Raw genomic sequence first — 288,358 nt, 5'->3', positions numbered from 1 at the left:
ACAGAGGATCACTTTGCTCTCTTAAGGCCCCCCCCCCTCATCCTTGATAAGTAATGTTTTATACAGTATACTAATGATTCGGTTTGGCCATACCTGCATACACTTCAAAATTAGATAAAGTTGGGCCACGCAGAATGAATGTGTTATGTATTACTGTAAATATAGTAAGGGTCAGGTTTGGTTCTGCACCATATAATTTTGAAGATTAAGCATTGCTTTTATGCAAAGGAACTTCCAAGTTAACCTACTGAAACAGATGAAAATTTTACTAATATTAATCTAGTTATGAATCTTTCTCAAGTTAGTACAACAGTAGGGTTCTTCCTGGGATCAAAACTTGCTATTATAACAATTCTCTCTTTCATATGCTACCTGATTCCCTATAGGCCGTAGCATGTTTTTCTGTACAGACAATAAAGCCATCTTTCATATTTAGAACGAAGTATTTCTCACTGAACCAGATAAAAAGAAATTAACCAACACAGTTTCCAAACAAGCTCAGCAGAAGCAACAGATAAGCAAGCCAGTCGCCACTAAAACAAATTTCATTTGTTAAACATCTGTACTGTTTACATCAGTAATGCAAAACAATGTAGTACAAATGTAGTACAGAAATTTGCATTTGAAATTTTGTGAAAAGCAAGCATGTCATCCATCACCAGACCGACAAATTAACTTCACTGTGTGCTAGCATGTAGCAAGCAGTCGGAGAGCAGAGTCTGTTTCTGATCCACAACTGCTGCACTTTAACTCCTATAATGTTGTCTATCGGTTTTACACTGTCACTGGACACCTCTAGAAATATTTGGCTTTATTTACAGCCCTTAAAGCTTGCTGCTGGGATGCAGCTCAAGGAAAGTAATGTTCCACACAAATGGCGCTGGGGCCAGGAATCAAACTCATGTGCTGTGAAGCTCGACCAAAGCAACACGTTCTTACCTAAGGAGAAAAATACTGACTAACCTTAAAGATCCCCTAGAGTATCTTGTATGAATGAGCTGACAGCGTCTTCTATGCAAAATAAACTATACATTTTTTATGAGGGTTAAGACATGTCGCTTTTGTGAAACAAATGTATGAAGGTGGTCTAGATTAATGCAATCAACAAAAAAGTTTGCTTGTAGTTAAATATATGTTCATAAATAAAATAGTACCACTGGGTTTCTCATCAAGCAAAGCTACTAGTGCCTGAATGTTCTTAGACAACACATAATTATGACATTGACTGTTCTACTGCAAACTCCATGATATCAACATATAACTCATGTAGTACCCAGAGTGTTTACTTACATGAGTCATATGGTGCTTTCAGAAAGTATTAACACTGCTGAATTTTCTCACGCTATTAAGTCTTAAAATTTTTATGAGTGGGAATCGATTTCTCTTTTAGTACAAAATACTGTCAACACATCTATGATGTAAATAGCTCTAGTCATTGTTTTTTTTCAAAATTAAGACTCACGTATCTTATTTACAACAATAATTATTAACCCCGACTTTGTGGATAGATTTTCAATGATAATTTCAGCCCTTGAATCTTCATGGTTATGAATGTAAAAGCTCTGGACCTTAGATTTGGAAGCCTGTACCATTAATCCATGAAAATTTGCTCCAGCTCTGCCAAGAGAGCATTAGCGGACAGCAATTTGTGAGTCGTGTGATACATTTTCAATTGGATCTCAGTTTGAGCTTCGGCTAGTCTATTCCAGATTACAGACCTTGCTTCTAAAGCACTCCTTGCCATGCATTTTGGGTCATTGCCCAGTTGAAAACATGAATCGCTCCCCTAAATGCAGATCTCTTGTTAACCAAAACATGTTCTCCTACACGATTTGCCTTTATTAGATTTTATTACCTTGCTTATAATGGCAAGCTTCCCACTCTCTCCTGAAGAAAAACAGCCTATAACATGAACTAATCACCTCACCATGGCTGATGGTAGGTGTGAGGTTTACTAGGCCGATGTCCTGTGGTTTGCACAAAATATGGTGCTTTACCTAAAGGCCAAAGAATTCAGCTTTAGTCTTAAAAGACCACAAAATCTTCTTTCTGAAGGTCTCAAAACCTGTTACATTGCTTCTGGCAAACTACAGTTATAACTTAATATTGGCCTTTGAAAGAAATTGCTTCTATCTAGTCAGATCTGTGTAGTGATAAAGAAAATGTTGATCTCTGGACAGTGTTTTTCTCCATTTCTTGAAATGAGTTCTGCAACTCTCTCACAGTTGCAGCTGCTTTTCTGCTCACTTTTTAAAAAATTGCCCTGCTCAACTTGCTTCAACAGGTTGGCGGAAAGCAATCTAATATTGCAGCATCTGTAAGAGCAAGGGGCAGCATGGTGGTGCAGTGGGTACTGCTGTCACCTCATAGCACCTGGACTGTTCTGGGTTTAGGTTTCAATCTAGCTTAGTCTCTGTGAAGTTTGTATGTTTTTCCTGTGTTTGTGTGGGTTTCTTCCAGGTGCTCTGGTTTCTTCCTGCAGTCCAGAGTTGGTCATTCCCTGGTGGGTTGTGCATTTATAACACGCTGACACAGTGGTTGGATTTTTAGATTTATATCCTTGCACTGAATCTATTTTTATTACAGTGTTAATAGAGGTATGCAACTAAACACTGACTCTCATTGTTGGTAATGTTATTAATTATGCAGTTTTACATGATGCGGATAAAAGAACGGTTATAACAGGAATAGAACTCACCTTTTAGATATAACACCAAGTCCTGAACAATACCTGCTTATTATCACATTACTATCAGGCCAAATGTCCACCCAAATGCTTTCAAAATGCTGCCAGTGCTCAGACGCATCCTAGGGAAAGGAGCATAAAGGTTTCCTATTTTCAGTTTATTTAGCAGGCAATGGAAAGATATTCTTTGTAACGTCTTGACAGCGTGACAAATTCTGAGCATCAGTTTCATGGGAGCAGTTCCCAGTTTGTGTACATCACTGAATACAAGGCCCACGCAGGTGTTCTGGGTGAACGGGCACTGCGCGTCCTTGGCCTGCGCGAGCAAGACGGCCACGCCACTCTGACGTCTCTATCTCCGGAGGCAAGGCGGAAACACAAGCGGGAGTCAGGTCAGGCCGGAGGCATTAGCATAAACAAGCCTCTGTCGCCCCTAAGTCCACCTGTCAGGGGCTGTCACTGGGCGCCTGCAGTGGAGAGCGCGGTGCATTAACCCAGCGACTTATCTCAACTGCTGTCCAGCCCCTGCGCTTGCAAAAGGGATTAGCGCGGAGGAATTGGTTTTGGGGCCTTGTCACTCCTGGCTGATTACACAAACCCCACCCCCGAACACTACTATCCCTGTCCACACATAGCAGTAGCCCACATGTCCTCCATCACTCTCCCTCCTCAAGGGAATCCCTGGCACTTGTGTGTTCTCTCCGCTTTCACAGCAGAAACTTTTCCTTGTCCAGTTCCTGGGAACAGCGACATGCTTGTCGCCTGTCAGAATGGAGCGGGGAGCTGGATGGAGTGCGGGGTTGTTACGGGACTGGAGCTTGCCAAGGCACTAGCTATGCTGAGCCCGGACTAGGAATGTTGCTCCCTAGCTCTTTCACTTTCCAGTCTGTTGCACTGCGTGGCGCAGCGTGGCTTGTGATATTCCGTTTACGATATTCCGCTGCATTAACAACACACGCAAGACGTACTCATATTAAAGTTCAGGGCTCCGTGCTGAATAGACTTGATGCAACGGAATGAAGTGCCTGTACCTGTTTAATTAATAACAGGAATATCACAATAATGATCGCATTTGCTTCAGACAACAGTCATTAGAGGAAGCGAGGAACATGTTACCAAGGGAGAAAGCCGTTGGACAAGGCTTTAATTAGTCAAACAGACATGAAGACAACTCGCCTGCCAGACGCGTTGTGTGGCAAAGAAAAACGACGCCTCGTTTTCCTTTGCTGGAAAAGTCTCACACCTGGTGCGCAGGGTGGCCACCACCGCGGTCCCTACACTGTGCACGAAGGCGCACTGAATTGATAAGAGCTGCACACGGAAATGCCTTGTTTATAGCCTCCCATTAAAGGCAGTTATACCATGCTAAAAAGGTCAATCGGCGCCGTCTCCGCTGCCTTGTTGGATCGCACACTGGGGTCTTTCAGCAGGCTGTGCACGCTGTTCTCCTTGTGCTTTCATTTCACACTTGAAACCCCCGCCTCACCACTCTGAACTGTACCCCACCCACTCTTTCAAGGCTGCGGTTCTGCCCGTGTTTGGAAATCAAGCCGTTTCTGTAATTTCCAGGAGTCTGTTCAATTCTGCTGCACTGATTGTACTGCCTGATTTTCCTGGTGACCCTTGAAAGTAGGTGACGTTCATCTGTAAGAAGCTTCAGCCTTCAACTGCCTTCCCATCCCAGCCTCCCCCGTTCCAGTGCACCACACAGCCTAGCGCCACACAGAACAAAAGTTTCTTCTCAGACGGTGGCAACGATCAGCCATGTTGCCGTTTTGCCAGCATCACTCCTACATGTACGGCAGACTAGGGCAAAGAAATCAGTATGAAATTTGTTTGTGTGTTTACATTCTTAGATGTTCTTTTTAATTTCACACCAGACCTTTTTTGCCCCACCACATCACTGGAATTATTTCTTTCATGCCGTTTTATGCACCGTTTTAGACTACAGTATTTTTTAATGTATTTTTAAAAAGTGTCCTCCCACAACCTTCTTTCCCCACACACGCTTGGGTGCTCTGATATGCATTCTATTGTGTACCTCCTCCTTTTTCTGAGGAAAAGGAGCAGAGGAGCAGTGTGTGGGCATGGGGAGGAACATGAGCTGCAGAACGGCAAGAGGATGCGGCCACTCTGATGCAGATCAGATCGCCTTGATCTGTGAAGTAAATTTAAATGAGCTTTTTTTCTTAACCTGCCTGGGGATGGGTTGCGCTTGGCTGGCCCGCTAGCAGCCTGCTCCTTTGAAAAGAACGACTTTTTAAATTACACATAAATCACTGTCAGTGCGCAGAGGTCTGGTGCTCCGACACCCCGCTCACAGTCAACGGAGGGCGCCGCAATCTCGGAGCCTTTCCCCGCCACGCGTCGCTGCGCTGCGCCCCGCCATCCACATGCACACATACACACACTGTAAGGTTACATCACATTTCACTCCGCAAGTGATCTCCACAGACTGTTATTCTCAAAAGTGTGTGTCAGATGCTCAATGAGCAAGTGATCTAGAACACAAGTAAAACCTGAATGCTTTATGTTGTGGACACAATGAGATATTCGGCAATAAACAGTAATTGCAGTACAGTTTATTTAATAACATGCTAAACGTTGTTCGAGATTCACGTATCCGTCTGATCGCGATAGCATAGCCTTTACCAATACATTCAAGCCCTCAGAGAAAAGTACAACATACATTCCGAGTTTTCACTCGTTAACCATTTGGGGAAACTTAATGAATTTCTAACAGTAAATAAGATGTACATGGATTTAATGTTGCAGCTGTTGACACAAACATGACTGCTTTGCTGGCTTAAAATGTTGCCTCTTGACTTTTACTAGAAGAAAGCAATTAGCACTGAAGGACAGTTCACCAATCCTCCTACAGGCACGTGGATCAAGAAGATGGAATGGAGCATATAGCAGACATGTATACTGACCTGCTCAGGACATCTATCATCTACCAGATAACAGGTCACACCAACTTACTCAGATCAAAAGCTAAAAAACACATTAGGTGAACAATTTTATATTCCAGTTGGCATCGGTGTTTTTCATTGCTACAAAATATTCACGGCTAAAGAACCTTACACTTGTTTGTTTCTGTGGGTTTGTTTATGTTGTGCATTTTTAGCGAGAGGCCGTCCGGCTGAAATTCGTCCACTTGCCAGGGCTGTCATCTTCCATTGCGGTGATATTTCCCGAGAAGACAGTTCATCAATTTCAATGAAGTTCCCACACACCACAGCTCTATGAATAACCCTGTCACCTGCAGCCTTGCACGGCTGTGGAGCTCACATTCCCATTGCATGCCAAGCAGGGCTTCCACCATGGCTTGGGTCACAGCACATCACCCTATCCCAGTCCAACCCAGGTCAGGCCTAGCTGTTGCTCAGCTATGTGTTTGGGGCAGACAAAGGTGGCTGGAGAAGGGGCTGGCGGCCATTGCTTGCTTTGCGAAGCCAGCCCCACCTGCACACGCAAGCTCAGAAAACCATGGCAACGTAGGGAGCAATTTAAATAAACCAGATCAATGGCTTCAAATGATATCCCTGAAGAGTTCTACGCTTGCAAGACCCATCCAGTGCATCTGTTGTGCATTTCACTTTTCACTCACACTATTTTAAATGGGCACAATTATAATTACAGGTAATTAGGATTGGTTGCCGCTTTGCCTGCACTGAGGAAGTGATGACAGAATATGTCTGAGTGATAAATGCTGCTGTGAAGGAGCTGAAGCTGAAGTGGCCAGTCATGTTGCAATCATCTGTTATGCTAACAATTACAGCTGTTAATTAATTTCGGAATTGTATCTACAGCTATATTAGAATCAGATGCAACTTGCAGATGTGATTTTTTCTGAAACCAAAAAAAACACAAAACACCACACAATGGTGCATGATGAGCAAGGCGTGCTGGATGGTGCTTTGTTCAGCTGTTCAGTTCTTCAGGTACTCCTGCAGACTTGAAAAGAGCTTGACACAGCAGCGTACGCTTCGCATACGTGGTAATGTTGCATTCTGAAGGCAGCAGGTGGAGCTGGAGGCAAGGCTTAGACATGGTTTCCCAATCTTGACAATGCTGTGATACAACTTGGAGATTTGCTACCTACATTATGTGTGTGTGTTGCTGGGAAGTGGGTTGCAGAGGGGTCAAGCAAAGTTTGCCAGCCTCAGAACTACATTTTATATATTGATTTTCTTTTTCATTGCCAAGATCTAAAGCTTTGCGATCTCCAATATCCAACACTCGGCCAAACTCCCCAACGAATTGACTGGTGATTAAAGGTTACCATTAAATTTGGTGAAAGTTAAAGTTAATGAATATGGATGAGCAAAAGCAGTCGTGGTGAATTTTATATCTTATCTCTCTTAAGATTAGATGTTTTCCTTGAACTTAATCCAAGGACAAGGAAAAAAAGAAGTGTGAGCTGTCAAGGATTTTGATGGATACTGATAATGCTGCATCATAAAACACTATAGAATCAGCAAGGGAGGGAACAGTCAGAAACTCTATGTGAGTCTCCAAGGGGCAGTGGTCATTGGAGCTCATTTCAGACATCCTAGTCCTGCTTTCTCAAACCTGCTTTTATGTTTTTAAACATTATAGTGCTCCAAGCTTAACTTTCAGAATACAGTTGTCAAGTTTAAGACAGGTGATTGTTAATGGACACACACTGGATATAAGCCCTGTGATTCCAAGTCATCCAGTGAAAATTTTATGCAGGTAACGAAAGACATACTTGCCGAAAAATCTTTTCCACAATATATTATCCAAGGGGCTGAAGTTCACTAGTACTGCAGTTCTGCATTCATCATCAAGAAATTAAAGACTACATTAGCAGTGCCAAAACATGACCATAGTGAAATTTAATATGATTTTCTTCTATGTTTCAATTTCAAAATTTCATAGGCAAATGACACAACATAACACCTTTCAAGTGTGGGTCTGAAGCAGAAACCCTATTGACTGAGCCCAAAGGTCTATAGCACACACAAAAATGATGTCTCCCGGTTTTAAAGGAGCAGTTCATTCAGTACAACTTGGTTCCTTTGTCCACTGCCCTATCAATTCCATTCCACCATCTATTCCACTATCCATTCCATTCCACCATCAGTTCCATTCCACTCTCTATTTCATTATCAGTTCCATTCCACTGTCTATCCAACAATCCATTTCACCATCACTTCCATTGCACTGTCCATTTTGTCATCCATTCCAACCCACTGTCCGTTCCACAATCCCAGCTGACATACATGCTCCTTTCACTGTGTACGATCTGTATACCAAAAGCTAGGAAAACACTGACCAAATCAGACAAACAAATAGGAAAACACTGGAAGTGTTTGAATTATTCAGTTTAAATTCTGCACTTTGACATGGGATCCAGAAGGCAAACTTCTTAAAGCTGTTGTACTTCAAGGTTGCGTGTTTGTAGATTCAGCTTATTTAATGACCAGGTTCTTTGCACGAGACACACCGGTGATTAAGATCTGTCTGATAAGATATGGTTAAACAGTTTGCTCATAAACCTTTCACACGTGAAAAACCTTGCTGGAAGGACAGCAGCAAGGAAATCAGTGGGTAGTATTTGATCAGCGAGGACAGAGTGAGGGGCATATCGTGTCCTTCTAGCGTCTCAGAGAAGTGATCTCAACTGGTTTTGTTGACAGCGTTGCTGCCTCTGACACGCTGCCCCCACCATGCTGTTCACAGCCTGTCTCTTCCTGCTTCTAGTGTCCATCTCCCAAGGGGCTCCCCTGAGCAGCTTCCACACAAAAGCCCGAAACAAACTACTTCTAGTCTCCTTTGATGGATTCCGCTGGGACTACGACCGGGATGTGGACACCCCCAACTTGGATGCCATGGCAGAGGATGGAGTCAAAGCCATCTATGTCACTCCACCATTCCTGACTCTCACTAGCCCTGTACACTTCACCTTGCTGACAGGTAATGAGATAGATCAAAAAAAAACCTTTATATATTATATATATTGTATATATTTTACATATTGTATATATATTGTATGTACTGTAAAAGATGGTATTAATACGAAAAGATATTCAATACATGTCTCCTGGTAATGTTAGACTTTTTAGCCAAGAAGTATGTTACTGAAGGAAAAGGTGCCGTGCAAAAATCAAAATATAAAAGCTAAATATAACACAATGTAACAGAAATTATATTGTGTAAATTTTTTTGCATTTTCCATTTAGTTTTGTTACATTAAGCATACTTTTGGCATGAGTTCATCCCATATGCTGGTTTTTAGAAAAATATTCCACATTTTTGAAATGAGCAAATTTTGGGGAATTATGGCACCAGGTTCCAAGCATTAAATATTCCAATACTTTTTAGGATCTGATGCTTTCTAGAATATTTGGTACTTTTGGGAATGTTCTGGGGCCTTCTGGAGTCTTCCAATGGCTGTAAAATACCAAACTAAAACTGACACTCTATAAGAACTAGTGGCATTTTTGTAATCAGTAAACTTTAACTAATCATAATCAATGGAAAAATTGACATAACTAAGAACTTTCAAAAAACGGGTTCCATTGTGTATTCTCATTTCAATGTACACAACAGTTAAAAAAGTACTTAAATGTACAAAAGTTCAGAAGTTTTCTCAGAAAATAACACAAAAAAAATGCATTGAAGTTGAATTGTTGTTTAGAATAACAATGTTATTTTAGTTAATGTGGATGTTCAGCCATACCATACGGGCCACCTGATAGTGCACAGATTGGAGCTGCTGCTTTTGGATTCACAGTTTGTCGGTTCACCTACAGCTGTAGTACCCTTGAGCAAGGTACTTACCCTTAATTGCTCCAGTAAAGTTGCCCAGCTGTTTCAATGAGTAAACAGTTGTGGGTAGCGTTACATTGTAAGTTACTTAGGAGAAAAGCATCGACTAAATGGAAATTTGTATTACTGAATGAGTCCATTCAGTTTGTTGTACAAAACTGTCATTAATACTTTTAGCAAAAAATATAGGATGAACAAAATATTGGAAATGCCACATGAAGAGGATAACCTTTAAATTAAATAAATTACTGCTACAAATGCAAGTGCAACTGATGTTCACTACAAATAGGTGCCAGCTGAAAAGATGTCAGACTATCTGAACTATAATGCGAAAGTTTTTAAAGCAATACGAGGCGGCTAACTTATTTCGAAAGTGGCCTGGATATTCAGTGTCAAATTTCGAGGTGTATCTGTCACAAGAACAGAAGTTACTTCATCTGCCAAGGGGAAAACTGTTGAAAACCATGGCAGCATTTGGTAAGCAAGGAATAACAACAAAAAAGGGAGAGTTGTTGCAAGTCAAAGCTTGCTGACAGAGTAGATGGACACACTAGGAAAGTTGCTAAAAATCACAGAACAACAGCTCTGAAAATTACCAAAGAACCAAATCAGCACCTTATGATGCAGTCTTTTTTGTGAGTTTCACAGAGTTAGAATTTATAGTACTGGGGATCAAAAAAACTTTTATCCTAAAATAACGCGTATATAGAACCTGGAATAATGAATAAAAACCGCTAAAAAAGTATATATGATATATGATCTGATATGGTGTATTGTAGTTTTCTTTCATCCACACTAGACTCTGCTTGCTGAAAGCCAAAGCATGCATGTACATTTGTACAGTAGACGTGGTGGTGTGTGTACTTATATGTGTATATACTGTACACACACACAGTGAGAGAGGGACAGACACACACACATACTCACAAACAGGTAGTCATACTGAGAGATGTTCTGTGTGCTCATATTACAGCCAATGAATATAAAGCTGTTTTAGAAAAGCAAATGTTTGTACGTTTTCCTCAAACTGTTACCAGATTTCAAAATGACAGCACACACACTGTAAAAATGAAGTAAACAGTAGTTTAATGAATACCAGAATTACGTGAAATTCCTTCCTTGAGCAATCTGAGGGTTGCTCATAACATTTTAATATTGAACCTTTTTTGAAAGTTCTGGAGCGTGATGTATAGAACCGAATTCTATCACCAGTCCATAAAAAAACTGGTAGCTGTCTTTGCAGAATGATTGATCTGTATGGCAACATTATGAGAAGGACTGAACTGTTACCAAAGCAAACAACTGTCCTGTTTCTTTTTCATTGCTTAATATTCACATACACTTTCATATTTTCAATATATGACACATTTACTGTGTCCACAAAGCTGGATGGATGATTAAATTAAGATGTTAAACCATTTTCCCCAATCTGTGAACAGTCACCAAACTTTGGAGAGTTCTCTACAAATAAAAATCAAATGGCCAATGAACAGTGTCAGGGTTAAAGACAGGCTTCTATTGCTGGCTTTTGCTTTTCAAGTTCATGAAGAGCAGCACCATCATACAGTTGTACATCGTACTGAAACTTAATTTAATCAAGCTGTTTAGCTGGGTAAAAGTCATACATTACTATTTCACAAGATCATCATCTGAATAGCAAAACACATAGAAAACAGGCTGTACACAATTTAAAAATTACATGTCTTTCAAAACATTTTGTGTGGCTATGAAGTATCATTATAGCAGCATTCCCTGTATCACAGCATTATCATATGAACGATTTTATGGGCTTTCAACAAATCCTCCTAGATACAAATTTAGTACATGCACTGCTTATGGGTTTCCTGTAAAACTTTTTTTATTTTGTACAGAGTTCAAAAACAGCTAAGTCAAAAGACGCTAAAAAATATGAGTACTTGCTGATACAGCACTTACTTGACTTGCAATATATCTTCTATCGCTAGGAACCCTTTGTGGTGTGAAAGTGGTCAAACAGGCAAGAGAGTGGTTCAGTATAGTTGGTTGTGGAAAAAAGTATTACTAAAAATATAAACAAAAGGGCATTGTCACCCTGTTAAGCCAAGAATTCTCCAAAATACAAACAATAACCTAAATTGAAAGCAAAAAGGATAAAATTCACAAGTCTTCTTCAACCAATTTCTCCACTACTTCTCCACTAGTCACCAAACTATCTTTGTCTAGTTTTTTTTTTTTTTTTTTGTTATGTTCAGTGGCTGGTCTTCATTATCCAGGGAAACTGGCTTGGGTTGGGAGTTGTCTGTTAAGTTCAGCCTCATACCATGGCATCATTCCATCTTCCACCATCTCACAATTTGAATGGTTCTTCATTGTAGGGAGGTACATTGAGAGCCATGGCGTGATCCATAACATGTGGTTTAACACAAGCAATCAAGAGAAGAAACCATATTACATGACTCAGTTCGTTAATGAATGGTGGGACAATGGCAGCCTGCCTATTTGGATCACGGCACAGAGACAGGTACAGCAAATGAGATAACATTGGGAGATGGTTTGTAATACTTCATCTCATCATGAAACAGACCTTACATCTCTGCTTCTGTATGTTTCTCACTCTGGCCACAACTGTTGCCTGTACCCCTCTCCATACCCCACCAACCTTTCCACAGGGTCTAAAGGCTGGTTCTCTTCACTTCCCTGGCACAGCTTCTACATACCAGGGTCAGAAGGTACAAGTGGCAGAAGTGGAACCACGTTTTTATGATTACTCTAATGAGGCAGCATGGCAGGAGAATGTGGACAAGGTCATAGAGTCCTGGTTCAATGAGCAGGACCTAGACTTTGTATCTTTGTATTTTGGGGAACCTGACAGCACAGGACACAAATATGGACCTGACTCCCCAGAGCGCAGAGAGATGGTGAAGCAGGTGGACCGCACAGTGGGGTACATCCGCAGAGCTGCTGAGAAATACAGCCTCACAGAAAACCTCAACATCATCATGACTGCTGACCATGGCATGAGCACAGTGCTGAAGAAAGGCATGGTCGATGAGATCATCTTGTCCAAGATCCCTGGATTTTCCTTCCGAGACATTGCGTTCCATTTGCTAGATTATGGCCCTGCTGGCATGCTGTTGCCAAAGGAAGGGATGCTGGACAAAGTGTACAACACTCTGAAAGGTGCCCATCCCCACTTGCACGTCTACAGGAAGGAGGAAATTCCTCGTCGTTTTCAGTACTCCAACCATCCTCGCATCTTGCCCATTTTCCTCTATGCTGACCCTGGATATGTCATCAGTAGTGTGAGTTTATCAAAAAACTTTCAGTCTGAATTTTATCAAGCTATTTGTCTTTAGATAGAACCGCATGCAACGGTAAAAAGGTATACTTTGTACAGAGTATACTTTGTACACTACTTTGTAGAGTATACTTTTCCACAAAAAAGCCTGAGACCGTAGGCTGAAATTTTTCAGATCATTCTATACATTACTCCTGTTACAAATTCAAGACTTCTCTGCACTCTTTTTTGTGGAGGTGATATACTGCTTTCTTAATATACTATAAATACTGTTTCATAACATTGTTTTTCACAGAGGCATGAATAAGTAAAAGTAGCAAGAAAGACTTTGAGTTCATTAAGCAGTTGGTGACAAGCAAATAGACTATTTCTGACCAGATGTGAATTAAATTTTAATCTGTGCTGAAGGAAAAAGTACATCCCAATACCCTCCCAGCATCAGCAGGGTTTTGCTGGCGGCATAAAGAGATCCCCACTGTCATTAAAGTATTCGTGCACTAGAAATTCACATCGGCTCTTAGATCCGACTGATCATTCAATTATTTTAGCATCGCAGTCATGGTGTATCATTGTAACTTCTGAAATAAAAGCCTCAGATGATATAAAAATACACAATAGTGAGATTACAGGCCCCTTTTGTGATGGTATTTGCTGGAGGTTCATCCAAACCTGCGTGAGGATTATGCCATAACATCAGTAAGACATTTTTAAGACGAGCATTTATAGTGCCACATTCAGCTGAACAAAGGCATGAGTAAATAAATTCACAGCTGCTGGACTTTTTAATCATGGAATGAGCTGTCCCTCTTAGTGCTTTCATCCTTTGTAAGAGGCGGCCTAATAAACACCACTATTTAAATCTGAGCAACAGTTCCCCAACTATGGCTTCTGACCCTTTCATATATCGCCTGCAGAAATATGTGGGTGGAGAAATACCAAGCAAAGAAATCAAAATGTGCATGAAATTCGAGCATTTCTGGAAAGTAAGAGTTAGCAGAGTTAAAACTGATAAAACTAGTGCATCAGTTTAAAGTCGTAGCTTTTTGTACACCTAATTTTTATGGAATTTAGTAGCATCAACATCAATGCTTCCTATATGCCAGTTTAACAAGAGCTGCTGTTCCATGTCCTGTGCATTGACAATTAATATTGTAGCTGACACTTTCCGCTAAAGCAACTGACAGTGTTAAGCTACTTACAATTATTTACCCATTTAAACAGCTGGGTAAGTTTACTGGAGCAATTTAGGGTAAGTACCTTGCACAAGGGTACTACAGCTGCAGGTGGGATTTGAACCTGTAACCTTTGGGTTCAAACGCAGCATGTCTAATTATTACATTACTAGCTGTCCCATTTTGAACAAGGGTTACTGTTTTTCTCCCTGAGCATATATGTATGCATTTAAACTGACCAAATTCAGCCTTAATCATGGAGCCGTTGACAGTTAAGTGAACAAAGAATAAAACATGAGAACAAAAATGTAAGCATTCTTGATCCAGGGGAGACTCTGTTTGTGGTTTACTATGAACAAGAAACTAGAAGTATATTATTAACTGAACTTAAATTTAAATTTGAATATAGTGTTTTTGAAATTAGTAAAATGGATAAAAATGTTCTGAGTAACTGAAAGTTTCATGGTTGCTAAAACAAATCTCCTCACATGGTTATTCAGAGGAGGTTTTTCGGGTTTGGCGGAGGGACTTAGCGCATCACTGTTCTTCGTGTGATCTGAGATCACCCTCTGCTGGCACTTAAAGTTATAACAATGAGATCACTGATGCAGGGTGCCTTGTAGAAGCAGAAGCAGCATCACCAATTATAATACCATTGTTTCACACATGAATAATTCCAGTCACTAGCCCATCTAATATACACTTCAAGAAGAAAACATGCAGTCTAATGTAACAGGGCAATAGCAATCCGCTGTCATCAGAAGCACTAATTCATCTTTCCTTTCAATCATCTGCGTTGCCGCAGCTGTTTCCAGTCCAATTCAACAATGGGGCGCACGGCTTTGACAACCTGGAGATGGACATGAAGCCCTTTTTCAGGGCCGTGGGGCCCGACTTCCGCAAGAACCTGGTGGTGGGACCCTTTGAGACAGTGAACATTTACCCCCTGATGTGCCACTTACTGGGCATCACGCCTGAGGCCAACAATGGCTCCCTGGATGCGACACGACATCTGCTGGCCTCTGAGGAATCTTTGTCCAGGAACGGTGAGATCGGACCTCTGCTCATCTAACCCCGTTCTCCATTATGCGAGCATGGTGCTTGTTTTCAGTTACCACAGTTTAAGTGGTGCTTAGCAGCCTTTACTGACCCACAGTCTGCTAGGCCATAAAGCCTTCACAGAAACTTGCTGTGACCCGCACCATGTGACGAAAAACAAATACTTATGTAATGATGGACTCAGACATTGTTCTTGATATATATATATTTTTTTATTTTAGTATGGAGATAAAGCAATCGTAAAATGTGTATAGTGTCGTAAAACAAATACTGTGTAAGTCATATCATAAGTGACAATAATGTAATTCTTTGAAACACATTTGAAAGTCAAGTGTACTAGAATGATAATACACATAAAAGTTCTGTTGTCTGCTATAGAATCATAAAACATTTATCTGCTGTTTCTTTCCGAGTTTATTAAACAAGGATGAGATTTGTAAAAACAGCTTGATATCGCAGTAAATTGTAGGATTTGTAGTGTCACTGCTGCTTCAAATACACTTTTTATCTCTGTTTCCCCTTATTGTACTTTTACCTTGGAGGACAGGAAACTTACCTTGAAAGAGACTGGCTGCTAAATGAATACATGTAAATGCAAATTTAGCATATTGTCTCCATCTCTGGTGTGGCACAGAAACACTGAGCCTCGTCAATGTTGCATTTATGAGATTCACAGTGATTTCCTTCTCCTCTGAAAAACAGGAGGAGGATGTGCTCGCATACTGAGTGGCATCTGAAATTGGACTGTAGTGACATTGCCCACATAGAAGAGTTTTTTGGAAATTCCGTTAGCAGGTTATTGAATGTTCATCTAGCTTTGGAAAATGACTCGTATGAAAGTTAATACGTTGTTTCCCAACCATTCCTCGTTGTATTTCAGGTTCAGAGAAGAGTAATGTGTCTCGTGCCTTCACTGCTTTGGCGGCAGCAGCCGGGTTTCTCGTCGTGGCCTTTGTGGCGATCATAGCGCATGGCGTGTATAAACAAAGAAAAGGAAGTCAGAGGTAGATCCCAAGCATCACTGATATTTCTCTCTGCCTTTGTGGTTTTACTGTTGTAATGACAAAAGTCATGGAACATTTGTCACATATTCCAAAAAAATGATTGTTTCATACATGCATGAACACAATGAATGATGGAAAGTTCTACTTACTTATGGAAGTAGATATTCTTTCTAAACTGACACTCCACTTCTCCAGGTGTGGAGATTTATTCTTAAGTATGATTGGCTCAAAACAAGTGAACCACACAGGAGCCATATTTCAGGTTACCAGACAACTTACTGAACCACTGTCGATTACAGTAAACATCTGAACCACTACGAATGAGCAGTGAACAGTGTCATACAACTTTTTAAGCAGCATGTGCTGGGGTTAGTCTGGAGGCATGAAGATGGCAAATTCCACTCTAAGAGGCTATGATGTGCAATGTCAGCAACAGTGTAATTTTTCTTTATGTGATTTCAGCTCTGGGGAAACTGCAGTTGTTCAGAAAGAAGAGCATAACAAAGTCAACAACAAAGAGACATCCTTCTGAGAGTATTGTTGAGAGAAACTTTGAATGCTGGACTGTATGGAGGACAAAGGAGGAGACCCCCAGAGCCCATACAAACATTATCTACCGAGTTGACCATATTCCCTTTAACCTGGCTGATGTTGTCTTGCAGCAAGACTCCATCTGGTACCATCTGCACTGTAATAAATCACTTGTCTTCAGCACAAAACATTGCCACACGGCATGTAATTTCTATGCTGATCAAGCTGATCAAGACAAACATCACTTTTGTTGTGACATCATGAGGCGGTGACTGTAAATGACAAAGATGAGTATAGGAATTCAAGGAGACTGAAGGAGGATATAATTATACAATAAAGGGGTTGTTGCTAAACTATTTACCATTTTTCCATTTGTTCATTTATGCCTGTGAGTTATTAGGTGTCAGCCAGCCCAGGGATTTTAAAGAAATATAAGTCATCGCTGAAGAAATGTATTCATATATGTAATCTATATAAATTACATATAAAGTGAGGTGAAGCTCGAGCGAACAGTTTGTAAGTTATAGATAAAGTTTTACATAGCGAAACTGAAAGGAGCAGTTGTTGCAGTCTTTAGCCATGAGCATTAAGTAGGGTTCCCCAATTAACAAAAAAATGTATGTGAGTGAATTAATGCTATAGCCTTGAAAAATATAAAACGTGAAGGAATGAGCTTTAATGTCATGCAGCATTTCTAGCTAATTAATTGGCTGTTGCACTAATAATCAATGATACCAAACCTGTGCAATTAACATTTAGGTGTTTTATTGTTTTTGACTAGCTTTCACAAACCCAATAAGCAAAGCAAGTGTCTAATCAGTATGTCTGGAACATGAATGAGTGAGATTTTAATGAATGTACTGTACTTAAAGTGCACATTGACACTTGCACTATTCAGTAAATACTGAAGGAATTTCATTCTAGTTCACAGTCTGAAATATACACACACTTACTGAACAGCCTGTCCAATACAGGGTCGTGGGGAACCAGAGCCTAATCCGGCAACTCAGGGTATAGGGCTGGAGGGGGAGGGGACGCACCCAGGACAGATGCCAGTCCGTCACAAGGCACCCCAAGTGGGACTCGAACCCCAGACCCACCGGAGAGCAGGACGCAGGCCAACCCACTGCGCTACCGCACCTCCCACTCTGAAATACTTTTGTACTAAGCACTGCATAATGTATAACCAAATTTACACACACACACACACACACACACACACACACACACACACACACACACACACACACACACACACACACATACTTTCTGAGCCGCTTGTCCCATACGGGGTCGCGGGTAGCCAAAGCCTAACTTGGCAACACAGGGCGTAAGGCTGGAGGGGGAGGGGACACACCCAGGACGGGACGCCAGTCCGTCACAAGGCACCCCAAGCAGGACTCAAACCCCAGATCCACCAGAGAGCAGGACCCAATCCAACTCACTGTGCCACCACGCCCCCCTCACCAAATTTACAGTAGTCTAAAATAATGACTGTGGGATGCATATAGCATGGCATAAAACCTACATAACTCAGCTATGTAATATGGCAGGACGCTGGACTCTGGGTTCAGATGGGGCAAAGAAGGATGCATGGACAGCATTCATTGCAAATGTTTATTGGAACATTGGTACACAATGAAATGATGCTCTCGGTCCAAGGACCCCTTTTCCTCAAGGACCTATACCTCAAGTCAGCCTTCCTAGCCTGCTTAGCACCCCTCAGGCTTTCTTTCTTTCCCACTTGCAAACACAGTTACTCCCTTATTTTCCCCATAAATCCCCACAACAGTTAAACACAATTCCATTTTACCCATAATTCAACTATTTACAATAAACACATTTTCCTGCCCAAAGTCACGGTAAAGCGGGTCGTTACAATATTACTTCACATAATCCTCTAAATATGGACTGTTGACTTATGTAAGGAAACATGTAAGATACTTTTGAACTTCTATGTGTTATCCAGAAAAGGTAGTGTTGGTGCACTGGGTTTCAAGTTCATTAGCTGTGGTCAATAAAGAAACTGAATATTGTGTCCTAGCCTGAATCATTGTGTTTTGAAAAACCTTAGTGGAAAAATTTTTCCAAAGCCTTAGTTAACATTCTGTGCATTTTTCACATCATGCAAATGAACAACTGATAAGCACATTGGTACAACAGACAAAAAGCTGAGGAAAACATCACAAAATCAACCAGGTAACTAGGTTCAGCTTGGGGAACTCAGTATTGAGCTTGGGGTAAGAAAATAAGCTTTCTATGCTAATACTGATTTCAAAACAGAAATCTGTAAAGCTTTCTCTTTGGTTAAAAATTCTGATAATTTACATATGTGCATAATCATCTCTGCGTAATGTAGTTTTATAGATTCTTCCTGAGAAAATATACAGCTCCATCATGAACTTCGGACCAATGCAGAATTTAACACAGACAACAGAAACAAGGGCAGAGATTTTTGATCAGTGAAGATGTAGGAAGGGCAATGTTGTGCACCATCAGGGTCTCAGAGAAGTGATTTCAAATTGTGTTTCTGACAGGTTTCTGTCTCTTGTGTGCTGCCACACCATGCTGTTCACAGCCTGTCTCTTCCTGCTTCAGCCCTCCTTCTCCCAGGAGCCCCCACAGAGCAAATCCCACACAAAAGACCAAAACAAACTACTGCTGGTCTCGATTCTACTGGGACTGTGACCAGGATGTGGACAACTCCAGCTTGGATGCCAAGGAGCAGGATGATGTAACCTATGTCAGTCTATTATTCCTGACCATCACCAATCCTAGACATTTCACCTTGATGACAGGTAATGAGACAGATACCAAAACACACATGTATTGGAGCACATGTAGTGGGGTTTTACAGTTGAGCATTTTGGGATTCAGTTTCATTTAGTGTACACCTTCAAGATTCCCACTTTGCAATGATTTATGAGAATGTAAAGTGCACTATGTAGCATGTTTTTTTTTCTCTATGGAAAAAAAGTTGACTGGTGTTGAAGATGCTGTTTGGAGATGCTGAAAAACTAATTTGACACAAAAAAAATTTACCTTTACCACTGACTGATTTGTATCGTTTGAGCTATGTGGTCATTCTGAATTCCTTATTATGACATGTTTTAACAAAAATTATCCATAGCAAGCAATATACACAGAAAAAAGATTTTGTTTGAACTTAACAACACACTAAGAAATAATCATGCCACTGTTCATTAATTGAGTGACAAAAGAAACGATAAAGGCAATGAAATCTGCATAATTTTAGCATTTTAATGCTGCATTTTACATTAAAGCATACCATCAACTCTAATTATTTCTAATAGAAAACTTATCATAAAAATACTTTTTCCATGTAACTTTAACTCAGCTAAAACTCTTATGTTTCTCTTGAATGATTGATTCCAATTACACTCTACATTCTCTGAATTCTTATTATGTAAAGCACTTGAGTGAAATATATCCTTCCTTGCCTTTATCTTGATAAATGAAAGAACATATGACTCAGCACATGGATGAAACTGTCATTTTAGAAATTCATTGTCATAAAGAACTATGTTTGTCAGATGGGCCTTGAGAAAGAGTGTGTCCCTCAAAGAAGTCCAAATTCTCACTGTGCACAGTGGGGGTTTAAACACCCACTAAGCTCTTTCATCTCCAAAACAACCTGGTGAACGTTGTTTCCTTTAGGTAGTGTTTAAAACTAACACTAATGTTCTTTTTATTATGGAAGTACACTGAGAACCAAGGCATGATCTATAACGTGTGGTTTAACACAAGAACTCAAGAGAAGAAAAACTACATGACTCACTTCATTAATGAGTGGACAATGGCAGCCTGTCTATCTGGATCATGGCACAGAAACTGATACAAAAATAAGATGCCATTAGGAGAGGGTCTGTAATATTTCATCTCACCATGAAATAGATGTCAAGTCTGCTTCTGTGTGTTTCTCATTCTGGCAACAACTTTTGCCTGTACCCCTCTCCATACCCCACCAACCTTTCCACAGGGTCTGAAAGCTGGTTCTCTTCACTTCCCTGGCATAGTTTCAATGTAGAAGGGTCAGAAGGTACAAGTGGCAGAAGTGGAGCTACATTTTTATGATTACTCTAATGAGGCAGCATGGCAGGAGAATGTGGACAAGGTCATAGAGTCCTGGTTCAATGAGCAGGACCTAGACTTTGCATCTTTGTATTTTGGGGATCCTGACAGCACAGGACACAGATATGGACCTGACTCCCCAGAGCGGAGAGAAATGGTGAAGCAGGTGGACCGCACAGTGGGGTACATCCACAGAGCTGCCGAGAAATACAGCCTCACAGAAAACCTCAACATCATCATGACTGCTAACCATGGCATGAGCACAGTGCTGAAGAAAGGCATGGTCGATGAGATCATCTTGTCCAAGATCCCCGGATTTTCCTTCCAAGACATTGCGTTCCATTTGCTAGATTATGGTCCTGCTGGCATGCTGTTGCCAAAGGAAGGGATGCTGAACAAAGTGTATAATACTCTGAATGCCCATCCCCACTTGCACGTCTACAGGAAGGAGGAAATTCCTGGTTGTTTTCACTATCCTTGCATCCTGCCTTTTGTCCTCTCTGCTGACCCTGGATATGCCATCAGAGATGTGAGTTGGTAATAGTATTACTGGAAATTTGGGTTCTATTCTGTTAAAATCGTGCAATACATTTGTGTAACAAAAGAGTGGTTTAATTCAGTTTATTTATTAAGAAAAAGTAATAAATTAATCAATCTGGAACTGACATCCTTCCATACGCTTATTTGCAAACTTGTAAAAAGTTTACTTTTACAAAAAGAAAAGGTGAACAAAATTAAAAAGCATTTTCCCATGTAAAATTGGAAAACCAGTATTTAGCTTTCTGTAGTGATGTCAAAAAGAAAACTGCATTCAAGAAGCAAGGCTGACTCTTTCATGCTGCATTCCTCCACATTTTCACAGTCCCACTCAACAAAGGGACGCATGGATCTGACAACCTGGCTATGTAAAGCATCTTGTTTTCTGAGCTGTGGGACCTGGCTTCCGCACTAAACCTTTGGTGAGCCCTTTCAGGATGGTGAACATTTTTTCAACGTGCCACTTCACTGGGTATAACACCTGAGGACGAAGTAGTTCTCTGGATATCATGCAGTATCTCCTGTCCTCTGAGAACTCTGATCTCATCAGCTTGAGATGAAATGCCTCAACCAAGATACACAAAATAGAAAATACGTTTGCCAGAAATTACCTTCCTTCAGAACTTTGCTGGGTTACCCATATTCACTCTGGTTCTTATTTAATTACGGCTCAGAGCTACAGTTATGTATGAAAGATATCAGGATATGATAGACAAAAATTTCAAATTAAAAGTCACATAAATGCTAGGTCACATAAGTATCCATAAAATGCACTGCGCTGTTTTTAAAATAACGTGGATTAAATAGCAATGTAGATGAACTCTGCTCTGCAGACACTGCAGAAATACAAGCTAGTTGTTTTGTTTTACAGCTGTAGTCAATAAGGGATTGTAATGCTTTATCTTCTGTTGGTGGAAGATACCAGTCAAAGTAAAGCATGATTAAGCTATATCCAGCTGTCATAAAGTGGAAAAAAGTATAGTTATTCTTTCACTCTTCATGGACTGACAGTGTGGTCAGCTAGGAGTCAAGGCTGAGAAAACCATGCAGAAAGGACCTATTTTAATTTTGAACTTTAAACATTTTCTGTTGATTTTTTAGAATCCTTATGTAATTCATCTGCAATCATTCACATGAAGCAAAATTAGAAGAATTAACAAGGTGGTCCATAACCAAAAGCACACTTAATATTTTGTTTGAGTAATAATCTGAAGATTTATCTAATCTAATATGAATAATCTAAGGAGTACTTTTGCACTATGATATCAAGAGGGCAAAAGTATTGAGCTTATCTGATGAATGCAGTCATAACAGACCACTGTCAGATAGCCCATTTAAAGTGTTAAAAACTAAATTACTTGCTGAACAATGAGATATTTTTTTCTAAAAACTGTCATTTATTTTATAGAAAGATTTTTTTATCAATTCTCATTGTCTCAAGAATCAAAGTCAAGTTCCCTCTCCAGGGTTCTCCAGAGCTGGCTGGAGTTTCCTTTTTAGTTTTCATCATGATAACATTTTGAACCTCTGCACAGAAGAAGGAAAGTTACCCAAAGACAAAAACATTTCCCAAAGCTGTGTAAGCATATTTGTAAAAGTGCAGGTTTATAAATGACTTTATAAGAACTGTGATTCAGGCAAGAATGAATCGAATCACAACTCATGAAATCAACAGAAAGCCATATTTGAAAATTGCTGCTGTGCGTGTATACCAAGCCTAACTTAATTTCTACTATTTTAATGTTACAGCTTTGAAGATCTTGTATCTGGCAAAGAAAAAGAGCAAAACAAGCAGACATCCTTTGGAGTGCACAGAAAAGGGATGTCAGAAAATCAATTAATAAAATATTTATATAGCATTTCTTAAGATAATATTCAGAAAATATTCTCAGATGATGTTGAAATTCACACTGTATTAGTATTTTCACTTTTTCTTCTCTAGCAGAGTGACCAAAGTAGTTAAAAGTGTTATTTAAATATTTATCTCTATAGTTTAACAGCTGCTGAAGTTTTAAAGTTACTTGTTAGGCAAGGGGGGGGCGCGGTGGCGCGGTGGCACAGTGGCGCAGTGGGTTGGACCGGGTCCTGCTCTCGGGTGGGTCTGGGGTTTGAGTCCCGCTTGGAGTGCCTTGTGACGGACTGGCGTCCCGTCCTGGGTGTGTCCCCTCCCCCTCCAGCCTTATGCCCTGTGTTGCCAGGTTAGGCTCTGGCTCCCCGCAACCACAAATAGGACAAGCAGTTCAGAAAATGTGTGTGTGTTAGGCAAGATTGTAATTTCAAGATATAGTTGATGTTAAGGATATGTTGAGTACCTTCTATACATCATTATTTATACCATAACCTGTTTCAACTGGCAATAAAATGTACAGTATATCCAGAGATGTGTTCAGATTTTAATAAAGATTCACTGACTTGTGAAATTACAAATTCATCTAGAACCAGAAGTCTGTTCATAATTCAGTTTGTTTGTAACTTCAAAGTATCTCTTACTACTTATCACAAAATGGAAATTGTCAACTCAGATGTCTGTGACATGAGGACCCCGCCAGGGCACTGCGTTGATTTTAAAGGATATAATTGGTCAGAATTTCTTCCCAATTAATCATTTCTTAGGAGAGTTTTTGAAACCATTACTGCAGGTAGTGGGGTGGCTCAGCAGGGAATGCTGTCTCACAGCTGCAGAGCTCTGTGTTTAAGAATCAGACCCAGGTCTCAGTGCTGTTCATACATTGAGACCTTTTACAGGTCAAATTCGTGTGTGTAGTTTAACCAAGAGAAAGATGAAAATAAGGGTGAAAAAAACAAGACAGATCACCTCTCTATACTGTAGAAAAGCTATAGACAGGCTTGCCAATAAGGTGTCAGCTAGGGACAAAAATATTCCAGGGACAAGTCCTGATAGCCAGCAAATTTGGCAAACCCTTGACCAGGCCCTCTTGGTCACAGTCGCACTGTCAAACACATGTGCGTCTCTGGTGGTTAGTAGTCATTTTAATCAAGTCAATGCTCTTAATTTTTCACCACATATTCTGTTTTCTTAAAATGGTGTTTGGAGTAACTATTTATGGGGGGTTTCTATGACTAAGATTCTCGGGACAGGACAAAATGACCTTTCTATATTAGCACGTATGTACATTGTCTAGAGTGTAGCCCCAACCCATTGATTCCAAAATAGGTTCTTTTTCGGCTTTGACTCTATGATCTGCAGAACATCATCTGCAGGTATCTGCAAATGTTTCAATATCCACATCCAGGAACTCTTAAGAGGCTGTCTTAAGAGACCGTATTTAAGAAACATTTTCTTTTACAAAAAGCTGACCAATAGCATCTAAGAGAAATTTTCTAAATAAAAAATTCCACTGTACAGTCTAAGTGAATCCAAGGATTTTAATTACCTAAAAGTATATAGTATACTTCATACATATTAATCCAAATATTTCCTTTTCACATTTGACAGCGATACAGAAAAATGTTTTGTTCATGTTTAGCAAAAAGTACAGACTGAAAAATACTATAGAATACTATTGAAAAAGCTGGTGCTTTTATCCTGTATTGGTGATTGGACGGATGGATGGATGGATGGATGGATGGATGGATGGATGGATGGAATACGTTTTGATTTCTATGCTATTGGAGGAATCTACTGCAAGTCAAGCCTGGTTTTGGCTGTAAATGCAAAAAGACATCATGCTGCGAGTGGTAGCCAGATTTGGGCCATCTCTAGGGGCAGTCGGCAAATGGATTAGTCCCACTTTTGGGCCAGCACCATGTGCATAAGTGGAAAGCATTTTTTTTTTGTTTTTCCTGGTAGCATGAAAAAATAACTTGGTCTTCTGTGCTTGTTTCTAATTTTTTTGATTTCCCAGAAAAAAAGAAATATCTCTCTTCAGACCAACAAATAATCTTTACTCTGTAACTCTAATAAAATTCCCTCTTTTCCCTAACTTAGTTAACAGTTCTCTGTTGCTTTTTGCCATATGTGCTTTATTTCTGTAAAATAAAAATTGGTATTTTTAAAAGTTCAATGTGAATTAATCACTCGGAAATCAGTGAAGTTTTGGAATTTTTTTATTTCTAATGTGGTAACCAATTACTGTGGAAACAACAAGACTGCGAAACACAGTTATCGCCAGACCTAATTCGTTCCTGAAAATGGTCCATATACCAAGAGTCTGTAAACCTGGAGGATTATAAACTTTAGGAACATGCCGAAATATTCCCAGAAAAACCCTACACTAAAAACAGTCTGAAGAAACAGTAATAAAAAAATGAATATGATAAGATTAAAAATAGGAAATTAACAGAGTAAATTAGTGCAGAAATTTTTTTTTTTTACAAAACTACTGTACAATAAGTACACATAAACATATGAAAGACAAATACAGTACATTTAAATTTATACATTTTGCCAACGCTTTTCTTCAAAACAAGCTACATCTCAGAGGAACACAAAGTGCACCATACCAGCTGAAAGAGAGATTTGCAAACAGACGTGATTCCAGAGTTACGTGATTCTTAAGTACAGCCAATTTGTCACATAACACCACATAAACCAGTATACATTACTCTAGTAGCTACATATAGGCTGCTCCATTTTTAAACAAATTGTTGTGAAAAATTATTAAACATAACAAACATGTACAGTTACAGGATCAGGGGAGGAATGAGTCTAAAACATGTATATTTTGAGACCCCTCTTAAATGTAAAGAGGTGTGTGAACAAAAACATTCCAAAAATAAAAGGAAAGCATTTGTCTAAACTGTAATAAAACAAGTTGAAAAACAATGCAAAATTAAGAATAGGTTAAAGATTCTGAAAAATCTATGCCTCGTTGGTTCATGACATTTAAGTTACTGTTAAAGTTAGTGCTTGATTGGTTCATCACTTCTATGTCATTGGGGAAAGGTCTCAAAGCCTCAAACACTTTAAAAACTCTGAAATCCTGGGAGCAATCTATCTCTAACCCGAACATGGTCATAGTTTTTCTAGGACTGTTATACTAAACATCTGTAAACTGGGAGTCCCTATACTGGAGTATACCTGTACATATTATTTACATCACATAAACACTGGAGAGCCACATCTATTACATAAAACTTTTAAATGATTTCTGACCATTGTACCTTAGCTTTTGATCCGTACCTGCTAACTGATCACATTGCAATGACTAAATGTGTTAAAAAGCAAAAAAAAAAGCTTTGCTCATTGCAAGAACTAAGCATTATTCCAAATCCTTGATTGCAATGGAAATAACCTGTTTTATCCATAAAACAATCACAGATTTAGTTATCAGGAATTCTGAAAGACAATTCAAAGGTATTCCTATTACCAATAACACATTTATGGTATTTTTAAATAATAAATAAGATCTGTGGATGAAGAGAGATGAGATTGTAGTCTCTTTACTTCTGTTACTACTGTGCAGTGTGCACACTATTTAAGTAATTTCAATATAAGTAACCACAGAGGACATTACCACCCTAATCTGTACCTGTGTATGAAACCTAGAACCTGTCATTTGGATCTAATGTGAAGAATATTATTTTTTTAAGAATTCTAATTCCATTCTCGCAGATCATCTAGTTGACATTATTAATACTTCCTTGCTGTCTGGTACCCTTCCTGGCTCAGGGCCTTGTCGTGGCGGAAGGGCTTGTGTAATCTAGGGATCTCCAGAGCTATATCCTTGAGAGCAGTATGCTCTTGGTAGGGTATTCCATGGTGACCAGGTCTCGAGTGAAAATCCAGACTGAAACAATCTGAAAAACCCTTATGGGAAACGTTAACAAGTCAACATTTACCCTGCCTAGAATAGGGTCACTGGGATCTACCCCTGGAGCATGGCCTGGGAGGTAGTGTTCCTAGGTGAGCACCTGGTGGCTGAGCAGCCCACATAACCAGGCCGGGCTCAGCCCGAAAAGGCAATGTGGGAAGGCCATGTGGGCTCACCACCCACAAGGTCCAACATGGGGGTCGGGTGCAATTCCTTTCAGGCAGCAGGAGGGGGTAGGGTGGCGCATGGCGTCATGGACCCTCACAGGAGAAACTGGCACTTGGCATGTGGAACGTACCTCACGGGGGGTAAAGGAGGCGGAACTGGTGCAGGAGGCTGAGAGATACCAACTAGATATAGTGTTGGCTCTGGAACCAAACTGCTCCATAGGGATGGTCTTTCTCCTACTCAGGATTTGCACCGGGCGGGTGTGTGGATACTCACAAGCCCCCAGCTGGCTGCCATACAGTTGGAGTTTGTCCGGTGGACGAGAGGGTGGCCTCGATACAAAGGTCGCAGAGAGGCAAACTCTGACTGTTGTGTGTGCTTATGCACTAAACAGCAGTTTAGAGTATTCAGCCTTCTTGGAGAGAGTGAATAGGGTTCTGGACAGGGCCCCACCTGTAGACTCCATAGTCCTGCTGGTGGACTTCAACGCTCACGTTGGCAATGACCGGAAAATCTGGAGTGGGGTGATTGGGAAGAACAGCTTTCCCAGTCTAAACCTGAATGGTGAAATGTTATTGGAGTTCTGTGCTAGCCATGATTTGTCCATAACAAACACTATATTCGAACACAAGGATGCTCATAAGTGTACTTGGTATCAGAGCTCCCTGGGCCAAACGTCAATGATTGACTTTGTAGTCATTTCATCTGACTTGAGGTCTTATGTTCTGGACACTCGAGTGAAGAGACATGCTGAGTTGTTAACTGATCGCCATCTGGTGGTGAGCTGAATCAGATGGCGGGGAAAACTGACGGGCAGACCTGGTAGACCCAAATGTAAAGTGAGGGTGGTGCTGGGAGCAACTATAAGAGAACCCTGTCTGGAATGATTTTAACTTCCACCTCTGTGAACTTCTCCCATGTCTCAGAGGAGTCAGGGGACATGGAGTCTGAATGGACCCTGTTCAAAACCTCCACTGTAGAAGCAGCCAGGCACAGCTGTGGCCAAAAGCTTGTTGGTGCCAGTCACGGCGGCAACCAAGAACCCACTGGTGGACACCGGTGGTGAGGGAAGCCATTAAGCTGAAGAAGGAGGCCTTTAGGGACTGGTTGGCTCTGGGGACTCCTAACTCAGCATATAGGTACCGGCAGGCAAAAAAAGCCGCAGCTACAGTCGCAGAAGCAAAATACAGAGCATGGAATGAGTTTGGAGAGGCAAAGGAAAATTACTTTCAGTTGGCCTCAAAGAGGTTCTGGAGAACCGTCCGGCAGCTCAGCAGGGGTCAGAGGAGCTTCGCTCAAGCTGTGCTCAGCAAAGCTGGAGAGACATTGACCTCAGAGGAGGACATTGTAGGGAGGTGGAAGGAGCATTTTGAGGAAATCCTAAACCCAAGAGATATACCTCCTTTACAGGAGTCAGGGCAAGAGTCTTCCGGGGTATCAGAGTCCATTTCCCTCATGGAAGTCACTGAGGTGGTTGGAAGCTTCACAGTGGCAAAGCACTAGGGGCGGATGAGATTTGCCCGGAACTGCTTAAGGCCCTGGATGTTGTGGGGCTGTCATGGCTGATATGCCTCTGCAATATTGCATGGACCTCGGGGATAGTGCCTTTGGATTGACAAACTGGGGTGGTGGTCCCTATCTTTTACAAAGGGGACCAGAGAGTGTGTATCAACTATTGGGGTATCACACTTCTAAGCCTCCCAGGGAAAGTCTATGCCAGGGTGCTGGAAAGGGGGCTCCTGGCCAATAGTTGAACCTCGGATAGAAGAGGAACAATGTGGATTCCGTCCTGGCCGTGGAGCAGTGGACCAGCTTTTTACCCTCTCACAGGTAATTGAGGGGGCATAGGAGTTCACTAATCCAGTCTACATGTGTTTTGTGGACTTGGAGAAGGCCTACGACGGTGTTCCCTGAGAAATTCTGTGAGAGATGTTTCAGGAGTATGGGGTGCCTGGGGGCACTATTGCGGGCCATTCGGTCTCTGTACACACGGAGCAAGAGGTGTGTCCACATACTCGGCATTAAGTCAATTCCATTCATTGTGGGTGTTGGACTCCACCAAGATTGTGCCTTGTCCCCATTCTTGTTTGTAGTTTTCATGGACAGGATATCAAGGCGCAGCCAAGGTCAGGAGGACATTCTATGTGGGGGTCAGAAGGTGATATCTCTGCTTATTGTGGATGATGTTAGCCTTTTGGCACCGTCATATGGATGCCTCTAGCACACACTGAAATGGTTTGCAGCCGAGTGTGAAGCGCTTGGTTTGAAGATCAGCACCTCCAAGTCTGAGTCCATGGTGCTCTCACAGAAAAGGATAGTATGCCCCCTTCAAGTAAGGGGAGAGAATTTGCCCCAGGTGGAGGAGTTTAAGCATCTTGGGGTCTTATCAACGAGTCAGGGGAGAAGGGAGCATCAGATCGGCTGCAGACTGGGAGCAGCAGCAGCAATAATTTGGTCGCTGTACCGGACTGTAGTGGTGAAGGGGGTGCTGAGCCATAAGGCAGAGCTCTCTATTTACCAGTCCGTCTACATGCCTACGCTGACCTATGGTTATGATCTCTAAGTAATGACGGAAAGAATAAGATCGAGGATACAAGCAGCTGACATGAGTTTTCTCTATAGGGTGGTAGGAATCACTCTTCGTGACAGGGTGAGGAGTTCGGCCATGCAGGAGGAACTCAGAGGAGAGCTGCTACTCCTCCACATTGAAAGGAGCCAGTTGAGGTGGTTCAGGCAACCCCTTTGGAGGTATACCAGGCACGGCCAACTGGGACAAGACTTTGAGGTCGGCCCAGGACCTGCTGGAGAGATTATATCTCCCAGCTGGTCTGGGAGTGACTGGGGAACCCCCAGGTTGTGCTGGAGGAAACTGAGAGGGACAGGGACGTCTGGGCTTCTCTGCTCTCCCTATTGCAACCGTGATCCTAAAAGGACTAAGCAGGCAAGAAAACGGATGGATGGATGGATGGATGGATGGATGCTGTGTGATAGTGTTCTGAATGCTTTTAAAATTGCAGGCATTTGAAGCCTGTTTAAAAGATGGATTTGGACTGGAATGTACCTAAGAACTATAGGCCACAATAGTGGCTTTTCAAATTAAGCATTACCCGAACCAAAATAACATGCAAGAAAAATTTCTGTCTGGTTTCAACCCTGTCATAACACAGAAAAAGAACTGATTCATATTGTAAACAATATTTTAGTTTTATCTGATGTGGAAGATTCCTCAGTTATTATTTTTTTGGACTTAAGTGCAGCTTAACACTGTTGATCACAATATTTTAATTAGAAGGATTGAATATCTGGTTGGATTATCCGGTACTATTCTTTAGTTATACTGTCTGTACAAATCGTTAACAACTTGCGAAAAAAATCAGATAACAGTGTCTCATCTTTCTTTTGTAAGGTTAGGTGTGGTGTCCCCCTAGGTCCACCTTTGGGTCCCTTACTGTTCGCACTATATGCAGCCTTTGGGTGATAGTCATAAAAGTGACATTAGCTTTCACTCTTATCACTCTTATCTCATTTATCACGAGGATGAGAAAAAACAAAGGAAACTAAACTAAACTATGGCAGGTGTGCACTGGCCTCTGATAAAAATCATGTTTTTACGACCTACATGTGAACAAATTGTTAACAACTTGGGAAAAAATCAGATAACAGCGTCTCATCTTTCTTTTGTAAGGTTAGGTGTGGTGTTCCCCAAGGTTCACTTTTGAGTCCCTTACTGTTCCCACTTTATGCAGCCTTTGGGTGATAATCATGAATGTAACATTAGCTTTTACTCTTATCACTCTTATCTCATTTATCATGAGGATGAGACAAAACAAAGGAAACTAAACTAAACTATGGCAGGTGTGCACTGGCCTCTGATAAAAATCATATTTTTACGACCTACATGTGTTGAGCTTGTAAATTCAAGATATCAGTATATTGCCAGTGCAGTGCGTTACAGTGGAATAGCTCTTTGTTCATTAGCAAACTAGGATCACTAAGGTAAACACAACAGCAGATGCTGAGTCACATTTACAAAGCTTTTGTACTCAGAACATTTTACTATAGATTTGTTATTTTATTTTCCCTGTTTTTATACATGACTTAGTTGCTGTCAGTACTTTTTGCCTACAATGCCATTTACTGTCTGTTCGTAGTCTGTTAACCTAGAGCAGAACTTTGTTTGAGATGAAAACTTTTCTGGGTATATGCCATTTGGGAGCTAAACCACTGGGGCAACCAAAGCCCTTTTGTTTTCAAGGAACAAGGGAATAGAATTCTGTTTCGGAGGAGAGGAAAAAGATCTTCGGGGCAGCTACAGAAAACTGTGGTAAGCATGCTTTTACATCAAATTTCAAAGGCAGTAGTGCTAGAGAATACCAAAAAGTGACACTTATACTTTACAGCAAAAGCTTCTGCCTGGTGTGGGGGTCACTTTACAAGGTATTGGTGTTAAAAGCCTCCTGAACACTCTGGCCTTTGAGCATTCTTTGGCCAAAATCTCTGCTACAGTATCAGCAGATTTGATCAGGATAAGAATTTTTTCAAGTTCTCAATTTTTGGCATGGACAGCATGAAGGGACTTGACTTGTAAACTGCTGCCACAGAACACCCAGGAGTAGAAGCTCTTAGTATTTTCAGTTCTATGTGGGCCACTCGCAGCAGCAGCCAGGCTATTCCCCAGCTGCCTGAGTGATGTTCAAGATGATAAGAAGTCACTGTCAGCCACAGAGGCTGTCCTTTAAAAATGGTAGCATTGGAAAGCCCTGAACTGGACAAGCCTTGGGAAAGTAGCTACAAGTTCCTGTTTCAACCATAAATCCCTGACGACCAATAAGGACATACCCACATCTTGACCAGAACAAGAACTTCACCTGCAGGTAGATGGAGCAAATCTCTGAGTTTTCTGTAAATCTTCATACTCAGAGCTCCAGTAAAGGAATTTCCTCCTAGCATGACCTTCTTGCATGTCTCTGAAGAGCAGGACAGAAGGAAATTATTGGAACTTTTGATTTTAAGTCCAGTTGCTTTGATTTTGTGACAGAGTGGCTGTTGCTAACTTAGTGGGTGTACACACTTGGTGGACTACATTTTCATGTCATACACAAACACTCTGCATATATACTTACAAAAATTTAGTTCCCTCTCTTATGCATAACATGCAATATTAGAATGTTACCAGTATGTTGCTCATCCAACAGATGGCTCTATATGCTACCGGGTTCTATGGTACACATGCTCATTTGCAGCTTAACTCGTTGTTAGGGAAATTTGTTGTTGCTTGGTTTGGATTAATCATTATATTTTATAATAATGGTGGATTGTAGCAAGGGTAAGTGATAGTTAGGCATGAATCTACTAAAATATCATAATGTATAACTCACCATAAGGTTGTGGATGATGTTAGCCTTTGCTGGGTGTGGTGGCGTGGTGGGTCTGGGGTTCAAGTCCTGCTTGGGGTGTGCGGCAGCTCTGTGTTTCTCCCTGCGTTTGCCTCCCCCAACATGCTGAAGAAGGAACTGGCAACTCACCTCTGTTCCTCCCTTGACTTGTTTTGAAAACCACGCGAGTGGTCACTATGGGTCAGGTTTGACTTGGCACCCTGTATGCATGCATATCTCACCATAAGTTATACTGAGATCCATGTTTGCTTTGTTGAGATGTGTATTGCTATGATATACCCTTTTAGTGTAAAATGGTTCACTCCTTCCTCACCACAGAAGGGAGGCTATGGGGTTCATTTACTCTTTTGCAGGAGTGTGGTGTTCTTGATGACGGTGTAGTGTTGAATGCATGCTGTAAGTGATGTATGGAGTATGTTTGTAAATACTGTAAGTTGCACCTGTTCTTTTTTCCCCAGTTACTTTTGCACTTTTAATAAACACCTTTGGCACTCCACAATTGTTGCAACTTACCATCAGTTAATGAAGAAACCCTGGAGGAAGCATGGCCACCTCACCAAGACACAAGGTGTGATAAATTCCTTTAAATTCTGATCTTGCTTAAACTGAAAGGATGAATTAATCCCTGGTGTCTGAAACCTACAACCAATTTCCCCACCTTATGCCATTGTCAGCCCAACCAAAAAAAATTGCTTGTCTTTATTTGTGCCAGTTGGGGTGGCTTGCAACAAACTGGCATCCTGTCCTGGGTGTATCCCCTCCCCCTCCATCCTGTGTTGCTGGGTTAGGCTCTGGCTCACCATGACCCTGCTCGAGACAAGAGGTTTCAGACAGTCTGTGTATTTGTGCCAGTTAGGCATTCACACACACACAGTCTACTAGTGACTTGAACCCCAGACCCACCACACAGCCAGCCCCAACTAAACCTGCTGCTCCACCGCGCTCCCCTAGTTAGGTATTTATACCAAAATAAAATTGATATAATACCGATGAGGACTGCCATTTCAAGGGTCTACTGTAGTGAAGTAGTGGGTCTTTGTAGCAATGCACAAATTCAGTAACTTACAAAATATACTATATCCCTGTGGCTCACAAATGAGTAGTAATGTCTTCTTTGTGGCCAGGTGCTCTTTTCCATGCATCTGCATGTTCCTTTTGGCAGAGTCTGCCCACAGCTCCAAAAACAGGCTGCCCTCCAGGGATTTGTGTGTTTGTGTTTATGATGGAGCAGTTACTATCTGCAGTTAAATCCTCTGTTGTTTTGCAATCCCTCTGCTAGATGATTTCAGTGGTTTTACCCCATTGCCGTGCAAGTTCTTCCAGGCTTGAGTTCAGTAGATGGGAGGGGTGTCCTGCAGCTCTTTCTGTCTTTTTCCAGTCAGTACAAGCATGCCAGCGCACCTACATTATAATGCTGTTTGTCTACTTGGGATCACTGCTGCCACAAAACAGTTTTAGGAATGAATTATTCCATTCGTCTCTGTCACTCACACTGGAAAATGATAAAACTGAAGGATTAACTGTTTTTTCGTGCCTCGCCATTTACTAAGATGTATAATCAGAGGCTGTTTGTGAAAACATTGCGCTAAATGCCATGTCGAGTTAAAAAAGTAAAATCCCACAGTGATTTAGCTGAGCACGTTTCCTGAATGGTCTCATCAAGAGTTTCCAGTTGAGTTTCTGAGTGTTGAACTGATTCTAAAAGTCATCTCCTCACTAAGCTGTATGACAATCCATAAGAAGCGAATGCAAAGTTTCAACTTGAAATGATGCACTGATTTAGACATGGCTGTCACAACTTTCAAAAATGATTGTATCACTAACTGCCAAAATTGGTTACATATCCCTTCCCAGAAGCACTGTCAGGATTCATTATTTAAACTCTTACTATTGCTGAAACCAGAACATCGCTTCCATCCAATTTTCCTTCCAAGAATGTGTGACAGTTAAGAATTCTTTGCTTCCAGCCATAATTGTTCATGATCGACAAGACGATTGACAAAATGATTCAAGACCTTTTTTCAGTGATTAAAACATAGAACATTACAGAAGATAATAATGTCTTCATTGATACTAGACCTTGAGGTATAATTCACCTCTGGTCCCTAGCTCGAGGTCCCATTACCAGGAGATAGAACTGTTATTGATTTCAGACACAAGCTAAGTTCCGACAACTTCAGTTCTGAGATAAATCTGTCTTGATAGCTTCACTGCAAGGCACATCCCCAGGCTAAAACCTGCCTCCTCTATGCCACCTGCTGGCATTTGTTGCTGGAAGAGCTTCCATGACTTTGGCACCCTGGTGCTTCTTATGTGCTCCATAGGCCTTCTTCCCACACCTTCTGTAAACCACTCCTGAGGAGGCTGCTGCCACTTGGCATCCTGCTCTGTACTTCCTTTCACCTGCCTTCTACAGCCAGTCTTCCTCTGGGGTGCCAGCACAGGATAGGGGGCAGGGGAAGGAAGCTCTTCTCTACTGTGTCCAGGAGAAACACACCTTTGGCACCGTTAGCGTGGGAGAGGGCCTGCTCTAGTAACCCAAGGTGAGCCAACCCAAATGCTGTTAAAGCACTCCCAAGAGGGTACACGCATCGATTCCTTACCCAAATACTTCTTAGTTCTGGGGAACTGGAGATTGGCCTCCCTGGTGAGGTCAAAAGGCCCTTTCTATTACTTCCAGCTGGAAACATCTACCTGGTAAAACACTGCTCTGCTGATTCTGTCTGGGTTTCTCTGAGAAAAGAAAGGTGCAAATGGGTAAAACTGCATCATTGTTAGGATGAAATGGCTAAGAAGGCGTGTAAGGCTATGCACTAGATCACTATGGCAACTGCTATTCCCTCCTGGCATGCGAAACTGTGCCTTAAGAGGATGACTTGCGAAACTTATTGGTTGTCATTCTGCTTCAGTGTCATTGTATGCTCGCGGAAGGAACCATTGCAGCCCTGGGCAGATGTGCACCGTTCAACAGACAATGGTCGTGTTGCTAGCTGCAGGATGACTTGCTATCGCTTGTCTGCCACAGTCAGCTTGGCAGAGAGATCGGCACTGTCCTCACCAGTGCACTGGCTGCGTCTCTGCACCTGTAGGTTCTCAGCCCTGCAGCAAAACTGAGCTCCTCTCCAAAACCAACAAAACACACCACAGCACAACGAAGCGCAATCCTGTGGGTGCATCAGCCATGGCCACAAGTCTGATTAGATGCACACCACACTGGTTTTTCCTAGACCAGGTGTTTGCATCCCTGAGCAGGTCCTGACCAGATGGAAGCTGCAAATGGGATTTGCACTCAGGCATTGGACAAGGATTTATGGTTGGAGAGCATGCATCAGCAAGGGTGCACCTGCCCATTTCAATACCTGTTAAGAGAAACTGCGGTACACAGTTTGTGTTAATATGCAATCCTTCAGCATTATGAGCCAAACAAGTAGCTAGATGTCGTACATCTATTGCTCAGTGAAATTAACTCAAAGACCTTATAATCTGTACTAGTAGTAGGAAATCTGACATCAGCACAACCTGATTTGTTTGTTTTTCTGTGTCTGTCCATTTATTAGTGATCAGCACATTACATGTTTGTTGTTTCCTTTACAACTTCATAGTAGTTAAAGTGGTGTTTTGTTCATTTCTCCCATTTGTGTTTTTTGTCCAGGTGCTTTTTTTTCAGTCGATGAAATTCAGAAGCATACCTGTAGAGGTCCTCGTTGTCCAGGAAATAACAACATTTTTTTCAGTCTGGACTCAGAAGTTTTAATTGTTCCACCATTTGAATATATAAGGCATCAAATATGATCTTAAAGTTAATATTTCACTACACAAAAGTCTGTATTGTTCCCCTTTTGTCTATTTCCCTAGAAAATGAGTTGATTGAAATGTGTTTTATTTCCAATCTATTTCAGTAATCTGTGCTATAAACTGCATTTTTAATAGCGGAAAACAAAATCATTACTTTTAACAGGTGACACATATACTGGCATTGCTGAACCAAAATTCACATGAAGCACGGAACTATTTATTCTCCTCTGAAGGACTCTCGGAGGTGTATATTTTAATCTTTAAATTCAAAAATCTGCAGCGTGCCCAATTCGAGGAAGAGTGCCCTCCTTTATGTACACCTTCACATCGCTTCCGTCCTTGTGCCAGATGGGAAAAAGGCAGACAAGCATTGTACAAGTACCCTCAGCAGTGCTCAGGGAACAATAGAACTAAAGCAAACACTGAGGTCAAGGGTACCACACTGTGGATGTACACCCAGTTTGGTTAGAGTACCTCAAGGCCATTTACACTCTGGAACAGCTTTATGTAATTGAGAGAAAAAGAAAAATATGAGAGAGCTGACGGATGTGGGGGGAGTTGGTGGGAGGTGGGTATGGTTTCAGGAGCAAGCCTGCGTCAGCGTCTTTCTACTCGGGGTCAATTGACGTTGAGTGGACAACCTCTCACTTGACCCCTGCAGACATCCGACCCATAACCACGACTGATAAGCAAAGTGGCATGCTCTCTATATCACTAACAGCAGATAGCAGATAAGGAGGTCAGCAGACAGTAATCTTAGCAGGAAAGCGGCCCTCAGAAAGCACTGAGGCCAAAATCAGCACGACACAGGAGGCAAGCAGGGAATATCTATTATAGTGAAGATAGTGAGGACACAGATACCAATGAGGTGTCCGTCTCAGTGAATTTAATGATAACCTAAGAACACTGGTCATTACTGAAAGTTTTAAGAAAAACGACCAACCCTGAGCATCTCATCAACCCCTGAAGACCGAGGGGGTTAAAATAATAATAACAATAAAAAAATCACACAAAACTATGTGGACCCTTTAGAGCAGCTCAAAACAGCCCACCAGCTCTTCAATCTTCACCTCCATTAAACCTAATGATGCTGTAATGAGGGACTCGACATCCTCGTGCAGGTCACCAGGTGTAATTCCCCCCTGCTGGACAAACTAGGTAGTCCCTTGCTGAGCAGCATGAAAAATTACTCTGATAGACTAACACATTTCCATCTACTCAATTTACTGAAATATTAATAAGCAACTTTATAGAAAGCAAAGTTACCATGAAATAGTATTGTTTCTGATACCTGTACTTTTTATGACTATACTTTAAGGTACACTTTTATATTCTATTCATACTTGACTGTCCTTTCTCACTGTATGATGTAATGCTCATCTAAAATCCTCTTATGCCAGGAGTACCTCTTCCGTGACTTGTGAATGTTGTACAGTTCTCATCTAAAAATATATCCTCTCTTTGGCGACCTACTGATGTACCTTTTTCCCTCATGGACGTGCATTTCTAGGGTCACCTGTGCACAGATTCTGTACAGATTCTCCGAGATGAAATGCTCTCTGAAAAATAATCAAAACTGCAAGGTCATGTAGGGCCTGATCTTCTGCAGATGCCTGTGAAGTTGTATGGATTCAGCGGTATGGAGAAAACGATGTGTAGTCATGACAGCAAGATCTCCATCAGCTGGATAAACCCTATTATTAATCTTTAGGAAGACTGTGCAAGAGGGGTTTGACGGTACCCACAGCCCTTTCCCACACACAGAGACACACAGGCAGACACACACACCCACAGACACCTCCCCTAAGTCCGCTCCCTGCGTATTTGCACACCGTTAGATATTTCATCCAGGAGAATAAATGACTGACAGAAGTTATCATTACACAAAGCTGCAGATTCAATGATTTATGGTGAAATCCTGTCCAGTCCTGTGGAATTTTCCCAAAATAAGTTCATGTAAACAGCTCGCGACAAAGAGGCACTCAGAGCGGCCTGGTATGCATAAACAGTTTGAACAGTGCAGCGCAGTGTAATCCGCCCCGACTTCAGGCCAGTCTGGAAACGTGGAGTCTCCCTTGGCAAAATAAGCCAGACCCCAATCCATCTTCCATCGCAATAACACCCTTCTCAAACGAGTCCATTTTCAAGGTGCTCCAGAGCCCTGCTGCATCTGTGCACTCAGCACGCAGTGTTATCTTCCTCGGCTCCTCTCTGCCGTGCCACTGTCCCAGATCCGGGTCCTCGAAGGCGTCTCCGGACCGGCCGCAGCCGGGCCCCTCACTCGGGCATGCCTTTGCGCATGCTGTGTCAAAAGCATCACGAGAACACACTTCAATTTACCAATAACCCTATACATGAATTTGGTACAATCTCTATAAAAATATGCAGGCCACTTACAAAGGGAAACGTAAAAAAAAAACAAATCTCTCATAGTCGTTCCCTAAATCACTCTGCTAATGCAGTGTAAACAAACTTCTGCTTGCTCTCTGATACCCGGTGGGGAGGTGATGGGGTGGGAGATGAGCGGGCCCGCCATCCTGCACTATGACAACAAACCCTCAGACAGACGATGTCATGTGCCTTGCCTCACTGTCCATCCATCAATGTCCCGGAGCCTTACTCTTACTTTTAGACCTGGCGCAGCCACCCCCCGCCACCATGACTCCATCTGTCTCCCCGTTCCCAGCCTTCTCCATTTCATGAGAGTAAAAAAACACACAGCACTTACCTGGTTTAGATGCACATGGATATGCATAAGTGAAGAGTCCAGACTTCTGAAAGAGCCCCATATAATTCCACACTGATGGATTTAATTAAACTAACAAGAGAAGAGCAGCAGACGTACGGAGAGAGACTGCATGGAAGATAATATCACTTTAGTAACAGCAAAATTCTGTCTTTTAATCCAACATGTGCTATTTCTGCAATGAGATCTGCTGTGATTACTCGTCACCACATTCCAATACATGGGTTTTGTGAAATACTCATAAAAGCTTTCAACTGTTTCTAGAGAGTTCTGTTCTGTATCTCCTCTTGTTAAAGTGACTGGAACAAACAGCAATAAAAATAAGTGCCATGTCACAATAAACAAATGGAACTTATGTTTTTATTCATTTTTATATTAAGTGCAAGCATACCCGAAAAGCCTGTTCTTTGATTTCTAACCGCTGCTTTTTGAATTTTCAGTAATTTCCGCTGCAGTTGGTTCTGCTTTTGATTTTCTTTGCTTTGCTACCATGCTGAATTACCATGTTGCCAAATTTTTTCATCCTTTTGGACCAAAAAACCAGAGGCCTTGCTATTGTGCTGCTGTCAATGAAACAGTCTTCTGATCCACGTCGAGCTTCACATAAGAAGGAAAGAATATAGCAGGGACCTCATATTCATTTTCAGACGTGCATGAAAATTGACAAATGGGTAGGAAAAATGGAGGAAGACTGATGTCATGCAGAGAAACTAAACGTATACAATTGCGTGCAAAGATTTGCAGAATCCAGGTAATCTAGGAGAATGAATGTGCTTAAGAAAATCAAAGGGACAGTGACAAACAGAACAAAGTGTCCTCAGGTGAGTCAGTTATACAAATGCACCCAAAACACAATCAGCATTTGCATCCAGTGTTGTTTAACTGCATCAGCAGTTGAACTTCTGGGATTTCCAAAGCAGCTGCAGGGATATTTGGTGTCACCCTGGTGTCACTCTTCAGCTTTGATAACCTCCAGCCTTGGCACCAGGATTCCTGACTCTGTCTCCCCTGTCCAGTCCCAATTTTAAATAACCAGAACTGGGAGACTTCATGACCACAGTAACCCGACCCAGGACCACCACACGGCAGGACCACTGGACATGTGTCGATTGGTGGGTTTAGCACGAAATTTCTCTGGCTCCGATTGCCACAGCCTTCATTGGCTTTGAGGGCGGACATTCTTCCTCGGAGACGACATCCCGCTAGGGCTTTTGTTAGCTAAACGACCGTACCAGCCTTACAGAGCTATGTCAACATGGATGTGGAATTGCATGTGGAGCCAGCCTAACTGTTTTGCAGACAATCAGCCCTGTCAAAGAGGCTATAATTTAAATCCATTCTACAGGAAACTTTGCATGCTTGTACCATGCAGTTTCATGGGAATGACAGGTAGCCAGGCTGTTCCGCAGTTTTATCACAGTGCTTGCATTGACCAAGAAAGTAATGGGAGTCATCTTTGAAACAACTAATAAGAACATAAACAATGCTCAAAGAGTGCCAGGGGGATTGGAGCTCTGATCTTGGGGGTCAATGCAAATGAAGATACTTTGAACCTCTTTCCTAGAGCACAAAGCAGAATGGCCACGGCTGAAGTAACACATACACAACATAATCCTGACTAAATCCTACCAGAAGATGGTGGGGTAATTATTTGAAGTCCATCAGCCAAAAGCATTTGAGAGGACAGAAGCAGCATATTGCTCTCAGACCACTGGGGGTGCTTACTCTTTATTTGTTTAGAGCTCATCGGACAAACAGAAAGGGGAGAAAATCTCATTTCAAAGCTGTTGCCTCATCTCATGTTGAGCTGTTTGAAAGGGGAAATCAAATGTGAGGAGAAAATGTGAAGGGCTTGTATCTTTCTGATGGACACACCATGTACTAATCAACACCTCACACGGGTTACGTTTGCCAGAGATAAGTGCTTGTGTTTTCAGATGCAGCAGATTTTCTTTGGCTTTTTAAGTTGTAAAATCCAATCAGATCTTATAAATATACATTCTCTGTAACAGTCCTTAACTTAGTAAATGTTTAGCATTTCAAACAGCTAGAAAGCATGAGGTATGTCCTTGAATGTCTAGCATCTTCTGCTAAGCCAGTGTTTCAAAGCAGATCCCAGTGAAGCTTCGGGGGGGTTTCCTTACATCAACAGAGTTGGAGTATCGCCTAAGATTGAGGTAAAATCTTTGTATGCATCAAGACAAAGTCTTAACAGTAAATGTCATGCATCTTTAATTCATTTACTGTGACCCAGAGAGGCCCTAGAATAGCTTGTCAGGAAGACTTGTAACGGGACCCATGCCATTTCCACTTGGCCATTGATCCATGGAAATACTGACTCAAGTATCTCTGCATTCGTGCAACTCCTTGCCCTTTCTCCCGACATCAGCTTCAGTCGCCTGCAGAGGCATTCCAGAGTAATGAAACCACAGCGCTAATCCACAATTACACACAGCATGCCAACATGTGGGCTCGACTCCATCCTTTTTCACCACTGCACTAAACATCAGTACAAATGGGGAGGCAAAATCCATGAGCGTACACGGGGCTTATTGAAGTAAACAAATGTTGTGGAAAATGTTAGTCAATCATTCAGGAGCAGTAATCCCATTTTATTAAGTATTAGGGTTTGTCAAATCACAGTATTCCGCCAACAATGATAATAAATGTTATCATTCCTGCAATAATTGAAAATTTTACAAAAACAAAGAAATAATGTAAATTCAGAACTTTTAAATATCATTACAATGAATAAAAGCAATGTGGCAACACAGCAAAATATAAGTTTAATAATGAACACTGTAACTGCAAACAGATATTTGCAAGTCGAACACTAAAGGCAGTGATGAATGTAGGAGAAGAACTAAGATGAAAAAAATGTTCTCCTTGTGTCAAGGCAGTGAGATCACTTACAATACTGATGGCACACACACGGCTCCACTCTGCTGATTGTGGTTTTAGCCCTGCAGAACAGTTTCCACAAGCAGAGTTTTCAATCCCAGCACTTCCTTTCCACAAAATTAATTTGTGACAATGCAATATAATTTAGCGGTGTGCTTTGAAAGAGACTCTTAGACTCATGGTTAGTGCGTGAGTTCAGAGTCACTGCACTGATTTGCCATCACTGAAATAATTCCTATTGATGTTCAGCTGCAGAGCAAAATCCACCACAAAGTATGTAGAACACATGTAGATGAAAATTATGCACTATGATTATGCACTGGAAGCTTCAGATGCTTATATTTCATGTTTGAGTGGCTGTTTTGGGTTGCACAACATCTGAACTATGCCTTTTGCCTCTCCCTAGATGCAGAGCTGCGCTGAGTGATGGGTTACCAGTCACAGCGAACATCTGCATGAACAGGAACCACTAGGTGGCACATAATCCATAGAATATGAAGCAACTCAGACGGGGGACCGTAGAAAGGAACCTCCGAAAGGGACGCAGGCCAATCAAAGTCACACAGGGCCCTCAGACATGTTTTTATTGGTCTCAGCAAATATCAATTAGCAGGGAAAGTGCTCTTACTTAGCACTCATAAATATTCAATATGTACTTATGTACTTGCACATTGGCAGTAAAGTAGAAATTAAGGTCAAGATGAAGCATCTGAGCCGTATCACACTGAACCCACCAGCTTGGATTTGGAGCAAGTCACAGGGCCTGAGCTCCCTTGCACTTTCTGAACCTACAGGTTGAGGATCTTCAGTATCTCCTCCTACATCTTGTTTGTTTATCAAACACCACTTTCCCTGTCACTCAGTTGCACCTCCTGCTGTACAGCTGCCTTTTCTTCCACTACAGAGGTTGAATTTTTTCTCGTAGAGAATACGCAGGATGGTTTTCGGTGCTGAAATGAAGCTCTGTCCTTTGTTTGATGCTGCTGTTTTGTATCCCTTGGTTTTCCAGTGCAATGAAAGGAAAAAAAATTCTTTCTTTTCTTTGCAATATGACACACCATATGTTACCTGCAATATACAAGAATATTCTTAGAATATTGTGATTCCGGTGAAAAATAAATGGGGGTGCGGTGGCGCAGTGGGTTGGCCTACATTCCTGCTCTCCGGTGGGTCTGGGGTTCGAGTCCCGCTTCGGGTGCCTTGTGACGGACTGGTGTCCTGTCCTGGGTGTGTCCCCTCCCGGCCTTATGCCCTGTGTTACCGGGTGGGTTCCGGTTCCCCACGACCCCATATGGGACAAGCGGTTCTGAAAATGTGTGTGTGTGTGGTGAAAAATAAGTTTTTCCTTCTACTGAAAGGAGAACAACTGGAGTATCACGTAATTAAAATTAACGTACTTTTACTGGGTATAAGTAAACTTTAATTATGCAGCATTTTTGGCTACAAGTTTCTTTTTATCTGGGGGTGCACTGGTGCAGCAGGCTTGGCCTGGTCCCGCTCTCTGGCGGGTCTGGGGTTCGAGTCTGGCTTGAGGTCCCTCGCGGCGGACCGGTGTCCCTTCGGGGGTTTGTCCCCTCCCCTTCCAGCCTGCTGGGTTAGGCTCCAACTCGTTGAAACCCCGCTTGGGACAAGCGGTTTCTGACAATGTGTGCGTGTGTGTGTGTGTGTGTGTGTGTGTGTGTGTGTGTGTGTGTGTGTGTGTGTAAGGTTACTGTGGTGGCCACGGTGATACGGTGATGTTTGACCAATATTGTAACTAGATAACAAGCCTCACTTGTCTCTTGACATAACACTCTTATTAATTCCTTCAATGAAGAGAGTTCACACTGGCCTCTATGCATAATTCAAAGGTAGAATCAACCCTCCAATGAGAGGAAGCTCTATATGACCTTTTGTTTCTGTAATCTAAACAGCTGGGAGAAATCTATTTCTTTTGGTCAACACATGATCAATAGACTTCCATGATCAAAGACTTTTGTGTGATCAAACAGATAGTTATGTCATTGTGAAAGGCGACAGAAAAATAACCCATGATGACATCTTTCTCAGTTGCTGCTCTAAAGTCTTTCATTTTCTACTGGAAATAAACCAATCTCTGCCTGCTTAAGCACTGAAGGGAGGAGCAGACAACTGGCTGCAGTTAAAAAGAACTTTTTCTTTATGATACGGGTTATTTTATAGTTTCTTTCAAAAAAAAAAGTAACTGTAGCAGTAAAAAGTTTGAGTACGCTTGTTGACAGCGGATGCAGGGGCGCAGGTCCTGAGCTGCTTAGCTGGTGTGGGGTTCGAGTGCTGCTCAGGATGCACGGAGCTTGCATGTTTATCACCCTTCTGACATGCACAGAAGAAGGCAATGGCAAACCATGTCCATTCCTCCCTTGCCACAATTCGACACAAGCGGCCGAAGAGGCAGGATTGGCACATACATACATATGCTTGTTGACAACTGTTCCTTTATGACAAGGCATTTGGTCAACAATTTTGAGCAAAGAATGAGTCAACGTGTCTTTTTAGCTCTTGTATAGTAACTCAGAGACATGTCGGACACTTTGCTTTGATCCTTCCTCCCAGGTTGTCCTATACAAGTATTGCCCATGTTCCACTCGTTGCACTCTATGCCAATCTTAGAATATAAAACAGATTTCCAAAAACAGCAGTCCTTGAAAGTCTTTAAAACTATTTGCTGTTTCTATCCTGAAATGTCAATTATCAAGAATGAAATTTATTAGTGTGGATTGAGGAACATGCTTTTGTTTAATAGAGTCTTTTAATTAGTAAGTTTAAATAATATTTAAGAAGAAGGCAGAGAGGATAATGTGTTCTAAAAGTAAAAAATTAAATGTAAGACAATATTAGGCCTCATGAAACTATCGGTTCTCTCTTTACATCACGGATTTTCTCAAAGAATTGTTCGCCAGTGGGAACACATAGAAAAAACAATGAAAATGAACAAATAATTCCATTATATAATGGCATGGCACACACCAAGGGAACAATGAAGTATTGTGCAATGTCATGTGCCCAGGTAACCCTAGCAGGGGGATGGGGGCCCCAGGTCTGGGGCAAGGGCTAAGAAAGGATCCAGGAGGCCCGATGGAAGACTCACACGCCAACCATTGTGAGAAAATTACAGAAAGGTGCCGGCAGGCGAGGCGGCGTGAAGGCTCACCAGGTCCGAAAGAACAAAGAGTCCAAGGCTCTGGGCTTCCCTGAGTGCTGGGCTGCCCACGGAGCCCCAATCCCTCATATTTACATGCCATCTTGAGGAGATAATTGCGAAGAATTCCTGAGTCAAGTGGGGTGGGCTATTACATTTTCATTTGCTGACTTCATGAAAGACAGTGATATTTTCCAAAAAAAAATAAAAACACAGACAAATCTAAAGTGACATATAAAAAAATTACCATTTATAGTCTGTGAGTTTAAAAATGATGAGTTTTATCATTTTGACAAGTTCCCCAAAAAAAAAAAAAAAAAAAAAAATTTGCTCTATCCTTGCAGTTTATTTGAAAGTGAAAGATGATGGGACTTTTTTGTTTCATTGTTGTTTTTGATGGAACACATGCCTTGTGTTTGAGGTAACAGAGGTTTTTACATACATTTCCATTAATATTTTATGTTTATATATGGTATTAAAAACTAATAAAATTCACATTTTTCAGATTCATATAGCCTGGAATGTATTTAATTATGTAAAACTGTTTCAATAGACAGTGACATTTCTAAATGCGAAAAATTATCAGCTGTTTTTGTTAACAGTTATATTTCAACCACTGGCAAATAACATTCGAACCAATGAACAAATGTATACAGTACTCACTTTTATTCTTAGAACAGTGAAATTGTGACTATAGAATATAACCGAAGGAACCCTTTTTTGTGCAGGTATTTCAGTTGTTGATTAAATAAATAAACAATTTGGTATTTTATACCCTTTGGTCTCCATTGTGTATGTGCAACTCTGCAAAGGACAACGAAACTTATGGGGTTCAAAAGTTCTTTAACTAGTATGGAGGATGTCCTCCACATACTGGCAGGTAAAACACATGCAGATGAAAAACAGTCAGAGAATGAGGAACTACAATACCTGTCAAGTAAAAATGTACCTTTAACGATCGGTAAACAACTGAGTACCGAGAAAAAAATGAGTGATTGATTCAGTAAAAAGCTGTGAGAGACCTGTAAGCTGTGTGAGCTGGAATGTGATATGTACAGCTGTTTACCTCATCTGAACACCACAAGCAACAAATAAATGTTAGGCTTCATAGCCAGATCTGATATGGTCTGGAATGCTGCTCAGGCTCAGAGCTTCCAAAGCCAGACCAGGGACCTGCTATTATGTGTGTTCTGACATTGTTTACTATACAGCCGTTTCTGGACAGCAGCCTCTGGCTCCATGAGAAGTAATCTACCCCTGCAGTCAGTTCAGAAGCGTTTGCAGCCTCCTCTAGGTCAACAATCAGGCAGTGTCTAACTCGAGCGTTGTTACGCTATAGTCCCAACGAGGCATGGAACCTATATTCTCGAGAATGTGAATTTCTTCACATGTTGCACTTGTCTAAATAAAGCTTGCATACTCTGCTTAATTGACTCTATTATTCCGTACTTACGTACTTATTCCGTACTTGCATTTTATATGATTGTCTGAAGGTTCGAAATCCAAAGATTTCAAGTGCAAAGATGTACACATGTATCTGAGATTGTATAATTTAGATCCAAAGGCATCCATATTGATGTCACAGAAAATTAAACATTGACTGAACATTTTTGTTTGCTTTGTTTTACTTTTTGTGCATCACTTTTGAGAAGTGCTAAAGGGATAATTGTAAAACTAAACAGACATTTCAGTTGAAAGTCTTAGTTTGAAGAAAGGAAAGCTGTCAAAAAAAAATCACCCCTTATACGTAAGAAAAAAATTCCGAAATCTTTGCACACCTTTTAAGTTGTTTGAGCTTTGACGATTACCTGTCCAGTGCAACTGTGATACCATGGAAGATGTACAACTGTGCTACACATGCTACAGGCCTATAGTAATCCCACCTGCTGCAGTGCCTGTGATCGAAATATTTACCCTAAATTACAAAGATAAGGCTACAATGCTGTAAAAAATTGATTAATAATTGTAAATTGGGAGATAGCTGACTGCAAAATGGTTAGAGTTGCTAACTTCAGATTTGCTGGTTTGAAATTCACCTACTGCTGCAGTACTCTGAAACAAGGTACTTACTCTAAAACTGCTTCAATAAAAATTAGCCAGTTCTATAAATGGGTAAAGAAATGTATGTGCCTTAAGATTATAAGTCACTTTGGGAAAAAGCACCAGGGTCAGTCTCATGAACCAATAATAAATGATGTCTGTGGTGATTTCAGTTCCTTAACGTTAAACAAGCTACCAGTGTGCTCTAGCTGTATAAATCTGGAAATAGTTGTAGCTGTACAAACCTGACATTGGAAGTCATGCTGGATGAAGGTGTCAACTAAATAATGAGTAGAGCAATAATGAATTCATAAACACTCTCCCTCACTCACTTATTGACTGAAACTACTTGTCCCAAGTTGGGTTGTGGTGAGCTGGAGCCTAACCCAGCACCACAGGGTGCAGGGCTGGAGGAGGAGGGGGGGACACCCAGGACAGAACGCCAGTCCATCGCAAGGCACCCCAAGCAGGACTCAAACCCCAGACCCCCCGAGAGAGCAGGCATAGGCCAAACCCGCTGCACCACCGCACCCCCTGATTCAGAAACATGTGTTTGACATATAGAACAATGAACTTAATGGTCCCTTCACCGTTATCAGAAATATATTGTCAATATTAGCATTAAAATATGGCTTTCATTTACAGTGATACTTGTCGTTTTTGCTTGAGCGTTAAGAGATTCTTTCATTCAAAGTCATAATGCAACAAAACTCTACTTTAGTGAAGTTAGGTGTTTTATTAAGGACCTGGTGTGTCTCAATTCACCATCCGGTAGCAGATGGAGCCAACGGATATTCGAATTCCTCTTCCTTCATAAACAAGCAGCCCACCCTCCTACCAGTCCTGGCACCACTATCAGGGCAGATCAAAGCAGGTCTGCCCTTGCATACCTGCTAATTCGGCCCGTTTATTGGGTCTTTGAAATGAAACAACCGCACATCCATCGCTACCATGCATCGGAGCTAATCTGAGAGGCAAAATTCCAAAGAATCAGGAGGAAAAAAATTCAAAAGTTAAAACAGCTTCCTAATAACGGTGACCTTTCTACGTATCTCCCTTTGAGAGCAAGACCAGAACAAGATGAACCGACAAGAGGGCACATTCACAGAACCCCCCATTAGCTAGTGTGCGGGAGTGCACATTAGACACGAAGACAGCTATGAAGGTAAAAGGAGCACAAAAAATAAAAGCCCTTGGAAAAGTATGCGCAGTTTCACTGCAACAACAATACACTGTGCTAGTTCATAGAGGCAAACAGTCAAACGGTAGAAAAACATTTTATTGTCATCCCACCACAGTTTTGTTTCCACATCACTGGTTCTTTTTTAAAACTAGTAAATGTAGTTTTCAAACCATTTTTTGAGTTATGAAGTGTTTCCTTTAAGTTCCTGTTCACCACTGACTTCGCAGTCCTTCTCTGCATTAAAATAAGACTGCAGTTACTAACAAATACCTTTGTTGTAGCCAGACCTCAGGACCAATGTCTTTAACGTTCAGCTAAAAGAAAAAGTTACACAAGTTTATTGTCACAGAATAATAGACTTATTAACCCTCCAAATTAATACTAGCAGTAGGAAATGGTAGCATTAGTAGGCAATTAATGAAGCTAATTTGCAATATCTGCCAGTGGAGGGTTAAACTGATTCCAACAAATGAGCTTTCACAATAAAGTAAAGAAGTCAAATATAGAGTTTATATTAAGAAGATAATATGATGATAAATGTCATACTGCAATGATGGACAAAAAAGACAAGTATATGAACATTATTTCAGTTTTATGTTGACATCAGTTGACTTTAAAATGAATCCAGATTGATTTTTTTAATTTCTGTGTCTCTTTCCACAAGCACAACTTTGTGAGTTACTTGTAATTGGTTTTTTAATGCACTTTATGTGGTATTTTCTTGATTACTTCCCTCAAAGTATTTTCAGAACTCTGTCACATTCTGTGCTGCAATTTGCTTACAGGTGGTAAGTCATCAGCTCACTCATAATATTCCTAACTCAGCTGCTTACATCTTTTCAACTGGAGTCCCAAGTGCCCCATGATAGATTATATATTCACCACAAGGAAAATTTATTAACAATTCAGAAATAAATTGTTGCCATGTTGCAACAATTATTTAATGAAATGTAATTAGCTAAGAGCTCACAAACAGTGCAGCCAAGGACCTCTCCACCAGGTTTGGGAAATTAGAGCTGAATGAATAATTAGAATTGCAGAGATAATCATACATAGTTTTATTGCAATGATAATAGAATTATAAAAAGCTGAAAGTCAGTATAAATTTATCAGCATAAATCATGTACATGCGCTTGTATGCCTGAGAAGTGTAAATATTTGATCTTCTTACACAACCGCTGCAAATTAGTTTCTCATCCTTGAATCTGCCTGTATAGAAAACAACCAAGTATACACCGAGTTAGGGTCCAGCCCTAGCCTTAATCCTTCTGTATGCATCGCCTAAGAACAGCACATGATAAATTCACATATTTTTCCTTGCTGTGCCTTGCACAAAACAACCTAATTAAGTGCAGTCAAAAGATAAAAATTCTTCAACAGTCCCACCTCAGTTTGACTTCAGTATCTGACTTAAATATATGGATATTGTGTCAATGTTTAATGCGCTCTCTCTCACCAAGTGTCATCTGCAATGTATAAAACTGTATACTTCAAATCCATACATTATATTTATTAATTTACATGAATGGTTCTGTCCCAAGAACATTAAACCAAACCAGACAAGAAAATAGTCTGTTCAGGCCATGAGAATCCTGAGCATGTTTGCTCACAATGGTGGCAGCCATGATGATTTGTCAAAAGTTTTGTTAACATCATCTTAGGCCCATTGAAGTCTTTCAGAACAATAATGTAATTTTAACTTCCTTAGGATCCTCAGCAAAAGCCTGTTAGAGTAACAAGAAACCATGGTGCTAGGGGTTACAGAGAGAACAGTGACATTTTTAAAGTATGAAAAATAAAAGATTAGCTCATCTTTTTTCATCTTTAAACTTGCTGATAAGGCATCATGGAAGTATCAGAATGTATTTTATTTTTGTCAGTAACTTCAGCAAGTACTTGAAAACACGGAACGAGAAATGTAATTGAACAAACGTAATGAGAAATGTGTCCAGACACCATAATTTTTCACAATATTTAGGCATTCACATTTTTAACACATACACATATAATATGTTGTAAATGTACTCTTTTTTGAAGTACAAACCATTGGGGACATCACTGTGTTTTGAAGGAATGGATCAACAAAAAGGAGAGAGCCAACCTGAAATAAGTCATTTGACTGTAAGGCCCTCTTCGGGAAACAGACACTTTCTGCAAGATACAGAGAAAACACACAAAATAGGTTTTACCTGTGATAAATATTGGATAAATTTACATAATCACCATTACGAAGACTTAAGATTGCAAGACAGAATACATCTTGGACAGGACACCAGTAAATTCAGGAGCATTCACACACACACGCTTAGAGTAAATAAAATCCTCCCATTCACATATATTTGGATTGCATGCATAATTCAGACACAAGAGGAGACCAAGATGAACATGCAGAGAACATCTAAGATGCACATAGACAGAGCTGGGATTGGAGTCAAACCCATAACCTTGGACTGCTAACTGGTACCCACCATTACGTCCCTCATTTAAACCCACTGGGATGGCAAACCTGTGTATTTAAATTATAGATAGGTTCATCTACACTGAAAAGCAAGAATATGATTTTACATGTAATGACATGGTGACAAAGTGCTGGTATCTCAGGGTTTGTGAGCTGTATGGTTCAAATCCAGCCCAGTTTACACTATGTTGTGTGTTCTCCCTGTATTTGTGTGGGTTTCCTGCAGGTGCTCTGGTTTCTTACCATCAGTTGGCTTGTGGCTCTAAATGGCCTGTAACATGTATATGTGGGTGATCAAATATGTGTGAGATGTCCTTATGATGGACTGGCATCCCATGCAGGGTGTACCTTACCTCAGGGCGTAGACTTCTAGGATAGGCTCTGGACTACCATGACCCTGCATTGGACTAGCAGTTACTGAGAATGGATGGATGGACAGCGACATTACAAAATGCTGTGAAAAGACAATTGAACATTAATATTTCAAAAAAATTTTGGTCAAATCTTTCTCACTAATATTTTGTCATATTTCTAAAACCTATGGAAAAAACCATGCTCCCTATGACACTTATGAATGATGTGAGTCTGTTGAATTGTCTCTATAATTTGTACTAATTTCAAATGCCATAAATGTGCAGACAGTGCAGTGAAAGCAACTGGGCAGGAAACAGAGAAAAACATTCTTGGCCTCCCTCTCAAAGACCTCATTATTTGAAAACGTTGCACAGGTTACACATCCACTAAAGCTCAAGAACACTTTCAAGTCAGCAAAGGAGGTTAACACTGAGATGGACAGAGCTTTGAACTCCATGGCAATTATATATCATATTCCAGCTAATACAGAGATTAAATTGAAAGCATTGACCTTGCCTGTCTCAGATCATTTCAATCAGGGAAGTTTTCCAGCAGTCAAAGAGTCAGAACTAATAACCTTCCTGTACCCTGGCATCTCAATAAATCACAAAGTAAGACTGACCGAAACACCATCCACTTTTTTCTTACTGGTTTGATAAATAAATGCTTATTAACGGTTATGTGGCCATGGGTTTTCAGTAACAGTACATTTCTAATGTTGCAATTATTTGAATGTGGATGTATTTGTGAAACCTGCAGAAACTCTAAAGCTCAACTACACCACTTTAAGTGTATAAGTCCTTGATCTTCATAAATTTGAGCTCTCCACAGATTCCGCACAGCAGGACTCTTTTCTGAACATGGGAAAAGTCAGCAGTTGCAAAACATACTTGATAGACAATGACTGACAACTGGTTTATTATGAACATATTAACTATATAAATGTCTCAACTGTCAGACTCAATGGAAAGACCAGTGAAGGTCATTAAAGGGTCAACAAAGAAGGGCTTTCCAAATTGCATTTCCTATAATCCTATAACATTCAATATCCAGGTCATATTTATAGTCTGCAGGAAGCAGGAAATTCAGAAATGCCACCTGACAAACAAAAAACCTGTTAAAAAAGAACTTCTTGGGGTTCAAATAAATATTACCTTGGGATTCTACAGTAGCAAACAACATTGCTAAAAACTGGACCCCAATCTCACATGCACAAGACGTTAGAACTTACGTCTTCATCAAAAGCTACAAGCCCTTAAATGAAACCATTAATGTAAGTACTGTATAATTTTATACTACAGTCTATCAACAAATTACTGTATTAGTGTTTTCCATTTTTTTGCAGTGAATTAAATCGAATTTTGTTCTAATTTTACTTAATACACATTATTTAGTTTTTTAAAGTCGTTTGTCTCTGAAATTAACTATTCTTATTGTCATCTTTTTAACGATGATGCTGTTTTTTTTTTTGTTAAGGCTTCAGGAGTGAGTTTTAAGACTTGGACTCAGGTTCATGCATTTTTGTGAATGATATGAATTAGTCTCCCATTTGATATGTACATTAATGCCTGAATCAGAAATGAATTAATGACATGTTCACAATGTAGTGATATCTTCCCTAAAAGTTGTGTAGGAGTGTATATATTTAGTTGCCTCTCTCTGCAGCATTAAATTATTTGAGAACACAGAAATGGAATGTGTTTCCGATGACCTTGTTCGGTATTGCTTTGGCTTATTCTTGTCTTTTAGACTTCGGACTCCAATCAGTAAAAGTGGTTAATGACAATGTGTGGCTGGATATACCTGTTCATTTATTTATTTAAACTTCATTAAACATAGATGTATAAAGATGGGCCTGCTCTCTGGCAGGTTGGGGGTTTGAGTAATGCTTGGACTGGCGTCCTGTCCTGGGTGTGTGTCCCCCCTCCAGCATTACGCCCTGTGTTGCGAATCAAGCTCTGGTTTACCACGACCCCACTTAGGACGAGCGATTTCAGACTGTGTGTGTGTATGTGTGTGTACAAAAGATTTAATGAAGAACAGATTGAATTGCACACAGATACAGAATTGTACTGATTACTGCAATGTTTAACCTTCGCAAATAAATGAATATTGTAAAATGAAAATAATATTACTAACGTATATAATTTCCAGGTTCATCCTTTCATCATCCATTCATCTGATTCTAAACTGAAAGTAAGGAGTGAATACTGATCACATTTGCGATTGTGCAGCACTGAGGTTTTTACCTCAGCCTGCTAAATGGTGGGCACAAGACTTAAGTCACTTAAGACACATCTGAAAAATTAAAACACCGTAGGATGCAACCGGAATAGGGTGCATTCAGAATCCCAAGGTAGTATTTATTTGGGCACCAAGAAGTTCTTTTTTAACAGGTTTTTTGTTTGTCAGCTACAATAAACTGTAATTAATCTGAACTCATACTTAACACCAGAACTTTCAGCCACACGACACATGCAAAGGATATTTTCAACTGACAACAAATGGCATTTAATCCAGTCTCAAAGAGCAGACAGGACCCCCGTCTTTAAAGCCTGTGCGTGTGTTTTTTAGGGTTTATGTGTCATTACAGAACGATCTTTAGATAGTATATGAACGACATATTAAGTATTTACACTCAAGAATGCTGTGCAATGTTTGAAGTACTCCCTGTCTTCTTCGCGACAGAAATTCTATAGGCTATTTCTGCAGAGCCACGCTGAAGCTATATGAGTTTCAGTTTGACAGCTCTGGGCACAAAATGATTGAGCACAGCTTTTGCAAACATATACATTAAGATATTTTCTTTAAAAAAAGAAACACACATATAGACTCAAAAAACAGAATGCCTCCCTGTAACACACTCATATACCAGACAAGCCAAACCACCATCGGCAGTAATTTTAGGTTTTGTGACTTCATTGTCACCATTTGCAGCTGGATTTCCTTTCGTGACAACACACAGCCGCTAAGACTGAATACAACCATTCATCTGGGTCAGTGTAGGTGGACGAAACTGATTTAGAACCGGGCCGACGAAAGCACACTGACGCCGGTGACCAGGAGCCCGCGAGAAGCAGTGCGCCGCACTCCGCTGGCAAGCCTACAGCGGCGTGACGTTGGCTGGGCTCACTCTGCTGAGAACGCTGCTCCGTTTCCTGCTGGCTCCGGCAGCGCCACGGCGTGAGTGTTCTTTCAGAGCCTCTCCTCCAGCGCCATCTGCGGAGCAAACGCGGGGGGGAGTTGGACATGAAAGGGCCTGTCTGGGACCCATCAGGAGTAGCTAACGCCGTGAACAAATAAATTGATGTTGTTCTCCCAGAGGTCACATTTGTTAAAGAGGTCGTAACGGTGCAACGTCACGGTTTTGGGTAAAGGCTCTTGACACCTTAAAAAGTTGGTGATAACCCAGGGGCACAGTTAGGGTTTTATAAGAATGACTGGCATGTTTCTCCACATCAAACTCGTCTTGTAAATGAAATGGAAAAGATGTGGGAAGAAAGCACTGAATAATTTCATAATTATTTCTCATATTTTTTTAAGACAGGTTCAGACAGCTATGAAAGTACTTGGTTATTTAAGAAAACTTTAGGTTTTGCAAAGAAAATTCATTTTAATGATACTTAATGAGACTTGGACACGTCTCGAAGACATTGTAAATAGTTTACAAAGTAACAAACAACAAGTAAAAGTAACATTTTCTTACTGTAATGAAAAGATTTTTTTTTAACTTTGCAGAGCGAAGGCTGCACATACGAGAATATTTTTACATGTGAACATCCATCCAGCATGAATTTCAGGCGCCACACAGATTAAATGAAGGAATCTTAAAATGAAGGTCTTTAACTTTTAATCCTTTTACAAAGGCCCTTCAGACTGTCGGTGGGTAGAAGGCTTTTCTTGCCGAAAATAATGCCATTGCTCCCCTTTTCAGTATAATCTCAATTAAATTATTAAAAAGTGTTGGCAAGCTCAACAAGTTATATTAAAAGACTGATATTTGGACATTTGGGGAACACAATGGATTGGATTCTTATGTGTTCTCTCACCTTTTTTAAAAATGCTCTTTTTACTTATTCCTGATTTTTTTCAGTAACATATAAATTTGCTGAGCACTTTAATCCTTGCTTATTTGATTATTTCGGTGAGTGATTCAGTGAATCCTACACATCACACGGCAGCAAACATATTATAAGCCACATTTATCAGGATAATTGCACTTAATGAGCAAAAAGCTAAACAGAGAAGCTATATGAACCTGGAATAAAGAATGTGTCTGTTGGGTGTCCCCAGAACCTCATGTTCATAAATGCATTTTTTTCTCAAGACATTTTATTTTAGGAGAAACCGGACATTTATTTTGTGCATATTGTTGTGTGACCAGATATTAGAATTTCCAAGACAAAAGTAACATAACAAAATATGATGCCAAGATGATTTACAGACCATTACAACTTCAGTAAATTTTTTTTAGGTTAGGTGTACAGATGTAATTAATAAGGGTGGTGTACTGCCTCATTCTTGTTTTTCTCTTAAAAGCTACACTGTTTCATCACCCACTGTTTCATCAGCTTCAAATCTGATGAAATCACAATATTTGCACAATTATGCATAGATATTGTTTCCTTTTTATTCCAGTTGTGTTAGATACCCTTTTATGAACAGTAATAAGTTGACACTGTAATAACATTTATGTCTTGTCATAAAAACTGGATCAAACTTTTAGTTCTGTTTATGTTTCCAGTGCCTTCAAGAACTCTCCTGTGCACAAACTTTTTCTAAGTTCCAGCATGATGCGCACCAAGATGCCAACGCTAAAATCAATCTAAATTAGTATGGGAAAACTTATCATACCCAGTGCAGAACGATGAAGAAATGTATTGCTAGACACAATGAAATAAATCAGGTTGGTGGATAGGAATGGTCATCACAAACCATTTAATCCACTCTTTTTACACAGCTAGACACCAAATTTGAGCTGCTCGTGAACAAAGCACTCTGGATATAGGTGTGGTGTGTTGGTGAAAGTAATCTGTGATTAAGTTAACGTACATCCGGGGAAAGATCAATCTTGACTGCCGCTGGTCAGCAAGAGAGAAGCACTTAGTTCTGGTTATGAACATAAAAGACATTACATCTCCAAGATCCTTACCTACAGAGGCTCTGATTTCAGAAATGTATCTGTACAAGAGCAGGTGTGAAAGACACGTGTCCTTCTCAGAAATGACTGGCAGGAGCACAAAACAGCCTCACATCTGCTCCCCACAGTATGTCCCTCAGGAGCAGAGAAACAAGAGCAGAAAAATAAAGCCAGCCCTTACTGGTTTCATTTTAGTGGTTTTATTTCTTACTGGCATTTTACTACAAGGGTATAAAGAATAAATAACAGTTTACTCTTATTTTACATGGTTAAATCCTCCAATTTCGCCCTCACATCATAATCATATATGCGCAGCTCTGGCAGCTGCACTGCAGAATTACACTAATGATCTGAGGTCCATAAAACCACATTTTCCGAAGAATGGAAAACAGCTTTAAAGTCCTTCAATAAACATTTCTTGATGCTTCGCAATGCGAAGTGCTCTTCAATTATAAATATAATAAAGATACATTACAACCAAGATATGTTCAACAAAATACAGTAGACGCCGGTTATGCATAATACTGACCGTTTTTACAAGTTTATATTTTTATGGCACCACATATACATAAAATATACATTCCTACACTCGGCAGTGCATACGAAAAATAACCATGTCGCCTCTGATTTATCGTGTCAGTTCGCGCAGGAGCACTTGCACTCGGAGATGATGGGGTACTGCATCTGTATCCAGGTGCACTTCCAGGCCCCCTTCCGCTGCAGACACCTCCACCGGAGTATGGTGAAGTGCGCCGACTTGGCAGGTTTGCACACCATCCCCTCCGGGACGGAGCAGGAGCGCTTACTGTAGCAGCTGCCCACCTTGACGTAGCGCGGCCAGAAGCGGTTGCCCAGGTCGTTCCACGTGTAGACCACGGGGCAGAAGGCGTAGGACCAGAGCCACAGCTGCAGCCGCCTGCGCAGCTTCTTGCTGGGCTTGTGCTTCTTGCCGTACTGGATGTCGAACTCCATGGACTTGATTTCTCGCGGCATCGCCATCGGCGGCTTCTGCCGGAGCTCCGAGTCACTCAGGTCCTCGTTGCCCGTGTACTTGTCCTCCGGGGGCGTCACGGACATAAAATTCGAGTCGAAGTTGGTGCCCAGTATGCTTCTCAGCTCCGTTTCGTTTAGATCCTTCTCTTTGGGGTCAAAGACGGGGTCCGGATCTTCTTTAAGCTCCACGATGGGTAAGCTGTCGCTGGGGATGGGGCGGAGGAGGTAGTAGTGTTGGCACATGCCTTCCTCTATCCTCAGACCCAGGCATAAAACGAGCACGTACAGGGCGAGGAAATATTGCGAATGATCCATCTCTCGGAGTCGGACGCGCGGCAGAGCGGCGATTCGGTGAAATCGAAATAATCCTTACAAGCAACACGAGCCGAGCATCCAGTCACTTGTGTGGGCAGGAAAAAAAAAAAAAAAAAAAAAAAAAAAAAAAACAATAAAATAAACAAATAAAATGAAGAGGCAAGGCAATCCGACCCAGTGCTTCTTTCGCCAAGTAATCTCCAGGTGAACTCTCTTGCGGCGGGGATGCCCGATGTGAAGTTCAGGCTATCTGCTTAAATCGCTGTTGTTAATCTATCGATGGCTCTTAATTGAGGGAGGAGTCCAGGTGACAGCAGAGTCCATGGCAGAATGTGGCGATTTTTATAAATTCGTCCCGTTGTTGCTTGCTTTGGAATGGGGAAACCAAGTGCGCTGAAGAACTTTCTTCTGCCAGGAGACGAGAGGCTGACAGCATCAAAAAACGGCAGAGACACCGTGTCTCCTCTGCGCCCTCATGTGTGTGAGCAGCTTCAGGTCCTCCGGTCCCCCCTGAGCTCTGCAGGTCCTCAGGTCTTCTTCAGGTCTTTCAGGTCCTCATTTCTCAGTGTCAGCTCCAGAGTTCCGCGCATCAGCATGTTTCCTCCTTTTCTTTTACCGAAGGCCAATCTGAAAATCACCTGGCTCGTCCGATTTATCCGCACGGCCTGTGATGTAATCCATAAACTCATTTTGAATATGGGTTTGTTGCCAGAGATCCCCGACACCTCCTTCTCCACGGGGGTGTGGGCGAAAGGGTGGGGTGACCGGGGGAGGTGGGTAGTAACGGTGGTCGGTTCAAATGCCCTGCATCACGTTCGCCCCCTGCTGGCCGATCCACGCTTGTTGTATCATTAACGCCATTCAGTACGTGTGTGGTACGACTAATAATTACGAAACTGCATCAAAGTAATGCATTTGATTGCACTGAAAGTATTTTACATTATCTGAATATGAAGATTTTTAATGGCGACATTAGCCTATTAATAATAATAATAATAAAAAGCTGAGCTAAAAGAAAATTAAGGACAGCAACACGATGGTTTACGTTTGTTAAAACATACAGAAATAAGCGATGCGTCCACACACTCACTGTGTGGCTAACTCGTTGGTGTAAAAAAGTGAAATGACATTTTGACATTTATCTTTCGTAATGGTGTGGAAAGAGATATAGGATAGCTTTTAAGCACTAATTCACATTCACACATGCAACATATGCGCCGTTTCTATATACGAAATGAGGCCACTGCCGGTTAGTTAGCGGAGTCCCTCTCCGGTTTATTGCGAACTTCCCTTCACACAAAATGTGGTTTTTTTGGCTAACAGTTCGAATCCAAAGGGCTTTGTTGTCTGAGAAGAAGTGAGGTGAGATGGTAGTGTCACTGGATGGGAATCACACACAGCCCTAAGAATATGGATATGGCTTTCCCCTCGGCAAAGTATGGACGCACCTCAACGGAGCCCACCTGAGCAGTGCGGCCACCGCAACCCCTTGACTTCTAGTAAAAGTGTGAGAACACATTGCATGTGTGTCCCTTCGCTCACACTCGTGCTTTAAACGTGAACACAACCCTGTCTGTAGGACAGGACAGGTGGTGAAACGCAGCACCGGCGTGTGCCCGACTTCTGAGGTAACACTTGTGAAAAATTACCCGGGGTAAACATAATATCGTGACGAATGTCATTTAAAGTTTCACGTATTGGCACTCATTCAGTGAATTCTTTTAATTTCCACGCAAATCACACATAGACTGTATATATGGTGCGCTTTATAGTCCATATAAAAAGGAGCGCACAATCTAAAGGAATTAATACTAAGTAGTAGCGCAGACAACTGAAATGCACTTTATTAAGACACGGTGGTTCTCTCGAAGTCTTTTCACAGCGCTCGCTCTCGCTCTCTCACTCTCTCTCTCTCTCTCACACACACACACACACGTACTCCACATTCCCTAGTTTCAGCTGGCGCCAGGACCCTCAGTACTGGCCTGTGTTTGTGTCAGAAAAGACTAAGGACAATATTTCAGTGTGGAGCCAAGCCACAGGGAACCTCTCAATAAAACCTAAGCAAAATAAGTCCCTAATGAATAAGAGCACCCTCGCGCGGGCCAGACGCCACCGGCGCGCGCGCCCGCACACCCACAGAATTGGCACGGCTCGCGGCGCCTGCGGACCGCCCGGGAAAATGATGTCGGGGGGTTTGTCTTTCTCGCTGTGGCGGATTTTAAAACGCCTAAATATTAATTAAGGGCCACGACGTGTCGTGAAAATGAACGACGTTCGTCCTCGCCATTTTACTCACACAGGTAATAAACAACGTTATCTGCAACTCATTTATCTCACTACGAACGCGCTCAGTTCAGGACAATTTTCTGGAACATTCCTTGAGTTCGCGGAGAGAAATCGCCTTGCGCTCATTCTAAACTACACCCGCTGTCACAGATACGAGAGGGAAAACGTCTCTTCGTGTACTATACGCACTTCCAATTGTCTTCTCGCCCTTTGAATTGCTTTTCGTGTGATCTGTACACAGAAATGTGCAATTAAAAGTGCGTCAAACATTTACCCAGCAGCTTATATAAGCCTTACGCGGACTTGCATCCGTGTGGTAATGAGCAGAGGCAGGTGTCCCATTGGCGGGATCTCCTCGGCGGGCCCTTATCTCGTGTCCTGGTGGTTACGTTAATGGCCGACACTTCGCACAATGGGCCCAGTCTACATTTGAACCCCAGGCCACAATTAACAGTGCCCTCGGTGTGAAGTCCATCAGTCGCTCGTGATGGAGGACAGAGCACTGTGTGGAGAGTAAACAGCCAGTGGCGTGTCTACATGTCTTCAGGGAAACCGTTGGTCTGGGGGTGCATGAAGCCCAGGCTTGGCTTTGAAAATAGCACTAGTAAAAGGGGGGGAAAAAAACACTGCTGTGGTCTTGCTATTTGTGATACAGTCCTATGTGAAGGTCATCAAATTTCAATGCGGTAAATTAAATGCGGGGGGGGGGACTTCCCTAGCTTTCAACAGATTATTAAAGTTATCAGTGGCCTAGAAAATGGTTAACAACCTCAGGCTTACCTGCTGTGAAATGGATCCAGACTATGCCCAGGTGTATAAAATTTGAAATTGCCCTGCTGAATAATTATTATTGTAGAGTAATTGTGCTATATGTAATTTATACCCAAACTCAGGTAGAATTGTTTTGACTGGAGGGTTCATTCGACTAAAATGAACAGATTTTTCACTTCATTGTGCTGCATTTTAATACATAAATGACAGCACTACTGTAGGAAAGTGGATATTATCACTATTAATTTTTGTATGTAACTTTATTTTAGCTCATTTATTATAATTTGTCATCTTGCACTGTTTCTCTATTCAGTGTTTTTGGAAGAAAGATAGTTGTGTCTCTCCTTAGAAGCACAGCAGTAGAGCTGTAGATCATATGATTTTATCATGGAACTTTTCGGCTCCTCAAATCAGTTTTAGCCTCTCTTGTCCCTGTCTGGCGCAGTGCTTAGTAAGAACATTTTTCTATCCAATCCACCTCAATAATATGAGCAGAGAATAGTTTTGTCCAGGGTGGCCGATGACTCCGTGCCAAGACGAATACGGAGACAGGGCTGGATTTTAAAAATTTCCTTGAATTGCAATTCTTTAATGATTAATTGACCAATTCAATGATTAATCAATTCATCTTTGCTCTATAAAAGTTCACATGGTAAGACTGTAGTTAAAAAGTAGTTAAATTAAAACACCTGTTCCAACTGGATGCATGGACTGGTCTTTTGGGACAGACTTGCAGTCATCCCCCAGCAAAGACAGTTATTACTGAAGGCATTAAAGATTTTCAGTCTGATGGTTAGTTCTAAAAATCACATCCTGTTTCAAAGTGTCATCCTTGACACAGAATTGATGGCCAACTTTGTCATTACAAATCACATAGTTAGTCAATTTAGCTGTGTTATGGTTTAAAATAGATGAAGTTGCCCTGAGCCTCAGGAGGTGTGAATGGCCAATCAGCATTTACAGAACATTGTTCTCAGTTTGTAATCCTCTTAAAGAAAACTGAGGAGACACGTGTAAAGATTAAAGGGGAAGACACAAAGAGAAGTTTTTTGTTCCTTAACTTTTTGTTCTTCAACACTGTGCTTCAGAACTTATCTAGAATCATGACTGACATTTTTGGAAGAGCATTTGCATAATTTTATTTCAGCTGTAGCTGAATAATATTTCTATAAATGTTAAAAGTGCTTTATTTATGCAGGTTGATGCCATATTATATATATCCTTTTTCAGATGATGACAAGCCTTATTATTTAAGAGTCACATGGCTGGGAATCATGGTGAATAAAATGGACACAAGAGCCAGGTAGGGGCTGAAAAAAAAGTTTTGTCTTAATATATGCAAAGGGATGAAAAATGCACAAACAAACAAATAAATTAGTAAATAAATGAATTAAGCTAGTGTAACCATTCAAATTAAAATGACCCCACGTTGCTCTTGGAAAAATGAAAGGATCAATCTTAATATACACTGACTATTCCGTGTTCTCGGTTTAGAGGACACTTTCGTGTGAGGTTATTTTTTTATTTCCAATTTTCTCTGCTCCTTCTTCTGATATGCACATTATGTATCACAAAGTGCAGCTTCCTTTGATTGTTACAAATTTGCCATTGATGGAGTTATTTATCCCTTTACTTTTTATATTCTATAAAACTCAGCATGTCTTGTCCCTTAAATACCATCCTCTAGAAGTATTTGTTGTGATTTCTACTGGGTGGTGGATTTGTGTGTGCGTGTATTTGTGTATGGGGGTTTTCTGGCAACACAATCAACATTCCCTAGAGGCACTGAGGTGAGAATAGGTTCTTCATCTCTTTCATTTGGAGTAGCATGCTCTCAGTGGGGGGGAAAGAGTGTCTGCAACCAGAGAGACAATACAAACAATCCTCCTTCCTCTACTTCCAGAGTCACATTCGTACATGATCTGTGGAGGGGGTTTCTCCCTGCAAGGATGTCATCCTCCAGGAATGCAGGGTGTCAACAATTTTGCTTACCTGTGTTGCAAAACTGTTCCAAGTCTTTGCTGCTGATAGCTAAACCAGCCCTGGGTCCACAGAAATGGGCCCAATTTCTTTTTGAAAAGGTCAAGAGGCTAGTCCAGTTGTGTGAAATAAGCATAGCTAACTGTTCTCATCTCCTCCATCTTCCTCAGGGCAGTACAGCACTATTTAGTCATTAGTGCAAATCTGATGTTCTTACTCATTCCCATGTCCATTCATGATGAAACTGTCTACAGTGACCAAGGTTAAAGAGGGTTTTCCGTGGCATAAACCTTTAACTGCTTCTTCCACTGATTAGGCTCTAGCTGGTTTGTGCTTTTACATGCAAGTTGCTATCCAGATAATCCTGAAGCTTGGGTGCTGTCTGGCTTTGGTTCAGGTTTTTATGAGCGTTCCAAGGTTTGTTGTATTTCTAGGCAGATTTTCTAAGGAATTTTGATCCTTGCCTCTTTCTTTAAAACAATTCAGCCATAATTTTAAAAAGTGATGAGGTGACAGCTATTTCAGTTGCAGTATTTCATCATGGCATCACGTTTTGGTATCCAAAGGAGGCATGTCTGTTTTAAATTAACAGTAGTTTTCAGATCTCCCTAAAGACTTAGAATTCAGAAGTTATGTCCTTAGTTACCACACAACCCACTAGGGATTAGAAAATGTGCAATGATTTCAGCCTTAAAGATTATTTTCACTATTGTAACATATTATAAGTTTTATGGCTAACAATATATCCTTGAACTCCAATTACTGGTTTCTGGGCTTTAGCTTTGCTTTTAGTTTCTCCACTATTATTTTTCCACATTTATATTTTTTCAACATTTGTATAGTAGATTAATGAACTCAGTTATTGTAACAAGTGGTTGGGATCTTAAGAAATGTTCCTCTCAGCATCATTATTTGAACAAGTATCATCACCAGTATCTATAAAATCAAGGGATAAATATAGTGAAAAATGAACAATGAATTTCAGATAACAGTACCAACCAACAGGGGGGCGCAGTGGCGCAGTGGGTTGGACCGGGTCCTGCTCTCCAGTGGGTCTGGGATTCCAGTCCTGCTTGGGGTGCCTTGCGACGGCCTGGTATCCCATCCTGGGTGTGTTCCCTCCCCATCCAGCCTTACGCCTTGTGTTGCGGGTTTGGCGCCGACTCCCCGTGACCCAGAGTGGGACAAGCAGTTCAGACAATGTGTGTATGTATGTGAGTACCAACCAACCAATTTCAATAACCGCTTGTCCTGAGCGGGGTCGCGGAGAGCCAGACCCTATCCTGGAGACATTGGCAGTAAGGCTGAAGGGGTTGAGGGCACACCCTAGATGGGATGCCAGCCCATCGCATGGCCCAGATAACAACAAAGAGGAGCAAAAATGAAGTAAAGAAAAAAAATCCCCCTCTCAGAATAACTCATGTGAAAAAGACGTCCCTGGCAGAACTTTGCTTCGGTCCCGCTTCTCTTCAAGGCAGTGAAGTATTGTTTTTTTAGTTTTTTAAATGGTTGCCTGTGGCCATAGTTTGCTTTAACAAGCCATTGCCCAGGTGTATTTCCCTGGGGGCAGGGGGTGGCCAGGTCTATGCTTACTGGTTGCTGAGTCCTGCTTGCTCATGTCTTGCAGATACTTCTTGAATTTCAATAGCTGATGTCATTAATAGGCTGTGTAGATTAGCTGGCTTTTCAATTATAAAAATGAGACTCAGAAAGTATTCTTAGCACAGTTAGTGTACTTAATGAGCTGAATTCTTTGTATACAGTTTTTGGAGTTTACATTATGTCAGTGGATTCTGCACTTATTTCCAGCTTCAGTCTGGCTCCTTTTCACAATGAAAATTATGACCTGACACCTTTCAAAGGCAATATGCAATGCTAGATATTCTACAGTAAGTCACCTGCTATCATTCACCTATTTATGTAGCAGACTGATTTAGCACAGTCACACATAGACACATTACGGGCAATTTAGAGTCACCAATTCACCTGAAACACGTCTTTGGACTGTTGGAGGAAACCCATGCAAACACAGAGAGGATGTGCAAACCCATATCCAATTGCACAGCCCAGGTGCTGTGAGGCATCAGGACTAGCCATTGTACCACCATGCAAGCCCTTTAAACAAAAATAAAAGAATTAAAACTAACTCTTTCAGAAGTAACAAACTAAAGTCACATTTCCTGAATTCATGCAAATTCATCTCTCATTGTCATTTTTCATGTAGCTTTGTCATTTGTTTCTGAAGCAAATTAAAATCATCAGTTTGTTAACCGAAACTTGAAGCTGCAGTATCAGGTCCTGTTACTTGTCAGCATGTTCCTCTGCAAATATGAGCATTTAACCTCTTATTTACATTTACATTTATTTATTTATGAGATGCTTTTCTCCAAAGCAACGTGCATCTCAGAGAAAAGCATCTGATAAATAAATCTGTATCGTGTATGTAGTCTATTATATCAATAGAAGCTCATTCAACATACTATCATTGAGCTTCTTACTCTTTTCTCAGTATCCATAACAAACACACGCACACACACACACACACACACACACACACACACACACACACACACACACACACACACACACATTGACTGAAACCGCTTGTCTTGCGGCGAACCAGAGGCTAACCTGGCAACACAGGGCGCAAGGCTGGAGGGAGAGGATGGGATGCCAGTCCACCGCAAGGCACCCCAAGCGGGACTTGAACCCGAGACCTGCCAGAGAGCAGGACCCGGCCAAGCCCGCTGCACCACCGCACCCCCCTCCAGTATCCATAAGTGTGCATGAAATCTTTTTTTTTTTCCACAAACATTTGCCATTGTATACTAGACATCCAACACGGAGGTACTGCACTTGGCAAGGTGACAGACTGCTGAAAGGATTCTGGTTTGGAGATGGTCCAGTTGGGTTTCGGGATTCATCACATTGCTGTTTTGTTTAGGGATTGATGTGGCTTTCATTTGTGTTTTGTTTTCACCTCTTTCTCTCTGGTAACACACACTGTGCTGTCCCACATGCTGTGTAAACTGAGTGTTAATAAGAGTTTTATGTTATCAGCCTGCCAAGCATGATAGCTTGCTCTCACTACAGCAGTGTTGCATTTAACTTCATTTCCCCACATCTGGGTCAAATTCTGTCAGTCTTCTGGGAGTGTTACAGGTCTAAGGGGTTAGCTCTGTAACTTATACAGGAATTGAACATGGGTTCAGATATTCTTTTATGTCCGTGTGTCAAAGGCAACAAAATTAGGATATGTTTATATCAGACAAGAAATTGTGCCTTTTTCTGACTCCTTTGCTGACCCCCTGCTAACTTTTAGGGGTCAGAGTGTTCTCTTTTGTTATATATTCATCCTATGTGAATCATTATTTTCAGAAAATTACTCAGTAAGTAATATATTGATAATTTTTAATGAGAGACATAATTGTAGTTTCAGAGTTAGCATTCTAGTATACAATTAATATATATGTAGCGTTTGATGAAGCTCAGTAATAGAAAGAACTTTTAACTTGATTCATAATGTATTTCTCTTAACAAAGTACTTTGGGATCGCAGGGGCTTAAAAATTCTGGCAATTAAACATTATCTACAAGCCAAGGATAAAATCAGTATTTCTGACCATACACATTTCATGAAAAGATGTTAAATGTATTTAACTTTTCTGAGTTGTTTTCTGATTGTCTACAATAAAATTGACCTTTCAGGTTGAAATGTCAGATGTATGACTAATAAGAATAGAAACACCTACATTGTCGCACTCTGGTCTATAATTAATTTTATCAGAGAAATATATTACACTGCTGAAGCACAAAATCTTAAGAATGTGGAGACATGTATTAATAGTGATAAAGTCAAACAGAGAATTTACTAAATTCAGCTGTAAAATAATTTTAAACAGTATATTGACAGCTGAATTTCAGTAAATCTTGTTTTGAAGAAAGCAAATGACTAATGAGCTAGTCTCATAACTATGTCAGTAAGTTTGATCAGTAAGTTTTTTCAGTACTGTATTTAAATATGTTGGAGTGTCTTCAAAGTTCTTTGTAACTCAAGCCTCGTGATTTGTCTGAAGGTTATAGCCCAGAGTGATTGCCGTATAATTGATTTCCTCACAAAGGTCCTGTCACTGACAAGTTCACTGAAGGGCATACATCTTATGTTTAGGAGAAAAGAGGAAAAGGTTTCCTGGTGTTTGAATTTCCGCTTTGCTTTTAATAATTGTTTCTTTTATTTTCTTCCTCTTTAACTATTAAATTGACCTTGGAGTAATTTTCTGGACTAGAACTGTGACAATACATGTCGGGCGCCAGTAGGATGTGATAGCTAACGTCACAAAGGAAATGGGGGTGAAATTATTTCTAGAGATAAGAGACATACCAGGCAATAGTGGCTGAATGCTCATGCTTCCTGGGAAGAGAAAGGCTTGTCTGTGCTGAACAAAGGCCAGCTTCAAACTTCAGGAGGTCACTGCAGATGCAGTGAATGTTAGAGAAAGAAATTAGCTATTTCTTACATAGTCTGTAGTGTTAGAATCTAAGTGCCTCATTGAAAGGCAACTTCAAATTGCCTTGTCACCAAAATCCAGCTTCTTCTCAGACCTGACTCATTGTCTGTGACGTCTGGTTGTTCTGCAGTAAGTAAAAGGAGAGCTGTAAACTTTAGCAACAGCAGCATTTTTAATCATCAATGAAAAACCCCTGTGGATGGACAGTGCATACAAACAGTAATGCATCTGCAGCCTAGCAATGTTTCCAAGGTTTTACAGGAGATTATCTTTTAATTCTTAAGACTTTCCTAGTGCTTTAGACTTTTACAGTTAAGGTAATCTAGACAGTATTTTAAAGTATTTTTCTTTTTATGTTACAGTAACCAAGGAAATGTAATCCTTTTGGTTTGGTTTGAATGATGTATGGTATTTCTCCTGTTGCTTGGGAATAAAATAAAGGCTTTCAAGTTTTTTTTCTCCTCCTTACTAATTTCCACCTCCTCTGGCAGACATTTCAAAAATAGATATATACACACACACACACACATTTTCAGAACCGCCTGTCCAATACGGGGTCGTGGGGGAAATAGATATATAGATAAAGAATTAAATTTTAGTCAGGTAACATTCTTACAGAATAAATTATTTTCAAATTCTTATTCTCTCTTTCTCAAATCTCTTATTCTCATGTTGCACTAGTGATGCAACATGGAGAGAAATTCACCTTCAAAATATATCACATGTATTGACAAGGATGTAATTAAATACATGGAGGCATTTTAATTTGTAAGAAGAGGAAGTGGAACATATGGTATTTGTTAAATAAATATTGTGATACTTAAGGTTTACAGTGAGAAAAAAATGTTGTTAGCATTTTTTTCCCATTAGAAACTGAGGTACAGCTGTTTCTGAATCATTCTAAAGTCACCTTTTCCTATGAGATGAAGCTGCAAATGATTTCAGGAGAGCAGAGTGAAGTTTTCTGATATATTAGTTCAGTGGTCAACCATGGAATACACACATCCAAAATAAGTCTTTATAGAGCTCTGATGATAAAATGTAAAGCTTTCTTAATCTTAATAATAAATCTTCAGGCCTCCCAGGTTGAAAGGGCAAATATTCGTGATGCTTTCGTGACCTGGCTAGATAAAGATTTCAGCCGTTTGTTTTTTATGTTTGGTTTTTTTTTTCTGTTTGCTGCGGAGGCCTTTGAAGATCTAACAAGGGAGTAATTTGGATGGTCGATTTGTTGGTGGTGGTCTCAGAATCGGGTGAATCGGCTTTGTGCCAGCTCAAAGCCACACGCACACACACACGCACACACACACGCACACACGGACGCTCACACTTCCACTGTGCCACTGTGATGTCATTGCTGCTTAATCAAATGGAAAGCCCCAAAATTAACAATCCTTAAATATATAGTGAAGATTACATTTAGCTATTTCTCACTGTTCTGTTTGTGTAACAATTTTAGCAAGCTCTTTAACTTTTGTCAGTTTATCATCAAAATTTCTTGGACTTGCTGAAATCCTTGCTAATAATTTTTATACAGTTTACCTTTAGGTTTTCAGCATAGTTTATTTTTTAAATTATGTGGCACACACTACGCTGAAGCATATACAGTATAGATGTATACTTTTTTTATAAATTATGCTTTTGATGTGATTTAAAAAAAATCATCAGAAGAAATCACAAACAAGACATATCTGCAGAAAGGCATTAGGAGTAGTCGCTTTTATTTCAAGGGGATTAACATTTACTTTTCTACAGTCAAGCTCTTTTTCAGAGGTCTGCATCCGCTGTGACATTATACACACCTTAAACTCCTGTTCTGTGGAAAGGGCATCTTATTCAGCACTCTCCTTATCCACTTTGTGCCTTTCAGCAAACTTTTATTTATTCCCTGAAGAGAAAAGCACTACTTTAGCTTATAATTGTTGTGACACAATTTATGTATATTTCAGCTTGTAGTCTTTAGCAGCTCTTCTAGTTTTGCCATTATTAGCTGAAAATGAATCCTAGCCATTTCAGGCTCTCTGTCTGAGTCAAAAGAAAATTTTGCTCCATTTTAAGATTTATTTTTAATGTTTCCACTTATTTTACTTCATACAGTGACTTATTTGCAGTGATATACAGTATATAATCATTTTATCTGTTCACTCTGTGAGAAAGTTGTTCCAAAAGTCAATAAACACAATGCATTCTTTTGAAAGACTCAGTTGTGTCGTTTACTGACACAATTCACCCATTAGATCACCATGCAAAGATCTCCGTTTTCTACTTGAGATGAAGTTGTAGCTGTTCTCGTAGGTCTGGGAATGGCAACTTTTAGGATTAATAATATAGCTGCTCTGCTCCTACAGGGAGAATTTTTCATGTTTAATTTTTAGGCACAACAAACATTATTGGGCAATTTGTACTCCCAACTTGTAGCGATCTGATTAATGATTATTGGCTGATAGAACACGGTGATTGCCTCTGCAGATTTTCAGCTTGCCAATTTATTTGGGCCTGAAGTGTTTTGCCTCAGCTATTATGCAGAGAGGGAAAGGGCACATTGTACTTAATGCCTCAATCCATTTTGTAAGTCTGTGCACCTTTTGTCAGTTTCATATTACCCCTGGATTGATTTCATATCACTTCAGATGCGGGCACTTTTTTACCTCTGAGTAACAGTTTTTGACACTCAGTTCTTGCTGTCACACTCAAGTATGTTTTGAATAATTGTTGCAGACTTCTTACTTCTCCTTCTTACTTGGATCAGAAGTTATGCACTTTTGACAGACTGCATTTAGAGTGAAGATTTGAATGGACTTCAGTCATATAAATTATGTAATAATGGTTTCCAAAATATATCAGATTATAACAGACATGATTTTTTAATACAAAATGGCAATTATACATGAAAATTTCATTACAAATACATTTTTATTATGGTAAAAAGGATTTTGTTTTCATAGATTACTGTTATAAGAAGAATTGGAATAAGCTCTTGGCTTTGGAAACATGAAATGAGGTCAGATGCAAAAATTATAAACCACAAGCCTCGCGTGAGTAATGAAAATCCATAAAAGGCCATTTCACCCCTGTGCCACATTTGTCAGAACATGGTACTTTTCATTATCCTCAAATCTGTACAGTACTACAGAGCCTCAGTCCCTTTTCCAGAAATAAACTTTACTCCGCTTGAAGTGTAATTGTTTGCTCATTGTGTCTGCGTCACACAACAGAAGGAAAGTGATTCAAATCTTAATGCCCGAAGCAGCGGTTCCCTTTCTACAGGGTCTTACTACTTGCAAGTCCAAATATACAGTATATGGACATATATTCCTTCAAAGAGGACCACCTCTGACAGAGCATGACATACCTCCTGAGTAGAGGAGTGAGAAGGAGGAGGAGGCATTTATGACTGACCACACACCTGTGGCAGAGTGGTTTTGAACCGATCCCTGTGGTTTGAAGCCCAGAGCCATGTGACGGACAACGTTGAGCATGCTAACACTGGTGTAAAACCCATGCTTATCCACCCACACATACTCCACTCACCTCCCCCTGCCTCTAACCACACAGGGGTGATTGCAGCTGGATGTTTGGTCTTTCTGTTACTATGGACTCGTGGCTCACCGAGTCCCGACAGTTTCCCTCTGTTCATACCCAGCAGGCTGAGCACCTTGTTTGCGCAGGGCTGCAGAGATTAATCAAGACTGTATTGAGTCCAGCCTGGTCGAGTAGCATTTTGTGTGGTCTCGAGCTACCGCAGTGCAGCTGCTTCGAGTCCACCTGAAACCTGTGCTCATTTTGTCACGTTTTCCTATGTGTTTTCAGTATCAGTATCACCTCTTAAAAATCAGATATTTTGACCATGTAATGCTAACCTACTCAAAAAATGCAAAGCATCACTTTGTTGAATAGTGAAAAAAGGTACATTAATGAAAAATAAAGATTTTTTTTAATTAATTTGCTATCATCTGAATTAGGTCCCTAAGGTCTCTCTGGTTAAAAATATATATGTAGAAATTTAAACAAGCAGAAATACACACACTGCACTGACACCTCCATGTTCAATTTAACAACCTTCTTTAGAAATATCACCTCTAAAACAAGGACACCATCTTCAGTGATAAGCAAACAACACATTTTTTGTCTGGCTCCAGTTAAAGGTTTGTTCAAAATTACATGTGCCATAATAGGCAAATTCAAACGTACTTCCTTCTCACTACATCTTATGTTGGACCTTGCTCAATGGAGAGCACTGCTGTCTCGAAGTGCCTGGGTGGTGCAAGAATACTCGAATTCGATCCCCCAGGTAGTTTGAGTGGAGTTTGTATGTTCTCCCCATGTTTACATGGGTTTCCTCCCATAGTCCTACGATGTGTATGTGGTAATGGCATCCTGAGTGAATTTCCCTACGTGGATTAATAAAGTATGATTATTGTTATTGACGGGGGTGCGGTAGCGAAGTGGGTTTGGCCTGTGCCTGCTCTCTGGTGGGTTTGGGGTTCGAGACCCATTTGGGGTGCCTTGTGACGGACTGGCGCCCCATCCTGGGTGTGTCCCCTTCCCCTCCAGCCTTGCGTCCTATGTTGCTGGGGTAGGCTTCAGTTCACTGCAACCTCACTTGGGACAAGTGGCTTCAGCCAGTGTGTGTGTGTGTATTGTTATTGATGTACATAAGACAGTCATCACAGCCCTATGAAGACAATTGACTGGAGGTTTATCTGAGGGTTCCACCAAGTTGGGTGCAGTTTAGCCTGGATCAACAGGTCAACAGGTTCTGACATCTTCAGGTTCTGGCTGGAGCAGCATTTGCTAAAATGCCAAATTATAGCAGAAACACACAGCAAAAAAGGAGTGAAAAAAGTAGGTGATGGAAAAGCTCCTGCCATGTCAGCAGTGGATAAGGCTAGAAAAACAATCCAGTACCAGTCAGTCGTTGGCCCACACACCAGCATTTGGGCTGGCAGCCCACCAAGGTTTACATTGTAAATCTGTGCATTGTGCATATACACCTTACTGCCCTCTTCATCTGCTGCGTGTTGGCAGTGGGTGAGAAGTTGCTATTTCTGATAAATATTCCAAAAAATTCTATGATATGTACTATTTTAAATCAATAAATAAAGAGTAGGCTAGCAAAGCCAAGCAGCAATCTTTAATACTGGTCGCTCCAAACTGAACCCAAACTAATCCCCTTATACACACATATAGAGCCTATCACCCAAAAAGCTTTGATCTCAGTTCAAGATAAACAAAATTAGTGGGGCAATCATGAAATCAGCCAAAGGACTGACTGACCTGCCTTGCAAAAATTTTTACTGTCCGTTTCAGCGCAGAATCCATTAGAATAGCCATTCACTGAAGAGGTGATAGCAAACATTGGCTCAGAAGGCAATCTGACATCCCGTGTGCATATGCTGAAGAGCTGGCAGTGTTAAACTGACTTTGAGATGGTTAAGTTACCTCTCAGCGGAGTTGGGAGGGACCCTGTAAACTCTCCCACTGTTGATTCAATACTGAGAAATTGACTTTTAAAAAAGCAGTACAAGAAATTTCAGAATGTTTTACCACAAAAAATTGCAGATTTGTACAATTGCGTATATAACTGCAGAAAAATGTATAACTAATGTATACATAAATGTATTTCAGAAAAGCAGTGTCCAGTGTCACAAATAATTACATTTTAAGTACTTTTATCTAATGGAACGGGATTTTTTTTAAATGAGCAGTGATACAAGATGGCTCATGCAAAGAGTGATAATGGGTTTGTCAAGTCCACTCTGACTTATAGTGACTACTCGTGTGGTTTTCTAGTTCCTTTTCCCGCTATATCTCTTTGTGGTGCAAACACTTGGAGAAACATGCAAACCCCACACTCACTGGGTAGCATTGTGAGGCGCCAGCTTCACCCCATGTAAACAGTGAAAATCACATCAGTTTTAGTCTTACTTGGTAAAGTGTTGTATTTCTACAAGAAATCAGTATTATTCTTGGTTGTTGTTCTGCTGAACTGTCACAATTTCTTTGTGTTTGATCATTTAAATTGTCCCATGACAGTCTATCGTGAGACAAGGACAGTGACATGAGAACCTCTTCCTGGAGTTTAAATTTTGAATGGCTTGTTGAATTTATAGGAAATGACATGTTACTACCACAGAGAAAAAAGAAACATTTAATGTAATTTCCTTTTAAAAAACATTACTGAAAACCACAATATAAATTGTAATATAAGGAAAAATAACATTTCTGTAGGGCACTAAATTGTTACTACCATTTCCTTGCAAATTACAAACACACACAGGAGAGTAAAACATAGATACTTACCCAGCGATGATGTGAGTAAAAGAGCCAGTGTAAATTCTGTATGACAGTAGACAGACATTTACTATGTGTGGTCTCAGACATGCATGACCAGCAGCTTTGTGTCATCATGTATCTGCATCATGTATGATACTCTGCACTGTAAGTTTTGAATGCTCAAAGGCTAAAGGCTAAGAATATTATAAGTGTAATGTGTTGCTTTCTAGGGGGGTGCGGTGGCGCAGTGGGTTGGACCACGGTCCTGCTCTCTGGTGGGTCTAGGGTTCAAGTCCCGCTTGGGGTGCCTTGCGACGGACTGGCGTCCCATCCTGGGTGTGTCCTCTCCCCCTCCGGCCTTACGCCCTGTGTTACCGGGTAGGCTCCGGCTCCCTGCGACCCCGTATGGGACAAGCGGTTCTGAAAATGTGTGTATGTGTGTGTGTTGCTTTCCAACCAAATGACAATATAAAATTGTTTAATACTTTGTTATGTTTTGTATACATCCTTCAAAGTATAATACTTTTTAATCCAACTGTGATACAAATGGAGGAAGTGGGAGACTGAAAAGAATTTGAAAGAATCATGTTCTTTTTAATGGGAAAGTGACAGTTGTGGGAAGGGAAAGCAGCAGTAAATATTAGTGACAGATATCTTTATAATTTGAACCTCTGAAACAGGTAGGATTATGAATTACAAACAATCCTCTGTTCTAATCCATTACTATAGACCCTGTATAACATTGTCTCCTAGAGTAGTTAGCGTTCAAATATTTGCACACTTCAATGATGACGAAATATGTGTATACAGTATTGTATTTAGAGTGACCCAGGGGAAATACATACATAATTATAAAAATAAAATACACTATATTACATATAATTTCAAGGAATAACACTTTTTTTCCTGAGGAAACCGAGCTATGACTGAAAATAAATTTAATTGCTGAGGAATTTGTAATGTGTGGCTAAATATAATCTGGTGAAGTTTTTAGAAAAAGTCAGCTTTATACAAAATTCCTCCACAAATAAGAGTGATAGTAGTGCAAATGGGATATGTGTTTTGTGAATTAAAATATAATACAAAGCTGACACTACCTATAAATATGTTGATGGTGGGTTTACCACGTTGTCTACCAAAGGTAATACAATTACGAAATAGAAGCACGTCAAAACCTGTGCAAAAACCTGTTATCCTTAAAGACATTGCAGCAGCAACAAGTCATAACATTGCAATGGAGCAACAGGCAATTTACAATTATCACAGAAAATCATTTCAAAGCTGCCTTTGAAATTTTTAAGTTTTTTTCCTTAAAAATAATTGTCGGCAAACATTAAAACAGCAACATTTTAGTGGTTAAAGATCAAGAGGAAGTACACACACATTTCTCTTGCCACTGTAAAGCCCATGCTGGTGACAAAGAAGTAGCGCGGGCAGGTCAGTTCACATCTGTTGTTCTCAGCTGGGAGAATTATTTTTCTGAGCATCAATTGAGCATCATTTAGTCACTGTCACTGTAAAAATCATTCAAGTTATCAAGTCCTTAACTAAATGCCCTGATTAAATGCTGACCTTTGCATGGTTAGCACTGTGTCTATCCAAAAGGTTGAAGCTATACAGATTATGGACCTTTTCCAGAATGAGAGGGTAATAAGAATATTGTTAAATCAGGAACACACACTTACAGTTTACTTTTATCATTAACTGTACACTACAAACAGATACAGGGTTTGAAGAAGCAAACAGTGAAACTGATCAGAGTTTGAACTGCAGGGTTTTGTACCACTTCCTCTGCATAGGATGCATTCTTAGTCAGTTCAGCTTTGACCAGTGCACTTTCTCTTAAATTCATATAAAGAACAGAGTACCAAGGAACACACATCATCACACAATCTCATGCCTATAAAACAGGTCTTGATGCAGTACACCAACACACACAATAACACAAGTGTAAACAGTAAATTAACTGAATCTGATGTGAATATGACAGCAGGAAAAGTCCATACAAGATTTAAGGTCAGAGTGGAGCTCACTGAAAAGGAATGTTTATTTTGCAAACTGGGTGACCCAAGTGAGAGCCAAGCCAAGCTTGTTGGTCTCTTCTATGGAATTGTAATGGCACCAGTTGCTTGCATTGACTGCTGCATGCTGATGACTGAGAGCCAATGCCTTCATTGTCAGTGAAACATACTGCCTTCTACTCTTCTTGGTGGCAAATTTATGACCATGGTAGTAGGTTCAGAAGGTCAGAGCACTATAAAATTGGTTTTGTACATGTGCATCTTAGTAAATAGGTATAATCATGAACTATGCAAGTTGCAACGTTTGTTTGGGGACGGTCTTAAACCATGCACAAAATAACAAAGTTTGAAATATCAGGGCAATCAATAAAAACTTTGGTTTGGTTTGGTGAGAAATTGTTGCCTTTGTGTGTTACGGAACTGTTCATGTCAGAGATTTAAGAGATCTAACAAGAAATTAAACTAGAATGGGAATCACAAAGAACAATATAAATATTTCTTTTGCTGTTAGTAGACTACATCATGTATTCAACCAGTAAAGTGATGCATTAACGAAGAGATAAGGCATATATCACCAGCATTTTTGATTTTACTGGCTGTTCTGAAAACAGAAAAAAAAAAAAAAAAAAAAAAACAGGACAGCCTTCTTTGCGCTGTATGTTACTAAACAAATTTACTCTGGAATGCCAATTAATATAAATATTTTTTTTCTTTTGTTAAATAACCTATGTGTAGTACAGCCTCAAACAGGCAGATATTCAAGTTCGAAAGTTAATGCAGTGCTTCAGAATTTCTTGCATTGATTATTACCATTTTAACAGTCAAAGCCATGGATATTACATTTTAAAATAGTTGACCAGCAACATCAGTCTTTACATATTCTGTTAAGTGGATGCTGGATCCAGCTAAGCTCTGTGTACATTTATTTTGAAAATCACCTTTGCTACCCCTCACGTGGCATTCAAGAGTTACCATGAAAAGAGAGTGGTGGAAAAATGGACAAATGTGCTAAGAGACCACAGCATCATCAGTGGGGTCACGTCTGCTGCTGCCTGTCACTAAAGTGTGCTGCTCAGTATTTCAGACACTTGAGCATTGGTTTGGTCATCAGAGTCTGTGTCTTGAGCTGTGCTGCTTTCATACACAGTGGTGGTGTCGCTGTACTCCCCGACATCTAGGGTCCAGCTGCAGGTGTCCTGGCTTGGAGAGGCCTCCTTGCAGGGTTCCACCGTGATTCGACGCACATTCTGCTTGGTGTCTCTCCTCAACACTCTCGCAACCTCTGGACTGCCAGTGCATTGCAGCTCTCCAGCAACTGACACCAGTGGCAGGTCAGTGTCACGCTGCTGCGTGTAGACCCCTTCAGAAAGCGAGGTGGCCTGGCTCTCGCTCTGAACACGCAGCCAGCGCTGTGGCCTACCCAGGATGCCCTGCTGAGCCTGGCTCCTGGGCAGCAGCTTCCGCTTGGACGGGAGGTTGGCTGGCAGTTTGCCAGAGAGCACTCTGTCCGCACTCCGTGGGGGTATCGCTGTCAGCATCAGCCCTTCCATGCTCCCAGCACAGGATTCTGCCTCGGGGCCATCTCTCCGGCACACGCTGTATCTGATGTCGTGCACCTGCAGAACATCGGGAGCGCTCCCACTCAGGGCACACACGGCCTGCTGAGAAATATCCTGCGAGGAGGAATAAACCAGGTCCAGGTCCCTGGGGCTCAAGGCATCACTGGAGTCATAATCGCTGTCGGTTGGGAGGAATACTTCGGAACATCCCTCCTCATCTGAGCCAGCCTGAGAATCTAGACACAGCAACACTGGAATCACTGAATCATTCATTCTTTCATTCATAATGGCTCGTTAATTCAGAACAAAGCTCGGGTACTTCAAACTGGCAAGTGCTGCCAGACTGAACGCGTCATTACAGTAGGCACAGAGTTTTCTGACAGCAGATTATGCAAAATAGAAATCGAAAAGAGATCTATCTTTTCATACATCTGGCTAGGCAAAGAGTTGGAGAACGCACCCTTTCTTCTGCGCATTTCTGGTGAGGGTGAAGGAGTGGGGAGGTAGTCCATGTGAGAGGATGTGGAGTCGTTCTTCTGCATTGTAGTCTCCACGTTGGGGTCCACCAGCCAGGTGATAGGAAGGCCACCAAGAGGTTGCTTATAGCGGGCATACTGCAGGGCATCTGTAAGCCAGCGAACATCCCTCCACATCTCATCCATCTGCTACACGGGAGGATACCACATGTGTATTCAGAAGACCAGCATCAACTCGTTTCTGGCTTGTCAGTTAAAAACGGCATATAGAGTACAGGACAAACTCAGCACCTCAACAGGAACTCATTCACTTTGTTTTTTGGTGCAGTAAAGGTCAATTCAATACCAAAATATTTACTTTGCATTGGACTTTTATTGTAAGGGGGTGCAGTGGGTTGGACCAGGTCCTGCTCTCCAGTGGGTCTGGGTTCAAGTCCCGCTTGGGGTGCCTTGCGACGGACTGGCGTCCCGTCCTGAGTGTGTCCCCTCCCACTCTGGCCTTACGCCCTGTGTTGCCGGGTAGGCTCCGGTTCCCCGTGACCCCGTATAGGACAAGCGGTTCAGGAAGTGTGTGTGTGTGTGTGTGTGTGTGTGTGTGTGTGTGTGTGTGGACTTTTATTCAGCTGTATTTCTTTACTCATCAGCATCAGCTACTTCATCATCACTTAACTGCTTAGCATGCAGTTATTCAGCAAAATAAGCCAGACATGCTGTTATGTGGCATTTCCAGTGAAGAAACTGCATAGTCCATATTCCTTTACAGTGAACTTATTCTCAGAAAAATGTCCTATGTACTTCATTAACGTGTACTATGCTATTTATTAATTACAAAAAAACCCTATATACAGCTATGTAATGTATAGTGGTTTATACAGCAGTGGTATTAGACAAATTGACTGTACTCAAGCATCATGTGTCTTCATCCCAATCTCTCCTTCTGTTGATGTAGTGCACTTTTTATTTTTTGAGATGTGCATTGCTTTGGAGAAAACTGTCTGCTAAATTAATAAACGTAAATGGCTATTTGTTGAGTGAATATTGGCTGTACAGATAAAATAATAGATTTTATTTCATCAGGTCTGGAAATTATGTAAAAAATAAATATTACTAATTTAACACATGGTCCTTTATGAACTGATTTTCCCTGTCTGTGACCACTGTTGCTGCTTTGGCCCTTTTTTCAGTATTGCTATAGCCATCGCTAAGGTCATAATGTCTTTGTAGCAGGAAAGCTTGTATTTGTTCAGAAGCTCTGTAATTAACAAGATTATAAGAATAGCTTTTTTGCAACAGTGACATCTATTAAGGACATCATACCTTAGTTTTGAGTTAATAATGAGGAAGAATCATTATTAAGGCAGCAGAGTTAGGTATTGTGGCTGACTGCACAGTACATATGATTAAAGTATGAATCTGTCAGAGACCTTTCCAAGATGAAATACACAGGAGTATTAAATATCAAAGAGATGGCTTGTATTAGACCCGTCGTTTAAGTATTATACAAGTGATTACTTTGTCACGCCATGACTCAACTTCATACTGTTAATTTCACATGCTATCAATGGTTTAAGAAGAGAAAAGAAATATGGAGAAAAGATAACTGAATATGACCGGTCAAGCTGATGAGAGGAGTTAATACTTTCATAGCCTCATACATCTTGCTCCAAGAAGTGTGCCAGCTCTTTATGTATTATACAAAAACTACTATAAGTAATTGTATCAAGTGAGTTTTTCATTTTATCATCATAAGGGTGATCATCTGTAGCTGTGTCCTCTGATGGCAAAGACTTTTCCCTCAGACCATTAAGGTGATATCAGAGATAGTTTGGAAGGCTGATAGCCAATATGACATGTCCAAATAAAGCTACCATTGTGCCACACTGCCCCTGTGTGATTTATCATTCAAAAGCTGGTTGCAAATCAAAATGTGTTCCCAGTCTTATCTGTGCTGGAAGCTTCCAAAACCTCTGCTTTAATGTGGCATTTATACTTTCCATCCCACTATGTAACCATGGAAATTTTCTTTTGAAATTGCATTGACAAGGCATGCTTATTTCAAAAGGGGAAGAAGAGAAAATCCTTGCAAAGCCCAGTGAAAACAAACTCCTAGGGAGATTTAGACCCCTTTTCTGGCTGATTCTGTGACTGCTCCCTGCTCTGGAAATGAGTCCTGGCATCAGGGGGTGACTATTTTGGAAGGTATGCTGAAGTTCTGATGACTGCAGTCTGTAGGATAATTCATTCTTATCATTCACAGCAACCATACAAACAAAAATGCTTACCAGTTATGATGGTGCTAAACTGTATAGTTAACTACAGTGTCTGGTTTGCCAAAACACTGTTATAGCATTAATTTCTGTATTCATTCTTTTTAAGATTGAACTTGCACAGAAGCATTTCTCAGCATATGCAAATCACACACACACACACACACACACACACACACACACACACACACACACACACACACACACTTTCTGAACCGCTTGTCCCGTACAGCGTTGCGGGGAGCCGGAGCCTAACCCGGTAACACAGAGTGCAAGGCTGGAGGGGGAGGGGACGCACCCAGGACGGGATGCCAGTCCATTGCAAGGCACCCCAAGCAGGACTCAAACCCCAGACCCACCGAAGAGCAGGACCCAGTCCAACCCACTGCGCCACCACACCCCCTGTTAATAAAACAATTCCTAATAAATAAAACAAATGCTTCTCCCACACACAAGCACCCTATGAAATTAACACATGACCTGTGATTTATGCAATTTAAGCAAGAACGTGTGAAAAAGAATGGCCAAATCGGGAAGTTTGGGGAGGAATTCTTGGCTGCAGCAGTCATTTGGCACAGACACAAGTTGAGGAATTGGAGGAAAAGGAATCTACGGAGGCCATCAAGTGACATTTCCCATTTAATAAATCAGGAGACTCAGCTGAAAGAAAAACAGGTCCATGCTACATCTGGACCTGATACCTGACAGCAGGACTTGAAGATAACAGAGCCTGAAGGAAGAACGGAGGGCCTAGAGAGGTGTCAGTCCCTCCGGAGTTTGTGCCCATTTCTTACCTAGTTTGGTCACTTACTGACACGTGGAACACAGTCTGTCTCCATCCACCATCTAAGTTGTACACCAATAGATAGTGGCTAAATGAAGATTTTACTTCAGTTAAATCTGATTGTTAACATGTTTGGATGTAAAGTACTAGCAGCCAAGATTCAGGGGAAATTGTAGTTCTTTGAAACTGATACACTGTAAAACAAAATATGTACTTAAAAAAACTTTTACATATTTTAAACAATAGCAATGAAATATTCTTGGTATTCACTGTATTGTTTTGCCATATTTCTTACTGTCCCTACCAACTATTGGAACAGGAAACCACTACTCTGACCTGACATGCCGATAACCTCCACATTTTCAGTGGAGGGAAAAGTATAATGGAAAATTTTAACTGGCAGAGAGATGGTTCATGTGGATAAAGATCAGTGAAAGAGTGGAAAAGTCTGAGGTCACGATAAAATAAAACAATCTTGAGATCCTTTCCACAACACACTCTTCTAACAGATGTTGCCATTTTCACAAAATTAACCCATATAATTTCACACCCTCTTGTAACAGATGACATACTGTATTATTATGCACACTCTTACACACTCACGCACACGTAATTGGTATTACTTTTTCCTTGCTGCTCTTAGAGTGCGTCATGTGTAGTTTATGTGAATCTTTTTCCAAGATTCTTGCATCCAAGAACATAAAAAATGCTCCTTGTGGTTTTGTGGTTGATCTCAATTAATCACCAAGACCATCGTGGTGAAGTTGGATAAGTTTTGTACAAAGGAAATTACAGATGCTTTTCTTTTATGCAGGCTTCAGACTGTGTAAAAAGAAAAACAGGCTGCTTTATTGTTTTTAAGGCTAGCGGTTATATTTTTACAACATCAATAACCTACCCTAATTGTACCATTACCTAAGTTGTTTTTGCTATCCCTTATTTTCAGAATGCCACATTTACATCCTTCACAAAATGTACATTTTAAATACATTTAATCTGTATTCTCGTATTATAAAAGTGCTGAGATATCTGACTGCGTGGAAAAAACGTTACTTAAGAAGAAACCAGTAGCAGATGCTCTGGTCTTTTTTAGTGCGAATGTGGATTATCCCTCCGCGTTACATTTAAGGTGATCTTGAATTGGTGTCAATGAGTTAGACACATTGAGTACCTGTATAAAATCCAGGATGTGCTGCTGCCGTTGCTTAGCGGTTGAAATTTCAGTGTCAGAGATGGCTTCTCGCAAGGCCTGCTGGGTAATGAGTGCGTCAAGGTCCAACACGGAGGACAGCCGGCAGTACAAACTGATAAATTTGTCCTTGTAAGTGCAAAAGTGGACTGTAAACAAAGAGCACATTAAATAAGTATTGTTATATTATGTCTACAATTTTTAAAACCACCTTCTTAACAGAAATGCACAATTTATCACCCATAGCATAATCAGACAATATGATATACAGCTTATTTGTATATACCGTAGACAAGTAAATACATTTTTTTTAAATGTTGTTTTAATTTTCCTACTTTCTTATAGAATCCAAAGTAGAGAAAAAGCTTTGTGTTTAAAACAACTGAATATTAACATATTCACTTGTTTTAAACAAAGCTTTTTATATGTGGTGTTTTCAGGATGGGATCTCACTGGGTCAGAATTACACTGTGAGGGTTAGTCAGCTCTCTATGCAGTGGGGCCTCCAGAGCAGGCTGCAGCTTGTGCCACGCCAGTGATTTATTGGTGCTCCACTGGGAGCAGGGGGAACAGATAGGAATCTGTGGATTTTTATAAGGCCACTGAGCTAATATTGTAGGCAAAACAGAAGCCAGTATACCTAGCTCAAACATTTGAAGAGGGAGGTTGAGGAACCCCGAGTGCAGGGTGTAAGGATTAGTCTGTCCCGGGGCGGTGCAGACATCGTCTGAGGCGGGTAGCAGAAGAAGAAAGGAGACATTGTGACCCAGCTCCAGTACCTCCTGCGTGTAGAGACGGAAGTGCTTGGCCTACGTGGAGACACAAGCACACAGGGTCCAGGGAGCGGGTGGGTTACAGGAATTACAGAATGCCACCAGTACCTTGCATACTCGCACGTTATAGGTTCAGATATTCACACAGCCTGATGTTTCTGCCCTTGGCTCGACTGGCCAATGTACTGATGGTCATTGTGCTGCACGCAGGGCATTACTATCGGACTGGATGTGTCTCTCTGTAACACACTGAATGTGTACAAGTTCACAAACAGTTCTCTCTGCGGTTTTCTTGCTATCTAAAGGATGCTAGAAGATCTTGTTTTTTGTGTCAAATTTGCAACGCAAGGTTCAAATTTACCTACTGGATAGGGAGTGAATACTTCAGCAGTGTAGCTGCTGGAATCTCTCAGAGTCATATGGCCATAAAGCCTAATAGCAGGATTGTGGAAAACAGTTTATGACTCAGAGCACACAATGTAGAACTGATATAAATGTACAAATAAACCTCAAAGTGAAAGGAAAACCACTCTGAGGCTCTGTGAATAAAGGCAAACTCAGTTCTCCTTACGCCCAGTGATCCATTTTAAAGCTCACAAAAACACTTGCACTGCCCTACTGCTCGTGTACCAGTGCTTATCTTTGTTCAGCAGGGAAGGCTAATTTGAGGTAATGTAATGCGCAAATAATAAGCTGGTGGACAGAAATTCCCAAACAGATCTGCAGCTTTAATGAACATTTGTTACGCATGTACTAATGACAGCTCTGCAAATGAGATCACAGGACTAAGGGCTACCCAAGGAAGGGGAGAAACCAGCAACTTGTGCACAATGCAAGAGTGGGAGGCAGATACCTGGTGCAGAGGTAGATTGATCTGTTTGAGCAGGCCTTTGAGGCCCATCTGGAGCTCATAGAAGAAGAGTGGGTTATGGCAGGTGGCTGTCTCATTCTCCCCTTCCACGTAGACTGGGCCAGACAGCCTCTGGAGCCACTCCCACTCATCCCTGGGTAAGAAAGAGAGATATGTGCGTAGAGAAAAAAGACAAACAGTGTAGCTCCACCCTAGTCTCACTTTGCTTTGCCCTCCGTGTGCTTTCATACAACCCTTGTGCCCTGACATCTGTTAGGTCAAGTACTGGTGTCCCTTGTTAATTATTGGTATCTTTTCTGAGGTTGAAAGATTGTGACACATATATGCAGACTTAGAAACAACTAAGGTAATTTGTCTATCAGGCTTCCATAGTTTATTTGTGAAATTTGACAATCTAATGTTTATATAAACACAGGTCCAATAAAACAGTGCTTAATTGCATTTCCACTTCTGGACTTTCTCATATATTATTTTATCAGCAAGGAAGTACTGGATTAATATAAAGCATCTTTTCTGAAAGAAAAAAACAAATTAGTTTATCCTTTTGGCATCAAAGGCAAATGTAATAAATTGCCAACACGATGAACACAAAAGTCTGAGGTATCTTTTCCTTATCCTTTTTATTTGCTGCATTGTATCTTTGCTTTACACATGTACATTGTAAACCAGCTGTTGACTGGCACTGATCACTGCTTATTCCTGTGCAGTGAGTACACAGAGCAGCTTGTGGGCAGCGATTGTGGAAAAATATCGCTTTGAGGCTTTTTCCCCCCAGACTGCAACAGGACATCATCTCACGTGAGCCCCATGTCTGGGACACACTTTGGACTCCCGCTGACAGCCTCAGTCTGGTGCATGGAAAGCCTTAGTAAATTCAGTGTTTTACTGCCACATTGAGTGGCTGGATAATGTGCTCCCTGTCTGGACTGACCTACAAGGGTCAAAGTCATGACCCAAGATTAAAATAAATAAATAGTTCATTTACAGAACAAAAACAAATAACTTTTTTGTTTTGCCCATAAAATATGTTCCATGTCAAAAAAGTATTTATGTCAAGGCTGAGAAATGGCTACATGAAATTCTGGCCTCAAAAAATCTTTTTCATTCTCTCTTAGTCCCTTTTTCCTTTGTCTATTCAGGCACTACAGATATGTTTTCTCATCTGAGTTATTCTTTTTTCCTGTCTGCAAGAAGATGGGACAGTGTGATAAATCGCTGTGTTGATAAATTAAGCAGGACAGTTTAAAGAGGGTCTCCAGAGTTTCTGCATGGAAATATCCCTGCACTGGAATGAACATCCTGAAATATAGGAATTTCTCAAATCACGACAGAAATTCACTGTGCACCGTATTTCATTATGCGCCTGATGTGTTCTTCAGGTTTCAATGGGCCAACTCATGCAAGACAAAAAACAGGAAGAAGATGATTTTCTGTGTCCTTTATTTCACACTCTCAAACATACATGCCCATGCTGTCTGGCCTCCAGGAATTCCTCACTTTTCAGTCAAGCAGAATTGCACAAATACCTGACTGCTGGAGACCTAGCTAGGAGGAACAATATCTGACAGTGCCCATAGATATAAATCCATGCCAGAGGCTTCCTTTTGAAATTCACTTCAAATAAGATGAAATTCCTCTGTGGTTTGTGCCTTTGGTGTGTGGCCACAGTGACAGAAGCTCTTGATTTAAACCACATTTAAATGGCGGACACACAGACTGTGAAGCAAGGTGATCTGTGAAACTTAAGTTGACTCTGGGTATGCAGTTAGCTATATTCTCTAAAACATCAGGGTTACAAAGAACACAAGCTCTTTTACCTGGACACATTCCAGTTGTCCCGGATCTTGAAGTGGCACAACATGTTGGGCGCTTTCTGAGGAACCAGAACTTTGATCTGGTCCACAGAGCTGCTCAACTTCAGGTAACCCAGATAGAGCCCGGGTGCCAGGCGGTGCTGACTGCGCCTCTGGTAGGCCAGGATGTCCTGGGTGCACAAAATGCATATGGCGTGACACGATGAAAAACAGGCCTTGGAAGCCATTTTTCCCTCTTCGAAACCGATGTTCCCCTGGCCTGACTGCCTAGCAAGCACATACCTGTATGGTGATAAGCAGGATGTCGAGTGCAGTTGGCTCCTCTGGGGTTGACAGGGACTTCCTCTGGCTCTGAAGCTTGGATACCTGCATCCACTTGCCATTGAAGAAGGAGTAGAGGCTCTCCATCTCCCTTATGGTCACCAGCAGCACATTCCCATGCCGGTCTTTGATTGGCTCATAGTAGACCCGGCCCAGGTTATGCGTGCCCAGCAGATTCTGAGATGTCATAAGAAAACCAGAAAAAGAAAACAAAATGCTGAAGCCAAGCATGACATAAAGTCTAGCATGAAAAAGATGCAATACAAGCAAATGTGGCTGGGGCCAAAAAAGCAGAGAAATTACATGGGAGTGGAAAATTGAAAGATGCAAGTCTGAACCCCTAAGACTCAATGACTCCCTCTTATTTTCCCAAGGCATGTCATTTCTTAGATAACACCAGTGCTTAAACTCTCCAGAGGAGCGCATCGCTCGTCTCAGCTGCTGAGTGCCCTGATTAATTGTTTCATTTCCCTTTCATAATGAGCTGGTAAACAGGCCCAGATTCTCATTAAGTTGTGCCTTTAGACAATTCATTCAGATGTGTGAAATAATGATTCGGGGTTGCTGAGGGGGTGTGAACAGCTGCATTATGTTACAGTGGAGACAGTAATAGGTCCTGGTGAACACCAAGACAAAACAGCGTATTCTGTTGTACTCAACCCTTAACCTGCAGATTTCCAACCCAAATATACTACATACTTTGTACATGCTAGCAGAAGTAGCTACATGTCCAAACAGATATAAAAAAACATTACTAGCAATTGCGAACAATTCTAACCTTGGTCTACTTTAACCTAAAACTGCACATTATCAACCGCCCACACATGTCTGAGTGCTGATGTACACAAAATTATGGCATTTGTGGTTAATGGAGATCTGGGACCCGTTACTTGACGGTGTACAGTTAGAGTTGCTGGCTGGCTGCACCTCTGATGAAGCTCGACGGGCACACAGCCCTGCAACAGGGCCTGGCTGTTCTAACCTGGAGCTGCCCTGCGGCAGCCAGCATCTTCTGTCGGGCCTGCAGCGTAGAGGAGGATGAGGAAACAGATGCAGACATGCTCTGGCGTAGCCACCGCACATCTTCCCACATGCAGGAGAGCTGCAGGGCCAGAAAGCCTGTTAGTCTCCACACCAGTCAATGCAGTCCCTCAACACAGTCAAATCCAAGCTTACAAACCTTTACCTCACAGACCATTCACATTATTTGACCAAGAGCCATTTATGAGAGCCGTAGGTCTTATGTGTAATGCCTCTGTGAAAGAAAGCCTAATATTTTCTGCGTTCATCTTTTAGTTCTTGTATTAAAATTAGTGGGATAAATGGTACCTTTCTGAAAGTTGGGTGATAAACCCCATGTTGCTCACTTTATTTTATGCTCATGGTGTACAAAAATAAATGGCAACAGTATTGAAATGCCTGATTCTTTCACATAGTTCTATGTCTTTAATATTCTATAAATGCATGCTAAGCAGTTTGTTGTAAAACATGATGGCTTAGGTTTTTGGCAAATTACAAATATTTACCTGGCTACGGTTAAAGAGCAATGATGGTAGACAGTTGTACATGAGTACCTTTGCAAACCACAGAAAGTCCTGCATGATGGAGCTGGTGCAGGAATCATCGATCTCCACGATGGGGACCTGGTCCTCATTAGTTACCAACAGACTGTCCTTGTGATAGAACACTGCTGCCACATAGAGTCCCCTGAAGACAGAGATTAGGGCCATGGCTGATTGCATTATGCAGAGCATCACTGCATCAGAACTGAGCTAAAACACAGTCCAGACTTGCACAACTGCACACGGGGAATAGTTTCGGTGGCATATAAACTGATTAGGAGAAGTGTTTCTCTGAAGTTACAATATGAAAATCACAATACCTGTAATGGGCTTCGGGCTCAATATTATCTTGGCTAGACATTGTTATTGGCATTATCAGATTAATGAAAATATGGAAAAGAGATAGTATTATTCCCAAAAAAATCTCCTCTGGCATGAAAGTAACACTCAAGGTTATAATTCAAATACAGATGTATATTTTAACTTTATACAAGATCTGGAAAAACTAATTTAAACACAATGATAGATTTTACATCTAAAAATGTGTAACATAACAAAAGTAATAATGGAAAGGTGAAATGTGGCATAAACTTGCTGATGCTGATGAGAAACATTAAACCAGATCAACTAGTACTGTGTAGAGACAAAGCAAAAGAAAATGTTTGTGCATTACATTAAACAAATGTGGTTTTTAAGGAGCCTAACTGAGCTGGTAAATGTTTAAAACCTTCTGGTGTTTGAGAGTTTAGCTGAATGATACTGTAGAAAACATACTTAAATGTTCACCTTTTAAGAGTTTTAACAAATTTATTTGAAGAATGAAAAAGGTGTTTAAGGCTTCGAGAAACAGACTGCTTTCGGCTTGAGTTTTGAAGCTTTGATGTATCTGAAAGACAAAAATATAAAATGTTTGACACAAAAGTTCTTCCATATTGACATTTTGACAAAAGCATACACATAGATGACAAAACCATGCACATCTAGGAAATCAAAGAAATTATGTTGCCTTTATGAGCAATCAGATAAAAAAAAACTGAATAAAATATAGCATTAATGCTAATAATAAATATTCACTTGAGAAACAGAAATGCATTAATTTTTGCATCAGATCTTATAAAGAAGCACATACAAAGAGTTACCTTTATGTTAATTTAAAAAAGCAGCAATAAGACTAAAAAGAAAAAAAATAAAACTAACTGAAATCAATAGTCAAAAAAGTGTTTCTTGAGCAAATTCCATTACTTTTGTGTTGTAGAAGAGCTGTGTAGTGATTTTAGCTTTTTCATTATGAAACAAAACTGAGGATGAATGCAGATGGCAAAAAGAGGGAACCAAAACGAATAGAACAAAATAAAAGTTTGTCTGTCCTCAGTACATACTGTGGAAAGTCTGTAAATGGTGCATTTCAGAGAGGACGCTGCACTTAGTGTATAGCATAAGGAACAAACGAAGAAGCCTTAGTTTTCAGTGGTTTTAGCCCAACTGAGCTGCCCTCACTGACAAGTTATCTCAAGGTTTTCAGCTGCACTTGAGTCTGTCCTATCAGCACAGACTTCTGTGATGGCAATCTTCAGACGTCCTTTCCATTAAATTAAGCGTCACGTAATTGCTCTCATGTAAACAGTGGGCAGACGAAACAGTTCATTCTGCTGAAAAGATGTTTGTGGGTCAGAAAAATGTCATTACTGAAACTTGGTCACACTACCAAAGCGTACCATGTTATCAAAGTTCTCCTACGATGGCTGACATATTCTTTTTTTCCAAAACTGCGCAAAAACCACAGTCTGGAGGGCTGCTTATTTAAAAAATCCAGTCCTAATTCAATATCTTTACACACAAGCACAGCACTGCTCTAAATCATCATCTGAAAGGCGAAACCCTCCAAAACATGTAAGCAATTCATTATGGACTGAAAGAGATTCCTGTGATTCACATATTAAGCCATCACTGAAAAAATAGACAAAATATATGTTGAATGTACATATGAGAAGTGGGAAATTATATCAGCAAAGCATTTATCCATTTAGGGAATATGGATGACACTACAATATTACTAAATGGGTATAATTACAGGCAAGCAGCTGAAATGATTAAAGCTGCAGCTACAATTAGAGCATTTAAAGGGCTGTTAGCTTTGCTTTTCAGTCATTTTGGGAACAGACTTCATATCATGCTCAATGAAACTTCATGCTGTATGGAGAAGTATACAATACTTCTAATATAATTCACAAAAACACCTGTTACAGTGTTCTTAGATTACACCAACAAATACAAGCTCTAACAAGATATTCTATACATAATAATCTAAAAGACACAGACAGACAGAAATATTTCATTTTTATTTTCAACAGCCCTGCAATGAACACCTACAATAAAGCCTTGAAGTATGGGTAGGCCTACCAGTTAAGCTTGGAATGTCTATAGCACAAGACAGAGTTGATCCGTAAGTATCTCGCATAGTAATAATAGTCTTTATTTATATTCCACAACAATCTTAATAGTACCTTCAGTCAAGAAGTACCTCTTCAATGTGAAGTGTTTCAGATGGCTAAGACAGCTCTTATTGTAAGTTGTAAATCTACATCTATTTCCAGTTCAGTGCATTAAATGGTTTTGACAAGTGGATTACCCGACATGAGTGCATTGGCCTGCAGTGCAGCCCAGATGTCATAGCTAATAAATAAATAAATGCTTTTTCATTTATGGGAGGGGGGAAAAATGGATGGCTTTGATTAATGAGGTGGCACCCCATCTGTCTACTCTACAAACAAAATGTAATCATAAAGTTTGTGTGCTGGGAGAGGGAACCGTACAGGAACGTGAGGAGGGGGCAAAGAAAGGAACATTCTCCATTACTTTAAGTAATTTAGCACCGGTCAACAGGGCCTTTTCAACACTCACGAAGGCAGAGGGCTCATCTGTAATGATCACGGGCAAGACTTTCCAGCTCCTTCTGACAGAAGCTGCTTATATAGCTGGGCAGAGAGTCCCTGTGTGAGCCAGCTGGGCTGGGGGGTGGAGTGGAAGGCTGTTGGGGGAGGGGGGAGCACTGTGTCTGAAGCAGGAACACAGGGTGCTGTGTGCACCGCACACCCCTTAGTCTGTAAGCAGACTCCCAGCTCCACATATACACATCATAAATTAAGATAACCTCCCCTTAAATGAATGTATTTTTCTCAGGGTTTTATAGTAGTGTCATTGTACCAGTGCTGATTAATTTTGCAGATTTATTTTCGAACACTGGTCCTCCAAAAATAAACTGTGTAAATAAAAAAAAATAAAACGGTTGCACACACACATACACAAACAGAAGCACACACATATTTATTGCACAAATATACAGCATGGCATACTACTACCTGCAAGTGGCAGCTTTAGTGACAATGTTTTAATAATTGTCTTAGACATGTACTGATCATCAACTACCATACTTTTATGTCTCAGCAGCTCATTTCTATGTATTAGGAACTGAAACTATTAACAAGAAATGTCATGAAGCACAGTAAATCCATTAAGACTTGTTTTGCAAGCTTGAACCGAAATTTTGAACTTTGGAAGTAATTGAAACTGGCTAAAGCTGGAAGAAAGTGTATTTTAAAAGTTTTTTCTGTCTCAGTGGGAGGCAGTTTTCTGTTTGGGAGTGTCTGTCCAGAACTTGAAATAGCATGGCTGAAAAGGGTGCCTAATTTTCAAACAAATGAGGTCTTTTATATAAAATCAATTATACAGTATAGTTTGTGAGGCTGGCTGTGTGCCCCCTTACATCATTAGTGTTGACTCATAAACAGATGAGTGATGAACACTTTTTCTTCTACCCGAGAGGAGTCTTATATGGTGCAGTAATGGGGCCAGTGTGCATGAGTGCTGGGGCACTGTCAGCACCAGAAACAGCGGACCTCTATCCCCGTGCCCATCAAGTGGATTAGGAGCGGGCAACAGGCCAGCTGCGCCCACAGGCGCGAGACGTCGGGCTTCGACCTGCCGTGTGATTGGGGGCACTGCGTCGAGCCCACTTCGCCCAAAAGGTGTTTTCACTCACGGCGATGTGAAAAAGCCATAGCATACTCATGACATGGCAAACAAACATACATGTACAATCCAAGGGGACAAATGTGTGAGTGAAAAATTATTTATATGCCTGTATTCCCATGTGTATATAGCTTGTCTGAACACCAGGCATCGCATTTAATCGCCTCCAAGCTGACTGCGAATGACACGGGAATGGCATTGAAAGAACCGATAAATATTAAGTATTGTACGATGAGTTACTTTCAAGGAACTGCTGTCTCAATTATTGACTGCCAGCTATTTCACTGCAGTAAAAAGCAGTCAGCTATCCCCTATAAAGTCATAAATGATGCAAAATTATTGTCAGGGTTTTTAAAAATTGCATAGTATCAACATTCCTATAGATTTAATATGCATCTCATTAAAAAATACAAGTTCCTGCTCTCTCTCACACATGTGACAACACACCCATACACATATGCTGATGCACACGTAAGTCAGCTAAAATGCACTTCAAGCTGATCACTCCAAAAAGCTGTGCTTTCCCTGCAATAAAAATATGAATTTGAATTACAGCATTACCACCGTTGCGTCAGTTTAATCTAAGATCATTATAGAAATTAACAGTTTATTGCAACAGAAGAGAATACAGAGGTTTCTCTGGAATTGCAACTATGGAAATAATGCTTATGAAATAATTAATGCTGTGACTCATTTGATTTTTTTTTTCCATCATAGCAATTTACTCTGGTTCTGGAAAAAACTTTCTCTCAAATCTGCACAATATCTCAATTTTTCTATCATTATTTCTGCATTGATATATTCTAGGTATGAACATAAAGACTTATAGGTATGAATCATAAAAACCACTGGTTCTCAGTTTTGTCCCTGATGTACCAAAATTAGCTCCCTCTCCCCTCAGAACTACTGAATCTGAGAAGGGTTTAAAACACATCTCATTTAGATCCATTTCCTTCCTTTGGTCCTGAAACCTTTGTAAGTAGTCCTTTACTACTTTTTATCTACAAGTTTTTCTCTTCGTATGTCATTTCGCCAGGTAGCTACTTGAATATGTGCGCTTTGCAAACAACTATATGGAACAATCCAGTTGTGTTATATTAATTATGCCTCTAAGCTCTCTGTCTATTGAGGGATGCACTTTATTTACTCTGAAATCCACTCTGCTTTGGCGAAAAACATCTCCCAGATGCATAAATGTAAAGGGTAACATGTAAAAAAGTTTAAATACAAATACTCTAGTCTATCCTGAGTTTTGTGCACGTACTCGTGTGATGAACATCGGTGCATAAAGTGGAAAGAAACGAAATAGGTTTACTTAAGAATCACATGTTTGCAACTATGTCTCTCTTTCTCCTAATGCAATGCCCAAATTTTCTCTGAGATGTATGTTGCTTTGGAGAAAAGCGTCTGCTAAATTAATAAATATAAATGTAAATGTAAATGTAATTAATTCTATTCATGGAAAATATCAGAATAGACTTGCTGCACGTGTATAAGTATAAAGTAATGTTTATATAGTTATAACAGGAAAAAGTTAGAGAACAAAAATACCTGAATTTCTGTATTAATTACTTGTAAAGTCCAGTCACAGTGAATCTCTAGGCTAATGACTTCTCTAAAAGCTAACTGGCGTAAGGTGTTCCAACCCAGGAGATGAGATTGGAAGTGTAGATTGGAAGTGGCCTGCCCTATAAAAAGACATACAAAGTGTTGTTACTCTCAGAGTCAGCTTTTTTAATAAAGATCTGATGATATGAACCAAGGGGGTGCGGTGGCGCAGTGGGTTGGACTGCAGTCCTGCTCTCCGGGGGGTCTGGGGTTCAAGTCCCGCTTGGGGTGCCTTGCGGCGGACTGGCGTCCCGTCCTGGGTGTGTCCCCTTCCCCCTCCGGCCTTACGCCCTGTGTTGCCGGGTAGGCTCCGGTTCCCCGTGACCCCGTAAGGGACAAGCGGTTCTGAAAGTGTGTGTGTGTGTGTGTGTGTGTGTGTGTGATATGAACCATGCTCTCATCAAAAGAAATGTTAGAGGACCTTAGAAAAAGAACTGTAGAGATATATAAAGCTAGAAAAAGTTACAAAAGCCTTTCTAAAGCCCAGTATATTCATGAGTCCACTGTAAGACGTACTGTCTACAAATGAAGGAAATTCAGTACTGTTTCTACTTTCCCAAGGAGTGAACAACCTGCAAAGATCATGCAACGCTGAAAGAAGTGAAAGCAAAGAACCTGCAGAAATCTCTTGAATTTGCCAAGGTCTTTGCTCATGTGTCCACTGTAAGAAAAATACTAAACAAGAATTGTGTTCATGGGAAGACACCATGGAGGAAAACATTGGTCTAAAAAATACATTTCTGTGCTTTTCAAATTTGCACAAGACCACCTGAATGCGCACACACAGACTGAAACTGCTCAACCCAAATGGGGTCGCGGCAAGCCGTAGCCTAGCCCGGCAACACAGGGTGTGGGGTTGGGGGGAGGGGGGGCACACCCCGGATGGGACGCCAGTCTGTCACAAGGCACCCCAAGTGGGACTCAAACCCCAGACCCACCAGAGAGCAGACACAGGCCAAACCTGCTGTGCCACTGCACCCCCCTACCACCTGGATGTTCCACAACAATTGTGGGACAATGTTCTGTGGATAGATGAGACAAAAGTTGAACTCTGGCAGAAATGTACTCTTGAGCAAAAAAGCACTGCACAAACTACCAAAACCTTGTCCCATTTATGGAGCATGGTGGAAGGAGCGCCATGGTTTGGGACTGCTTTGATGCCTCAGGACATGGAAAATTTGCTATAACATAGGAAATAATGAATTTAGAATTGTATCAAGAAATTTTACAGAAAAATGTCAGGGAAGCGGTTTGTCACTGGATGCACAATAGAAGCTGCATGTTGCAACAAGACTATGACAGAAGTCAGTCAACAACAGAATGTCTTAAACAGAGGAAAATTCATGTCCTGCAATGACCAAGTCAAAGTTCAAACCATACTGCTCATACAAAGAATCTCAGAAATATTAATGAACGGAAACACTTATGTATGCAGGAATGATCTAAATTCCTTCAAACCATTGTGTGAGTGTGTGTGTATGTAGCATGTAGTACAGTAGACTTACATGGCAATAGCTCATTTTTTAAGAAGCTTCTAAAAAAAAGTAAAACATTTGGGTTTCTCATGACATTCACATTCAAATAATCTATTTTAAGCATGTAAGCTTAATTATTAGCATGCAACATGCTTGGAAAAAACAACAATTATGCAATGGAATATAAGCATTTTGTTCTTTTATTTTTCCTGTGTTCTCAGTGCATCTTGAAGCCAAACGGATTGAAAGGCATGTTATCACTCAAGAAAAAGGAGAAGGGAAACTTCCTCGCATGTGGAAATTCTTGGATGGTTTTATTGATCATTTATTATCTTAGCTGGTGATTCTTCAGGCCCCTCTAGCCTCTTTATCACTACCTGTCTCAGTGCAGCAAGAGCCCTTTAGTTAAGAATGTGCCATAAATGTTCCCTTTGATTTTCAAAAGCCAAATACAAATATCTGTTGGGATTTGAGTATTTCTCTGGCAGGAAATGTGAAAGCTTTGTCTTGATCAGCCAGAATTATGGAATTCCTTTTATTAATGTAAGTAACTGGATATATTAAATATGCCATTTTGTTTACACTGCTACCTTTGTTTTTGTAGTTTATTATACCCCCACAAGTTTATCGTTATTTAACCTGTTCATAACCCCTGCTCAGTAAAGATCTACTAGCAAAAAAGCTTTAGACAATAATTTTAAAGCCAGAGGAAGAGAGTCAGAGAGACAGGGATGGAGAGGAGTGACAGGAAGAAGGAAGCAGGGACTCTCAGGCTGAGTCCCCTGCAGGGGAAGGGTGAGCAAGTTAAGTGGATCCAGATGCTCCGATATTAATAAGGGCTCCTCCTGATGACTGGAGGTGGAACTAGTGGCGCCGATGGGGCCATGTGTGGTCTGCCCCTCTCACCTCCACAGCTGTAGTGCTGGTGTGTGGCTCGGACCTGCTGCAGCAGTCGCTCCATGGCTTCGATGTGGCCACGGTGCTTCGGCTCCCGTCCCTCGCACTCCCTCCAGTCTGGAGAAAAAGCAGGGGTGCATAAAAAGGGGGATGGGGATAGGAAGTGTAGGGCGGGGTGAGGAGTGAAAGGGTGGTGTGATGTGACAGAGTGAGAAATACAGGGGTGTTATTAAGAACAGGGATAAGATGATTAACAGGAGATGGGTTAGGAAGAAGGGGGTGCAAGAAAGGATGAAGTGGTCGGTAACAGAGAGTTGCACGGTGAGGAGGACATAAATGGCGCACATGCTGCAAGACCCGTGGAGAAAATAAAGAGACTTTCCATCTTTTCTCAGTCTCATTTTGACATAACTCAAGACTGTGTGCGATACTGTCCTCCTCTCTTGAACATTTTTGCACACTGAAGAGCACTGCAAAATACCTGTTATCTACATTCCTAGTATTATGGATTCTTTTAAACCTGTCTTTTGTTTCTCCTCTTACTTTCATAACACAAATAAGCCCCAAGGTTCTGGAGAGAAAAGAGGAAGCTGAACATCTAAAACTGATCGTGACTGAAAAATCAAAGGCATTTTTCACCTTCAAGGATAAACATTTTCAGACTATCTCCATACTTGCTTATTTTTGATTCCCTGTCATTTCTTTTGAAATATGCATGTCTTTGACGTAAAAATAAATAACAAATGTAGAGGCTTTGACGTAGGGCACATTTCTCATAACAATGTCAAACAATAAGCTACAGTATATCCAAACCTACTTCAACTCTCCACCACATAATGAGCTCAAAAGTAACTATGAACCCGGCTACCTGTTGAAGACATTTGTTACATGTTACTTACTGGATGGTGCAGCTGATGGTGGGAGAGATGGCTGTGATGGGCCCCAGCCCTTCATATTGTAGGCTGAGACTTGCACATAATAGGTCCTTCCCTGTCACACCATAAAAAAGTCTGTTAGCCACAGCCTCCAGCACTACTCTTTCAGCACTGCTGCTTTGTACACATGTGCTATGTGTGGACTACAAACTGAAATACTACAGTGTTTAGAACAATGATGATAGTAGCTCCTGCCTTTTGTTGCCAGTACATTTAGGTTTCTGGAGTTGAGATAAGCAGTCATAGGGAAGCAGCACAGAGACTGGCATACTGTGAAGTAACAACTATTTGTTGCTGTAAGTATGTTGCTAAAGATGACAGAATAGGAATCTTTAAAATAGCATGTAATATATCTCTAAGATGTCTATTTTTGTTGAACACAAAAATAAATGATTAATGTATTTTTTACATTTAAATACATATTTTACATATTTAAATTAGTGTTTTGTTATTGTGCAATATAAACATGACCTATTAACACCCATTTCTGTGGGCCAGTAGCAGATTATGACAATTCTCTTTAAACTTTCACTGTGGTAGTGAAATATCTATAATACCCATTTCAGAACACTACCACCTCCAAAAAATGCAAACAGTAGAATGTTATTAGACTTTATCCTTGTTATACTGGAAAATTGTCTGTTGTCAAACTGTAGTTCTATTGTCAGATGTAAATGAGAGAGCAGATGAATGTGTTTGTATGAAGTGGAGTAAACTTCTAATTCTCCCTTCCATATAATGGCAGAGCAACAGAGAATGGGTAATAACAAAGGGCTTAACCTTACTTCTGAGTTGGCCTAGGTAAAGAGACAAATGCCTTGAAGAGCCCTACACTGGGCATCCAGCTCAGTGATACAGAAGGAAATTATGGATTGCACTATGTTTTCCCTTACATGTAGTCAATATCTGACCTCTTGACAACTTACAAAAATGGTTTATGCTGTCTGCCTATTCCTTTGTGTATTGCAGAGCATGAATACCAGACAAATTACGCTTAATGACTGGTGGCTGTTGCCAGTGGAATGGTTGATTTGGTGTTAATGCCAAGAGTGCTGAATACAAATGTCAGACCCACCCCCCTACCTCACTAAATGTCGGCCAAGGGGGTGGGGTGAAGTGGTGTGGGGTTGGAGTTTAGCGGAATAGTTTGGCATTTACCGTGGTGAGCCCTGAGATGGTACACCTCTGAGACTGCAGATTATCCAAGATCATTTCCCCTGCCAGCAAGGAGAAGTCCTTCAGACAGCTCCACTCCACTAGAAGACAGACACAGAATACCCTGCAGAGTTTTACTGGGCAAACCAATTTCAAAGAGTAAGTGCAAACACAGAGGCCTTTTGTAACATTAGATTACAAAGCTTAAATGATGCAACATTTAGAACACTTTCAGGACACTTGAACCACTTCAATTTTGCAAAATGACCAGTGTGAGCAAATATAAATGTTTAAATATATATGGAATATGCTGATGCTCACTAGATATGAATAACTGCAATTTAAAACAATTATTTTCACAAGGCAGCCAGGAAGGAATTTTGCATACTTTACTCTTGAACATTGGCTGTATAAAGGGATGGCATATTATTTTTTTGAAACACCAACAGTTTTATTTTGACTACCAAATATTATATCTTTGTGAAACATTAGCAAGGGAAAACATGTTATTGTATTTATTTTAACAATATATAGAACAAAAAAGAATATAAATAATTATCATATCTTTTTATGGGATATTGACTCTGCTGGAGTCATTCACATGGAGTTGACTTGGAGACATTTCATATTTGAAAACAAATCTGTGCCGTGTTATTTCATGGTTTGGCAGTGCTTGAGACTTTAAGGTTTGTGTGGGCAGCAGAGCCTTGAAGGGAACCCTGTCTGTTATGAGAAAAAGCACTGCAGAAAAAAGAAAAATCTGCCACTACTGCAGTACTCTGTCATACGCTGAATGAAGAAGGCACTGGAGTGCTCTCAGAGCTTCTCTATTCAGCCACAGACAAATCAGAGATGGAAATATAGCACCCTGATCTATATAGTCTTTTCACATTCAATGTGTACAGGACATCAGAAAGGACACCACATCTCCGTACTTGGTCTTTGTATTGACAAGGTCTTCTAAGAGATGCTGCTTTGCAAGCTGCAGTGGTGTGGTACGAAAAGTTCAAAAAATGTCAGTGGCTGCATAGGGCTGGATCACTGATGCTTTAAATGTTCTCTGAGACCGTCCTCAGACCTACAGCGGCAGAGTGGAGCGATGTAGGTTATGTAACTCAAATTACACAATGCAAGTGGCAACAGGTTGCATGATGGTTAGGGACACCGGCTTGCAATAAAGCATGCTGCTGGTTAGAGGTCTATGAGTCTCTGCTGATGTACATCGTATTAAACCTGGATTGTTTGAGTAAAATTCTCAGCTGAAAAGATGTACAAAGGATGTAGACTTTGTATGTCCTGCTTCCTGCTTTTATCAAATTGCTAAGCTTGGTTCACCAGGGACCAACAAGAATGCATTCATCAAGGACAACATCCGTATTCAGCCAGAACCACCTGATGGCTGTAGACAACCATGGCCCCAAAACAGAGCACCAGCCTATACTGACACTGGCCATCTTCATCTGGTAACTAGGGTGGTAGGCTGCCGAATATGGATCAGGTTGAGGAAGGCAAAGCGAAAACATAGAAGAAGCAAAAAGCAATATATAGCTTTTGCAACAGAACCTGTTTATAAGCTGGAGGGAATACAGTTTATTTATTTATTTGCATTTGGAGAAAAAATAAATCCAATACAAGTAAGAATAAAAATACAAGAAATTCAATTCTAAAGAATGTGAAAGACTACCAGACAATCTACTATGGTCAAATATCAATATGTGCTATATTTAACAAGCACCAATGAGTGATGAAAGAAGTACATCTTTTTCTTTGCTTAACTACAAGCAAATACTGTTATACCCCAAAGTACACATCTGACATTTCACGCATGGGTTGTGAATGAGCAGAGCTATCCTTTATATAACTTGAGTGATCAATTACCCAATAATATCTGACAGTACACACAGCAGGATGCAAAAAGATAGGCCTTCAAAAAATACTCCTATAAGTCCTTCTCATGTCCTCTGTGCATTGCGTTGCTCTACTAAAATGTGAAACAAGTTTGTGCAAATAAACAGGTCCAAGTAAAGAATACAGCCATTTCTTTTAAAACATTGAAATCTCATAAAACAATAATTTTTATTTAGCTCACGCTTTTCTCCAAAGCAACTTGTTAACAACTTTAAGCTACGTTGAATTATTTACCCATTTATAGAGCTGAGTAATTTTACTAGAGCAATTTAGGGCAAGTACCTTGCACAAAGGTACTACTGCTGTACGTGGGATTTGAACCTGTGTATGTTGGGTTTGGCTAAGGATAGCAGCTCTAACCACTACGCTACCAGCTGCCCCCTGCTGCCAACAATCTGAGATTTAGTTGTTTTCAATAACACAAATTGCTTTGCTAACAAACTCGATTTCAAGAGGCATTTTGCAAGACAGTGCATTTAATTAGGGAAAATTTACCAGATTGTTAGGCTATAGCATTATTGGAAGGTTATTTGCACTTAATGACAAAAGGCTAAAAGATCACATTGCATAGGCTTGTGTGAATGCATGTATATTTTCATTATTTTGTTTCAAAACAGGGGGGCGTGGTGGTGCAGTGGGTTGGATCGGGTCCTGCTCTCCGGTGGGTCTGGGGTTCGAGTCCCACTTGGGGTGCCTTGCGACGGACTGGCATCCCGTCCTGGGTGTGTCCCCTCCCCCTCCGGCCTTACACCCTGTGTTACCGGGTAGGCTCCGGTTCCCCGCGACCCCGTATGGGACAAGCGGTTCACTAAATGTGTGTGTGTGTGTGTTTCAAAACAAATGTTGTTCTTTAACAAAACAATCTTAGGTCCCAAATCAGAACTGAATTTTAAAATTGAAAATAACTCAATTTTGTCCATTTTAAGTGCAGTACATTTAATACAGTTCTGTATTAATTTCAATAAGGTCTGCAGCATAATTAAAAATTACCTTATTTAAAATACATACTAGCCACTATTAAAATCAGGGATCAAAACAAAAGAAGGATAAAAGTAGAATAATGGATAAATCAAAGTTGAAGCTACTCTGATAATTCTTTTTTCCCACATTACCATGCCTGCCACAATTGAATCAAATGCAACATGTGTGCATTAAGCATTCATATTGAACACAAGACTGTCTTTCATAACATCTACCCTCTATACAGCACCTAGTATAGGCAGTGTTCTATTAATAATTCAGCAGTGATCAGTGTGAGAGTGTTGCAGTACTGACATCCCTTAGTTGTTATTATTATTATTATTATCGTCATCATCACCATTATATAAGCAATGAAGAAGATTAACTGGGACGTCAGGTCAGTTGTTGAAGTGGAAAAAAGAAGGGACAACATTTTTGGTTAACTACCTACTAATGTGGATCTCTTTCTGGTTCTTCAGGAGTACAGCCCCACCTCAGAAAAGAGACTATCCAGCTGTACTTTTTCACTTGTGGGGAATAAAAGAGAGCAGCTTTGAGCAGGAGACAGAGGATTGGATCACCAGCCCTAGGCCTAGTGTACTGGGAGGACAAAATGCCCAGCAACAGTTGTCAGTGTGAGACAGCCTTGAGCCTACTGCACGCACACACACACACACACACACACACACACACACACACACACACACAGCTTAATATGTTTAATTAGCCTGAGGGAGCAGCAGAGGAGATTATGTTTTGTTTTTGTCTCTGTTTTGTTATCAACAAAATAGAACATTTATATAAATGCTGAAAAAGAGACTTTAAGCAAAAACTTCCTTTTTGCTTCTGCATGTACATTTACATTTATTCGCTTAGCAGATGCTTTTCTCCAAAGCGACGTACATCTCATAAAAAATATAATTTGTGCATTACCTTAGGAGAAAGAGACATAGCTGCAGATGTGTGACTAAGAAGTACAGTTAGTTTCCTTCACCATATGCACCGACATTCATCACACAAGTAGCTGCACAAAACTTTACCAGAATATCACCGATTCCTAATCACCTTCCTAGTAGTTTTTTTTTTTTTTGTTTGTCTGAGATACATACAGTATATATACTTTTACATTACAGTGCAGGAGTGGCTCTGTAAAGGATTGATCCAAGCATGATCAATTCATGATCATGAATAATTATACCGTACATGAACTTAAGAGATCATGGGCGAAGTGAGTCCAGAAGAGATGAGTTTTAAGACCCTTTTTAAATGTGGACAGAGATCCAGCAGTTCTGAATGAGAGGGGTAGGTCATTCCACCACAACGAAGCCAGAACCGAGAACCTCCGCGCTTTACCTTTCGTGCGTGGGACCACCAAGCGGGCAGATGTGGAATAGCATAACAGTCTGGTTGGCGTGTAGCGAATGATCAACAAGTCTTGTAGATAGCTGGGAACAGTTCTGTTGATGCATTTGTAGGCAATAACCAGGGTCTTAAATTTGATCCGGGCAGCTATAGGAAGCCGGTGCAGAGAAACGAGTAGAGAAGATACGTAGGAACGCTTCGGCAAGTCAAACACAACTCGGGTAGCAGCATTCTGTATCAGCTGTAGAAGTTTGATGGCAGTAGCGGAAGGCCACATGAGAGAGGTGGAGTAGTCCAGATGGGATGTCACCATGGCCTGGACAAGTAGTTGAGCAGAGTCTGTTGTGACGTAAGGACAGATCCTGTGGATGTTATGCAGGATGTATCTGCAGGTCCGGGATGTGGCTTCTATGTGCTGAGAGAAAGATAGACTTGAGTAAATCATCACTCCCAGGCTCTTAGCCGAGGAGGTAGGCAAATGAGTGAGTTGTCCAGTTTGATAGAGAGATCATGACAGAAAGACAGGCCAGCTGGGAGGTGTATGATCTCTGTTTTAGAGAGGTTAAGCTGGAGGTGGTGATCAGACATCCATGCAGAGATGTCCTACAGACAGGCAACAATGCATGCGGAAATGTCTGATGCTCCAGGTGGAAAGGAGAGGAAGAGCTGGGTATCATCAGCGTCGCAGTGGTATTTGAATCCACGGGAGGCAATGACACAGCCGAGGGAGGAGGTGTAGATTGAGAAGAGCAGAGGACCCAGTACCGAGCCCTGCAGGACACCAGTTGAGAGAGGCAGAGGAGAAGAACAGGAGCCCCACCAGACCACTTGATAGGATCTGTCAGATAGGTCGGACTCAAACCATCTTAGTGCTGTTCCTTTGATCCCAAGCTGATTAAGAGAGGAAAGTAGAATCTGGGAGTGTCTCCATTGTGAACCCACACAAAATATTCTCCCTAGCTGATCTCAATCACCACAATGCACTAACCTCTTGAATTCAATAATAGTCTAAACCAACTTTACTTTACTGGTTTCTTCTAATTTTTAAGACAAGTAAGTGGTTAAGTACAGGATCTTCTCTGAGCAAGTAGGTGGTGGCATTATAGGTTGACAGTAAAACATGAACAGTTTTTCATTTAGTGACACAGGAGAAATTATTTTTTAAAAAAGAAACAGGACTTATAACTTTTTTTAAGAAATACAGACTTCCTAAATTCATCATCAGAGGAACTCAATTATATTAATTCAGATGAGAAAAATGTGTTCCTGAGCCATAAAAGGTTCAACCACTTTTCACCAAAATGAAAAAATACACACACACACACACACACACACACACACACACACACACACACACACACACACACACATTTTCAGAACCGCTTGTCCCATATGGGGTCGCGGGGAACCAGAGCCTACCCGGTAACACAGGGCGTAAAGCCGGAGGGGGAGGGGACACACCCAGGACGGGACGCCAGTCCGTCGCAAAGCACCCCAAGCGGGACTCGAACCCCAGACCCACCCGAGAGCAGGACTGTGGTTCAACCCACTGTGCCACCGCACCCCTATAATGAAAAAATACTGCACTAAAAATGACTAATTACTAATTAAAAATAAAATTACTGAGAAAAACTCATTTAAGAAAATCCTGAATATCGGGACTGCTCTAGATACCTTTAAATTCTTGCTTAAAACACACATTTTCAAAACTGCTTATACATCACACATCTGTGTGATCCTTTTTTCATATGCCTTTCCCTCATTCCATCTCTTCACTTATCTTGCAGTTATTTTCTGTTTCTATTTTGCTGTTTTATTCTATTGTTCTTGGGTGACATGGTGGCACAGCAGGTAGCTGCTGCTTCCCCGCTTCTGGACTCTGGGTTAAAATATTGCTCAGGTTTACACACACAAAAAACATTCAGTATAACAAAAAAGACTGACCAAATATTTTTTAATGCCTCACTTTTGTGAATAATCTTATGAGAGGATGGTAAGCATTATTTCATAGCTGGAAGCTGAAAACAATACGGAAAATGTCAGGATTTCTCAGGAATTTAATGGATCATTGCTGCTATGTATTTAATTCTAAATGATTCACTTTTAAGACCAAGAGTCAATAAAAAACACTGTTTGGACTGATTTTTCATACTATGCGCGCACACGCACGCACGCACACACACACGCACACGGGTTGCATGCATTGATCTAAATCAAACTGGATTTTCGGTTTAAGAAATTACTCTTGGTTTCACTTAGCATGGTGAAGATAGCTTGGTGGTGCAATATTCTGCACTAGCAAAGCCAAAAGGATAAACACAAAGCTAAACAAACAAGCATTCTCAGTACTCCCTCAAAGCAAACAGGCCTTAGCATCTTTGAAGTGCCGAAACTCAGAGGGAGGCACGAGTGACGACGGTGCGCGGAGACGCTAAGCTTCCATTACTCTCCCACCAAAAGGGGGCCACAACGGCTCAGTGACGGCCCAGTCATCTATCTTCCCAGTGACGAAAGGGACAAACATGCCTGAGAAATGAAAGGCACGGCTCCAGAGAAACAGACCCCTGTGGAGCTGCCTGAAGCTGCGTTGTAAATAGAAAAGACTGCATGTGTATCAGGACTGTTTCTGGGTGTCTAGCATCCTTGTTTACTTGTTCCACATTCCATAAACAACTCTAAAAAGAAACCATTATCTAAGTCATTTTGTTGTAAGTCAGAAGACATTTCACTGATTTTTGTCCAGCTTTGACCAATTTCTGTTCCTTTTTTGGCACACCGCGGTTTAAAATTAAACATACTCTGTCAGATGTGACAAACAACAATGCTTTACTTCAGTATGTCTCAGAAGGATTTACTCAGGAATTAGGGCCTCCATCATCCATGCTGTAGCAATTATTCAGGAGTCACTTCAATTACCTGTAACTGTTCCAAAGATTCAGAATACAAGCTACACAGTTGGATGGAAAAGGACCACCCAACACTTCAAAGGGCAAGCTCCTGTTGTTTTTGTTAATGACTTAAATAGTAGTGGCAAGCCACCATGTGGCCCACAGAGAAACTGTTTTGTAGAGACAGAATGGTATTTATTATGCGTTATCTCTAAATTAGGCATTACTAACCACTGAAGAAGGCCTGTGGCAAAACATCTTTGTCCCTTTGTGTGTGAAAACAGTTGATATATTAGGTCTATTTATTTCTCAATAATTAACTTGAGTGTTATGTTTGTGGTGTTTTGCAGTGAAGAGTAGCCATGTGAAAATGCAGTACATGATTTTTTTTTTACACATTATTCTATGTGAACACACTCTTTTTTTTAAAAAAAAAATCCAATTATCCTACAGTGAATTTTGAAAAATGCGCAGAACATTAGACACTGCGGCAGTAAGTGCAGTAGATGGCTTCAGGGACTTTTTCATCACAGTCTGAAACAGTAGTGACCGAGGTGGAGTGTGTAGTCCATACCTCTGTATTTGGTGACCACTGCAGAGTTGACACTAAGCGGCTCCTGGTAGGTGATAGTGAGTGACGTGCTACTGGTCACACTCAGACGTACATTGGCTGGAGCCTCAGGGACCCCTGGGGAACAAAACCAGCATTAAGAGGTCAGTGCAGAGTTTGGTCCCTGCATGCTTGTTCATGAATGATGGCTGTGGAGCCTTCTGAAAAAACATCTGAGTGCTTGAAAAAACAAAGCAATGCCAGAGAAACAACGTGCGAACAGACAAATTATGTCAGTATCATACTTACACCACCCTCCAGCCACTTGAAAAATGAAGAAGTCTCAGTTGACTAACTGCATACAAGTTTGCCCTGTGAAAATGTTTACTCTGTACCTTACAGCTTTTCTTTGGGAATTATTTCAGCTTTAAGTTAAAATTCTCTGGAGGATATACTATATGCATGGTCCTTAAAGGAAACATTAAAAAATATTTTGTACATCCAAGAAAACTTTTACTGCATTATTTTTTAATAAATACCAGTATGCAATTCCCTTATGTAATAAATGTGTACTTTCAAATAACAGCACATTTGGATGCTATTAAACATTAACATTAAAAATTTCTTTGCTACTCTGGATCTGAACAATGAACGAAGAAACGTAGAAAACACAAATAGAGTATTAATGTCAAACAGCTGAGCTTGTGTATATTGCTATCTCTGCGTACATCAAAGAAAAGCATCATTTATCCTCTCCTCTTTAATCTTTGTTTTGGCTACTTCATACCTACATCTCCTTGTTTGTTGGTAATCAAATCCACATACCAAAAACTAATTACGTCATTCCAATTCCGCTGTCACCTTGGTGAGAAGGGAAAAACACCAAATACAAAACCACGTTCTTTCTGGATGGCAGTGGCAGCTCATTATGTACTTCTAAAGAAGCTCATATGCAGTGATTTTAAAAAGAATAACAGTACCCTGTTTAGAAAAATGTTGATCATCTCATGAATACGTTAAGTTGGTACGCAACACTCCAGCAATAAGAGGCAATTTCGAGTAATTCTTCTAGTAGATATGGGAGGTTAAGCCATTGTATTTTAATCTGGATGATCTACAAATGTGTACTGAACTCCAAGCTGCTACTTTGTGTACCACTTTTCACCAGTGTAAGCTACATGTAAAAACTTATTTTCTCAATTACTCAGAAACTTTATGAATCACTACACCCTCACTGTATAGTTCAAATGTACTGTAAATATTTGGTGAGATATGATTGTACTGCATTCTCTATAATTAATCAATTCAGTTTTTGCAGGCATGTGGAATGATGTGATTAACAAACATGAAAATCAGCCAAGTCAGCTGACATTTTTGATGCTCCTGATTATGCTAATTGCTATAATTGCCGTGTTCATCCCACTCACTTGCATGTTCGAAGCCAGTTTTCATGCGCTTGTACAGCTTGTATCTCCACTCCCAGGCCTTAAGCTGCTTTTCCTTGTCAGAGTTGTCCAGTCCTTCACTCAGTGTCTGGGCCGACAACTCGTTCACCCTCCTTTGTGCCTCCTGGACCAGTGTAGAGAGGTGCACGGCCCTGCTTTCCAGGCTCACAACTGGTGAACATCAGAGATCAGAGAGAAAGGTGAGTTAGTGCCAAGTAAGTCTGTGCACTAGAGTCAGATGGGATTACTCCTGATTTTCAAGGACACTTCTCAATCATACTATGCAGTGGTTTAGGAACCCTTTGGATGAATTAAACTAGTACCTTGGTTAGGCTCCTGATAATACCAGCAAATCTTGAAATAAAAGCCATTCGGCCAATCTTGACTGTACACAGAAGAAATATTTGGAAGAATTTTTTAACTACTGAAAGTTGAAAGTAATCATAAATGTGATATCCATAATGTGAGCCCTTGATGACTGAATACGATTGTCTCTGATGTTCTTTTTCCATTTCTCAACATTAAAGATAACTGTGTAGCAACTGTAGTTATATCTGATATGCTAACAGGAGTCATTTGTGGATCCAATCTTTAAACAAATTCGACCCAATTCTAACAATTACATCAAACAAGTGTCAAGAAAGATATCTTACATATTCCTCTCACTCATTGTGAAAGAGAGAAGTGAAAATCTTTCATTCACCATTGTTAAAATACAATCCCTGTTCCAAGAAAAGTTGTCCATATCTGGAATGATGTGATTAACGAACTTAACAGACCTGTCTCTGACGGAGAATGTGTGGCACATTATGAAGTGCAAAATACAGCAATGAAGGCCCCGTGTAAGTGCGCAGCTGAAGACCTGCATAATGGATGAATGGGGAAAAATTCTGCTAGCTAAACTTAACCAACTGATGTCTTGAGTTTCCAATCACTTAAGTGTTATTAATAGACATGGTGATGGTAAAAACTTGACTGTCCCAACTTTTTGGAACGTGTTGCAAGCATCAATTTCAGAATAAACATATATCTTGAAAAAACAAAGCAGGTGAATCATAAAACATGAAATACCTTGTATTTCTACTGTTTTTGTTTGAATACAAGTCAAAGTAAATTTACAAATCACTCCTTTTTGTTTTTATTAGCATTGTCTATACTGTCCCAACTTTTTTGGAATTGGTGTTTTACTTCTGAAGTGATTCTGTTTATTGTGTGTTTGGTCTCTGTTATCCTTTGTACCAGATAAATATTTTGGGTTCAATGAAGGTATTTTCTCTAAGACAATTCTCATATTGTTAAGTAATGACTAATTACTAATGGTAAAGACTCACAATAACAATGCAACTACATCCAGACTAGCAATACCTTTTTTAGTTCAGAGTCAAAAACACTAGAAAATGTTATCACTGACAATATTAAACCTCTAGCCTGTAGTATGCATCCTCATGGCTGGGGAAAATTAAGTAATTATTCTTGCCTTTTGATTTGAACTCAGAAGCAACAAGCAAGAAACTTCCCAACACTTTCATGTTACAAGCTCAGGTGATGTGAAATTAATAAGGTCATTCAGATTTAAAAGTGTCTTTCTGAAGTCACCTGTATGTGCTTCATTAAGTGAATCTTAGAAATGTTTCTGTTAGTTATAGTAATTCTCCCCAGAATCAGAACACATTGACTGCACAATGTTTAATTCATTTCTTTGATACAGTTTTTTAAATGTCAATAATTTTATAAGGCACAACTTCGAACCTGTGACATTTAGACAGTATAAATTACAGTTATGTACACTGACTTGTCAGGTTAAATATCTGTTACTCTAACACTGGCTTCTGCCTTAGCTGACAAGGCACATTTTACGCTGCAGGAGTGTACAACTGAGAAATCGTACAGCTTCTAATATAACAGAGAAGTCTCTAGAGCTGAGACGAAGGATAATAATCTGTCATTAAGATCATGAACAGACACAGGCCAGAGCAGATTAAGTGTAGACAGAAACTATATTGCTATTTAAATCTGAAAAACATTTACAAATACATCAGAAGTGCTTTTTAAAAGTAAAAAACACACATCTGTGATTTTATTACCTTTGTCAGTAATCTGCGGCTGATATTTTTCAAACAGGAATAAGAAAAATTTTGCCAATTTTGCCAATCTTGCTTCTATATTTACATTTACATTTATTCATTTAGCAGAAAGTTTTCCCCAAAGTGACATACACCTCAGAGGCAATTCCATCGGTGTGTGGTGCAGCTGCTTGACAGCAGTGATGGCATGTCACCGAAGGCCTGGATGGAAGCTAAGTGGCAAAAGCAATGGACAAAGACTGGCGACTCATGGCTACACAGATTTATACTAGCGCCATCCTCTGAACCACCTGGAAGCCAGCTACACCAACACTGCTGGGAGCGCTTAAACCGATTACGCACCAGGCACAGCCGATTCAGGGCACACATGTACAAAATGGGACTAGCATACAGCCCTGGATGCCCATGCAGAGAGCAGCAACAAACTGCAAAACATTTGTTGGATCACTGCCCCATGCACATGCCCACACCAGACATTAAACTTTGGCAGCATGAAGCCAATTTTACAGCTTGCCTTATGTTGCTAAAGATCTGTTTTTGACGATACGATAAATATATAAAATCTCGCAGAAAAGTACAATGAGTGCATTACATCAACAGAAAGAGAGACCAAGCGGGCAGAGGAGGAGGAGCATAGCAGTCGGATTGGGGTGTAAGGATTGATCAGGTGTTGAACATATGAATGTCCCCCTAGCCTCCATCAGCCACTGAATGCAGTGAGGCATGGTTTGACAACCTGTTGCCTAATAAAGGGTCCTCTAGCATCAAACACCCAACCACACACCACCAAGACCTCACTGCACATAACTATAAGCTAAAGCGGAAGTCCTCAGCTTTGTAATGGAGTGTTGCCTATGTTGTTATGTTTTGTTAAATATTTGTACACTTATTACTCCTCTTTGAGGAAGGACCTGGCAACCCACCTCTGTTTCCTCCCTTGACTTGCCTTGAAAACCACGCGAGTGGTCGCTATGGGTCGGCTTCGACTCGGCACTTACCATACCATACTATACTTCTCTTTACTGAACATCATGATTGGGAAGTTGTGAGTTGGCTTTAATTTTCTAAGTTGGACACTTTGAATTCCATGCACATTTAAGTAACTACCAAATCTCTTCAGTTCCAAATTACTCACACAGAGACCCATTTCATCTTTCCATGGAAGAGACACTAGAAAGCCACTGTAAGGAAGTAGGTCACTGATGGCCAGATGTAATGCTGTCACTTAGTACATCTCCATCGCAGAGTCCAGAAATATTTAAGCCATTCTAGAAAGGGCTGAAAAGTTCATTCATATCCAAACATTAATTTATTAGATTGAGTAGAAAACGTTTTCAAAAATCTATACTTGATTTCCCTATAAGCTCGTATCTTTTTAACTCTATAATAAGGTACCCAAAAGACTGACAGGATGATTCTGTTATTGGAAATGCAAGGAAGCACCTGACCTTGCACTTAAGTTCTACATATAGCCAAAGTGTACGGCTTCTTGATGGTTGAAGAATCCTGTATGGGAAATGCAAACCACACAATCCAGGACATTTACATGCTCCAGCATATTCTGCAGGATCTGAGCCACAATGGAGGCTTCAGATGTACCTATTGTCATTCTTCCATTGATTCTGAAGTGTTTATGCAAGCGTTTTTCCATGAATGTAGCCATTTACATGAAATACTGTAACCTTTCAATTGAAATTCAAACAACATTTAAAGCTTCCTTTCATTTGTACAAAAGGAGTTCCAAAAGGGCAAATATTGGATCACATCTTTTTTTTAATAAAATCTGGAAATGTGTTCCGAAAGATTTTTTTCACATTTGCTAAGACTGTGAAAATGATAGAATGGAGGAAAATGAGCAGTGTTTATTTACATAATCACATTAAAATGTAGATGATGCAGTTTTTTTGTTCTATTTCTGGTGTTCATAATTAAAAATGTTTGAACGGAAGAAGACTGCACTGGCCGCAACTGATTTCATGTGAGCCAGGTATTGAAAGCATTACTATGCCTCATAATTCTTAGATGAATTTAAAAATTCTTACCAATTCATAATTACCTAAAAATGCATTAGCCTGTTGTTATTTATTCAATGAATAGTTTCAGTATAAATGAAAAAACTGAGAACTCAGGTAAAAACTTGTATCTACTATATTGTCTCACTGTATAAACTGTTTTAGGGAATTCCCACAACTTATTACTGACCATGTTTCACAATATAAAACCCTCTCTAAATCCAGACTTAGTCCATAACTACAGGCCAGTCTCTCTCTTCCCATTTCTGTCAAAAACTCTGGAATGGGCAACCTATAGCCAACTACTTGCATTCCTCACAAAGAATGATCTCCTTGATGGTTATGATTCAGGATTCAAAACCTGACATTCCTCAGAAACTGCCCTTCTTGCAGTATCAAATGCTCTCCGCTCAGCTTGAGCAGCCTTCCTCTTTTTGGTCCTCATCCTCCTTCTCTGCAGCATTTGACATTGTCAACCATCAGACACTGCTCTCCTCTCTTGGACAACTTGGCATCAAAGGAACAGGATTGAAATGGTTTCAGTCTGACCTATCAAGTAGATCTTAAGAAATGATCTGGCATGGCTCCTGGTCGTCCTCTCAACCTCTCTCAGCTGAAGTTATACAGGGCTCAATGCTGGGCCCCCTACTAATCTTCATCTACACTTTTCCCCTTGGCCCTGTATCAGCTACCATGGAATCTCCTACCACTCTCTTTGTCCCTTGAGCTACAGACGTTTTCTCACATGTTGCCGTCTGCCTGTTGTACATCTCTGGCAGGATGTCTGATCACCACCTACTACTCAACCTCTGCAAAACAGAGATCCTTCACCTCCCAGCTGGTCTGCCCTCCTGTTGAGAATTGTCTATCAAATTTGACAACTTACTAATTTCACCTAGTTCATTGGCTAAGAGCCTGGGAGTAATGATTGGCTGAAGTCTGTTTCTCTGTCAACATATTAAAGCTACAACCCTGTATTGCAGATATAACCTATATAATATCTACAGGATCCACTCTTATCTGGCAACAAACTGTAATAAATTTCTAGTGCAGAGCATGATGATATTCCACCTAGATTACTGCAACTCTCTTCTGTCCAGCCTTCCAGCCTCTGCCATCCAACCTCTCCAACTGGTACAGAGTGCTGCTGCAGCAGTTTTGTTTGATCTACCAAAGTGTTCCCAGGTATCCCCCTGTCTCAGTCTCCACAGAGCAACAGGTCAATCTTTGCAGCTAGCGTCTTGCTTCCCTTAGTGTTATAAAAAGGGTGGCCTTATGCAGTATGACATAACCTTGCTTATTTCCTTTCCTTCTTCATCTCAAGTACATCCTCAAAAGCTTAACAAAGGGAATCTGTCTGCTGTGTCACCATGCCACCCCAATTTTAATCTGTTAAATATATAAAATTGGTGGACAGAGTTCAGATGATCTGATAAGTTTAATTGCCTGTGACAAAAAATATACTGTATGTTTGGAGGATGGAGAGATTGATTTTTGATTCATTTAAATCTCCACATTGTACAATGCACAGCAATGAATAAACCAGTAACATTTCCGGTGAAATTCTGGTAAAATTCTAAATTTATTTCTGAAGTTATGGAAATATTAACTCATACACCAGACAAAGTGAATTAGTACAAATGACAAGGTATAGTGAATAAGTTCTGGGTGCTGCTGGCTGCTGTGTTCTCATGCAGAAGTGTTTCAGTGTTCCACGGTGGTCAGTCTTACACCTCATTAACTGTAACCATCCAAACCCTGTTCAAAATCTTTACAGTGCATTAGGTGTGAACTAAACTGCAGAATGAATTGAATCTAAATATGTTACTGTACAGGGGTGCGGTGGCGCAGTGGGTTGGACCGGGTCCTACTCTCCAGTGGGTCTGGGGTTTGAGTCCTGCTTGGGGTGCCTTGCGACGGACTGGCGTCCCGTCCTGGGTGTGTCCCCTCCCCCTCCGGCCTTACACCCTGTGTTGCCGGGTAGGCTCCGGTTCCCCGCGACCCCGTATGGGACAAGCGGTTCAGAAAATGTGTGTATGTTACTGTACACGTTTGGATTTAAGATATGTTCAGTCAAAATTCAAGATGTATGGGACATTAAATCAGGCAAGATCTGTAGTCCCATAGGTCTTTTTTGTGTCATACAAACGGTATATGTAAACAACAGTGGAACAGAGAAATCAACACGAGTGGCAGGACTCATGGCAAAGATAAATGAATGTAAAAAAGGCTCCAGTTCGTCATCATCTTGTTAAGATATCAGGAAAAAGAACAATGTATTTGAATCTTGGCTCAAAAACTCTGCATTTCCAACCAGAGAAAAATGGACTGTGTTGGATATGCAGAATATTAGCAGTTCTGGAGATTAGTTCCTTAGGCATGTGCATAGCTAAGTATAATACTAACAAAGGTTTCAGCATCAATCAACATGCCATTTTTAGTGCAGAGAAAGTGAGGAAAAGGGGCCTGGTTTTGCAGACCGGATGTGATCAGCCAGTACGTGGACTTAAAACACTTTTTATGAGCCAATGACAGGTAAGGAGTGGAGTCTCAGCTGGAGACAATGAGATCAAAGCATTCAGGAACAAAGTAGGGTCAACAACAAAAGGTCAAGTTCATTGAGAAAGAAATCAACCAATCATCACCACCGACTTATCACCATCACTCTCACACACAACATCTGAACCGCTTATCCCATACAGGGTCGCGGGGAGCCGGAGCCTAACCCAGCAACACAGAGCACAAGGCTAGAGGGGGAGGAGACACACAGAGGACGGGACACCAGTCCATCACAAGGCACCCCAAGCAGGACTCAAACCCCAGACCCACCGGAGAGCAGGACTCGGGCCAACCTGCTGCGCTACGGCGCTCCCCTTTATTACCATCATCTAATAGCAAATATAAATACGATGTTTAGACTACCAACCTTTTCTCACTTTCTTTGCGCTGACGATAGCATCTTTACTGATGCTGAAACATCTGCAAGTAAACCACGGAGTCCTGCATGCTAAAAATATTGAAATAGGCTATGCGTAAGAAATTACTGCTACATGCTGTTAGGTTGAAATGCAGCCAGTTTAGCTGAAAAAAAAAAAAAAAACCTTTTCTGGCTTCTGTCTATAACACACAAAGCTGTCTTTCACCTGGTTGATTTGTCATGGCAAAATGATCACTGGCTCTCCAGTCTCCCATGCACTGTGAAAGCTGCTTATAGGCCTTAGTACTCAGCTGTAACAGAGAAATACACAAATATACTGCAAAGAAAGCCTCTTTTACCAGGTTAGAGCAATCCCCCAGGGATCACTGGGGGGATGCTGTACTATAGATGATAAAGTAAGTCTTGTAAATGCAGAAAAAAAGCAATAAAGGTCTTTTCCTTACTTGGGGTATGTACTGCAGTGGAAAAGATGGCAGTATTAGAAACTTTGAGGTGTTGTTTCCGTGCTCTTAACATTGACATCTTAGTACTAAATGCAGTTTATTAAAGAACCTATAAATTAATGAGTAAGTACTGCGATAGACGCTTGACACACAGTTCTTGCTGTTGTGAGGTGGGGAATGGCCTAAATAAAGGCGTTGTACAGCCAGGGTAATTCTCATAAATTTGTGCAGGTCCTTACACTCAGTAAGGCACCTAAATTGTCAAGCTCATGACTGATGGATTTACTTGGCACTTCTGGAATGGCATAAATATGATACATACTAGTCTGCAGGAAAAATATGGTCATGTTTATGTTTGTTTACAAGGATCAAATTGTACAGAAGCAAGAGTGTTTATAAACTTATTGCTGCCGAGGTACAATAAATCACTAAGCATAATTGCCACATGTTACATGCATCACTGGAAAACTTCAACCATAGAATGACAAACCATGTTAAGTTTTCAGGGGTAAACCTCACTCTGCACCCCCCTCCTCTTTGCCACACAACGTCTGCATTACAGTACTTAATGCTTCATGTCAGACAAAATTTTGCAATATAGAGGCGTACTGACACATTTAAACACTAAGGTCTTGTGGGTTTTTTTAGTGCTGTCGTAGGAGGTAAGAAACACCTGTAAAACTGCTACCAGAGTAGCCTTCTTGCCAGCCAGACAGAGAGTTATTTAATCCCCTTTGGAGACAGGAGGTGGGGGACTGGAGGGCACTAAGACGGCTGACCGAGACTGCAGGGACAACTAGTTCTCTAGTGCTTAACAGATCTGTGCAATATCTCTTTCAGGGACAGCAGTAGGGAAGGGACTATTTATCAGATCACCTGATTTGGCAATTTCTGGGAATGGCTTTTGTGCAATTTGAGAATAATTGCCAGAGGTGCTCTTTTAAAAACATGATAGTGTGACCTGTGCATGCAGTGACGGGCAGGGAGTCACTGGTGATGGAACTGGATAAACTCAAATGCTCGTGTACAAGGAAGACAGTAATAACGCTTTGTTTTTTCCTTTGCAAATGTTTTTACTGATCTTGTTTTCATTGTTTTTAACTCTGCTGCTTGTTTATGAAGTAGGCAGGAGAACTGAGTGAGGGTGTGGCCAGCCCTGAAGCAAGACGGGTCAACTCACAGTGTGGACTCTCACGAGCCCCGGCCTTCAGTAGGAGCCTGGCTATGGGGACGTTGTTGGTCATGATGGAAATATCCAAAGGGGTGAGGCCTTCACTGTTGGGTGTGTTGAGGTCCAGCTCATCTGAGCTGTACTGATACAGCAAGATCTGTACTGCATCAAGGTCCTGCTGCTCCACAGCTTCAAACAGAGCATCACTGCTCTGCATTGCCTGGAGGAATAGGAAACACATTGGGAAATGAAAAGTACTGTGAGAAAAATGCTGTAGATGTAAAAACTACACATATATGTTTAAAAAAAAAAGAAAAACTCTTGATGTAAACATTATTATATTCTTATCGATGATAAAGATTTGAGAGGTGTCAATGAAATTCAGTTTATATTACAGACAGCACATATTACGGTAGTTTTGCAGGCTAACAAATATAATTCACATTACTTAGAATATTAATAATGCTGTGAACAAATCAAAACTTGATTTTATATTCCCTCAAAAAATGAGTAGTAAAATCTTCATGAAAGTATAATTCTGATGGAAAAATAAATGCACTCCGATAATAACTGCCTTTGAATTACAATTGAAAAAATTTAATCCTGAATTTATTTCAACCTGCACTTTTCCTTTTTTAAATAATAAAAGCTTCTATTTTTGATAAGTCTCAGAACAAACCAAGACACAAATCAGTGTTACTTCAAGGTCTGCACTCAATCATGCTTGGCAGAAAAGGTCTCAAAATGTGGCATAACATAGTCCAGAGCAGTGTGATTAAAAAACAGAAACACTCTGGCAGACGCTGTACAAAATGTGGCTTGAGGGAGGAATTGTTTAAAAGACATTGTGCAAGAATATGATTTAACAACACATCACTCCAATGGCTGTTGAATACATTACTCTGATCCAAGAAGGTATATATTTTATTTACAGTGTATTTACTGACTAATAGCTATCATCAATTCCTCATCCCTAATCAACAAATCCTGTTCTTAAATCTGTACCATCCTAAGACCACCTTTGCACCCCAAAGCTTGGTACTACTCTGGGGACACTCACTGAGGGCTTCCGGAAGCGATCAGAGCGGCCAAAGAAGTAAGCTTCATCAAAGGAGGAGTGGCTGCCCTTGAGCTTCTCAGACAAGTTCCGATAGAGGCGTTTGGCAGCACTAGGTGAGGTGGGGCCGCTGCTCTTTTTGTTGTGGGACAGATGAAGGTTTTGCAACTGCTGTGTCATGCTGGCAGACAGGTTCCTGGAGATTTACAAGAAAAAATGAGCAAAAGTATAGATATTTTTATATTACCCTGGGGCAATGAAAGTGGGTGGAATTCTAATGCATCCACCAAAAATAAAACTACTAAATCACATCCATCATCAACAGCCACTTGTCCCAAGCAGGACTGCAGGGAGCTGGAGCCTTACCTGGAAACACAGCGTGCGAGGCCGAAGGGGAAGGGGACACACCCAAGACAGGACACCAGTCCGTCGCAAGGCAGCCCAAGCAGGGCTCAAACCCCAGACCCACCCCACAGTGGGCACCAGCTGAACCCACGGCGCCACCACACTCCTTGCTACTGAATTACATCATTTATATAATTTATTTTCACAGTCACCTGATTACACAGTCTACCCCTGGCTATTTTACACTTTTTGCTGAATATCTGTTTAATAAATTCAGTTCAAAAGCTCCAGGATCTCTCTTGTAACAGCTTGCCCCATCAACCTTTTTACTAAAATTTACTGGTCATTATCAAGTACACAGGATGGTGTGGTGGTGCAGCAGCACAGCGGGCTTGGGCAGGTCCTGCTGTCTGGTGGATCTGAGGTTCAAGTCCCGCTTGGGTTGCATTGCAACGGAATCGTGTTCTATCCTGGGTGTGTCCCCTCCCCTTCCAACCCTACACTCTGTGTTGCTGGGTTAGGCTCCAGTTTGCTGTGACCCTGCTCAGGACAAGTAGTTTCAGCCAGTGTGTGTATCTACTACACAAATTGATGTCAGCTAAAAGTAAAGCCGGTTAGTACCTTTCATTAAATGTATATATCAAATGATATGCTATATAAACTTCATAGAGCCATACTTGTACAAATGTCATATTATACAATATGCACCCACACGGTATGAAACTGTAACATTAATGAGAACAAAGCAGATCCAGTCAGGGCAGGCCTTGGTAGTTAAAGTAAAATTAAAATGTAATATGATACTGATACATTGTATGGACAGTATGTGTGTATCTTCCTGGACAGCCATTTCACAATGAATCTCACTAATTATGCATTTTGAAGAATATATAAAATATTGCATTAGGATCAGTATCTCTCTATAGCAGTGCTGTGGATGTAACGGTTGGTAAACTCCGAGCAGAGAGGCAGCGCTGAATGGGCACCTGCCAGTAAAGATCAGCTACTGTTACATAACAAATGCAAATCAAGTCCATGATGTTGCCCGAAATGCTTAATAAAGGGCCAAGTGCTAACTCCGTAAGACTTTTCAATTTATCACGTCCGTTCCGTGGATCCAGAGTTTATCCCAGAATCACTGGGCACAAGACTGAGGGGGACACTCTGGATGGGACACCATTCCATTGCAGAGTAGCCACACATGCACATATTCACACGCAGAGTCTTGCACTACATGCAGCGTAGCGTCACGAATCCACCTGAACTGCAGGCCTTTCGACTGTGGGAGAAAATCCACGCAGACATGAGGAGAACATTTAAACTTCACACAGACCGAGCTGGATCTGAACCTATGCTCGAACGGCCCGGGTGCAGCATCGTGCCACCTTGTCAGACTTTGTCTTATCTTCAGATGGTTGCTGGCCATTGCCATATAACCAACAATGCTTTGCACTGTCTTACAACAGAAACCATCCTGGATAAATACTTTAGCTTATACAGGCTATAGCTCTGCCTTGACAGATGTACCATTATTTGCACATTTACATTTATTAATATTGAAGATGCTTTTCTGCAAAGCAACGTACATCTCATAGAAAATACAAATGTGTGCAGAAAGAGAGACTTAGATGCGGATATGTGATTGTAAAGTACAGTTAGCTTGTTAGGTGGTGTGGTGGCACAGTGGGTTTTACTGGGTTGTGCTCTCTGGTGGGTCTGGGGTTTGAGTCCTGCTTGGGGTGCCTTGTGACAGAATGGTGTCCTGCCCTGGGGTGTGTCCCCTCCCCCTCCAGCCTTATGGCCTGTCTTGCCGGGTTAGGCTCCGGTTTGCCGTGACCCCACTTGAGCTGAGCGGTTTCAGACTGTGTGTGTGTGTGTGTGTGTGTATGAATTGCACAATGGGCCTCAAGGACAGGCTCTGGATCACCACAGTTCTAATCTGCATAAACAGTTAACAATAGTCAGTCAATGTGTGTTGAGGATTATTTTTAGTACTAACTTTACTTAGACCATTTTTATTTAGACCACAGAAAGATAAATTACCCTCTCATGATGAATAGAATAAATGTGTGCAATCAGTTTCAACTTCCTAACAACACTCAAATGAGCAAATTTTACTACTTAGTATCTGTCAGTGTAGGCATGGTATTTCTGCAGTGTGCATTTCATGGATATTCTGATAAATTTCATGACAAATTGTCACAATCCAATTCACAAAGAAAACTGGTCATAATGATAAAAGGTACAGAATGATTGTTTTTTTGGACTGCTAGAGCTCTTCAGCAGGAGTAACACTTCTGACTGACATTTATTGGTACGGGAGCAAAATATTTTGGACATTTTAAGGTCAAAAATGCTGTTTTGACAAGGTGCTATATTCAAGATACACAGGACAAGATGTTACACCGAATGCGTATAACATCCTGTCCTGTGTATCTTTAATGTAGCACCTTCAGACACATCACTTATGAATCATAAATTTTAAAGAGCTATGTGCAAAGGTTTGTAATTTTGATAAGATCTCATAATGAACCATCTGGACCTCAAGTTGTGAAAAAAATATGTTTTGTTCCCCAAAAGGAACACTGTTCTCAAGAAAAAAAGAATGATGTAATAAATAATGTAAAACACAACTAATAAAAATTTCATTGAATAAATTACCAATCTACCTGAAATACTTATTTAAAAAAGAATCTGAAACAGAAATATTGCTGTTTTTGGCAGTTCCATTGGTTCTGGCGGGGGGTGCGGTGGCGCAGTGGGTTGGACCTGGTCCTGCTATCCGGTGGGTCTGGGGTTCAAGTCCCCCTTGGGGTGCCTTGCAATGGACTGGCGTCCTGTCCTGGGTGTGTTCCCTCCCCCTCCAGCCTTACACCCTGTGTTGCCGGGTTAGGCTCTGGCTCCCCACGACCCCGTATGGGACAAGTGGTTCAGCCAGTGTGTGTGTGTGTGTGTGTGGGTGGTTCTGGCAGCTGAGGAAAATGGCAGACATGCAGCAGTTGTGTTTTGGCAAACTCTCATTGTAACCACGGTCACACACTCACAACTCTTTAATTCTCAGGATCTCAATCTTTTTGACACCCTACTGGCAGCAGTGCTATTTCTATTGTGTTGTTAAACTGGCAAGTTTGACCTTGACAACCTAAAATGTTATACGCTGCTGTGGATAAGCTTCAACTTCTAACGTCATCGCACAAGTGTCTGGTGAATGCATGAAGCATGGTGTAACAGTAGGAATGATATGATTTGGGAGAAAAACCCTAAGCAGTAATAGTTAAATGTATTTAATACGACTTTAGAGAAGAAATATATACTTTATAGCAAACGTTTTTTACTTTTTACTGTTTAGCTAAAACCATTTGAACTACACAGACTGTGTTAGTAAAGCAAAACATGAATGTTGTCAGCAATGCCGTAACACCACACTCTCCTGTTGACATGGAAACCTGAGCCATCTCAGTATGAACGAGAAAATATCCATCCCTCAATGTCCCTAAATTATTGATACTAGCTAGCACATTATTTCATTTATATCTTTTCCTGAGCACTTCAGCAGAACAAAACACACCAGAGACAAAATTATACCATCACAGAATTTGTACATCTAAGGTGTAATTTTTGCACAGAACTATAAAAGGATAAAGCGTACTTTTTTACAGATACGGCAAAGGTTGAAACAATCGTAACTATTTTCCGTATTTAAAATAACTAATACTGAAGATTCTTACAAAGCTATGGGATCCCAATTTGTAAAATTTACACTGTATAATTTTCTCTGTTCTAACAATAATGCAGTCGGACATTAGCAAAGATATTAGCTAAAATGATGCCTTCCAGTACCCGTTTTTTTGTGAGTGGTAATCACAACTCTGTCAATGCTCTAAATGGAGTTCAATGTTCCAGTGATGTTGGACAGTCGTAATTATAAAAACAGCACAGAACCAGTTCCAGTATGTATGTGAAGGTTTGGAATAAAAGTGCTCTAAGAAAAGGTTCAATTATCGTAGAAAGAGAAATAATTGTCACATGCACTTCCTTTATAGGTTAGCTGATTGGATATTGTGATCTGTTGCCTTGGAAACATCTTGTCTCTGCACTATATTCTATTGTGCTGCACTTGCAGACACAATATACTTCATCATGCAGCTGGTTTTAATGGCGTCAAGCCTGGATCATTAGCACTATATTGTTATACTTTTCTGAAGGATATCTGTACAGCACAAACACAGAAACAAATACTTTAAAACACCACACCATAACACACTGAAAACCTAAATACTCAATCTAAGCTATTACACTTCCTGTAGATATCAACAAAAATGTACCTGTCACATTAGTTATGGGATTCTTCTGGAAGCCATAAACCTTCATGGCTTTCAAAGGAGCAATATTATCCTATACACAATGAATAGGCTATAATAAATAGAAGCTATAATAACATTAACATTCAATAACAACGTAAATGAATGTACTGATATTAAATCTATAAATCAACACAAACTACACAATTTGGAAAAAAAAAACACACACACACATACACACACAAAGACATACAGACACACTCCCAATATTTGCTGCATGTGTAACTCCACTATGAGAAAATCGTATGGCTGTTTCCTGGTATGTGCCTGTGACAGATTGAGAAAAGAGGCAATTATCAGAAAAAAAGGAGGTTGGTGTAGCATCTCTTGATGTCGTGAGCCATGGCACCGCTGGATAAGCAGGCTCCACCCCCCACCTCTTGCCTCCTGCCCTCAGTCCTAAAATCTACAACATATACAGCGCACACCAAAATTGCATGCTCTAACACTCGAGTGACTAAGAGAAAAGTAACCATTTCACAGCTAAATGCAATAACACAAGGAGCTCTGACTTTCAGCGTTCTCCGGAACAAGAAACAATCTTTGTCTTTATTTAAAACAGAAACTGATGTCCCAGAATACACTCACTGTGGCAGTGAAGAAGCTGTGTGTGAAACTGTATAGTAGAGTATATGCATAAGAAGTTTATGTATATGTAAAACTGCACAAAGTATAAACTTGAATGAGTTCAGTGAAACAAAAGCAGTTCAGGAACAAAATCAGGAATCTCATTACCTTCATTAGGGCTTCATCAAGTTTTACAGCTAAGAGAAACAGTTTCAGTGTTGATGAAATCATTCTTGAAACATATGTGTCCCTGCTAGTGGCAGAAAAGAGTTAAATTTCTATTGCTTGTGGCTCTTCTAAAACACATGCATAATTGTATTGAGACTCCTCAAGGCAGAAAACATAACATCTGTACGGACATGTCAAAACTCTGAAGTACGTGGAAGTAACGCAAATCAATGGCATTCTGATAGGAGCCAAACAGCTTATCTTATCTTACAGCTACTGTAAAAATCTGCTCTTCCACGACACCTCAGGTAAGCATCCAGGCTACAAGAATCAATCACTGAGCAGAGTCCAGGAACAGACTGCAGCATAACAGTGATCATCCCACTGCTGCTACTACTGCTGTGTTCTTCATTGTGATTGATACAGAGAAATCTCTGCAATATGTATTTTGCCTGTCTGTACCTTAACTGCTGATTTTACTGCTGCTACACAACTGTGAGGTTTGACTCAAAACATCTTCACAACTAATTTTTACCCTTTTTCTCTGTTTCTGTTAACAAAGGTGTGCATTCTGGAAAAGTTTTCAGATAAATTAAATGAGAGTGAAAAATGCCTTACCTGTCTAGACTCTGCGAGGTACCCGGGCACCCAGTGAGAAAGAACGGTTTGAAGTCCTTGATCAGCACATCATTCTGCCTCGGACTGAGTCTCTGAGTCAGGCGGCTGATTTTGCTCTCTGACCTGAAGAGGGACGAAGGGTAAATTTTTGGTCTCGAAGCAGTAGTGGTAAGTGGAGAGCTGTTGCCCCAGTATCTGAGCCTAGCCGTGTGCTGCGGAGGAGATGATGCTACAGCTTGACAGCTGTGAGCACCTGCTTCATCTGATCCACAGCCGTTCAGCTGAGAGCTCAGAGAGCTACGGCACGACCAGAGCGCTGGTGCGTGGCAAGCGGGGGGAGACACTCCGCAGCAGACGCGGGCCGGAGGTGCTCAGATGAGCAATGCGTCCTGGATGACTGCGCAGACGACAGCAGCCAGGCAGCCCCACAGAGCGTGCTCACTGGCTTTTCCCATCTCAGGCATGCAAATCCATTGTAGGGGGACAAAGACAGGGGACATGCTTCCACTAGCCACCTTTCACATCTGTGGGGGAAGCTGCCTTGTCTATATCTCTGCAGGCGGTCTTAAATGGACTAATGAATCAAGTGGCAGCAGCTGGTCCAACACCAAAGGAAAAGAAACAGTCCAAATTGTACTTCCAGTATGATCTAACTCAACAATAAAGCCTGAAATGTTCAGAATCAAAATATACTCGTATCTGGGTGGCAAAAAAACAATAACTACAAAAACCCATAGTAAATATTGACAAAGTGGATATTTCTACTAAAATCACAATAAATCATATTTACTGAAGTTTAAAACAGCAGGCTTGTTATTCTCTGTTCTTCCAGTCAAGCTATCAGATCAAATGTAAACCATTACGTTCCTAGTAACAATATTATCACTAGAATGCTCACTCACTGAACGTAATGATGTCCCCATCACCACTGATGGTGAATCCTCAGTGGTATCAAATGCAGTGATGCACCAGCTACACCCAAATAAAATGGCATAAGTAAACTTTTATGTCTTTGTAGAGTGGTATGGAAACTGCAAATTTCGAAGCATTTTAAACATACTACAAAACTCTTTAAAAGGAATAATTCACTGCACAATAAAATAAACATTATTAAATCATCCTCAGTCATAAATTAACTCATTCATAAAACTTAAGAATGGCTACTTTACCGTGTAGAAAGACAACTATATTTACACTGCCGTTCATTTTAACCCTAATTTACCCCTATACAGCATCTTTAGAAGCCCCTTATAAAATTCTAGGCAGTCCTCCATATAATCGAACAGCGATCTCTATGCATTCTTTAGTGTTTCCATTATTATTATTATTATTATTATTATTATTATCATCATCATCATCATCTCTGGAACCATCTACACATTGTAATTTTTGATGTTCAGATGGCTGTGTGTTGTGCTTGGGCTTCTGGTTGCTCATCCACAGGAAACAAATGATGTGACAGTGACAGCCCGCCCGTGGAAAGCCTGCCACCCGATTAGCGTCATAGAACAGTGCCCACGCTGACGATGAGTGCCTGCATTGCCTTGCCATGAACACACAAAGGTAGCCAAGTTGCGGTGTGCTGGGAACAGCGTGTTTGGCCACGTGGCTCCAGGAATTGTCTTTCATCCATAAGCGGAAGCATATCACAGACACCCTAATGTCCCCAGAGAGACCGATTTTAGAAAAGGGAGAAAAAAAAAAAAAATGGTACAATTCATAAAGCGATTATTGTGTAGGTAAAATATTAAAACAAATCTATCTCAGCTATTAGAAAAAAATGCAGGAAAAGAAATGGCAGCTACACTGAAAAGTGAAAAAGAAACCATCAAAATCTAGCTATCAGACCCTAACCTGCAATGTATTCACATGTGGTATAACATAATAGCAGAAGCTAGTGACGTGGTGCCACTAGCCCATTTTGTGTCATGCCTCATTCATTTTTTTGTAAATATCCAATGTTGTGGCATATCACTTGTATGCAGCATAAAAATATTTTCAACACAACAGCAACTCTGCCAATGCTCCCATTAGATGCAATTTAAATCTGATTATTGATAATTAACTTCCGTGTACAAAATAAACATTCTTGGTTACTTTACTAACTATAGATATTTCACTGAAAGAAAGTAACCAGGTCAGGTGATATGTAAATATTCCATTCATGTTAATTTGGGCTTCCAGCCCTTTTATTGAGCATCAGTGTCTTCTATCAGACTGCCTGTTACATCAAACAGAAAACATTTTACCTGCACATTTCACAACGTCTTAAAAGACATGTGTTATAAATAGGGTAAACTGAGTGAGATTTCAACACACAGTGAATATAAATTTCCACCCATTCATTCACTGTTAGTAACTGCTTGTCCACTGCAGGGTCATGGCAGCCCAGTGCCTGCCCAGCAAATATAGAATATGAGATGCCAATCCATCGTAGGGCAGTCTCTCTCTCCCTCTCTCTCTCTCTTTCGCTCACACACACATACATACACACAAACACACACACACATACTTGTTAACTTACTCATATACGCATTACGGACAATTTAGAGTCACCATGAAATACGTATTTGAGGAAACTGGCACAACAGAAAGAATAAAGAGGGAAAACATGCAAACTCAACACAGAGTGAGCTGGCTTAGGGCCGAAGTCTGAACCTACAGTTTATCCCACAGAGTTGTGAAACATGTTGCTGCTGTCTCTCTGTCTTCTATCTTTCATGGCTCCTACAGCTCATGTCTGCATAAAAGTAGACTCTCATGATAAAAAGGTTAAGCATTCATGCTGTGCAGCTATGACTGGCTGGGTTTTGATGGATTAAATCTTCCATTACAGGCTTTCTGTCCCCCACTGCATGAGGCACTTCCTGTGACACTCATGATTTTTCTATAACACTCATGATTTTTCGATAACACTTAAAAAACCGCTTCTTAGTTGTTCTGCCTCTATGGGTGGCAGTTAATATCGTCTCCTAACATCTACTAATTGTATTTAATTTCCTTTTGCCTCTAATGTGAATATTGCTGATACTGTGGCATCAAAGAACTTGAGCAGGACAGGACAGGAACAGTGAAACACTATGGATGGTTAAGCACATTGTACAAGAGATGAAAAATCATTGAAAAACGATTAGGATATGCATGACTATGCATTAACCAATAATCAAGTTCACATTTCTATCTATATGTTTTGAAAACAGTAAGAACACTTTGTTAGTTTTTTTAACATTTTTTTTCTGCCAGGCGGAGAACATATATTGATGTAATAACTCTTTAATCATAAAATATTTAATGAAGTGTACATGCTTAAAATAGTATTTTTTGTTTTAATCAATGGTCCTGTGCTTTGTTAAATTCTTGATGGTTTTATGTACTGATTATATTTGTTTTGAATGCACTAATTATACTTGTGTATTTAGTTTATATATCAGTGAATATACAAGCTATTTATAACAGGGAAATAAGTAATACAGCAGTTAAGGAATTCAATTCCAAACATATAAAAATGCCGATTCTTGTTACAGAAAGAACATTTTGCCGAGGTACATAGCCTAAATTAATCCATGAAAAATAATAATAAGAAAAAAAACAAAAATAACTGGTACTTAAGACTGCTTCTTATAAATACATTATATTACATTATTATATAAATAAATTAACAGCGACAGCGTAGTGGCACAGTGAGTAGTAAGTGTGCCTGACAGCACCTAAGATGCTCAACTAGGCATAGATTCAATCCATGCTCAGTCTGGATAGAGTTTGAATGTTCTCTCTGTAGTTGCATGGGTTTTCTCTAGGTCCTCCAGTTTCCTCACACAATCCAGACATGTTTCAGACCAAGTGGTGACTTAATGGTCCATAGAGTGAATGTCTGTGGCTATTCTGTGCTGTGATTGACTGGTGTCCTGTCCAGGGAGTACCCTACCTAGCCTAGTACCCAATGTTTCCAGAATACGACCCCTGACCTTGCCTTAAGATACAAAGTCATGGATACTGAGTGAGAGAGTGGTTTAATTAATAAGACTGTACTAAAATTGAGATTGCTGGATTACATATGTAACTGGTGAAGATAAACTCACACACACACACACATTTTCAGAACCGCTTGTCCCATACGGGGTCACGGGGAACCGGAGCCTACCCGGTAACACAGGGCGTAAGGCCGGAGGGGGAAGGGACACACCCAGGACGGGACGCCAGTCCGTCGCAAGGCACCCCAAGCGGGACTCGAACCGCAGACCCACAGAAGAGCAGGACCCGGTCCAACCCACTGCGCCACCGCGCCTCCCTGTGTGAAGATAAACTCATTTTTTAAATGTATTATTTTATTGGTTTGGACTCATAAAAACCCACCATCTACTTCACAGACAACCCTGACACCTCTAGAATGAAACTGTGATGAAATCAAGTTAATATGACAAAACACAAACCACAAAACTCTTTCAACTTCAAAACAGCAAAGACATATCTTTCTATACAACATTTTCAGATGTATCAAAGACCTTGCTATAAACTCAAAGGAATACAGTTGTTTAGACCATCTACCACCTTTTATCGCAGGAAATTTATTTTTCTGAAATTACACATGAAGGAATGCTGTCAAAAAACAACCAAACAGATTTAAAATATATTCTGCAAATAGCCAGTGTGTCAATATACAAATACGGCATAGCAGAAAACAATAAGAGCTGTATGTCTCTAGAGGCTCTTCTACAAAACAAAAAAAAGATTTCTGAATTAAAATTAAATACATTTCATGTAATAACACACAACATTTGTACCACAAAAGCCCTAAACAAAATAGGTTGCATTTAATAAACTGTTTGTTACTGCAAGAAATACCCTACAAAAACCTTCATTGTTCAATGTCTGGACAACATCTCAAAATATAAAGTCTTGAAATATTTAGCAGACAGTATATTGGACTTGAAAAATGATAGTTGTTGATTTAAGTCCAAACAAAACACTTCGCTGTTGTACGCTGAAATAATGTTTAATCAATATGTATTTTCACAAAAGACTGCATTAAAAGAAGCTGTCAAAATGATTTAAAAAATTAGATTGTAGTCAGCCTTTCTAATCAGGGGCTTTAGCTACTGTATCTTTCTGGTTCTGGAACACACCTACAATATGGGCCACAAAAAGTTATGTGCCCTTTTTTCTACATTAGGCAGAGTTATGTCTTCTCGTCGATTATGCCATTCAGTCCCATTAAGTCAGGAAAAGACTAATTCAGCATTACACTGGCTCAAAAAAACACTGCAGTCAACAACAGGTCTACTGCAAACAGCTGTATGTGCTACTTTTTTGTGACCTTCGGAAAATGATTTAAAACTATGGATGCATGTTATTAAGTATAATGGGAGAATCCACAAAATTAAATATAGGTTTCTTCTTGCTCTGCTGTAAGTGAATACTGGGCTAGTGTCCATCACTGCATTTGCCTAAGGATCAGGACTTTCACTAAAATCCTTTTTTCCTTGGCCTTTCAGTCCCGTTTCTGAATTCCCTCTAAAGGCTGAGTAAGTAAAATGAGGATTCAAAATTCTAAAAATATGGTGTTAACAAAAACATTAACTGGGTTTTGAACAGGGATCTCAACTGTAAGCATATACATATAGCTTTCAAATGTGTTCTTTATGTATAACTTAACCTTGATTTGCAGAAAGGAGAACAAGGTGTTCTTATCAAATACCATATTCCTTTCCCTTACCTGTTGTGAAAAACACTGCAAATCCAAGAGGCTTTACTTTTATGACTGTGAGACACAGACAATGAAAAAAGCATCTCTCAAACAGGCAGCTGTCGTACTGTGCTTTGAACCATGGCCCTGAGGTGGCTTGTTTGATATCGTCATTTATTACATGTTACTGCATTAGAAGAGAAAGGTTAAGAGCATATTACGATTCGGCTGCTACAAGAGTTTCAGTTCAGTACAAATAGAGATGCTGTACCTTCAGCTGTACAAAGGCAGGTTCTGCTAAGTTTTAACAAAAATATTAAGCTGCTACAGAGTGCTGTGAAGCTAATATACATCTGGGGGCTTATGGACCCAGACAAAGCTGCAAACTAACAGCTAGGTTCCAGCATTTGTGCAAATTCCAGAGCAACAAGAAGGCAATGCTCATCCATGTTTTGACTCCTGTCAAACATGAAATATACATGCCTCTGCTTCCTCTGTCAGTAATGGTCCCAAAGATAATGTAAAGGCAGGTAAGTCATTAAAAATTAGTATGGAAGAAACTTGGCAAATTGTTTTTCGGAGACTGAAACTGATTTTGTACACCTAACTCATTTGAACTGTAAGTGTGCGATTTAAAGATAGCATCTCTGAGGCAGTCCTTAGCACCCATACAGTCAAAAGCATTACACTAATCTACCAGCTATTCTGATATAGAAACCCACAAATGAAAAGGTCTGAACTGATATCACCTTGTAATACATGAAGATAAACTATTGAAGCAGTAACAGAACTCTGGTCTTGTGAATGCAAGTGTAGCATTTTACAAGTACTAAAGCTCAGTTTCTGTACATCTCTGTCAGCGATGATTCTACTTGTAGAAATGACCAATGATAACCTCTCTCTCCATTCCTTGCTTCAAGATAACCTTTATTTAAAACCAGATTAAGTGCCAGGGACAACATACACACCTTCCAAATGACCATCATTCACTGTGCATAGATAAATGTTGTTAGAAGGAGGTGTACTGCTTTAAAGACTGTTGGTGACAGTATCACAGATTTTGCTTAAAACTTTAATGAACACAGTAATTCATTATGTATACATCTCTCTCTCACACACACACACACACACTGTCTAAAACCTCTTGTCCCGAGCAGGGTCGCGGCGAGCCAGAGCCTAATCCTGCAACACAGGGCGCAAGGCTGGAGGGGGAGAGGACCCACCCAGGACATTATACACACATCTGAATAACAAATATTTGTGTAGATTTTACAGAATATAAAATGATTTCTGTTTATGAATATGTTTCACCAAATAAGATAAACTAGGTAGAAAAAGGGTCCAAACTGTACAACAAAGAAGAAATATATCCTGGAGCACATATAATCTGTTCAAACTTAATCCCATCTCAAGAATTCCCATGCAAAGACGCAGGAGACTATTACAGGAATGTGCTATTCGGTGAAAGGATAGTAACAGATCAGTGGCACCCAAGCCCTTCTGTAGAGCACTGAGCGGTGACCCAAGGCACACAAACCTGCCCTTCTTGACACTCTCAAGGCAGCAACGGGAGATGTCTGCAATTAGAGAACTGCCCACTGACTTGCACCCGTCTTTGATCTGCTGGAAGGGCTTAAAATAATCAGGAGCAAAAGTTCAAATGAGGTTGATCCTCCAAAACGACGCAAGTTATTTCCCTTTCCCAGAGAGTACAACCTGGAGCCAAGTCACTAATCCACTCCTGTTGGCACTCATCCCTCTCCGATGATTCATCACTTAAGACTCGGTCTACTATTAAGCACACGGGAACCCCACAAAGTGGCAGGAAGACTTAAGTTCTACTGAAGATGTTTGAACTGTTCAGTCACACATTCTAGGAAGTCTTTAAATTCCATAACAGTCCAAAAAGATGCTGTTCAGGTTCGCCCATAGCGTGTGAGTGACAGAGAGAGTGTATTCCACTGATGTATGGATGAGTGACCTATTGTACATAGTGTATCTAGCAGTGTAAGTCACCTTGGTGAATAAGGTGTGTGGGCTGATAACACTACATAGAGTTCATTGCAGAACACACACACACACACAGTGGTTGAAGCCGCTTGTCCCAAGTAAGGTTGCGGTGAGCTGGAGCCTAACCCAGCAACACAGGGTGTAAGGCCGGAGGGGGAGGGGACACACCCAGGACGGGACATCAGTCCGTCACAAGGAACCCCAAGCAGGACCTGAACCCCAGACCGTCAGAAAGCAGGACACGGCCAAGCGCACTGCATCACCACATACTTGCTTTGGTTGTGAAATAATGCTGTCTTTTGCTGGCGCCCAGCTGGAAAGTAGTGATTGTGCAACCACTGATGTACTGATGTATTTACCACTGATGTATCTGAGTCACATGACAGCACTTTTTGGATTTACACACCATAACTCAGGAACCTGGTTTAATAACATTAGGTGGTGCAAAATTCCTAAGCAATTTATTTTCAATTGCCAGGTAAATGGCTTCACAGCGAGTCCATAGATTTCATCTTGAATTTATTCCAATATTTGTTTGACAGATTAATGACTGTAAAATGAAACTTAATTTCAAGCACCATGTTTTGGCAACCAAGCATGTACACTGAGAGCACAATTTAATTCTTTATGAATTTAATCAAGGGAGATAACAGCCAGAACAGACGTGCTCCAAAACATGAAAAATCTCCTTAGTGGGATGTTCAGTTTCAGTACATGTTTCATGACAAAATCTTGCTAGAAATCTTACCGTTATTTTCTTCCTCTTTGCAATGTGTCCATTGTACTGAATTTAAAAATTAAGATTTTTTTGTTATATTCACAACAGTCTGGTCTCTAAATATCTAAAAGGAATGGAATGTGCAATTTAAAAAGTGAAATTGTTCAAGTCCCTAACGTGGGTTACACTTTCCCAGTCACTGATAACATCTGTCTCCACCTATCCCTAGTTGAAATAAATCTTTTTATCTCCAAAAAGTAGAACTATTGAAACGATATTTTAACAGCATTTCAAAATTTTCACAATGTTGTCATAATATGAAGTACCACACAGAAGGCTCACTACTTTTGTGACAGTGTTCTATGTTTTTTCAGTCTATACAAGACAATCCTTTCACAGGAACCTGAGGAAAAAAAAAATATACACTGAATCTAAAAAACTAAACGTGTTTAGGTATTCAATAATATTCTTTTGGGGGGCTTTTCATGAAATACTACAAAAGCTCAAATCACCTCAAACCATTTGTACTGCGTTTTACTAACTGAATCTCAAAGTATTTTTCACAAAATAGTCCAAACCAGATATTTTTGTTTCCATGGTTGCAACTACTGCTCAGAGCGCACACGATCCAAGATGTACATCCCCACAAGCCTAATGACCTATGGTGTTAATAACAGTGCAAAATGAGAATCTGTATAGTCTGTACTGTTGTCCACCTTTACACATTATGAGAGAGCTTTTAAGGCATTAACTTGAGCTGTTAAGTCAGTAAAGACATGCATAAGAAACAGCAAATATCCAACATTCAACATTCAGCCAAGACTACCTATTTTAAAAGAACTCAACAGTCACCATTCAGCATTCTGGAACTGTTACCAATACACAGCCAACTTCATGTGTGTAGTACAATAAAAGGAAAGTCGTTATATTCTGTTTACGGATATTCCTTTACTGTTAGTTTGAGGGTGATTGTGTTGTTCCCCCCCACGGGTAAAGTAATGAAATCAACAACAAATCAACCCTTCAGGTTTCCATAGCAACAGAGGAGTGAAGCTGGGCTGTATACCCATCTTCAGAGCCTTATAAAATGGCTTATGTTCAACAGCCAATAAATGCTGAAACTAATGCACAAGGGATGATTTCCTGTGGTGAAGGACTCACTGAAACACCTTATAAATATGCAGAGACATCATGTGAGACCACTAAGGCACCTACACTTGCAAATTCCCTCTTTAAGACTGACACAACAGCAGCTGTGAATAACAAAAGTAGCAATTAACACACTGGTAATAACACTTTTTCCTTACTAATATGTACTAAATCCATTAGATGAGTACAGTAAGTGAAAGATTTCCTGAAGAGTGGGACTTGGAAAGAACATGCCGGAATCGTAGGTGTTGAAAAATGAACAATATGTGCTACTTAAAAATAGCCTGAGTGGCTGTCTGCATTCAAGCGAGTGTGCGTGAGTGCATGTGTGTGCATTTATGTGTGTTCATGTGGGTGTATGCAGACAGAATACCTCACCGTCAGTTCCGACTCAATGAAAAAGCTGTTTTCTGCTCTGGGGTCTCTTATGTTGTTTTGTTTTTTAATAAATAAGTATATCACTGATATAAAACTGTTTACAGCTAAAATGCATGAGTCTGTTGTAAAATCTGCAAAAAATAATTGAAAAATCCTCATGTCATTTTGTGATGATTTCCTGTGGTTACTCCAGTGTTTTCTGTTGTATGTAAAAATCTATTTGTACAGCAAACTTTATTCATGTGCTAAGGAGTCAGCAGGTTCTGTTAAAAATCGAGTAAAATATTCAGTTTAAATCTGTCACCAAAAAAATATCCATGACCCAAAGATGCACCTGCTGCAAACAATTCTAGGGCATGACTGAATAAGTCAGACAAGCTGTTTAGACAGATGGGTATGCATTGGGCAGGAGGGGTTGACTGGCTGTTTCTCACTGAATTATAATTAAAGCAATTACTGACATACCTTGCCAGACTGTCTGGGTGAGGTTGTATGAGGAGGGATTATGCAATTACTGTCAAGCTTTGCCTGGATATCTGGATACAAGGGATGTATGTGTCAGGATGCTGGATATACTGAGGTACCTTGCTGAACATTGTACTTTTAGTGTTTCTTCAAGTAAAATGCACTTTGTTAGTTTTTTAGAGAACATTTGTAAAGGATTACTTTGCACTGCTGAATTGGTAGTTTGTTTAAGGACATAAACATCCAAGGTTATTCTTGCAGTAACAAACCTGCAGATAGGATCAATACTACTAGTAAGTGTATAACTCCTTTAATTTCTACCTTACATAATTAGTGCAGTGTCAATGTTTTTTAATGGCATGAAGACATTTCAGCAACATGTGTTTCACGCTGGGGCATAAGGTTTATTTTTTAGAGCAAATGGATGGCCACTTCCAACCAAAGTAGGAGTAACCGCATGCTGCTAACTGAGCTCCTTTTTCATTGCGCTGTATTTTGCGGACTTTTGGGACACCATGTTACCCACATCATGCTACCCAAGAATAAATTCACAAGATTCCACTGGGCCTATTTTGTGAATCAAAAATAAGGTGAGTTGAGGTACAAGGAAAACTCTTCTTAGGTAAGTTATACTCTATTTGTTAAAAAATGGTGAAAAGACATGCCGTATCATGATGTATCACACTGATATATCGAGGATATGGCAAAGTACAATGTCATTTTCCATGGACAGATACTAAGGTATCTGAGAATCAGGCTAGATAACAGCAGCAACAGAAAAAACACAGGATATATAATATGTATCTCAACTGTTCCAATTTGTGCACTGGCTTCCATAGCTACCCCAGTCAAATTTAAGACCGTCGTTATTGCCTATAAATGCATCAACAGAACTGTTCCCAGCTATCTACAAGACTTGATCATTCGCTACTCGCCAACCAGACTGCTTTGCTTTTCCACATCTGCCTGCTTGGTGGCCCCACAAATGAAAGGTAAAGCGCGGAGGTTCTTGGTTCTGGCTCCGTTGCGGTAGAACGACCTACCCCTCTCACTCAGAACTACTGAATCTCTGTGCACATTTAAAAAGGGTCTTAAAAGTCATCTCTTCCGGAATCAATTCGCCCATGATCTCTTAAGTTCATGTAAGGTATAACTGTTCATTATCATGCTTGGATCAATCCTTTACAAAGCCACTCCTGCAATGTAACGTAAATGTTTATATGTATCTGAACAAAATAGGAAGGTGATTAGGAATTGGCGATATTCTGGTAATGTTTTATACAGCTACCTGTGTGATGAACATTGGTGCATATGGTGAAGAAAACTAACTGTACTTCTTAGTCACACATCTGCAGCTATGTCTCTTTCTCCTAAAGTAATGCACAAATTGTATTTTCTATGAGATGGACGTCACTTTGGAGAAAAGCATCTGCTAAATGAATAACTAACACACAGTCTGAAGCCGTTTGTCCCCTGCGGGGTCGCAGCAAACCGGAGCCTAACCCAGCAACAAAGGGTGAAAGGCCAGAGTGGGGAGGGGACACACCCAGGACGGGACACCAGTCCATCACAGGGCACCCCAAGCAGAACTCGAAACCCAGACCCACCAGAGAGCAGGCCCTGGCTGAACCCGCTGTGCCACCGCACCCCCCTCTGAACAAATAAATGTAAATGTAAATGTAATAGCCTCTTGCAGATTCTATTTTGTTTCAATGTGTTCTTCACAGTCACAGCAGGCTGTGTAGTTACAGCAGAAAGTGGGACAGCTGGTAGTGTAGTGGTTAGCGCTACTACCTTAGGACCGAAAGGTTGCAGGTGTGATCCCCACCTCTGGCTGTAGTACCCTTGAGCAAGGTACTGACCCTAAATTGTTCCAGTAAAATAAACCAACTGTAAAAATGGGTAAATAATTGTAGTTAGACTACCATTGTAAGTTGTTTTGGAGGAAAGTGTCAACTAAATGAGTAAATGCAAAGTTCAAGTGGTTGGGGAACACAATGTTTTCTAGAAAGGACCTTAATGGACAACTCCGCACTACTCATCCCTACTTTTCCAGAATAAACCACCAGCTGCTTGCAATTGAGATGAATCTGCAAACACTTTTAAGCAGCTGATCTGAAGGATGAAGTAGACTTTTGGGGAGTACTGGTGTTGAGTAATAGGGCCATCTGGAATAAGCCAGGGTTTTAGGGGTTGCACTGGCCATTATTGTGCTGCTACTGCCTAGTTTTGTGCCTTCTCTTTACATTATGCTTTAAGGGGGGCACATCCTTGTTTTGTTCAGTTGAGCTGTATTAATAAAGCTATTTTTTTGTTCTTATGATCTGCTGTCCTCATGTCTTTATTTTGCCTATGGGTCCACCTCTGCCTCACACAAGGCTTCATGCATCTTGAGCTCCTCTAAAGCTTCAACAACCAGTGAGGTAGTAACCCAATGCCAATATCTTATTATGATTCCCTGCCTCAGAGACAGGCAGACACCCCAGGGATCCTGTGCCATACTGTGATCTCTTTGATCAGCTACCCGGCAGATACAGTTGCACCCAGTGGGATTCAGTTTTTGCTTATTTACTGACCTGGCAAGAGGCTCCAGAATCCTGGGCTACCCATCTCTGCAGTCTGGGACAGCCAGTAACTGAGGTAGCTCAGTACTCTGAAAAATGAGGGCAGGTCACAGAATTCTGTTTAAACAGAGAAGTGTGACACTTCTATATTTTTGTGAAAGTAGCTAAATGAACGGCTGCAGTTAATCTTAATTCATTAAAAATATTTGAGTGCTAAATTATTTTAATGTTCAGACAGAATTTTAAAAACAGTAACAGTGATACAATAAATGAGAATAGGAATCAGACTTTAAAATAACCTTACGTACAGAAAAGAAATTCAAGTTGTAATCATACTCATTTAATCAAATCTTACCAGACAAAAAAGAAGTTGTTATAATATGACAATATGAAAGTGTTTTCTATTTTTCTCCATGTTATGGAGTAATTTCCCTCTATAGTGTATGTTGTATTAATGCACATACAGAGTCAGTGCAAATAGTATCAATCAGAGGTTTGTGGATAAATTTAAGCAAAGTAATCGCCAATTTCGTTGTCAGCTGCAGAACATGTTAGAATTGTGTAATACAAAGAGACTACATATGAGGAACCCTCAGAGTATACACATGGGGTTCATATTTAGATCATGAATTTGTGGAGATATTATAATACACCCTGCAGAACATAAAAGTGCTTAGGCTAACAACTCAGTTATTTTCCTCAGAGTGCTCATTTTCTGCTTCCCTGAGAAATAATCTCCATGGTAACATGAACATTACCATGTCTGTTAATGGTTGTTAAGGGATTCTTCATTTTTGATGACAAGTATAGTTACCAAACTCTGAGTACTGCACTGGACCAAATCAAAGCAAGTTTATGTAGATGTAGAACTAAAGCATACACTGTCATAGTACCAAAGCTTCATCTAAGATACTGTGGGCTTATTACAAGTTTACACATCTTCACTTTTCACTCAAAACAGAGAGAAACGTACACCAATAACAGAATCATGGAATGTTTTTGGAACGTTTTTATGAACTTTAATGTACAAGCTCGCTGCAAGTTTGGCTCATTCTTGTCAAGCATGCTCAAGCTTTCAATGGCATTCTGGGGATTATTTACGAATTGCAGTTGTCAAGTTTTTCCACAATTTCTCAACACTCGAGACCTTGACAGGCCCATTCAATGACTTTTACAGTAAAATTCCTAATCCTCTTTAGCATACCTTTGGACTTGTTCTTGTCCTGCTGAAGGCTTAATTTTTCTCCCAAAAGCTTTACTTTGAATCAAAGTAACTTTAGTTCTTGAGTAGTTTTTGACTGACCCTTTTCACTTTAACTTAAAATTCTGGATACATACTTTAACTTATACTAACTTATGCTCTGAATTGTTTTCCTTTATCTGAATTAATTTACAGTTAAAAACTGGTAAACACATTTCAGTTTTTGTAGAGTTCTTTATTTTTAATAGAGGACTGTGTATTAAAAATTAAGGAACGTATACAGTCTTTCCTCATGTGCTGTAGACTTAAGTAGAAAGAGTGCCACATTCTCTTATCTCCATAGACACATTGTATTTGTGTCCAAATACTCACGCATTCTACATGAGCATAACTGAAGTCCAAAATAAATTAAAGTAGACAGAAAAAGAGTTGATTATTGCCATTTTACTGATGCTAAATATTCACCAGAGAATTACAGGATCTCTTGTTTCAGAATGGTATAACTTGTTTATTGGCAGCAATACAAAACCATTTTGGCTGTGTCATAGTAAAATGTACTCACATGGGCCCTTGAAGGATATTGCAATAAATGGGGCACTGAAATCACACACCACAAAGTTGATTTGATACCCTTTTCTAATGTTCAGACTAAAGTATCCCAGCCAAGACTAAATCAGCAGTAGTGTTTTTCCTTAAGTTTGACTTTCTTTCAAATTATTATAGGCCTCCGTGCATCCCCACACTGATGTATAAAAATACTCAGTGAATCAGCATCACAGATGCTCTTAATGCAACAAAAATCCTTTGCTGAATCTAGTAACATATAGTAACATTTCCTTAAATTGATGTGAGTTAGTGTTTAGTGAGCGTTAATTGCCCAAATTGCCCAAAGTGTTTTCAACTAGCCATACTATCCACCTATTCTTGAATTTGGCTTGAAAACAATAATAAAAGGGAGTAGCTGCCCCAGGCTCTGCTAGGTAAAAATTTCAAACACACACATCCTGCGTGTATAATACTAATGAGTGCACACAAACCACATAATGGGGACTAAATGAGGTGAACATGGGCTTGACAGTTCTCATCAAAGGTAGGCTAGCTCTGCACAACTGTAACAGCAGCAGCAGTTCCCTTCTGAGAAACAGCAGACAATGGCATTATTTAGAAATCCCTAGAAGGTGGATCTGGGCCATGTTATATAAGTGTTCGAGGACTGAATTCCCGTTGGTGAAAATTAGTCAGGATCTTTTACCGGTGGAAAGGAGAGCCATTCTTCTCATGAGCTCTGATTCATCAACCGGCTGCATTATATTTCCATCGGGTCCAATGAAGTGGCTACCAAATGAAGAAGCAGTGTTTCTTTTTTCCATCTTAGCCTGTCTGCCCATTATTATATGCTATGTGCTAAATATTGCCCCTGGGAAGAACAGCTTCTGTGATGATGAGAGAAATAAAAGTCTGGAAATAAAAGAAGCTCTGCTATGATATAATAATTTGTATGTGTTCTATTATGAAGCAGATGCTTGCAACCTGATTTGCACAGACTAGGAGCTTACACCATTTTGATAGCATTGCTTTTTCATTCAGCTGTTTTATGCTAAAGTGACTGTCCTAAGAACTGTATTTGCCAGTTTACAGCAACAAAAATGCAATAACAAATAATCTATCTGAAGTATATGTATATGAAATTATAAGAAGGTTATGTGCCGAGAGTCAGAACATCTTTATAAACAGAACGTGTGTAATAACAAGGAGAAAACAGAAATTAGCAGGAAAAGAGAGGGTGACAAAATGTGCAGGTTTCTGCACAGATTCTATGCAGCAAAATACCAAGAAACCAAAGTAAGCATATGGATAGACTAGATCTCCATTTTTTGATGAATAAACCCATTCACAGCTTGTTTCACAAGTCACTGGATATGACTCTTGGGTTCATGGCTGTGGTAACACCTACAAAGCCTTTTTTAATTTAATATCATTTTCATTTTTTCCAAGTAACCATTCTGAGCAATTCTTTACAACTTCCTTAGCAACTACTTAAAAACATGTAGCTCAAAGTATCCATCATGCCTCTACATTCCATTTATTTTACCTAGCTGCAATTATTTTCTGTGCCAGTTCAGTGGACAGTACACAGTGGTAAAACTGAAAAAAGAATCTAAGTCATTTTGCTTTTTATCTCAAATAGTTATTGAAAAGGTAAAATGAAATGAATAGGTGCATGATCTGATGTAATTAATAACAGAAATGAACTGGACACCAGGGAGCAAGTGGAACCAGTTGTCATTCACTTTCTGAGCAATGAAGTCATACTTTCCCACTATCCTTCCTCCTATCTGGATGCATATTAGACATCATTCTATCCAAAAATGATGACCCTCTCATCATCTTGGCTAAAAGCGTAAGAGAATAACAGTAAAAATATTTTGCTGGAAGATATTGTTTTATAAACAGGGCAGCTGATAGTGTAGTGGTTAGTGCTGTTGCCTTTGGACCCAAGGTTGCAGGTTTGAGTCTCACTTCCAGGTATACTAGCCTTGAGCAATTTACTCACCCTAAAAAAAAAAAGAAAAAAAAAAAAAAATTACTCAAGTAAGAATTACCCAGCTGTATAAACAGGTAAGTAGTTGTAAATTGCTCAATATTATAAGTCACTTTGGCAAAAATGTCAGTTGAATGAAGTAATAAATTGTATGAGCCAAGATAGTGAGCAGGGAAATGGACTTGTAACTTCAAAGTTGCTTGATAAATAATTATTTGTCCCAGCATTTTACAACAAGAAAATACAAGGGAGTGGAAAAATAATGAGAACACACACACACACACACACACACACACACACACACTTTCTGAACCGCTTGTCCCATACGGGGTCGCGGGGAACCGGAGCCAACCTGGTAACACAGGGCGTAAGGCCAGAGGGGGAGGGGACACACCCAGGACGGGACGCCAGTCCGTCGCAAGGCACCCCAAGCAGGACTCGAACCCCAGACCCACTGGAGAGCAGGACCCGGTTCAACCCACTGCACCACCGCACCCCCAATAATGAGAACAATCAATACTAATATCTGAATATTTGCAAAGAGTAGGGCCAGACCTCTTGTCCTGGATGTGTCACCTCCACCTTTGGCCTTGCACCCTGTGTTGCCAAGTTAGGCTCCAGCTCGCCGCAACCCCACTCGGGAGAAGCCGTTGTTGACAATGGATGGATGGATGGAGTAGGACTAAATTTGGCCTTAAGATCAACTTCAGTCCATCTTTGAATTCTAACGTACAAGCTCTGTACTATGTGTCATGGAAATAAAGGAAATGAAGGAAATGGAAATCCACTCTACTATAGAGCATGCAAACTTAATGGACCACAGAGCAGAAGAACACTGAAGCGCCAGACCTTCCTGTGTCTCAAACACCACTTAACAGTACATACACTGACAGGATGCCAGTAATCATCTAATCAGGAAAAGTTAAAAAAAAATGAAATGCTTACAATATCAAATGGGAGTTTTATATATTTTATGGCGAAGAAAAATCCAAAAACAACTACTTAATGATGGTGATTAATGATAGTAATGTTTTTGTTACTTTGTTCATGCCCGTCCCCCCCGTCCCAGTGTGAGTGTTGCCAGCACAATGCAAAAAATGTTCTACAAGAGAAATTTCTTAGTGTATGTCCAACCATCTCCTGTTGCTCTTCTATAGGGATTTGTTCAATTTCCCCCCAATGGCTTTAACTACCTTACAACTTTCACAGCCTCTATCGCTGATGGTCATCATCATCATCATCATCCATCAGCGTTACAAAGGCATAAAAAAACCTCTGCTTACTGCCACACCTTCCATAAGTGAGTGCGATCACAAAGACTTATGATTGTTAATCATGGATGAGTGCGTGGGCTGGATACTGTCAGGTTGCCTGAGCCTAGACAGGAAACTGGACTTTGTCCGGCCTCTGCCCTTTGACCTTCTAGGTATGATTGGATCTGCAGGTCCGAAAGGACCAACCTGTATAGCTCATTAGGTCGCGGAGGCGCACAAGCCATCACACCACGCCAAGGTGCAGTCTCTTTGTGATGGTCACTGATGGCCTTGCTAAATGTGCAGCAGTAATTGCGCCCAATTCAAAGTCATCAAGGTTTCCTCGTGCAGCCATTTCGGTTCAACATTCAGGGCTCAAGGAAGCCTGCTTGTGTGTACACAATTAAAAAAGTGCTTGTAAGAGCACTGCAAGTTTTGTATACCAGTTACTCATATGTATGACTAAATTCTTGGCACACAAGCTTGGTGGACTATACACTCAATTTCTGCCCTCTGTTTAATGCAAAAAAGGCTTTTCTCTTCTTGTATGAAGTCAGATTTTCTCGCGGAGGATTACCTCAACAAAACGCACATCAGAGCCACCGCACTTTTTTCTTTCTCTGTTCTCGAGTTCCTGTGTGATAGTGCACGAATCACTTCAAACTGACATATTTATCCTGCATTGTCTTAATTTTTTTGAGAAGATTTTTGCTAAATATTTTGTGGCATATTCTTAATATGTTTTTATTTTGCTTATCATTGTATTGTGTTATAAGTTTCCTGAACATTTGAGTCATAAAAACAATAGACTTTTGTTCCATTTTACCACCAAGCCTTTTTCTTGTGTCCATCGGTCCACCTGCAAAACCCTCAGTTTGCGACATCATACTTTAGGAAATGGTACAGCAAAGGCAACAAGCCTCAAGAGGTACTTAAACTATAAGAACTGTTTCACTAGGCTGTATCATGACCCCCAAAATTAAGTATTGAAGTAAATTAACCCTAGTTTATATAGTTAAGTAACAATTCAGCATATATGTGTATTTTATTATTCTTTGTACTGAAGACTATAATTGTTATTCATTTTTTCATTATTTTAAATTTTCTGTAAATTAAAGATAACCGATTCCATATAAGGGGGGCACGGTGGCGCAGTGGGTTTGACCGGGTCCTGCTCTCTGGTGGGTCTGGGGTTCGAGTCCCGCTTGGGGTGCCTTGCGGCGGACTGGCGTCCCGTTCTGGGTGTGTGTCCCCCCCCCCGGCCTTATGCCCTGTGTTGCCGGGTAGGCTCTGGTTCCCCGCGACCCCATATGGGATGAGTGGTTCAGAAAGTGTGTGTGTGTGTGATTCCATATATTAAGAGAATTTGTTTTACGAGCCCTTTTCAGCAGTGTATTCTTCTCACAAACTGTAAAAGGGGGCTATAGGTATCCAATAAACCCTTCCTTGCTGAACAATTACTATATTTACTCTCTCACACCACTGGCTGGGGTAAGGCAGCCATGTAAGAATTATCGGAAAATGACTTACTTTTTATGTGTCTCGTATCTGCCAGTTGATCCAAGGCTCTAAAAAGGATAAAAAAAGAAAATGAACACACAAATCTTATACAATATTCTGAATAAGAAAGAAAACAATCTGGAGCAAAATTCTATGTAATGCTGAAGTAATTATTTTTGCTTGTTTTTTTTTTTAACACTGGATTTATATTAAGATTTTGTGCATTTTTAAATCCCTCTGTATAAACATATATTGTGCTTACACACCATGACTGCACACTAATAATACTTCTAATACCTGAAATATATATATTTCCCATCCAACCTACCCTTTTAGATGAAAAGCAGTGAAGCACTGAGCTTTTTACATTTGTGAAGCAGTTATATTTCTCCAATAACTTCATTTTACACTGCTATTAAATATTCCTCCTCCACTGCAGTCCAAAGTAAAGTTAAAAAATGAACTTTGGTGCACAAATTTAACAGGCTGAAATGGTATTTAACACTGTTATTTAACATTGTAAACTGATGAACAAGCCAGTTTCAGATTTAAATACATCTAGACTTCATCAAGGTGGCTGACTTTGATTGTACTTTACAAGGTTGGACTGTCCTGGTTTTAGGGGTGCTGAGTTTTACATCACTAAGCCAACATATTAAACGCAAGTTATCATCAAAATAAACCATGAACAGTTCAGAGAGTTGGGGTTATAATACTGCTTTAAAGTCAACGGGGAGCAGATTTTTCTCCATGTGCAGTACCACATGATATCAGCTATTAACTATATTCTGTTTTCAGAGTATTATTATAACAATACACAACTACATACAGTATGTCATGTAATAATGACCTATAACCATCAGAATTCACAAATACTTCCCAAAACATCAAGGCTTATCTAAAGACCTCTAATTCTTTAAAGGAAATTGATTTTAAATTTATCCAGCATGGCACATGAAAACACACTGAACTGATACTCTGATTTTCAAAAACAGGGACTTGTTGGTATGGCAAAATGCGTAGAAGATGTGCTCGTACTTCTTTGAGCAAGACTATTCAATATTTTATGAAAGCTAATCCCATTCTTTCACAGGCACGGTATGGTGTATTAACTCTCATTGTTGCTCCTGCTTTCTATTGCTTCCAATTTTCAGTGCATTCATTATTTATCAGTTTCATTTGTAAGCTTTAGTACCAGCTGTGTTCAGATGCTTCGTAATCCTGAAACCCTGCATGTATCCCTTCTTTTGTGTTGAAAAGATATATAAATGTATATATTGTAAATATATTCGATAAACAGATCACATATATATTACACACATATATATATATAAAATATTATATATTATATATAATATACACACACACACACACACACACACACACACACATATCCACAGTAAAAGATGGTCCTTAACTGAATTGTCCTTTTATGGTTCTCTCACAATGTGTACTTCCACAGAAGCTATGAAAATACCATATACTGATCTTTAATGATCTTTGGGTGAATGTCATTGTCCATTCGAAGTACATAGGTACCCGACATGTGTCTGTTATTTAATGTCAGTGAACTTTCCCAACTAATTCAGCAATGATAAAGCGAATGGCCCCAAGTTCACTGCCAAAAGGTCTGTTATTTTGTTGGTCACAGATAGCAGGAATCTAATCAAAGAAGTAACCTTTTTCATTTCACGAAAACAAAGAGTGCATCTGTGAAGAACTGTCGCAACAATAAGTAGATTAAAGCTGCACAATGACCTCCAGATCAACAGAAAAGAATCGCACCCTGCAAATATAAGTCCTGGTTTATATTCATAATCACAAACAAAAAACATAAATGCACGAATCTGAATCTGAATTACCAATAGATGACTGGGAAATTCTTGATTCACAAAGGCTACACTACAGCAATCCATAAATATTGAACATATAATAAATGACTGGAAAAAATTTGAGAAGACATAAAAATCAGTCATTCATATTGCGTAATTCCTATTTGATTCCCTTATTTGTCAGTATTGTTCTTAAAAAATAAATTATAACATATAGAACATAAAACAATTTCTGGCCCATGATGTTCATTTTCAAAAGCCTTAAACCTGATTAAAACCAAATCTTTCAAGTAATTTATTATTGCATTTTATGATGAACAGAAACAGAAGTAATTTCAGATATCTTTACACGTGGATACATTAACAAAAAGTAATGAATGAAAATGAAATCACCATATGTCTGTTCTATCTTTCCATAATGTGAAAAAATTGAGTCCATAATTGTAAAAAATAAAAAAGAACTGTGACAAACTGGGCGATGGCTGTTCATAGGAAACCAGGACAGGAGATGAAGCATTACAGTAGGTGGTAATGGGTGGATTATTTAAACTATATTATTTCACTGTAAGGGGGGTGTGGTGGCACAGCAGGTTTGGCCGGGTCCTGCTCTCTGGTGGGTCTGGGGTTCGAGTCCTGCTTAAAGTGCCTTGCTATGGACTGGCATCCTGTCCTGGGCATGCCCCCTCTGCCTCCAGCCTTGTGCCCTGTGTTGCCGGGTTAGGCTCTGGCTCGCTGCAACCCCACTCAGGACAAGTGTTTTCGGACTGTGTGTGTGTGTGTGTGTGTGTGTGTGTGTGTGTGTGTGTGTGTGTATTTCACTGTAACCCAAAAAGCCTTTCAGTACATTAAGATAAAACAAAAACTGTCAAGTAACTACAAAATCAGAAAATGCCAAACATCATACAAACACTGAATATGCTCAATACAGCAAATAAATACAAAAACAGATTACTCCAGAGGTCCCTTTAACAATCTGCTAAAAGCTGAAGGACCCTTTTTAAATTCTGAGAAAATATTGCCCACAATTTTACTGCACTGAGAAGAGGTACATAGTAATAATACATTTGTATTTTATTTCTAACGTAGACAGTGTTACTTTCAAATGAAGGTGAAGCCTGTCCATGGACCATCCTCCCTATGGTTGGTTGTCAGGCCAGAGGATGAGGTGTGGCCTAAGAAGACTGGTAAAATCCATTTATTGAAAATATCCAAAAATTAACAGAAATGTTGTAATAACTTTCATTTCTTTCATTTCCAAAGTCGAATCTCATTATGTGAGAAGTATGCTTATTTGTTTCAAGGTGTAACATTCCTAAAACTGCAGGAAACACTCCCGTTGGTTAGCCAGCAAAGGTTTCTTCAATGGCTTCATGACAGGAAACTGAAGAAGGCAGGAGTAAGACACTGGAAGAAGTATGCCTAGGGAAAGAAAGGTGTAAACAGCACTCCAAAAAGAAAAGACTACAAATAGGCTGACCTACGTATGGACAGTTTATGCAGATGAACACAAATACACACACAAACACATTAAGACAAGGTTAAGACTAACCTTCACAAACACAACAATGCTTGCTCTGTGAATCCCCTCAAGGAGGTGCGACTGAAACTGAGGTCAGGCTATTTGCACACACTTAGTAAGGCCAGGCCACTTTTCCACATCCTTAGCATATCCTCATCCATTCTTATTTATTAGTGTTTATTTTTATCCACTAAAAAGACAACTTTTCAAACTATATGTCTGCACTTTTTTAACTGAAGTTAGGCATTAACACCTCTTTCCAACAATTATTTTATATTTATTTAGCAGACACTTTTCTTCAAAGCAATTTCCAATGAGCTCTATGTAGTGTTATCAGCCCACACACCTTATTCACCAAGGTGACTTACACTGCTAGACACAGCACTTACAATGGGTCACTCATCCATACATCAGTGGAACACACTCTCTCTCTGTGTCACTCACATACTATGGGGGAGCCTGAACAGCATGTCTTTGGACTGTGGGAAGAAACCCACGCAGACACAGGGAGAACATGCAAACTCTACACAGACTGAGCAGGGATCAAACTCACATCCTCTCCCATCAGCCAGGCGCTGCGAGACAGCAGTGCTACTTGTTGTGCCACCGTGCCACCGTGCCACCCAAATTTGAACTGTAGACCTATTTTCACACATTCTTTCCTTTATTTCACATATGGTTTTCACTTTTTTGCTTCTGGAAGGAACCCCGTATATACACCCGTGACACACACAAATTTTCCAGCATTAATTTATGTGACACCTTATTTGGCGTATGTCACAGCGTTGGTCCAAAGGCTTGTAACATGTTGTGTTTGTGGGCATGTCTGTCTCTCTCTCGATCCACAAATGGAGCTGGGGAAACTAAGTGACATCCAACTGATATTGGCCAACAGCAGTGGAAGAAGACTGATAAGCTACATAACCACCTGATCAAAGAGAGGCTAATAAAGCTGACATTACATGGTCAATAAAGTTGACAATATTGCAGTGTGAAGGAATTGGGACACTTCCTTCTGGTGGTAGTCAGTCTCAATAACCCTGTGTTTCAGCCAAACTCAAGACTGGGCTGTAACAGCATATGATAGCACACATAAAAAAAATAGTACCTGATAGATGCATTTATAAAAGCTAGCTCTGTTTAAGTCATTAACAACAACCCAAAAAGTCTGGGGAGAGCATGCAAGTTTTACTTCAGCCTCTGCAGCCATTAATCAATTAATATCATTTTATATGCTTTTTCAAGTAAAAAGGTACAACAGCTGCAGCTTTGTGGGCCCATAGATATTAGATCTTATATTAGTATTTTACTACAGTAACATTGGAAAAACACACTAGGACTACCTATGTCAGCTGAGTACGTTGAAATTAAATGAAAAGCAACAGACTCTTTCTGATTATTATTTTAGAACGGCTCATATATAGTCCGTATGAAATAATTACAGTGCTTGCACCATTAATGGCTAATAGAATTAAGAAGGTACTCTAACTAATTATACCATACACCTTTCCAGGCTACTTTGTCATTTGTTAGCAACAGAGGAAAATAAGAATTCTTCTTAGGCCCAAAAATTTTGTTTTGGCTTTTAAAATGGTAAATGAAAATCACAGTTCATAGACGTTACACAAAGTGCCTGTGGCTGCCAGAAGATGACTAGATAAAGTAAATCCTAAAAACAATTTCAGCAATGTAAAGAAACCTAATGATAAGCACGCTATTAAATGGAAGGAACCAGCTATGTTAAATAAAGATATAGTAATCCTAATTAGTAGCTGAAGCTGAGATGAAGAAGCACAGAAGACAAAATGATAATAAAAAACGATAACAATATAAATAATAAAATGATAATAAAAATGATAACAATGTCATCCAATATTCTGGTGACCAGTAGCATCCTTGTGACAGTTTTGCTTCCAGAAAGAAGCTTAAGGCTCAAGATTGAAGGTTTTGGCCATCTCCTTCCATCAAACTGTCAAAGTGCCAAGAAAGTACTCAGAACATAGCCCCCCAACCCCCCACATACACAAACCACTTTCAGAGTGCACAGACCCAAGCTTGTTCTTTTCTGACTCTTTATTATGTTTCAGAACCTGAGCATCTGCATCAGAGGTGTGTACAAACAACTGAAACACACACACATTTGAAGAGGCTACTCCCTCTTACATCATAACGCCTAAGTGATTTACACCAGACACTGGAGCAAGACTGCGGTTACTCCTGATGAATGTCAATTATGCAATGCCACACACAGAGTAAGAAGCCTGCAGTTAATGTACATTTTTAAGTGACATACCAAACAGCAGAAATGTCTGAAAATGAGCTCTGTCTTGGTATTGATTTAAGGTGTGAAGATAAACAAGCTTATGGCATCCTGAAATTATCACTGCTGCACTACTGCTCACCAAGAGGATTTTCAATTCACACAGCACAATGAATTGCAGTAAAATCATGAAACTTTAATATAGCCATTCATAAAACAGATTAAAAAAAACTGAACTGAAAAAATGTTTTGTTCATTTTGTTTTATTTCCCAAGATTTCTCCACAGCAGTTCAGTTATGCTCTGTAATGCTCCCCGATATACTGTGTGTATATATATATATATATATATATATATATATATATATATATATATATATATAATATTGTATATATTATATATTATATATATATTTATATATTATAAACCATGCTGTTCTTTTTCAATAATCAATATATGTACTTTGATAATGTTATGTATTATGTATGTTGTTAAATGTTACTTGGACTTACCATGATATTTGTATCAAAGAAATTCACCTTTACCTTTTTTGATGGTTTAAAAATGCATTTTAATTTAAAATGATGCTATAATCAACACTATATTTTGAGAAGGGAGTTTGTACTTAATGAATAATTAAACGCAGCAATTTGCAAATTTGTACTGTGAACGCCCATGCGTTGTCAGAGCTGGTTGTCACCTAGACATATAAAACGGCTGCTCGGGCAATGAATTTCAGCAGTCACTTAATACTGTAGCCACAAGAGTTCGGAGCTGCCAGAAGCAAACTGCCAGCAGCACCACGATTACCTCCTCTAACCCAGGGATGAAGGCTGGACTATGAATGCTTGCATTGCTGCTCTAATTAGGCCTGGGAGAGGTTTAACAACCATGCTACAGTTTAGCCACTGACAAATATAAAAATAAAGCCTTGTTCAAATTAGCAAAGTGAAGTGAGAAGTTCTTGAAGACCCAACTGTCTAGGCAGCCATCAAGCAGGTCTAATCTATGGTGAGGTTATTTCAGTTCATAAACTACTAGTATACAGACCGCAGTATAACTCTGGCCCTTCTCCCTCACAGTAAAATGAATCATATTTAACTGTATGTGATAATTAACTTTGCATTAGTAAATACACAGAGACAGAGTAACTCCTGTTTCCTCCAAAAAATGTTGATGGCAAACCAACTGGGACACAACAGTAAGCAAAACAATTATTAATGGAATTGGAAGCAATGCCTTAGTTTAGTCCAAAACACTTTTCATACTTTTTATACTGCTGCAAATGTTCAATATTGTAAAGTTTCGACCCAGTCTCACAGTGTATAAATTATAAAGACTTAAGTTAATTTCCTAAAATTCTGTATAATCGTACATACTGAATTAGTTTCAGAGAATATTTTGAAATTAGCAGGTAATGAAAACTTACCTTTTTAGTTGTTCCATCATATCATTTTACAAAAGACTACTTACAGTACTACATACAAAACAGAAATTAGCTTAATGTCTTTTCTAGTCCTGCATTATTGGAAAATGCAAAATGGTCAATGCCCATTTAATACCTTATTATTTTTGCCCAGTGTAATGCAGAAATATACAGTTAAATGTGTTAAAAAATGCAATAATGGTATAAATCGCAACATCCATACGTTTCGCAAAAAGGACATAGAAACAGAGAGTTCTAAGAGGGAAAGCTTGCCCCCTTTTGATATTTCTGGGAAGTACTCTGGAGCAAAATAAAAAGGGAAAGAAAGAAAAGCATTCCACTGCACTCAATCCAAGTAAAATGTGCGGTTCATCTGATATTCATAGTGATTCCTGCTTCAGTGTTTGACAGAGAGGCTGACTGTGGGTCTGCATTTTTGATTAAAATGATAGACATGCAGGAATCCTGTGCCAGCTGCCAGAAACCACTGAGGAAAGGAGAGGACACCGAGTCTGAAGCCAGCCGAGAGGTAAACATGAGGCGTCCTCCAAGGAATGCAGCATTTGTGTTGGCCTGTGGCAAGGCAAACGGAGGAGGGGGTGGTTAGGTGCAGGAGGTAACATACAACACAATTCTCCTGAGGAAAATCAAAACATTTTTTAATGACTAAAAAATGCTGAGGGAAATTTAAATTCTAAATAGTGTACTTCTGAAATAAAGACCAACCCAGGTATTGTTTTTATTCTTAGTGTAAATATTTATTTTGCTTAATGAACAATTTTTTCCAAGCACAAAATAAATTCCAGGTACAGCGAGGCTAATTCATCTTTATTTAAAGCTGTAGTCTTTGTAATCATGAAACCAGCCTCGGTTTATAACTATAGTATTTTCCTTACTCTTGTTGGCAGCCTGGCCCAGTAGCACTCTTGAGTATTTTGTTTCACTCAAACCAGTTTCACATTTTCTGTAGGTCACTTAGCAGACAGACAGAAAATTACCATATTGTGCTCATTAAAAACTGGACTTTCCAAATTCAAACACATATTTGTTACATAAATAATAAATGCTCTTTGTGCAAAATAAGCTACAAGCCAGCATAAGAAGCATTTGCCATCGTGTGAATTTTCAGGGATTATGCCCCATATCTGAAGTGGGACACATGTAACAAGGATAAAGAAGCTTTTTTATGCACAAATTTCAGTAAGAAAGAACATGCTCAGGTCACACAGGATGCTTGGTTTTAGCTTACACCAAAAATGCAACCTACGGACCACTGTGATGCTACTGGGGTCTGTGAGCTATAGTTAAGTACTTTGAAAAAAAGATATTTCTTTTTATGAGGCATCAAAGTTTATTTTGTTTTATTGTGCTATGAGCATAAACATATAAATTTAACTTTCTTTTAAACTCGGGTATTCACCATTTACAAAGCTTATATTCCTTTGAAACTTTTTCTTACATTCTCACGAAAAGTAGTCTCTACAACTGCTTGTCTCCTACATGTTCCCAGTTAACAACACCATAACAAGATGCTCAGTTACAACTTTTGAACAAAAAGTGAACAAAAAGACAAAGAATTAATTTTAAGATTGGAAAAGAGTATTGCTGTAAAGTAGAACACATGCAGGCAATACAGTGGTTGAAGCTGCTGCCTTTCACTTGAATGATCCAGGTTTGAATCCTGCTCCTGTTGTAGTACCCTTCAGCAAGGTACCAATAAATTGGTCCAGTAAAAATTTCCCAGTTGTAGCAATGGGTAAATCATTATAAGCTGCTCCGGAGAACATAAACAGATAAATGTAAGTGTTTGGAAGGATATGCACATGGAGACAAAATGCAAGATGAACTCTCATAAGTTTAGCCCTAGTAGCACAGGCTAAATGGAGCAAAAAAAGGAAGGAAAAATTACAGTGACTTACAAGCTGAATTATAGCACAAAGCTGAAGTACTGAGTCAATGCAGTAGTATGGTGAAAGTTATGAAAGAAGTAGAAAGTGTGAGTTGTGTGTTTAAATTTATGGGTTACCTTCATACAAGAAAGGTTGCAACTGGCAGATCAGTTGACCATGGACCTCGACCTTCTGCTTTCAAAAGAGAAGTGTTATGTCTCTTTCATAACTTCAAATGTGCCAAAGACGGTAACTCGCGCAATGTCGAAACGTTTGGAACTAAACCAATCAGTCTGAGAGTGTTTAGTAACCAATTCTTAATTAATCCCAAATGAGCAGCTTATTGATTTTTGTGTAATTTTTAAATATCTTGACAACTCTGTCAGTCTTCACAGTAAATATTTCCAGGTGTTTGTCCTGATAATGGAAGCAAAGATGATTCTTTGGTGTTCTCTTTATGTGTTCATGTAATTAAACAGAGTTAATTTATTCTTAATTTGGCATAGTTGATTTTCATTAATGAATTACATAATAATCACTATAGCCTAAACAAACACACAGGTGAGTGAAAGATTAATTTTAATTAAGATGAATACTTAACTTTGTGTAATCGTGTCTGAGATGTACACAAGCTAAATTACTTTTTATTAAGAAAAGTGCATTGCTGCCAGAAGTGTAACATATCTCTTTAAGGCCTCTTACTTGCAAACATTAATACATGTACATTTAAGCTATGAATGAAACAAATGAAACAAAACTGGCTGCAACTAGGCCAGTACATACAGCAGATGCACTGCACCATAGCTGAGAACTGTAGTTTAAGATCAAAGGTAAAAGCGCTGTTGTTTCACATGAGCTGAGGTAGGAGACTTAGGTAAGAGTGGCTGGCGTAATGTTGATGGTGTGTGATTTCTGAGTTTCAAACCCCTGTTAACGTAATATATTTTTCACAATGGGCTACAATGACTGCAAGTTTGTTGTTTATTGTGTGTGTGTGGTGTGCATAGATCATAAGAAATAAATTACTACCAACAGAATTACATGAAAAGGGGTTGTTGGACTGTTTTTTGGAGAGGTTTGGCTCCAGTTTTACTTGTTGTTTATTGCCAGCAGCCTAAAGAAAAAAAAGTGCTGCATTAGGGATCTGTGGCCTAGTCTGGGTACTGTCAAAGTCAAACTTCTTGGCTATAGGCAGAAGAAGAGAGATCAAAACTATGGAAGTAGTAGGTGCAGCTTGAGACCAACCATTAAAGCTTTACGTGGCACAAAAGCTGTAATAGTATCTGATACCTTTTGTGTATGGTGCCTAAGGCTATCATAATGTGAAAAGTGTTTCCAAATTTCTACTTGGTACACAATTCTGGTTCATGTAACTAGTTAAGTGTGTGTGAATTCACCAATATTTTGCATATCACAAATTTTATTATCACGTTTCTAGAGTAGAAACAGTAGGTAGCATAGCAGCTAGAGCAAACACCTCACACTCAAAGGCCCTGAGTTTGAATCCCACCTCCCACAGTAGTACATTTACATTTATTCACTTAGCAGATGCTTTTCTCCAAAGTGACTTCCAGTGGATACTATGTAGTGTTATCAGCCCATACACCTTATTACACTCTTAGATACACTACTTACAATGGGTCACTCATCCATATGTACACACTTGCTCAGTGACACTCACACACTATGGGGGAACCTAAACAGCATGTCTTTGGACTATGGGAGGAAACCCACACAGACATGGGGAGAACATGCAAACTCCACACAAACTGAGTAGGGATCAAACCCATGTTCTCTCACACCACCCAGGTGCTGTGAGACAGCAGCGCTACTGGCTGTGCCACCATGCCGCCCCCGTAGTACCCCAGTGGTACCCTTAAGGAACATAATTAAGATAGCGCCAGTAAAAATTACACAGCTGTATAAATTAGTGAAACTTTGCTAGCAGCAAAGGCATATTACAAGTATATGTAATTGTTCTAGTTGTGTATGTTAGAATACAATGTTCTAGTTTGTGTAACATGTTGTGTTCATTAAAGTACAGACTCATGTACATCATAACATCATAGTAGAGTTGTGATATATGTAGCTAGTTGTTTTCATCATGGTTCTGGTCCATGTACGTCAATGTGTGGTAGGTGCGTATGAATTTTAGCTGTGAAAAGACACATTATTGCAGAAAGAATAGAAAAAAATCACCGTTCAGCACCATCCCAAATGCCCTTTTAATTAACTAGAAGGAACCACAGAGACATGAGCCACCAAATCAAACTGAAACTGTTGAAGTCTCAGTCTCAGCCACTGTGGTTGTTTTAACAATGTATGTGACAGCATTTCTGTCATTACACATTTGAATTACTCCAGGTCTGCTGTACCTGAGACATAGTGTGGTAGGTGAGTGTACTTAAAAGTAGCAGGCTGTATTTTTTGAATGCATTAGTAATTTCTGGAACAATAGCTGTCACCAGAGGTTTTCTATTGACTGAGGTTAAATGTCTCTTAAGCCACCTACATTTGCACACCTATTAATTTAAATGTCCATCAGTACAAAATGCTCAAAATGCTTGCTCTCCAAGATGTTATCATTACTATAATCAAAATGAGGGAAAAAAAAAAAAAAAAAAAAACATTTTAGTCACGCAGTTGACCTATTTTCCTAAAAACTTCAGCAATAAAAACACTCATTACAAAAAACACTTTATTAAGCTGACGTAAAAATCCTATACAGTCCACGTGGTAATGGTTGTATTCTATAGAAGTCAATGGATTTAAGAGTTTATGCCGAAAATAAGACATTAGATTGCACTATAAAAGTTTCATGCTTCTGGCTGAAAAATCTTCCAAAATGTACTTCAAGTTTAATTGTGACAGTTAAATTTGGAGATATGGAAGTACCAATCTCTCAGACACATCAATATCGTTATGATAAATGGAAGTGACATTGAGTCAAGTACAAGTCATAGCAAACATTTGAGTGGTTTCCAAGGCAAGAAAAGAACAGAACTGGTTTCCCTGTACTTTTTTCCTTGCATGCCTCGGTGAGTGCAAATACGTGAAGAAACATGTAAACTCTGCACACCCTGTACTGGACTAAACCCCATGCAAACTAAGCAGCTCAGAAACTGTGAGGCACCAGCTTTATCCACTGTGCTATTATGTCCCATCATCAGTATATGTGCCTCCAACAAAAATGTGTTTTCCGCTCACGCCTGGTCTGAAGAACTTGATCCTCCTGTGCCCCAAACCTCCACAGTCCACGGTATACTGCTCATGAAATCTCATCAAAACCACATCACGCACTCTTCTGCCATGAATGCCACAATAGTGTGCTCAACAACCTCATCCAATGTGCGAGCCCCCTTCAGACTCCAATCCAAAACTTAGATACTTTAAATATACTCCTACAGCTGCTACCAAGATCTACTACTTAAGCTACCAAATTCCTATTTACTGTGTACACGTTGTTATTTGAAGGATGATGAAAACATACAAATTAAAACACAAGCGGACCTTCTACATATATTGTGACAAATTTCTAATGGGAAAAGTATATTTATGTTACACAGCCAAAGAAAAGGAAAGGCATTACCTTCAATACAACGCCGTGAAAATACTTCAAGCTTATTTGCAATGAAGTTTATACACAATTAACCATTGCTAAGAACTGAGGGGAATTAAAATAATTTAGTATGTAATGACTTAAAAGACTGAAGAATTAAACATAATAAAAAGGGGGTTTACTACACGAGAAAGCTTTTGTTGTTGAGTGCCATGCATCCAATCTCTATGTTCCAGGTAACCTGATAACACAAAGAAGTGGAATGCTAGGGCAGTTATGCGAGAACAAATAAACTGTCATCTCAGAAAGACTACCATGATAAACCACTGTGGATAATTTCCCTTTTCTTCATAGCAGACAGCGGCTGGTTACATTTACAATGCAAACCCCAAATGTCCACAAAAAAACTGGAGTACTCGCCCCACCACAGCCATGCTATTGATATTCAGTGGAATTTTCCATCCAAAGTTCAACTGCATAGAAACGGAAAGAATGCAGGAATATTTGCATCACTGTGCTTCTGCTTGCCACAGGGCAATTAGGCTTTTATTTACATGACAACTCTGTCCTTGTACGTCATTCACTTCCACGAAAAACATCAAACTAAAAGGACATTCTTTCCCTTGTGCAACACAGGTTGGACATTTTTCTTTTTTCTCATATTCAAATAACTTACTGCATCACATCTTACGGTAACTGGTAGCAACACAGGTCAAATGGTAGCTGTAGGTCACAAAATTATACTTGCACATTAACTGGGAACATCATGCTAAATCAGGAAATGTGGTTATGACCAAAAAATTACTTTTTGTTGGCTCATTAATTGCTACAACTTTTAGGAAGAAGCTGCTATAATCCACATGTGAATTACTAAATCCTTATATAAAGGGCTATTTATGGACTTGTTAAAAGATTATGATTTATGTATGCTTTGTACACACACACACATAAATATAATTTTACATTGTACAATATGTATTTTAAAAATTAAATTGTAATTCTTATGACATATGACAAATTATTTTAATGATGTTTCAATTACTTTTAAATGCCATATTTGAGCATACTGGACTGCTGGATGAAAAGAGTACACAAGGGTTTGACTGAATGGAAACCCAACTCGTTTTCTCTCTGTGAAGGCTGGTTATCTGTAACTTTGGAAATGAGTAGGGCTTAACTAACATTCCACATCTAACCTCCGATACTACCTTAACAGCTCCAGAGCCCAGCACTTTTACAGCCTGATATGACAGGTTAGATATTCCTCCTCTGCATTCTGAAGCTGCATTGGAGCTTCAAAGTGAAGAGTTTGTTGAAGTAAGCAAATAAACAAATAGATAGACAACTGCATACTGCATAGTCTCTTTATCCACACATCCACTCTTCATGTAATGAGGTTAATCTTTATATGAAACCACTTTGTTGGATGAATTTTAGTTCTAAGGGGCACAGAAAGTTATTTCCTGGATGAAAAATGTGACACATAAATTTTGGTTGTACAGCACATATCTATTAAAGCTCTACAAGGTAAACCTCATGGGTAGGAAACATTCTTACCAAAAAAACATCTGTAATGACCCATGCTTTCAGACTTCTGTTAGTAATAACATTACTGCATTTTCTGGTACCTAACTGATATTTTTAAATTTTATGTGGGCTTATTTAATTTAACTGATAAAAATTCATGGAACAAAGCAAAATTACTGTCTTGCTAAATCTGCAATATGAAAATTGCCTGGGAACAGAGAATGTCCCTTAAATATGAAGTGGTTAGTAAATAAATACTGTGAAAAAACTGAAGCTTTCTGAGTTTAGTCATGGCTGTATTTTCAATCAATGTACATAAGCCTTGTGGGCAGTATCACGATAACATTATAGTCCATACATCTCTCATCTCTGACACCTCTTGTCCAAAAAGTTACATAAAAGATTTTGTAAAATTTACATTGATTCAAATCCCTCCATGGGGGACTGATTCTAGGAAACCCCTTCCAATATTTCCCAAGAGTAAAATTCACATATTCTAATCATGTTTCACACATAGAATACTATGCCAGTTGACTTATGTTTTTCAAATTGGTTTTATAGCATGTTTTCCTAGTCTTTGGAAAAAATATGAAAAACCAAATTCCAGCACAACCAGATAATGATCAACATTTCTTCCAAAAGTTACTATAACCCAAATTTTAAATGGAATTTTCTGTTTCTGATTCCAATTGTCTCATACTTGTGTTCACAATACTTTTTCACAGAGTTTGTGGTCAAAAATATAGGTAAACATGTAAAAATCAACACTGTGATATATGCACTAGAACAGCCATGTAGTAAATTGCAGACACTCCACACAAGACGGTAGAAACTTATGTTACTATAGGCTTTCCTGTTCACTCATGCCATCGCACAAAAACTTCAGTAACTGCCTTGACAGTTTGAGCCACTTCATTAAGAACAATATGACACAGTTACAAGAACTGCATTTATGTGGGTACTACCATAGCAAACACTGCAGTTTCTTTGGACACAAGAGACATTTATGCAAATGTATGCCAGCACTAAGTATATGAGATCAACATCTAGCATCACAATTAACATCATGTTCAGATTAAGTACTTAGAACCACGGTCGGTACAGGTCACAAAGCATGACAAATCACAGAAATAAAGTGAAACCTGAGTGTATAATGGCTCATTTTTAAGAAAATAAGTCTAGAAAACATAGGAGAGTCAAAATAAATTTTACTCAAAAGTGTTTTCTTGGTTTATATTTGGTAGTCAAGACAGTTTATAATCTAGATAGGAGTAATGGATATTCATTTTGTGCATTCTGAAACCAGTTCAGTCAGACAAAAAAAATGGCTATGCAGTCAAAGATTTTTATATATGTATTTACATAAATAAATACTTCAAGCTTCAGACCAGTCAATTTAGTTTTTGCTGATTTTTACTTAATGAAAACTATTGTATACTTGCATTGTTAAAAATTACATTGGCCAGGGCCTCAAACTATAATGGCTTAATCATACAAAACCTTTCACTGGCCACAAAACTGTTATTTGACGAGATAGATGGGGTCTACAAAAGCATGCTTAAAAAAATATAAAGTATAAAAAGAATGCTTAAGAAAGGGTGGTGCGGTGGCATGGTGGTACGGTGGGTTTGGCCAGGTCCTGCTCTTGGGTAGGTCTGGGGTTCAAGTCCTGCTTGGGGTGCCTTGTGACGGGCTGGTGTCCCGTCGTGGGTATGTCCCCTCCCCCTCCAGCCTTGTGCCCTGTGTTGCCAGGTTAGGCTCCGCTTCACTGTGACCCCCACTTGGGACAAGTCGTTTCAGATAGTGTGTGTGTTTAAGGAAGACATAGCATTTTTAGGTGAACTTTAGAAAAAGTCAGAATTTTTAGTGTTCATACGAAAACATATGCCAGTACCATTCTTAACATTGAGTAGCTCTGGGCAGTTTGAGAGGATGTGGATTCACTCCTCACTCAGTCTGTGTGGAGTTTGTATGTTCTCCCCATGTTCACATGGGTTTCCTCCCACAATCCAAAGATGTGTTTCGAGTAAATTGGTGACTAAATTGCCCATATTTTATGTGTTGCTGTGATGTATGCATTAGTGATTTCATGTAGATACAGTAGAGTAGTGTCTCTAGCACTGTAAGTCAGCTTTGTTGAAAAGGTGTTAACTAAATACTACACAGTGTTCATTCTAAGCTCTTTTGGAGAAAAGTGTCATCTAAATGAATAAATGTAAATACAGTACTATATGGCTATCTACATACTATGGTTCAGGGTGGTACACAACAGAGCTTGCCATAAGACAATTTGTATTGAATAACAAAACAGCAAGAGAATACAGTTAAGGAGCATAAATGTGGGAACCAAAATTTTTCTAGTAGAACTATATATGCCAAAGCCTGCTAAAAGCAGATGCCAGTACATCTATGGCCTTGGTTCCAAAAGTAAAAAAGCTTCACTTGTACTGCATGGTTGGTTTTCCTTGTATAACCTCAGTCAGTGATTTCAAGGCAATCTTGATGCAATTACATTGATTTGCCAAACTGACCGATGCTGATTTGGCTTTCAGAAGGACTTTCCAAAAGGGCTATTTACATATTTAACAGACACTTTTCTTCAAAGTGACTTCCAGTGAACTCTACATAATGTTATCAGCCCACACACTTTATTCACCCAGGTGACTTACACTGCTAGATACACTACTTACAATGGGTCACTCATCCATACATCAATGGAACACACTCTCTCTGTCACTCACACCCTATGGGTGAACCTGAACAGCATGTCTTTGGACTGTGGAAGGAAACTGGAGTGCTCAGAAGAAACCCATGCAGAGAACATGCAAACCCCACACAGACTGAGTGGGGATTAAACCCACACCCTCTCGCACCACCCCAGTGCTGTGAGACAGCAGCACTACTCGTGGTGCCACCATGCCAGATTTAGTGACCAGATTTGGCCAGGAGACTAGCATTACATGTTACAGAGACTGCCACAGGATGGTCACTGGTCACACTCTATCAACAGTCATTCTAAGGTCTCACAGAAAGGATCTGATTATACTACAGCTCTGTGTCTCATTCTGTCAATTGCTCACCTCCAAGCCAGCCAGGTCCACTTCCAAAAACATTTTGCTTTTCTGTCATCATAAGATTTCTTTGCTCTGATCAAGATATTAATTTGCTGCTAATCAGGCAGATACTGCTAATCTTTCTGGCAGTATTTCAAATAATCAAGCCTCCTATTCTGCATTGCAATACAAGAAATCTAACAAATATGAACAATCATCATCACTTTCTTGAAATATATTTAATTTTATCCAGATTGGCAAACTGTTTGAACTAGATTATCTTTGTAGTCACATTATGCCATGAACAGGATAACTGTAAGTGATGCTCCTTATTCTGGATAAAGATACCCAGTTAACAAATAATTACTATATTTTTAATCAATAAGTTTGACCGATAGCCTGCTGTGTTTTTCATTTGTTATACATTTTTATTTATACAGATCTGAACAATAAAGGGCAATCCCTTTAATCTCATCTAGCTACACAGAATGTCAGAGAACTTATTTCTTTTCTGAATATGGCTGTACATCCTTTTTTAAAAAAGCTTTTAAGTGCTATCTTCAATTCTGAAATTACATTAAAGAACCTTGTGTCCAGGATATATCAAAGACTGTCTATCAACCATTTATTAGCCTGTTTGTGTTCTCACTCCTGAATTTTTATCTCTGAGCAGTCAGGAATCTGTGCTTCAAATTTAATGCATGGAAGATGATTAAAAAGCACTAACATGGCAGTACTGTAGAAACACTGCTTTCAGAGTACTGAAACTGACTGATTTTAGGATGAGGGCTGGTTGTCTGCAGCTTTGAATGTGCAAGTACGTGCATTATTCAGTATCAGTTGCGTTTCTGAAACAGTGTATTAGCTTCATCCAACTGACACAATGGTAGTTGTGCCAAACAACACCCCAGGATGTTTTTTTTTTTGTTTTTTTTTTTTTTTTTTAATTGTTTCAGTCTGTTCCTCTGTCTGTTTTAACAATGTTATAGCACTGATTACGGGATTCATTAGGAGCTTTACAAAGACACACATAAGCATCTAAACAGGAGAATGTGTATAGCAATAATGTCTCTGATTTCTATCGTCTTTCTTTAAGGCCTTTCTCTGTAACAACTTTGAATGTGAATAAGGAACAGAACAGGTTTGTTTCAAAAGGACTGTGATAACTAGAAGATTAATATCTTTATAGATATTGCTATACCACAGTGTTTTTATTGATATTTTAAAAAAATGTACTACCACCAAAAAATGCCTCAGCTGGAATAAGGGGAAAAAGAAAATTCAACACAATTAATGCTATAAGATAAAGTTTTAACTGTGATAGACTATTTACTATTTTTAAGGTATTTCCTGCAATTATACAAAATTATTTTGCTATAGTTTTTAAATCAAGCTGTTTTCTTCTCCTTTGCAGTACTCTTCTGTTCTATCCTCCTAAATATATTAATTTTCCATCATAAAATGTCCAGTTTTGTTTGAAGCATTATTTTGTTTACTTTGTTGCCTTTTAATGGTTTAGATAATTTTTAGCTATACATTTCCAGTAAGTGAAAATATAGCAGTTAAATGTGATTCATTCAATGTTCTTGTAAGCAAATGCACATGTCAACAAAAAGCCAAAGTCTCAACTTTATTTCTGGGGACAAATATAATGATGTGGCTATCTTCACACCTAAAGTTGTATAGTGCTGTTACTTGTCTTGTTCATTAAAATAAAATACACATTTTCCACAGTCACTCACAGAATAAATGAAAAGCTGCAAAAAGCTTTATACTGTGCTATTTCTCCAAGAACTATAACCTGGATGCCTGATACACATAACACTTTTCAGGCTGATGCCAGTGAAACCACACAATTGTCTACACAGCTATGAGCCAGAAGTCAGAGGCTGTTTCTCAAAAAACAGAACTAGATCCTGTTGTCAACTTATTAATAAATAAGCAGAGTGATAGTAATTTCCTCTAACCATACAACACATTATAAAACTGCATATGGAAAACATGTAACTGAAATGAAAGTGATCAAATCATCACATACAACTACTTCTTCAATGGTGCTCGTTGCATCACATGACTGAATGAGTAATCACCATCTGCTAGCTGGTATAAGTCAAGTAGGTGAGAATGGTGTTACTCACATGGATATTTCGCAGCTTGTTCTTGCCCCTTTCCAAGCGTGTAAGTAGTTTGTGCGACTCTTTGTGTTGTTTCTGAAACAGGCGGTCATCTACAGAAACACTCTTCGTCAGGGTAGCTCTTTGCAAGTCTCCCAAGAGGCCAGTGTGGAGGCTGGTGTCACTGCCAGGGCTGCGCTTGGCCCCTGGAGCAGGCAGGGTTTCAGCTGTGTCATAGTCCCGCTGCAACAACCCTGGACAAAAGGAAACAATATACTACTCATGCCAAATGACACCAGCACACAGATACTCCAGGGAGCAGAAGATGAGCCATGCACTTTACACACCTCACGCTTAAGATGCAAATGTTGTGTGAAACCCACAGTAGCCCAGAAACCATGGCCTTCACTAGAATTGTAATGTGCCTTGGTGTCCACATATCTTTCACACCATGTACAAAAATCTTTAGTTAACTTTGCTATTTCTCCAACCTTTCAAAAGAATTTCTATTTACCTCAGACTCCATCAGTCCATCATTAGGCAGACAGTTTACAAATGCAAGAAATTCAGCACTGTTGCTACTCTCTGTGGAAGTGGTCATCCAACAAATATCAGGGCAAATGTCAATCGTCAAACAAGCGAAAAGACCTCCAGGGTGACAGCTAAGGATTTGCTGGTATCTTTTGCACTTGGTTTTCATGGGAGGTTACTATGGAAGAATCTACACACACACAAACACCTTGTCTAAAACCACTCGTCCCAAGCAGGGTTATGGCAAGCCAGAGCCTAACCCAGCAACACAGGGTGCAAGGTCGGAGGGGGGAGGGGACACACCCAGGATGGGATGCCAGTCTGTCGCAAGGCACTCCAAGCAGGACTCGAACTCCAGACCCACCACAGAGCGGGACCCAGCCAAGCCCACTGTGCCACCGCGTCCCCTTTTGGAAGAATCTACTGTTCTCTAAATTCTGCCTGTCTTAAGTTTGCTAAAGACCCCCTGTATGTTTCACAGCATTACTAGTACAATATCTGTGGACAGATGGGACAAAAGCTGAAATACTGTTGTAAGCATCATATCTGGCAGAAACAAAACACTGCATTCTAACACCAAAACCTCACCCTAGCTGTGAAAGATGGTGAAAGGAGTGTAGCGTTGTAGGGCTGCGTTGCTGTCTCAGGGCTTAGAAGGCATGCAATCATTGAGGGACCAACCAAACTCCATGTTATTCCACAAAATTCTATGGTAGTAAGTAATGGTAACTGTCTGTTTTTTGAAACTCAAGAGAACTTAGGTCATGCAGCATAACAATTATCCAAAACAGGACTAAATCTACAACACACAAAGTATCTTAGAATGTCTAAGTGAGTGTTCTGACTTCAGCCATTGAAATCCAGCAACACCTCCCAAAAATATTCATGAGCTGAATATTTTGTATGAAAGAATGAGCCAAAATCTCTTCCAAACTTTACCAGTAAAGAAGGTTCCACTAGTTACTACATATAAGAGGGTTCTTATGCTTTTTCTATCAATGACCTTGATATTTTAAAACATTGTTTCAATGAAGATGCGGCAATGTATAATGTTGTGTGTGTTGTTTGTTAAATAACTAACCAATGTCTGTAACCGCTTGTCTCGAGTGGGGTCAAAGCAAGCCGGAGCCTACCCGGCAACAGAAGGTGCAAGGCTGAAGAAGGAGAGGATACACCCTGGACGGGATGCCAGTCTGCCACAGGGCACCCCAAGCAGGGCTCAAACCCAGGACATGCTGCACAGCAGGCACTGGTCAAACCGCCCCCCCCTTGTTAAATAAGACTTTTATTATTATTAAGATCAGATGACATTTTAAAATGTCAAAAATAATATTAATTAAAAAAAATTTTCTTATAATACTTGAAATACGGACAATTCAAAAGGGTTCGCAAACATTTTTATCACAACTGTATGTTCTTTGTGAAGCTTGCCTTCTCAATAAATACTGAAAACAGTATTACAGAATTTACTGAAGCAGGAAGCGATTATAAAGGTCATTTTCAGCTTGACTTCCTCAAAATCAAGAAGGAAACTTCAATTACAGGCTATGTTGATTCCATACACAATCTATGATTTAAACAATGTTTCAACTGTAGTAATAATTTACTGTACCCTGTAAATGTCCCTAAATAATATCTATTATATTTGACATATACAAATATAGTTAAAAATATATGACAAAACATAATACTACCTTTAATTTTTGTATGAATGGAAGTTTTCTTTACTAAATGAATGTGGTGAAGAAGCATAAGTCAGTTACTTGTGTGCTTCATGTCAGAGAAGTGACCCAAATAAAATTTCTGTCATAGCATGAGTCATTGCTGAGACATGATTCCAGCCAGTTCATGGAAAGCTTCATCCAAGCAAACAATGAAACTTAACAATATAGAAAAAAATAAACATAAAGATATGTTAAAATAAATTACTTATCAAACCCTTGGTCAATGTATGTCTGAAATGCAATTTCAGCAAAACTGCAAATTACAAATCATATCAAAATGTTAGAAGTGCCATTTCTGACCAGACCTTTCTCAACTCTTTTTCAGATTATTTTCACTGTTTATATAAAAAAAAAAAAACTTCTAATTTTTAACTCTATTTTAAAAGGAAAAAAATCACAGGTTTCAAATGCATAACAGTATGTTTTAAACAAGCCAGGTGGCCAAAGAACTGTAGGGTTGGATTGCTGTCACATACAACAGTACTGATGTGCATTGTTCCTCACTCATATCCATCTAGTTTATCTCCAACCTTGCAATTCTCCTCCTCCACTTTCTGTGTACAAAGGAAGAGGGCGTTGGGTTTCATCCCATTCACTGACCCTGTCAGCTGTTAGACAAATGTGGATCAAGTTCATCCCATGGATCAGTGGAGCTTTGCTTTTCCCGCCAGATTGGGAACGGGCTGAACCATAACCCAGTTAAAAATGTATGACAGGCTTCTTGCCATTCATTTATCTGGACTAACAGTGCTCTTCTTACAATATCAAAGAAGGTGGAAAACAATATCATACTGTATCTGTACCCAAAACATATAAATCTTACATGTGCACTTTCTGTGAGATTGAAGTTATCTGTCTGTCTCACAGCTATCTGTGATCTATATACCCAATTCTACATTTTATGCTGGCTTATCATCATCACTTGCATTTAGACCAAAAGCCTTGCCAGATGTTCACCCAAACCTCCGTAAGTTTTTAATGCACTTTGCCATTTGATCCTTTATTATGATGCTACAGTCATCATTCAATAAATATCACTCAGAATGACAACTTTCTTACTGTTGATGGTTGTCAAAATAACATTTTTCATTGTTGACATTGAACAACAGTTATGTCTCCAGCCCAGCATAGGGTTAACATTGTATTTCCTAGTAACTGTGTAGCCATGGAGACATCCCTAACAGCAACTGCCAGGAAGAATAAAGTCAGGCCAGGCAGCATCTGCATTGGCTGTAATGTAAACTGATGTCTTGCAGGGATGCTTCTGTCAGCTCAGGATTTCCTACAGATTATGTAAGGAAACAAAGAGGATGAAAAAAACAAGTCTAACAGTGCCTTGTGCTCACGATTTTAATTTTCCTCCCTCCATGTGGTTCAAGTTTGTAATTTTGTACATGAAAGTATTTTACACTCCCTGTTGCCTATGCTTAAGTTGTCACTTAATCTAAAATGTGTCAAGCAATTATTTTTTTCATATAAACGGTCATTTCAGTAACAAAAGTTAACTACTTGCAAGGAAGTAATGAAACAAATGCCTTTTTTTGTTTCTTTCTTTCTGCATAAATACACTGTGTGAAACCAGATAACTGGAATAAAATATAAAATACATATATCTGTCATAGATGATAAATTCCCAGAGCATTTTGATACAATATATGACTATATAACATCTGTGTCTGACAAAAGGTCTCTAGAAGTACACTTAATTGCGGACTGCAGGTGTAATTTAATTAAAGAAGGAAATAAAAAGACTGAAACAAAACAGGCCCTTCGGTAATGAAAAACGGCTTGTTACTATGACAACTGTTGCAGTGCTGTTCCTCTGATAGTGAAGGGTCCACACTGGAAAAACGTTAAAGGTAAAAACCAGACAGCTTAATTCCAGAACAAACCGTACAAATCAGCTACCTAGTAAAAATCAAGTAAAAATTATGTAGCTGGGTAAACGGGTAAATAATTGTACCTAAGTAAGTTGCTTCAGAGAAAAGCATCTGCAAAATTAATAAAAAATTAAAACTCCCACCCAGTGTAAAAAAAAGAAAATAGAATGAGACAAGTTCAATAACCATAAAAACCATAAGAACTATATTTCTTCCCAATTTGTTGCAATGACATTTACTCTCATACTGATGTTTCCAGCATTATGATAGCAATAGAAAACAGGCAGCTGTCTCAATTTTATTGAAATAACTCTCTGTAAATATCCTTTCCTTCCTCAAATGTGCTTAAAATGCCAAATGAATGATATTACATTTGAAAAGAATGCACAGTTCATTCTGACAAAATAAAAAAATTGAGCATTCATTTTTTTGAGGACCAAATGTTGTGAGGGTATTGACTTCAATATTTCGATTGATCCAGAAAAACAACTATAGTAGCATTATACAGTGCATTAGTATGTAGATGTATATCATAAATACCATACAGTCATTCTGTCAGAACAGACATAACCTGATACATTTCCATACCTACTGGTTACATTTTGCATTATAACATAGCCTATTTCTTACATTATGAGCTCATAGGAGAATAAGAATACTTTTTTGCAATATTATGCCTTAAGGAAGTTGTGCCCATAATTTCAATGCATGCTGTAAGACGGAGTGTTTAAAATCAGCAGGATGGTAGTAATTATTTATAGGTTTATCATAGTCATCGATATTGCATATGGAAACATACATTTGCTTTCACGTTGCAGAATAAATTAAAATTTAGTCTTTAGGTATCAATGACACTTAGACATTCAGAAGTGGTTCATAAAAACAGCTTACAGTAAGCAAAAAGTAGCAAAAATAACTTTTTGTTTGGTATTCCGTTCAAGTTAGATTTTTAACAAAGGCCCGAAAATTAGTATTAGTGGTGCAGGAAAAGCAAAAGAAAACAGATTTAGAACGAAAAGTGAAATTAATAGTGGACTACTAAAACACAATTGTACTGCATTTATATTACAGTCTTGTCCTGCCTTACGATGGTAATCCGTCCTTGAAAAACCTTTCATAACTCAAACTTTCATAACTTGAAAAAGTAATTACTATTAGCTTCAATGGTAAAAGTTTTTATGCATTCCTGACCCTCAAAAGTGACACATTTATGCTAAAAAATCACCAAATTAATTAAGATGGACAATTTTACTTCAACCACGAACATTAGTTAAAACACAAGAAGGCAGCTTCCTTTCATTAACTGACATTTAATTTAGCTGACACTTTCATCCAAAGCAACTTGCAATGTAAAGCTACTACTATTATTTACACAACTAAGTAATTGGTACTGGAGCAATTTAGGGTAAGTACCTTGCTCAAGCATACTACAGCTGGAGGTGGAATTCAAACCTGCGATCTTTGGGTCTGAAGGTAGCCACTCTGTTATGCAACCAGCTGCCCATTACTCTGTAATTACTGTATAATATAAGCAGTTATAGTGTGCAGTGTCTATGTGAACATTTCCACTTTTTCACATTTTTTTTTTAATTTTTGTGGCTATGATGTACTAAAGACTTAGAAAGATAACAGCACAAACTTGAGAGTATGTGAAATGATGCTGACCAAACACATACCCTCATTGTAACTGTCAAGATGACCACCTGGTGTGCTGAGGTGCATATACCTCATCCAGGAGGATAATGGAGCCTTTGAAAGATGAAAGACATTTTTTTGACACAGATTTGCTACTGTCCTCCAAATGCTTTTTGTAACTGAAAATCTTTTCACAAAAATTGAAAAGTAGTATTAAATAACACGGTTCATAATTTTAAGTTGTATGTTTGAATCCCAAGGGATGAGTGTATTATCACTCTGTACCAGTATTAGTTTCATAAAATTATGTGGGGAAAAAAATATAACAAAGTCTTATTACACAATATAGCATTCATGAGAATTGTTTATATACCTTTCCATAGTATATATAGCTTATATAATATAGAGTAAGGGAATTTGCAACTTACAACAAAGTTGACTTGCAAGATCTTCAGAATGGCACCCGGTTATAAGTTCTGTACAAATCTCCAACAACACTAACTGGTCATGCAAAGATAATGAAACCTTACAGTCTATGCAGAATTAAACTAGGCTGCAAGTGAAAGGCTTTTTATAATCACTACACAGTTCTAGTATTGACCTATGAGAAATTTGCTTCATTTCAATAATATTATGAGTTTGTCTAGAAACAAAGAGAATAGAAAAAATTACTCATAAGAAGAAGAAATATTTTCAGTTTCAGCTTAAACCAAGAACATGGTTGTTACCAAAGCAAATATGCAAACATACCTTGTATCCATTGACAATTTGGCATACAAACACATATGTACACCTAACTCCCATTACTGAGTTAATTATTTCTCTGAAATAACCCTGTTAGACAAATTCCCATTGTGAGGGGGTCAAATAATTATTCTTATGGAAAATAACCCTTGTGCATTGTTTATCCAGGAAGCAATGGCTACACCCTGGACTGGAATTGGGACAATTTGTTTATAATACTAAGAAAAAGTTCTCAACATTAAAGGTTCTCAAGGTCAAGGTTAATCCCTACATCTTTCAATTTGCAAAGCATAAATACGATACTGTTAGAGGTGCTGTTTTGGCATGGGTTCGAATACGGTTCATACTGTGTAGCGCTCGCCCTGTGTCTGTGTGGGTTTTCTCTGGGTGCCTTGGTTTCTTCTCACCAAAGACAGGAAATCACATGACTTGGCAATGCTAAACTGCCCATAGTGTGTTTGTATTTCCCACTCCCAGCCTTGCTCTCAGGTATGCCAGGATAGGGCCTAGACTGCTGCAACCCTGACCAAGTGGTTAACAAAAGTGAGTGAGAGCATATAAACGGTTATAATCATTGTAAGCAGCTTATATAAGCTGCTTTATGGCAAAGTGAGACATAAATCTATTAATAAGTGTTTTGAATTTGCTACTTCAGTTGTGACATTAGATTTATGTTAAATGAGGGTTGTGGTTGGGTTAGACAGTTTGTTAATAGTACTGTACTGTACTAACAAACTAGGTTTGCTTGAGACTTTCATGTCTGCAGCTATGTCTCCTTCTCTTAATGTAGTGCATAAATTGTACTTTTGCTGAGATGTACGTTGCTTTGGACAAAAGTGTCTGCTAAATGAATAAATGTAAATAGGATGTAAAAAATAGAAAGCATATACAACAACTGGTTTTGTTATTGAAGTTTTGATTATCAGGTGGTGTGGTGGCACAGCGAGTGGCATTGCTCTCTCACAATGCCTGGGTGGTGGAAAAGAACATGGATTCGATCTCTGCTCAGTCTGTAGGGAGTTTACATGTTCTCCCCGTACCTGTGGGGATTTCCTCCAGGTGCTGCGGTTTCTTCCCATAGTCTGAAGACATGCTGTTCAAGTGGATTAGTGACTTTTTAATTTTCTGTCTTTTTAAAAATTCACCCATTGTGTTAGTAATAGACAGAAAGTCTTTCACTGCTGTAAGGATGAGTGACTCATTGTAAGTAATGTACCTAGTATTGTAAGTCACCTTGGAGGAAGAAGGTGTGGGCTGATACTATTACATAGTGTTCAGTGGAAGTCGCCTTGGAGAAAAGCGTCTGCTAAATGAGTAAATGTAAATGAAGTATAGTGTAAAAGGGCTTTACAGATCAAAAGACATAGTAGGTAGTGAATAAAATACCCATTGTGGAAGTAAATAAGTTGTACTGAATAATAAGCTTGTTGTATAAAAAGGTATATGTTTTCATAAGCTTTTGTGGCAGTTTTTCATTCTATGAGACCTTTTTATATGAGGGCTAAGTGTATATTTTACTGTGTATTAACTGTTTCCTTTTTGAATGGAACTCCTACTCTGTGATACCAGCTATAATGGGAAGTAAAGAGTCTCTCGGTTTTCAAAGCTTCTGTGTACAGCGTGTGCTGTACACAGAAGCTGAACTCATGCTGTTAAATTATTATCTACTGCAGGCATTGCTACGGGTACAGATGTACCTCCTGCTGAGGGCTGGCTGTTGCTGAACCAAGCTCCTTAGTGATCAGTGTCATTAGTCTGGCACATCTAAGCAGCTATAAAAACGGAAACACTGATTTCAAAAACAGAAAAACAACAAGCAGCATTTACTTAGAGTACATAAATTTCTTAAAATTTCAACTACATTGTTTAGAGGTAGTTCAGGTAGTTCAGATGCGAATGGTTTTCATCTGGTGTTTGAAAATAAAACCAAACTGAAGTATCATGCATCTTCTCCTTTTTTTCAACAAAAATATAAATATAACAGGCAAGTGCCAGTGAGTTGAATTTATGGCAACCACTTGTGTGGTTTTCTGGTTAAGAAAGGGTATGCATTCACACATACTATCACACATCTCTGGATTGGGAATACAGGAGAACATGCAAATTCAACAAGTCTCAAGCAAACCTAGTTTGTTTCAACAAAGCACCACAAATGCAGCGATTTGTTATTATGAGGGCACGGATAAAGAGGGCACCACCAGCAGGACCCACTGCAGAATCTCACCACATCAGTGATCACCGTACCCTTCACTACATCAGTCAAAGAAATCACCTCATCACCTGGGTTTAGTCTGTCTAGTCTACTCACCAAGCTCCATCCTGTGTCCAAAAGTGTCTCTGTGTTTCTTGTGGCAATCTGAATCTTCACTTTTTTGGATGCACAATTCACCAGATACTCATAAGAATTCTAATAAACCCTGCATCTGGATTCCATCAAACTAAGGTTTCTGTGTGGACCATGACACAAACTCCCTCCCTGACCCTGAATTTCCTCCCTTATCGATCACATGTTCTTCCACAGGATCAATCTAAAGTCTCAACTGAAACAGTAGATTTCCTGTTATTATTAGTTAATTCAGTAGAAGCTTCTCTCAAAAACAAGATATGACACTACTTACAATTATTTACATATTTTTAAAACTGGATAAATTTTACTGAAGCAATTCTGGAAATACTTTTTACAGAAATCAATCATGCTTTAAACATGTAACTTTATGGAATTATTTAAAACATATAAAAATATTTTATAACACAAAGAGCCTGACAATATACTTGTGGGGTCAACTCAGAACCAGTGCAATTCTCTACTGAATAAATGGTTACAGATATTTAATGGATGTCATGAAGACATTCTAGAAGATAAGCTAGACATAACCATGTGTGTTACAAATATTTTCAAATGTTGTTATCAGTGTCATGTATAAAAATACTTGGGGGAAATTTTAATTAATTTTCAGTGACATATTTTTGTCCATGAAGTGATAACCTTTTTCCTTATGAAACCATTTTAATTAGACCCACACAGAATGTGAACTTGGCTAACACGGTCATTTCACAGAACAAATTCATCTTGTTATGGAAGGGACAGGTGTACTGTGAAATACATTAGTCAGAATTTACACAAAACTGTGAATGAGAAAATGGTCATTTAAAAATCATTACTGATTTTTTTTTTTAAATCTTTTTTTAAAGGCAATGAAACAGTATTAAAAGAAAGGTTTCTATAAGTAAAAGGTTTTTACACAGCATGTTCTGAGCATATTTAGTAAATGCCTGAATTCTTGCTTCATATTTGAGTTACAAATTTCATACTTCTGCAATTTAAATTTATAGGGGTGCTATTTTGCAGACAGAAACTGAAAGTTGCTTTGTTCCTAAAATGTACTTGTTCACTGTGATTTCACACTTACAGTCTGGTGGCTTTAAGTAACATTCTACTGCATGTTTGAATTTAGGCCATGTACAATCAAACTGCTTGTGCACCAAAATCAGGAAGTACAATGACTCAGGAAACTTGAATGAAGTTCTAAGTCTAAACTCCTTTAGTAAGTATCCTGCTGTCAAAAAGGATAAATATATGTATGTATGTATATGTGTGTGTGTGTGTGTGTGTGTGTGTTTCTATCCATGATACGGCAAGCACTGTATCTGCAAATAGCATGACAAGACTATTAATGTAGGTTACTACAAATATTTATGTATTCACTTCTGGTCAAAAATAATTCCCTATTTCCCACAGTCTGGATGCCAGTAAATAAATCCCTGTCAATAAATATATTTAAAAAAATTATGTAGAACAACCATAGGTGTATAGCATTAATACTCTTAAGATTTTACCCAGAACAACTTAGAGTTTTTACACCATTTATACATTTGGGTATTTTTAATGGACAAATTAAGGTTAAGTACTTAAATCAACAGTACAAGAGCAATAGGTTGCTGTTGATCTTGAACCATGAACCTTCAGGTTATAATCCTGTCTTTAACTTCATGCTCCAAAACATTTATTGAAAAATGCTAGGTTTATTTTAGTTTTGCAAACTCAAGACATAAACTAAAGCTCTACATGTCTATTTTACTGCACATTAACTAATGAAATTAAAGACATGAGCCTTACACTCTATTCATTTCAAATATCTATTCAAACAACACTAATCTGGAAAGCTCTTGAGTCTTGAGTGGATTTAGATACTTTTCAGAACTAGATGCCAAAATTTATAAAGCTCTGGAAGTAAGTAATCACTATATAATGTCTTGTGTACACGCTGCTCAAAGGCTAAAAAGTAACAGTGCACATAAATTTCACACAAAAGTATATTGAGTCGGAATAACAGCGCCCTCTGTTGGAAGACAGAATACAGAAACATAAGAGAAATGTAAGAAAGTTGATCATGAACATTTCATTTTAAAATGGTTTCCTACTATTCTTTGCATATTGGTACAAATATTCTTATTTGTGCTTTAAATTTCTTATTACATTTATATTCATTATATATTACTCTGAAGACTAAAAATGTAGCACTTTAACAGTTGAGTAGAATTTTTTGTAGTTTAAGCACACCTTTGTTAAGTTTCTAGTTTAATTTACATTAACATTTATTTATTGAGCAGACGCTTTTCTCCAAAGCGACGTACATCTCAGAGAATACCATTTGTGCATTACATTATAAGAAAGAGAGACAAAGTTGCAGACGTGTGATTCTTAGGTAAAGTTAGTTTGTTTCTTTCCACTATATGCACCAGTGTTCATCACACACGTAATTTACAAGAAGTACTCTACATTTTAAAGTCTGTTTAATATAATGTGTTTTAATGTGTTAACTGATATGAATCCAGCTGTAACATGAAGTGCTCACAATTTTTCCAGAAACTGATGTGAATGGGCATCAATATATATTTTACAGAGCTGTGTATTCATTTTTTTTTATTATTGCACACGTATTTAAGAAAGGAAGCTGTATGGGTTTGGATAAATAAATATGAAATATCTGGGGGTGGCACAGTGGCACTGCAGGTAGAGCTGCTGCTTCAGAATGCCTGGGCTGTTTGAGCATAGGTTTGATTTCTCTTCAGTTTCTGTGGAATCTGCACGTTCTTCACATCTCTGCAGGCATCTCTTCCGGTTGCTCTGACAGTCCAAATACTTTTGTTAACTGGTGACTCTAAATTGCTCATAGTGTATGTATCTGTAAGTGAATGAGTGTGTGTAGCTACTCTGGGATGGGCCTTGTGCCTCCAGGATAGACTTTGGACTGCCACAACCATAACTTGGACAAGCAGTTACTGATAGTGAATGAATTACATGGGCTGCTACCACACACACACACACACACACACACACACACAGACACACACACACATTTTTGGAACCGCTTGTCCCATATGGGGTCGCGGGGAACCTACTACATTTGTACATAATTTGGCATTATTGCCTGGAGCAGCAATATGATGATGTTGATTTTATACCTACAGTGAGGGCATCCATGTTATTCTAAATATGTAACTGGTGCCTTGGCATGGTAGCACATTTTCTAATAGAGTACATCCTGCAGGGAACTGAGGAGTGCAATGAAGCAATCAACTGGTGCAAATCACTTTTGGACAGCAGCTTCATCCTCTCAGCCACACTCAGGTACCTGATATTATAAATCCCTCTGTGGCTAATAGAAGAATGCAAACGGAAAAAGATGGCTAACTGATTTGTGTTCTTTCTGCTGCTGTTTGGTTTCATTGTGTGTAAGCTGAAAGTAATCAACAAAGCCTTAAATTCTATCCTTAAAATTTTCCCTTGTCTGGCCATTCCTAGTTTTGACATGATGGTGTCACAGCACTAAATACAACAGATGAAATTCAGAAGACTCAGCATCATCTGAAGTCAGCTCCATATACCGTACTCCACTGTTTATTGGATGGCCCGCAGAGACTGACTGCAGTGACATGGCAATTGCTAACATGGAAATGGAGCACAATCTCCAACCTCAATCGGCTCAATTACACAGCAGATTGCCAGGTCAACTCCCACAAGTGGGCCAATTTGATAAAATATTTATTTTACTGATATGAATCTCAGTGCCTGCAGAGCTCAATTTCTGAAAACCTAGAGCAATCCTACAGTGATCATATCTGGAGGCTTACTTTCTCTTCTCATTCAAAGCTTTTATTCACTGACAATACACCAGCTTAATTCTGTATATGCATTTTTAGATTTGGGAGAATAAATCTCTGTTTGAAACACTACTGTATCATTAGACATACTAATACAGAAAGAATGGTATTTAAGCAATGTTTCTTAGTGAAAAACCACCTGCAAATGCATTCCTGATTTGAGAATTTACCAAACACCTCCCTTTCAACTTTGTTAGATTATTAAATTGTCATTTTTAACACATCTTATCAGGTTTATATGCTTAAAGGTTTTTCAAAGATACGCAACTGTCACACATTTAACTTAATCAGCATGTATAAACAGAGTGAAGACCAATTCCAGCACTGCATGAGCTGCCCATAAAACAGTGTCAAGGAACAGCCCTTGAATTTATAATTTTTAAACTGAATGCAGGATGGGAAGTAGTTATCATAAATAAAGATTATACATTAATATTTCTATTTATTAATTTAGCAGATTCTTCAGTCTAAAGTAAAGTATAACTCAAAGTAAACTCAAGTGCATTTAATAACGGGCAAAGAGCGACCAGAGGTGGAGGAACATACTACTCTTGCTGGGATATAAGAGGTGATCAGGCCCCGTAGGTACTGGTATGCATAGAATTTGACGCTCCTATAAGCTGTAACCAATTTATATGTCGTAATTAAGATTACCACAGGCAAATGTCGTAATTAAGATTACCACAGGCAAATAGTATTTTATGAATAGTTTCCTTTCAATAGTTGCTTATTATTTATAGAATATTTGTCGTGGTTCTATTACCACCAGGCTTCCTGTAGCTTCTACTTTTTTCAAACAATATAAAGTAACTACTGCCACTGTGCCTCTTTTTCTGTTAATGTCAGTTGCCAGCCACAACAGCCCTTATTCTTTTACGAGCTCTTTCAAAACAATACAGCATTCTAGAATGACAGTAAAAGCTAACTGCACATACAGGGGGGCACAATAAGAGAAACACAAAAAAGGATAAAGAAACTAAGCAGTACGACCAGTGTCTGCCTTCATAATCACTGCTGTCCTTCCAACTGCATGAAGTGAGATACTGGACCACCTTGAAGAGGGAAAGGTCCCAGTTCTTTTAAGGGATGGAGGAAATTAAACTGTTCTGCACTACTGTGTCTGATAGTTATGTTGTGTTGTTATGATCTAGTGAAAAAAAAGAGGGCATTTAACTTTATCCTGGTGTTTACAAAATTTTCTTTGCAGTGTGTATGATGGTAATATTGTCTTGTAATATAGGAATACTTGGAAACTGTGATTGAACCACACAATGCACCTGGCAATCTAAAATGGCTGGGTGACCATAATTTGACTGTGCAGCTGAATCACTGGATACAAGGATTCCTGTACAATTACAGATCTACAACCACAAATAAAATGTGAGCACATCTGACTGAGGGCATCCTATAGATTTCACTAAATATAAATCCACCTCCATCTTCTCTTTATTTAACGTATGTTGACTTATTTTCACCACAGATCCCCTTTCCACTTAGAAGAATTCAACAGTTTTATGATGAAAAACACCTTCAATTTATGCATGGAGTATAGTGCTTTTCAATCTCTTAGCTTTCTTGTGTTGCTTCTAACTCTAAAACCTCTTTTATAGTTCAAACATACCATTACTTGGTATTTAACCAAGTATATCAGTTTACATTTAGTTAGTTAGTTTAGTACATTTAGCAGACACTTTTCTACAAAGTGGCTTCCAATGAACTCTATGTAATGTTACCAGCCAACACACTTTATTCACTAAGGTGACTTACACTGCTAGATACACTTCCTACAATGGGTCACTCATCCATACATCAGTGGAACACATTCTCTCTCCATCACTCACACACTATGGGTGAACCTGAATAGCGTGTCTTTGGACTGTAGGAGAAAACCCATGCAGACAAGGGAAGAACATGTAAACTCTATGCAGACTGAGGGAGGAATCAAATCCACATCCTCTCACACCACCCAGGCACTGTCAGACAGCAGCACTACTCGCTGTGCCATCATGCCACCCCAGTTTGTTGTTGCCTTTCATCTGTGACTGATAGCTGTAATACTTTTTTCACTCCTGTATAACTCCAGATGTTGCTACTTGATACATACATTCTGCTGTCCACCATTTCCATGCAACTTCCTCAAGCTTTTATGTTCCCCATGTTTTCATTCTCATCGGATCTTCGGTCTTCCATTGTGCTCTTTCTTCACAAATAAGTATCTAGTGCATGTGATTTAGTTTCATCTGTCACTATAGGCCAGGTTCTGCACACTTTGTGTTACAGCTTTGAAATCATAGTACTAGAATATTTGCATCATCTATTTATTGAGCTTTAGAATGACTGACTGAAAATTATTTAGCAACCAGAGCAATACGACATTTTAGCATCTATCTTTTGAGCCCTTTTTTGCAGATAGACCAATATATACCTAGATCAGTTTGCACACCTATTCCACAAAGTTTCGTGCTGAAAAGCTGATGTTTAAAAGAGCATCTTGCCCTGTAGGTAATAACGGATTATTTTTCTCCACTAAGACCCAGAAATTTTGCTGGAATTTCTAATTTTTATTATTCAAAGTATACATTATTCAAGATGTAAATACCACTAACAAAGCTTACATTGTAGAGTTTGTGGATCACAAACTACTACGGGTTAAATTAGTTCAGTTTTCAGTGATCTTAGATAAATTATAATACTTTATAATAGAATATCAGAGGACTGTGAAGGTGCTCTACTCAAGTTAAATGTATGAAAAACGTGATATGGGCAAAATCAAGTACAGATATCTCTTGATTTATGAAACTAGTCCGATCCAGAAAACACTGTGTATATCACACACACACACACACACACACACACACACACACATTTTCGGAACCGCTTGTCCCATACAGGGTCGCGGGGAACCGGAGCCTACCCGGCAACACAGGGCGTAAGGCCGGAGGGGGAGGGGACACACCCAGGACGGGACGCCAGTCCGTCGCAAGGCACCCCAAGCGGGACTTGAACCCCAGACCCACCGGAGAGGAGGACTGTGGTCCAACCCACTGCGCCACCACACCCCCTTCTCTGTGTATATCAGTTATGCTGAAATTTTGGATAAAGAAAGTTTGTAAATCAAGGCATGTCAAAGTCTTATTATCTCAGGATTAAATAGCTCTTTTTTGTATTTTGTAACACCATGTAAAATTACTAATGTCATTTCAGGGTACTTATATTGAAAATCTGATTCCAAAAATAACACAGATATTATTATTATAATCAACTTTGCATATCTGTCATACTGAATGGAAAAGATTTTATTTTTGTCTACCGGGATGAAAGCCAAGGTAATGAGCAATAAAACAAGTAATTTCCCTAAACAACACAAACACTATCCAAGGAAATTCAAGATGGAAGAACAAACTCCTGCCCCATTAACAAAATCAGGAATGAAAAGAGGGGCTGACACAAAAACTAGTTCAAATATAAATGTAATCTAATGTAAATAGTTGAACTCTTGCAGCAAACAACAGTAAAAAAAAATCATACAAATATTTGCACTTGAAAGACAATTTGTTGGCCACAGAGTGTGATCTCTTGCTGTATCCAATCAGATAATTATGAAATGGAGGATTATTATGAAGATTCATTAATTCTTTCCTTCATTGTACAATATTAGACTTGAAGCAATAGTTTTTTTTTTGGTTCGCTTATTACTAAATGAGTTGTTTTAAGTGCCTTACTTTAAGAGCGTTAATAAAGCTTATACAGAGTGTTAGGTGGTCATAAGAACCATGGCCCCAGGGAAATGCAATATGTAGTCACTGGTTGTTGTTTCTTGCTGTTTTGACAATAACACTGGAAGTCAGAAACACTTTGAAATTCACTTTAATAATCAAAATGAATTATACTTCAGGACAATGCTTCAGATAGATATTGGAAAGCCAAAATGATTTTTTTTTTGCTTGCTTTTTTGTATTGTATGAACAAAATGTAATTTAACCTAGTACAATATACTATACAATACAATTTTCCACGCCCGGAATATACACACACACACACACACTTTCTGAACCGCTTGTCCCATACGGGGTCACAGGGAACCGGAGCCTACCCGGCAACACAGGGCGTAAGGCCAGAGAGGGAGGGGACACACCCAGGACGGGACGCCAGTCCGTCGCAAGGCACCCCAAGCGGGACTCGAACCCCAGACCCACCAGAGAGCAGGACCCGGTCCAATCCACCGCACCCTCCGCAGCAAAAAAACATTGAAATTTAAAATAAAAAGTTACACAGTATGAATAAATTAACTCTAACCACTACCCAGATGCTTTCAGATATTTTGATCAAAAAAGCACTTGAATCTTAAGAACTCTTAAGAGTTTTTCCCATGGCTTTTAGAATTCTCTTATACGGCATTAGTCTATTACCTACACACTTAAATTATTGAAAAATAACTGATTATTTTATTCCCATTTTGGCAAAAACTACTAGAACCTTTTGCAGACCTTTGGCTGCAAAACAGACTGTCTGCGGTGCCTGGACCATTCCAACAGTTGGACCAATGCATCGGTTTTTGTTTTTTCCCGTTGAAGCATTTACATGTTTACAGCTGGAGAAAAAGCTGGATGGAAAATTAAAAGCTTAGCTCTGTTTCTGGTGATGGGGAAAGGCTACTGTACCTGAAGAATTCCAGCGCAGTCCCCCAGGACTCGCAGCCAGACGCCGGCGCTTCCTGACGCTAACCCCTCCCTGGACAGAGCTCCCTGAAGAATCCAACGAAGAGGGCACTGGGGACCCCATAGGAATGGGTGACGGTGACCTTGATGACTGAGGTGCCATTGTGGGTGGTGACAAGAACGGGGTGTCCCCCTCCGGCGGTCTACAGAGATAATCCCAGACATGTGGAAATAGCACAGAATGTGTTTCTAATAGCAACATGACAAAAAAGCATTAGTATAATTCACATACTCAGCAACTACTTTAATTTCTCATCAAATGTTTTAAAGGCTGGAAAACATTTGAAATTTATGTAAAAACTGAAGTGCAGTACTGACACTTTCTTTGCATTAGCAAAATTGTCTTTCAGAAGAATTTATTCTACTACGCATTGTTACCCTTAATCAGGCTAATGTTTTGTCCACGTTGACTTGTAATGTTAGGTTTGTACAAAAAAGAGCTGCACACAATTATTCACCTATTTATACAGCCAGACATTTTACTGGCACATCTCAGGGTAAATACCTTGCTCAGGACAGCTATGGTAAAAGGAGATTTCAATGAGACCTTAAGCTTAGAAGGCAATGGCTCTAACCATTACACTAGCTGCGATATCTGACATACTACCTTCACCAAAATGACACAAACATCAATCAAAAGGCTACACAAAAGTTACATCATATTTAATACATTTAAAAGCTTGAATGTATATGCAATAAAATTGTTAATGAGTTAGTATCATGCCATGATTACAGTTACAACTCTAAGCAGGCTCCTTCATATAGATTGTTCAATTGTATTATTATCCTGTTTTCTTATACCGTATATACCTTATAAATATGTATTTGCATGTTTTTGGGGGTAATACTGTAAAATACACTACTGTATTCACAGTGTAGTGATAATACAGTGGTTATAGCTGTTGCCTTAGAGCCCAAAGGTTAGAGGTTCAAGTCTCACCTCTGGCTATAGTACACTTCAGCTAGGTACTTGCCCAAAAAAAAAAAGACTGCTCCAGTAAAATTACCCAGATGTCCAAATGGGTAAGTAGCTGTAGGTACATTAATTTCATAACTTGTTTTGGAGAAAAATATCAGCTAACAACAAATGTACTACTATGCAGTTTTACAAACATACTGCTCCAGGTTTGTCAAGGTTTGTCAAGAAACAACAATTCTGTTGTATGTTAAAAAACCAAACACATTACATTACAGTAATGACAGTTACACAAAGTCCATGGGTTACAAATGCCTGACTTAGGTAAAACCTGTAGTTATAAACCGCCCTCCATAAAGCCTACTATATCAAAAATTTGAATTACATACGAGTCGTAATATTAAACAGGCGCTACAATGCGACGTGCATCAAAACATCGTGCGCCTACAGCGGTTTGTCGGCTCGTGGGCGCGTGAGCCCGAGGTAAGACAAAGACTTTGTTCTTTTCAGTCCAACCACATTGCTCTTAACAGTGTCTCGTGTGTTCCTGTACTTGGCTTTCATTTTTTTGTTTTTATCCTTGTAACCATGGCACCAAAGCATAAATGTGAAGCATCAAAGCAAAGGAAAACGATCACGACTGAAACTAAAGTGGAAATAATAAAGCGATCGGAAAAAAGGTGAAACACCAATAAACATTGGAAAAGTGAACATTAACGTTTCTTTAATGTTTTACACATACACACAAACACACACTTTCTCTCTGTTATACAGTAAATACTGTAATTGTCACGACCACGCCTGCATCTCAGCCAGCAGCACCTGGCTTCAATTGGCGCACTCAGCTATAAAAGAGACTTCTCAACCTCTTTCCAGTTGCAGAATCTCACTGAACACAACCCTGCCTCTGTGTTCTCAAACGCACCTTGCTTTGTTCTTCCAAGTCCTGTCCCTCATCGTTCCCCAGTCCCGTTCTATGTCTCTTTGATAATAACTGCCTGCCTTGTCCCTCGACCATGATTTTGGATCCTTGCCTCTGTTCAGTTCACCAATCCACCGACCCTTCGCACATCCCCAACCAAGAGAACACGTCTAGTCCTTTGATTCTGAATAAATGAACTTGCACTTGGGTCCAGTCTCCTCCATGTCCTCTGCTCATTATCACAGTAGTAACATTTATTATTTCTTTCTATGCCTCTCTTTTATAAAGACTGTAAAAAACATTTATTATTATTGTTATCATTATACTAGGGGGGCGTGGTGGTGCAGTGGGTTGGACCGGGTCCTGCTCGCCGGTGGGTCTGGGGTTCGAGTCCCGCTTGGGGTGCCTTGCAACGGACTGGCGTCCCGTCCTGGGTGTGTCCCCTCCCCCTCCAGCCTTACGCTCTGAGTTGCCGGGTTAGGCTCCGGTTCCCCCGTGACCCCGTATGGGACAAGCGGTTCTGAAAGTGTGTGTGTGTGTGTGTGTGTGTGTGTGTGTGTGTGTGTGTGTTATCATTACATTGTATTATTATTGTATTGTTATATTAAAGATGTTTTAGTATATCCAGAAGTGTCTCTTTAATGTTTTTATGCATAGAAAGATACACAATATACTATATACTAAGACAAACATTTGACTAACTGACGTTAGACACAGATCCTACCTAACTGTTCCGACTTACGTCAAAATCCAACTTAAAGACAGACTTTTACATAACAGAACTTGTTCGTAATCCAGGGTATGCCTGTATACAGTTTTAAGCAGAATAACAAGAACATAAAAATACAAAACTACTTAAGTGAAAAGAAATAATGTCATGAACAATACAAATGTAGACAGCAAAAATATATTGTCTAGCCTGCTGCAGCAGTGAAATACCTGAATCACAATAATCTCACTTTGAACACTTCCTCTAATTTTAACAATATGAGGTAGATTTCCAAAAGTTACTTTTTCATCCTGTTCCTAGGCACGTACTTTGAGAAGTCTAAAGTCTACAGGTACCTGGCATCTGAAACAGCATAACTTCGACTTTTCCAGGATCCTTTTCTGTAAGAACCCATCTTTCTGTGTCCCATAAAAAACTCCAGAAGCTTCTGTAAGGCAAGCATTTTGTTTTTTCCCTCAAAACTCTTTTAGCAGAACCATAAACAGGACTGGATCTTAAAAACAATAAATAATACTATGTTGAAGACTTTGTACAACTTATTTCCACTGGATTCATTTGCAAGGACTCTATGTTGCTGCCCTACTCAATGGCTCAGCCTGCAACATAATCACAGATAGGACAGAGTGCCTCTTCATAAGAGCCAACTGCCCTCTCAGTATTCAGAACCATTCATGAATTTTGCATTACACCTTAATTCAAGTCAATTGCTGGAGCCTGAATACTCCCGAGATCACAGGGAATCAAGAGCAATGGACATTCAAATACCTGATAGGAGAGCAGATTACACATTTCTAAACTACAAAAAGGGAGTCTTTCTATTAGGTTCTTTATTTGTTCTGCCAGACCACTAAAAGCTTTCATGAAAACACTGACACAAAAGACTGACTATGACAGCTAAACTGGGTTTTTAGAAGACAATGTGAATATCGTGCACCAGGCCATTAGAGTAAAAGGGTGGGAGGGGTGACCAAGCAATTTTTCTGGGGTCCCAAGTTACTGCTTCTCACTAGGTGAAGGCTATAACCAAGACCTGAAGGCAGTAAAGTGGGTGATGCAGATTTGCTCGCGGAGCTAAATGGCAAATTTAACAACAAAAAAGAAAGTATAGATACTGAGTGACAAGCTTTGACAGTTAAAAAAAAAATGGCAGACACAGTGCAGATGTGTTGTCCATCTATGAATTTCAGGGAGATTCAATGATATTGCAAAAATGAAAAACTCCACAACAGGGCAGCATGGTAGCACAGGGAGTAGTGCTGCTGTCTCACAGTGCCTAGGTGGTGTGAGAGGATGTGGGTTTGATCCCTGCTCAGTCTGTGTGGAGTCTGCATGTTCTCCTATGTCTGGGTTTCCTTTGGGTGCTCTGGTTTCCTCCCACAGTCCAAAGACATGCTGTTCAGGTTCACCACTAGTGTGTGAGTGACAGAGAGAGTGTGTGTTCCACTGATGTATGGATGAGTGGCCCATTGTAAGTAGTGTATTCAGTGGTGTAAGTCACCTTGGTGAAAAAGGCATGTGGGCTGATAATACTACATAGAGTTCAACGGAAGTCACTGCTAAATAAATAAATGTAAATAATACAAGTCAAATTCAGAGATGACATGGCATCATGTACCTCAACACAACTGTACTATAGACTTGGAAGTGTAACAGGCAGCTCTCAACTGATAGACCATAGAAGAATGCAATGCTGTTAACTGCTCAACAGACCAAAAAGAGCATAGAAGCCGATTAAACACAACAAGGTCCAAAATGGACCACCAAACCTGATCCACAAAGCCCTTCACCTACAAAACCAAGAATCTGGAGTAGCAAAAACAGTGAGGAAGACATGATATTCAAGAAACAACAATGCCAGCCAAAATGCAACTGAAATATAAGAGTCACATTCAAATGTCTGTTAATATTCTTTCAGATAAGCAGGCAACACAGAGCCAAACACTATGTCAATCAATAAATTTTACAAAGGTACTAAGTAATTAATTAGTATGCTTTTCATGAAAATTAGTTATATTAATATAATTATTTTAATTATAATTGTATTAATTATTGTGTTATCTTTTGACCATGCTAAAAGCATCTAGCTACTTCACAGTTTTATAATGGAACTGATGACAAAATATATATCTAAAATTCTTCAAAAAGGAAAATACACTGAATATTTTTCTCATAAAAATCAGTTACTAAAGATAATTTCCAGCTTCTAAGAAAATCAAATCTTTCTTTAAAGTCACAGAAAAAAAAGAATAAATCACCTACCACCATAACCATGTTACAATCAAAAAAAACTAAAACCATCTGTTTTGGCACCTGCCATCTGTTTACAACCAATATGGGGGCATAGGGCAAGTGCTGCTGAGCTTCATTAATGAATTCCATAAGAGAGAGAGTATGGAAGTCAATTACCATTACATTCTTCCATGCATGTCTTGATATTTATATGTATTCATTTAGCTGATGCTTTCCTATAAAGCGACTTGCAAAGTTAAGGTACTTACAATTATTTACCCATTTATACACCCGGATAATCTTACTGGAGCAATTTTAGGCCACGTACCTTGCTCAAGGATACTACAGCTGGAAATGGGATTCCAATCTGAGATATTTGGATTTAAAGATAGCAGCTCTAACCACAACATTTCCAGCTGCCCCTAAGTCTTCTCTTGAAAAAGGAATATACAGACATCATGTAAACTCCATACAAAGCCTAATTTAAACTATCATACTTAGCTCGGTGTCCACTGTCCCTCTACTGTCATCAATAAACGTAGACACATTTCAGTGAAAAAACAATTATATAGCTGAAAGACACATGATACACAGTATCTACTGCAAAAACAATCTAAAACAAAAGTAAATCACTTAATTCAACTGCAGTGCTATCAGCTACCAATATGGAAAAATGATCATATGAAAGAAAAAAATATTCACACAGGTCTGAAAATGAAAAAATTCTTTGCAAAGTTTAATACATGGCTTACAAAATAAAGTGGGAAAAGTTTCAGTTCTGTCCGTTTTTGAAGTAGCAACACATGTAACAGACAGGTGGCAGTAGGTTAAATGCCTTATTGTAATCTCGAATGGAGGTAAAAATATTATGAAAAAGGGTTTCAATTTAATTTGGACTTTTTTCAGCATTAATAATACCTCAGCTGAAAAAAAAACTGAATAAATTCATTCATCTGGAGCCAACTACACATCAATTTTTATGAAGGACGAGTGACAGAGCATGTTTTATCTTGCCTTTAAAATAACTTACATTATTTGGAACAGCTATGTATAATTTGCCAGCTTACAAGAGGAGGTGGGTTTGTGCTCCCATAGAAAGGAGTAGGAGGCAGCATTCAAATGAAAAGAATAACTGACCCACTAAATCCTTCACTAGTTAATGTGAACAACGGGATGAAGTAGTCATGTAATTGGTAGTGCTAGGGTCTTACAGTTTTATGTTTGCGATTCAAATACCTTGCTGGCTCATTTTTGTTTTGAGTTTTCGTGTTCTCCATGTTCATGTGGGTTTCTGCCCGCCATCCAGAAACATGTAGTTTAGGTAAATTTTTCACTCTAAATAACCTTATTTTGTGCACATTTGAGTGTTACAACCCTATACTGCTGATTTCTCCTCCTGAATGCTGTTATGCGAGTTGTGTTCAACCTGCCAAACCATTCCCATGTGTCTGCACGTTGTCTCTCTCCATTGAATTCCTCTCAGTGCCCCATGAGCTCAAGATGCTGATTACAGCCTACAGCAAAATCTGATCTGACAAATCCCTCAACACAACCAAAACCACTGTGCTTCGTCACCTCTGGCTGCTTAAGTTTTCCATTCACGAAGAGTATAAAACTTAAGGCTCATTGGTTATCACAACAAACCAAACTCCAGAGAAGAAAGGACTTGCCCCACCTGAAGTACGTGAGGAACAAATGTATGGAAGGTTGAAAACAGTGCATGGGATATGTTAAAAACAAGCTGGAACTGCAAAAAAACTGCTAAAGTAATTGAGCAAAAATTTTCTGTGTCCTTTGGACAATGGTCATTAGGTGTACCCTGCCTCACATCCTATGCTTCCTGCCCTATGAGATAGGCTCCATACCACTGCAGTGTTCTATTAGATAAGTTGGCACTGAAAATAGATGGATGGACCAGCAAACACACAAATGTATTTGAAATTTGAAATCTCACTTCTACAGGCAGCTTGCACAGTAATTGTATGAGCAAAAATTGTGGTATCAAACAAACAAGCTTCAATCAGTCAGTCTGTTAGCTTCCACTTGGAGAGGGTTTTGGCAATAGCAGTGCTACACCATTTTACACAAAACCACGCATGCATGAGCACACACTATGTATACACACATAGACACACACAATCTGTTTCTGGTATTGTTTTGTTGGAACCACATCCAATAATCTCTGATCATTTCACTCTCATTTTCAAAGCATGTAAAGAGAATTACAAAATTAATTAAAACACTCTGTACTGACCAGCAAGGTTTAATGCAATTTCTGCATGTAAAGTTTGGGATAAGACATATTAAGCATAAAAATCTGTTTTTTTCCCCCTCAAACTAATGAAAAAACTTGCTTCTCACTAAAATTACAATGCTAGAAAAAAAAATGTTTCTTGACAGGGAGAATTCATGACATACAAGATGTTTAGATAGATCAGAAATGCATAATAAAGAGCTATAAGCCACATTCAAATATCAACCTTTTTAGTGTGTGTGAAAATGTCATGAACATTAGAATTACTACGAAAAAAAAAAAATCATTTCATAAAATACCAAAATCAGTGCATTTTCACTCACTAAAAAAACAAAAATGATATTGAGGCCACTGGCACGTTAAGATGTTAAAATCCAGACTCACTGCCTTTGGAAAAATGCAGAGCAGCAATTACATCTTAAAAGCATATGAATGTTTGTTCTTACAAGTTAAGTAGAAGTAACATACTTGAAGTTCAATAATGCAAGGACAAATTATTTGAAATGCAAGAATGTGGAAGATTTAGAGCAGCATTAACAGCAGCATCAATAAGGAAAAAAATACTTTTTTTTAATGCTGAAGGGACATGAATTAATATTTAACTGTGGAAAAAAAGAGCAAAAGCTGGTTAGAAAAATTTAACCAACATGGACCACAATTTTACTAATCAGAGAAAAAATAATAATTGGTAAGAGGTTAAAGTGATTGTTTGAGGCATGGAGTTCAAAGCTGCAAGTTGCTGGTTCAAGTCCTGCTGTCCTTTATTAGTATTTAGAATCTTTTAAGGTAAACACCCTGCATTCACTCACTTACTAACCCCTAATCACTTGTCCAAGGCAGTCATGGTAGTCTGGAGCCTATCCCAGACACACAGGGTTCAAGGCTAAGTAGGATACACTCTGGATGGGATGCCAGTCAGCTGCAGACCCTCAATCACTCCAGTGAAAAAATACACCTATATGAATAAGTGCTGTAGGTATCCGTTCAGCTAAACCGTTATAATATGTCTAGATGCCACGTGATATACACAGAGATAAATGGAGCTAAGCATTTGATAAACTAATGAAACACCTTCATTGCATCAAGTTTTTTCATGTTTTCTTGAGGGAAAATTAAAAAAAAAAACAAAAAAATGGTATCAATTGTATTCCAAATTCTACCTAGGTCATTCATATATGTGTGCGTATAGAAACACAAACACATGGTAGTGGAGTGGGCAGTGCTGCCACCTGACAGCACCTGGGCTGTTTTGGTGTAGATTTAAATCCCGCTCAGTCTGGGTTGAGTTTGCATATTCTCTTCGTGCTCCAGTTTCCTCCCACATTACAAAGACGTGCAGTTCAGGTGAAATGGTGATGGTAAATTTCCCACAGTGTGTGAAATGGTGAGAGTGAGTGTATATGTGTGTGGCTATCCAGTCTTGGGTGTGTTATACAACAAGTGATTCTAGGATAGGCTTTGGACCACTGTGACTCTGAACAGGACAAGGGGTTCGCAAGAATTTACACGTACATATATTTGACAGTTCACTGAAAATACAGATGTGCAGTGGAGTGCAGAGTGCAACATTTAAACACAAAATGAGATGACATCTATTCCCATCATCCTCAGTCAGTACACATACTGTAGCTGTTGGTGCATTCAGCAGCTTGAACTAGTTACTAATCTGACTGACTCAACCGGTCTGTACGAAGACACTTACTTCACCCTTAACCTGGATTAAAAGTCAATATAACCAAGGTTATAGTCCTTCTACTAAGGTGAGTAGAAAAAGTTCTTGAATTAAGGATTACAGAATATCCACATAACAAGTGTCCATATGACAGGGGATGGATGCAGTAAAGACAAGTAGAAGAAACAAGGAAAACTGATATGAGAATTTCATTATTCACTGGATTTCTTAAAAAAGGCACAGCTTTTAATGCAGTCAAGTATTATTTTATTATATTTAAATTCTACAAATTAGAAAACTCTGATATGTTTCAGGAGATGCGGTGGCGCAGTGGGTTGGACCGGGTCCTGCTTTCTGGTGGGTCTGGGGTTCGAGTCCCGCTTGGGGTGCCTTGCGGCAGACTGGTGTCCCGTCCTGGGTGTGTCCCCTCCCCCTCTGGCCTTACACCCTGTGTTGCTGGGTAGGCTCCGCGACCCCTTGTGGGACAAGCGGTTCGGAAAATGTGTGTGATATGTTTCAATGCAAAACAACATTTTTAATAGTTAATCTTCTACCAGAAACAAACCCATAAAACTTCAGAGAACTGACAAATAAATAACAATTCTGCTTGTTAGAGCAACCTCAAGTGTGTGATGAATTTGAAAGTGATCAAAGTAACAAAGCTCCGGCACCAATGAGCCTGCAGCTGGGTAACAAGTTGCATGTTTCCTTATAGAAGCCAGTGAATTTCCATATGCTGAGCACACAATCAATGTCTCCCCAGGAATCCATCCTGGCAGCTTACAGGAGTGCTGTACTGTCTTTCACCTCATTGCTTATTGTTATGAAAGCCATGTTCTATCCACTTCTGTTCTCAAAAAAAAAGAAACAATAAGGACTGAATGCCATACCTGCACTAGGCAATATCCCAAAAACACACACACACACACACACACACACACACACACACACACACACACACACACACACACACACACACACACACACACACACACACACCTTCAGAGCCGCTTGTCCCATATGGGGTCACGGGGAACCGGAGCCTACCCGGCAACACAGGGCGTAAGGCCAGAGGGGGAGGGGACACACCCAGGACGGGACACCAGTCCATCACAAGGTACCCCAAGCGGGACTCGAACCCCAGACCCACCGGACAGCAGGACTGTGGTCCAACCCACTGTGCCACCGCACCCCCTATCCCAAAAACATCAAAGCCTAAAACACTTTAACCTCTGTACCAATCAAATGATCTTATTAGATGTTTTTTTTATATATATCTGACACCTACAGAATGGAAGAAAAACTATGAGATTTATGCAAGAAATATTTGTCCATAAAAAAATGCAGTGTTGTCAAGCCAACGGCACATGATGTACTTAAGTGACAGAGACTGGTGCTCAGTCAGTGGCTTGACAGACTTTCTTTTATAAAATTATATATTGCACATGGTCTGTATTGTTTATTTCATCAGTCACAACGAGCACAAAACTATCAGTTTTTTAAAATATTATCTCACCCATTGTAAGAAACCCAGTACTTACCAAAATCCACTATATACATTTATAAATAATCACCTTAAATTAATTTAAATTTAAGTAACTGTAAGAAAAGCATAAAAAGCCAAAACGCTGTCACAACAAATTTACTGCTAACAATACAGAGTGAAATCTGGCATAATCTTGCAAATGTGAAAAGTCAACATTTATTGCTGCACACTTGTACAAAAGCCATATTTCTCTTAATGCAGTGATGACTGCCTCTAACTAAATCTATAAATTGTGTGTACTGTGACAATTTTTGCAGACAATTTTACAATACTACTTGTACATGACATCTTACCACAGGATACAGTCAATGCTCATCACCGAATCAAGTTATTTGCACTGTTCTGACAAACCTTTGTACAATCAGTTCCATGACAGGGACTTCATTTAAAATGAGTCTCATTTAACAATATGTGCCATGCACAAAACTAAACACACTTATCCACCATGCTTATGTAGCGTTTGAGAAAATGCACATTAATACAGTGAGAACACACAACCTCCTGACAGAAGACATTATAGCTCAGAACTAAACCAGAGTCCAAGCATGACAATGCCACCTACTGTTCTACCATGGTGCTCATATACCCTTTTGTGTCAGTGAGAAATGGCCATAGTTGTTGCCCTTTGTCATCAGCAGTGATTGACTTGGGATAAATAAAGAATTGGAGCCATGTTATTAAATTCATGTGAACAATATGATTCTGGAATGTGTTAGGTATGTTAACAAAACCTATGCAAACATCAAAACAGCAGCACTGTAGGATGAAGCTCCACTTTTAGAGCTGTAGGATGAAGCGCCACTTAATGCCACTAACAGAAATTCAAACTGCACAGACCATGTGCTGAAAGACCATGCTGCCCTCAATATTTATAACAAATGTAAATTTCTCAGTTTTGTAAAATCTTTTCAATAATGGCATTTGCTAAGCAACTAAATAATGTAACACTGACATTTAAATTTCCATAGCTAGGACACTTAAGCACAAGAGACAACATGGCTAGCAGATTAACAGGTTTAATATCTGTGAAGAAAACAGAATGGAACTTTACAAAGTTATTGATCTTAACAATGCCGCAGGCTTAATTTTTTGTCTTAAAAAAACAGGAAACAAAGGTGCCAAAGAAAAGAATAACTAAAGTCATTATTAACATATTCTCCATGAAAATGTATAAGGTCTCAAACATGTCAGAACACAATCTTTGTATATACATTTTCAAGTTTGGCTGTACAGCTCTCATGCATACCAGAGTCAGTGCATTAAAATTAAACCAGGTTTATCCTAATCTTTGATGCAATTTCAAAATAGGTAGGTTCCCTCCCATTTAAATGACACTTCCACACCCGACTTAAACATTCATTACAACAGAATTATAAGAGAATGCTTCACATTCCTGTGGATTTGTTTTTCAAACACATGAAGAAGTTGTCACACCCATAGTACTTCTCTATGAAAGTGAAAAACATGCAGGTATTCACTGCAGAGAGTGAAAACTTGTGAAGTATAAAATGTTATTTCAATTGCTTTTTGTATGAAAGTAAGCATTATGATAAAGACAAAGCATAATGACAGAGTGGCAAAGAAAATACGTACTGCACATAGAACAGATAATCACTTCGTGATATGATGTATTAAAAGTATGACTAATCTCAGGTAGGTAAAAATGTCATTTTGAGCACTGAATGTTATGACAGCGACCTCTAGTGGATAAAACACATAATGACAACACTTGTATGGAACTGCAAGACAGAAATAAAATTTTCCTTATGACACCATATTCCAAACCAACTTGAAATATTAGAATTTGCATCCCAAGTTATTTATTTTTATTCATTTAGCAGAGCAAGAGGGCAAACAAATGTGCATTTCACAACAGGCTACGCTTTAGATGTAGACATACAATCGAAGTACAGTTATTTTGTCCAGCACCATCGTTTTTACTCTTTACATAAGTAGCTGCCTATAAAACTGAGTGAGATAGGAAATACATGATGGAAATGGTAACAATGCAAAGTTATAATTTATGAAATCAAAAGAGAAGTGTGCCCAAAAGAGATGTGTTCTGAGACTTTTGAATGCTGAAATGGATTTAGTAGTTCTGAAGGATTTACAATGATTTACTAGTACATGAAGCTGAAAATTCTTACTGTATCAATTTACCTCAAGTACATACATTAGGGGTACCACAGCAGGAGAGGGATTTGAACTGGGGACTTTCAGATTGCATGGCAAAAGCCAAAACCAAAGTGCCACCTCCTGCCCCTATTATCTGATATAAATGCAAGAAATTAAATTATATATTTTATTTATATTATTAATATTTTGCTTATATATTGTTTTAATTTATATATATATTTATTTTATTTATTTATTTTTTTTTTAATTATTTTAGTGCAACAACAGAGAATAATTCTCAGCAGGGAAGTGTACCAGCCACAAATGTTATTCGTTACTATCAATAACAATCAACTACAATTCAAACATTTCAAACATATGTTTGCAAACATTTGATGATGTTTTCTGAAAATCGGTGCTTCATGTAACATGCCTACACTCATTTCAATTGCCAATTGAACTTTTACTGGTTGATCACAAAGTCACAGAATATTAAGAAACAAGAATTTAGAAACCCTCTTTAAAGAGAAAGATGTGATTTTCTAGAAAGTACAAGAGTAAGCCCACTGATATTTTGTCTGAATTATTTACTTAGGTCAAAATGTTATTATGTGGCATTTCATAAAATCCTTAACTCAAGCAGTATACTCACTGACTCACATTAACCACTTGTACTGCTCAGAGTTGTAGAAATGTGGAGCATATCTTGGAATCACTAGGTCCAAGCCTGAAGCTGTACTCCCTGGACGGGACACCGTCAAAGGGGAGCCACAGACACACACACTACAGGCAATTTATACTTGCTAGTCAACCTAAACCGCAAGTCATTAGAGTGTGGGAGGAAACCAGAGCACAGACAGGAAATCCACACAGACACGGAGAAATCGTAGACACCCAAACTCCACAGACTGAGCTGGATTCAAACCTACGCTCAAAAAGTAGAGGCACTGTGAGGCAGCCGTTTTAGCCGCTGCACCACTGTGCTGCCTTAAGCAGTACGTTTAGCAGTTATTTGTGCTATTTAGCAACAACCATCACTGATATGACCTCTTTTTCTGATAAATTACCATTTATCAAAACCATATTCTCCCCTCCCAAACACTGTGAAACAGTGCTACTCTCTGCGCCACCTGAATAAAAACAAATTTTATATATCTTGAAGAATCCAGTTACACAATATAAATAAAAACTTCCACTGTATTTCCTGCCACTTTACTAAGTAATTAGTCTAGTGAAAAAATCTAACTGAATAAATAATGGATGATCTGTTTTTCAGCATGTCATGTTGGAATCACTTTCTTTTAAATTCACTAAGTGTCTGTTGTGTGGTCAAGCCAAACAATCTGACATTTCTTTAATGTCTAACTGAGATGCTGTCATCTGCCTACTCAGCAGTTTGACATTCCTTATTGCAAATGCCATGTTGTTGTAAAAATACTAGAGAAAGCACTGTTGATCAGTGTTTGAGGACTTTTTCTATTATGTGCTGTTCTGCAAGAAAGTAGTCATTAAATCCCAGTGCAGAACTGATATGGTCAAAACAAGTGATTTCACCGAGTGAAAAAATAGATGGGTGAATTTACCACAGTAAAGTAGAGATGAATGGTGAACACAGGCTGTTTAGAAAAAATGCCACAATGGATGGCAATCTGTTCTTCAGACTTGTTTGAAGTTTTGTACAAAGAAGCAGTCATGAAAATTCAGCATGTAAATTCCTCCTTCTCACTATAGTCAAATGACACTTCCATGCTCCATGATAACTTTTTAAACAAAGTGAAAAGTTCTTGGAGATCTTGGCTACAGATCAGAAGGAGCAAAAACAAAAAAATAACATTAAGAAATCAATACACACCACCAATACTGTAGCAGATCATTGAAACGCATTCTTTGAGCAAGCATATCATTGGTTGTGTTTCTCTCATTTTACTTTTGTCAGTATGTAAAAAGTGTAGAAATAAATCTACACTAATTGAAGTCCTCTAATGTTTTTATAAATAACCTTAACTTAAAAAGTTCAAAAATAAGTTGTTTCTACAAGGTGGCTGTAAACTTGCAATGACTATTTTTCAATATGCATTCCGCTGTACATATTTTTTAGTTATTTCTCCTCATTTACAATCTTGCAGACACTGATACAAACCATAAGCAGAGCAGACATTTGGAACAATTATAATTTTTTTTCTTTGACCTGGAAAGTTTAAATATTTGTCTCTAAGGTGGTCTACTTCAACCTATATCACACACAGGGCTACAGTAACATTAAACAGTAGCACCACAACTGCTGAACTGGCAAATCCCAAAAATACCAAATAACCCATAAAAATGATTTAACAGATACCTGGGTTTCTTCTCAGCGTCTGCAGTTTCACTAGGTGTCAGGGACTGAGAGGTGGCACATAATGATTCCAAACTTCTCGGCAGCAGTGTAGAAGGCATACACAGCCATGTCTCCAGGTCTGTAAATTTGGAGTAGCTCAGCATTTCCAGAACACTGCATGAAACACAAGTAAGGCTTTCATCAGGGTCCAAATACACTCATTTACCAATGGCAGCAAATGTCCTGTCACTATATATTCAGTAATAACCTCAACTATAAATATTATGAATCACTGCAATAAAACCATTTAATAATGAATTCAATACTAGATTAGGAAAATAATTTAAAGTAATTTAAAAATATAACATACTGACTGACAAAAAAGAGACTAAATGTTAAAGAAGAAAGCAGCTGTGATCACATTTTTTTTTTTTTTTTTTAAAACTAATACACGGATTTACTTATGCAGTTGATGGAACAGAAGGAAACTGCACAACTAGCCAGTTGGTTTATGACAGGTTACCTGTCACAGTATCTTTCACACACACACACACACACACACACACACACACACACACACACACACACACACACACACACATTTTCAGAACCGCTTGTCCCTTACGGGGTCACGGGGAACCGGAGCCTACCCGGCAACACAGGGCGTAAGGCCGGAGGGGGAAGGGGACACACCCAGGACAGGACGCCAGTCCGCCGCAAGGCACCCCAAGCGGGACTTGAACCCCAGACCCACCGAAGAGCAGGACTGTGGTCCAACCCACTGCGCCACCGCACCCCCTCCAGTATCTTTCAGCAAGGTATAATCTGCCTCAGACAAAAATGTCAATCAGTTATCAACTTAGAAATACACACATTTTCTGAATCGCTTGTTCCATACGGGGTCGCGGGGAACCGGAGCCTACCCGGCAACACAGGGCGTAAGGCCGGAGGGGGAGGGGACACACCCAGGACGGGACACCAGTCCGTCGCAAGGCACCCCAAGCGGGACTCGAACCCCAGACCCACCGGAGAGCAGGACCCGGTCCAACCCACTGCGCCCCCCTTCAAGTTAGAAATAGAATAAGGAAATCGGAAAATAAGGAAGCAAGTTGTTTGACCTTTGAAAGGATAGGATTTCATCAATTTGTACAATAAGAGAATACTCATCCTACTCATCTCCAGAAAGTAAAGTGTTTAAACAGATTCCAGGGGTAAAAAATATTCCCAGAAGTAGAGGTATAATTTTAAAATGACTTTTAAAGTTTAACAAATACATATTAAGCAAGCCAAATGGAGATATTTACAGAAAAATACTTTTAGCCTCCATTTTAGTTCTAACTCAAACACACACACACACATACACACACACACACACAGTCTGAAACTGCTTGTCTCAAGCGGGGTCGCGGCAAACCAGAGCTTAACCCAGCAACACAGGGTGCAGGGCTGGAGGAGGAGGGGATACACCCAGGATGGGATGCCAGTCCTCTACAAGGCACCCCAAGCAGGACTCAAACCCCAGACCACCCAGAGAGCAGGACCTGGCTAACCCCCCCCCCCCATGCCACCCCTCCTCAAACAAGCATACATTGCCAAATCCAATAAATGCAGAATTACTTGCCCCATTTCCACTAACAGTTGGTTTAGTACTGGTGATTGCACAGCAGGGAGTGGGCAATCGTGCTGAAAAAAGGTGATAGCATTCTCTTTACTGCTTAATGACAGGAAAAAATTTCAGCATAGTCATTTCCCAGCAATAAGCTCATCAGTATGGAGACCAGTCCTCCCACAGCAAAATGGCACAGTCTGAATTCATGAACAGCATCAGTTACACAAATTAATGAGGGGAAGTTTTATTAATTTAGTGTACACACCATAAATTATCCTGCTGCATTTGTCAAATTAACACAAAATTTGAAAATGCAACTACCATTAATTAGTAAAGAACCATACTTTTAATAAATTTTTCCATTTTCATATCCTGACCTTCAGCCTGAGCTGATGTCAAATTACCAATACAACTACAGTCCTATAAAACACAGTAGCAAGATTTGAGTCAACGCTCTAGAATATCTGTAACATATATTGAACAATGTAAACAACTTAATTTCACCCTTAAGTAAAGCTTAAGAGAGGTTGGCAGAGTGTATAGTGGTTAAAGTCAGTCTTATAACCCAGAAGCTGCTGGTTTAAGTCGTACTGCAGTATCCACACACACACACACTTACTGAACCGCTTGTCCCATACGGGGTCGCAAGGAGACGGAGCCTAACCCGGCAACTCAGGGCGTAAGGCCGGAGGGGGAGGGGACACACCCAGGACGGGTACTGCAGTACCTTTAACCTAAATTTCTCCAGTAAGACATCCAGTTCATTAAACAGGTGAAACTGTAAGCAGTCTTACTTGTTTTGAAAGTGCTGGTAAAATAATGGAATAAAATAATTAAATAAATATTAAGAGTACACATGGCCTCAAGAAGACTTTCAAAAGCATGTTCTATTGAATTTGGCTCTCATGCAGGGGGTGTGGTGGCACAGTAGGTTTGGCTGGATCCTGCTCCCTGGTGGGTCTGGAGTTCAAGCTCTGCTTGGGGTTCCTTGTGATGGACCGGCATCCCAACCTGAGTGTGTCCCCTCCCCCTCCAGCCTTACGCCCTGTGTTGCTGGGTTAGGCTCCAGCTTGCCGCAACCCCACTTGTGACAAGCGGCTTGTGTGTATGTGTGTGTGTGTGTATGTGTGTGTTAGTTCTCATGCATAATACAAGGACCACAGACAACGAACTCATGCAGCCACCATACTCAGCATTGCAGTAAAATGGGGGGCATGGTGGTGCAGTGGGTAGCACAAGTGTCTCTTAGGCTGAGATTTGAATTGGGCTTGTCTCGGTCTTTGCAGAGTGTGCATGCCTTCCCCTAACATGGGTTTCCTTGATGCGCTCCAGTTTCTTCCCACAGTGAAAAAGATGTGTGTTTCAAGTGAACTCTAATTTGCCCTTGTGTGGGCATGTCTGGGTGAGTGTTATTGTGTGGATGAGTGTATTGTTAGTAGCATAGTGGAATGTCTGTAACTCCACACTTGGATAAAGGCACCAGCTTAATATGAATTGATAAAAATAATAACAGCCTACACAGCCATCTTAACACTCAGAGTGCCATCACCTGTCCTCTCCCATCCCTGGGATCTCCTCTTTCTCTTCAGCACCCTGAAAGCCACAGGATGTACTTCTCTCCTTGGAAACCACAAAACTGTTTTTATCTGCCTCCAGGGACATCTTGTGCCATCACTGCCAGGACAAAGAAAACAAAAAAAGTTAGGCGCAAAGAAACACTGCAAAATTATGACAGTATTTCACATCATTTAAAAGTAGATTTGAAAGCATCTTTTATACATGCTTACCTGCCATTTCAATCTGTGAACTGTACTGTTGTTTGGGTCCAACAAAGTCTGTCAACATGGCATGTACAAATTAATGGCGGCTGCAGGGTGTTTTCAGTCAGCATGCAACATAAATGAATGCCTAATGCATAGTTTGAGCAGTTAAAACTTTTCAAGTGGCCTTTTTTTGGAAACAAGTCTAAGCACCGAGTCAAGCCAGGAGGCAGGAGAAGTGCTGAAACACACATTTCCACATAACGGGCCACATGCCTCACACAGCAAACAGGACAATTACTCTCTCGGCACTGCTACATTTGGGATAAAAGTGAAAAATGGAAATACAGTAATGTAAAGTGAATGTGAAATAGTACTAGAGTCCATGATTCTTCTTAAACAGACACTGACTGAGAAAATGTTTTGGCTCTCCTCCTGTGTGTGAACCGGGAAACACCTAGGCTAGCGTTTGGTGTGTTAAGTGAAAAGTTAACAAGTTCACCTCAGTTTTAGCTTACTTCAACAACAGTCATGCGGAAACAATGAAAAATCTGAGGAGAAAAAAAACACGAAAGACTCTGTCTTCTGCCGTGACGTGCTGGCATCAGGAAATTTCAGCTAAGTTATGAGCTATTCGTGCGTGGGCAAGTTGAAGAAAGTAATATTTGGCTCTGCTTTGATTTTTTTTATCCGCACAAGCTACAACTCACTGACGGTGGGAATAAAAGAAAAGAAAAGAAAAAAGCAAAAAGCTTGGCGTTGTGTGTCTATCCCTCCATTTTATCGACCTTTTTTCCTAACGATCCGCTCCGCTCGTCTCGCGCTCCTAACCGCCGCTGCGCTCGCGCATCCTCCCGTTTCCCCCGCGCCGCAAATTTACCATCCATCACCTAAACGGCGGGGACGTTAAAATGGCTGCTCCGGCTCACCACGTTAAAGTCGGAAAAAAAAGCGCGTCTTTCATTGCCATGATTTTCACCTCTTCCTTTGTCCTCCGTCTCCGAGACGCGTCGCTGGCAGCGCAGCAGTGGCACCTCGAACGACATCGCGTCGCGATAATGAAGCCAACTGAACTTAGCGCGTCCTTCCAACTTACTTTTTTACCTTCTACGTCTGAAGGCGGCCGAGAGCTAACTCTGTTTCGCGTTATTTTTGATATACCACAAAGTTACATTTTTATAACAACAATTAAAAATATAACTCTCTTACCATAGCCGTGCCCAGTTCAGCATGAGGAATGAGTGACCCAACCTCTACTGTCATCAGTAATTAGTCTCCGTCTCAGAGACACTTTAAACATGTGGTTTTAATGCTCGAATCCGAGAAAAAAAGTACTTTTTATCGATACAAAAAAAGCGTGTTTTCTAACAGAACCACAGCGTTTGGTGGGAAACAAACTATATTTGGAAAGGGCAGGATACAACTATTAAGCAGATGGAATTACAGTGTGGATTCCTCCATCAAATTTTCAAAGGGATGTCTGAGGGAAAAAAAAAAAGGGAAAAAAGATAACTACGGACAGGAAATATTTATGCCGTTCTCCGCCTAAATTGTAGGACTGCAATTAAAACCCTGTAATTTAGATAAACTGCATTTTCCATGTTCATGTTACCGGCAAAACCGGTCTGAGGTTTGTGCCCCGAAGACAGATTAATATTTACTATACTTAAAGACTTCTCAGGTTGCCTTCAATCGGCATTATCATCATATCTCATCTTTTCGCTATATTTCATCTTGGATTATCAGAATCTGATTTTAATCTTGTGATTTTGTTAGGATGTTTGCCTTATATGAATATAAGTGTAAGTCGCCTTGGGCGAAGGCCCCCCTGGTAAATAAAAAAAAAATAATGATTGTCATAATTTTAAAAACTTCTTTATTACAAGAATTTACTCCCTTCTAGTTTATTACATTTACCAAACTTAGAGAATAACTTTGCTTTATTTGGACTACAGTTTCTTCATAGGAAAATAAGTACAGGCAGAGTAAAGCCTTTTTTGGAATACACCATTTTTATATTATTGTTTCATTTTAGGGTGGCGCGGTGGCGCAGTGGGTTGGACCACAGTCCTGCTCTCCGGTGGGTCTGGGGTTCAAGTCCTGCTTGGGGTGCCTTGCGATGGACTGGCATCCCGTCCTGGGTGTGTCCCCTCCCCCTCCGGCCTTATGCCCTGTGTTGCTGGGTAGGCTCCGGTTCCCCGTGATCCCGTATGGGACAAGCGGTTCTGAAAATGTGTGTGTGTGTTTCATTTATTGTGTGTTTAACTTGAAAAAGTTGCACTTGTTGCATTTGTGCGCTTGTGGTCGTTCAGTTCTTTTACTGGGACTGGTGGGTCTGGGGTTCGAGTCCCGCTTGGGGTGCCTTGCGACGGACTGGCGTCCCGTCCTGGGTGTGTCCCCTCCCCCTCCGGCCTTACGCCCCTGTGTTACCGGGTAGGCTCCGGTTCCCCGTGACCCCGTATGGGACAAGCGGTTCTGAAATGTGTGTGTTAAATTCCACACACGAGCTTTTCTGTGTGGTACCTGACATGTTTGTGAGAAAAAGGTCTACCGTTTATTACCGAGTACTCTTGAACGACTCAGGATGTGTCAGCTGTTGTTGTTGTGATCATGTAATCTTTTACTCGTATGTTTCGGCCATTTATACATATTCACATACATTTATTCATTTAGGAAACACCTTTCTCCACAGTGAGGTGCATTTCAGGTTAAGTAGAAGTGCATTTCACAACAGGTACAGAACTTCAAATACGCACATGCCGCTGCCGAACCACCTCTTTTGTTGGCTTGCATGGTGCAAATAGCTGCCTGCGGAACTGAGAGTCCCAGCAAATATGAGGATGAATATGACAGGTGGTGTGATGAAAATTTATGGAGCCTTTGTCAAGGCATACAATTACAGTTATTTAGCACACACTTTTCTCCAAAGCAACTGCCAATGGGTACTGTGTAGGTTATGAGCCCACACGCCTTATTCACCGCAGTGACTTACACTGCTAGATACGCTACTTACAAGGGGTCACTCATCCATACATCAGTGGAAAACACTCTCTCTCTCTGTCACTCACACACTATAGGGGAACCTGAACAGCCTGTCTTTGGAGTGTGGGAGGAACCCAGAGCACCCGGAGGAAATCCACACTGACACAGGGGGAACATGCAAACCCCACAGACTGAGCAGGGATTGAATCCATGTCCTCTTGCACCGCCCAAGCACTGTGAGACAGCAGCACTACTCGCTGTGCCACCACAATTACTTATTAGGCCTGCTTGTTCCGTATGAAACAATCTTCATGTTTACCTGTTAAAAAAGTAATGTAAAAGTTTTAACAACTGAATGACCTGTGTTGCAAGATAACTCTGCTTTTATTAAGCTTCATAATTAAATGTTTGAATTGGACATTCTGAATAACAGAGTTGCAAAGCCTTACTGAATCCCTACATGAGTGAGTATAACCATGGTGACGATGATGCAAACAAAAATGTTTCTTTCAGCATAAGAACAAAAGTAGATAGCCCAGATGTCTGGAGAGAGGACGCATTGTCTTTTCCATCCTTTCGCCACACCGCTGAATTCCTAAATGTTATTTACCGATAACAGTTGTGCTCGAGAAAAAGAAACAGACATAAAACAAAATGAACATAGGTAGCCGTTTTCAAAAAAAATGCAAAAAATAAATAAATAAATAAAAAACTTAAAGAACCTGAGGCAAAAAAGATATATGTGGGTCTGTGACAGGGGTTCCCATCTTCTCAGTCCGATAAGGATGTTGTTAGATGAGCGCTGACTGCGATGAGTCCATAGACCAGCCTGCTGTTTAGGGTTTCAGTCACACGGTGGCGTCCTAATCACACCCTTTCAAATGGCCAGAGTGAACCTGTTAAACCTGGGCTCAGAAAACCAGCAGCTGTTCAGGTTTTCCTTTGAACACATTAAATGCAGAACAAAAACACTTTTTTTTTGGACGGACATAAGGGTGTTTTGATGGAATCAGATCTCTGAGAGGAGAATAGTAATTACTGCGGCAGAAAAAAGAAGCGTAGACAACTCCTTTAACGAAGACTGTGTGAAAGAGACACATAGGATGCTGCTTGGACAAGCTTAATTACTGCATCTCACTGTCACACCAGAGACACGGCCATCAAATTCTGTTCTCCCTCGCCGTTTCCGTGGAAACGGCAAGCAGCATTGAAACCCAGGTAGTCCATTTGTTGCTTCATAAGGTGAGTTCATAAAATTTTCCATTTTCAGCCTCACACCCTCTCGGGCTGCAAAGAAGAGTACGGTCAACAGATGCAGTTAAACAAAAGACTAGTTTTGTAAGGCGAAGGACGTCCATCAGCGTCAATACCATTGTAAGGATATGCGTTAATGCTTGTTGAGAAATGGTTGGTTGTTAGTTAAAATTTGGAGAACCGGTTTAAAAGTTAAAAGGGCAAGTTTTATTATTCTTGTTCATTTATGCCAGAGAGGGTCAGCACACCTGGGGCCTATGAATTGTGAGGAAGGTCATAGGTTATGAACCTCCTACAGAGAAAGTTTGCAGGATCACTTTTGCTCTACATTCCTCAAGCCAGTAGCGGAACAGTGAAGTGCTTTGTCATGACAAATCATGGAAACTATTCACCAGGGTGGGAATAAGGGTGAAATGAAAAAATGTAGGTTTCAAAACCAGGTAGTGGGTTACATTCCTCTGAAAAGGGGGGTTATTATAATTCACGGCACGCCAAGAAGGGAACGCGAGACTGAGAAAAACCCTCATTACCTCTGCTCTAAACTCAGTGTGAAAGAGAGTAAATCAAAACACTTGTATGTCCTGTAACCCAGCAAGGAGCTCCATTTATTTTTGACGCTGTGATCTTTTGATGGGCTAACATACAAAACAGTTAAAAGTCAGAGAACAGCTCCTTTAAGCTCTGACACTAAAAGCAGGTTGGATGTGGGATTTCGAATCGTGCACCAGTGCCCATAATGTCTGCAGGGGTCATAGCCAGGAGCACGCAAAGAGGGTCATGTATTAGAACGAAGTGATGGTTGTGGCCAAGCCGCAATACCTAGAGGACTGTCAGATGTTCTCAGTCGATGAAAGCGTCTCCTATGGATGAAACACCGAGAGGAAGTCAGCGCAGCAGTTGCTCCGGAAACATCTGGCTGATGCTCCAGTTCTTTGGCGGGTCAGTGGATGTTTTATAAGTCAGCGAAATGGTCATTGTGGGAAGGCCGGCGCCCAAGAGAGGAGCTTTGCTCTCACTCTCAGCCGGCAGACGGCCATAAACACGGCATAGGCAGTGAGGAAATGCCCCTCCAATTCACAGTTTCCATGGCGATTGCAGGAGGCAATGTAGAATACCTCATTTCCTGGTTCCCAGCATTAATATATAAAAGCTCCCATTTTTACAGCTCTGGGGTAGGGGTGTGAAAAGAGTTAGCCCCTTTTAAGAGGCACACCTGCTGAAACTTTATCCTCAAAACGCATCAAGCCATCAGTAGTCTGGTGGAACCGCACACTCCACCAGTGGGAAAAAGTGCAAGTTGTCAGACGGAAGCGTAAATTTTAAATTTCTTCAATCCGTTATAACATTGTATTAGATTACTTCTTGATACGCAAAGCATCTGCTTTTTCACAGTTGTGAAACATCTATGCAAAAAAGCAAATGCTGTTAGAACTAAGAAAAAAAAAACAACTTTTCAAGGCTACAAGTTTGTCAGACATTGATTTTTTCAGACCAAAATACTGTACTTTATTTTCTTTATGGCTTGGCTGTAAAAGTCAATCCCAAAGGTAGCGAAGGCATCTATGTATTTTGGCATTCTGAATTTTATTCCAAATTCAAATGTCAAGTGACACATTAAACCACGTTTACAAACCGAACATGTTTTTGCCAATAATACATAGAACGTCAATGGGATGATTGAGCTGATATTCACTAAACAACAAATCACTAGTTTCAAGGCTGAAAGCAACACTGCAGTGAGGAATTAGCTCTCAAAAATTGCTGATAGTTTTAATGATAAAATAAGTCTTAAAGGAATCACACTGATGCATTGGAACGGGGATGCGTTGGGGTGTAATTCGTATTATTTGAGACATTTAGTTAGCTCATAATTTTTCTGGTTATAAAAGCATACTAATAAAAAGGACCTAAAAACATTTGGACTTAAATTTCTGAGAAATTGATGAAAAACTGAGCTTTTTAGAGTGTTGTCGCTCTACTCTGAGAACAGATGCCACATTAATTGCCACCACCATCCTTCTGTCCCTATCATGTCCAAAGAAAAGAACCCCAAAGTGCCAAGAGCGAGGAAGAAACCTCTGGACACATCTGTGCTCTGTGTGCGAGCGGCTTTTGATCGGCGGCTGCGGTGGAGGCGGTCCGAGGCGGCGCTCTTGGCGAGGCGGCAGGAAGCCCACACTTTGACTGTGAGGACTTGCAGAACTCATGACCGGGGATCCAGCTGTGATTCAGCTGTCTGGAGCCTGGGGGTCAAGAGAACAGAACACGCTGGACAGCAATCAAGACTTCATGAGTAACTTATTCCACAAGGGCAGTGTTTGCAACAAAGAACGGCAAATGCCTTCAATGGACGTTTTAAGGTGCCTCGCTGTGTTTTCATCATATTGAAACTGTTAGCATTTGTAATCCATCTTGTTTGTTACTCAAAGTTGTTCGTCAGACAGATCCTCGAGGGAAAACAATTTCTTAATGTGGGGTATATCACATTACTGTGTGACAGGAAAAAACAAATAAAAATGATGAATTTAAGCCGGGGCATGTTCCTCAATCCAGTTTCCTCACGAAGCAATGTCTTGCATAAGTATAACTGTTCAATACGATTCCACAGTGTGCAATATCACTGCTATGTTTTTCAGTGCAATACAACTCTATTACCCAAATCTCAATCACTACACACACACAACCTGAAATCGTTTGTCCCATACGGGGTTACGGGGAGCTGGAGCCTAACCCGGCAGCACAGGATGAAAGACTAGAGTGGGTGGGGACACACCCAGGACGGGACACCAATCCATCACAAGACACCCCAAGCAGGACCCGGCCCATCCCACTGCACCACCACGCCCCCCACTATATTTATAATGGTAGAAAATATAACCCAAATCGATACGGTAACAATACCCTGCTGCAAAATAAGTGAATCGTTGTCAATCTGCTCTTCAGTAAGAAAGTGTGGACAAAGGTGTCACCAGAAGAAAAACTGTAAAAGTTATTTTAAGTTACGGAGGATACCGCAATACAAACACACCATCGATACTGCGGCGCTTGTTTCTGTCAATTACCAACACGTACAACCTAAAAAGTGCATTAAATACTTTTGATGTATAATATTTATACTGCAGATCCTGTCCACATATCCTCCGCAAATATGGGCAATGTAAAAAGGTCTATCCTTTTCAGTTTCCCATGGATACAGTGCTGGATTGTTGATCGCAAGCCAGACTCATTCTCACAGTACTGAGGGCCTGGGATGAATGCAGGCGCCAGGCTCTACCGTGAGGTTCTCACATCCCTGACCTCACGAAGGGAGTGCCGAAGCACTAAACGGCAACACCCAGTTTGGAGGACCGGCGTTGAGATGAAAGGGGGGCAGGAACAGGGCAGCACATCTGCCTGCTATTAGCGGCATGCGTAGAACCCATGGGTGTGCTGCGCTCTGCACGGGGGTAAGGGGATCACAAACCGCCCCAGAGAGCTGTTGCAGCTGCGGACTGGGAGAGGAGGCGGGGTGGAAGGGGTTGTTTTGCTCTCGGAGACGCCATGGCTCCTTGGCCGATGAAAACCATATCTGAGTTTACAACCCCAACAGCCCCCCAGCCACCCACAATAGCTCCATCCCCCCACCCATCTGTTTCAAAATAGGCTAGGTGGCTCCAGTTGCAAGTCAAGATAAATCTATTTTAACGTGTAAGTTCGCATCTGGCTCATTAACTACCTAACGATGAAGAGAATAAAAAAAAGCATGGCTGGCCTGCTAACAGCTGTTTCAGTCCTCCGATACTACAGCTGCAACTAAAACGATGAAAGCATCAAGCAAGAAACATGAAACGTCTGTACAGAAACACTTTGGTCTGGGTCTAAGTGGTCTGTAAACTGCGTCTTTTTAACAATTTTCGTTTTTCAAGTCGGACTGTCGCTAGGTTCAGATGCAAGCCCATGAACCTGGGGAACCTGCAGACATGACCTGCATGGCAGCAGGGCCTCGCCATAGAGAAATGTCTGTTGGCACAGGAACTGTGCTATAATAGGAAAAGGATGCGTCTCTGTTTGAAAAAGGAAAGGGCATTTCACCTCCCGGTAAACTGCTGTCTGCCTGCTGTGGTCTTTCTAGTCTAACACAAAATAAAAACAAGGGTGCATATGTATGGAGAGAAAAAAATGTGGTACATGAAGCACAGTTTGTGAGTACTGTGCCAGTCTGTGATAGAAACAAAGTGCCCTGGTAACCAGATATTATTTTCTTGGCCATGCACGTGCATGTAAGTCCACACTAAGAACTATTTCCATTTCTTTACATTGTAACATAGACTTACACGCGTCAAAATGTCTTTCAGACTTGAGGTAAATATTGAACACTATTTCCATTCTTGGGTGGGGGTGCGATGGCGCACCAGGCTTGGCCTGTACCTGCTGCATGTCAGGCTTGGGGTTCAAAGCCCACCTGGGGTGCCCTGCGGCAGACCAACGCCTCACCCAGGGTGCCCCTTGCACCCAGTGCTGCCAGGCATGCCCTGGCCCACTGCAACCCCACCTGGGACAGGTGGTTGCAGGTACTGAGTTGCATTTCCGTTCCTTAAGTAACTGTGAATAAATATTGCATCTAAATGTATCACTTTATTAATATTTGCTATGCAAATTCTTATTATAAATTTGTATTTAGTTAAGGGGGCGCGGTGGCGCAGTGGGTTGGGCCGCTGTCCTGCTCTCCGGTGGGTCTGGGGTTCGAGTCCTGCTTGGGGTGCCTTGTGGCGGACTGGCGTCCCGTCCTGGGTGTGTCCCCCTCCCCCTCTGGCCTTATGCCCTGTGTTGCCGGGTAGGCTCCGGTTCCCCGTGACCCCGTGAGGGACAAGCGGTTCTGAAAATGTGTGTGTGTGTGTGTATTTAGTTAACCCTATTGTCCAAGGCAACTTACACAAACACACACACACACACACAAGGCTCAGGGGGGGACACCCAGGGTGGGACCCCACTCCATCACAAGGCACCCCAAGTGGGACTCAAACCCCAGATCCACCAGAGAGCAGGCAGAGGCCAAACCCACCGCACCCCCCCCCCAAGGCAACTTATAAGGCAACTTATGTTCATGTAGTGGATTCTTTTCTCCAAAGTGATGTACATCTCAGAGAACAATACAAAAAAGTGCATTACATTACAATGCAGAAGGAGAGATGTGAATGCTGATGCATGATTCTTAAGCATTAAATTTAAAATTACAGTGCCAGATACACTGTACTAAGGTACTTAAAAAATGTAACCATTCACACGACAGAGCAATGCAGCACAAACTTTTGAAAACAAGCCGAACATGCAAACTTTGCGCAGCACGAGCCAGACCGAATTCCACATCTGGATCCACAGCCCATCAGCTCTGGGGGACCAGCGCTATTCAGTGCGCCACCGTGTTACCCGGACTTGATGTATATTTACACATTATTTTTCACATCTGTCCGCTCTACTTAATTAAAGCAGTGTATAATGTGCTCAGACTGAAGAGGTTCCAAACGTGACATCACAAGACCGAGGGAGGAAACCCAAGAGTTCATTACACAACACCCACACCAGTCCTCTTCAGATGACTGCATAAAGAGCTGTCACCCACCATCTCCTTCCAAACTAGCTCATATAAAGTCTGACTGGAAATTGGGGGTTTGCTCTGATTTCTGGTACATAAATCAGAGACAGACAAAATCGGGTCAGTCAGAATGATGACGCACACATTTCATATTATCTCAGACTCCGAGCTGACGCCAAGGATGTGTTCCCAATAAACCAACCTCCCCCACCCCGCACTCTGGCATCCACGGAGCTGCAAGCAACGTGTCTTGTTTTGCACTTTTTGTTTGTATTCTGTAGGAAATGTGTATTCCTGGAGTTTCCATTGTTGAAAATTATTTCTGTGCCGTATCAAACATGGCAGTAAGGTCAAACAAGTTCAAAGTAAGACTGCATAATTGCATTGACTTAAACTGCTTAAGATTAAATACACACACACATTTTCAAAACCGCTTGTCCCATACGGGGTCATGGGGAACCGGAGCCTACCCGGCAACACAGGGCGTAAGGCCAGAGGGGGAGGGGACACACCCAGGACGGGACGCTAGTCCATCGCAAGGCACCCCAAGCGGGACTCGAACCCCAGACCCACCAGAGAGCAGGACTGTGGTCCAACCCACTGCGCCACCACACCCCCATCTAAGATTAAATATTTTGTAACAATTATAAATTTTATGATTTAGTAAACAAATGTAAAAAAGAATAATTTATATGCAAATTATATTTTTGGCTTTGTGGCACTAAAGACTAAAGACTTACATGTTCACTCAGGCATTCCCCCTCGAAATGTAATTCCACTAGCCTTGGTTGTTTTTAACCACCTTTATAGATATGCATATTAAATTGGTTTAAGTTACAAATGACTAACCCTGTTCTTTCTTCTTTTTGAGCACTACCACGCTACATAAGACTTGAGGAGGCCGGCCGGTGGTGACAGAGGAATCCCATGCTGTCTGAAGATGATGACCAACTACCATGATGGACAAGACATTCCAACCCGAGCTGGGGATTCAAGATACCATATAGCAACAATATCATTACTATTTGTTAACTGGCTTACAAATTGTTACTTTCTAGAATGCCCAGGAGGGGTGGGCAACCACTGGCCCTTGGACCCCCAGAGGTTTTTTTTCTCCCTCAACTTTCAGTTGGGAGTTTTTGTTCCTTTCCTCCGTGGCCAGTAGGCATACTTACAGCTCTATAAACGTACTTTATTTGGTAGTCATTAGTCAACTGTCTTCTTTGTTTCTTCTCTGATGTATTTGTTTTTCTTGCCTTATGCCTGTGTTAAAGCGCTCTGTGTCGATGCGTGAGAAGAGAGCTCTATAAAAATAAATTGAATTGAATTGAATTAAACATGTAAGTGCACAGGATGAAAATGTCATGAAACCAAAGCATAGAAACTACAGAAAGATTATGAATTTGATAATGTGAATATTATGAATGAAAGTCAAAATCAAAAAAATTTTTTTTACTTGTTCATCTATTTATTTGGCCAATAGTCTGAAAACTCCACAAAATTTTAACTTTCATATTTATTTAACATCACTTACTCACTTTCCATAGCTGCTTGTCCTGATTAGGGTCGCAGCAGTCCAGAGTTTATCCCGGTACCAAAGGATGCAAGGCCAGGGCACACTGAACAAGATGCCAGTCCATCGCCAGTAAATATAACCTACAAATAGCATATTTTATCAAAGTAACATATCATTTAAACAACAGATTATTTTCACAGCAAGGGTTTTAGTAAAGTACCTGGTTCAGAAACAATACAGGAAGATCTCTCTTGGGATTTGAACCAACAATTTCCCAGTTATAAGGCTTTCTTCACTTTGGAAACATGAGTAATAATATGAGATATAAGTAGGTCATGTTTTTAGGATGAAGTGGACATATTCAATTATTTGTAGGAAAATTGTCACAGATATTATTGCACTTAAAATTCTTCAAATTAAGGACACAATTAAATTGTACCATAATAAAACTAGAAAAAGCTAGAAATATTTCATTATATGAACTCCTGGATTCCCCAGAAATACTTATTCAGAAATACTTATTCAGGTATAAACCAGTGACCAGTGTGCTGTGCACCATTCCCCATTCAAAACAGTCAATGTAAATATTTCTGTTGCTAACGGTAGATGTTTAAAATGATTATTAGAAATTTAAAAAATTAAATTCATTTTCACTAAGCACTGTAAATTGTCCATTAAGATACATAGTCATGAAAATACATTCCAAACTAGGCAATGAACTTACTGGAATTTTGAAAATAAGCTTCCATGCGTTATCAGTCATTGAATAATCAGTTGGTATGGAAAGCTGACATTTTTTTATACACCGATTGCAGACACAACAATTTGATTATTTCTGTAAGTGTATTAATTACTAAAGAAACCAAATGCAAACAAATTAAGAAATATTTGCTGTGGGGTACAATAGCAGAGCTGGTACCGGAGGCTGCCCACTCTAGGGTATTAAGATGGGCCTGGGTACATAGTATTTATATTTATTCACTTTGCTGACACTTCTCTCCAAAGCAGTGTTAATGTACTTATATAACTTAGCTGACTAATTTTACCAGAACAGTTTACAATAAGGACCTTATTTAACAGTACTATAGCCAGAGGTGGGATTCAAACTTGCAACCTCTGAGTCCAAAGGTAGCAGCTCTAACCACTAAATAACCAGCAGATCCTGCTGAAATGAAGAATCGCTGTTCACTTAGGTGATGCAGAATCAGCGTCGGCAAAGCCAAAAGCTGTAATCCAGTCTTCAGGCAGCCAGTCTGGATGGCATCAGTGTCCCATCATTGCCAGCAGTTTCCCAGATGACTCATTTGATAGGTTGGAAATAAACTAAAGAAATAATGGAAAAAACACCTGCAAGAGTGTCATTGAAAATTCCCAGATGTATGATGAAATTCTTTAATTCTCTTTGGATATAATCATCAGCTAAGCAGCAAATTAAAAAGAAAATGCTATACCGGTATCGACAGATTGGCTACAACATGTTAACCCCTAAATTATGCTCCTTGGTCTTTTAAGGTAATGCAGTTGGTTCTTTGATGAATGTGTGAATCCTGAAATTGGTGAAGCTGATCATCGAAGCATTCATCCTTGTGAAGATGTCTGTGGTTCTAGCCCCCATACAGAATGCCTCTAATCTGTATCTACCGGTATGAATCCGTGAAGAGGACAAACTGGACTGAATTGTCATGGCATGATGGCAACAGCAGGCAGCACCTCCAAAATTATTTTCCTTTAAACTTGTTTTACCAGATAGATGTAAAATTTCCGCACGGTAACTGAAAACCACAACATCCTGAATGTATGATCCTTCAGTTTAGGAAGACAAATTTGCCCTCTGCAATGGAGGAGCCAATATTTTCCTGTCCCCGTGTGGAAACCTTGTCTCTCTTTTGGGAAGGATCTAATCCAGGAAGGAAAAAGATCAAGACAACACCCATATGAACAAACTATGTGTCAGAAAAATTGACTTTGAAACAGGGAGTTAAATAATGCAGACCTGCTTCTGGCCTAGGACATGTTTGAGTTTGGGTCCCTAAATAAACGGACTAATGTGGGCTGCCATTGCTTTGCATTCAAGGCATAACCACTGCATTACTCAGAGAGGTGCAATGAAAGATAATACACCCAATTCTTACAAACCATCATGTCCCACCTCATTGATAAAAATAAGTGAAAGGGCATCGCGGCGGTTTTCAGAAGCAGTCAAACTTTGGATTCAATTTCAGCTGAAACGGGAAGAACACCAGACGCCAACAAGTCAGCCACTTCAGCACTTGTATCAGAAGGAAATCTTTTAAAGGAACCATATTTAAGAAACCTGACATTCCTGATTCGAGAAACGAATCCATAGCCAAATTTGTTCATACATTTAATATCTGTATCAGTAGCTATAGGCCTATTAATTAAAAGGTCACCTGAACAGTTGACCTTGTGAGCAGACAGCCAAGGTGAATTGCTGTGAAGAAAACTGAAAGCAGGCTACATATATTCAGATTTGTTGTAACATTTTGCATGGGTATATGTATCTCCAAAAAAATTACTAGGAACTATGGAAGGTGATCAGGAATCGTGGATATTCCGATAATAAAGATTCTGATATGAACACTGGTTCATAAGGTGGAAAGTAACAAACTAACTGCACTGAAGAATCACGCATCTGCATCTAAGTGTCTCTTTCTGCTAATGTAATGTACATATTCATTGTATTTTCTATGAGATCTGTGTCGCTTTGAGAAAAGTCTGCTAAATGAATAAATGTCAATGAAATTTCTCTGCGTCTGTTTGGACAGCATGTTCTGTAGTCCTAGTAAAAAAAAAAAAGAGATTTTATTCATTGTTTTCAACTAGTCTTGCTCAGTTTTAACGAAAGGCAACAAGTCACCCAGAATCCAGCCAGGTATCCATATCAGACACTACCCACTCGAAGCTCATCAATGACCCACGTCCATGACGCACGAGGGTGGCGGTGCTCCCGAGCTCAGCTTGTCCCCGAAACACGTGGGGCGCGGAAACCCCGACGGGACTCCCATCTACGGCGGGCAGCAAGAATATCATTGCGAAATAGCTTATTAACCACAAGAGTAAACCGAAAAGAAGTCACAGTTTAGACTTCTTTTCTTTACTGAATTTTGGCAAATAACATAATCATGCTACAGGTCGTGGAACAAAGGCGAAGTTAACTTTACTAAAAAGTGAACGAGCGGGACTGCTGCTGCTGCTGCTGCTGGTAAACATCTTCCTCCTGCTTTGCAAAACAAGTTCTTTTCCAAATCGGCTCTCCTGCTAGGGGCTAAAGCCGTGCGGGAACTTTTCGTGCGAGACCGAAGTGTTTTAGGAAGGAGAGGGTTAAAATGTCGCCGTCCGCGGAATAAACGAGGGAAAGTGCGGAACTCCCCCCCCCCGAGCCGGCGCTACACGTGAAAAAAGGGCTCTTCTCGCTGCCGGCTCGTGGCGCTCGCTGCGGAGCCGCTGTGGTGGAGCCGCTGTGCGCGAGGCGGGCGGCGCGAGGCGGGCGGCGCGAGGGGAGCCCTGGCTGTGAAGGAGGAGCGCGGGGCGACGGCGATCTGCGGCACCTCCGCACCAGCGGCGCAGCGTCCGAGCGAGGAGGAGGAGGAGGAGCGCAGCGCCGACGAGGTGCGCTCAGCTTCAGTGACATAGACGGGGGAGCCTTCAACCCTTTTTTTCTTTTTTTTTTTTTTTTTTTTTTTGAATAAGAAAATATAAGTATAGTTGCTATTAGAAGAGGGACAAAGAAGAAAAGGTGCTAGTAAGAGGAGCTCAACACTTTTTAATCCCAAACCTTCTCGTCGTTATTTCCACCATCATCGCAACCCTAAGAAACAGGGACTCTGGGAGACAAAAACACGGGAATACCAGCCAAGCAGGACGAGAATGGAGAACACTTACACCAAGTAAGCTCACTTACTGTTTTTCATTAAAAAAAAAAAAAAAAGACTCAGGTGAGAGGTAGTAGCCATGATGATGAACAGGTTTTTGCACATCAACTTCAACAATAGCGATGATCCTGCACAAAGCGTGTACAGTACTACAGCGTCTCCCAGTATCCCGTTTCCTTTATGCTCCTCAATATTTAATCATGACCTCTTAAACTCACAAATTGTACAAGAATGGCGTGTGAATGCTACAAAAAAAGTGTAAAAATATTCTTTTTTGCGTAGCAAAATGTTTTCGCCGCATACATTATTGATGAAATATTAACATTTTAAAGCCGAAAATGACATTCATTCAAGCAAGGCAAGGGTGGGTGTTTTTAATCATGACTGAAGCCCACCTCAGTTAAAATTACTCAAAAACTATATAACGCAGAAATCGCTCGTTAACTTTTTGTTTTATCATGTCCACGCCACGGTAGCGCCATTTGCGTTAATTGAACCCTAAGTACAGCGCCAATTAGTGCAATTCCACGTCACGGGAGCTAGATCCGCGGGGTCCTGTTGTGTTTCGTGGGGCTCCTTGTTATGTCACATCTGCATCATGGCCACAGATGAAATGTCAGGTGGCCACACTCTGAGCTGCAAAAGTTTTCTGCTGCCTTTGAAGTTTTGGGATTCTGTTTTATGTCACGTGCCTCATTTCATAGTTATTATGGGTGATGCACAATTACATGGTGTGCATGCATGCAAGCCCACAGTTACATACATATGTAAGTATGTATGTATTTCTCTGAATAGATTTGGAACCGCTGATGAAAGAGGTTGAAAACCCTGCTGGAAACAAGGACCCGTTGGCTCATAACAGGCGGAAGCTGGTAGAGCGTACTGCAATGCCAGAGGAGCCCAGCAAAGACACCATGACAGTGCCGGCAGCTCCAGACAGAGTAATTGTGGAAAAGACCAACAACAACAGCAGCTGCCCAGCAACCGCAGTGCCGCTGGTGAACGAGGTGCAGCTGACTGCCGCCACGGGAGGAGCAGAGATGTCCTGCTACCGTTGTACAGTGCCGTTTGGCGTGGTGGTCCTCATTGCCGGGATCGTGGTCACTGCCGTGGCTTACAGATTCAACTCGCATGGCTCCACCATTTCTATCCTGGGCCTGGTGCTTCTGTCCACAGGACTGCTGCTCCTGGGTTCCAGTGCCGTGTGCTGGAAAGTCAGGATGGAGCGAAAGAAGGACCGAAGGAGGGAAAGCCAGACAGCTCTGATGGTCAGCCAGAGGAGCAGCTTCGCTTGAGGAAGAGCAGACGCAGAATGGAATGAAATGGGGGAGGATAAAAGGTCTGTAATGAAAGGGCAGGATCAGGGCACTTGAGATGGGAGCTGCCGAGGCTGCTTGCAGTGTCCAGATGTTCAGTCGCCGTTGTCAATACACACGACGCTGACCACCGTGGCTTTCCGAGCCATGTTTTACAGACTGAGTGTGAAAGTATGCTGTCTTTTTCCGTCCACTCAGACCGGTCACATCGGCTTATCTTGGATAGCAGCCAGTCAGACAGCAGGAGAATTAAGATGTATTGCTACTAACTGGAATATAGGAAATGGAGCATGAAGTTATTGCTGTGTCCCTGAGGATAAAATGAAATATCGTAAAGCAGAAGGAAAGAGAAAGAGAGAGCAACAGAAAACTCGGACAATGTTTTCATTGACAGTGCTTTGTGCTCTCTTAAGTGTTTCTGCTGTCATACTTAGTGATGTGGCCGTACTTTGAGCTATGGCAATGTGGTACTTAAAATGTACGACAAAATAATATCAATTAAATATATAATATATACAATCATATATTTTGTATGAACACAATATACATCATAGGTATTGTCAAAGTACAGAATGACAAACTTGCAAAAAATGTAAGTAAAGTCAGAAGCTGATGACTCAAGTAAATGTAGTTCCAAGCGATTAAAAAACACACTGATTATTCACTAGACTCAAATACAGTATGCAGGATATTTAAATGAATAGCTCACGATTAAATGATTTTACAAAAAAAAACACAATTTACATCACGTGATTATTAAAGTACTTAATATAGGCACTTTGACCCATTTGATGAACTGTAGATCAGTAGATACTATAAGATTTTCAATGATAGGGAGCACAGAACTGTAAAAACCAGTTGCCTGCAGTTACACACATTTGTGAGTATTAAATATGTTCAGAATTAAAGTTGTCTTGCATTTTGTTCGTATTTATAACAATTATTCATATGTTTTCTTTAATTGTGTATAGGGTGTTATGAAAGTGTCCATAGCTTAAAAGCTGACCTAAAATAAATAAATAAATGTTTTTTCCAGTGTTTCATATTGTAATATTTTTTAAACTTTTCCGAACATTTTCTGCAATTAATGAAATTCTTAACCGTTTTACAGACTGTAGCTTTTCAAACTGGCAACGTTCAGAGCCAAAGGTAGCAGTTCTACCCACTTCGTTGTCAAATGCCCCATTCTTAGTGTTGAACTCTTACAGAACCTAAACATACGTTGGTATTTTAAAAAATAATTCTGAATTAATCTAAATTGTATAAAATTGTACCGTATTTGCTTTATTTATATTAGCACCAATTGAAGACTTCCCATCTAATTGGAAATCTTATTTGCCTAACCAACCCAGGGAAGTTTACTTAGCCACGTGAATATAGTCAGTCAAAGACCACGCTGTTTCAGTTCTGCATATGTTTTTGTTAACCCGAGTGCCAGAACTTAAGCACTTCACATGCAGTATGCACACAAAACAGATTAAACTGTATTTAAGCAAATTAAACTTACATGAATTATGCCAGTTTCTGTTGCTTATAGCTGTAATAATAATGTACGTAAGCATTCTAAGTGGAAGGATTAAAAATGTACTGATTCCTTTGGAAACAGGTCTAGAAACTGAGCAAGTATTTATTTGTTAGTTTTAGTAAATGTGCTTTAAATGAGTGACATGTCAGTTAAATGTAAAAAATCAGGATCAAGTCAACTATCTGGTTTGGCACGCTAAAGTTTTAAATAGGATGATCTGTGGAACTAGCAGTTATATTTATAGGCAGCCTTTGCGTTGCTACGCATCCTTGTGACACCAGACACTATAATAAAATTATGTGCTTGCGTCAGAGGTGCACCAGTGATATACTTTGTCACTTTCTGAGGGCTAACTTTATCACCAGTGGAAGGGAGAGCGCCAGAGGGGGAGTCTTGTTGCGTCATCTGGACACCTGACTCCCGGATCCAGTGTTAATCACTTCATGCAGGCCTGCTAAAGCTTACGGTGTCCTCTCTTCACATAATGGGCCACCAGGTGCCCCAGTGGAGAACAGGCAAGGCGGAAAAGGGGGTGACTTGATGGATACTTGGACAGGTGCTGCCCGCATGCTGTAGCCTCTTTTTGAACCAAAGGCTACTCTTTGATGGCAATGCTGTAAAAAAAACCTATTTTACATTAACAAGATGACATGGAAACAAGATCCTAGTTTGCCTCCCTTATGGGTTTGTCAAAATAAATCTTCATAAAATAATATAATCAATAACTCAAGGCTCTCTGAAACAATATTGAATTTGGAAATTGCGTAGTAACAAAATACATCCAAGGGAAAATATACAGGATGTTGTCTATGGCCAAGATAGAGCAAAAAGTGTCTACTATGCATTATTTTGCAGAATAATGGAGTCTTAATAATGTTACACAAGAAGCAATAGTTTCCTCTTTATTTTGCAAGTCACCCCGCCACATTCAATTGAACAGCTTTACAAATTCGCAGCACGGAAAAGAAACAAAGCATATTTTTCCTTCTACTATCAACTTACATCGGGTTTTTGCATTTTTCATATGAAAATCTCACTTATTACTTCAAAAAACTTTGATGAAACTGAGGTAAATAAGGTTAAGTGCAGTTCTGTTTTTGTACGTGCTTGTGTCATGAATTCATACTGGGTTTTCTTTTTTCAGATGTTGAAGTTGATGAGTAGCAGAGGACTATTTTCATATCTCAGTGTGTCTCTTTATTATTCACATGAATCCTTAATGTAAATTCATGTATGTATATGGTCACACACACGCTTAGCTAAGAATAAAGATCCTTCTTGGGGTTGTGTTGGTAAAGCCCAAACTTTATGAACACACATAGCTCTCACACACACAGTCCGAAGCTGCTTGCCCTAGGCAGGGTCGGGGTGAACCGGAGCCTAACCCAGCAACACAGGGCATAAGCCTGGAGGAGGAGGGGACACACCCCAGACGGGGCGCCAGTCCATTGCAAGGCACCCCAAGCGGGGCTCGAACCCCAGACCTACCAGAGACCAGGACCCGGCCAAACTCGCTGCACCACTGCACCCCCCGCCAGACATAGCTGCAGTAGTATATGGTTGCCTTGGTACTTGACAAAAGAAGCCAACAGAGAATTTAGAGTCAAGATAAACTGCAACAGAGCATATAAACTTCACTGTACTGCAAACACTTAATGTAACTTCTAAAGTGGAAAGTGTGTTTCACTTCAGAATATTTTATGCGAAACTGTTATAGAGTTTATAACTGGCATAGAGCATTGCATTTCCAGTTGTTGTGTGCTAATGATTTGGATTGCCTCCAGTTCAAGAGAAGGCAAGTTATAAATCAAGACATTTATCAGTGATGCACTGAAGTCTCCCTCATCCTGAGACTTGTTAAAGCCAATACATGATGTCAGATACAAACCACATCCTTGCATTTATGAGGTACTCATGAGCACAAAAACAGAAGTGTTAAATAAATCACATTATCAAAAACATTCTATGAAAGACATTTCTGGAAAACAATATATTTAGATGAAATTTTGATTTTATTTTAATCGGTTCATTGTGTATTAGCTACAGTTGTCAGGAAAAAAAGTTTATGACCTCTTTGGAATTACCTGGAATTATGCCCTAATTACTCACAAAATATAGTCTGATCTTCAGCAAAGTCACAATAATAGACAAACCCAATCTAAAGCTAACTGGAGTCAGGCGTTCCAATGAGACGTGATCGGAGGTAACAAAATTTCATGACTGACAAAGAAAGACTTTCTCCTATAAACTATGCCCCAATCAAAAGAAGTTTCAGAGGACCTGAGATGAAGAATTTTACAGATGCATAAAGCTAGGAAATGCTGCAAAAGCATATCTAAAGGCCCGGGTGCTGATCAATTTACAGTAAAACAAATTGTCTTCAAATGGAAGAAATTCAACACTGTTACTACTTTCCTGAGGAGCGGGTGCCCTGCAAAGATCACAGCAGGAATGCAGCTCACAATGCTGAAGGAGGTGAAACAGAACCCTAGAGTAAGAGCAAAGGACCTACAAAAATCTCTTCAACTTGCCAGGGTCATGCATCCACTATAAGAAAAATACCAAACAAAAATGGTGTTCATGGAAGGGCAGCAATACACTCCAAAAAATCGTTACTGCATGTCTCAAAAAACTACCTGGATGTTAGCGCAATGCTCTGTGGACAGATGAGATGAAAGCTGAAGTCAGAAATGCAAACCAGCACAAAAACCTCATCCACATCCCATGAAGCATGGTGGAGGTAACATCATGGTTTGAGGCTGCTCTGCTGCCTCAGAGCCTTGACAGCTTGTTATAATAGAGGGAACAATGAATTCAAAGTTTTTCTTTTTACTAGCCGCTAGTTCTGGTCAGGGCAGGCTGGAGCCTATTCCAGAATTTCTGGGTTCAAGGCAACATCTCTGTTTAAGAATATCCTCAGCAATTCCTTTCGGGAAGAGAAACCTTGTTTTTTAAGGTGAAGTTTTAACATTGTCCCTGCCTAATAATCATCTGTTCTATACTCATTAGCTTGTGTTTGTCTTGTCTGAGAAGTTTGAGAAATGGTGCAGGTTCGAATGGAGTTTACAGTCATTCTGTTGTCACATCTTTGTCTCTCCCTTCCTGAAAAGCCTGGCATGACTTACTTTGGAAACTGGTGAAGAGACTGGTCGCTCAAACCTCCAGACACTCAGAAAAACCTTGGAAAGTTAAATTGCCCGGGAACAAAGGAGGTGGTAGGCAACCTGGAACTACCGAATGGAACGAAGAATAGGAAATGACTGCAGTTTCTATACCCTTTTACTGCATTCTGAAACGATGTCTGTAACACCCAGGGTAATTGCAAATAGTCATTTCCTCTCAAAAACATTTGTTTAACGTTAATTAGTTCAGTGCTTCTTCTCGAGGTTTAGTAAGTGTGCAGTCCTGCAGTTTCTTGTGAAAGCACTCCGTGTTTTTATAGAAATGAGGATAATGATTGAGTTCAACTAGTCATCACGAAGCAGAGGGTTTCTTCGAGGTTTTACTGCTCAGTAGCAGTGAGAAGTCATGCAAGATACTATCATTAGGCTTATTCTATAAATCATTTTGTTTCTGAAACTGTCTGATGGAAAAAAAAATTCTCTTCTACTGAATTGAGTAACATAAGAGGTCTATTATTAACTGTAATGGATCTTTACAACCAATATAAGCATTTAAGCTCCTAGTTACCCCTTTTACACGTCTGACAATTCTAACAATTTTTCAGTATTGTAGAATAAGAAGACATGTCTCTGACAGGTGGTTTTTTTTTCCCTTCTATTTTGACACAGTGCCACAGAACAAGCTCTGATATGAAGAGGTGGTTCCTTGAAATGGTGATGCTGGAGGGAAAACATTCGGTCGTCAGCTCTGTAGATGATGGTAACAGTCAATAAAAAACAAACAAAAGTCATTAACCGCAGGGTGATTCCGCATATAAAACAGTGTTATCCCACTAATCCAGTAATAAGACAGTCTTGGTAAGTGTACTGAAGAGGTAAAGGAAATTTTTTAAAAAGTAATGACTATTGATATGCTCTGCATAAAAAATATTAAAGCTAAAGTAATTTCTAATGAGTCGACACCTAATTTAATAGCAGGAATTTAATTTAAGTGTTTCAGGAATAAAAAATAATTACACAGACAGACTGATCTCATTTTCCATCAGTACAATGAGTAGCATGAATTATCATAATTATGTAAATTTTGCAGCCTCCTCCTGTAACTGTCCTAATTTCTGAACACTGTTATTATTCACCTGCATGCAGAAACAATTACTTTAATATGTTATGCTTGAAGGGAATAGGTTACATTTGCATGACATATTTTCAGTTTCAATTTTCAATTTCAGATAAGTTAAAAATTATAAAACCATCAGTATGTTTTATATGATCCTTAACTGGAGTCTAATACAGGAGATGGTTCACTTTACTAGGTCATGAATGTAGGAAATGGATCCTGAAGAATCAGCTATTGTTTCTTACTAATTATCAACCTTTTGCCCCAAACAATAAACATATGTAAGAAAGCCAGAATACCATTAAATACCGTAACAATATTGAGCTGACATTAAACAAAAAAAAATTACAAAAGCTCACATGTTAAAAAACATGAAAATGAATTACATAACATTAGCTGTTTAACTGATGCTTTTATTCAAAAATTCATTCATGGTACAAATCCATGCTAGAGGTGAATTTTTGGATACACCATAGTGACATATATATATATATACATATATATATATATATATATACAGTATATACTGTATATGTTCCCAGCCATCACTTGCAGCATAAACCTCAGGACAGGCCATTAGGCAGCAGCTGAATTTTCTCTCTTTCCCTGGAAAGGAGGCCAGTGTCATTGTTTCCTTGTGAATGTCATCCACCTGTCACACCAGGATCCTGGGCTCTGGCCAGCAGCTGCAGGAAATAATAGGCAGCAGGATACTGGCGGGTGTCAACAGCCCTGACCCTCCCATTCCTGAACATGAAAAGGCAGGAGTGTTATCGCCGCACACTGACCTGGTGACCCTGCAACATCATGTGGGTGGCCCCAGCAGCGCCTTAAAACAACAACCACGCACATCATTAAAACCGTCCTCCAGGCCCTCGCCTTTTTTCTTCCTTTTTCAACATACACCGAATGACCTAACCTTGGCACACATGGCAAACGTTCAGACTCTGATGTACAATATTGTCTTACTGGCTAAATGTCCAAGGCTTTGCCTGAGCAAATCGTAAACGTGTGATATGCATTTAATAAAACACAATATAACATTTAGATGTTACTGCCATGAGGACTTAGTGTATTAGTCATTTAAAAATTGGTAGGAGGGTATATCAGGATTTGTCTATCCTGTGTTTTATGCATCTACCTGAACGATGAACCTCGGTGCAGCAAGTAGTAGGCAACAAATTAGGTTTACTTGAGTCACATGTCTGCAGCTGTGTTTCTTTCTCTTAATGTAATGCATAAATTGTACTTTTGGTGAGACGTGCGTCGCTTTGGACAAAAGCGTCTGCTAAATGAATAAATGTAAATGTAAATGTAGTTGTTGAAGAAAAAATCATCGTGATACTTCACAGGTGCGCACAACATAATTCTTATGCCATTTATATGATAGCTGGGGATACATTTTGTCGCAAACAGTACTGTGCATTAACCAATACAAAAAATGTCCAGAGACATGCCTCCAATCAAGCAAATGCAAAGAACGGAACAGGGGAATTATGAAGGGTGTAGAATCATCCATCCTCTCCATAACTGATGGAGACAGGCATTTGTTTGGCTATGAGCTCCTTGTCACCATACATGTGTGCAAAAGAGTTGCACAGACTTGGCTTTGGCAAACAGCCATCTTCCCTTTTACCTCACTGTCTTCATATATCTCTCCGGAGTCCACCTCACCAGACAGAACCAAGTGGGCAGCTTTCATGCTGTGCCAAGTTCTCACAAGGACAGCTTTGGACTTCAGCCCACCAAGGGCCTCCAGGGCCCATCCTGGTAGCTTTGTCCTCATTCCCATGCAGACTGGATGGAAAGCCCTTCCTGACTCACCCAAAAAACCCCTGGACAAGCCAAGGAGTTCAAAAGCAAAGAGTGCCAACTGTCTAACTGGGTCCATTTTAATGCCCTGTAACTGAAGCATAAATTAATAATGTTAGTTATTGCTGTTAAGCTCTCCGGGAATGGAAACTCTCACAATAGCTCTCCACCTTTTTTTGTCATCCACAAGAGATAAACGTAGGAAAAGCATAAGGCCAAAATGACAACTTCAACATGATACTAAAAATATTGTTTCTCTTACATCATTATCTTATGCTTAGCAATCAGGTTAAACAGAAAACTTTCTAAGCTCTTAGACCTTACATCTCCTTATGTAAAGTCAATGGAAAGTGAAGATACCCTAGAACAAGATGCACCAGATCTTTTTTTCAAATAATAAACAAATGCTGTGAGAAATGGAGGGCATGTAAAAGGATATTATTGTAGGGATTCCAATAGGTTCGACACATGGGGAGAGTCAAACCCTCATCTCCCACATCAAAGGTGGAGGACCTAAGAGTGTTGTTAGTTGACAGCAGCTGTCTTTTATAGGGTTTTTACAGCTTCATGTTTCCCATGAGAAAATTATATTTTGACTGACTAATGAATGCAGCTGGTAACTTTCAAAGTAATGAAATTATTGTGATTTGTCCTTATTGAAGCATACAGTTTCATACTGGTTAATATTTTGCAATATGATGAGAATGTGTGTGTGTGTAGTAGTGATTAGATGTTTTATATATTATACAACCTGTATTTAAAATTTAAATGCAAGATTAACACCTTGTGATACAATAGCATCCTGTTCAGTGTGTTCCCTGCCCTATTCTATCCTTCTAAAAAGGTTGTAGATTTTTGCTGATCTTTTCCTGAAAAAGTATTTGCTGATGATAGATGGATGGATACTAGGTCATAAAAGTATAGGAATAAAAGAAATGCTACACAAGCAAGATATCAGAATATGTTTTCTTGACTTTCTTAATGAGGAATATATTGGTAAATACACAAAAAGGTTTCATATTTTGTTTGAAAATTGTGCATGCAACTTGTTTACTTGAAATAAGCTTGCTGAAATTCTATAGGACCATACACACAGTCAGAAGCCGCTTGTCCCGAGCAGTGTTGCAGCGAGTCGGAGCTTAACCCGGCAACACAGGGCGCAAGGCTGGAGGGGGAGGGAACACACCCAGGACGGGACGCCAGTCTGTTGCAAGGCACCCCAAGCAGGACTCAAACCCCAGACCCGCCAGAGAGCAGGCACAGGCCAAGCCTGCTGCGCCACTGTGCCCCCCTCTAGCAGCATACCTTGCACCATATACCATACCTCAGAGATTACCTCAACACACACATCTTCTCCAGTAATACTCATGTCTATCTACATTCCACGGTTTTCCTTAGTTAACAAAGAAACAAAGAAACATATCTGCAGATGATAATCAGAATTTAGTATTGCTAGAGAGGCCAGGCTATTCAATATGAAACGTTAACTAATATGTTCACAAACTCCCTGAAAACAATTTAAAACAGGACACGTAAAGCTTTCATTAATCTTACATATAAGTAAACAAAAATACCAGTATCAAGTTGTAATGGAGCAAAACGTAGACAGATGGATCCAACGTGCATTAAATGTCTTGCTGTTGTGCTCTGTTGATCTACTATTTTTGCTTGTGAATGTCAGATTTCTGTATTTTTAACACATTCCCGTGAACTTTGGTGAAAATACCTTGGGAGAACACCAGAGGTCCCACTCTCTAGAATTCTCGCAGCCTTCTTTGCACAACTCATCTGAATCTGTCCATCAGGCTTTTTAAAAGAAATACCACCTTTCCATTCCTTCAAAGCCACTTACAGTGCTTTGCCCATTTACACAGTTGGGTAATTTTTAATGGAGCACTTAGGACATGAGGTGAGGTTCAAACCTGAAACTTCTTACAGCAGAGGCTCTATCCACTACTCTACCTATTACCACCACTGTGTAGATTTCACAACCTGGCTTCCTGCTTATCCATTCCAAGGTAAGTGTCCAAAGTTCTGTGGGCCTTTGAATATCTGCACTATCCTCACTGTAAATAAGCTCTGCACTTGGTTTCATCTCACCTCCCAAGATTGTGTTGTGAGATTACATTTATTCACTTTGCCTCTAAAGCAACTTACAATGTTAAGGTTACAATTATTTACCCAGTTACACAACTGGGCAATTTTACTGGAGCAATTCAGGGCAAGCACCTTGCTTAAGAGTACTACAGCCAGAGGTGGGGACTCAAACCTGCCCTCTTTGGATCCAAAGGCAGTAGCTCTAATCACTGTGCTACCAGCTGTCCTGCTGTTAAGCACATCATATGTATATCAATGGCTGACAAGACTTTTGGAACCATAACTCAAAAGATTGTTATAGCTTCATTGAATTTTCTACTGCAAGCCACAAATTCTTTGCAAATGTGTTTTTTGCCCCACAACGGAATTAACAGTCAGTTAAGTTTGTTTATTGTTCTAAATGAGAATTATTTCAAATTTAATTACATCCTATAATGTCAGGTTTGCCATCCCAGCCTCTAGAACATTTGCTTAATTATGTATTTAAATTATTGAAGTTCAGTAGTGTTTAAAGTCCTCTTGCTTTCCCTGTTTTCATTTGCTCTCGTAGACAAAACAAGGACAAAATGAGAAGATAAACATGAACAAGAAGAAAATTTCAAACTAGAATAAAATACGAAATTCAAATTATTTTTTATGATTTTCTTCATACTACTCTAAGGCAAGGGTGTCTATGCAGTCCTTTGTAGATTTAAAATCTACGATAAAACATTGCAAATGTTGAATCGGCCTTAGCAGACATTTCTGCTGGGTATTTCTCCCTTCTCCATTCCTTAAATTCACACTCTCTAACTGACCAAATATTTCAGTGAGGGTTAAAAGTGAACCTGCTGTTGCAGGTTCCGGAAATATTATTTTTATTTATACTGCATAACAGGAAATATGATGATTATTTTCAGCTTTCCTCAAAAAATGAAAAACGAAGTCCACCAGCTGCTAATGGCCAACAAATTTTGCAGGGGCTGAATGCAATATGGGGGTGCGGTGGCGCAGTGGGTTGGACCACTGTCCTGCTCTCTGGTGAGTCTGGGGTCGAGTCCTGCTGGGGTGCCTTGCGATGGACTGGCGTCCCGTCCTGGGTGTGTCCTCTCCCCCTCCGGCCTTACGCCCTGTGTTACCGGGTAGGCTCCGGTTCCCCGTGACCCCGTATGGGATGAGCGGTTCTGAAAATGTGTGTGTGTGAATGCAATATAAATTGGAAATGAAGGTAGAACAGAGGCAGAGGTCATACACAGTTGGGATTGTCGTATTGTAATCTCAGAGTTCTTCACTGGAATCCCTACTCCTACTGTAATACCCTTGAACAAGGCACTAGTCAAGATTTAAATATCCTGCTGTAAAAAGGGGTAAATCATTGTAAAGCTTCCAAAGATTGCATTACATCTTTCAAATGGGAAAACATCTGCTTTTTTAAGGCCCAAGGCAGCATTTGATTTCAGAAGTCAAGTTTGTTTTTCTCAAACCTCCTGATTGTTGCGAGATATTCTCCAGACCTTTCCTCAGCTTCCTCTAAATGCTTGAGAGGCAAGGGCATGCAGTTCAATGCTGTGTTGAAATTTGTCATAGTCAGCAGAAGCTTTGTTAATCAGCTGTTGCACAACTTTAGTACATGAACTGAACTATCTATTGCCCCATTCTCTTGATCTGAACTACATTAACTAGCATTAGTTACTTTCACAATTCACTCATTTTACGGGAATCAAGTATCTTAAATGGTCTCTTTGACGGGGTTTATACAATGGTTTATTGTTCCCAGAGTTTGCAACTCAGTAAACTAGTAACTGATTTGTTGTCTTTAAAAGGTAGACTCATCTGCCAGCCAGGTCTAAAAGCAAAAAGCTTAGCAGAATTCTCAGATGAATATAATAATGAATCTTGGTTATTTTAAATAGTGTGTATTCAGTGCAAATTTCTGCATGTGCAGTTTTACCTGTCAAACCTGAAGCTGATAGACATGCGTTTAAGTCATCCCACTGGCCAGTTACAGAGGTACAGTATTAAAGAGTTCTGCAGTTTTCACACCTGGCCTTTAGTGTTTACACAGGTTCACAATGAAGATAAAAGGGCAACTCGGTAAAATCAGATAATAATCTTTGAAAGCTGAACATGGTTTCGATAAATTCAACGTGCGTTTGCGTACATGATGAAGGAATGACCATAGAAATGTGAGTGTGTCCATGTATTAAGAATGACCTACTTGGCTCAGTTACATTGCTCTTCTCTGACTAACACCAGTCTTCACATATTCACTGGTACACCTGGACAAGCCATTATAACCCCTGCTGTGGTCATCTCTGAAATGGCTCGATCCAAGTGTACCATCTGAGTCTCAAAATTACGGGTAAGAATTATGGGAGAAAATTATGGGTGAAAAGATCGACATAAGCCTTTTTTCTGTTTGGTGATGACAAACTCATGTGGCCATGGTCATCTACAAATACTGTTGCATTCAGTTAATTTCTATACTTTTTAAACTTTGCTGATTGGAATTTTTGATTATTTCCTGTAGATAAATTGTTTTCATAGTTTTGTAAATACGCAATGAGCAAAATTGTATTACCAATTTACTGACATATATGGTCATTAAAACTATTTAATGTGAGATGAATAAAAAAACTTCTTTATTTACACTCTAAATATATAATACCCCAAGTAGAAGTCTTTGTTGTTTTGACGTTGGGGCTGTGATCCTGCCTGTATAGTTGGCACGCCTTTCAAGCCGGTGAGCAAACACAACTTGCTCTTCGGAAAGTTGCTCCTGCAGATGGAACAGGGGGTGGGGAGGTTGGCGAGGTTGGGGAGCTGTCTGTGTTTGCAGCTGTGACCTGCTAAAACGCGTCGGACTTGGGAATGGTGGGAGCGGCTGGGATGCACTAGCCACGGGCAGCCACTGCCGAGGTCGCCTGGAAACTTGGGCAGCAGAGTCGAGGGAAAAGGGATTGGCCCGGATCTTACATTTCCGTCTTTTAATTAAAAAGACAGCGGTGGAATTCAATGAGCAATTTGTGAGGCCCAGCTGCTTCTCTTGAACACAATACCCAGATACCACTGAAATTATCTGACATTTTAAAAGCTGGGAGCTGTTATACAGTTATTTGAAATTCTTTGGATTTCAGAGTCACTTGCTGTGGTCGAAGTATGAGTACTTAAACTAGCCCATGAGAAATTCATTACACAGACATGCGCTGTAGATATCTGTTCATACTTTTAGCAGAAGCAGTTATAATACATATGTTCTCATTTATGTAAACCTTCTTCCTCAAAAGTAAGAACAAGTTTATTGCTAGGTGACAGCAAAGGCTACAACATGGTTTTGGCTCCTCATTGGTTTGTTTTAGAAAAATGTTGAGGCCCTTTTGTGTACTTTACTTCAAGAACGTGCTTTTGTTTCAGGGGATCTTTGGAAAGTTCAACAAGCTACAGTTCCAGATTATTTCCGTATTGAAAATAAAAATTACGCTTTAAATACCTTGATTAAAATTTATTTTCAGCATGGAGGGAAAAGTGCATCTGGTTGTCGTTTCTGTGTGCAGTTAATACAGGGTGAAAAATAACATATAAAGCCATTTCAGGAAAAAGTATTATGCTTAGATTTAATGCTGGGATCACCAAAGAACATAAACTCCTACTAATCAAAAGCACAACCACTTACCATTGGATGAACATGGCAACTTTATCTCAGAATGATTCAGGCCAGGAAGTTAAAGAAATTTATGCCTAGATAATATTTACCCTTGTTAATGTCAAGCTCTCTTTTAAAATACAATTTGCAAGTGAAAGAGACTTTTGTTCTGGAGGTATTTTAGAACCATGAGCCCTATGTCTGTAATCTGACTGAGGTTTTTGTCCAAAAAAATTAGGAGACCTACATTTAGCCTTTTATTGCTCACAGACTGCAGGGAAATACCTGGGATTATTTTAAAAACACATGGAAAGCAGACGAAAACAGACAGATTTTCAACTTGGATTTGGGGTACTATGCAATGTGGTACTCAAGAAAATACATAAAACAGCATAAAAACTAAGTTTTAGCTAGGGGTGGCACACTGGTGCAGCAGGTAGTGCTGCTGCCTCTTAATGTCTCGTCTGTTTGGGCACTGATTCAAATCTGGCTCAGTTTGCATGCTGTTAAAGTGGTTTCCCACAAGCATTCCTGTTTCCTCTCGCAGTTCAAACACATGTGTGGATCAGGCTTTATTGTCCACGATGCTTTGGTGAACGGATGTGTGTGGCTGCCCTGTAATGGACTGGTGTCCAGTCCAGGGTGTACACTGCTTAATCTTGCAGCCTGTGTTTCTGGGATAGACGCCAGACCGCTGCATCCCAGACTTCGCCAAACCATTAATGATAGTAAGTTTTTTTTAGTAGTAAGAATGCAACAATAGAATGCTTTGCTGGTTGTATTTCAGTAGTTTTGAGTACAGAGAGGGTACCTGCTGTAGCAAACTTCAAGACCATAAAATGTAAAATTCATGATAACTTTGGATAAACGGTGTGTATCACACGTTTCATCAGTAACAACATCAATAACTAGAACAAATAATTCCTTCTATATCATGAAGATGGTGGTGCAGTGGGTTTGACTGGGTCCTGCTCTGTGGCCGGTCTGAGGTTTGAGTCCCTCTTGGGGTCTCTTGTGACAAACTGGTGTCCCATCCTGGGTGTATCCCCTACGCCCTGTGTTGACAGGCTAGACTCCGGCTCTCGGCAACCCCGCTTGGGGTAAGTGTGTGTGTGTCACGAATACGGTCAGATGTTATTTTACAAGGTAAATTTTTCATGTACTGTAGACTCAAAGTCTTGCCGTGAGCGGCCTGGATTGTGTGAACAGCATGAGTAGAAGCCAGAGGCTCTGTGAACAAGCTGGACCTTCAGAGTGAACACGAAGGGGAATCAGCAGACATGTATATGTCTCAATGGTGGCAATATGATAGCAAGATGGTGCTTACACCCTAATCTTGGAACAACAGGAGTAGCAATAGTTTACATTTTGCCCTCAAACAATAGTGGTCACAGTAGCTATGTGCTACAGGAAATATAAGAACATGACAGCGCTCGGGCTCCACAAGTGAACTTGGCCAATGGCTTCCCGGACTTGTTGCAATCTTTATTTGGGTTTGTGGCTTCGTAAAAAGATATGAAATTATTAGTATAAACCCAAAGCAAGATACCTGCTGACAGCCCTTCTGTAGTAATCTATCGTAAAAATTCACTACTGCGTATGGATTAATATTGCTCTGTATGTTTCCCTGAAGGAGCAATAAACTCGCTGAGAAGAATTGAAGAATTACTAATTTCTTGTCAACATCTAACTCCTTATGATGATTATAAACTCTGCTGGAAATGGGGAACTAAACTAATCAGGAAACAAAAATGGAAAAAAAAATCTGTATGGCCGTGCATCTAACGAGAAAATCATGAAAGGAAGTGCCGACGTCAGAGACAGCAGCTGCAGCCAATTAATTTTGTTGGATCTGCGCATTAAAGCTCATGTGTTTACAGGGAACTCATATTCTCAGTGCATCACCACTGGAATAAAGGCTGTTTGTTTATGAGCAGCGCTTATTTCATCTCGGTTTCACAATCCCCGCATAATGCTGATCTCAAAATCTTTGTTCCACTTTTTTCATATGAATTTCCTCAGGCCGCCAAACAAGCTCGGCGAAAAAACGTTTCTTTTAGTTGAAAGAAAGTTTCTTTTAACTGATTTGCAGTATGTTAGAAAAGAACATCTGGCATCAACCCATTTCTATCAGCAATGACTTTAAATTTGCACCAAATGCCGTTCAGAGAGAAATTTCTCATTTGTTGTTTTTTGTTTTTTTCCAGGGTTCTGAGGTTTTTGCTGATTGGTTCAGAAAAGGGCTGTTTAGAGTCTAGAGGACGCTTTCCTCTTGTTATATATACAAGACTAATGACCAACCTCCCAGGATGTTTCGCTGCAGCCCTTGTTCCTTTCTTTCATGCCACATAAGGTGCGTAACCTCGCTGAGAAAATCAAATTAATTGACGTAACGACACGATGCTTTCTGACAGTTGTGCAGGTACCAGATCCGAGATGCTGGGCTTCATTATACCTTTTGATGGGTTCCGTGTGATTGTTTGATTCTTTTCTGTCTGCATAAAACAGACAGAAAGCAGAGCAAGCAGTGCTCTAATAAATCCATTGAGAGAGAGAGAATGTTTGAGAAGAAAGGGCTCACTGGTTATATTTTTTCTTTTCTATATAATGATATCACTGCGGAAATAAACTAACAAGGACACATCCCTGCTCCCTGCTCCCTGCTCTAAGCGAGAGATGAGTCCCTTTAGCCAGGACCTGACAAAGGAGAGGTGAAGGAACGCTCTCCTCATACTCCCTCTGTTCAGGCCCCATCTGGCCGGTCGGTTTTACGCACATCCTCCTGTTCTCTTCCCAAACCCTCCGTCAATAGCTCACTCCCAGCCCGCGCTTTATGGGACTCTTTGGCACCAGTACTGTAGTGGGAAAAGATCAGCTGTGGAGATATAAACAGGAGGGGGCCCGCATATGGACATGCCACTGACAAATCTGAGATTTCCATTAATCTCCTTATAAGTTTGCAACAATGGCATATCGACAATGCAGCTCTACTGGCAGGAAAGGGCTTTTCCCTCTCACTGCCTTATCGAGTTTCTGACTCTCTGTTTCTTGTCTCCTGCTATTGAAAAGCTTGCGCACTAAGAGGCCTTAGAGAGTTATGGTCGAGGTGGAGGAAGCAGTGAATGAATGCAAGAATAGAGGCAATAGCGGTTTGTCTGATAAAAAGGGAAAGGAAAAAGGATAATGCATTACATATGCACACCCGTGTGGAATAAATTAATTTTAAAAAGAAAAGGACAATTACCTTTTGGGTGTGCTCTTTCCAAATCACAGCATGGTAGGTTTTGGTTCAGACCAGACACCATTTTACTAATACCTTTAAGAAAATTGTAAAATCTCTGTAACTTCTTTATGCTTCCTAGGATTTTTAAAAATGTAGGACTTAGACTCGATTTAAGGCCCTGCAAGAAGAAATGCTTTCTGAATAAAGAGAATACAGTAGCTAACACCATATCCAAAGCTCAAAATTGACTAAGGCAGGAGCTGAAAAGATTAATATATCATACATTCAGACTATAACTATACTTTCAGGACGGCTTGCGATGAGTTTTCAGCAAACAGCTGCTGAAACTAATGTTCGAAATTGCAAGAAATGTTACTGAATCAAGACATACGTATTTAAAGCACTGAAATTATTTAAAAGCGTATTTCCTAGAATTTTTTCGTCTGATGTTTTTATTGGCAAACTTTTAAAAGAAGTTTTAAAAAGCACTGTCAAACATAGCATATGCAAAGAAACAGAGAGAAAAATCGCACAGAAAAATATTAAAGGGAAAGATGCTACACAAAAGGAAAAAAAATTGAGAAACTACAAAATGTAGTTGGATTACACAACGGGGTTTAATAAACAGACTGCCGTCATGACAAATTTCAGCATTTTCACTTCAGAGACTGTGTGAAACATCTGGTGTTAGCCGGGGGAGGTGGCAGGGGGTCAAAGTAACATCTGAAACAGGAACCACGGTGTGGCTGAGACATATCCATATGAACTCTGACGTCAGTTCCATGAACATTTTAAACTGATTAAGGCAGAAGAACTAAAGGCCAGAGCTAACAATGAGGTAGCAATTACTCCACTCTAGTGTTTATGGAAAATTTTGGTGGAAGATTTTTCCTCCTCCCTGTTTAATCCTGTTTGTGATCAAAATCAGGACATAAGGCAACTGATCTGAAGTCGTGCTGCAGGGTATGATTATTGGCAATTACTTCAACGTCCCTATGTTCAGAAACCATCCTCGAGCATCGATGTCCACGTAAGAGCGAGTCTTCTACGGAAACATTTCCTCGTCGTTTTTCCGGCTTGGTATTTATTTCTGTTTTCTACTTTAACTTAATTCAAAGAATTACCTTCAATCACAAGAAGAACAGTCGGAGTTAAAAGAAGAATAACTTTCTCTGGCTCTCCTCTGGTCAAGTATAATCCACCTCCTAAAGTTAAATCAATTGATGATGTAAAAATATGTATATTAAATTATTTTTGACATACATTTTTGTTATTAAAATGTATGGTATAAGAAATTTTTGAGTTGCGTAAGCAATTTTGTCAAAATTACATCTACATCACCGTACTATCAAAACGATACACACACGATGTCTCAGGCCCCAGCCAAACCCGCTGTGCCATCGTGCCCCCCAAACCAATACCTGTGAATCATATTATATGCAACGTATGTTATAGAAAATATCACAAGATCGAACTGTAACCAAAGTGAAAGCAGAGGCTGAATACATCCCTTTTCTACAGAATGTGTGAATGTTGACACTCGAAACAAGTAATCTGGGCCTTTAGATTCAGTGTTGCCACCTTTCCATGAGACATTCTTCAGATTTCATCCAGCAGATGGCCTTCTGCAGGGCCCTGAGCTCTTACTTGCTCTGCGGGCTGTTTTGTTTGTGATGACTGCCCTCTACCTCTAACTCAGCACCACAAAAGTGATCCTGGTCTCCCCTGGACTTCCATTCACAATTCAATGTCTGAAATTATATGTCTAAACCAGTGTTTCCTGATGAACCTGTTTATGCACAACTGTCCAAAAAGTTAAGTTCAAAAACAATTTTTAATCCCCTTCTTTTATGATTTATGAAGCATTTCAAACTTTTGACTGAAGCTGACTTTAAAAGATCATAAAACCTTTGTTTCAACACCTGCCACCCTGCTGTCCAGAAATCAAACACACACACACGTGCAATGGTGCAGTGGATTTGGCTTTGTCCCACTCTCTGGTGGGTCTGGGGTTCGAGTCCTGCTTAGGGTGCCTTACAATGTATTGGTGTCCCGTCCTGGGTCTGTCCCTACAGCCTTGTGCCCTGCGTTGCCGGATTAGGCTCCGGTTCTCTGCGACCCTGCTTGGGACAAGCGGTTTCAGACTGTGTGTATGATTTAGAAGAATGGTCTACTCCCGGTGATCCCTTATGGTTCTGACTATGTATCACGAACAACCAGACAAGAATTCCTGCAGCCGTTACTAAAGAATCTTCATTACTGTTGTCATTTACTTCTGTATGATAATTAGCTAGTTTTGATACACGGAGAGGCAAATGAACTTCAGGTATGAAAACCAAGAAGCACTGGGGACAGCCGAGTTTCCCATTTTCAGCACTGCTGTTGCCATAGCTACCAGAGACCATTCAGGGACTGGCTACCCTCACTTGTCCCCGGATATTACAGATACCATGAATGACTGAAAATTACTGTTTGATGAACACTAAATTCCCTTTGCTTTCAATTTTCCCTAAGGCCACACCCCTAAAAATACCATGGTAGTTGTGAGTAACTTCTGTTTCGGGGTATTTTTGCTTAGATGTGCACAGAGTCATGTAAAGATTCTCTGAAATTTAAGGTATTTACTACAAATGTAAAGTATGGAATAATTCTCCAGGATGTTATTCACTACCTTTCAACAAGAGGTCAAGAAAGAGCTCTATTTTTCCTGCTTTTGCTTTCTGAAATTTTCATGAGAAAATGTATGTGGAGTTCCAGGTGAACTTTTTTTGCAAAAAATCTGTGTATCCATTCACAGTAATGGGCTGAGATTTTAAATAAATGGACTCGGCACCGGCCAACTCTACACCCCTCCGACAGCGCGAGCTGGGTGACCTGAAGGATTAGCCTGTGACTAGTCAGGTGACAATGTAAAACCGGTAAAGAGAGAAAAGGAGATGGCCAGACCAGCAGACAACCAGCTTTCCCTAGGAACAGCTTAGCCGCTTACCAGACACCTTTAATACGTGATCATACTAAAAACTGTTTATTAATAATTTCTGAGGCAAGTATTTGCCTTTAAAAGATTTACCTAGTGACCATTAGCTACTCCTGGACCCACAGACAAAACAATTTAAATCACATTTCTACACTGTTTAAATTGCATCAAGAATATTACATTACCTACCATCAAACGTAGTTGTGTAGTTGTGCTACTGTGGTGATCATGACTGGATCGTCCGTGTAACAGCAAAGAAGGGAAAAAGGCGGCTTAAGTTATTAAACTGAGCTTCTGTAATCATAGGCCACTGTAATTCAAGGTTGTACTGCAGGAGTGTGGATTAAAGTATTTTTACCGCAAAGCCACCTATTCAATCTGATGTACAGGAGGGACTCCCGCTGTCATTCGCCAGCTTGGTGGTAAGCCCTCCGCTGCAGGGCAGTGGCTGCCTTCTCTTCACCCCTTGTTCTTGGACGGCTCGAGATATGAGGTGTCATGATGAGCTTCATGGAGTTTTACCTCGAGATTGACCCCGTTACCTTGAATCTCATCATCCTAATTGCCAGCTATGTTATCTTGCTTTTGGTCTTCCTGATATCCTGCATCCTGTACGACTGCCGGGGCAAGGACCCTACCAAGGAGTACGAGCCGGAGCCGGTCGCCGCCCCAACGCGCTCGCCCATCAGGCTTGTGGTGATGCAGGGGCCTCCGGCCTCTGTACGCTGGGACCCAGCTGTCACACGCGGGACACCTGGTGCCAACCTGCAGGAGAAGAAGACCACGCTGGTCTGAAGAGGCCAGTCCAGCCTGCTGACCACAGCTCAGTGTTGGATGAACAAACCTTCTTGGTCCTTTGGTGTTCTATCATTAGCCTTTTGCCACTCTTTGGATAGTGACGGCAATGAGCAAGCAGAGGACCAGTCTGAGAAGGTAAACAATACTTATTTGGGTAAAAGTGCCACACATGCCTGTGTGAAGAGTGCAGAGAGCTTCTTGGTTAGGCGCTTGAAACTCCATGCTTTCCATACAGTAGGTCATCACCTGCTACCAGGTTTGTCCGGAAAGCTACAGAACATGTACATCTTAATGCATTTCAAAACAGCAAAGAGATATTTTTTCTTCTGGAGGCCATTAAGTAAAATAAATCTTTTTGAACTCATTTAATTATCACAAATTCATAGAGGGGAGAGGTTCAGTCATAATCCATTTCCACGGCAAGATGATTATATTTGTTCATTCATTCAGAAACAAATGCAAAGTACATTTGGTGCCCGTTACTATCCAATCACTAATGTTTCTATCAACGAATAGTCTTAGCTGATCTGAAAACACTCTTTGTAGAAAAACATAAAACATTTTTTGGGACAGCAGTAAGAAGTACTGCTATTTCTGAAATAAAAATTATTAATTGTGCTGTTGCTACTAGCCAAGGCCTTCTATTCATGTTTTCAAGGATAAACATACAGTAAATATGAACAAGAATCACATGTCTGCAGCTATGTCTTTTTCTCCTAAGGTAATGCGCAAATTTGTATTTTTGCTGAGATGTACGTCGCTTTGGAGGAAAGCATCTGCTAAATGAATAAATGTAAACGTAAATGTAAATGAATCCACCTAGAATCAAAGGATTAACCAGACTTCATTTGATCACAGTAAGGTAATTGGTTGACTATATCCTACAGAATATATAATAATGTTATACACTTGCCTAATTTTAATATCGATGTCCAAAATGCATTGCTTTGGAATATGAAAAATACTCCATCATAAACAGAAAATCGCTGGCTGAAATGTACGGATTTCTATTTTAAATCTCAGATTATAGAACCTGCAGTCTTCCTGGAAGAGCTACAGTGGCTTGCCTGAGCCTCAGCAGTTACCTCCTGAATGCTCCTGTGGCAGAGACCATCCTTTTAGAGGACTCAGAAAAACAAGAGACAGTTTCATTTTCTGAACTGTATTCAGAAGTGTGAATACTGCTTAAATTATTGTTGAAACTACTCACTGATGATAAATAAATCTGGTTTTAAAGAAAAAGAAAGGTCAGACATTATGAAATTTTGTGTGACAGAAGACATAAAAGCTTGTTTTAATGTTTCTTTAAATAAACAATAGGACAGAACGGGGTTGCGAAAACATTACACCAGAAAAAAATCTGTAAAACCATCATGCAGGCAAAAGTCTGAAATACTTAGCAGGGGTGGACAAATAATATTCAAAAAGGTTCCAAAAAAGTGATACATTATTCCAAAATTCACTGTATCTTGTTGCATTCACAGAATAATTTTTCTTAAATAGTCTTTTTAAATGTTTAGCAATGAATAATTGTAAGAAAATCAGTGAAATATCCAATAACAGTATTTCTCCAGTTGTCCTGAAACAGGTGCAAGAGTGTGTTTGGCTGTGGGCAACTGATCTCATACTCCTGGGCACTCTGTCCATCGAATGGGGCAGCATGATACCTGCTCTGGTTTCCTCCCACAGTCCAACGACATGTCTCAGGTGTTTTGGTGACTCTAAATTGTCCGAGCATGTGTGAATTGCTGAACGTTGCTCTGGTGTAGAGATGGGTGAATGATTGTGTGATGTTCATTGCAATGTATCTAGCATTGTAAGTCACCTTGGCTGAAGGTGTCAAGTAACTACTAGTTAATTATTATTTTACCTCAATTGGAAAAAAAGCATCTAACAAACAAATAAATGTAAATGTAAGCATAACTGTACCTTGTGCATCTCCTTAACAGAGGCTACAAACTGACAGCACCCGAGTGCAAAACGAAATTCCAAGAATGAGACCGAATTTTAAAACAGGATTCATGTGGAACAAAGACAAATAAATTAACGAATTATGTCCCCAACGTATCCTATTTCAGTATAACTATATTCGCTGACACCGGCTGACCATGATTGATAGCAAGGATTATTAATAGTATTATTAAAGCAAGTTTTCACAAAGCAAATTATGTATGTTATTTTTAATATAGGGAAAAACAACAAAAGTGACCTCAGAAATAAGACAGAGGTACTGGAGATCAGGGTTCCAAACAAAAAAAAATATATAAAAATGATGAATAACAAGAGGACTAATGCCACTTCAAGCATGCAAACCAGTGGTGGAATTATCAGGCAAAACAGTCCAAAATTAAGAATAATATAGCAATATTATGTATGTAATAATATTATGTCTCAAATATTTTTAAGTCGAACAGTACTTGGACCCTTCCTCTTGCTCCATACTTTCCTCAGTCTTCAGACCAGCTGCCTTGCAGTATAATGTGCTTTGCAGTCCTTCCGTTGGAGGAGCTTGTCTTCATTAGTCAGGTGAATTTTAACATTGGTGTGGCATGCTGTGATTCCAGCAGACAAATTTCTTTTATTGTCATTACCTATCTGTGCAAAATGTACCATTTTCAGCTGAATAAATTGTTTGATATTTAGTCATATTAAACATTCCCAAAATGTATAAAACGAGGCTTTTCGTCACTTTACCTTATTTCAACGTATTACTAGTATGATACTGTAGATTACAACAATAAGATTTTGTTGATCGTTCAGGCGCTGCTGTGAGTCATACAGTATAGGCAATTGTTTCTACTATTTTATTGGTAATTTTTGTACAACTGAAGCTCAGCATGCAGACTACAGTTTTACATGTATTTGTTGTTTGCATCAAAGGGTTAGTTTATGGCACAGCAAAAGCATGCATGAGTGGAGTATCTATGGAGTATCTATGGAGTACCTGATGTGACCAGGTATGAAACGCTTTATCCTCAAAGTTAATGAAACTTTTTTGCACAGATTTCATTCTAGGTGATCAGCGCTACTGTTCTCTCTTCTCTTTTTGATATATTTTTATCATGTAAATCAGGGAAATAAATATATATTTTAAACACATGTTACAAATAGATATGAAGAACCATGTTAAAAGATGAATTGATGCATTCGGTGACTTAAGCAAATTCCACAAGTATCCGCAAACAAACCGATAATTTGCATAGTAGCTACATGTAAAAGTACACTACTCTCTAAAAAGCGAAAGAGAATGTGCTAAAGTGGTTCTAAATAAGGTCTAGTGTCTGAACATTTCTTTTTCCCTAGAGGTACCTTCTGAGAAGAGAGAGGGTCAGGAATAAAGTGGGAAGGGTAGACAAGGTGAAAGCATTTCATTTGAAAAGCTGGATATTTACCTCTTTGATATTTTACCTCTTTTTACACTGTGGCAGTGTGCAGCGGAAGATACAGAGTGACCTACTACTTATATTACTGCTATTAGTGCTACTTCATCAATAATTACCACCTACAAATATCAACAAAAACCAATACAAAAATCATTTTCACAGAACATTCTTCTTGAATGTAGGTTATTGAGTGGAGACATATAAAGTTCTATTAAAATGTGAAAAGAATACATTTTCCCTTCAAAATCCAATTACTGAGACAAAGCAATAATTAGCATTACATGTTATTTCTGCTCTTGACCTCTGGTGGTATTGTCCACACAGCAAAGTGAAACACTAAGATCTTCCACTGACTTGTTAAGCATGTTGCGCTTGACCTCCTGAAAATAGGACAGAGTCTAAATAGGTTAAAGGTGCATCTGTGGCTTTTCCAAAGTGGATTTGATGATTAAGGTTCCTGTGCTCGTTTTCGTTTCCTCGTCGTCGTCAATATGACACGGTCGTGTGTACGGCGTGTCCATGGCGACAGGTCACAGGTATCAACACAAGTAAATTTGGCACGGGAGCCGACGAGGCCCGTGATGCTGGCAGCGGCCGTTTTGGAAACATCCCCCGGAGGAGCGTGGTACATGTGTAGAGCATTCGCAAGTTGCTGCGTTCCACTGCCAAGCAGCCCCCTGCACAAGCCACTCGTACTGCTGCATGGAAACTATTTTGGCGGCCTCCCCACAAGCCCCTCCCCGCCAAACCCCACTCCCAGCCCACCTCTCAGTAAAGTGTGACCACACACTATGCGCAATTTCCCAGGCATGCAGCGCTCAGCTGTTTAGCGAACCGGCCCGGTCCCTGCCAGGTTACGCGGTAACACAAGTCCTCTCGCAGAGCTCTTCCGTGACATTGACCGGGGGCGTCCTCTTTTGTCATTCAGAACAAAACAAACAAACAAACAAGCAAATGAGAACGTGATCTATGGAAACCAGTGGGATTTCTCTTTTCATAAGCTGACCCTAGATTTTCAGAACTGTTTGGGATTACTGACGGATAGCGGTGATGCGGCTAAGAATTGTTGCCCTTGTTTTTTTCTTGCCGTTTCAAGGATCGTTTTCGCAACATTTAAAAAAATGGTCTCGTTATCAGTCCTTCTGAATTGTTTCGCAGCCATAATTTCCTTCCACTACCCATATCCTCCAGTGAGAGCACTGTGCTACAGCATTGGTTATATAAGAAACTATGCAGAAAATGCTTACGCTAAGCACTCACTGAAGTGCCCCGGTAACAAATAGCGGGAAGAAAAAACTTTTCTTGTAGTATTGCTCTATTTCAGGTAACAGCTATTTCCATCTACCTTCAGCAGGCATCTATGTGCAGTACAGCAGTGAATTTTGGCACATAAAATACAATCAATGCCATGTGCTTGTTGTCACCCAGCAGCTCCTCGTCAGCTTCCAGGAGAAACTCAGTTTGCAGAATAGCCACAACACGTCAGTGCTGTCAATGGCCATTCCCGTGACCAAGTGAGGTGCCGAGATATGGGAACAGTTACTGGAGATGAATTTCATATCCGGGCACAGAAAATCCCATAAAGTGAAGCAGTTTTAATAAAACGACAAGTGTAAACCTTACTGAAAGCCCCAGATTTGCAAACGCGCAAGTAGATGAGGAGGCTCCGGTCATGTCCAAAACATCTGCCACCCTAAAGCATGTTTTCATGAAGAATGAAAGCAACCTGCCCACTGACAGCAAAGTGAGCTATAACTGAGAAATGGCAATGGACCTCTAAGTGCTGCTTTCTGGAGGGGTCATGACAATGTGCATAAATGCCACACATCATCTGAAACTGCTTGTCCCATATGGGGTTGGGGGAGCCGGAGCCTAACCCGGGAACACAGGGCAAAAGGCCGGAGGAGGAGGGGACACACCCAGGACGGGACGCCAGTCCGCCGCAAGGCACCCCAAGCGGGACTCGAACCCCAGAACCAGCAGAAAGCAGGACCCGGTCCAACCCACCGCACCACCACGCCCCCCGCGTAAATGCTCTTCTGAAGCAAATTGTTTAAATGTGTGTTTAATAATAACACAATGCATGAACACCAAATAACAGTACATTTCATTTCATGTAAGTTTCGTTAAAAACGTGAAGAGCAGACTGGTATTGTAACTGCATTAAAGCAAATAACAGTTGTAACTACATTTCCAGCACAAGTATGGTTCTTGACAGCTTACTCATGGAGATTCAGCTACTTTTGTGAATCCTTGATCCCCCTTGAAGGTTCATTTGCTTCAGGGTTATTTGAACCATGTCCTCAGGTCAAGCTGAGTGATCCACGAGCAGGTCGGAACTTCCAGAGTCATTAACACTTCTAGGGCTATGGGCAAGAGGGACTATTGGCAGGTGTCAGAGGAGTCGGTAACACACAGGGTTTGCTAAATTCAGTGAAAGCGCACTGGCGTCACACCCGAGGAATACCTCAGGGGATAGGAGGCTACGTGACCAACGCCACATGGCTCGGCCTGCAGCTAAAAAGGACATTAAAACAGAAAGCTATTCATGCAGCGCACCGTTGAATGAGGACTCCATAAAATTTATTCAGAAGTATAGATAATGAGTGAGCTGTGTCAGTTGGGTGGCTTTATGTTGGCCTGGGTATCTTGACTGAGCACTACATACTTCTACCTTCCCACAAACTGAGCTCTATCTTGCCATCTGTACTCCATGTGACTTGTATAAAAAAATGATCTTCTCAGTGCTGTTTTTCTTCAATCCAAGCAGTAGAGCAATTGTAATAACACTAAACAACATTTTTTCACCGATAAGAAGTGTGTGAAAGAAAAGCCCTCAAAGGTCAAGGTTCACTGAGGATAAATCCTAAAAACGTTCCTCCTCATGGTCTGGCGAGAAGGAGCAGAAATAGTGGTGCTATTGTTCTCAGTGACGATACGGTTCTTGGAAGAGAGCATGGCTCCGCTGTGGCCTTCGGTGGCTTTAAGAGTCCTGGCAGTCGGCTCCAGGCCTCGGCAGCCCTTTCAGGGCGAGCACATATACATAATTCAATAGCAAATGCACTGCGTCTATTGTGCTCCACAGAAAAGGCCTATTCAAGTTTTGTCCTGGAGGGCCGAGTTCAGCGAGGCTTTTGGCTCTCCCTCGCTTCGCTAAGAGCCCCCAAAGCAAGTGAAATAGCTGTAGTCAAGACATTAAGTTGAACTGGTTGGCTTACTGCCCGGCTCGTAAAATAAAAACTTTGGCACTCATCGCACGATGTGGCGCTGCACTTTAGGACATTTCAACAGTTGCTGGTTTTAGTCCCTGGGGGGTTCTTGTGGTTGCACACAATGTATATGCTAATGAATGTGAATATGTTACTTTGACAGCTCTAGTTAAAACAATGCAGCTATACACAGCTGAAGTTATAGGCAACTCTGGATAAGCGCATCCGGCAAGGGCAGTGTTTTAGCGCTTAGCGTGCAGCTAACGTCTGTGGCGGTGCCGCTCCGCTCACGGCGGAAGGGTTTAGCAGTTCGCATCTTCCCAGAATACACGCTGGCGATGCTCTTCTCTCTCCTCTCCTACACTTTTCTTCCCCGAAGACTTAATCTAATTAGAAGGCCGTATAACCCTTGCGTCTCCACCCAAATCCTGTGCCGTTCTGTGGACAGGCTAATTCGGCTTTGTCTTGGGAGCGACTCGACTCTCAGCAGTGCTGAGAGTGCTTTGCATCACAGCCGAAGACCACAAATTGTGTTTTTACTCTTCTTTTTTTAAGTATCAAGCAGTGCAGCCGCACAGAAATGTCCATGCATAATTAAAGATAACAGAAATCAGTTAAATGATGTTTTGTTTAATAATACATTTTTACATTTAATTGTTCTGATTTATCTAAGCACTACGGTTTTCAAAGATTCTTTTGTTAAAAGGGAAGCTGTAGTAAATGTACATGATGATGGAAATTGTTTTAATGGTGAGCAAAAGTCCTCGCAGGGGGCTTCCTCCTGAAGGGTATTGTTGGTGTTTTAAATGGAGCTAAACTACTTCTTGCGGGTGTGGTGGCACAGTGGGTTGGACCGGGTTCTGCTCTCTGGTGGGTTTGGGGTTTGAGCCTTGCTTAGGGTGCCTTGCAGTGGACTTGGGTCCCCTCCAGCCTTGCGCCCTGTGTTGCCGGGTTAGGCTCTGGCTCCCTGCGACCCCATATGGGACAAGCGGTTCAGACAGTGTGTGTGTGTGTGTGTGTCTATATACTACCTCTTGAATTTTATCTACACAGCAGTAGAGTATTTATGACAAATGCAGTGTGTTTTTTACATGCATTTCGTATATTTGTCCGCAGTGAACATCAAATGCAACAACGGCAGCACCTAAAGAAAGTGTTTAAAGCTTGGAAAAATGGCTCAGTTTTGGAAAGCCAACTTAAAACAAGACGTAAAATCAAACGTCGCGGTGTCTTTCCCTCGATTGCCCAGAATTGCCCTTTTCCTTCTGAGCCTCGACGGAACGGGTTCGCTCAGCGCCTAACCAAGCAGACTTTGAGGGTTAAAAATATCTGCTCTGAATTCCATACACTTAGAGCAAATTAAAAGCTTGGCTGATAAACCCGGTCTTTTCCTGTCCAGTGTGTTCCATTGGAACTGCAGTCTCATCTGTTCTATTTTTCACCGCGGAGGGAGCCTGGCTTTAGAGGCCTTTACCGCCATCTGCCGGAAGTTCCGTAGCTGGGCCCAGAATTGAAATTAGTTTGCATTTAAAGTCAGTGATGAAAACGTAAGTCTGTGGATGAAATAAGATAGAAAACTTCCGCTGCCTATGCACTTTTGTGTAGCATGAGTTGCGCATCACTTTGGGAAAAGGTTCTGCAAATTAGACCTCTGACTTGCTTGCTGCAGAAATCTGTTTCTATACCCAGTAAAAACACAAACTGAGATGTTGCATTGCCATTTTGATGTTCTGGAATATTTTAACCCTGCCAGCAGTGACAATATTTTTATTTACTTATTTTTATTTTTATAACATGATATTATACGAAACAGTTGCTGCATTATATATAAAACTCTGCCGTAATCAACATGCAGGTTTGCTGGGCCAGGAATACATTTCCAAGCATGAGTGAAGTTGGATTATTATAAAGTGTGCCATTCTCCCGTTGTATTTGTGGCTTTCCTAGAGTTTTCCAGTAAATCCGTAAGGCCTGGGGTTCTGAGGTTCAGCTACTTCAGAGAAGTGCAAAGGATAAGTTAGAGCAGTGCTCAGATGTTTTTGTCATAGACAGAAAGATGAAAGTTGCATTTTGGCAAGATTTTTTTTTCAGAGTACTGCATTAAAATATGTTTTCGCTCATGCTAAAAAAAGTTTGCATCAAACATACATCTTTCACACACCTCATCTGAAACCGCTTGTCCCATGCGGGGTCACAGCAAGCCGGATTCGAACCCGGCAACACAGGGTGCAATGCTGGAGGGGGAGGGGACACACCCAGGGCGGGACACCAGTCCATCGCAAGGCACCCCAAGCAGGACTCAAACCCCAGACCCAGCAGAATGCAGGACCCGGTCAAATCCACTGCACCACTGCGGCCCCCTTGCGTCAAACATGCTTACAACATTTATTGTGGAGTGGAATGTGTGTCACAACAGTTCAAACTCACAGGGTTCTGCACTTCAGCACCGTACCGTGAAAAGAAAATGCAGAGGCACATGTCAGCATTTGTGTCGTCCTACAGCAGATGCTGCCGATGCTCACATGCAACAGAACCGAGGCTTCCCATCCAGTGCTGCATACTCTACATACTGTCCATTTGCCATGCACGTTCAGGCAAACACATGCGGACTGTAGTACGTGTGTAACCGATGGCACTGCAGTGACATCCACATCCTATGGCTGACCGGAGCATAACCAGCTGCAGCCTGGCAGAGAGCGGCCTGCCTGGTCCCGGTCCACCTATAGCGCTCCTTGAGAATGGCTTGAGAAATAAGGTGTTCGTTACCACTAACAGCCGCAATCAGTCGAAAAGGTTCAGCCGTACGAAGCGTCACACTTGGTTTGGCTCACAGAAACAGTTCAAGGCATCGGCCTGTAAAGCAAGAGAGAATGACCGGAGGTCCTTTCAGGGTCTGCAGGGCTGGCGAGTAGAAAACGGAAACACTCGGGTGAAAAGCTAGACTGAACCTCATTTATTTTGTTCTACATTTTTCGCAATTTGATCGTCCATCCATCCGTCTGTGGATCCATCCATCAGCGATCATTGGCCAGGTCAGGGCTGCACTGACCCAAAGGTGCTCTCACAGCGTCTCACACGGTACAACACGATGTCGGTTCGGCACCACTAGAAAGCACGGCACACTGCACAGGTTAGCGATCATTCACTAGAAGAACTTTAATTCAAAAGTTTGGGGCAAAAAAAATCACAGGAAAACACTGAAGACTCTATGCAGCTAGTGCTAGGTTTGAACCCACAACCCCAAACAGTACAGCAGGTAACGCCAAACATCCTTATGAATGCAGAATCCATGACAACAGCCTGACCGGTTTAGATTTACATTTATTCACTTAGCAGACACTTTTCTCCAAAGCAACTTATAATGGATACTATGTAGTGTTACCAGCCCACACAACTTATTCACCGTGGTGACTTACACTGCTAGATACACTACTTACAAGGGGTCACTCATCCATACATCAGTGAAACACACTCTCTCTGTCACTCACACACTACGGGGACTCTGAACAGCCTGTCTTTGGACTGTGGGAGGAAACCAGAGCATCCAGAGGAAACCCACAGAGACACGGGGAGAACATGCAAACTCCATACAAACTGAGTAGGGATCAAACCCATCTTTTCTCACGCCACCCTGGCACTGTGAGACAGGAGCACTACTCCCTGTGCCACCGTGCCACCTGCTTTGAAACTAGTTCTATTGTTTTCTACTTTCGTCTCATCATCGTGGCATAATTTCATGGTGTTTTTTCTCTACATTTTTACAGAACACAAGAGAGGCGTTGGCGCACAGGGGACTGACCTACTGCCTCACTGCACCGGCCTTCCCCTCCTGCCCATGCGGCGTAGCAGATGTAGCAGCTCTGGCAAAAGCAGGGCACCCTGGCGTCATTTGGAGCGCAACCCTCCCCACACAGGTCGCCAAGCAGATGTGCTCAAGGATGCGTGAGACCTGTCAGCGTGGATCCCCGGTCCCGTGACTGACGCTCTCATTCACAATGGTTTGAGCACACGGCATTCTAGCACGCATGCCGCACGGCATATTTCCGCCACTGAACCAAAATCTCACCGTGTGAGTCATTTGTTTCTTTCCTATCTGTTCATAGAAACGTAGCTGAGCGGCTCATAATTCTGTTCCACAAAACAACTTTCATGTTAACAATACAGATTTTTGTCACAGACATCACAAGAGGAGGGGTACATCCCCCAGTGCTCAAGAAGGTACGGTGTGTCCACCCAACATATGTGTTGAACTTCACTGAGAGCTACTGATCATTTCTGGGATTCCTAAAACCAAGCGAGCTGTTACACCTCTGATTTTTGCAGAATTGTATTGATGTCCCTTTTTTTCTTCAGACAAATGAACCATAATAAATGATGCAGATACCTTAAGAATCTGTCATGTTCTACTTTTTTCACTTCACCAAGCAATAAAGATGTTCTTTCTAATGCACATTATAGAGTACAGAACAACTAGTGCAACTGATGTACTGGATTTTCCTTTGTTTCTGTTGCACCCAGGAATATTCCACGTGTTTCTAGAAAGTCTTCCACTTAATATAAACAGGGGATTGCTGAGAATTTACTGGAAGACTCTGATTTACAGCTGGGTGTGATGGAAATGTGTTTTAAATAGAGAACTCTAACAGCTGCAAAGACTGAGAATGGGTGACACCAGTGTGGTGTGAGTTGTACTGTACAGGAGTGTAATATGTCTGAAGGATCCAACTCTTAGATCATGTTCAGCCTGTATTGTTCCAGTTATGAAAGCACTGATTCTAGCCAATACGTACAGGCGTGATGTTTGGAGGTGAGAGGCAGGCAGCTCAGGCTCAGAGATGCACTAAGACTCCAGGAAAGAGAGCAAAGCAGGAAGAGCAACGGGGCAGAGCTCCAGGCTTATGTACAAAACCAAATCCTCTTACGTGCAGTAGGAGACTTTTGGGACGTGGCAACGACTGCAGTCATGGCAGCATTTTTCCATTGTGAATCCTGGTGAATTTTCTGCATTAATTATGCAGAAGGATTAGACGCCAATCTGTCAGGTTGTACATCTGCCGTGCCTACTTTCAGCCCATCAGATTTTACCGTTCAAGAAGGGGTTTCGTTCTCATACCTAGTTCATTAATGAGCGTTCAAATCTGCTTAAAAATCACTGCAGAAGAATTTATGCTGCTATGTCAATAAAATGTACATTTTTGTCAAAGAATGAAGAATGATTTAATCCCTAAGTAATACCAGGAATTTGTACCGTTTCTACTGACGTTACACTTGCAGCTTTGCAGAACCCTGGGTCATTTTTGTTATACATATATGTTCAGCTATGGTGAGGAGTTCCTCTTTTCCATCATCTGCATGTTTCCTTTCTTATGTTGACTTTGCGTGAACCCGCCGCAGAACTACAACATTGCTCACTGCAAACTGATTTGGTTTTTATCGGCATGTTTCTCATTTCTGCAAGGGAGAGCGGCTCTTGTTCTATTGACACAGAGAAGGAAACGGTGGAAAACTGGGGTAGCACCTAGTGTGGAGGTTAGAGCATCTCCATGTACCATGTGAAGGACCCAGCTGCTAAACATCAGGGTAAAGATGAATTTGCCCCAGAGAAGCACTGAAATTGCTAAGCCCTTGGGACACGGCTCTAGGGACAAAGCACCGTTCTTGATGAAACCGACTACAGTGCAGTAACATAAAGTCAAAACTCCAAACCTTTTTACTTTTCCTCGCGTCGCTCTGTTGATTATGATAATTACAGGCACAAGGGGGGATGCACACTGGACAGGATGCCAGTCCATCACAGGGTAGCTACACAAGTACACACTCACTCACTCGTTTACACACTATGGGCAATTTAGCATCACCAATTCAGCTGAGCTGCATGCCTTTGGAATGTGGGAAGAAACCAGAGCACATGGAGGAAACACATGCAGACACAAGGAGAACACGTATGCTTTCCATACACTCAGCGAGGTTAAACCCTACGGCCAAACAGCCCGGGCAGTGGGAAGTGGCAGTGCTACCCCCCGCACCACCTGAAAGCAGAGATTCCAATTCAGAATAATAGCCTTGGTGACGTCAAGCATCTCACATGGCAGGTAGTCTGTCCCCTCTCAGTGCAGGGCATGGCTTCTCCTGTGGATATACCACAAGTCTGAATAATATAAGAGCTGACATAAAAATGTTTTAAAGAAAGTGTTAAAAGCTGAAAAGACCAAGGTAAACCTTATCTTTCAGCTTAAACTGGAAGTTTTAGAACACATAGAATTCTCTTAAAAGGCTTTGCGTGATGGTTAGCTATTCATTTATCAAAAATGATACCACATGAATAACTCTACAGCAAGGGGTTATCAGCATCACTGCTAATAATAATAATAATAATAATAATAATAATAATAATAATGCAGCTTATTTATATTTATCTCTCACTGCATGTAAATATTCCCTGTACAATCATTCTGAGGTAGCTTTTTATATGCAGTCATGCAAAAAATTAAATACGTGAAAGAGTCTTTTTTACATGAAATCATGTTCCTTGAACACATACTGTATTTTGCAGTATTTTTCTATTTTACCTTTCTGTGACTGGATGTGTGTGTGTGTGTGTGTGCGCGTGTGTGTGTGTGTGTGTGTCTGTGTGTGTGTGTGTGTGTGTGTGTGGTGATAGTCACCGGATGGAGCTGTTATTTCATGTAGGGCTCTGTTGTGGCTCCTTCTGCATGATGATGGCCTAAAGCGGAATGGAGAAATATTAAGAGATGAAGATCTGTTCCCTTGTGTGTCCAATGTTTGCAGCAACATCCACAGGAAGTGATTTCCTACAGCAAACAGGACACACCCGACTGAGGAAAACCTCATTCTTTCAATTCTTTTTAAATATTTCTGTAAACAAGCTGGATATTTACGCAAGGCTCGGACCTTACGTGTCTGAAAGACTACTGCTTAAGAGGGACAAAATGCGTAGAAGGGAAGGTCTCCTATGAACCTGTGGGACACTTTGATTTACAAAACCATGGAGTTCTTCCTCCAAACGTCGCTCTGAGATATGGAAGTTGTGGTCGAGAGTTTAAACCATCCTATTAACTCTGGCCTCCCTTTCACCTTTATTACGGAAATACTAAGAGTAAAACCATAACAGCAATTAAAACCCTCATAGGAGCTCTTAAGCTGAGCATCGTAATAATAATAAGCACCATATACTCAAGTCTCAAATAAAGCCCGGGCTCAGCATCCTGAACGGGCTATAAAAGGGTAATTCATTTAAAATTAAGCTGCATTTACCAAATGGTGATCAGCCAGACTTGTTTTAAGATTGTTCCTATTATAGATAATATACACCGCTCGCAAATATGAGCTACGGTGCTTATTTCCGGGACCAATATTAGTACAGAAGTGGTCGACAAAGACAGTTAACGGTGAACAGTGAGAATAAAGAGCACCCTCTAGTGCCCCTACACCTCATGTCAGTGATCCAAGGACCCCAAAAGCACAAAGAAATGTTTATTCTAACAGATCTTTAGGGAAATATGTTATTTCTCAGCTGTTGATCCAAAAAATAAATGATTCTCTTCATTATCGTATTTAAGACAACTTATTGAACCCAAACAGCTAACATTATAATGAAATAATTACACACATGCGCACACACAAAGACACTCACACACACACATGCCTGAATAAATACATATGAGGTAAATGTTGCAAAACAGTCCTTATTTTGGCCTTTAGACATATTATTGAATGAATAACAAAAATAACTTTTGACTCATGCTGCAAAGGGTAGAGGTTAAAAAAACAGCCTCCTGAAAGTAGCTTACATCCTCGGTATGCTATTATTGGGAAGGTACAATATTCTGTAGGCAAGGGCATTGCATAAGCTAAGTTGCTTTATAAACGCATCTTAAGAAATGGAAAAACTGTTTCTTTGTCGTTAACTTCTTGTAACAACCAGTTTCTTAATATAATAGCATTAAGAACACCAATAATAATAATAACTGAATTTCTACTTTTTTTCCTGTCAAATGTAAGAGTTGGTTGCACAGTACATGTAAAAGGTAACTGTATAATGTCTGTGGCATAATTAAATTAAATGCATTGTTCATACATTACTTTGCTACTTTGTTTTCCCTTCTACTGAGTAATTACAAGAGACGGTGGAGATTTGCTATGGCTTTTTTGACATTTCACAATAACAAATAAAATGAAATACAAAATAAGAACCTGTTGAAATAGTACACTGGGTCATCAACTTATGAACATGGAAAGTCCAATATGCAAATCCAACCGCATAACAATCAATAAAAGCTTAACAGAGGCCTCCCTTGATTTATTCATGGATTGCGTTCTCTTAAAAACCTCAGAGCCATCAGGGACTGAAAATGTGACTTTTTCATTGTATTTTCACCCACCACTTAGCTTATGCAGGGCTGCTGTGTGAAGCAGAGAACACCATGGATGGAGCGCTGCTCTGTCACAGGGTTTCTATTTTAGTGTCTTTAACAAGCTTGAAAACTGTACAACATCTGTAAGCATCTGGCCAGTTTGCTTTATTATCCATAAAATCAGTCAAAGCACAATAATAGAGATACACAACAATATATTAACTGTGTATGTTCTGGTAAAGTCTAGTGTATAATAATAAATATAATAAAGAAAAATATGCCGTAAGACTTTTGACATGTATTAACGTTGAACTAGATAACTTTACAACTAACTTCCAATGACATAAGACAGAAATACTGTATATTGTAGTGCTGACCTATTCATGGCATAAGCATGTACTGTACATCGTTCCATCGCTCCTCACGTTCTCATTGATCACTAACACTCAGAGGTCCACGCAGGAGCTATGAAGACCCAGGACGTTGGCTGGATTCACTGAAATTCACACTCCTGCTGCATTTTGGATACATACACTCCAAATTTTCTGACTAAAGACATTAGAAGAAAATAAAAAAATTAATGGAAAAATGTTTTTATCTGCAAAAATTGGTAACAGAAACATTCATAACACAAGGACCCAGAGTAGAGGCATTTGGAGCAGGACAAAGGTACAGCAGACCTTCACAGTACCCTGGCATAGAGCGAATGACTGCGCATTACTTGACTCTGCAGTACAGCTAGTGTAATTTTATTTAAACTTGATACGATACATCTAACTCACTGCAGCGTGCCTTCATAGGATGTCCCCAAGCTCATCTCAGCTGTGCTTTAACCGCAAAACCTCTCCAGACACTTCAATACGCTTTTTTTGGGAACGCAATAACATACAAGCGTAGTGCACTGGGGCACACGCCGCTGTCCAAGATTAATTTCTTTTTATTTCTCCCTAACTGTTCTTCTGTTAAATGACAACCCGAGCTCCTTTCTTGATAATGTTACGGTACGTAGGCCAACCGCTATTACATATTTGGCAAAGACATGTATTTTAATGCAGCGGCCTACACCAGAAGTTCCCTCTTTAAACATGTGGATGACCGAGGTGCGTAAATTTCTGCCACGATTGACATCTGATTTGCATAACAATTGCAATGAATTCTGGGATGTCTGGACACGCGTTTGCAAGTAGTGTGATTAGGAAGTGCTGGATTCATCGCTGTGATCAGCTGTAACCCTTTGACCCTGAGCCCTCGCTCTTTGTATGTGGACATGTTTGCACTTTTTCTATGCGCTGTCTCTACCTGTAACATTAATACAGAGTCAGATGCAAACAGCTTCAGTTCTTCCTGCTGCCTCATTCATAAACAAACCAAACAGCCAGTCTTAATACATTTGCCCTCATGGCAACTTTAAAGCCTCGAGTCTCCCGAGGCGAGTCACATGAAACTGACTCACAGACGCGATTTTGCCGCTCAGAACAATCGCTTCTTGTGCTCTGAGAATCGCTGTTGTGTGCTGAGCGCGGAACGAGGCGCTGAGGAACGTGCGCATCCCGAACCTCATTAGGGGCTGTTTTCCCAGCGCAGGAGCAGCCGCCGCACTTACTAACGCTAATGCTGGAGCTCAATAAAAGGCAAAGTGGCAGCCAGTAATCAAACAGCACAGTAATACATGGGGCAATGGCAGGTTTTCATTAGCAAACAGCCTTTAGAGCCTTTCCCCGCATTTCATTAAAAACACACCATCAGAAAGCCAAGCCATCGACAGGGTCCTAATAATTAGATATAACGCGCAAAAAATATAGATCAAAGCCTTCATTTGTCAAACACAATTAAACACAGTGTATCACGCTGCACTCTGGGTTCAGGTGGGGCGAAGAGGACCGCGCCGACACCATTCGTTACGAATGTTTGTCGGAACACCAGCGTTACATTACATTTACCTTTATCTATTTAGCAGATGCTTTTCTCCAAAGCGACTTCCAATGAACTCTGTGTAGTGTTATGAGCCCACACACCTTATTCACCGTGGTGACTTACACTGCTAGATACACTACTTACACTGGGTCACTCATCCTTACATCAGTGGAGCACACTCTCTCCGTCACTCACACACTATAGCACACAGAGGTATCGGCACGAATACGAGGAAGTAATGCTTTAGGTCCAAGGAACCCTTTTCCTCAAGCCAGCCTTCCCAAACTGCTTAGTATCTCTCAAGCTTTTCTCCTTTCCTCATATTGGCCAACAGACACTAAGCCACTTGTATTCCCCATGAGTCCCCACAGTGGTTGAACTGCCATTTCACATTTTACCCATAATTCTCAGCTATGCAATATTTTGTTAAGTTAATCAAGTGACAAGAAATGTTTGGTCATGCAGAATTCATCAGTTTGAATCATATGACGTGGCAGCCATGTAGCCTTTATTTTCCAGCATCCTGGCACCCATCAATGTCCTTATGTACTCACTACTCACTAAGGCCTAATTTCAGCCCCGTTTCTTGTTCTTTGTCAAGCAGAAAAGACATTTGCTCCCTCCTAAAGTGTGCACATTACATTCAAAAACAAGCAAACAATGTATTTCCAATTTACATTTATTCATTTAGCTGACGCTTTCCTCCCAAGCGACATACAATGATCATCTATTAACAATTATTTTACCCATTAATACAGCTGGGTAAAACTGGAAAGATTTTTGGGAGGGTACCTTGCTCAAGGGGTACTATGGAAGGAGGTGAAATTCAAACTTGTGACCTTTGGGAGGAAAAAGCAGCAGCTTTAACCGCCACGCTACCAGGAAGTTTCAAGGAATCAAATGGGAAAGCTCATTCAACAAATATAAAATGGTTTAATAACATTTCATAATATTTTTCAAAAGAAGAGTGTGAAAACTGAGAAAATGACATTACTGAAACTTTACGAGAGTATAGCATTCCGCCATTGTTTCGGAAGTAATGCCGTCTTATACAACATCGCTAATATATTTTGATACGGTTGTGTATTTTAGAAGAAAAACACCTTTCATGTTAAAATATCAAGCAGTGAACAATCAAAGGCCCATTGGTTCTCAGTTTTTTTGCCTCCGATGTGGAGGAATGAGCTCCCTCTGTCCCCCCGAACTGCTGAACCCCTTCCAGCTTTCGACAAGGGTCTCAAAACGCATCTCTTTCAGACCCATTTCCTCCTTGATCTCATAACAGCTTCATAAATTTGCATCATGCCATCTGTCACGATCACATCTCTGTTTCCTATCAGGCTCAGTTCTGTAAGAACATTTACATGTAATTTCAGCTGATAAAATGGTGGAATTGGGCAAACTGTGTTTCGACAATCGCGTCTCCATCTGAAGCTCTTCGCCTGTTGTGAAATGCGCTCGAGTTTACTCTGAATTGTATGCTATTTTAAAGCATTTTATAAATGAATAAATATAAATACTAATATAAAATGTCTATTGATGAGACTGATTTCCCATAATTCCTGCACTTTGACAGCGTCATTTGCACAACAGTTCACTCAAAATTGTCCATGGTGTGTGTGAGACTGCCCTGCAATGGACTGATGTCCCATCCAGGGCGTAGCCTCCCTCTCTTTCTGCATTTCCGGGATAGGCTCCACACCACTTTGACCCTGCACTGGACTAGTGGTTGTAAACTGACGGATGCGCGGGTGTACTGAACATAGAGTGCGCGACTTGCGAACTCGCAACAAAAAGAAAAGCATAAAGATGAATGGCATTCAAGAGAAGAAATATTAAAGACTTTATTAAACACTAAGAATTACATACAGAAAGACAGGGCTCGGGCTGAACAATATATGCATCCATTCCATGACACACAAGCTTAACTGTTCTTTACTTATATTTATATACCCTCAGTGAAACAAACCCATTGGTGTTGCCAGAGATACAATGGTTGTCATCAAACTGCAGAGTCAGAAACAAAAAAGAGAGAGAGAGAGAAAAAATAAATCAAAGAAGTTGGAAATTTATGGACTGTACAGCCCTTCAGTGCAGTTCTGAGCCTTTCCAAGTGGGATTGTGAAGACTCAAGTTTGCATCAGTGGTAAAACTCTTGTTCAGACATTGTTCAGCGACCGCAGAACAGTCAGGATGTACTCAAGGCACTTGAATAGACTCAGAATTGTAATTATTTTCTTTAAATGAGGTAGTGAGATACATACAGGTTGGGGGCTATTATAAATCATTCTGGCTTGTTCCTGTGTTTGTGTTTCTTTTTGTTTTTTACACTTCATAGAGTGACACATGTATTCCCTTTTCCAAGAAGGTTTCCTGCTGATTAGGTTGCAAGAAAACCGTAACTTGAACGTTGAACCCAAAAGAGCTAATTAAACGCTTGTTGCAAACTTGATGAGAACAACTCATTAAAAAACATAAGCGTATTTCGATGCAAGATAACACATCAAGTTATTTATCATAAACTCCAGCTAGAATCATAACAGATACTATTTGCAACAAAAAATAAAAATATTTCAAAAACCATCAAATATGAATGACAATGCCAAATAAGTTTAAGCCCACAATGGTACATTGAGTTTTCAGATGCTTTGAAAAAGTGTGCATTTTTACATTACCATTTTCCTAAAGCCTCCAAAAACATTTTCAGCCTTCCTACTCCCAGTGCATTTCTGTATATATTATAAAATAATTATTGAAAATATTGTGTGTATATATATATATATATATATATATATATTTTTTTTTTTTACATTCTTTCCTAAGTTCAGCTGAACCAGTACAATATATAACACAATACAGATACAGTATAATCTTATGATTGACCTAATTGACAATATATTAAGAACAACTTTATATAGATATATATATATATATTCTGTGTTACAGAATACGAATATAGATATATTCATCTTAGTTCAGTCATAAAAAGCTCTTTGAGTGCCACTGCTAACACACCATATTCCAATAGAAAAGAAAGAGTCAAGAGTGGGCCACATTTCAGCCTCCACTTCAGAGACAACAGATAAAACAATAGGTCGTAACAGCTGGTACAAGAATAAAATAAGAACCTGGAACCGTTTTTATTACCCTTCAGCGGAGAGCGCGAGGCCGGACAGGCGGGTTCGAGCGAGGCGACGTTCGGCCTACGCCGAGCCGCAGGTATGCAGGAGAAAAAAAAAGCAACTCTTTTTGCTACTGCATTAGATAGAAATGCTAAGTCTTCCTGCGTTTAAATTTAATGTATTGCTATCTCATTTATATAAAGCACTATAAAGTGAATATGGGGAGGAGAGCTATTCCAACGGCATTGCTGACAATGCAACGGAAAAAAAGAAGGTAGTCTCTGTAATGCCCACTGCGAGGCCCAGCGTGCTGGATCACTTAATAATAGCGTACGACATTGCAAAATAAGAGCATTTCTTTTCTTTGCATACCTACAATGTGTGTATACATGAAAGAATAAGAACGGTCTTATTGTTTTATTGTGCCTTTTAAAATACACTGTCAGTATTCGAATAGGAAAATACTGTACAAAAAGAGCTCACAGAATAGCTTTCTATAAATATCTGAAGTCTTATAATCAATATATATTTAGCGTCTCGTTGTTTTTGGTCTGTAGTAAACATTGAATTGAGTGGGTTATATGACAACACCATCCACCTTTCTTTTGTACGTCTTTTACATTCATCTTACAGCCAGTCTACAAGGTCAACACACAGCTACAAAAGTTGTCCAAGATTGACCACAAAAAAAAAAGAAAAAAAAAAAAAAATAAGAAAAAAAAAAAAGTTAGTCATGCTCAGGAAAACATATGAACTGTTTTTTCAAACTGATTTTCATTTCACTTTAGATTTGTGTACTTGAACGAAAATCATGCGGAAAAAGTATATTTAACAACAATAATTGTAAGACTGAATTTAAAGCAAAACATTCATAAAAATCAGGCAAATTGGACTGAAACACAGTAGAAACGTCGCACCAGATCAGGCTGTAAAACACACAAGTGCACAGAACTGTTGGCGAAAAGCTCCTCTCTCACGCTCATGAAAAAAGATTGTCGAACACGTTGGAAACATCCCGTCAACGTGAAGCGTGATCCTGCAATAAAACCCGTTTGCTGGTTTTGTTAAGGACGACGGAGTTAAAAGGTGTGCGCCTGACGGGCAGGGGGGACAGTTTCACGTTCCACCTGTACGAATCATCCTGGCTGCATTTCTTTGGAGATTATGAGACATGGTTTCCGTGTCGCACGTGACGACGCAAAACACACACTTGACGGCGTACTTCCGAGTATCCCCGTGACCCGGGTGCGAGGGAAGTGGAGAGCGAACCGTTCGGTCTGAAGTTAAAAAGAAAAAAGCCACACAGACTGGGCATGTTATGTAGCTAGGGGTACCTCACAGAGCACTTTCAAAGCGATGCATACGATAGATCACCATCGAACTAAAATAATAATAATAATAGTAATAATAATAATAATAATAATAATAATAATAATATTGACATCAACAAGAGATAAACAATCTCGAAATTATGTACTGTAGTTACTGGAAAGGAAACGTTTGCACGTAATTTGAAAGAAAAAAAAAAAGAAGAAAAAAAAAAAAAAAACCATGTCACATACACACACAAAGACAATGTACACCGACGTTTCCGAATGAGAGGAACTGTCCTTGAAAATAGCTAACCCGCTCGGATCAATTACGACAGAGGAAATAAAACGAGGAAGTAGGTAGGATACTGAATCAGCAGTCTAATAATAATAATAACAATAGTAATAATAACAATAATAATAATAATAAAAATTTAAAAAGGGAAAAGAAATGCTACAACAGTTCTCAGCCCTGGTAATATCTACAAAGTAAGTAGAGAGAAGATGAAAATGAACATCATTTACAAAAGAAAAAACACTTCAGGAATTAGAATGGCAGGTTCACGACGGAGGCGGTGAACACAGAAAAAAAAAAGGGAAAATAAGTATTTCTTTATATATATATATATATTTATATATATTTATATATCAGCTATCTTTTCTGCTTCTGGTAAAGTGCTGACGACAGAAATCAAAGTAGGTATCAGTGGTGATGTAACGTGAGGTGGGAGGGTGCTACTGAACGAGAGACTCATTGTCCTTTAAACTCTTGAGCGAACGAGGGAAGTGGAGGGAGGGTGGATGGGAGGGTGGGTGGCTGGGTAGGTGGAGGGGTGGCTGTCACTCCCCGGAGGATTTGCGGGTGGAGGGCGCTGGGCTGGGGGGGGGGCCTCACAGGGGCCCGTGCTGGGCTTCGTATTTGGCTAGAATGTTTTTGCAACGGCCCAGCTCCTTCCGTAAGTCTGCTACCTCCTGGCGCAGCGCGGAGTTCTCCTTCTCCAGGAAGCCGGCCCGGATGGCGATCTGGTTCTCCTTCAGCCGCCGGGCGTCCCGCGACCGCTTCGCCGCCATGTTGTTCTTTCTGCGCCTCGCCCAGTATTTGTCGTCCTGCTCAAAATGCGCAAGACAAAAGGTGGAAAAATGTACCAAGTTATATTTGTGTAGGCTTCACGACATCCACGGGGGTACTCGCGGTAAGGACCGCGGTAAATACGTCTTCCCTTTACGTAACTTGCGCTAGAGGGGTTCCGTTTCGGCCAAGCGGGGACCGCGACTTCGGCAAACGCGTTTCGACAAAAAGTCACCGTTATCGTTCGTGTCTTTGAAGGGTGCCGAACTTTACAGCACGCAAAGGAAAAACAAGCGAGACGCAGGTTGCGCAAAATAAATGTGGGTCGATTCGACTAATCACACGGGGTGACGTCACCGCAGAGTGGCCTCCTCCTCCTCCTCTCCAAGTCAGCTGATGTTCCCCGGGCCCTCGGTAATTGCCAAATCAGCTCTGAGCAATATATTTCCGAGTAAAACCCCAGCCCCCGCCTACGGTCGAACAAATTGGAAAGGCAAATCCCTTAATCCTAACCCTGCAGAAGAGGAGCGGCACTAAGTAACAGCGGATTGCCTGGTCAGCCCGAAGATGAGTGGCTGCGCTTGAGCCTCTTAGCCGCCTGTCGCGGGGGCACCGGCCAATGGCGGCGCGCCCGCAACAGGGTCGGACTCGGCAAGGAGCCCGAGGGGCAGCTGGATAAAGCGAGCCGAGGAGGCGGAAACACCATCGCCTTCGCAGCTTTCCCCTCGTTTCCACTTAGGTTTGCGAGCCTCTAATCTCTGCGCATCCTGCACGCGGTGCACGTATTTCGAGCAGACGGAGGATGGCCCGACGCCGAGAGACACGTAACGTGCGTGCATTACCGTCATGACCGCGGCGATCCAAAGAGACTTGCCCCGAGGCGCGCCCCCAGGAACCGGCTCCAAATTACCTTCATGTCGTCGGGAATGAAGACCTTGCGTGCCTTTTTGATCATGGGCTGCGGTTTGAGCTCCTCCTCGGAGAACTTGCGCTTGCGTGGGTCGAAGATCTCCTGGCCCGGTACGCTCGACAGAGCCAGATCGGCCGGGTCGGGCTCGTAGCCCACTGGAACCTGAATGGTCTCTGGGTCAATGGGACTGGGAGTGTTGCGGGATGAGGGCAATACTGTGGAAAGAGTGCGACACAAGCTCAAGCCTTCGCGTTTAGACACCGAAGTTCAAAAAGCACATGACTATAAAGGGTCTGTAACAGCCGCCGAATAATCAGTTAAAAGAATCAATGGGGGAAAAAAGATTGATTGTTAATATGGTGCGAGTTGCAGGAAGGGGATGTCGTTCCACACTTTGCTCGACTGTCTGCTGAACGCAGAGAATGCAGCGGATGCCGTGCAGTACTGCCCGTGTCCAGCAGGGGGCACAACAGACACAAATACGAGCCCGTCAGTTCTCTGGGCAATTAGGAAGGGCCTCATTACGCTCGTTGCCTGGATCAGACTGCCTCTGCAGGGACTCATCGGGGCTCCTGACAGACGCCGAAAACACCTGTAATCAATCATCTCCGGCCACGTTTCGCTCGAGACACTCACTTAGAAAACAGCGGTTGTAGCTGTCGGTTTACGGGGCTCCGGACAAAAGCGCGGGGATTTACAGTCGGGGGAATCCTTCCACGACGCACGGCACCGCGCCAATCGCTTCGGCTTCTTCTCGGTTCTCGAAACGAGTCCGGTTGCATATCACAGCGAACAAAGAGCGCAAGCCGCTCCGTCTGCTGATTCTGCTCTGCGGCCGCCCGGCTCGCTCCTCCTCATCCGAAGGGGGCGCCGGAGCGCCGCCGTCGCACGTGCTCACCTGGGACGGCGGCGCCGCTCTGCGGGGGGCCGACTTTACGGGCGGCGGCACCGAGCCTTTCTCGCTTAACCACCGAATCCCAGTTCGGCCCTCTGGTCTCAGTTAATCGGAATTTGAGGCCTCGAGAACCGCTCCAACCGCACGGACGCCTGTCTTTTTCCACAGTCTAATCAAGTGTGCAGAAGAAGGTTCCGGAAGGGAACATGAGCATCACCGTTCGTCTTATATATAATATATATATATATATTTTTTTATGCACCACAAGCCACTGAATAAAAAAAAAAACGCAATGACCTTGTGAGCGAAATGTGTTTCCTGACACAAAATTTTCCACCATCTTGTAACCTTACAAATATATTAACCAGCAAGATGTCCTCTGGCAACAGACTGAGCAGAAAGCGTCTCCGTCAAAATGGAGCCTCGCTCGCTTCCGTTGCTGCCGCAAGACGGTGAGGCTCAACTGACGTCTCCAGGAAAGCCGTGCCCGTCCTCCGCACGTAGCGCCCTTCCCCCGCAGCGAGCGCTTTCCGGAAAAACGTCGAAAAGCGCAGAGCCGAGGTGCAACTCGAGTTACGGCACCGACGCAAGGACGTGCGAGCGGCGCGCGTGAGCGTTCGCGCAAACGAACGTTACCTGTGAACGCGTAACGCTGCACGGAAGACGCGAGTTAAAATGCGGCTCCACGAACGAGTCCAGTACTGCCGTCGCGACAAATCAGGCGATGGGTTACGGATTGTTTCATACTGCCGGGTAACAACCGGGCCGAACGACGTCGGCTAGCGAAGTGACGTGAGGCGAACCGTATCGGCGGCGCGGCGATGAGCCAACTCCGTCTGAGCTACGTAGGGAAGAACGGGGGCGACGACGCAAGGATGGCAAGGCAGCACGTACGACAGCATGAGAAACACCCTCCGGTCGTTGGGTCAAGGTGCGTCTTGGCGACGCTCGGCGGAAATCGGACAAACGACTCCGATTTGACCGAAAACGAACCACTGCAAAGAGGAATTAATTCTTAACTGAGCGCTTCCCTCAAACAGCGGCTGAAAAAGTAAACGATTCGAGCGCAGAGCTCCAGAGAACGCTACAATAAAGCCGTTCCCTTGAAACGCCGCCCTCGCACCTCGACGGAGGAGCACGTTCCGTGAGCTCCGCCTTTCCTTGGTCCTTATTTCGGGACAGCGAAGCACGGCTTCGGCCCGTCTCCGGCCCCTCGTCGGCGCCGCAAGGCCACGTGGACCGTTTTACCTGCTGCGGGCCGGAGCGTCGGCCACCTCGGTGGAAAGAGAACGAAGCGAAAGGGAGAAACGTAGGCTGAGCACCGCTCTTACGCTACCGCGGCAGACTGTAAAGCAAGAGGGAGAAAGGAATGGCGCGCTCTAACGCAGGGGGCCGAGCAGCACGGGAACGGGCGCCGAGGGCCGCTCGCGGGAAAGAGGCCACCGCAGCGAGGTGCCGTGAGCGGCGTCCGCCCCGGTCGCGCCCAGACCCTCGCCCTCCAAAGCCCCACGGCGGGAAAGGGGCGGCCGCCTCGCACGTCGACTCGTCCCCCCCGTCTCCTTCCGCGGGTGCCGAACTGCCCCGAGGCGAGCGCGTCGGTGCCGGCTGAGGCCAAGCTTTAATGCGAGCGCGACAGGTTATGTTGGAAAGGCTTAGCCAGCTGACCCGGCGGCGCTTATTAATTCCCCCGGAGCGACGGGCGCAGCGGCGCCGGGCACTGAATTGCGGTGCACGCCGGGAGTGCACCGAGTTTGAACTCCTCACAGGATGCTCAACCTTCCTCCCAGGCGGCGGCGCGCTGCCAAGCCCCCCTCTTCCCACAAACGCGGGACCACGGCAATCGCCCCCGCTCCCCGGCCCCGTCCGCACGAGCGAGCGGCGCGCTCTCGGCGCGCTCTCGGCGGCCCCCGAAACGCACGCGCGACTTGCTCTCCGCTAATCACTCCATCAATTCCGCCTAAAACATTTCAAGGGGAAGCGGGGAAAAAAAGCATCCGCAATAGATTTACAAACAAGTTAAAACATTCTCGGGGATCCTTTTCGACCTACCCTCGTACTTCCCGTTTGCTGAAGCGGCAAATGTCTTTATGAATCAGTATCAAGGATCAAATTCCAGAGATATTTCCTATTTTGGGCCAGTTTCATCAAGTGGTATTCAACACTAAGACTCAGGAACAATTTGGTAACCAAGGCCAGTTCATTACATAAGTACAATTTTAAGAATTAACTACAGTTCACGCCTAATGATTTTTACTTTGCCTGCCAATTACGTAACACGATTCGACAACTTGGATTAGAAGCTTCGTACACTGGCTGTCGATGGAGGCGTCTATAACTACTGTATATCATTCTCTATATTTTTAAGGAGTCGTCAATAAAAAATCTCAACTAAAAAAATTAACCTTCTTTGGTGAGAAGCACCGGTCTTTAATGAGGTTAAAAACAATCCCTTCCATGTCTCACAGAGTGACTGGTCTTTTTGTCTTTCCATTTTTGAAGGTTATAATACACAGTTAAAATAATCGTAAGAGTTGAATCAATGGTCATTGAACATTTCGTGGGCCCTGGTCTTGACCTAAGTCCCAGGCGCATGTCGCTTTCTGCTCGTAATTAATAAAGACCGATTGGCCTTCGTTCATTTCCGTCCACAGACGGACACACGTTGACATTTCTGTCTCTTTAAAATTACCATTAAAATAACCAAATGCTGTTGTGATTGTGTGGGGGTGTGGTGGCACAGTGGGTTGGACCGCAGTCCTGCTCTTCGGTGGGTCTGGGGTTCGAGTCCCGCTTGGGGTGCCTTGCGACGGACTGGCGTCCCGTCCTGGGTGTGTCCCCTCCCCCTCCGGCCTTACGCCCTGTGTTGCCGGGTTAGGCTCCGGTTCCCCGTGACCCTGTATGGGACAAGCGGTTCAGAAAGTGCGTGCGTGCGTGTGTGTTGTGATTGTATTACTTGGCTGATCAACAAACTATTTAATCATTCCTCAAGCATTAAAGTAACCGATTACCCTAAAGCAACGTACATACACGGTACGTATTTATTGGGTTGTGTTAAAGGCTGGCAAATCACATCAGGAAAAGGTGGATTTGAGTGCACCGCCGAGCGGCCCCAACGCACTGGGAACGGGTTTCTAAAAGAGCCTGCATCTTGTAAGCAGCGACAGACGTGGTTGTGAGCTACAGTAATTAAACGGAATTAATTAAAGGGTGTGTTGGATGGAAATCCAGCACACACAACGTGCCACCATGCTGGGAAACACCACACTGCTTATTAGGCATAAATCTTAAATAATTCTTCTTTACGGTCACAGAAACATATGAACAAACCAGGTTTGCTTGAGACTTTCGCGTCTGCAGCTGTGTCTCCTTTTCTTAATGTAACGCACGAATTGCACTTTTGCCGAGATGTGCGTCGCTTTGGACAAAAGCGTCCGCTAAACGAAAAAATGTATTAGTAAATGTAAACTAAATGACTGGAGTGGGAAAAGAGCAACGATAAGCGAAGGCCAGTAACGTTCTGCGCGACATTTCGTGCAGCGGGTAACAAAAAAAAAGATGTTCTTGTTTTGCTGGTGTGATTATGATCATTTCTTGTCACGATCATATTTGGAAGAGACCGAGCGCTCATGTTACAGAACCGCGGCTCCATGCGCTCGCTTGTTGACCCCCCCCCGGATTGCTTCCGAAAGAGGGTCAGCCGAATGCGCGCCCGTTTGAATGTGACGGAAGCGAAGCAGATGGGTGAGGGCATGTTTTGCGCGGCGTGCATCTACACGTGACACGGGCCCATCTTTGGCACAGCCAGAGCGCCAGGTGAAGGAATGCTGCCTTCCGTGGGGCACCGCCTCTATTAGGGTGTCGGTGAGGAACTTGGAGCAGCAGAGCAATTGCCAAAATGCATGGCAATATAAGTAAACTTTAAAAAACGCAAACTACCTCCCGAAGCGTTGCTTTTCAGTTTCTTTTTTTTTTTTTTTTTTTTTTGTTTTTTTTTCCGGGCTTTGTTTGTTCTCTCTTTATTTCGTCGCTTCCTTCAAAAATCTCAGAACGAGAAGTTAATCTCCCAACATTTTTTTGCGGTCTCCTGCGGCCCTTTCGTTCCAGCGAATGTCCATTTCGCGCGGCGACGAATTGAGCGCAGCTCGTCGGCAGTTGTGCAGATGTTTAAAGAAGAAAAAAAAAAAAAAGTGGCGGCAAACGCTGTGCTGGAGAACGACGGCCGCGTTATCTCCCGCATCGTGCACCCGGGACATGTGAGCCGCGGCCACCGGCTGGAGCTCAGAGCAGCCAGCAGCGCCGCGCTCACGTGAACGGAGCACGGCTCCGGGAATGTGACTGCCGCCAGAGTACAGCGTGTACCTAGAGCAACTAGATCTCATGCCGTGACAAGCGCCGTTGGCAGCGCGTGCTGCACACGGCGCCTCCATGTGTCCGTCACGTGATGCTGCAGGCCGCCGCAGGCCGAGCCCATTTCACGTGAGAAGTAATGTGAGAAGTAATGTGCGAGGGATGGGCGGCCGGGCGGGCAATGGGGAAGAAAAACAGCCGAGAGAGGAAATGAGGAGGAAAGACGGAGGAAGGAGGGAAGCGGCGGCGGAACACCTGCACATCTGCTGCTGGAACCGAATACCAAATACCGAATCCTACATCCCGATGCCCGTCTTTGCTAAACCTGCTGGGAAGAGGCTGCCTGCTCAGACGTGATATTGAGACACATTTCATTTATGAGCAACTTGCTTTGCTCACCTGTGACCCGTGTGAATAATTACACCGTAAGCGTAACGCGTGATGTTTGCACGATTGACTTCTGCAGAGCTCTTTTTCCGAATATATACCCTCAAAGAAAAGTTATACTTTGGGATCTCAGAATTCCCACAACTCGCAGGCAATTAATCGGAGGACAGCCCGTGTGATATTTATTTTGTAAAACTTTTTAAAAAAAAAAAAAAACGGAACGGTCCCTGAACCAAAGCACGCAGGCATCCAGAAAAACAAAGGCTGAAAATATGTGCAGAGACACAAAAGCGCACTCCACCTCTTGGCTTTTCCCCACTCGCACAATAACTTTTTCCTCAGAACAAAAAGTGCAGGCAACCTGCTAAAATTCATTTTTGGGGGGGAACCGAAGGCAGAACGCCTCAAGGTACGAATGAGGTTTTCCGAAAACGAGAACCGCTTTCTCGCTCGCTTTCTGCACTTTGACCTGTGAGCGCCCATCATCCGAGCGCCGTCCTCGGGCTACGAGCCTCGCCGTGTTCTGTAAGCTGGCTCGGGGAGACGAACGGCGCCACTAAACACGCAGCTAGTGTTCATCGTGCACTTTCGCATCACACCACGAGCGAAGACCACAGCCGCGGGGAGCCACCGACTGAGCAACGAGGCACGGCGTCAGTATCCCCGTGCGCGTCAGATGTAGAGCCATCAGATGTAGAGCCATCAGATGTAGAGGTATCGGCAGCGGCCCCACCGCGAGCTTCTGGCCATCGTCACATTCGGGTGCGCACCGTCAACACTGTCAACAGCTTAACAGGGGACAGTGCTGCCGCGGCTCAGTTTTGTCAACTAAAGCTTGGAACGGCAGCAGATGAACGTCATCTGTGCAGGAACGCGACTTTTTCCACAGAGGACACCGAAATGCAAGCGGAAGACGCGACGATCGATGCAGGAGCGCCGACTGAGTCCATGACACCTAATGCACTTCAGATCATCCGTGCTTTGCTTTGCAAAGTTATTCCGTGTCACCGATACACCGCGGTGCCTTATCAGTGGAAAGAACTGTACTTCTGCCCTCGGGTCAACAAAGTCATATGAAAATGTGCCGAAGTCGACGAGATAATGTTTTTGATATTTCCTGCACGTTCTTCTGGTCATATTGCGCACAATTAGCGAGGTGCGAAAATGCACCGCAACTGTGCTGCCTTTGTTATTCTGTCCCTTAATTAAGATTCTCAATGAGAGCTCATCATGTCCAGCTGGACAGCAGACAATTCCGGAAGCCTCCGTTTCCATAGCCCCCATCTACTGAACTGGCTGCCCTTTCACATTTCATTGTTATACGCAGTGTCCATAATTCATTATCATGGATGGTGTACAGTGATTTATGAAAGGATGCTGCGGGGGAAAATTCCAACGAAAGGATTTGATGAGAAACCACACGACCAAAAATATGCAGAAAAAGCTCATGAGGAAAATATTGTAAAGGTAGGGCATAATCGTGCAGTATAAAAGACCGCACACAAATCACTTTTTTCCACATCTCACTTAGAACATGAATGTGCAAAGCAGATTTTCTCTTTTGCGCAAGTGTAAAATCGAGTTCAATATTTTTCCACGTGTTTTTTTGCACACAGGCGCATAATGCTGCAAGATTCGCATTATCGAAGTGTGTTTTTATCCTAAAAATTAACAGCGGTATGGTCTGTGTCAGCATGCAGCCTGTGTTTCAACATGACGTAATTAAGGCAAAATATTTTCTGGAATTGACAAAGCAGATGGAGCACACACTGAGGATGCATCATGCTTGTCTGGCCTTCCACAGCGCGCAGTAAATCCCAGCACACACACACACACACACACACACACAGAGAGAGAGAGAGAGAGAGAGAGAGAGAGAGACAGAGAGAGAGACAGAGAGAGAGAGAGGCAGGTGCCAAGTGCTCTGGCGCACATACTGTATCTACTGGAGGAAACGCTACGCCTGTCTGTTCAGGACTCCACCCTTGACATTTTAAAGTGCCCATGTGCCTCCTTCAAGCTGGAGCCCGGTCCTCCATCTGCGATGTGCATCCATCCCTCCCAGGCCACCCCACCCACACGCCCACCCACCCCCCCCCCTGGCAAATTATTAGTGACCGTCACAGAGCCACGAGTCGAGCGCGCCCTACCTGATCTGCCGGGACTGTGCAGGCAGTTCTGCGGCACCATGGGCGTGTGAATGGAGGTGGTGGCTCGGTTGCTGAGGTCGATGACGGACGGCACCGGCGGCGGGGGCGCCTGCTGCTGGAGGGCCGGCTGCGGGTGCTGGTTCTGCTCGTGCTGGGACGGGCTGGAGGGGATGCCGTTTTCAGACAGGAACTCCTCAAGGTCCATGTACTCCAACTGAAAGCTGTCGCCATCGTAAGGCAAAGTCTTGTCCCAGAGCGTGGGGCCCAAGAAAGCGGACTGCGGAGCGTTGCCGTCCTCGTCCAACTTCTTCTCCTTCTCCTTCTCCTTGCCGAACCCTGCGGAAGGGGGGTTAGAGAGAGTCCGCTTACAAACGCACGCGAGCGCACACGCAGAGGCGCGCGAAGGATGACGCCTGGAGGCTGCGATGAGGCGCACGTTCGGTTCCATTATTCTCCGCGGCCGGGAGCGCCCCGCGCTGCAGCCCCACTACTCCCGTGTGCGCCACGCGCTCGCGCTCGCGCAGCGGGCAGCGGCCCCTGCACCGGGCGGGCGGACAACAATGCGGAGCGCGATCATTGGCGGTTCGCGGTTCCCGGAGCGCGGAGCGCGGAGCGCAGCCCCCTCTCTCTCTCTCTCTCCGCACCGCCGCCGGCGCCAGCAGTGCCCCGGAGTGCGCGAGCCGAGGCAGGCGGGCCACGCTGGTCGGAGCGCTTACTTAGCCATGGCATTCCACACCAGCACAGTGACAGTGAGTGTGGGAGTGTGAAACAACTGACTGTGTGTGTGAGCGAGAGCAGCTCCGGTGCAGCGCACACGCACAGAACCCTCACACACAGCAAACCACCACGTCCACCGCCTGCGCTCCATCATCATCCTCATCGCATCACACGATGACACACATCATCATGATCATGACAGCTTTCCTCCGACCGGCGACCGCGTTCATACACCGTGTCAGACAGCGTCGACAACATGATGATCATGCATACACTTGTAACGACAAATAATATTATAAATCACACCAGGTAGGCAGCCGTCACATCATCATGATCATCATGTATCGGAAAACGGAAATTAATTATTAGTATTATAATAATATAATTCTACGGTTGCACAGTGCACATCTTTTGCTTCCGTGCAAGATATTATTCATTAATTCAGATGTTATCATATATTTCAATTCGAAACTGAAATCAAGTTCAGGTGGTGCAGCCCGGCGGTATTCTCCTCGACGTTTGCCCGGTCCCGGATAGATGCACATGTCACACACGCTGCTGGCCATTTTATTTCTGTGTGCTTAGACTGAGAGTAGCTCGATAGCGTCGGAGGACGAGTGCTTACCTTCTTCGTGGTGCAGGGGGAGCTTCATTGGGTTTTCCAGAAGGGATTTGAGCACGCCGTGAGTCGGAGGTAGGAAAGTTGGGTTTATTGGGAGAGGTCTCGACATTTTCTCCATGGCTCCGAGTGGAACAAAATCTTGTATTTCCGACAGCACAAAAAAAGTAATAAAAATGTAACAAAAAATGCAAAAGGAAAAAAAAAATGTCGAAGGACTGAAAGTAGGAGCAATTTCCCTCGAAAAACTGTTATTATTGTTATATGGTGTACGTTCTCGGGGACTGTGGGACCGTACGGCGCTACGTTGGGCAGACGGCGGCACTGGATGTACAGATGGAGCCGCAGCGCTCAAGTGGCTCCAGATTCCATGTGTGGAGACTGACAGCTGTGACGTCAACGGAGGGCGGGGCCAGACCGCCCACATTTCTCGACGAATGTGTTGTTTCTAGACACCTCCTCGTCCCGCAGGCATGCATGGTGCGGCTTCATTATTATTATTATTATTATTATTATTATTATTATTATTATTATTATTTCTGTTGTTGTTTTCGTCAGTTCATGTATGCAGGGCATTTGTTTCTGGTGATGCCTTATGCCTGACTCTAAATCTACAACCGTAGGATGCTGTGATTCTAGATATTATTATTATGCGTTAACAATGCTACAACACACATGATGGAGAAGGCGCAATATAAGAAAAATTTGAGAAGCGAAGAGTCTGTTTTCGGAACTGTTTATCAGGGAGGTTCAGCCATGTAATCATGTGTTTAGTCCAGACAGGTTTTCAGACGGTCACCACATCACCACAGGCTGAGAGGTTTTTCGTGCACATGGTGACACACGTGGCGCGAGTTCGAGCGAGAGCAGCGCTAAGCCAGGGGAGCGCCGAACACGCCGAGGCTGTCGCGTGCGCTGAGCGCATTTCATTCTGATTGGTCAATAACTATCACGTGCTTTTACAGAGCCAGGTAAAAGCACGTAGCATTTATTTTTCGTCAGCATCGCAGTTTACTCATAAATAGTTGGCTTTCCACTGAAAAAACAAAAAAGTCCTGTGTGCAGTTTTTATATGGCATGTGTATATATATATATATATATATATATATATGTAAGACTGTCGCCCGTCCGCGACAAAGGCTAAACATGAACAACGGAAAAACAAAAAAACCCAAGAAGCTCTGTCTGAGGCGGGTCACTCCGCCGCCGTCACGCGTTCTCCGCACGGACGAGCGGCGCGCGGGCGGGCGGGCGGTGGGAAACGGGGCGGTCACGTGACGCCGCGCTGACCTACTTTTGTCCAATTGCAGCGCAACGGCGCCGTCGCGAGCCTCCCCTGATCCGCAGCCGTGTCACATTGAATCTCATGTGTTCCTGGCGGAAAGAAAAACAGCCGAGCGGCTGCCCAGAGAAAGTCCGCCCGCCTCGCGTGTGCTGTTAAAAATAAGCTTCTTAATTTTTGTGGTAGGGGCTGGCTGACTCATAATTAGTGAGGAAAGGAGAGTTTTGACTTCGGTTTTCAAATTACTTGCTCCTTAAATTAATTCATATCTAAATATGAATTGACAGAGAGAGGGTATGCAAAAAATAAGAAAAGTCAACACAAAATGTCTTCGGTTTTTTTTTTGCCTGTTGTTGCTTTCTGTCATTATCTTCTCAGTTCTATACATCCTTGGCAACGGCGGTTGCTAAAGCAAAGGCGCCCTTGTTGTGACGACCTGTTCTGAAAGTAGGACATCCATCAGCCTCACCTACACGACTTGTCAAATACCGTACTGAGAAAGAAAGGCAAATGTTGGCCAAAAGCAGTCACTTAAACTGCTCGGTCAAGTCGCTGGAGTATGTGCTTAAGTTCTTTTTATCCCGCGCTCATTATTTGTTCCTAAAAGGCCTTGCCTCAAAGGAGCTGAGCCGCCATTCCTATTTTGAAATGCTCCATGTCCAAGACAAGTCGGACCTCAAACCCTAGCCTGCACGGTCTCGCACGTCACACACTAATTTTCTAAGTAAAAAATGTCATACGTTCTTATACGTGCACAAATATGCCGTTTCGTATCCTTCGAATAGTTCACTTTTGCCGAATACGTCCTCAGTTATGCGTTTAGCGACGCTTTTTCCAAGGCAAGGTGACGTACAACTCGGAGTACATAAAAGTGCATTCAGCAACAGACAAAGAGCTTTAGACACAAACACCGGATTGTCTGAGCACAGCTTGTTTTTCGCATTCTGCCGTTTTACTGATAATTCCTGATGATTACTGGTGCTATAAGTGTTATTTGGATACTATGCAGCCCTAACCCTAACTGAACACTGTTTAATTTGTTGTGGGACATCACTGACACAAGAGAGGCGGAAAAACGTTTACGGTCAAGGAACAATGGCAGTTTCTTGTGTTGGTGGTATGTAAAGGCCATGTGGAAAATACGATTAGCATGTGTACGAGTGGCCTACATTTTCCAGCCTGTTACGCATTAGGTTTATCCTCCGGTGACCCCTCTGCCGTTTCCCTGCCCCCATCCCTTTCTTTCAGCACACACCTCGCTAAGACTCCAAAAGAAAACCACCTCGATTTGGCACCGTCATCTGGTAACAGCTGGCGCTCTAAAACTGCCTTGAAACTTTATAGCATCGTACAGTACAAGGACGTAAAAGAAATCGTTTGGTGGGTAGGGACTGGCCGATGAATGTGTTTCTGTCTGTGCGTGAGCCTGTTCTGAGGCATCTTCTCATTCCACGTGACTCATTTACATTCAGTGCATTAATTCGCCCAAAGTACGACGTCCTCCAGTAACGACACTCCTCATTGTTTTAATTCCAGCTAAAAACAACACCCATCCTCACATTCTCATTTTTTTAGTTTTCCAACAAGCAGCTTCAGCGGCAAGTCTTATTTTGTTTTGAAGGTGACCAAGATCAACACAAGATTCTAGAAACAACAGAGCACATGAACCCTGACTCTTAAATGTGTTTAAATGACATTTAAAAACGTTGAATTTTTCTGTAATACCTGTTACTATTATTGATACATACAGCATTAACATTATTTGTCTAACGTAAATCCCTTAGACTTACAGTAACATATCTGCACATTTAAGAAAATTTTCTCACATGCCACAATGGCACCTGAAATTTCTGATGTATAGGATCTTCAGTATGAAAATATCAAATGTATCAGATTAATTACAGAATACGGTTTGGTCATGGAAACTGAGCATGTTTATAATTTAAAATTTACCCCATTCGGTGAAATTCATTGACACCCTACCAGTGTTTTTTTACTACTGTGCAGGACAAACCCAGTCCAAAGATAAAGTCTGATTTCAAAGTGCCTTTAAATCTTATTTTTGGAACAAATCACAGTTTTTTAACTCTAATGGTAATATCCTTACTGTTATATCTGAAAAATGTTTTTTTTTTTTTTTTAATTCTTTTATTACCATGTCCTGGTCAGGGACAGAGCAGTTAAGCAAATAAAAAAGTATCAAATCTAAGGACATCATCAATCAGAAATTATGAATGTAATTAATTATAAAAAGCACCAGCCCATATATGAATTATTAAAAATCCCCCTCTTTTATTTTATGGTTTTGTTATTTGACAAGTACTGGTGAAGTATTTAGTCTATCTTCCTTTCCTCAAGTCATTTTTCACATTCAGCAGGTTACTTCCTGGAATGACTGCTGTGCTGTTGCCTTCGCTGAGTTCATTAATAAGTAGTTCTGTAAAATCTTAACTTGCATTTATACCACTTCATGTAAATTGGTTAAGCGTCTACTGCAAAACCAGATGTCTTTTTGTTGCCATAATAAACAGTGCTTCATATTAAATATTAAACAAACATTTAATATGTCTTTATGTCTGCATGGCTTCCTGCAGTGATATTTTAACCGGAAAGGTTTTTTTGAGGTTAAAACTCGAGGGCTCATGGGGCTATAAGAAGAATTTGTAGCAGAGCCAAGTTTTATTAATATCACTGGTAAACATGTGAAAACGGCGTGATTTCTTTCAAAACACTATTCATTTTGGTATTTCATTATCTTCTTTATGTTACTGTGTCACTTCAGGTTAATAAATGTTCTCCAAAGAAGTTGTATTTTACAGAGTTTGCAGTATTAACTACTTGTACATGTAGTTTTGACAGAAATGAGATACAGAATATTAGACAATAATCTTGAAGTTGAACTTTCTCATTTGTTAGATAATTCATCTTCATTGTAAAAAGCCCCAGTTATCTTTTCATGTTGCAAATAGAGGGCTTGGTTCATGTTCCCGTTATGCCCATTTTCACAATTATCTTTATTGTGTTCACTTGATGATGTGTGTCCTACATCATTTCAAACCGTAACTTGGGGTTACTGGGAAGTGGAGTGCACTTAGAAAGCAGGTCACAACAAAACCACTGTGCTACTGACAGAGCCCTGGAGGATGCTCATTTGGGCTTACTGTAACAAACATTTAGCAACGGTGCCACGGTAAGATAGATGCACAGATACACATTCCAGCATCCTTCCAAGGGAAACATGAGAAGAACACCTGCCCAGGAAAACGCAAGCTGTTGTATCAATCAGACATGAGGAAAAAAACCACGCATGTCCCATTGCTTGCATATTCAGATACCAGCAGAACAAAAGCTTACATTGTACCTGTCAACAATATCTATGGCACCGGTATCATATCATGTTCTTGTTTCATATTTTATTAATTGGTTTACTTGTAGCTGTAGCTGGACTCTTGGTTAAATGCCTACATCATACTCAATGGTCTAGACAGAAAGTCATATAAAGTTTGATTCAAATCAATGTTATCCTAACCAAGGTGTCATACTCAATTCATGTTGAGTTATGTGTCAGCTGGTTTTCAGTGTAACCCATCCCCCCGGCTATTCCAGTTACAGTTACAAAAATGATCTCACTATTAATCAGTGTTTTTTTGGAGCTGTAGCATGTAACACTAAATAGCTACCGCTTTTCAAATACTCAGCTTCTATAACATCTAAAAAGGATATAAAAGGTTGGGGCAGCTGATAATGTAGTGGTTAGTGTTGCTTCTTTTTTTTTTTAGGTCTGAAGGTTGCTGATTCAAATCTCACCTACTGCTACAGTACCCTAGAGGAAAGTATTTACCATAAATTGCTCCACTGAAACTACCCTACTGTACAAGTGGCTGAATAGTTGCCGGGAGCTTAACATTGTATGTCGCCTTTTGAGAAAAGCGTAGAAGATAAAATCTAGAAGTCTTAGAATGGTGAACCCAATGAAATGTTGTAGTCCTAAACGTTTTTTGTTGACGGTTCATTCACAGCTGTCACTCTGTTGGCAGTTCAAACTAGATACAAATATTATGTGCGTAGTTTATATACTGTCAAAAACATCGCTGAATTATCATTTTCATCCACTCTGTGTCCTCCATGATATCGTCAACGTAATGACCTGATAGAGAATAAATCTCAGTTCAGAGTTTGCTAAAGATTAAATTGGAAGACAGCTTCATCAAAGATGAATTAATTATCTATACAGTGCGTGCTTATATGACATGCAAAACTCCAAATATTTATAGGACAATCATCACAGGCTAAAGGGCTTCCAAAGGTATTTGAATATATGTGATTTTCCACTAAGGGGGGCGGGGTGGTGCAGTGGGTTGGACCAGGTCCTGCTCTCCGGTGGGTCTGGGGTTCGAGTCCCGCTTGAGGTGCCTTGTGACGTACTGGCGTCCCGTCCTGGGTGTGTCCCCTCCCCCTCCGGCCCTACGCCCTGTGTTGCCGGTTAGGCTCCGGTTTCCTGCGACCCTGTATGGGACAAGCGCTTCAGAAAATGTGTGTGTGTGTGTGTGTGTGTGTGTGTGTGTGTGAGATTTTCCACTCCAGTGTACAAGTATTGGTTGTCAGTAGCAGCAATGTGGGGGTTTCACTGCTGCATGACCAAAGATAATGCAACATAAGTGGATGATATCAGAGATTGCTCTCCAGAGATGCTCATTATTGTATAGGACAAATGTCAGGGATGTCATGCTGTTTTCTTAACCTGTACTGACCTTTTATTTTCAGGCAAGCCATGACCATGTTAATATAATACACATAAGTAAGGGCCTTTAAGCCAATTCTAAAACACATTTTTGTTATTGTTGTTTTCATTTTCCCATGTTTGAAATAGAAGCTCTTATGAGAAAATTAATAAGGTGATGCTGGTAAAAAAAAAAAAAAAAGTCAGTGAAAAAAATACTTACACCGCTGGGTAAATATTTACATGAAGGTGCTTCTCAGAAAAGGAAAGAATGATGTATGTAAAATGTGTATAGTATATAGACAACAGTTAACGACTAGGACCCGTGACCAGAAGAGTGCCAGAGTTTACACAGGTTCGCTCCCCAGCGTAGTCTCGAGCGAGGTGCCGTACCTCATCGGCTTTCTTCACGTATGCGAAATATTGAACAGCAACGCATGCATCGGCTGAGCAAATAGGTACCTTCGTGCAAATCCGGAGGTACTGCCCATTAGGGAGCTGAGCAGCCTCAAGCTGTGTTATTCCTGTCTGAGAAGCGAAACACCCTACAAGTGACGTCTCGTCACCCGAGTCCCCGTCAGAGAAGCAGAAGGCAGCTTTGTGAGGTGCCGCACACGGTGTTTTCGTGCCGCGCAGCCACGGCCTGTGGAGGCACGTCCCCCGAGCGCAGCTCAAAGTGGAGGCTGGGCGGCGAGCGGGTACGCCGGAGATGCGCAGGCGCCCGCAGCTGTTCTCAGCCTTGGAGGGAAAAAGGATCAGATGACTTATCTACTGTATGCATTCTGCCCCCCTCAACCTCTCCTTCTCTGCGCCTCCACATCCAAAGCGAAGCGGTTTTCAGCAAACAATGGCACAGGTTCAAATGATGAATTCAGCCTTTTTCAGCTTTGTTCGTCCTGAAGGCTGCTCGCACAGAAGCATTCAATAAATCACGGGGTCACATTCATCTTATGTAGGAGCCTTAGAGGCTTTTCCATGTACATTCTAAAAGAGGAACTGGCAGCCCGGTGTGCACATAACCTCAGTTCACCTATTGTTGAGTTAAAACTGAGTTGGATGTACAACTTTATTCAGTGTAGTAGAAGAAACTTGCTGCTTGTGCTGGATCGTAGCCCCAGCGCAGCTAGGAGCGCAATGCGCTACAGCAGAGGCAGCACGGAAAGTGGTTCGGTGTGCAATGCATTCTGGCCGTGAGGTTTTCTTTAGGGATTTGAAAGGGTTTCAAAGATGTGTTTAGTGGCTTTCTCATGCAGGAATTCTGAGCAGCCGCAGACCTCGGTTTACTGGAACACCTCAGACTTGTTCTTCCTGCAACCTGGCTCATCGCTATCCAGTGTGATGCGAAGCATTTTTATTTGTCCTTTTCCCCATTCCTCTTCCCCGTTTGATAGAACCATGGTAAGAGGAAGAAAAAGTCGTGTAAAGGAAAGGGGGTTGCCATGGTAAGGAACAGGGTGAACCTGTTCAGACAAAGGATTCTAAGGCCACATAATTAGATGTTCTCAGTGACTTATGATGACACCCAGCAGAGACAAGAAAATCAATATCCCAAGAAAGGAAAAATTCTGTCTGAGGACAAGGAGATCCAGTATTCCAAAATAAGGTTTTATTATGATCCTTCACACTTCAACCGGCTTCACTCAGGTTTAAAGAGTAACTGAGCGACCTAAGCACTGAAAAATCAATTAATACGGTGGCATGTTTGTTCTTGTGGAGTTAAGTTGTTCCATTTCCCATTTCATGGGAATCAGTGAAGTTGTTTATTGAAACTCTAAGAAACCACAAAATAAGAAAAGCGCATCATTAAGTCAAATAAACACCGAGCTCAATAAATATTATTTGTATCATTATTTTAGCTTTGTTTCATGACTCTTGTTCCAAAAATATTGAAGGGTTGAATTAGCAACAAAAAATTAGTATTGTAATTTTACTGGAAATGTAGGTAAAATTCTATCACATGTTAAAGTGCATGCATAATATCTCTTAGATTTTTGGAAAACTAGTTCACATAATTTGCATTCTTGGAAACGCTGAGTCCTCAGAAAATGAACACTGAGCGAGTGCATTAATGTGTGCCAGATTATTCATCGCACGTGTGGAATTGTATTAGGAAACATTAAGAAAGAAGTTATGTTCTTTTTCATGCTCTAATTAATTGTGGAATACATGTGAAATTTTGATACCTGCCTTTTTACACTTCAAGACATGGGGGCTATATAAATGTAGGGTTTATTAATGCTAACCACGACTATGTATTGCAGAATGTTCCAGATATCTTGATTTAAAAAAGGCTTAAACAGTAGCGGAAAGCTGAAAGTATGTTGGTAAGATTGTGTATTAACGGCTACAGCAGGCAGCAAATGTAAAGTATTAAGAAGACGTACGGTTGGAAGAAAATGTGGAGCAGAAAAACCCTCTTGCCTCATAAGAGCTTAATAAGAGCACCTGTTATATTATACTGTACTACACCTGGCCACTGAAATATGCAATGACAATAAACGCTTTGTTTCTACGCATTGTGAGTGCATGATGGGGAAAGGTGATGATGTGAATCCTCCAGCTACTCGTGGTCAATAGTAGGTCTGATCTTCGGGCGGCTCTCACGCCAGCTCTTCCACCTTGCCGACCGACTGGGTCAAAGCGGTGACCTCAGGATGGATCCAAGACGCTGTCTGGGGGCACATGTCTGGCAGGAAATTAGGAGAGAATCCAGGTAACGATAGATTGACAAAAACCTAGGAAGCGTGGCGCAGATAATCACGCGTAAGTTATCTTTCTGAGACGAACTCTCTTTCCAAATAAATTATAACTTGTGAGGATGGAAATTGACTCCTCAGCACTATGCTGACATGTTACGCTTAATGAGACATGACACAGCTGTCAGTTTTGCATGGCGGCGGCCAACAACATAATTAAAAGGGGGGAAAAAAGAATAATAATAAATGAGAAAACAGTGATTTGGTTAAAAAATGTCCACTTTTTCAGAAGATTCTCCTTCGATGAACTCGGAAGGGAATGACAGCCAGTCGTTTTGTGCGTTTTTGCATGAGTGTGTGTGTTCAATTTGTTTGTTTGCTTGCTTGTTATCCGTGATCTGTTTATTAACTTCTTTCAATCTGTCACGTGACTTTGCTGCCGAAAACGGTCAAGGGAGTACAGCTGGGAATATGAAAAAGACAGATACAATTCCCCGCGTGCCACGATCACCCACATACACACGTCTGAAAGCCGGCCGTGGTTACGGTGAAAAATGTGCGCGGCGTGCGATGCGATGCGCTCTCGGTGTCTCGGTGTCCTGCGCCAGTGCCAGGGTGCCCGTGCAGGGACAGCGTGATGTCCCCGCTGGTCCCGGCATGCACCGAGAGTACCGCAGCGACAGCGGGCAAGCGGCAGCCTGCTCCGACCGCAGCTCCGAGGGAAAAGACCGAGGGCTGCTTCTCCACAGTCGCTGCGCAAACTCTTACATAACCCAGAAATCCTGTTATGTTAAAGGGAGCTTTCGTTCTCAGCAGCTACAGTAGGCTACGTTAAGTGTATCTGTGTAGATAAATGCCAGGCTATCTTTGGGCTCTACTTTTTTCTCTTACACGTTCAGCTGATTTTTTTTTTTTTTCCCCCCCTCTCAGTCGACAGGACTGACCTTTGTGCTGTCTAAATAAAACATACGCTCTGCTAATCTACTGTACTACATGCCTGCATACTGTAGCAAAGGTCATGGCAGTTAATGATTGCGCTGATTTTACCAAGCTCAAAATGGGTAATTTTTCTGTGAAATTTCAGTGGAAAGTATTGATTTACAGTTGATGATTTTTTTTTTTTCCCCACCGCTTGGAAATTATTGATGTACGGTAACATCATTTTCAAGAGAACAATCCTAGGTCAGTCACTGCGTTTCACACTTCTATTTTTCAAAATAGGAATTTTTTGTCGGACTGCGTTTAGGGGAACGTCTTCCCTTGTCCGCGGCTTGTTAGGTTTTACCGTGGGATTTTCAGTCTCCTGCAGCATAACACAGAGTTGGAATACTTCATTACCAGAGTACCGGAATGCCTGCAGTGCATCTGTTTTTACATAAATCATTTAAGTGTTTGCATCTCTGATGCTGCTCTCAAAATGAATACTTGTGTCATGCGGTTTTGAAACCCATTGTGTGCGTCCTTATGGAGGATTACTGTACTGGATCCTGAACTCATAGAACCAGGGTCCCAGGCATGGGCCCCAGTGTGTGACGCTCTCTTTAAACCACTTAACAATGCCACTGATAGAAGAAAATGCTGAATAAGTTCAAATAAGGGCAACAATAATAGGAATCAAGTGCTCAGATGGAACGAAAGCCCACCCACACAGCAGCTCTCCAGGAGTGGGACCGGGGACCCGTGTCTCTGCCTCTTTCGCTCTGTTCTGCTCAGAAAACACCCGTTATGTAGTATGGCATTCTGAAAGACTATCTCACATTATCCTCAACATCAGTGATATCAAAACACTGTTGTTATAATTGTTACGATAACGACGTTCATCATTATTCCGCAAAACCATAATGATAACGACAAAATGAAATTATTATGCATTTATGAATCAGTGAATAGATATATAAGAACGATATTGTGAATGGCAGATGAGTTCGACTAGAATGCACAACCATTTCAGGTAACACTCAAATCGTGGAAATACAAATGGGTTAAAAATAAGAAAAAAGTTAGAAGGAAAATCCTGTGGCTCTCAGGAAACCTCACAAGCCAAGCAAAATGAGAGATGTCCTTAGAGATAAAGTGAACACGGTGAATTGTAGTGGAAACTGTGGTACATGGTTCTCCGTCTCCGGGGAACTCGAGGGGAGTAAGATTCAGAAACGGAACATGGAATATGAAAAACCTGACCTCCGGTAAACCACGGTACATGGTTACATTATAAAATTATATACATTATAGATTTACATTATAAAACAACAAGTAAGATATAACAAAACAATAATGTCACATAATTCTCAGAAGAGCAGCTGAACGATGACACACCAAGGAGGAACGGGAGCTACCGATGCTGGTCTTACATTCACTGAAGGAACAAGAGGATAATTACGAGAAGTCTTTTGCATATAATGGAGAGTTTTCGTGCCAAAAATACCAGCCTCCTCTTCAAGTATCTTCGGTGATTTATTTCACGCCGAGTTCAGTTGTTTGAAATGCTGTCACACTGGAAGTTCGTCTGATCTCACCCGCAGCGAAGGCCGCCTCCCATCCGTATCGTAAGCCTCGTCCGAAAGAGGCGTGAAATAGTGGAGGAAACCCACAGGTGTGTCTGGAATCTGGCTCCTGGGCCGCTCCTCCCTTGCACACGCTTCTCAGATGTATCCTAGTGGTTTCGACCGCAGCTTGGAACGCTCCTTCAAGCAATCCTGTCATTTTCATTTCATATCACTGAAATTCACATCTATGAGGAACATGCCCTTACCTACAATTACAAGTAAAGAGCATTAAAGGAAAATATCGAAGCGTGAGCCAGACAAACAAACACACACACACACACAGTTTCAGAACCGCTTGTCCCATACAGGGTCACGGGGAACCGGAGCCTACCCGGTAACACAGGGCGTAAGGCCAGAGGGGGAGGGGACACACCCAGGACGGGACGCCAGTCCGTCGCAAGGCACCCCAAGCGGGACTTGAACCCCAGACCCACCGGAGAGCAGGACCCTGGTCCAACCCACTGCGCCACCGCACCCCCTGTCCGACAAACAAACAAAGGGAACAAAATGAAAGTGATGAAAAGAGAATCTTCAGAATTACAGCAACACGGTAAACAGTAAACTTCCAGATTCAGAGTAAAGAGCTGATTAAGGAACTTAATTAAAAACCATTCGGTGTAATGTAATACTGGTGTATCATGTACTTGACACAATCACAATGTGAGTCACAATAAAAAAGTTTACATTGGGCAATTTAGGGAGGTTAATAATGTTTCACATGTCTACAACTATGTCTCTCTTTCTCCTACTGTAATGCACAAATTTTATTTCTCTGAGATCTACGCCGCTTTGGAGAAAAGTGTCTGCTAAATGAATACAGGTAAGTGTAAATGTGATAATAAAGTTTGCATACAGTAACTTTCAAACCGCTGGAGCCTAGGTACAAGAGTCAGTGCTGAGAGGTTGTGAGGGAGTCCTCTGTCTTTATTGATTTAGGGTTATTGTTTTGATGGTGTCGGATTACAAGGGAAAAATCAATAGTTTTAATGAAAAGATATTCGTAGGTGACATGTTGGAGCAGCGAGCGGAGCTGGTGCTTCCCAGCTCCGGCGATGTGGGTTCGTTCGGCCAAGGGTTTGAATCTGGGTGTTTCTGTGCGGAATTTGCACGTTTTGTGTTTGCATGGGATTCCTCCCACAATTGTGTGTTGTTTTCGGTGAATCGGTGACTCACACACGTACGCTGAAGCCACTTGTCCCAAGCAGGGTCACGGCGAACCGGAGCCTAACCCGGCAACGCAGGGCGCGAGGCTGGAGGGAGAGGGGACGCACCCGGGATGGGACACCGGTCCGTCACAAGGAACTCCAAGCGTGACTCAAACTCTAGACCCACCGGAGAGCAGGACCTGGCCAAACCTGCTGCGCCACCATGCCCCCTTCTGAAAAGAAATAATGAACTGAGTTACAGTAAACTCTTCCCTGTGTTCCATCTATACATTTTACTCATGTATCGCATACTGGTTTCTACAGCGGTATGGTACGTGACAAATTCACTGTATTCAAGAATAACATCTTCATCCAAATCCCTCCTTCAGTTGATGTAATGCACTTTTTGTATTGTCCTCTGAGATATACACGACTTTGGAGAAAAGCCTCTGTTACGTGAATAAATGTAGATGTACATATTGATGAACCTCGGTGCGGCGAGCGGTAGGAAACAAACTCGGTTTGCTTGAGACTTTCAAGTCTGCAGCTGTGTCTCCTTCTCTTAATGTAATGCATAATTTGTACTTTTGTTGAGATGTACGTCGCTTTGGACAAAAGCGTCTGTTCAGTGAACAAATGTAAATGTAAATTATTCCAGAAAGCGAACAGGTATGAACCAGGTCTTTGGCTGAGTGATGAGGGTCATCGTGTTTCCTATAACAGGTCTTCCAATTGCGCACACTTGTAAACAAGCCTAAGTTGTTCTAGTCTGAAAATTGTGCACGGTGCCAACTTCACTAAAAGCTGGGTATTGAAAATCAAGGCTCTTTTTTAACTAATGGGCTCGACTGCAGCTGATACAATTCCGGGCGTTGGAAGACTGAAGGAAATGCGGAACTGCTAATGCAGTGCAGATACAACTGAAGTTTAACTTTTTTTAATTTCGGCTTCAACAAGTGGGAGAAAACAAACCAGGGCTGGGAATATTGTGTTTTTACGCCGCCAAAACGGTAACGTTTTACTGATGCACGGTTACTGTTGACATTTTTGCTCTGGCTGGCTGAATTTCTATCAAAGAGCTTCCATGATATTCTGTGGTTCCCTGATATTTTTAAAAGGGGACTGAAAACAAAAAGGCATGTGATCGCCCTGCTCTCTTGCTCTGTGTTTGAAGTGGCGCCCCGCGCACAGACATCTGCTCTTTCTATAACGCTCGGATCCTTTCAAACGCAAGACTCTTTTCAAATGGCGAATACGCGCTCCGGTCCTCGGCGTTTACACGCGCTGTACTCCGGCCGTGTCGCCGCAAGAGGACGAGAAGAGGCCGGGGATCGCCGGGACCGGCCGATGAGTTCTGGGGAGATCATTTCGACGAGCTTCCGGCGGTTTTGCCTATCAAATCCGAGCCGCTGGCGAAAGCGTGGCCTCGTGCACTCCGGAGCGGCCCGGCTCGAGAAGACACCCTCCCCGGCACAGAGCTAATGCTCCACTTGGAGTCTCGCCTGCAGTTGCTATGGCTGATGCTCCAAAGTTGAGTCATTAGTTCTACTGCAAGCTAATGTGCAATGATGGATTTCAAAGGCAATTATCCTTTCATGCCCGATGCCTGTGGCAGAATTCTAATGCACTCCTCAGTGCCCCTTCATTTCTTCCCTTTTATTGTGCCATGCGAGGTAGTATATAATGTGAGAGTCATACTGCCTTCATTTATGTTATCAAAATCATTTAGGACTGCGAAACCTCCTGATCATTGTCCCTATTTCCAAAATGCTCAGCTTCTGAAAGGTGGATGACATTAAATCATTTGCGAGGTTTGCGTTCCTCTCTTCCAGTTACTCTTCGCCCCTGTCCAAGACCGTGAAACGGGACTTGAACGCCGCCTGCCAGACATCCGCCGTCCGCTGCCGGTAAAGCCGCGGCAAATGAGATGGTTAACCACAATATGCAAATCTGAGGAGCACCGATCGTCGTCTGGGAGTGCGAAAGGGACGCCGTTCGCACGGAGGAGCGGGGAGAGATTTCTTTCTCGTGCTTTCGGTAACGAACGCGGCTTTTTCGAAGATGTTTCCTACGGGCCTTAAACTGGCAGAAAAAAATACATCCCTAATCAATTCATGACTCGCTATACATTCATCAGCATTCCTGCCGCTTCCAGTTCAGCTCTTCTGCTCAACAGTGTCGACGTTCTGCCAGAAATGGACAGGTACTGTACGTACTGCAGCGCCCAGCAGTTCTATTTCTAAGTCGCGTAAACGCACAGAAACATCATTCTCGCGTGGCAAATAAAACTTGTGATCATGCAACAAGTGACTGTTTTCCTTCTTAAAATGTCCTCCTGTTCACTGGCGTCATGAGCAATTCCACAGCGCGTTTATCCGTGTGCTGTTATGTGTCGTGTATAGAGGCTACAAAGCAAGTACTCATTGAAAACATCATTTCCTTGCATATAATAGGTGGCAAGGCTCAACTGAAAGCGCTATACGCCTAAACGCTAATATCACCGCAGTTCAGTTTTACCTCATAATTTAGATGCCAGCCGTAATCGCACAGATGTGCCCTGATTTTCTTTACGTCGCGTGTTTACTTGACAGGCGCCTGCTTGCCTCAAGCTACGCATGCTTAACGGTACGGGATTTCTAGGTTCTACCAAGGAGTGCTGTAACGCCAGGATTTTTAAGGAAGAAAAAGGCATTTCTGAGATACACGTCAGAAGCCCCAGTGTCCTCCTGCACCACGTCAGCAGCGGGCATCACGTGCTATGGTCACACAGACATTATTACGTCCTCTCCATGGCCAGCAGCTGCTGCAGAGCTCAATCAGAGCCTTGTTTTCCCAAGGTCGCATTCAAAAGGATTGAGTTCAGTTGTTGGTGTCTCAGAAATAACTCACTAAGCATCTTAACTCTTAACACCCTATGATGTAGGACAGAAAAAGCAAGGGGGGGGGGGGGGGGAGAAAAAAAAATGCTTACATTTATATATAAAAAACATTATATATTTAGGTATCTCAACCTCCAGCCTGTCCTTGAGTTCAGAGGTGGGACAAATTTTTTGAGAATTAGCCACATGGAATTTGCTCTGCCATCCTTCGTTAGTTGCATAATCCAATAATGCTTTGAAGTCAGCAAGATTAATTTGATTATAGCAAGTATACATTACGAGGACAAAAATACATCTGTAAAAGGAAAACGAAGGGGCTGCTAAGGATAATACACGGCTTTACTTTATCTAATTACTCAGTTCTTCCAAAATAAAACAAAGGTTCAATTCACAAAAGTAGATTGTTGTCCCATACCGTTATGAGCAGTTTAAGGAAAAGCAAGTGAGGAGACTTTTTGTATTATTGCATGGCCTTGATGCAACCCCCCTGAGGACTTGTTCACAGGGCTGAGATCAACGTGCGCATGATGTGAGGTCAATTAAGAAAGCATATTTCAGATTTACAACCATTTTCTTAGGCAGGACCTTCACAAGAACGGTTTCACAGTGAGCTACCGCAAGATTGATTGGGGAAAAGGAAAAGTTCGAAGTGGGCGTCAGTCAGTAAACAAAAAGGATTCATTCTAGCAGCAGATCCTGCCAGATGGAGAAGGTAGAGAGTGTCTTCCTTGTGTTGGACATTTACGAAAAGATTCATCTGTTTTTCAAACCAAGACAGACTGTCCTCAGAGCCATGGAAATATCAGTCAGATTCATGTAGAAGAACATGAAGAATGCATCAACTTGCTGCCTAAAATTGCTTTTTTAAATTACATTTATTCACTTAGCAGACACTTTTCTCCGAAGCAACTTAGAATGGACACTATGTAGTGTTATCAGGCCACACACCTTATTCACCGTGGTGACTTACACTGCTAGATACACTACTTACACTGGGTCACTTCATCCATACATCAGTGGAACACACTCTCTCTGTGACACTCACACACTATGGGGGAACCTGAACAGCATGTCTTTGGAGTGTGGGAGGAAACCGGAGCGCCCGGAAGAAACCCGCGCATACATGGGGAGAACATGCAAACTCCACACAGACTGAGCAGAGATCGAACCCACGTTCTCTCGCGCCACCCAGACATTATGAGACAGCAGTGCTATTCGCAGTGCCACCCTATCAATCTTTACCCCATCTTTATGCTCATAGTGTATGGGTAGTAAGTCAATTTTATTGCGCTAATTTGTGTGATCACTCTCAGAAACCCTCCATCATGTGTGAATAAACTCTGCTGCAATTATCTACAGTAACTTCTTGTCCAAAGCAGCCTATTAGTTCGCATGAGAGCAATAAATAGGGAAATAACATGAATGCGCGTAACAGTAGGTCAGTTTTTATCTTTCATTTGAGTTTAGACTTGTCTACCTTAATTTCACTACAATTTCAACGAAGCTAAGAATGCTTGGTTAAGCTGTCCAATATTGGATTTTTCTTGCAGGCAATATTGTGCTTTCATTTTATTACTATGGCAAATGTCCTGTATCATATTGAGCTGGAGTTTGCTTTAATACCTTTCTGCACATTCCCAGATATTATTATAACTTAATTACTTTTAAAAATATATTTTCAAAGAAAAAAAACTCCATTTATAACTATTGTAATATTCAATATTCTAACATTTTATAATACTCAGCTGGTCAGTTTGTAAGCAAATGTAAATGTAAATAAGCATTTTCACAGACAATATTCAGTTCAATGACAACAATACTTTTATTAAATTTCATTTACCTTGTGACTTTGCACAAAGTGATTTACTTTGTTAAAACAGTTATGGAATTCAATTCAGGGTAAGTACTTTGATCGAGGCCACTACAGTGTGATTCCGATCGGGGATCTTCAGACTGAAAGATGATAGCAGTAACTTCTATTCTATGTGTGATATATAACAGCGATTACATTTCATCTCATGTTCCTGTTCTCTATGTCTACTGAGCAGGCACAAAATAAGAAAACTACACTTTCACAGGAAGCAGCCCTGCAGCCTGCTGCCACCATCAAATGCGACAACAGAGTCAAGTTGCCAGGATGATCTGCTGTGTTTGTTTCACATTTACTCCAGAAACTTTAACCTTTGTCTACTCTGACCGCAGAACCTTCGTTTTATTTACAGTATCGCCGAGTCCTGTCTTGTAAACAGCACCTGCTGCTCTGCTGTACAGACCCAGGCCTGTGATGTGACTCGGGACTTGTTTACTCATGGAGATCTTCACCTGTCTCACCTGTTGAACACCATTGCTCTCTCAAAGCCCCCTCATGGTGGTGACCCGAAGCAATTTTCTCCTTGCCTAACTGAGATGCTAGCAGGGATGACCTGACCCAAACAGTGTGTTGGTGGTGAAATAACAAATTTCCTGAAGATGTATATGGCTGTGCACAACAGCCCATTAATATAGGAAAATATATGACGCTTTTCTCCAAAGCGAGACACACACACACACACACACACACAGGCTGAACCTGCATGTCCCAAGCAGGGTCGCAGCGAGCCGGAGCCTAACCCGGTAACACAGGGCGTATGGCCAGAAGGGGAGGGGTCACACCCAGGGCAGGACACCAGTGCGTCACAAGGCACCCCAAGCGGGACTCGAACCCTAGACCTGCCAGAGAGCAGGACCCAGCCAAACCCGCTGCATCACCGCATCCCCCCCGCAGCATACATCTCATAGAAAATACAATGTGTGCATTACCTTAGGAGAAAGACAGACATAGTTGCAGATGCGTGATTTTAAAGTAGTTAGTTTTTTTCTTTCACCATATGAACCAATGTTCATCACACAAGTAGCTGCATAAAACTTCGTCACAATATTGACAATTCCTGATCTCTCTCTCTCTCTCACACACACACACACACACACACACACACATTTCTGAACCACTTGTCCAACTCAGGATCACAGGGAGCCAGAGCCTAACCTGGCAATACAGGGCAGAAGGGGACACACCCAGGACAGGATGCCAGTCTTTCGCAAGGCACCCCAAGCGGGACTCGACCCCCAGACCCACCAGAGAGCAGGACCCGGGCCAACCCACTGCGCCACCGCACCACCACATTCCCCTGATTCCTGATCACCTTGCTAGTCATTTTTTTCTTTTGAGATACATATAAATATTTACATTACATCAAAGGAGTAGCTGCATAAAAGGACTGATCCAGGCAGGATCTTAAAGTTATGGTGCATGAACATTTATACCTTACATGAACTTAAGAGATCATGGGCGAAGTGAGTCTGGAAGAGGCGAGTTTTACGACCGAGTAATAAACAAGAACCGGCACACTCGGCTCCTAGGTGGTGATGTGAGCCAGCCTTGACTACAATTCAAGACGGCGGATGAAGGGTGCTGTGAAAACTTCAGAAAGCTCTGGTCTAGGGCAGACACTTCAGGGTTAACTGTGCTTTTTAATTGCATGGCTGACCTTACCTCTCAAAGGGGCACAAGGGTTGATCCCACTTGTTCTTATGCTTGACATGCGCTTAATTTTTGTGCCATGGTTCAATATTAATGGGCAGGGTCGTGCAGCAATACAAGACATAAGTAGTAGAACAAGCTGAGAAAATTCCTCGTAAAATGATTATTACTGCTATCGAGTGCACCTTAGTTTGTGCGCCAGAAGGCCAAAGTGGACTGGAAGTAACATATTCTGTAAATGATTTTTACACTTGGAGAAATGAACAGAGAACAGAGAGCAGACGCATATCTCAGTATGAGCACCGCACTGGGATTCGAGCAAGCCCGAAAAGCTGTGGGTTTGAGTATATGCAAGAAAATACAGAGAAAAACTCTTGGATGACTGCATGGTCACCCATATGTCTGCCATAAAACTTCTAATAAGACTTATGCAATGAAATACCACCTGCAGTTCCTGTCAACATCCTGAACTCACAGCAGCTTCAGCTATAATTAGGAGGAATTGCCAGCAGTCAACACAACCTCCAACCTCCAACCTAGCAGATCATTTTGTGTGGCAGGAGCCAGGCAAGGGCAGGAGTTCTAGCAAGAGAGCACAAGAACACATTAAGGACCAAGCCAAGGCGACTGGATAAAAGAGGAAACTGAAAGGATCGCAGGCTGCATGTAGAGTGAAAACATGGTCCTCAAGGTAACATCAAAAGAAAAAAGGCAAGTCGTGCAGGTTGAATTATAGAAAACACAAGATTTACAACCCAGCATGGGTGACACCTTCAACCATTTACATAAAGATCTGCTTCAGACGCTGATTTAATATTAACTTGGATTCAGTCTATAGAATAACACAGACACAAGATAATTACAGTTTGCATATCTCAGGTTTCCAATGGCCCTTTTTTATGGAATGGGAATAAGAACTGCAATCCCCTTTATCATCACATCTGTGCAGGTCAGCTAGTCAAGCAGATATAGTTTCATAATATAAAGGATGCGTTACATTGGCTGCTGCGACACTTGGTGTGATGCCCCTCCTTTCCCCAGTAAGTGAGCATCCTGTGAGCTTATAACCTGGTATTAAATATAGATTTTTTCCAGTGAAAAAATCAATAGATAAAAATTGAGTTTAAAAAATGAGTGCTGGGAAAGAATTACCGCTGACACCAGTTGAAAATTCTAGAAACCCATCTGATGAGTGTCTGTTTATTTGCAACATACAGTCAGAGAGGTGACTTGGATTTAAACTAATTTCTTGAATAAAAGATGCATTGTAGGATTCATTATTGTCTGCTTTAATTAAGTGGTGAAGGGCCTAAATTAATTGTTTTTGTTGTGGTCTTACCTTAAATTAGAAAGGAGAAAAGTCTCAGCTGCTCAAAATAGCTAAAAAAGGATGAAACAGACTGAGGGGGGCAAGCTGATGATACAAGATTATTGCAATTTATCTTTTTAATAGCTAAATAAGTCATTCACTGATACTCAAATTTATTACTATTGTTTTTGTTTACTTAGGCAACACCTTTGTCCAAGGTCACTTACAGGGATAGTTCAACACAAGTCAAAAATGTTTGCAGGGTGACAAGACAGCATCTGTGTTGGGTTGTATTGTGCTACCGCATCAAACCGTTAGTGTTGCTCGAGATTTCATTATCAATCAGGTTTTCGTTCTCAATCCATCTGTAATCGACTGACGTCATCTGTGGTACGCAAAGGTTCTTTGGAGCCTAGTCTACTTTGACTCCTGTGTAATATTGTGCTGACAGTCATAACACTAAGGCAGCAGACCAAGCTGTCAGTTACTCGTTTCACACCACTCTACGAAGCTGGAGGAACTAACTCAGGAAATAATTTCCTAAATGCACATTTAAAACAATCTTCCCAGCCGGAAGAGTAAAAGTTCCCTTGTGAGAAGTGAGCTATAACTAAGTCAGAACTTGGTCTCCTTTGCCTCAATACTACATTTTCTAGTGCTTTCAGTGAAATGATGGACCCCCAGGTATTTCAAAGTCAAGCGATATATTAATATGTATCAGTGAACAAACTAGATGAAAGAACTGCAGATGGAATTAATCTTGGGCAAATATTCCCAAGTTGATCTCAGACGTATGAGCGGGTGAGTAAAGTGTCTTCTTGATTTTGCTTTTACAATTTGCTTGCTTTATCGCAAATACGATTTAATCCTCGCATCTATTTTGAGCTGCAGCACAAAGATCATCTAATTATCTAATTAACATGTAGAAAAAACTACTTTAATTGGAGCAACTGGATCAAAATCAAACGGAAGTGGAACGCTGTTGAGAATTATTTCAGAAAACGGAATCGTTATCCCGTCATCGATGTAAAATACAAAGCAATACATTCAATTATATACCCGCGCTAACATACGTACGTTTGAAGCTGTTTTCAAATATATTTTTAACTTTTTGCCTGTGCCTGAAACTGCTACATTTAGACATAAATAAATATATTGTTCAAGTGTTATTTCAACAGTCTGCACATTGACTTCTGAATTACACTTGATTACTGCAAGAGTCACCATTGCTGTTGAACAGTTTTAAAAAAGACTAACAGAATGACTACAACAGAGTGGACGTTAGAAATGTCAATGAGAGACAAAAAGATTTTATGAAATTTACAAATATGATGAATTTTATAACATCTGCAACCACCATTTGCCACTGAGGCTTTTTTATTTCCAATTTAGGATTTCACCAGGTGTGTACTCATGGAATAGTATACACGGTGGATAAAGGGGGGGAGGGTGGCACAGTGGAGTGGACCAGACCGGCTCCGGCTCTCCGGTGGGTCTGGGGTTCGAGTCCCGCTTGGGGTGCCTTGCAACGGACTGGTGTCCTGTCCTGGGTGTGTCCCCTCCCAGCCCTTTGCCCCGTGTTGCCGGATTAGGCTCCAGCTCCCTGCGACCCTGTCTGGGACAAGCAGCTTCAGATGATGTGTGTGTGTGTGTGTGGATAAATGTGGATGCTATATTTCATAGCAGATGTACTGCACGTAATATGGAGCCACTGAGGTAACTGGATCACAAAGACCCGCCAATACGATCGAAGGCCATTTCATAATCCCCTTGTTTCCTGATGCACCTGAGCTGTCTCAGGTGCAGAGTCCCAAGTGCCTCAAAGGCAGGCAGGGAGGGTATTCCCAGCAAGGCCCTTTTGCGCTTATTGCCGATGGCCTGCCCCCCCCCTGCAGTCAGCACTGCAGGAGGCGCTAGTTCAGCATCCAGGATTCACCCAGCATGTGCGAAGGGATCGTCTGCCTGCATTTAGCTGTGAGGTATGTGAGATATTTGCCCGAGATATTTAGCTTTGCTGCCGTGCTGCAACACCCACGTTGGCAATTGGCAGGTGACATGGCGTGGGCCCCAGCTGCAGCCTGGGCTACGGGACTCTCAACAAGCCTGAGCAGGGAATCCTACGTACATGATTCGGGGCACAAAGCAGCGCAAAGGTCCTTGCAGGCATCCCCATAGAGCCGCTGGGCTACTTAAACTTGGTTTCCCATTTAGTACCTGCTTGTAGTCTGGGGCAGGGCGGTTTGACGGCTTACCCCCCCGCCTCCCTACACAAACAGTGATGGAATGCGGCATGCTGGGAGGATTTCCACAACCCTGAGCTCCACCGGAGAGGAGCCCCTTTTAATTCAAACAAGATGAAAGCCCTTGCCGTGGTCCATTTGGCCTTGGCTGTTTCTCAGTCGCTGTCTGACCCCCCCATTCCCCCCCCCTCCAACTCTCATCCCTTCCCTCTGCTCTCCCTGTATGTCCAGCTCATCTCTTCTGCTCCATCTGAGCAGCGCTATTTCCTTGGACCGCCGCACAACTGGCCTTGGAGAGAAGGTGGCTCTGTCTGCCCGTCACGTGGCACAAGGGGCACCACGCTACCAGCTGCCTACCCGGGGGGCAGGGGAAAGGGAGGGGGTCATCCTCCTTGGCCAGAGAGGGGGCTGCACCATGTGCTCGAAAAAGTGCACATGCCTCATCCCAGTGGGAGAGCGCTCTAGTGAAGCGTGAGCCTGCTGTGTCCGGGCCGCTCACATGCCGTCTGGCCTGGGAGCCACGTTTCAGCGCACATGCACTGGCGCTGTTGTGCTCTGCCGCTGGAGAGCCCCGCCGAGGCTCCGTCTCCGGCCACTGACAAAAAAAAAACAACAGCGCGGTGCTTCCAGTAACGGCAGCTTTTCAGTCTTAATTAACTTCCCATGTC

At 40.9% G+C, this 288,358-nt stretch overlaps 5 protein-coding genes and 1 pseudogene across 9 annotated transcripts; 3 read left to right on the top strand and 3 right to left on the bottom strand.

The window, feature by feature from the left end:
• Positions 1-8,382: 8,382 nt before the first annotated feature.
• On the top strand, positions 8,383-16,000 carry LOC108939861 (ectonucleotide pyrophosphatase/phosphodiesterase family member 7-like). Its single transcript, XM_029246983.1, has 5 exons — positions 8,383-8,629; positions 11,839-11,984; positions 12,133-12,765; positions 14,739-14,979; positions 15,873-16,000. The coding sequence occupies exons 1-5, from the start codon at positions 8,383-8,385 to the stop codon at positions 15,998-16,000; spliced, it is 1,395 nt and encodes a 464-aa protein (XP_029102816.1).
• A 3,092-nt stretch (positions 16,001-19,092) lies between these two features.
• LOC108939860 (ectonucleotide pyrophosphatase/phosphodiesterase family member 7-like) lies at positions 19,093-21,160 on the top strand (annotated as a pseudogene).
• Positions 21,161-56,780: 35,620 nt separating this feature from the next.
• nog3 (noggin 3) lies at positions 56,781-58,247 on the bottom strand. The gene has a single exon (XM_018761718.2). It carries the CDS (start codon positions 57,574-57,576, stop codon positions 56,905-56,907), a length of 672 nt encoding a protein of 223 aa, XP_018617234.1. The 5' UTR covers positions 57,577-58,247; the 3' UTR covers positions 56,781-56,904.
• Positions 58,248-76,077: 17,830 nt separating this feature from the next.
• Positions 76,078-197,514, bottom strand: ankfn1a (ankyrin repeat and fibronectin type III domain containing 1a). Of its 4 annotated transcripts, XM_018761384.2 has the most exons (25): positions 197,330-197,407; positions 196,148-196,195; positions 195,910-196,034; positions 192,773-192,925; positions 177,994-178,193; positions 160,678-160,907; positions 141,506-141,543; positions 122,013-122,135; positions 115,957-116,149; positions 114,906-115,116; positions 106,231-106,419; positions 104,828-104,941; positions 97,139-97,236; positions 95,945-96,035; positions 95,055-95,162; positions 87,823-87,922; positions 87,049-87,181; positions 86,457-86,576; positions 85,436-85,651; positions 85,157-85,323; positions 83,322-83,472; positions 82,336-82,504; positions 81,678-81,844; positions 77,440-77,644; positions 76,078-77,215 (listed from the first exon to the last, which is right to left on the bottom strand). In XM_018761384.2, exons 3-25 carry the CDS (start codon positions 196,020-196,022, stop codon positions 76,479-76,481), a joined length of 4,026 nt encoding a protein of 1,341 aa, XP_018616900.1. In that variant the 5' UTR covers positions 196,023-196,034; positions 196,148-196,195; positions 197,330-197,407; the 3' UTR covers positions 76,078-76,478. The 4 variants fall into 4 exon arrangements, with proteins under 4 accessions (XP_018616900.1, XP_018616901.1, XP_018616903.1 ...); XM_018761385.2 differs by lacking the exon at positions 196,148-196,195 and having other exon boundaries at positions 197,330-197,396; XM_018761387.2 differs by lacking the exons at positions 195,910-196,034; positions 196,148-196,195 and having other exon boundaries at positions 197,330-197,514.
• Positions 197,515-210,317: 12,803 nt separating this feature from the next.
• Positions 210,318-214,694, top strand: tmem100a (transmembrane protein 100a). The gene is made up of 2 exons (XM_018761478.2): positions 210,318-211,352; positions 212,133-214,694. The coding sequence occupies exon 2, from the start codon at positions 212,147-212,149 to the stop codon at positions 212,630-212,632; it is 486 nt and encodes a 161-aa protein (XP_018616994.1). The 5' UTR covers positions 210,318-211,352; positions 212,133-212,146; the 3' UTR covers positions 212,633-214,694.
• Positions 214,695-252,806: 38,112 nt separating this feature from the next.
• On the bottom strand, positions 252,807-265,675 carry hlfb (HLF transcription factor, PAR bZIP family member b). Of its 2 annotated transcripts, none has more exons than XM_029246964.1 (4): positions 265,360-265,675; positions 264,018-264,353; positions 256,239-256,453; positions 252,807-255,369 (listed from the first exon to the last, which is right to left on the bottom strand). In XM_029246964.1, the coding sequence occupies exons 1-4, from the start codon at positions 265,472-265,474 to the stop codon at positions 255,151-255,153; spliced, it is 885 nt and encodes a 294-aa protein (XP_029102797.1). In that variant the 5' UTR covers positions 265,475-265,675; the 3' UTR covers positions 252,807-255,150. The 2 variants fall into 2 exon arrangements, with proteins under 2 accessions (XP_029102797.1, XP_029102798.1); XM_029246965.1 differs by having other exon boundaries at positions 252,807-255,366.
• Between the last annotated feature and the right edge of the window lie 22,683 nt (positions 265,676-288,358).

This window comes from Scleropages formosus, chromosome 20 (assembly GCF_900964775.1).
Source record: "Scleropages formosus chromosome 20, fSclFor1.1, whole genome shotgun sequence".
In the NCBI taxonomy this organism is placed as follows: domain Eukaryota; kingdom Metazoa; phylum Chordata; class Actinopteri; order Osteoglossiformes; family Osteoglossidae; genus Scleropages; species Scleropages formosus.
This window is presented reverse-complemented; position numbering and strand designations above follow the sequence as displayed.

What these genes read in the sequence shown, in the direction of transcription:
- LOC108939861 (XM_029246983.1), top strand. Translation starts at nt 8,383, where the DNA reads ATGCTGTTCACAGCCTGTCTCTTCCTGCTTCTAGTGTCCATCTCCCAA. An exon ending in ACACTTCACCTTGCTGACAG is followed by an intron (nt 8,630 to 11,838) that starts GTAATGAGATAG and finishes TCTTCATTGTAG; the next exon opens with GGAGGTACATTGAGAGCCAT. An exon ending in CTGGATATGTCATCAGTAGT is followed by an intron (nt 12,766 to 14,738) that starts GTGAGTTTATCA and finishes GCGTTGCCGCAG; the next exon opens with CTGTTTCCAGTCCAATTCAA.
- nog3 (XM_018761718.2), bottom strand. Translation starts at nt 57,576, where the DNA reads ATGGATCATTCGCAATATTTCCTCGCCCTGTACGTGCTCGTTTTATGC.
- hlfb (XM_029246964.1), bottom strand. Translation starts at nt 265,474, where the DNA reads ATGGAGAAAATGTCGAGACCTCTCCCAATAAACCCAACTTTCCTACCT. An exon ending in GCACAGTCCCGGCAGATCAG is followed by an intron (nt 256,454 to 264,017) that starts GTAGGGCGCGCT and finishes CTCTTTCCACAG; the next exon opens with TATTGCCCTCATCCCGCAAC. An exon ending in TCATTCCCGACGACATGAAG is followed by an intron (nt 255,370 to 256,238) that starts GTAATTTGGAGC and finishes GCGCATTTTGAG; the next exon opens with CAGGACGACAAATACTGGGC.
- tmem100a (XM_018761478.2), top strand. Translation starts at nt 212,147, where the DNA reads ATGAAAGAGGTTGAAAACCCTGCTGGAAACAAGGACCCGTTGGCTCAT.
- ankfn1a (XM_018761384.2), bottom strand. Translation starts at nt 196,022, where the DNA reads ATGTCCCTGGAGGCAGATAAAAACAGTTTTGTGGTTTCCAAGGAGAGA. An exon ending in AGTGGTCACCAAATACAGAG is followed by an intron (nt 97,237 to 104,827) that starts GTATGGACTACA and finishes TCTGTCTTCTAG; the next exon opens with TGGAGTGGAGCTGTCTGAAG. An exon ending in TCAATCTACCTCTGCACCAG is followed by an intron (nt 82,505 to 83,321) that starts GTATCTGCCTCC and finishes GTCTCCACGTAG; the next exon opens with GCCAAGCACTTCCGTCTCTA.